A 253664-nucleotide genomic window follows, 5' to 3' on the forward strand; every position below is an offset into this window, starting at 1 on the left:
GTATCAATTCCAGTCCCTCGTTGATGTTCAGACAGACATGTATGTGCCCTTTGCAACATGAGGTCCCATTGTTATACCCCTATCACAGGGCTTATTAATGATGCTCACTGAGATACAGAGTGCAGTACAGAGCAGGTCAGTGAGGACACATGAAATAAAGAACTTACATTTATAGAGCACCTTTCACAACCTCACTCTTCTGCCAGTGCCTTTCACCACTGCATTTCTCCTGAAAGACTGTTGCACATCAACCATGTGACAATGAGCAAAAAAAATCTGTTTTAATAATGTTAGGGTAAATATTTGGCATAAGTATTGTTTGGGACACCCTGATCTCTGAAATAATATCACGAGATCTTTCCTGTTCACCAGTGTGATTTTCTGTTTGCTGTCTGTTTGGCAACACCTCCAACAAAAGCATATCTCCTCCACCTCCAACCTGTCCTTGGACTACCAGTTTATGGAAAGAGATTTGAACTCAGTTTCCTGGCCTGAATTTGAAGTGCCATCAGGAATGGGATTAGAGGTGGGCTAGACCAGAAAGTACCAGCACTGGCCCGGTTTCCTGATGGGATTCCCATCAAGTCTGCAGAGGTCAATCAGTCTCACTACATTACCTACCCCACATATGTCAGCATTACCACTTCCAGCTAAATTCCAGATTCCTGCAACCACAGGGGTGCAAAGTAGATGCCTAGTGGCAAGCCAGAGGTGCTGGCAGTGTAGGCAGGGCTGGAGGCCTTAACCTGTTGGTGTATCAGTGTGGTGCATCACCCAGAGAGTATTTGCAAACTCTGCCTCTTCTCCAAACCTCTTTGAACAATGGGAGGCTGGGTGCTCAAAGTACAATTGAAAGGAAGTTTTAAAAGTGTTAGTGAGAACACTCCTCTCCCTGACATACCTGCCACTGTAGCCTTTTCCTCTCAAATTGGAAGGTGGCTGATTGACCCTCCAATTTTGAGAACTCATTATGAATTAGACAGGGAGAACCTATCTCCATGCCAAATAAGAGGGTGCCTCCATGGGAAACAGTTCTAACTCCTGTTTTCTCTTACCTCAGAAGGAACATCCAGTCCTCCCAGAGATGTGAGTGTTACCAATAGATTTCTACCTACTGTAGGATGTTGGAGACGAGCATGCTATTCCGCCCATCAAGTCTGCTCTATGATTCAATTAGAGCATGGCTAATTTACTTCACTTTCCAGCGTTATCCCCATAATATTTGATTCCTTTACAGAATAAAAATCTTTCTATCTCAGCCTCAAACATTATTAATGATGCAGCCTTGATAGCTCTCAGCTGTAAAGAATTCTGTAAAGATTGACTGCACTCAGAGAAAAATATCCTCTTCATCTCTGACTTAAATGGGTGACCCCTTTACTCTGAGATTATGCCCTTTTCAATGGGGCACATGTGCCTCAACTATTCCCTACTTGTTACTAACATGTGATCCTATTGTGGAGAAGTTGGCAGGTTTCTCTTTCATATGAAGAGTAAAAGTCAAGTTTCATCATATCTTCATATGTACTCCCAACCAATTTTGCCATTTCATCTAACCCAGCAAACACTGAGCCAGTTATACCATGGGCCATGGATACACGTTGTAGATTCAAATCACTTGACCGTAATCTTCCAAATTTTCCTCCATCTCTGTGAGGACTGTCTCCCTGGCTTGTACCTAGTTACAGGGTTGCAATTTACTTTTAGTCACTTGGCTGGCGGATGGACCCCTCACACTCACTTCATGTTATTTGGAAATTAACTTTGTGTAAAAATGTAGATTATCATCACTGACACATCTAAACTTTCAGATCAGATCGCCAGACCCGCAAACGAAGGGAATGGATCCAAGTTTCATCAAGTCTGTTGAGGAATCTGCCATCCCATTTCATCAGCTACTACGTCAAATGAGGAAAAAAACGTCCAGAGTGAACCATGTGCTGATTACTGAGGTACTGAAGAGTCTGAGGGAGGACCTGTGGTCAGTGCCCGAACAACCAGAACACAGCCACCTGAATTAGTAAGTGTCATGGCTCTGTTCTCTCCAGTGGCTCCGTGATTAAGTGCAGTCACTAAAGCAGCACTGAGAAATTCACCAAGTCTGCTGATGCTGTTTGCTGCATTTAGCTGATTTGTGAGGTAAGGTGGTTGTTGAACTACAACTGGCCTCAGAAAGGGCAAAAACCTGCTCATAGTCACTGTTTGGTGATGCCTTTCTGGAGAGTAGAAGCCTGAAGAGAATGACCTTAAATATGGTGATCCCATAATCAATAGTCTAGGCCTCACAATGCAGGCTTGCATAGAGAATGATCTCTTGGTAAGGTGACCAAGATGAATAGCACTTTCGGAGCCAAAATCCATCATTCACTCACAGAGTAAAGATACAATTGGGTAAGTGGATGGTGAGGGGGAGCAGGAAGCACAGATGACATCTCTAATTTCTAACCCTGTCGTTAACTATGGCAGTAAATATCTTCTGATTATTTTTACAATATATCAGTCTCTAGTCCCGCTCCCTCTGCAGCCTTTAGGAGCACAGGACCCCACCACATCCTGAAATCATGAGTTTATTTCTTTTTAACCAAATGCTCAGGATTTGGACACTGCTGGCTCAATCCTCACAAGAAAGAGCATGATCCGCGTTTAGTTTGGGTCTCTGGAATGCAAGTTTAGAGCCAATACCACTACACGATCCTGTTAACAGCTCGGTGTTCTCCTAACTGAGCTACCTGGGCTCATGGAGGCAGTTCATGTTTAAAGTAGTGCTGCCAATTAAGCAGTGGTTGGCAAAATTACATTTGTAATGGGCTCTGAGGAAGGGTCACTGGGCCCGAAGCATTAACTCTGATTTCTCTCCACAGGTGCTCCCAGACCTGCTGAACTTTTCCAGAAATTTCTGTTTTTGTTTATAGTTGGCCCCTAATCTGAGCACCAAAGCTTTTAAAGGACTTCCTACTGATTGTTATGTGTTTAATTGATTATCATATTTCTACTCCCCCCACCCCCCCCCACCTTCCCCACCAAGTCTTCATGCTCAACACTTCAGAAGAGATGTTTCATTCCAACAAAGGGCAGAGAACAGAGCTGAAGTCAAGGCAAAATGCACACTGCAGGCGTCTGACCAGTTCAGAAATAAGTTGCCTGTCAGGATCAGTTTGTTCACAAACAGGTCTCTATAGCACCTTCAGGCTGTGGGTGTTGGTCAGATGGTGGAAGAGAAATCCCCGACTATAAATACTCAGTGCTCATGTTGAAACTGTATACCTAGGCTCCCTCTGGTGGAGCAATGGGTCCTTTTACTATCCACGATGGAACTGAACTTGATGTGAGCTTGAGTACCTGTGTGACACCCAGGCAGCTTTTCACTGCACAAGACACCAGGGAGCCCTAGTGCATTTGAAGTCACTGGGCATTACGGCAAAAAATCTGCTCTGACTGGACTCGCACCTAGCAGAAAGGAAGATGGTTCTGCTTTTTGAATACCAATCAGTTCAGCCCCGGAGCATTGTTGCAGGAGTTCCTCAGGATGGCATTTTATCATCAGCAACTTCATTAATGAATTTCTGTCCAACCTGGAGATGTAAGTGTGAAAAGTCACTGATGATTGCACAGTTTGCAGTTCTCTTCATAACTCAAATGTTGAAGTAGTGTGTGCCTGCTTACAGCCAAACCTGTACAACATATTGACTTGGTCTGAAAAACGACAAGTGAAATCTGCATTACACAAACATCACGCAATGACCATCTGCAGCAAGAGAGTACAATGGCTTTGTCTGAACAGCCAACAACATTACTATTGTCAGACCCCCCACCATCAACATTCGTAAGCGGAAACCACCTGGACTAGCCATCCATGCACTGTGGCTACAAGGATTCCTCAGAGGCTGGGAATGTGTGTTTTCCAACAAGAGGTGTAGAGGTCAGCAAACCATTTGGGCTCTTAATAAACTTGTCATTCAGTGCTTAAAACCATCTTGGTTATTTTTCTGCATTCTCTAGCTACTTTGCAATGTACTCTTCAATGTAAACAGGACAATGCCTACAGCCTCACCCATCTCCCACTTCCCTCTTCCAGTTCTCCATTTCTCCTGAGCTGTTGCCTAGAAGTACTTACACACCAAATACAACCATCTAGTCTCATCCATTTTAATTCCAGAACCTTCCAGCCCTGTGCTTATCTGGGACAATTCTTTGTCATGGGAGAACGTTTTCCCTCAGGATTGGGAATGGTGATGTTCATTCCAGTAATCTCTCTGCTCTAGTATCACAGCTCCTGTTGGATGACGAATTTCCAGATATACCCGAAATAGAACAGCAGAGAGCAAGTAAGCCAGAAAATGACAGAATTCAAATCTGACAAATTACAAGAAATATTGCATTTGAATCTGGAGACCTGTGTAAATCAGAGCTGGTGCAGCTTAATCTTCTTGAAAGCAGGCGCTGTTTGCTGTTCTGTATTTTAATATTCCTGTTAATAATCTTCATTCTGAAGTGTATTTAGTTTAAAGGTTCTTAGCAAAGTAAAACAAATGTAATCTTGATTACTTTAGACTAGATTACAACATAACAATTTATAATTGTGTTATCACACTTACTTCACAGTGTTGGCACAGGATAATCAGACACAATCTGGGTTTTGTTTGATCTTCTCCCTTACTATTCTGCTTAGGAGGAGCTACATCAGCACAAAACACAGGTCAAATCTGAGAGTGCCTTTGCACAGGAGACCAATTAAAATGTAAATCCTTCTGTGGGAAGCTATAATCAACAACCAGGGTTTGGTTGAACTTTGAATCCAAGATAATAGCCTGTGGAAATCCTGTTAAAATCAATCAGACTTTGTTCAGCATTGGTGGCTCAGTGGTTAGCACTGCTGCCTCACAGCACCAGCATCCCAGGTTCGATTTCAGCCTTGGGTGACCGTCTGTGTGGAGTTTACACATTCTCCCCATGTCTGTGTGGGTTTCCTCCCACAGTCCAGGTTTCTTCTGGTCTGCTGACCAACATTGCTCCCTCAACTATTACTTAAAATAGAGATTGTCTGGATGTTGTCACAATGCTGCTTGAGGGGTCTTGCAGGAAGCATATTGACTGACATGTTTACTGCAGTTAGGAATGACTTCATTGTCTGTGAAGCATTTTGAGATGTCATGAGGTTGTGAAAGGTATTATACAACACAAAGCTAGCACACAGGTGCAGCAGGTGATCAGGAAGGCTAATGGAATGTTGACCCTTATTTCAGGAGGGTTGGAATATAACAGGAGGGAAATTTTACTGCAGTGGTACAAGGTGCTGATGAAATCACATGGGGAGTACTGTGAGCAGTTTTGGCCCTCGTATTATTTATTGGAAGCCATTCAGAGAAGATTTGCTAGGAAAATCCTCAATATAAAGGGATTGTCTTATGAGTGAAGGCTAAACTGTTGTGATTATATTCACTGGAGTTTATAAGAATGAGAGGTGACCTAATTGAAACATATAAGATTCTTAAGGGGCTTGACATAGTAAATGCTGAGAGGACATTTCCCCTCAGGGGAGAGTCTAGAACAGAGGACAGGGTCTCAGAATGAAGAGGCACCAATTTAAGAGTGGGATGAGGGAAATTTCTTCTCTCAAGGTTAAGTGTCTTTGGAACATCTTGACACAGAGAGAAGTGGGGCCAGGATCCTTGAGTACATTTAATGCTGAGATAGAATCTTGGTCAGTAGAGGAATTAAGGGTTACATGGGAAAAAACAGTAATGTAGATGTGGGGAACGTCAGGTCAGCCGTGCACCTATTGAATGGCTGAACAGACTTGAGAGGCCAAATGGCCTATTCCTGTTTCTATTTCTTATAGTCTTAATTGAGGTATTTCTTAATTTATTTCATCTACTTCAGCGATAACTCTGAAAACCTGGACACTGATCCAAAGCATTCTTTCCTTCTCTTCTCCCACCTTGGCCAGACTCCAATCCCAAACTTCTACCATATTTCGACACCACATTTAAACTTCTTTAACATCTTTAGCGTACATCACAAACTGCAATATCCTTCCCACCTCTTCTGATTGTAATTTCTACAAATCAGGAATTTGTACAGTTCCACTGAAGTTCAGACTGACATAGAAATTTCCATTAGTAGGTCTAGAAACTAAAATAAATTGTAAACCTTGCACATGGAATGAATGGTTTAGTTATCATTTTACTATATTCTCAGGGATAGACAGATGCTCAATATAATTGTGTTTGCTACAACAAACAAATAACTTCACTTTGGCACACCATACAATTCAGGCTAAAGTTACAAATAAAACTTATTGGAAGATGTAAATTTGCACAGAAAACAGAAATTCAGAATTTGTGAATGGAATGAGCTGTCAGAGGAAGTGATGGAGGCTGATACAATTGCAATATTTAAAATGCAGCTAGATGGGTATATGAATGGGAAGGTTTGGAGGGATATGGGCCAAGTGCTGGCAAATGAGACGAGAGTAGGTCAGGATATCTGGTCGGCATGGATGGGTTGGACCAAAGGGTCTGCCTCCATGCTGTACATCTCTATATTGAAAATCTTATTTTTATGTAATTCGTAGGTGAAAACAAGTGATTTAGGTTTACACATTTTATCTAACCACAATGATGTGAACATATACCCTAGATTGTTTGCTGTGAAGAATAAGTTCTAACCTCTTTATGTCATGTGTTAATCTCAATATTCCACCTGCTAAGCAGGATCCTCCTCAAGAGGGGGAATGTACGTTGTGATTCTATTTCCTGTTAATGACAAAAACATCTCAGCAAATTCAGGTTATTACCTACGGTCCTGAAGCACACATGTATAGTATGTAATTATTATACTCATTAAATTGAATAAGTCCACCGTACATTTTAAAAGTTTTTGGGCAACGAGAACCCCCAGTCTGATCCCCCGACTGACAGCAACCTTGGGCAGGAGGAGACAAAAATTCAAATTTTCCAATGGCAGGTTAAGATTTTGCTATTAAATTCTCAAAACCTTTCAGATGGGTTAGCCTTTCAAATCCAGGAATCTTTCTAATATTCATTGGCATGTCATGAGTCTTCATGAACTCCCCTGTTTCCTACAGTAGTGTTCATGGGCACAATCTTATATTGGGGACCAGATTATTTATGTGTGGCAAGTACCTGGTGGGGTAGACTTTATCTTCCATGTTCTGGTGAGTACAAATGTCTTCAGTAACCTGGTGTTTCTTTGCAAAGATGTTAAGGGTGAAACCTCCCCATGTTGATCAGCTCATGTGCGGCCTCAGGTATAGTGTTGTTAAACACTTACGGTGAAAGGGGTCAAGCCTAATCAAGTTAACATGCCTATCCAAATGACACAGGCTGATGTAAGCAAACCTGACTCAGACATGTGAAAGAAGCAGTATCTCTGTCATGCCAGTGGTGTTACATTGGTAATGGTAATGAAGTGACAGATATTGATCGCAAATGAAATACCTCACACTCGAGCTCCTGTGTGACATCCTCTGCAATGGCAACCAATTGTACAATGTAAACTCACTCGTAGCATCATGATGCATTGAGTAGAGTGTGGTATATAGCCTGGCAAAGTGCAACAAATCCTTCATCCTGTTGTGCCATGAGGACCAGACTCGAGTCAGTTGTGGAGCACTGATATCCACAGCCACCTCCATCCAGGCTGCCATCTCAGGGAAAAGAACATCCCTCTCTTAGTCTTCAGGCAAACCTCTAGTTAGGTGCTGCTAAAGCAAAAGCAGCATTTTGCCTGGTCTCTGACATCTCCAGGGATATTTGAGGAATAATGAGTGCTGAAGTGCCATCTGAGTTCCTTTTAAACATGTCCAAAGATGTGCAGGTTAGGATTGATTAGCCTTGCTAAATTGTCCATAGTGTCCAGGGATGTGTAAGCTAGTTGGGCCAGCCATGGGTTACACAGGGTTAAACGTGGTAAGATGCTCCTGGGAGGGTTGGTGTGGACATGATGGGCCAAATGGCTTGCCTCCACACTGTGGGACTCTATGACTCCAGATGTTGGAGTCTGGAAGATTATGATTGGCTTCTAAACTTGCTGCCAACAAATTCTGTCATTTGACTGGTGCTTGAATGTGTAATGAACAGAGAAGGATGTAATTGTGCAGGAAAAAGTGTCCTTCACCTGAGCAGATGTTCCTTTCACTTCTACCCATGATTCCAGACGTAGTCTCAATGAAAAGGAAAATTCTGCCCTTGTCCAGTTGCATCAGATTTATTGGGAACACAAACATTTGCTTTGATCCCAGTCTGACCCAATTTCTTTCACATTCTGAAGTTCAGATGGTCAATAAGATAATACTTCAGTTAAGTAAAACTACGCTCATTGCTCTGCCACAAAATCTTGAAGACACGAGTTATTGGATAATCCTGGGATAGTAGAAATCTCTTTTCAAGTAGGCAGATTTAAACACAAACTGCACAGTCACCAGTTATCCAACTCAACACAATGGACACAAATCGCTAATGAAGATATTGGAGGCAAATACTCTTCAGCGTAAGTCTTTATTTTGATGTCAAAATAGTACACTGTCCAATATAGTAATGAATGGGACCATGAACAGAAGCAACATAAGAGCGGCTCAAGATAGAATTAAAACTCAGTTCAAATTTACACACATTTTACTGTTATGCATTGTGTACCCTGAAACATCTATCTTATCCATAAAATGACATGTGTTTTTCAGGAACTGTACCTAGAATCAAACTACAGCAACTCCAGATCACCATCTCCACAACATTCTATGACTATTTGATTTTGAAAGTTCCAAGGCCCATTGCCTGTCACTATTAGAATTAATGGATTAGTCAAGCTCAGAAACTATTGTGTTATGATCAACCTCAACACTTCAGACTAACGACAGTCAATACTCTCCTCACCTGACAATCTCACACATACTTTTGCTATCAGGGCTAATGGATGGCTGTGAGGAGCTTTCATGGTCAGGAATCCCAGCTAATTTTCCCATTGTACCTATCACCCAACCGTTATGGTATCCCTAATGTCAATTGTGGCTCCTATCACCCTGACTAAAAATCAGTCAGGAAACTCAAACTAGAAAAGATTAACATGATTAACTCCAGGAACCAGAATCGTATCTGGCAACTTGTTCAAAGCAGTCTTCGTGCTGGTTGATATTATATGACAGGCTTGATGGAAAGCAATGGTCTATTCTAAACTGCCTTAAAAACGTTCCTCAGCCTTTAAATTTCCAGAATATCCAGAAAATAATTCTGTCACATCTCATTGTGCAAGTGAAGAAGTAGTTTCTGGAGAGACGTAGTTCCTGCAAAATACATGTTCTTCATTTTATGGAGTAACAGACGGGCAAGGATGTTGGTTGGCGTGCTTTGAGGAGAGACCCTGTAGTTGAGCAACCTGCCCTGCTAAGTGGCTCCAGTGTCACCAATGGCCAGGACCATCCCTGAGTGGTTTCTTAGGAAACTCTTCATAGACCAAGACATCAGAGCCACCTGAAGAAGTCCAGATCCACAATATGCAAAGTTTGGGTATTGGTTTGCAAGCAGTGAAGAAAATATAATCTGGCAAGAACATCTGCTATCACACTGACAGTACTGTATTGTGAACAAAAGGTACCCCTTCTCCAGACTTTCCCTGCTCTTCAGTCAGATAATGGAAAGAGCTGGAAAAGTTGAATAACACCTTGATTTACTGACAATTTCAGTATTGCTCCTCATTTCAGTGTCCTTTTCACATTCTGCTGAATTATGTGGAATTCATTGCCAATATTCGCTTGGCTTTTTGTTTTCTGGCTTGTTACACAATATTGCAAATACAAAAGTGCAAAGTAATAAAGCAAAACAACAAAGAATGAAACACTTTGACCATGAACCCTTTTCAAGTGTTGGTTTTCCATCACTGATCAGTGTCAAAATTTATGTTTGAAACCCTCACTCTAATGCTTCACAGGAAAGCTATAATTAACTGGATTTTCACATAGCTGTACTCAATTCTCCTCATTGATCCCCCAAAGGCTACTCATCCAGGAAGTGGCGTACCCATCAACAGACCAATGCATCATGAACAAGCACCAAGATAGGACTGATTTCAAGAACTAAGCACCAGTATTGCTGAACTTTCAATGAAGGCAATAGCTAATGCATTTCTCAACAGCCAGGTACCACTGCTCTTAGACTATTGGGACCAGAGTTGATTGGTACCTATGATACCCTATTTTAGTTAAGTTGGGCCAGTTAACCAGAGGACTCCATTCCTCACAAGACAAAAACAATAAGTTCACTAATTTTATATTAGTTGGGCCTGTTCACTGGTTCTGTGGAGACTGCAACAACTCTAGCAGTGAAGACAAAGTGGAGAACGGAACTAAGCCCTATCAACATTCCAGAGATATTACAAATGGAAACCCAGAGATGTCTTGCCAGGATAATAGCTATTGGTGCAGATTGGTGGGCCGCATATGTGCATAAATTCCATTTCTCTACAGAGTTTAATTTTAACTGGACAAATTTGTTGTCAGGGTAAGATGATCTCAGGACCTGACTCTTGTTGCTATGATGGGAAAGCTCATCACTGGCTTAGAGATCCAAACACACATTCTTGCCCTGCAAGTCACAAAGATACCTAAAACAACTTACCTCATGGACTGTCTCCTGGTCCTTTATGCAGTTCTCAGCAGGCTTGGCATAGTAGAGAAGTCATGACTTAGATTAGGCTAACATTGCACACAGGCCAAGTATATCACTAGGCCATGTTTTGCATATTTTAGATTAGATTACTTACAGTGTGGAAACAGGCCCTTCGGCCCAACAAGTCCACACCGACCCGCCGAAGCGCAACCCACCCATACCCCTACATTTACCCCTTACCTAACACTACGGGCAATTTAGCATGGCCAATTCACCTGACCCGCACATCTTTGGACTGTGGGAGGAAACCGGAGCACCCGGAGGAAACCCACGCAGACACGGGGAGAATGTGCAAACTCCACACAGTCAGTCGCCTGAGTCGGGAATTGAACCCAGGTCCCTGGCGCTGTGAGGCAGCAGTGCTAACCACTGTGCCACCGTGCCACCCATTTGGAGTGGACATCCCCTGTCTTCTGGGTGATGCCATCTTTGGCTGCTGAACACAGATGTTTATATTCCAATCACATGGGAAAATGACAGGCAAGTTCCTGCCTTTGTTTCAATGTTCTTCTGAACTGTTTATTGTCACGTTTCCAATGATTGGAGTGAGGGAAATGCTCTGAAATTCCCACAAAAATATCAAATGTGACACCCTCCAAACTTGTAGCTTGTTGTAGCAAATCTTCACAAGTAAATATCCATTAAGTTGAATGGCTAGGTGGATAAGGATTCTACCCCAATAACAGTTAAACATTAAATACACAAGGACTCTGATACTGTCCCTTAATAAAAGGGATGCTTTTTGTAAGGTACACTTTTGGATGAAGCTGCTTCTCAAAAGGTAATATTATCATTAGGCACAAAAGCACCATTTAATATTAATCACTCTCAAGTCTTTTTCCACTTGTAAATTAATGTCAGGTTGATTCCTTCTGATTAGATTAGATTAGACTTACAGTGTGGAAACAGGCCCTTCGGCCCAACAAGTCCACACCGACCCGCCGAAGCACAACCCACCCATACCCCTACATTTACCCCTTACCTAACACTGGGCCAATTCACCTGACCCACACATCTTTGTGACTGTGGGAGGAAACCGGAGCACCCGGAGGAAACCCACGCAGACACGGGGAGAACGTGCAAACTCCACACAGTCAGTCGCCTGAGTCGGGAATTGAACCCGGGTCTTCAGGCGCTGTGAGGCAGCAGTGCTAACCACTGTGCCACCGTGCCCCCACTCTTGCATCTGAGCGAATGTCCCACCCCAAAGACTTCAGTTTTTGATCATAGCTGACATTTCAGTGCAGTACTTGGGAGTGCTGTACTGCTGAAGGTGTCATCTATCTCTTGATACGTTAAACATAGGCCCAATCTGGGGTTAACATAAAAGATTCTGTGATGCTATGTTGAAGAGGAGCAGGGTATTCTCCCAGGGTCCTAGACAACACTCGTATTTTTATTAATACCTTAAACAGATTATCTGGTCATTATCACATTCTTGTTTGTGGAATCTTGCTGTGGACAAATTGGCTGCTGCTTTTCCTATAGTTCACAAGTACTTCATTGATTGTAAAGCATCCTGAGGTAATGAAAAGCACTATAAAAATGAAAGCTTTATTTATTTTTACACACCTCTAGATGCAAGGCACAGAGATGGACCATTTATTTCCCAGTCAGACATTTTTCATTGATGTGTAACAGAAATGGAAATTCTTTGTAACTGATGAAACTTCCATTTATCTTTCAAGCCCACATTAAGGCTGACAGCAAGAGTAACCATTACAGCCAATTGTGACCAATGGCTAACTGTCCACTGCAGCTCCATATGTTCTCTGTTTTATGTATACATTTAGAAAATAACCTTGCAGTCACAGCATTGGACTTAAATTAAATATTAGAGTGAGGATTTGGTTTGACATTTCATTAGTAATGCACTGGAGATCCAATCCAACTAGCTGATAAGGAAGATGTTAACAAATGTTGTGTATGAAGGATCTTCATTCACTGGGAGAGAGGTGGCACTTTCTGCCTGTGCTTAGGGCAGCCCTGACAATGACTTAGTTCATTGTGTAGGGGAAGCTCCCTGGTGCAGAAATCCATGCTGGAAATACTCCTGCAATTATTCTTAAAACAAATCAGCTCAGATCCTGCAAGTAAAACCCAGAGATTAAATAAATATCTGGACTCAGCATGAAAGGTGCACACCCACCAACAATGCTAGAAAAGGTACAAGACACAGTGATTTTAAACATCATAAGTATAAGACACGTGCCTGGTTGTCAAAATTGCACTGGTCAGGTAGTGCTTATATATCAGACCTGAACTGTAAACAGAGATTTTATTTTAAAAAAAGGTGCTTTAAGAGAAAGAATTAATTTGTTTATTGCTTTAAAAAATTGTTTTTTAAATTTCAGAACAGCAAGAATTGTAAGCCTGTGTGCACTGTGAGTCCCTGAATTGGGACACAAACCCACAAACCTTCTAAGTCAGAAGTGAGACAGCAGTGGTTGCATTTTGTTCAGTGTAAGAGCCACCCTGGTTCACTTACACTGAGTACATGAAAATTAGATGCACACAAACTGAACAAAATCCTGATTTTGGGATAGTGATGTTAACAATTGGGGAGGGGCTTATGTAGATAAGACTGATACCTATAATTCATTTTATATCAGTACGGGTAAAGAATGGAGAGAATCTCAAATGCTTCCAGTGTAATGTGCCAATCTGATCCTTAGGCCATACCTTATGCAATGTATTTTTAAAAAAGCCGTTAACCCTGGATTTCTCACTCTCCCTCCACATCTAGCAATATAATGCCCCTCATCATCAAATAAGCAAAATACTATGGCTTCCTCTGGTAGGGCAGACCCATTAAGAGGGATAAGTGGAAGTGTACTGCAATGTATTGTCATGATATTTTTCATTTTTTTTCTGTTTCAGAAAATTCCAGACAAAACTGTCAACTAAGTACTTCAGCTGCAACAGCTAAAAAAAATCCAAATATGTACTGAAAGTTGTAAAGAAACTGTATAAATAAATCAGTTTGTACATTTGAACCATTGTTCATACAAATCCAGAAAGATTTAAGGTTGAGAAGGTAATTAATGGTAACTTGAAACCGGGGCACGGAAGAAATGTTTGTAGTTGAGGAATTGATTGTTGATCGTCTAGTGACAAATGGTTCAGTCCTGGAACAATCCTCAACTTGTTGTATTTGGAAGCTTCTATTTGCATTGCAGAATGGGAAGTGGTTTTGGTCATACCCGGATCATACTGAACTCTCTCTCATGTTTTCGTCTGCTAAAAAATTTGTGATGCGCTTCATAGTGTCCTTGTGTTGGGGTCCGTGTGTGAAAATGTCCTTCAAATAGTAGTCTTCACTTTGGTCCTTGGCAAAATTGACAAATACCTGGAAAGAACAGGGAGAAGTTAAACTAATGGAACATGAAAATTCCAGATCCAAGAATTAAAAATATCTTTTAAACATGTATGTGAATTATTTTATTGGATTTTAATTTTCCCACATTCCTATAAATGCTACTCCTTGAACAGTGTCTAACGGCATTGTAAAGATGATATATTTTCAATGTTCTGTATTTTTGATTGTGCACTGGAAATGAAAAAAAATTGATTTAAAAGTCCAGGATAGTAGTTGCTTTGCTACACCTTGTAAAAATGCTCATGGTAAATGTTATTTTCACAGCTACTTGTTCAAGCTGTAGGGAAGGTTTAGTGAGAGATGAGCTGGAGCCTGGAGCTGGGTACAAATGGAGATTTCGTTGACAACAAGAAACTGATTAGTCTGTGACTAGTGACTAGTTAATGATAAGAAAGGCCTTCTGCCTGCCAACAGCAATATGGTTAGCAACAAAAACAGAAACTTATGGAAAAACTCAGCAGGTCTGGCAGCATCCATAAAAAGAAAGCAAAGTTAATGCTTCAGGTTCAGTGACCTTTCTTCATAATTAATGTCGGCTCGAGAAAGTTTGGTATACAGTAAAGCTGGGTAGGAGGAGTAGTAAAGGTCAGGGGAGGACAAGAGCTCAGACAGAGAGTAAAAAGGCTGGGCAGAAAAGGGAATGGGTAAAGATCAGTCTGGGAGAATCAACAGCTGCTAATGGGGACCATTAATGGATGACAATGTTTGTGGAAACAGCCCATGTGATGAAAAGGCCTGATGTGTGGGGTTAGGGTAAGGAAATGGGAGAAGATGCTCAGGCCCTAAAGTTATTACACTTGATATTGAGTCCTGAAGGTTGGAGGTGGAAAACCTAACACTATAGGCAATTTAGCTTGGCCAATTCACCTAACCTGCACATCTTTGGACTGTGGGAGGAAACCGGAGCACCCGGAGGAAACCCATGCAGACACAGGGAGAAACTCCACACACAAAGTTGCCCAAGGTGGGAATTGAACCCGGGTCCCTGGCACTGTGAGGCAGCAGTGCTAACCACTGAGCCACCGTACTGCCCACATTTGCTGGAGCACCTCAGCAAGCCTCAGACACAGACATTAGCCAGGGAACACAGTGGGGTTTTGAAATGGCAGGTGACAGCAAGCTCAGGCTCATTTTTGCAGATAGAACATACATCAAAAAACTCCAGTCTAACAAAGCAGTAGCTGCTTTTAGCACAGCAATATCCACCAAATAGCATGCACCAAGTGGCCAATTTGGGATACCCACTAGGATACGGAGAAACTGCTAGATCACTAAATGTTAACTTTGCTTTCTCTCCACAGCTGCTGCCTGACCTGCTGAGTTTTTCTAGCATATTGTTTTGTTTCTGATTTTCAGCATCTGCAGTTCTTTGTTTAGTTTTGCTATATGATTAGCTCCCACGTAGCTGACCAACTCGGGGGTGTGAATGTTTGAGGTGAGTCACTGGTTCTTTGGAGAAGGAGCAGTTTTTGTTCTTCAGTAGAAAGTATCTCAAGTATGATGATAGCTAGTTCACTTCCCATCATTAATTGCTGTAAGCTGGGACTTCTAGTTAATAATCAAGAGACCGTTATAACCAGACACTGTGCTTCCTGCAAACAGGTGAAAATATCTGATGAAGGAAGATGGATAAACAGTGTTTGAATCATCTCAGCAATCCCTGTGGACAGGGACTAATAGACTGTCGTTTCCCACCACCCCCATCTTTCCCTTCATTTATAACATTCTTTCTTTGTGTTTGTCTATATTTTTACATAGACATGAGTTTTAGAAGTGGATTAGATTTTTAACCAGTAGAATTATATGTCAACGGTTCATAATTGTTTACTTGAAGCTATAATCTATTTATTTGTAATAAATAGTAATTCTTTTTAAGCATAGAAACCTGATCCATATGGTTTGTCCACCTTATCCTAAAAGACACAAATTGGGAATTCTGCCTATATTTTAGGATCTTTAACCTTTGTGAAGATTCTGGGAATAGTGAGGCTTGATTTCCAGTGGGCTATCCCGGTGAAGTGTAATAGTATGGATAATTGTCTGTCACTTCATACAAGTAACCAATATCACTTGCGAGTTTGGAAGATGAATGTCAGCAGAGTCTGAAAACATATCTGTTACTCTGAACCCATTGTCCTTAATGTTCCTGATTTGTAGTAAAGTAATGCCTTTATTTGCATTATATTTTTATATTTTAAATACAAATTATATTTGTCTTGACTGATATTCAGCAAAGATGATTCTCTGACATGACCATATTTCAACATGAGATGGGAAACAATTATAACAATATGTGGCTCACAAAATGGCTAAACACAGATTTTTCAACTCTCCTCCAAATTCAGAAGATATGGATAAGTGCAGCAGCTTATTTCTTTTCTTTTCCCACAATCATGATACCAAGTGGAATTACCATCTGCCTACACTGCTGGAGTTTGTTGTTAAATTTGTTTTTGTAGTCCTCTGTTTCCATTGTGGCAAGTTAGACTCGAGGGGCAGCTCAGTACACAAGAAAATGCACACTCGAGCTAGTTATATCCCCATTGTGTTACATTCAATATCTTTACTGGCAGGTTCATTATTGAAGGGACAGTGGGGTAAAAGGTTGTGGAACTGGCCAGGGAAGAGGGCAAAACAACCTTGGAAGATGAAGTGATGGTGGAGGGGAACAGATCGTACCTTTTCAGCAGCTGCAACACAACCATTAGCAGTTGGTGCACAGAAATACATCTCAAAATAATTTCCACTAAGCACCCTCATATTCCCAGAATATACATCTACTGCAGTGTAACTTGAATTAGTGCAAATGTTAAAATTACCTGATTTAGTTTTGGCAAGAATTTATATAAACATATCAAATCTTTAAAATGTTTGCAGTTGAGTTTCAACTGTTTATGAAGTTGAACTGCTATGTGGACACAGTATTTCTCAGCGTGCAGACCTTCAGGGCTTGCCTTTCCTGGGCTAGTGGCAAACATTAGAACTGGTGGTTTGCCACTCAGCAGGTCTCAGCCCTGGTTTTGAAGCTACTACCTACTGTATCACTGGTATATCTGGCAAATTAGCTCTTACTTGATCTAATGTAGTTTGAGACACTGAATAGTCTTCAATCTTCAGTTTTTCTTTGTTGGTCATGAGGGCGCTGAAGATTTTGGCCAGGGAGCAGCACCCTGTTGGTATCTGATATTGCAACATGCTGTGGTGCTTTTCCTTCAACACACAGCCTGGGAACGTGGATACCATGAATTCTTCAACATTAGACAAGTCCAGCGTAGTACTATCCATCCTCAGGATGATGGTGTAACCGTCTCCAAACCTATAGAAAGATTAATCAATTGGACTGCAGAAAATTTCTGAATACAGGTATTGATGGCAACTATTTCAACTTTCATCACAGCTTTGATCCTTGCTCCTCCTAATGCAATGCTTTACAAAAATATTAAGAATAGGTCATGTGTGAAAGCAGAACAAAGAGTCCACACTACAGCACGTGCCGGACGTGACACAAGTTGCAGATTTCTGCTCCAACTCCTAGCTCATTGGATCAGGGAGAGGCTACAACATATGAGGAGATGCAAGGATGGGCACTGGGTCCACTACATTTTGTCACTTATGTTTACATCTAATCATTTTTATAAGAGGTAAGGTTTGCAGATGACACCAAAACTGATGGTGTAGTGGACAGCACAGAAGGTTGCCTCAAGTACAAAGGAATCTTTATTACATGGGCAAATGGGCCAAGGAGTGGCAAATGGAGTTTAGAGAAATCTGAGCTGCTTTATTTCGGTAAGGCAGGACTTATACACTTAATGGTAAGGTCCAAAATTAGAGGACACAAGTTTAAGGTGAGAGGGGAAAGATTTAAAAGGGACCTAAAGGGCAACATTTTTATTCACAGAGTGATGCATGTGTGGAATGAGCTGCTAGAGGTTGTGGTGGAGCCTTGTACAATTACAACATTTAAAAGGCATCTGCGTGGATATATGAATAGGAAGGGTTTAGAGGGATATGGACCAAATGCTGGTGAATGGGCCCAGACTAATTTAGAATATCTAGTCAGCATGGACCAGTTGGACTGGGAGGGTCTGCTTCTGTGCTCTATGACCTTACAAAGCTGAGGCATGTGGGATGTTGATATTTCCTAAGCAATCTGTTCAGTGATGTTACTACACACTGCTAGAGCAGGTAGAACCGGGGTCACCTGGCTCAGATGTTGGGACACTATCTCTGCACCACAAGAGGCTTATCTTTTTGGTTACAGAGGCACCAGGTCAAATAAGTGGAGAAAATTAAATATTGCAGAAAAAAAACACAAATGGAAAACAAAGTCTGGAAGAAAGCACAAAACGTGATGCCTGGGCAGTCACTTAATGGAACTATTAATGAGAACATCAGTTGCATTTACTTACTCACTTTTGTCTTTGAGAAGGAACTTGAGTAAGGTTACCATATAAGGTGATTATTGTAATTATTGAACAAAACAGCAGCCATTTTTTTGCCGAGCAATGTCCAACAAATAACATGCAACCAGAGGCCAGTTTGGATATGGACCAGGGTATGGAGGAACTGTTTGATCTCCAAACTGTACCCTGGAAATGGTTAATATCCACCTGAACAAGGAGATTAGAGTTTTGGTTTAAGGTTTCTTCAGCGTCCCCTTGTCAGCACACTGCAATGTCAGTGTAGAATTGTGTTGGAGTGTGATCTGACATAACAATCCTCCGTCTCAAGAGCAGAGCACTATCGATTCAGGCAAGTTAATGTTAAGTAGGTCAGACATGTAGGGGCCAGCACTATCAACATAATTTGAAAGGCCAATTTATCTTGATCTCTCTGTTCTAAATTGTACAGGAGATGTTGAGTGGCTGGCTATGAATTACATGGCACTAATCCAATTAAGGAGTCAGATAACTAATGGCAACTTGATGGGCAGTGATGCTGAAACAAACAGCAATTGTGTAACTGTTACTGTAACTGTGATTCAAATGACCAGAACATTATTACTGTGGGTAACATCAGTGATGTTTCAGCATTGCCATTTATTAGCCTAAATAAATACTGACAGCACCCTCAACAGGAGGCAATCGAAGGTTAAAAGAAAGTTTGGAGAAATTGTTAGCTTATTTGATGCCTTTTGTGATTTCAATAGACTAATCTAACACAAGAACCTCACATGGCTTCTTCTGATGGGTGCATTGCAAAACAACGAAATCACAATTCAGTGAGTTAAGAAAAGAGTAGATTAGATTTATCCAAAATCCAGGAGACATATTATTAATATGGCTCCTGATATACAATGAAACATGCATGCATCATGGCTTGAGTCCTAGTTGGACTTGAAAGGACAACGTGAATGAAGTTACCTGCTCTTCAAGTGCTGTACACTGCCAAGGCAACGGAATCGTCCATTCACCATGATGGCCATCCTTGTGCACAGAGCCTCACATTCCTCCATGCTAACAAGAAATAAAAGTATCATTAGATACACATGTACTGTCATCCTTTTACTTACACAGAAACCTGCAGATCATGGTTAATCTCTCAACCAAAGCAGACAAACATTAAAAATCTTGTGCTTATAACAAGCTAACATTTCTGACTGGATTGCAGAGTCATGTGGTTAGCTTGGACCAGACCCCAACATTACTTTATCTTCTTTCGTCTGTTCCTTTTCTCTTTTTAGAACTGCTTTTTATCTAACGTCCAACTTTATTCAAACTTTCTCCGCTGCCTGACTGGACTCTCTGCATCCTATCAGGTTTGGTGGCTAGCTGAAACCCGGGTCTGAATCACCTGTACAATCTCCACCAACAGGGCTTCTTTAACAGTGAAAATGTGACAAGCCACTTCACAGCAGTCTCATCAGGAAATGGTTGTCTTTGAGCCAAAGACAGAGATTAGAAGAGTTGACTGAAGATTGGTGTTTAAAGGAAGAGGGATGAGAGAACCTGGAGCCTAGACAGCTGAAGATAGTCACGTCAAGACATTGGAAGAAGAGGTAGTTCTTAAGAGGTTATAGAACAGGAATAGATTAGAGTCAGGGATAGGCAAGGTCATGAATGGACTTCAACATTTTCATAGAAAATTAACAGCATAGGCCATTCTGCCCATCTTGTCTGCACTGGCTGAAAAATCTAAGCTGCCATTCAAACCCCACTTTCTAGCACCTGATCCACAGCCTTACAGTGCTTCACTTGCTGATTCAGATTAATTGAGGATTTCTGCCAGACTCCATAGGAAAAAAAATTTCCTCATATTCCCTCTAATCTTTCTACCAACCACCTTTAATTTGTGCCCCCTAGTGGAAAACAGGTTTACCCTGCCCACTCTACCCTAGCTCTTCAATAACTCATCCCTCAGCCTCCTCAGTTCCAAGGAAAACAAGACTAGCCTGTCCAATCTTTCCTCAATCTGCAATTTTAAAGCCCTGACAATATTTTTGTTAATCTCTTCTGTATCTTTTCTAGAGCAATTAGGTCCTTCTTATAATCTGGTGATCAGAACTGAATACTAAACATTTGCTGTGGCCTAACTAATGTCTTACATAATTCCAGCATTACATCTCTGCTCTTGTATTCAATTCTACAGTCAAAAACTGGAAAAACACAGCAGGTCAGGCAGCAACCAAGGAGCAGGAGAGTCAGCGTTTTGGGCATAGGCCCTTCATTAATTCAATACCACACCCAATGAAGGAAGGCACCTCAATGACTTCATTGGCACCTTAACCACCAGTCCTGCCACCTTCAAGGAGCTGTGAACATATACCTCAAGGTCTCTCACTTCCTCTATTCCTCTCAATAACCTCCCTCGCCCTCCTTTACCGTATGTTTATATGCTTTTATGGATTTCTCCAAATGCATAACCTCGCGCATTGCATGTAATGAATTCCATTTACCACTTTTCCACCACTCAACCAATCCACTGATATTCTGCAGTCAAAGCCATAGTCATTCCTGTCATCTACGGTAAACTTTGGGGTTGTGTCTCATCTGCAAATTTCCCAGTCCTGTCTCCCACATTTAAGTCTTAAATACAACAAACAGCAAGGGAGTCAAAAAACTGAGGCCTGGAAAGCCCTCATCACCGGAAAGCAGTTGCCATTTTTAAAAACATCTGAAAACCATTACCTTTTCTTCCGGTCAATGAGTTGATTTTGGATCCAACTTTGCACGTTCCCATGTCCCATGGGTTTTATTTTTTCTTAACAGTCTGTCATGTGGGACCTTATCAAATTCCTCATTAAAATCCATGCAGACAACATCCAGTGCCCTCAATGTTCCTTGCAACTTCCTCAACAAACTAAAGGAAGAAATCACATTCCCTAAACAAAACCATGTTGACTATCCCTGATTAATCTGTCACTTTTCATCATTTATCTAAATGATTTGGATGTGAACATAGGAGGTATAGATAGTAAGTTTGCAAACGACACCAAAATTGGAGGTGCAGTGGACAGTGAAGAAAATTACCTCAGAGTACAATGGGATCTTGATCCGATGGGCCAATGGGCTGAGGGAGTGGCAGATGGAGTTTAATTTAAATAAATACAAGGGTCTGCATTTTGGAAAAACAAATCAGAACAGGACTTACACACTTAATGCTAAGGTCCTGGGGAGTGTTCCTGAACAAAAAGAGACCTTGGAGTGCAGGTTCATAGTTCCTTGAAAGTAGAGTCGCAGGTAGATAGTATAGAGAAGGCATTTGGTATGGTTTCCTTTATTGGTCAGAGTATTGATTACAGGAGTTGGGAGGTCATGTTGCAGCTGTACAGGATGTTGGTTGGGCCACTTTTGGAATATTGCGTGCAATTCTGTTCTCCTTCCTATCAGAAGGATGTCGTGAAACTTGAAAGGGTTCAGAAAAGATTTACAAGGATGTTGCCTGGGTTGGAGGATTTGAGCTACAGGGAGGCTGAATAGGCTGGGGCTATTTTCCCTTGAGCATTGGAGGCTGAGGGGTGACCTTATAGAGGTTTATAAAATCATGAGGGGGCATGGACAGGGTAAATAGACAAGATCTTTTCCCTGAGGTGGGGGAGTCCAGAACTAGAGGGCATAGGTTTAGGGTGAGAGGGCAAAGATATAAAAGAAAACTAAGGGGCAACTTTTTCACGCAGAGGTGGTGCGTGTATGGAATGAGCTGCCAGAGGAAGTGATGGAGGCTGGTACAATTACAGCATTTAAAAGGCATCTGGATGGGTATATGAATAGGAAGGGTTTAGAGGGATATGGGTCAAGTGCTGGCAGGTGGGACTACATTAGTCTAAGATATCTGGTCGGCATGGACGAGGTGGACTGAAGGGTCTATTTCCATGCTGTACATCTCTTACAAGTTAATTGTCTCCGTCTATGTTGATTGCAAGAAATTGCCGATCGCCAAGTTCTCTTTTTATTGGCTTAGTCCTCCTATCCTTTTTGAATATAATACTTTATTTATAGACCTCCAATCCTCTGGTACCAAATGTATCTTGAACATGATCCTCTGAACATTCATTATTTCCTCCTTTAACAGCATGGGATACAATTCATCCAGTCCTGGTGATTTATTCATCTTCAAGAAGGTCAGTTTCACGAGCAATGACCTCTTATTATACTTATTTCGCACTCCTCCTCTCTAACTAGAACATGTCCATTAGCTGTCTCCTTTGTGAAAATCGAGGCAAAATACTTATTTGGTAACCTGCTGACATCTTCTGCAGCCATTGCACAAGTTGCCATGTACATATAAAATAGGCTCAAACCACACCGCTGTCATGTCCTTTATCTTTAATTGAAGACATTAGGAAGCTAGCAATCAACTGGCATTGACAGGGGTGGGACAAGAGTCAGATACTTTTGCAAGATTGTCAAGGGGGGAGGATGAGACACCATTCAAGAGATTACTGCATTAGTTGAAATAGAACATAGAACATAGAAAAATACAGCGCAGTACAGGTCCTTCGACCCTCGATGTTGTGCCGATCCAAGCCCACCTAACCTACACTAGCCCACTATCCTTCATATGCCTATCCAATGTCCGTTTAAATGCCCATAAAGAGGGAGAGTCCACCACTGTTACTGGCAGGGCATTACATGAACTCATGACTTGCTGAGTAAAGAATCTACCTCTAACATCAGTCCTATACCTACCACCCCTTAATTTAAAGCTATGCCCCCTCGTAATATCTGACTCCAGACGTGGAAAAAGGTTCTCATGGTCAACCCTATCTAAACCCCTAATCATCTTGTACACCTCTATCAAGTCACCCCTAAACCTTCTTTTCTCCAATGAAAACAGCCCCAAGTGCCTCAGCCTTTCCTCATACGATCTTCCTACCATGCCAGGCAACATCCTGGTAAACCTCCTCTGCACCCGTTCCAGTGCCTCCACATTCTTCCTATAGTATGGCGACCAAAACTGCACACAATACTCCAGATGTGGCCGCACCAGAGTCTTATACAACTGCAACATGACCTCAGGGCTCCAGAACTCAATTCCTCTACCAATAAAAGCCAGTACGCCATATGCCTTCTTCACAGCACTATTTACCTGAGTGGCAAGATGAGGATGAGAAGCATAGATGAGGGTTTCAGCATGCATGTTACAAATGCATGACAGCAACTTCTGTGACAGATAGGATATAACGGCAGAGACTCGGCTCAGAGTCAAACAGGACATTGAATTTATGAACAGTTGAATTCAATCTGAAACAATATCTGAAGGGAGACAGTTTTGAAAAGGAAGATGTCTTGTACCTGAGGAGAGAAAACTATTGCCAAAATCAGCAAGAACAGGGGTCATTCTTGGTAGACACGTTGGGTGCAGCAGGAGTGGTTTCAATGTAATGTGAGCTCAGAGGAGTGTGAGGAGATAAGAATGAAGGTAAAGATTCAGGACTCAGACAATGGGAAGGATTGTTGGGCAAAGTGAAAAAGTCAAATGAGATACTGACCGCACAACCCTCAATTTGATTTTCCTAATGGAACATGTTGCTGTTTACTGGAAACCAAGCAAGAACACCTGCCTTCAAGAGCTGCCAGCTCACTGCTTAGCCAGAAATGCTGTAGTCCCAGCAGTGTCATCTGGGAGTGGTGACAACTGCTGGGACCATACAGGTAATTGCACCAAGGGACAAATCCAAAATCTTTGCAAATGGGTTGGGAAACTGTGTTCAAGGGTTTGAGGCACACATTATAGTTGGGAGTGAGGGGAGGAGGTGGTTAACTGACCTGGTGGAATGGGTTTGAGAGTGTCCAATCACCCTTGCCTGGCACCAGTCTGCAAACCTAAACCTGCCAGATTACCTACATGGCATGGGCACTACTCCCCACCCCAATCCAAGAAAAGTAGCAGTTGAGCAGGATAAAACCCTCAACTGACAGCCACTTGAGAGACTCAGTGGACCCTAGGGGCTTCTCAACTTGTTCCTTGTCCCCTTAACCTCCATCAAAGTTCAGACAGGTTGGGGTGGGGCAGGCAGTTGCTGGAATTTCCTGCTGTAGTGGGTGTAAATCCAGCCCTGTGAACCTGCAGTCAAAACATTTCTAGTCTCCAACATTAACACATCACTTTCATAAGAATAAAACTGGCCAAAAGAAAGGAGTAAGGAGAGCCAGGTATTAGGAGGCTCACATCTTGACACACCTAAATAAAGGGCTTATGCTCGAAACGTCGAATTCTCTATTCCTGAGATGCTGCCTGGCCTGCTGTGCTTTGACCAGCAACACATTTGCAGCACACCTAAATAAATGCATTAATAATTGTAAATACCTAATTTCTAGACACAACAATTTTAATCTAAATCGTTAAGTCACTGCAATTGGCCAGCTGAAACTAAACACACCCCTGACAGGCTGCATGTGGGCATGGGAACACATTTCCTAAAGAATTTATCTCTAATGAAGCAGCAGTTAACGGCCACTAACCTGTGTGAGGTGAGTACCACTGATCTCCCTTCTCTGATCACACTCAGGATGCAATTCCAGAGGAACCGCCTGGCCTTGGGATCCATTCCTGTCGTAGGTTCATCCTGCCATTAAAAAAGAATAACTACAGCTCAGTGGTGGCAAAAAATGTTATAAACTTTGCTCTACCTTTTCTTGATGTTTGTTACTTTTGCCAGAACTAGCTCTAGAGACACATAAGGACAGTATATTGTCAACTATCCTATAGCTTGAGAAACGGGATAGCAACAGTTGGTAGACTATTCGGCCTTGTGGAAAACACAAGCCAAGCCTGCTCCTCTCAGGCAAACCGTGGATGATTTTCTTTTCTCTCCTCAAAGAAATTTAGATCATGCTAGATGACAATCTTCCTTAAATCAGTAAATGCTGAAGGGAACAAAGACTGATCCATGAATATGCCTGGATCTGTATGGCCCCCCCGAATCACCCTGTACCTGGACCCCAACTGCACCACAATATGAAACTCATCATCAACAATGTTTGTAATCCTGTTTCGTTAAAACTTTCTGAACCCTGAGTAGCTTTCTTGTTCTAGTCAGAAACTTCAGGAATTCCATGGAGTTTCTCCCACTCTGCTGCAGATGTGAGCCGAAATTGGAGTAACATGACGACCGACTTGACACTGACGTTTTTTTATAAACACACTGGCTCCCACAGCTACCTGGATTACACCTCTTCCCACCCTACCTCTTGCCAAAATGCCATCCGTATTCCCAATTCCTTGGCCTCCGCCGTATCTGCTCCCAGGAGGCCCAGTTCCACCAGAGAACACACCAGATGGCCTCCTTATTTAGAGACTGCAATTTCCCTTCCCACATGGTTAAATATGCCCTCCAACGCATCTCGTCCACATCCCGCACCTCCGCCCTCAGACCCCACCCCTCTAACCGTAACAAGGACAGAACGTCCCTGGTGCTCACCTTCCACCCTACCAACCTTCGCATAAACCAAATCATCCGCCGACATTTTCACCACCTCCAAAAAGACTCCACCACCAGGGTTATATTTCCCTCCCCACCCCTTTCCGCCTTCTGCAAAGACCGTTCCCTCCGTGACTACCTGGTCAGGTCCATGCCCCCCTGCAACCCACTCTCCCATCTTGGCACCTTCCCCTGCCACCGCAGGAATTGTAAAACCTGCGCCCACACCTCCTCCCTCACCTCCATTCAAGGCCCTAAAGGAGCCTTCCACATCCAAAGTTTTACCTGCACATCCACTAATATCATTCATTGTATCCATTGCTCCCGATGCCGTCTCCTCTACATTGGGGAGACTGGATGCCTCCTAGCAGAGCGCTTTAGGGAACATCTCCGGGACACCCGCACCAATCAACCACACTGCAATGTGGCCCAACATTTCAACTCCCCCTCCCACTCTGCCGAGGACATGGAGGTCCTGGGCCTCCTTCACCGCCGCTCCCTCACCACCCGACGCCTGGAGAAAGAACGCCTCATCTTCCGCCTCGGAACACTTCAACCCCAGGGCATCAATGTGGACTTCAACAGTTTCCTCATTTCTCCTTCCCCCACCTCACCCTAGTTCCAAACTTCCAGCTCAGCACTGTCCCCATGACTTGTCCTAACTGCCTATCTTCTTTTCCACCTTTTGCTGCTCCACGGATGCTGCCTGAACTGCTGTGCTCTTCCAGCACCATTAATCCAAAATCTGGTTTCCAGCATCTGCAGTCATTGTTTTTACCTAGAAATTGGAGTTAGACTCATTCTGAGAAAATTCCCGTTATTGCCTTTGTTAATCATAGATAGCACTTTCTCACTCACCAGAAAGATGACTGGTGGGCATCCAATCAGTGCAATGGCAGTCGACAATTTCCGTTTGTTTCCACCGCTATACGTCCCAGAAGGTCTGTCTGCATAGCGTGAGAGTCCTAGTTTCTTCATGGCCCATTCAGTGACCTACCAAAAAGAATCCTAGATCTTAGTGTAAACTGCAAACAAACCTCTCACTCCATCAATATAAATAAGCACTCCAACCAGCAAAGAAGACATTGTTGAAGCCCAGCTCAAGGAACTGAGACCAAATTGTAGGGTGACACAGGCGAAGGCCCTCGGTACTACAGTGTAGCATGTCCCAGGCGAAGGCCCCAGACCCATAGTGTAGGGTGTCCCAGGCAAAGGCCCCAGACCCATAGTGTAGGGTGTCCCAGGCAAAGGCTCCAGACTCATAGTGTAGGGTGTCCCAGGCAAAGGCCCCAGGTACCACAGTGTAGGGCAATCCAGGCAAAGACCCCAGTCCCGTAGTGCAGGGTGTCCCAGACGAAGGCCCCAGTCCCATTGTGTAGGGCATTCCAGACGAAGGCCCCAGTCCCATAATCCAGGGTGCCCTATACTATAAGACATGGCCAAGATTGAAAGGAACAAGATGCAGAAGACAAAATAACTTTGAAAATTCAGTGGCTAAATCATCTCAAGCTAGTATTTCAATAGTCTTCAGATTAGTTAAGGATGAAAAGGATGACGGAGATAAAAAAATGTGATAGTGTTTAGGGTTGGGTGGGATGATTTAATTTAGGGGGTTGTAATAATTTGAATTTCAATACAGTGAGGATTTAGGGATGTGGAAAGAGTGTGTGTGCGCGTGCACGCATCATGAACATTGGATCTTAGGAGGTAGAAAAATATGCTGACAGGCCATAACCTTTTGTATTTGCTAAAAGAACAAAGCAATAAAAGTAAACAAGGAGAAAAAGAAAATATCTTTCTGCAGATTCTTCTTGCCTAGATATGTACTTAGGATGTTAAACAGCAATATTATTTAAGGACTAGGGGCTGTGTACAAGGATATTCACTCCTTGGTTGGCTTCAGTTATTCTTTGCCCTGCAGTACAAGACGATACCAAGATTTCATTTCAAACTTTGTAAAATTCAACATACCTTAGCAACCTCGTGCTCAGGAATGCCACGTAGTCGTGAGTAGAATTCAACATGTTCCCGACCTGTCAGCAGTTTGTTGATGGCATCAAACTGAGGGCAGTATCCCATGTTCTGATGCACGTCCTGGATGTTAGATAGAATGCTAGGGGAGGCAAGATACTTAATTGTTAAAATAAATTATTAAAAAATTGTAACCCACATCCTAATTTTAGGCAATTGCATTGACTTTCCTTCCCATCACTTTAAGGATGAGTGTACACAGACACTCTGGAGGTGAGAATATTCTGTGCAGCTCTGGTCATTGGATTATACTCCTCCCTTTGCAAGAGGACCATGGTGTTAATTCTGGGTATTGGGAATCTAAATAAGGATGCAAGGCTCAGGAAGTTGGTCTTGCTTCTCTAGCTAAAGAGGCAGTCTCTTAGGTAATCAAACGAAAATTTATAGCAGATAGAGGTCAAGATGGAATGAAATTGCAAAATGACCAATTAGCCTGAATAAAGAAAGCCAGGAGGAATCTTCTCACCTGAAGTGCAACCTATTACTCAGGGGGTTACCACTCAAGCAAAACACTATAAAGGAAATCAGGTTTTGCAGGTGCTAATCTTCTGCTAATCAGTATTGGAACCCCTTTCTAGAGCTGACCACATAAATTTCCCATTTAATTCCTCTGGCTAATCTTCCAATGGAGGAACCTGCAAAATATCTTCAGCAGAGGGCAGATAGCATCTGTTCAGAAGTCACATCCCCTTTATATAGCACTAACTGCTGTATATTCTGGTAACAATTTAAATGTCCCAGAACTTGTCAGGTCTATCTGTATGAACACAATAGCAGCGAGCCATGTATTCATAGGAAAATGCAATGAAGCATTTTGGACAATCTCAAGCAGTTTTCATTGCTTTCCTGTCAGTGGGCTGGCTCTGAAAACTACTTGCTGTTGATTCTGAAGCAAAGTGTCAAAGTTTAGGAACATTGATCCATCTGAACTTCTCCGGTGGTCCCCAGCATCACAGGTGCCAGTCTTCAGCCAATTTGCTTCATTCCATGTGATTTCAAGGAACGGTTGCAGGCAATGAATACTGCAAAGGCTTTGGCCCCTGTCAAGGTTCTGGCAATAATACTGAAGACTTGTTCTCCAGAACTTGACACTGCCCTAGCCAAGCTCCTCCAGTACAGCCACAATACTGGCATATACAGAAAACAAAGGGCAAACACAACGTGGCCAACTACTATCTCTTCAGTCTCCTCTCGATCACCGGTAAAGTGATGGAAAGTGTCATCAATAGTTCTATGCTCAGCAATAATCTGCTCAGTGACACCCAGTGTGGGTTCCCCCAACTCCACTCAGCTCCTGACCTCATTACAGCCTTGGTTCAAACATGGACAAAAGAGCTGAATTCCAGAAGTGAGATGAGAGTGATAGCCCTTTATCAAGGCCACATTAAATCAGGTGTGGCAGCAAGAAATCCTCGCCAAATTGGAATCAACGGGTTTCAGGGCGCCAACGGATTGGAGTCAGACTTGGCATATAGGAAGATGGTTTTGGTTGTTGGAGAATAGTCATCTCCAGATCTCTCTGCAAGAGTTCACTAGATTGAGCCCAGAGATGAGGGGTTTGTCGTATGAAGAGAGATTGAGCAGTTTACACTCTGGAATTTAGAAGAATGAGGGGAGATCAAATTGAGGTAATCAAGATGATAAAAGGTATGGACAAAACCGACATGGAGCGGATGCTATCTCTTGTAAGGCATTCTAGGACGAGAGGTCATATTATTGCATAAATGGTGGCAAATTTAAAACAGAGTTGAGGAGAAACTACTTCACCCAAAGAGTTGTCAATCTGTGGAATTCGTTACCCCAAAGTGCAGTGGATGCTGGGACAGTGAGTAAATTTAAGGAAAAGTTAGACAGATTTTTAATTGGTAATGGGTTGAAGGGATATGAAGCGAAGGCAGGAAAATGGGGGTGAGGGACATATCATCCATGATTCAATGGCAGAGCAGAGGCAATGAGCCAAATGACCTAATTCTGCTCCTATATCTTATGAACTATACTGAGTTCCTCAGGGTATTGTCCTAGGCCCAATTATCTTCAGCTGCTTCATCAATGACCTTTCCTCCATCATAAGGTCAGAAGTGGGAATGTTCACCAATGATTGCACAATGTTCAGCACCAATCACAACTCCTTGGATAGTGAAGCAGTCCATATTCAAATTGCAACAAGATGTGGACAATATCCAGGCTTGGGTTCATAAGTGGCAAATAACATTTGTGCCACACAAATGCTGGACAATGACCATCTATAATAAGAGACAATCTAACAATCACAATTGACATTCAATGGTATTACCATCACTGAATCCCCCGCAACCAACATCCTGGGGTTACTATTGACCAGAAACTTAACTGGATTCAACACAAATACAGTGGCTTCAAGACTAGGTCAGAGGCTACGAATACTGTGGCAAGTAACTCACTTCCTGACTCCTCCGCAGAGCCTGTCCACCATCTACAATGCACAAGAGTGTGATGGAATACTCCATATTTGAAAAATGTGTTTCTGGAAAAGCGCAGCAGGTCAGGCAGCATCCAAGAAGCAGGAGAATGGACGTTTCCGGGATAAGCCCTTCTTCCTGAAGAAGGATTCCTGAAGAAGGGCTTATGCCTGAAATGTCGATTCTCCTGCTCCTTGGATGCTGCCTGACCTGCTGCGCTTTTCCAGCAACATATTTTTCAGCTCTGATCTCCAGCATCTGCGGTCCTCACTTTCTCCTAATATTCCATATTTGCCTGGATGGGTACAGCTCCAACACTCAAGAAGCTTGATACCAGCCAGATCAAAACAGCCCACTTGATTGGCACCACATCTACAAACATCCACTCCATCTACTACAGGCGTTCAGTAGTAGCAGTGTGAACTATCCATAAGATGAATACTTCTTTGAAATATATATACACACATAATTTCACTGAAAAGTCTATCTCTCCTCAAAACATTGTCTTTGGAGAAAAAGGAAGATTGCTGAACGTGGTGGAATTATCTGAAGCTGAAGAATGTGGTGTGTAGTAAAGGGAGGGTTGGGGATTGACTGAAATGGTGAGGTAGTGGTAAGAGATGATTTAAGGATATACTGGAGATGAATATAGGCTGGATGAGGGACATGACAAGATGGTGGGTAGGACAGTATTGATGGTTAGAGCGAAATGGATGAGAAAGATGATTGGCAGATATGGAGAGAAGTCAGATAGGGAGCACTGACCTATCAAATATTTATTGAATATAAATAGCCTTTCCTGAATTGTGTGAAAGTAATTAATTATTTTGCACAGGGATATCTTAGTGGGTGACTCAGGACCTCAGGGACGATATATCAAACTGAAATACACTCCCATTTCACACAGTCTGCTTAGAATAATAGATCCTTGCACCAATGAGATAATCGGGTTGTACTGTATCCATACAAACCCCCAGGCCATTAATTTCAAACAGGACAGTAATAAATCCCAGATTTTAGGAATGGATTTCATCTACTAACAATTTAGACACCACTAGCTAAACAGCTTATATCTCAGGAATCACCAAATATAATTTATAAATGAATTATTACCTATATCCATCAAGGAAGGCCTCACCACTGCTGACCTCAGTGTCACCTGTAAGCATCTTAAACGTGGATGTTTTCCCAGCTCCATTGATCCCCAGCAGTCCAAAACACTGTAAGGAACCATTTATAGAGAGTTCAGGAGAGATCTGTTTTGCCATCATCTCGAGTAAAGCTAACAAGAGCAGGGTAGAGAACGGCAGTTACTTTTAAACTTCATTAATCTCTCCATTTCTGCTAAGGTAATGACTCTTTCCCAGATATGAGCCCCACAGCATTTGGCCATCTCTGATATCTCAACCAGTGTGTTAAACAAGACCAGTCAGCTAATCTAGACAGCCAACATAGAAACATAGAAAACTGGAGGCGAAGGCCATTCGATCCTTCCAGCCTTCTCCACCATTTAACATGATCATGGCTGATCATCCAACTCAGTACCCTGTTCCTGTTGTCTCATCATACTCTTTGATCGCTTTAGCCCTAACAACTATATCTAAAATCCTCCTTGAAAATATTCCATGTTTTGGTCTCAATCACTTTCAGTGACAGCGAATTCTATAGGATTGCCACTCTTTGGATGAAGAAATTTCTCCTCATCTCAGTTGGAAATGGCCTATCCCATATCCTTAAACTGCAACCCCTGGTTCTGAAATCTCCAATCATCGTGAAGGTCTTTCCTACATTTATCTTGTCTTATACCATTTGAATTTTATAGGTTTCTATGAAATCCCCTCATTCTTCTAAATTTCAGTGAATACAGTCCTAACTGATCCATCTCTCTTCATAGATCAGTTCTGCCATCCCAAGAGTCAGTCTGATAAACCTTCACTGCACGTCCTCCATAGCCAGAACATCCCTCCCCCCACCACCTCCTTACTTTCAGTGACTGGTGTACAAGGACACCCAGGTTTCATTGTACTTCTCCTTTCCCAGTCTATTGCCATTCTGTTTATACTCTGCCTTCCTGTTTTTACTATCAAAATGGATACCCTCACATTTATCCACATTGTACTTCATCTGTCATGCATCTGCCCAATCACTGGCCTTGTCCAAATCAGATTGAAGCCAATCATCGAATCACTCTACACCCTCCTCACCTTCCCACTTAGCTTTGTTCATCTGAAAACATGGAGATGTTCCATTTAGCTCCCCCCACCTAAATCACTGTGAATATTGTTAATTAGATGGGGTCTAAGTACAGACTCCTTTGTACCCCAATAGTCAATGCCTACCACTTGGAAAAAGACTGATTTATTCCTACTCTTAAACAGGTGTTTTTCTGAGTGGAGCTGAAACCAGTCCTCTCTTCACTTGATATCTACAATAAATGCACTTCTCAGCAAATGTCATTAGATATGAAAACATGATATTCAAACTCTGCCAAATGTAACAACGCTATTTGCAAACTCATGCATACACACCAGTTCTTACCTCTCCAGGAGGAATTCCCACACACAGTCGGTCCACAGCTGGTTTCTTTTTCCTTCTGTAAACCTAAGAGACCAAATAAAGTGACTTATAGTTAACTAATGGCTGTGGTTTTTTTTTGTATTTGACATAGAAAACTCTATCCCTAGCATCTGTTTACCAAATAAACAAATCGTATATTCCCAAACTATAACTTTCCCATTCAAACCTCAACCTCACTCTCCCCCCATCTTCAAACCATATCTGAAGAGAATATGCCCAGGTTGGCAAGGCACATGGTACTGAGTAAGCTAGCTGGAGTCACCTCATTAACAGTGCAAATGGTTGTAGGTTGGCTCTAAAACCCAGCAGTCTATCTTTCCTGATTCCATTAGTGAGCCAGGCAGTCAATTGTTAGAGGTGCTATGTGGTTTTGCAGATTAGCCTGTTCAACCACCATTATTAGATTTATCAACTTTAATCCAACTCTGAAATGTCAGTTGCCTCCTCCATGACCACATTCCTCCCTATCAATCCTCTACAACTCAAATGGGAAGGATAATCGCTATTTAATTATCAATCAACAAGATTTAACCTCACTTGCGGAATGTTAGGTATCAGGGCATCACAGGAGCAGCATAATTTACCATTTGACGTGCGTGTGTATTGCCATCATTATTCCGCCATTTACACAATAGCTCGCAGCAGTGCCAAGATGCTTTCACAAATATTAAGAGCACACACTCAGCAACATAACAGAAATCAAACTAGCGACTCAATGCTCTGTTTGACGGAGCCCCAAACAGGGAAACGTAGCTGCCTACTGAGAGAGCTGTGTTGCATTTCTGAACAGTGAACTTCATCTTTTGTGCTATAACGATCAAGCTGTTACAAGCACAACCTTAACAGACAGAGTGAACAGCAAAAACTGGAAGCTGTCTTACTTTGGTGAGATCCTTGATGACTAGAATATCACCATCACTTCCACCATACATAACCCTTTGCCTCTCTCTGGCTACATCCTCGTCCTCTGTTTCCAATGGTGGAAGTTTTAAAGACAGAGATCTGTGGAGGAAAAAACAATAAGCCAGGTGTTGATTGTAAAACAAATATAAAGCCAAAATAGTTTGTAGCCTGTACATGGATCCTTGACAGTGTTACATTACACAGATATAACATTTACCTCTGGGTGTGGGACAGTGATGTTAAGCTGCTAACAACGCTGTTTCTGTGTTCACTCTTTATTTAACACTCATTTATGTCCAAAGTTATTCTGACCATTCAGTTGGACATAGCTGGCTGAACTTGCATAACACTGACTTAATCTTTGCATTTCAGCACATTGGTGGGAGATTGTAATTTTCCATCCTGCCTCATTAGGTCATCATACACATCATGCTTCCCTCCCTTGTCAGCTCCAAACATTCTCCCACTCACACACATTTACAACTTCACGCACGTACACTGTGGAGAGATGTGACCATATAATGTGAGCACACTGAAGACATGGTCCTATGCAGTGCATTTATTATCACGCTGAGGATGCGACAAGTGAGTGAGTGAGACCCCCCCAGCTCTGAAACAGAACAGAATGAGTGTCCATAAAGTTACATTTGGTAATGTGCCTTGATTGCAGTCTATTAATGCATTGTGAAAGCCCAAATAACTCAGCATTCTTCCTGTGTAAGACAAAAGAGGTCAACTTATATCAGTGGATGTAGACTTTGCAAAATATCCATATTGCAAAAGTGAAGGTTCTGCAGAAGTGAGGACACAAGAGAAAAAGAATCCCTATTATCAACCCTCAAATAAACAGTAATTGGAACTGTGGTGGAGGGTCAGGAGTCAGCAATGCTATAATAAGCAACACTAAATTAGCAATTTGTACAGTAAACTTGCAATCAGTAACCCTGCAAACAAGCTACATTTAACAGATAAAAGTAAATAACTCTCCTGATTTAGAAACCATTTTCTAATATATATTCATGTCCACTAGGAACTGGACTGAAATTTCACACTCTACAAGCTAGAGTCCTCACAATCAGCTAAGAGATTTTCACTCCATCGGTTGAGGCTGGGTGAAAATCCACACCTCAGAGTCAAAAGGTCTAATCCATTGTTACGGTCTACTAACATAAACTGCAACAGAGGGTCAGTTTTCTATTTGCATTATTAAACGATGTGCAGCAATGTACTAAACAGAAATTACTTCCCTAAAATAAAAAGGTGCTGCAGTAAAACTAGAAACCAACATCTGGGTACCTCACCTCATTTTGAAGAAGAATTTGTACTGCAGTAGAATTGTGAACAGAAAGAAGACGATTCCCTGGATAGCCATGGCAAACAGGTTCTTTCCCACCAGGTCCCAGGAGAGTGGAGATGTGAACATCTTCTCCCCTGAATCACAAAGCAAATGTATGGAAAGTTCTTACTCCGTTTCGGAACAATAGAAACATTTGTCATTTTACTAAATCTGGAATGTTAATGTTCGAGCCTTCTCCTGCTGACTTTCACAAAGTCACTGACCTAGGTTTTAAACAACATTGCTCCGGGCCTGGAGTCACATGGAGGCCAGACCAGGATGGAAGATTTCCTTCCCTCACTGCCATTAGTAAAACAGGTGAGAGTTTACAACAACTGACAATGGTTAAATGATCACTACTAAACTAGTACTGAATTTTTATTGAAATGAAACTTCACCATTTGCTCTAATGGGATTTGGAACATTGACGTGGGTCTCAAGATCACTAGTTCAGTGACATTACAACTACACACCTTACCCCCCACCCCCCCCTTCACCCCAACCCAATCAAGACTGCTACATTTGACCTCAGTGCCCCCCATTGCTACTAATAATGTTCCTAATCCTCTTCATCTTTCAGTATCCAACCACAGTCCATGCTTCTCACACCTCCCTAAGGTTTCGTGCACATCTGGATATGTGCCAAAGCCAGACAAGGCTTGGCTGAGCGATCTTTCATTCACAGACCACTGCAGAGATTTAAAGTTCAATGTTTACACATGAGAAAGGGATATTGGGGCAAAATGGCGAAAGGTGGCTGCTGTCCAGAATGCGTGTAAAAGAGCCTGAATCAGCACTCTCACAGGAGGAGGGCAAGGAACAAAACAATCTGGCTGTGAAAAAAGTGCACGTTTCAGTTTGGGGAACACAGCGAGTATAGAGGTTTTGTATTTTGATTAATGGCCATGTCATTACAAAATCGGGGTACTATTTTAAATGGGGTGCAAACAACAAGACGTGGAGATGTTTGTGAAGCGATATTTCACAAGACAGGTTAACAAAGCTATTAATAAATCATACCTGATCTTGTACTTTGTAAATAGAGGCACAATGCCAGGAAGTGAGGCTAAATCTAGGCTATATCACTCCATTCCCAAGGCTCTCAGCCTCATTCCTGATGAAGGGCTCTGTCCCAAAATGCTGCCTGACCTGCTGTGCTTTTCCAGCAACACACTCTTGACTCTACATCATTTGGCCAGCTGAAGTATTATGTCTGATATTGGGCACCAGACTGTCAAAAGGCAGTAAAAGTTTTACAGAGGGCGTAGAAGTGATGTACAAGAATACAATGAGGGTCATAGCTATATTAATCAACTTGAAAGACTACAAATTTGTCTCCTTAAAGTGGAGAAGGCAAAGCTGAAATTTAATAGATGAGTTTATAATCATGATCTAGATAGAATAAATAAACAACTGTTTCTAAGGTTGAAGGTGGATAATTAGGTGGTGCAAATTTAAAGGTGATTAGCAAAAGAACCAAAGGTGATATTAGAAAACAACTTATGCATTGGGAGGTTGGGATTTGGAATGTGCTACAGTTGTACAGTCGGATTCAATAACAACCTTTGAAAGCAAACAGGACAAACAATTGAAGAAGGTTAACTTCGGAATAAGGAAAAAAAACCTGGGTAATTAGATGAGCCAAAATGATCTTTCAAATTATTTAATGACTGGCTTTATTCTGTACAGTAATTTATTGTTGTAATGAGGGGTTCATTAATGAGATCATGGGATCTGTAGCCTTGAAATATGCACTTTTTGACCAACTAATTTTTTTATTCTTCATTACTCAGAGTTAAATTGCCTAAAGAAATGTACTAAAAGCTAGAAGTCTTGGATATTAAATTTATGTGTAAAAAATTTAAATTAACATGGCCTATCCGTCCTTAATTAAGTGATTGCTTTAAATTAATTATCTTAATTAATTTAGATTCCTCAGTCATTGAGAATCTTGAACTGATCTTCAAAAACATTCAGACCTGAAGTCTATCATCTCAAAATATAAGGCATGCAATCTGGTACTGGCTTGATTTAGTAAAATTATTAGAAACATTTACTGACCAATCCTCTCATACGCATCTGCCATAGCTTGATTCTTCACCATGTCGATCATGCCTCGGCCCAGGCAGAAATGTGGGAAAATGAGGAAAACCTTTTTCAGGATTTGATTGACGTCATCCAATTTCTGCATAGAGGAAAGACAGAGTCAGGAATTAAACCATTTAATCTCCACGTTTCTAGGCACTAATTCTTACTCTACAGACATTAAACACCTCACTAAAGTGCCCCTTATCCAAGTACCAGTCCAGATTGAAGGTGGAGTTTTGCATGCATGTTCCTGACCTTATCTGATATCAAATACATAATCTCCAGTGCAGGTAACTAGAAAGTTAATCAGAAGGAGGGAGCCTGGATGCTTTTTCTCTTCCTAAATAAGGTACCTGTGGCCAACTACAGGATTCTCATTACTGCACCAGCTAAGATTAATCTTGTTTGGGAGATTCTGGCTAATATGTTTCAGCACCTTATTTGAATTTCTCGAGCACTAATCACAGCAAATTATGGAGAACTGCAGTGAGTGCAACCTCGGTCTATTGGTTGCCAGGGAGAAAGGGTGATGAAAACATCACCTCCACTCATTTAATATCCAAATGAATAATTTGAACAGGTATACAGCACCTTGGTTTAAAGAAGGACAGCACATCCAACAATGCAGAGCTCTCTAAATACGGCGCTGATGCCAGTGTACGCTTAAGCACTGCAATGGGTTTGAACCTGTAACTTCCTTACTCAGAGTCATAGAATCATTCAGCACAGAAACAGACCCTTCAGTCCAACTTGTCTGTGCCGACCAGGTATCCCAATCCGACCTAGTCTCATTTGCCATACTTGACCCATATCCTTTTAAAACCTTCCTATTCATGTGCCCATTTAGATGCCTTTTAAATGTCGTAATTGTACCCATTTCCACCACTTCCTCTAGCAGCTTATTCCATGCACACACCACCTGCTCTGTGAAAAAGTTGCCCCTCAGGTCCTTTTTAAATATTTCCTCTCTCACCATCTAGTTTTGGAGACCCACACCCTTCGAAAAATAGTTGGCTATTGATCCTACCATGCTCCTCATGATTTTATAAACCTCTATAAAGGTCAACCCTCAACATCCAATGTTTCAGGGTTTAAAATGAATAATGATGAGATATTGTCTAGGCTGTGTGTACTTTAATGTCGGGATAGCACCAGGATCAGATGAGATTTAGCTGAGAATGCTGAGGGAAGTGCAAGTGGAAATTTCAAATGTCCTGGCCCTATTATTGGGCCATCTTCCTTGGAATCAGTGGGACAAGAGGACTGGAGAATGGCTAGCCTTATGTCCTTGTTGAACAGAATGGTGTAAAGATAAGCCCTGCAACTACAGGTTTAGGCCAGTCAGTTTAGCTTTGATAGTGGGGAAACTTCCAAAATATATTTGGGAGCAAGTTAGTCACTTCAGCGAGTGGGGGTTAGTTGAGAAAAGCCAGCAGGGATTTGTCAAGAGCAAGTGTATTTAACTAACTTGAAAATTTTGCAGAGATAGCAAAGGGTTGGCAAGAGTAATGCAGGTACAGAAACTTCCAAAAGGCATTTGATATTGAACCGCACAACAGACTTGTGAGCAACGTTATTGCTCAGTGAATAAAGGAGACAGTAACCACTTGGATACAAAGTTAACTCGTACTAAATGGAATAGTGGTTGTGGATGTTTTCTGGACTGGAGGAACATTTGTACTGTTTATCCCCAGGTGTCAGTCATGGGACCTTTGCTTTTCCCAATTTATACCAATAATATAGACCTTGTTGTATAGGACACAATTTCAATGTTTCACAGCTACAAAACTTTGTGAACTATGAAAAGCATGATGTAAAATTTCAAAACATATAATGCCAAGTGGTGGACAAATGGCAGATGAAGTTTCATGTAGAGAATTGAGGAAGTGATTAATTCGATGAACAGAACAGGGAGAGACAATATAAAACAAAAGGTACAATTCTAAAGGGAGTGCAGCAGCAAATGAACCTAGGCATACATGTGCATAAGACATTAAAGACAGCAGCACAGATTGAGAGTATAGTCAATAATTATACAGTATCCTGGGATTTACTAATAAAGGCATAAGTACAAGAGTTAAATAGCAAGGAGGACTTGTTAAGCTTGTATAAAAGTTTGGTTTGGCATAAACTAGAAGCAATTTAAATCAACTGGATATGTTGGAGAAGATTGGACTCTTTTCCTTCAAGGTGGTAAGCATTGAGAAAAGGATTTAAGATCATGAGGATCATTTGGACAGAATTGATAGAGAAGAACTTCCCACTGGTGGAAGAATCAAGAACTATACAATGTACAGGTCAGACACAGATGGAAGGCAAATGGACACATGCAGAAACCTTTACTTGAGGTTACAGGTTAGGATCTAACATGCACTGCCTGAAATTGTGGTGGGTGGAGGGTTAGGTTTCAGTTAAAACGTTCAAGGGGAAATTGGATTATCTGAAAATTAAAAAGAATTGCAGGATTACAGGGAGAAAATGGGAGAAATGGCACTGGATGTGGCACAGGCACTACAGGCTGAATGGCCTCTTTCTGTACTGTGAAGGATTCTGAGTGGTGTGTGAAATACCAACACCCAGTGACACAGGCTAATACTAAGACCTCAATACCAAGTAACAGGGCATCAACACCCAGTTGTATCAGCATGGGCAGAGATTAACACCAGGGTGAAGTTTTGATGTATACCAGTCTGACATGAAAATGGTGCAGTTTGAGAAGATATATTAAATATCATACAAAAGTAGTTAGAAAATAGGAAAAGATTTAGGAGCAATTATCCAACAGTATATCTGTACCACTACACTGAAAATGCACAATGGTAGCAATAGCATGCACCAATATAGGTCTTGAAAGCAGGAGTTGACACTTTGAGCCTGCTCCATTATTGAACAAGATCTTGGTTGATTTGTTTGTGGTCTCAACTTCACTTTCCTGTCTGCACCCTGAGACCTTTAGCTCTTTTTTCCTCAAACATCCACCTCAGTCTTGAGTACATTCAAAGACCCAGTTTCCATTACATTCTGGGAATCAGAGCCCCGCACACTAATGCTCCTTTAGAGAAACAAAAAACCTTAACTTGGTCTTTAAAGTGTTATGACACGGGATAAAGCCCTCTGCTAATTTAAACCAGTCACACAGAAAAAGTTCACCTCACCCCAGAATCCTTTAAAATTCGAGAGGCAAGGAACTATCCCAGAGTTCATTATTTAAAATAAAAAATAACAACTTTATTCTTTAAATCCAACAGAATATATTAAACCCAACAACTATTTACAACTCCGTTCTCTGAAACCTATCTTTTATCTCCCAATCTACAATATTGGTCTGATAAAAATAACTTAATTAAGATTTTAAAAAGTTTCAAATCCAGTCAGCTTTGTTGATTCTCCTTTGTAGATTTTCTGTAAGTTGGTTTTGATGTTCTGCTGTGCGAACTTCTTATAGACAGGTACCTTTCAGAGAGTTCTTCAACTACCAATCTGTATTTGTGGATGTCCTTGATAGTTCTTCCTCTAACTGTTCAAAATATCCAGTTTTATACCCAAAAACATTGGATCATTTCATTGGTTTTAATATTATCAAAATACTAAATTCAAATTTGATTGGATTTTGGTACCTTGGGGCACAATTTAAATTGATTACCCGAATTTGAATTTGTTTTTGTTTCATGGCAACATAATTGCAACTATTTGTTTCCTAAGTGTTACATTCTTAATTTATTCAGCACTATGTTTTGTCAGTCCTTGCTAGTTTTTTTCAACTCTCTTAAAGGTGCAGTACACCTCTACATCTTCATAACAAAAGGGAGACAACTTTTTTTTTTAATTAAGAATATCCCCTAATATTACTTGCTCCCACAAGGTGAAACTTCCTCCAGTTTCATCCCATTTAGTCCCCTCAAAATCTTTCACATTTGAATAAGATCACTTCTCATTCTTCTAAACTCTAATGGATGTGGCCCCAACCTATTCGACCATTCTTCATAAAATAAGCCCTTCATCCCAAGAACAGGCTTAGTAAACCTCATTATCTGACAATTACTTCAGACTTCCCTCAATATTCCTGAACATTACCAGGTACTACTTATTACATAACAAAACAGGAAAATGGTGTATTACCTTGTCATGGAAGAGCTCTAGGACAAAGGTGGCCACGCTGCCATTGATACCGATGAACAGATTTACACAGGTTAGTGCCACATAGGCGGAACTGGGGATACTGAACAAAAAGGATGCTGGATACATGAGGGGAGTGATGGACCAGCTGAAGAAACAGAACCAACAAACATGAAATGAAATAGAAAGGGCACTAGGAGAACTTTCACAAATTCAATTGTATTTAGGGTTTGGAAATGAAAGGCTTTGCCCACTTACCCATAAAGGAAGAGCAGGAGGATCAGTGCTGGCAAATTGGGGGCAGATACGTAAGATTTTTGTTGAAAGCAGATGAAGATGATCACTACCAGTGTTGCTGACACCGCGTAATTACACTGAAAAGGAAAAGGTACAGAATGAGATAATTCACTGATTATCAATCTGCTCCTTCAAAAGAATAATCTATCCCATCATGGACTCCATGTAACTCACCTACGCTTCTTTCACTATGTGTGAACTCCATACTATCATTAAGATTTAGGAAAAACAGGGACTCATTCACTGACTGAGATGTGTATGCGAGGTACTTTGAAAAGCTCATCCACTGATGTGCTCTCTCTATATAGTTGGTGTCTTCACCTGCTTCAAATACTTTGTGTAGTTGCCCTTCAAAAATGTAATAACTGTTGTTTCAGTCTCTCCATGGAAAAGGATTTCTTGCATTAACACTGCATAAGTTGCCTTAATCACTCTTTTTGCTCTTGAAATTGATAGCATCTTGTCATGGACTCCAGAACTAAACTCGTGAATCGGCGAATGTCATCACTTTTGGTCCTGAAAAGTGCCAAGTATACCTCAGATTGGGTAATATATTTTATAAGTTTAAACAACCAGTGAAGCTAATGGTTTTGAACTGCTACATGCAGTAGCAGCACAAGTAGTGTTTACCATTAACAGGATGCTGGCATCAAACCAAAAAGATATGCTGCACATCACATAATTCAGTAATGCAGTACATAGATTTCACTGCTGGAGGGATGCCAGATATGTTGGCCATCCGCCCCAAACAGCTTATCCCTTCAGTTGGTCACAACCAGCCACTTTGCAAAACTCAAAACAGAGAGTCCAGAATTAAATGTGATTTTGTTTAGACGGCATTTGCTAAATAATCCTGAGTGTGCAAAGAATTACATTGACAAGCAACCTGAGATTAGCTGCATATATTAATACACAAGATCCTGGTCACTGCAGACAGAAAGAACATGTTCATACACTACACTATTTCAACTTAGCAAAAAAGAGGTGACAGTCATTCTCTAGTTCATTTCTCAGGACGATGTCTTGACCAGTTAGAGTCAAACTGTCTAATTTAAAATTTAAATAAAACTTGAAAGTTGGTCATCATCTAACTCGTGGATTCTCCATGATAGTCCCTGTATTCATCAATCCACTTTCCAACTGATCAGCATTGTCCTTTCACATAGTATAAATATTGTTTTTCCCTTCACATTGGTGCTTGTAGAAATTGTCCTGACAGGTGAAAACAAAACGCTTTGAAAAAAATGTGACTTTTTCAGCAGTACTATAGTTTAGGTTATTACCCAACTCCTTTTCATCAATTTGAAACTTTGTGAAACTTTCTCAGCTTTGCCAGCAGTTGTGAAAATAATTTCAGTATTTCAAGTGTCATCTCATGACTAGTTTTCCTTCCTGTAATCATCCTGGTGAGTTCATGTTGCATTTTACCTCGTTTTCTGTATGAGACGCACAATACTGCACACAATACTCAAATGATGACTGATAATATATTCTGTATAAATATACCATTATGTTATGCTACAGCTGTACAAAACCTTAGTTACGCCACATTTGGAATATTGTGTGCAGTTCTGGTTGCCACACTTCCTGAAGGGCATGGATGGTTTGGAGAAGGTTTACCAGGATATTGTCTGGTCTGGAAGATTTTAGTTATGAGGTGTGGTTGGGTAAACTTGGATTGTTTTCACTGGAAAGATGGAGGCTGGGGGTGGGGGATCTGATACAGATCTACAAAATTATGAGAAGCATAGATAGGGGGTGGATAATCAGAGGCTTTTGCCCTGGGTGGCAAGGTCAACTACAAGAGGACACAGATTTAAGGTAAGAGGGGGAAAGTTGAAGGGAGAAGTGCAGGAAAAATTTTTCACAGATGGTGGTGAGTGCCTGGAATGCATTGCCAGTGGTGGTGGTGGAAGCAGGCATGTTAGTGATATATTTCTTGATAGACACATGAACGGGAGGTGAACAGAGGGATAGAAACCAGGCATGGGTAATAAGTAGCGGGAAGGGTTAGGCATTGGTGCAGACTTGGTGGTCCGAAGGGCCTGTCCCTGTGCTGTGCTGCATTGTATTGTATTGTACTCCTTTGTACTCATAATCTATAATTCTACTTATTAAATTGCAAATTTGTACTTTTGGTGAATTGAGTACTTGAACCCCAAGCCACTCTGTTAAATGATACCCCTTCCATTGTATAATCTACCCATTCAATACTTTTCTCTCAAAGTACATTACCACTTACTTATCCATGTTAAATCACACCCACTCCCTGTCTGCCCATTTTGACTATGTCATCCTAAAACTGTTCAGACTTAGCTTCACAGTTTGCCAAACTACTTTAATGTGTATCAATAAATTTTAGGATTGTGCTCTTGATACACAAGTCATCAATATATACAGCGAACAAAAGTAGGCCAAGATCCAGCCCTAACCCTAGGGGTTTACTTCAGTCACTCTCTAGACTCAGCAAAGCCTATTAACTCTAGATTGTTTTCTCTCTGTGAGCTAACACTGTCATATTCTTTCTGCGATGAAGGAAAGAAGTTTCTGAACAAACTCTCCACTCCATCTTCTACATCACACCTCACCCAGTTAGCCACATATTTAAGAAGCGGCTTGCCTTTCATAAATCCACAATAGCTTCTCTGTACATTTAAATGATCAGAAACTTTCTCCTATTTTGACTAACAATGTTCGACTGCTCCTCAATCCCATCCAGCCCGTGTACTATTTAAGACTCTACTACATTAATTCAGTTTCTTTCCACAGCACATGGACAGTTTACTCTATCAAGTACTTACCATATCCCATGCAAAGTTTGCAAGCCAATAAATGCCAGGTTTCACACCACTAACAAATTGAAGGTGCTTGGCTTTGCTGACACGTTCTTCAATGAGGAAGAGAACAAAGCTGGCTGGCACAAAGGACATGGCAAAGATGACACAAATGGAGACGAGCAAATCAACAGAGGTACCTATCCTAAAACAAAGGGAGACAGGCTCTGCATCATACACTCGATGTTATCACATAGTCGCAAAATGATTTTGGATATCACTTTCTTCAATGCATATTGCATAGCACATCATCTAAAGAAATATATGCATGGTATAGATAAAGCAATATCAAACCAGAACAAGCAGCCCAGTGAATTTCAATCAAGATCAACTTTCACTTGCACATTATTCTTCATGCTTCTGCACAGAAGCAATCAAAAAAAGGACGCTTACCCAAACATTATAATCTGGCAATAAAATGCTTAATCAGCAGTTTGGGTTTTAATGAAGCTTTTAAAGATCATGGGGATGGTGGTAAGGCAAAGGAGCTTAGGAATGGAATCGCAAATTGTGGGACAGACTACTGTAATGTAAGAACTTCAACTGCAGCCACGTTATGATGATGACATGGAGCTGCATGTTACTGAGTATAAATAGGACAGCACTGGTGGAGTTGGACTACACCATACTCTTGAACCAAAGTATTGAAAGCACAAGAACATCAAGAAGGAGACAGATTAATTGCTACAAAATCTAACTACAAGATCAGAATCTAGTTTCATGTGTAGCAGTATTTAGTATTAATATACAATATTTTCAACTCTAAACCAGAAGATGGTTCTTTATTTTGCCAACTCCTCAACTAGTCTGTCTGGAACTAAAACTCTGTGGCATCAAGTTATAGACCCAAGGGAGTTGTGCAGAGAATTTGGGGTTGGATAGTGAGGAGATACAGAGATGGGAAAAGTCACTGAAGAGTTAAAGCGACACTCATATGGATTTAAACACAAATGAGAATTTCAAATTTGAGGTTCTTGGAAACAGAACTTAATGCGTGTCAGTGAAGATATGGGTAATGGGTGAGGGGGAATGTGTGTGAAATGCATGGTTTTGTTTGAGCTGAAGTTACAGTGGATGGAAGACAGCCAAGGAAGGAATAGAATGGTTGGAGGTTGAAGGTAACAAAGTCCAATATTTTAGCTGCTGAAGTAGTTTGTATCTGATATGAAGAGAATATGAGGGTGGAAGCTCAGCTTTGTGTTAATTAGGATACTCCAGTTGCAAAGTGTTTGTTTAACCTGAGTGCGTCTGGGAAAGGGAGGCAAAGTTAAAGTTTGTGGTTGAGCTGAAGACAATGGCTTTGGTGCCAATTAAAAGCAAAATGGATACTGGAATTCTGAATATAAACAAAACATGCTGGAAAAACACAACACATCTGGTAGCATCTCTGGAGAGAGAAACAGAGTTAATGTCTAGAGTCTAGTATGACTAGAACGCAGTTAAGTGAATGATCTCAACCTCAGCGACAAAGAAATATTTGAACTTCTCACACTTTTTACAAAGGATGGAAGGGAAGGGAGGAGGATTTTAGATATTCTAGTAGGAAAGAAAAGATGCCTGGTGTAGTGGGTATCCAATTTAATCTATTAGTTACAAGTAAACATACAGCAATGTAGACAGAGCTTCATTCTATACTGTAAATGGCAATCATTCATCCATGAATAAAAGCAAATTGCTGCGGACATTGGAGGTCTGAAATGTTAACTGTTTCTCTCTCTGTAGATGCTGCCAGGCTTGTTGTTCTCCAGCATTTCTTGTTTCTATTCATATATGAGCCCCAAAAGCAGAGTATTTGTTTGTAGAAGGCACCACAGTCAAGCACCATGCTGACTTTACCTCAGATTCACACTCACAAAATCCCAGACATCAAACAGTGACCACACAAGTAGCAGGCCTATCCATTTTGCCCACTTCCCCTAGTTGGGAGTATTGAGTCCTGCATCACTGCTACTGTGCTGACTGAGATCAAAGAAAGGGCCCCCAATTTCTCTGGCTCAATTCCAGTGATTGCATTTTAACTTATATGGATACTTATTGAGGTTCTACCAGTTACTTACAGCGCGACTTCAGTGAACTGTTCTTTGGTCAGATTCAGTGGGTGATTGAATGCAGTAATCCCAAACCTTCTGGGATCTTTCCCTGGTGGAAGATTTGCTCTCAGCACGGCATTGCTCATAACGTTCACAAAACTCACCATGGCATGCCAGCCTTTGTTGTTGAACCAGACCTACAAAAGAAAACAATAAAGATTCTTTCTATATTTTTACAAGTACACATGAGCCACTTGTTTTGTAATTCAGTTGCTTCTAAACACTACACAGTTGGGCAACAGGCAGCCACAATATACTGGTAATTACAATGGAGTTAATTACATGCAAGCTACATTCTACTGGAATGTTATCCCAAGAATCAACCTCTTTCAACCTATGCCTAACTTCCTCTCCTCTTTTCCAACGGGTGTCATCTCTTTGTCAGTCTTTCAGCAACTTTTCCCAGTGGCCCTCTTTGTCCTTGAGTTGGCTATTCTGCTGTAGAGGCATAACAGATGAACCTGGTACTGCACTTGGCTGGTGTGCACGGATACACATTCTTCCAGGAAGACCCCATTGTTGAAAATAAACTGAGCATGTATCTACAAATTGTTCACACTCTGAACTAACTGGATATTACCATTTCTAGGGAAACTGATCAACTTTATTCTGTGACCACGAACCAGGGAATGGGGAATTAATATATAGACAAGAACAACGATTAATGTTATGTTGCCAGAAAGAATAATCACTGGCTATTTGTAAAGCAGTGTAAAGAACAACACCTCAGAGAGTTAAGATGGTTACCAGTGGGACACAGATCACAGCAGCCAGAGTTTGAAGCCTCTTGCAAGCCTCTTGAAGCCTCACTGTGCCAGACACCCGGGTTCAATTCCCACCTCAGGCAACTCTCTTTGTGGAGTTTGCACATTCTCCCCGTGTCTGCATGGGTTTCCTCCGGGTGCTCCGGTTTCCTCCCAAATGTGCAGGTTAGGCGAATTGGCCATGCTAAATTGCCCGTAGTGTTAGGTAAGGGGTAATGTAGGGGAATGGGTCTGGGTGGGTTACGCTTCGGCGGGTCGGTGTGGACTTGTTGGGCCGAAGGGCCTGTTTCCACACTGTAAGTAATCTAATCAAATCTAATCAGAGCTCAAGATGACAACAAGAGCAGGCCAGTAGTAGGCAGGACACACCAAGTAAGCATCCAAGTGAGCAACTTAATGCTTGTGCAAGTGCAAAATAGTACTAGCATCGGCTGACTGATGTACACCAATGTTCCAGCAGACATTGTGAGCCGTGTGCATATGCACCACATAGTTATTTGCTGAACAGCACCAGGCATCAGTGCAGCTAACAGAAGCTGCATGGAGCAGTAACAGAAAATCTGTAACAAAAATAGAAATTGCTGCAGAAACTCAGCAGGTCTGGCAGCATCTGCAGAGAGGAACCAGAGTTAATGTTTCGGGTCCAGTGACCCTTCCTCAAAACTTTCCATAGTTCTTGGGCTTTTTATTTAATGGAAAATCTATCCTTGCCCCACTTGGCAAACACCAGCAAGAACATTGGACTGCAGTGTAACTAGATAAAAGTGCCCATCCAGCCTCCAATGTCTAAATTGAAAAATAAGACCGTCAATATTATTATAGATGTCAAATCAGCTAATGTATTGTTGACAGGATTATTGGAACAAGTGATGTAAAGTATACTATTCATAGGTCAAAGGCATACTATGTTACACACAGACAGGACTTTTGCTCCATCTAATATACATCAGTATTTATGCTCCATAGGACTTGCCTTCTTTTTGTAACTATTAGTATAATTCTTCTGTTCCTTTATCTCTTCAGTATTTCACTAGAATTTCAGCAAATATGCTGTTCACCTGTACTGTGGGGTTATATCTAGCCTTAAGACCTTGTGACTTAATGGAGGTGAATTGAAATTTGATTGCTGTTATGAGGAAAGCATTTAGATTGGTGATTACTTGTAAATATTTGGCTCTAGATCAATAAGTAGCAGCAAATAATTGGTTTAAAATACTTATAACACTTCAAAGTGTAATGGACCAAAAACTAAAGACAGACTTCAGACAGGCAGGAAAAAAGTAGATGTTCTTCAAACGTACTTTCACATTATTATTTGTGTTCAAGCCCTCGATAAAGTTTCCGATGTTTCCCAGCAGTCGGTCCATGGAACTACCCTAACATCAATAGAAAACTGAACATGAATAACTTAAAGTGAAAGGACAAAGTAATTATTAGAAACACATTTAAACTGACAGTCATAGAACCAGATAAGACAAGAGAGAAATGAATGAGTCTGTGTTTTTATGGAGGTTACATGTATACTAACCTAGAATACAAAAATGCTAATCATTACTACAATAGTAAAAGATCAAAGTGTCATACAACTACATTGGTCTAATCTTTTACTATAAATCTTGTGTCCTGTGATCCTGCCCCACTAGCTACTGAGCGACTATAACCTGATGTTGTGTGATTTTTAAACTTTGTCCACCCTAGTCCAACACTGGCACCTCCACATTGTAAAACAGACTGCAGTTCCACCAAGTGTCTGCTGATGGCACTCTAGCCTGAGCCACCAGTCGTCGAGGATGGAAAGAAAAGCTGCGACTTGAGAATTATGGAATATGTCATTTTGAAAAATCTGTCACATTACAATCCTATAGATTGCTTCCAGTATGTATTTAACAATTGTAACATTTAATTGAAAGGCAATGGTTATTTTACACTGGCTGCACAAAGATTCGATCCCAACAAGTACAGTCAACACTAAACTGGCTGCTTTTAACCAGAATGTGGGATTCAAAATGCATTTATGTTGAAGGAGAGATTTAGATTTAAACTGAAAGCTCTATAAATACATAAACAACATATATAAAAATCAAATAAGCATCTCTGAACTGATGAGAATTTACATCAACATGAGCTGACAAACGCTTGTGTTCCTAATGCCTTAGACACTGAGCAAGCAGATTTATGAATCATTCTGAAGCCTGAGTTTAAAGTTTTCTCTATCTGCTGAATGTAAAATCCAACCTAAAACAACTTCAGACAGTCACAATTAACTGCTACTAAACTGGCCCAAATTCCAAATATCAACATCATTCAGAGGTAACAGTATTCCAATTGGTAAGGAAAATGGAAAAATATCACAGTTTAGCAATTTGGAACTTTACAGAAGCTTGGGTTAAGTGAAAGTTTTACCCTCAACCTCTGTTATAGATTCCCTCGGAGTGTTTGAGTGGGTAGTATAAAGGGAGCATATGTTATTTCTAATTAGTAATGGATCCGATCTAAGAATGCATGGTGCATATGCTCTTATGAAATAGCTAAGTGTTTCATTTCCCAAAGCTGACTGTCCTCGTGTTAATTCTGATGAAATAAAGTTCTGAATCATTCCTAACTGCTCATGGACTGGGTTGTGGATTACCCAACACCTAACAGACATATAATAGAACTTACAAATTAAACAGTGCAAATATTCAGACCAGTTCCATACCTTTGTGACATTCAATCGTGATCTGATCTCAATAGTGGAGATATTAACTTCACTCAAGGAAGGTAAAACCTGGGAACTTCGTGCTCCCAATGAGAATCCTCCATACCTACAACACATTATCATGAAGGTTCTGATTCTCTTTAAAGCCCAGACAGGACATGAAAACATTACAGTTTTACAGTGCACAGTTTTACATTACTTTAATTTTAAAAAACTGCAGAAGTTGGAAATCAAACAATAAGCACAGACAATTTCACAAGTGCACAATTTGTCAGCAGCTAAAGGGAAAATAAGACACATTGGTGTTTCTCAATTCATTAGCCAGATATTTCTTTTTCAAATATTGATAAGATTGCCATGGGTGTTTTATTACATTTACAGGTTGTTCTGCTATAACATGCATTTCATTAATATGAATTTGCTGTAACGTGATCAATGAATGGGGGACACTGTTTCTAAAGAGCAAACTTTTAAAGGGTGTATTGGTTATAATGCCATTCCAGCCCCATTAGTTTAAATTATGCTGCTATTATGCAATTTTCTTATAACACAGGATTGCACAAGAACAGAGCTACCGTGTTAGAGTAGAACCAACAGTAAGTGGGAATTTGAGAATATAAAGCTTTTAACCATGTTATGTTCAGGAATGAGTGTCAAGAATAACATTTATGAAAATTAACCAAAATTGCACATTTTAGGTACAGAGAACACTATCAATAGTCTGACAGTGTCTGACATAATTGAATATCAACTTACAGAGTGAGACTCTCAGATGAAGCAGATTATTTTTATTTTGGCCAGTAAAGTACACATGCACCTTAATATTTGCACCATCAATAGGTGAATACAAATCTCTTCATCCTGGACATTGTGTAATGTATCTCTTTCCTATTAATTTGGATGTAAGTACTTACCTGAACTCGTTCACCCACTTCTTAGTTTTCAGACTATAAAATGAAAAAGAGGCTCAAGTTACATACAGTATGCTGTACAAAACAAAACATATGGTTTTAAAAGCATACTTAAGTAATTCAGTACAGGTATAAAGACAAATGTATTTGGTTTGCTCCCAAGTTGCTGTCACTTTGTACCTTTTACTAATGATCTGGGGGTAGGTTTTCACGAGGTAGTCAGATACATTCCTGCCAGTTAGATTCTGAAGAATGTCCCCAGTATTTCGCTGCAACTATTCAAAAACAGAAATTTGATTCTGTCAGCACAAAGCAAAATTATACTATTCCCAATTACAGTCACGACCATGCACAAAACAGCCATTACAATGTAATTACACCTTCCTTGCCAATGGAGAGAGAATTTAGATTGGGGTGGAGTGGTTAAACAAATATAGGAAGAGCCTTTATAGTTGTGTCCAGATGTCAGAGAGTTGAAAAGGTTAATTTATTCTACTAGAGTATTTCAGGAAACCAATGCTGTTCATTAAATCCAAGATTCTGAGAGATTCAGGGTGGAGCACTGAAACATATCTCCAGAATCAGTGTGGAAGATGGACAATTCACAACTATATATTATATAAATTTTAAATAGCAGCCAGAAGACCTTAAATTAAAATATTAATGAAGAATAGCACCAAGCCCAACCATCAGCTGTTTAGATAGTGGGAGGAGCTTAGATCGGGTTAAAATGAACACTATAGAAACAACAGCCAATGGCTCAATGAATGGCATGATAACATTTTCAGAATAAATGGGTGGAATCTTTTGCCTTTGTGTGGTGAGCCTGGAGACGGGAAGGACATTTAATTAGGCAAGCAGTTATGTGCTCGAATCCCTCCTTCACCAGAAATAACATTTTGGGTAGGAAAGGCAACGGTTGACCTATTCACCTCACCACTGATTGAAGCCCTTAACTGGTTAGCTGAGGACACTCAATGGACTCAGCCCAATGTCATTAAGATGAACTTAACCAAAAGCAGGCCCATTGCCTGAGTTGGGGGGGGGGAAAGGGAAAGTGAAAGCGACAGGGAGTATGGCGTTAAATGGAAAGATAAGCAGCAGGATAGCATGTGTCCAGGCGGATTTAAAATTGAGGCAGACTGTGAATGCAGAAAAAAGCAAGGATAACTTAGGACATCATATGACTTCCAACATCTCTAATGATAAGGAAGTTAGCATTAAGGCACTTTAGCTGAATGCTCGTAGCATTCATAACAAAGCCAATGAACTAATGGCACAGATAATAGTGAATGATTATGATGTGGTAGGCATCACAGAGACTTGATTACAGGGGGGTCAGGGCTGGCAGTTAAACCTCCATGGTTTTTCAACTTATCGAAAAGACAGAGAGGTGGGCAGAGGGGGTGGGGTTGCCTTGTTAGTTAAGAACAAAATTAAATCAATGGTATTGAATGACATAGCGTCGGATGATGTGGAGTCTGTGTGGGTGGAATTGAGGAACCACAAAGGTAAAAAAACCATAATTGGAGTTGTGTATAGACCTCCTAACAGTAGTCAGGACCAGGGACGCAACATGTACCGGGAAATAGAGAAGGCATGTCAGAAAGGCAAAGTCATATTGATCATGGGAGACTTCAATATGCAGGTGGACTGGGTAAATAATGTTGCTAGTGGATCCAAAGAAAGGGAATTCATGGAATGCTTACAGGATGGCTTTTTGGAACAGCTTGTCATGGAGCCCACAAGGGAGCAGGCTATTCTGGACCTAGTGCTTTGCAATGAACCAGACTCTATAAAAGATCTTAAAGTAAGGGAACCATTAGGAAGTAGCGATCATAATATGGTAGAGTTCAGTCTGGAGTTTGAAAGAGAGAAGGCAAAATCGGATGTAATGGTGTTACAGTTAAATAAAGGTAATTATGAGGGCATGAGAGAGGAACTGACAAAAATAGACTGGAAGCAGAGGCTAACCGGGAAGACAGCAGAGCAAAAATGGCAGGAGTTTGTTGGTATAATTGAGGACACTGTACAGAGGTTCATCCCCAAGAAAAGAAAGATTATCTGGGGAGGGATTAGACAACCATGGCTGACAAAGGAAGTCAGGAAATGTATTAAAGAAAAAGAGAGATCCTATAAAGTGGCCAAGAACAGTGGGAAATCAGAAGATTGGGAAGGATACAAAAACAAACAGAGGATAACAAAGAGTGTAATAAGAAATGAGAAGATCAAATATGAAGGTAGGCTAGCCAGTAATATTAGAAATGATAGTAAAAGTTTCTTTCAGTACATAAGAAACAAACGACAGTCAAAAGTAGACATTGGGCCACTTCAAACTGATGCAGGAAGCCTAGTGATGGGAGATAAGGAAATAGCAGGAAAACTTAACAAGTACTTTGCGTCAGTTTTCACAGTGGAAGACATGAGTAATATCCCAAAAATTAAAGGGAGTCACGGGGCTGAGTTGAGTATGGTTGCCGTTACGAAAGAGATGGTGCTAGAAAAGTTAAAAAGTCTTAAAATTGATAAATCTCCTGGCCCCGATGGGATACACCCTAGAGTTTTGAGAGAGGTGACTGAGGAAATAGCAGAGGCATTGGTTGAGATCTTTCAAGAGTCACTGGAGTCAGGAAAGGTTCCGGATGATTGGAAGATGGCTGTTGTAAACCCCTTGTTCAAGAAAGGATCAAGACAAAAGATGGAAAATTATAGGCCAATCAGCTTAACCTCGGTTGTTGGTAAAATTCTAGAATCCATCATTAAGGATGAGGTTTCTAAATTCTTGGAAGAGCAGAGTCTGATTAGAACAAGTCAACATGGTTTTAGTAAGGGGAGGTCATGCCTGACAAACCTGTTGGAATTTTTTGAAGAGGTAACAAGTAGGTTAGACCAGGGAAACCCAGTGGATGTGGTCTATCTAGACTTTCAAAAGACCTTTGATAAGGTGCAACACGGGAGGCTGCTGAGCAAGGTGAGGGCCCATGGTGTTCGAGGTGAGCTGCTGGGATGGATTGAGGATTGGCTGTCTAACAGAAGGCAGAGAGTTGGGATAAAAGGTTCTTTTTCAGAATGGCAGCCGGTGACGAGCGGTGTCCCGCAGGGTTCAGTGTTGGGGCCACAGCTATTCGCATTATATATTAATGATTTGGATGAGGGGACTGGGGGCATTCTAGCGAAGTTTGCCGATGATACGAAGTTAGGTGGACAGGCAGGTAGTACTGAGGAAGTGGGGAGGCTACAGAAGGATCTAGACAGGTTGGGAGAGTGGTCCAGGAAATGGCTGATGGAATTTAACGTGAGCAAGTGCGAGGTCTTGCACTTTGGCAAAAAGAATAAAAGCATAGACTACTTTCTAAATGGTGAGAAAATTAGTAAAGCCAAAGTACAAAGGGATCTGGGAGTGCTAGTCGAGGATTCTCTAAAGGTAAACATGCAGGTTTAGTCCGTGATTAAGAAAGCGAATGCCATGTTGTCTCTTATCTCAAGAGGGTTGGAATATAAAAGCAGAGATGTGCTACGGAGACTTTATAAAGCTCTGGTTAGGCCCCATTTGGAGTACTGTGTCCAGTTTTGGTCCCCACACCTCAGGAAGGACATACTGGCACTGGAACGTGTCCAGCGGAGATTCACATGGATGATCCCTGGAATGGCTGGTCTAACATATGAGGAACGGCTGAGGATCCTGGGATTGTATTCGTTGGAGTTTAGAAGATTGAGGGGAGACTTAATAGAGATGTACAAGATAATACATGGCTTGGAAAGGGTGGACGCTAGGAAATTGTTTCTGTTAGGCGAGGAGACTAGAACCCGTGTACACAGCCTTAGAATTAGAGGGGGTCAATTCAGAACAGAAATGCGGAGACATTTCTTCAGCCAGAGAGTGGTGGGCCTGTGGAATTCATTGCCACAGAGTGCAGTGGAGGCCAGGACGCTAAATGTCTTCAAGGCCGAGATTGATAGATTCTTGTTGTCTCGAGGAATTAAGGGCTACGGGGAGAATGCTGGTAAGTGGAGTTGAAATGCCCATCAGCCATGATTGAATGGCGGAGTGGACTCGATGGTCCGAATGGCCTTACTTCCACTCCTAGGTCTTATGGTCTTATGGTGTTCACAACAGCTGTTACCTTATAGGCAGCTTGTCGTCACAGGGTTTGGGAATTTGAAGGAGCATCATTCAATCAAAGGTAATCAATTGAGGGGGACTGGACATCAGTCAGGGGTACTTTCTCGAGGGAGTCAACCATTGATGTAAGAGGAATCCTCACTTCAGCTTGTTATAGTAGAGGATTCATCATAATAATTTTGCTTTCATCATCTTTCCTGGAAGGGATCTATAGACACTGCTCAGATTTAGTGTCATAGAGAAAAAAACACTTGGCCATGTAACAATAGGCTCTTGTCTAATAGTTCATTGCATCTTAGCAACTAGATACAAGTTATATCAGTATGTTAAGAGACAGTTACTGTTTCTACAAGGAAAAACCTTGATGTGAGATCTTTGAGATCCACAGTTGATTGTCCTCATGTCCTTATGACATCGTATTGGCTGGTGCTCATGTACACCTCAGATTTGACCCTTTCAGATCTGTTAAAAATAAATGCTGCACCTACTTCTGAAATCCCTGTTAAAAGGAGACCATTAAAAATGAAGAGAACTCCCTTCAAAAAAAGAGGAAAACAAGTTAATATTTTGCCTGTACAAAACAGCTTTTAAAAACAAAATTTCTTATATGAAAACAGAAACAAAAATAATCAAAATGGAGGCCAAGAATATCATGCACAAATTATGACAATTTGGCAACTTTATGAAAAATGTGGATAGAGGAATTGATGAAGAATAAAAGAGTTGGAAAAAAAATTAGACAAACATAGCAAACAGGAAGCAGAGTATGCAGACAAGAATTGCATGCAAACATAAAATTTCTAATATAGATACAGATTTCAGAATTACAACCACGCTCCAACTATGTCAGATACAACAATCTGAGCATGTGCAGTGACATCAAAACGAATGCAGCAAACTTTCCCCAGGCCAGATTCTATTTACAATTCACAAAAAATATTAACGATATTTTGACACACGCTAGTGTTAATTACACTCTCTAGGATCTGCTCTGAATTCCAAATAAATTAGCAAGAAATCTCAATGTGGAAATCGGACAAATGTTAAAATAACCTTGAGAGTTTCCAATATTTTTTAAACAGACAGCAAAAGCATCAGCACCACAGAGACAGCAGGCCAGGCTAAAACACCTACAACTGTACCCACCGCCTCAAACATGTCAAACTTACCTGAGGGGGCGGGAGCCCTCCTGCTCCTTCTCCACATAATGGCAACATCCTCTGGGTCTTCTTTGAGCTGCACACACACGCAGGGGATGGGTTTTGCATAGTCCAGTTACCACGGTGAAAGATCTTCAGGATGGATTCTGAAACTTGGGGAGTTATCCAATCAGTTCCACCATCTTGGCACTGCATACTCCTGGGGTGCAGGAGGAGAAAAGGGCAAGGAAACTATTGGAAGGGACTCGATGTAAAATGAAATCCTTAACACCCAAACAATATAAACATAATGGTTCAAAACTGATTACAAATTAATGGGGAAAGAATGTCTAGGGAGTGAAGTTTCCAACTATTTCACAGTCACTGACTCCCCAGCATCTGCCTCAAGGCTAAGTCAGACTGTTTCACAAACTTTGTGACCTTGACCACACCTTGACCTTGAGCTGTATGGTTCATGGTACGTGTATGGAATGAGCTGCCAGAGGATGTGGTGGAGGCTGGTACAATTGCAACATTTAAGAGGCATTTGGATGGGTATATGAATAGGGAGGGTTTGGAGGGATATGGGCCGGGTGCTGGCAGGTGGGACTAGATTGGGTTGGGATATCTGGTCGGCATGGACGGGTTGGACCGAAGGGTCTGTTTCCATGCTGTACATCTCTATGACTCTATAAGTCATCTCTAAGACTATGTTCACCTCAATTACCCAACTCCAACCCTGCTTTAGTTCATTTGCTGCTGAAACCCTCATTCATGTCTCGTAACTTTTATAGTCAAGTGTTAGAATAGTTTTCTGGCTGGCCTCACATAGCTTTCTCAAAGCCCTTTTGCAACTTCAGCTACAATGCCACCAGCCTCCGCTCCCCCGCCCCACCCTGCTTCCCCCACCCATAGACACACACTCACCTCAACCTGCAGATGACATCCCTACTCCATCACATCTCTCCATCAATCCTTCCTTCTGGCAATCACCTCTCCTTCCAGCTGAGAGATTCCTGCCTCTCCAACCAGTCCCTGAGCTTAACCTCATCTCTGACTGTCTTGCATTCAAATGTCAAGATCTCAAGGTTTGAAATTTCCTTCCTAAATCTCTCTGCCTCCAATCCCTCTTTTTACATGCCCTTTGAAACCAACCTCTTTAACTAAGCTATTGGTCATCTGCTCCAACATCTGTTATGACTTGCTGTCAATTTTTGTTTCACACATCCTTGTGCAGCACAGATTTTCCAATAGTAAAGTTGCTACATACATACAAGCTAATGTAACTGCCCCAAAGGTTCACCTTTGTCGGGTAATGCTGATAGTCACAGAGTATACATTCTGAACATTCATAAGCAGTTCAAGTGGCTGATACAATCAGACCTCTGCTATGCTGATTTAGGTTACACCTACCTGTGAAGGAATACAATAAGAATAGCTACTTGAAAACCAGCAAAACTAATCAGTAAATAGGAATTCTAGGTAGAAATGAACGGATTAACTAGGGATTCATGCGCTCAAATTTGGCTCCACTGTTCAAGGTTCAAAATTATTCTTGTGTGGGCCTTTAACAGATGCAGTGGAGGTGTTATTCTGTTTATTAGGCATTTGGAACACGCCTCATGCATGACCTCATTGATACAGTACTCTTATCAACTGTCTCATTCTGATGTCTTCACAGAGAATAGATAGAATGTCTCACTAAGGCTGTAATCTGAAGCAAGTCTAAAATTTGTAACATGGCCATTAAAGTAGTGTTGCGGGGATTAGACAGAGAAAGCTAAATATTATGATAATATCATCAACAGATATTTCTATCATCCAACTGAAAAGCAACAGGCAAGAGGTGGGGTGATGGAAGTATGGTGCAAGAGGGGGTAAGATGATAAAGAGGATAAATTATGGATAAACATTGTACAATAGCTGAAGGATAAAGGAACCTCTGATGAATACTTACTCATTCTTTTCACTCTCCATACATTTGGTGCCAAATCCAGGGTCACTGAGGAGTGCACTGATCAGATCGTGAGTGATTGGATCCTCTGGGAAGTCATCACTGATGGGCCAAATAGATAAAGTAGATCAATGACTGGGACACAATAGATCTGTTCACAATCCGAAACATTAACTGTGTAAACAGTTGGATAAAGTTGAATAAGACACCATAAGCAACCCACCTCCCTAATCTCAAATCAACAGGCAGCAGTTCAAGACACCAGCAAGGATCATTACAGTTGTCTACTTACTTGAACATAACAAGCTCAGTGGATGAATTCCCTCCCCGGCATGACATGGAGCCACACAACCCATTCTTAGTCTGTACCAAGGTGACTGACTACAGCCAGATGGGTTCCAAATCTGGAATGTGGCTTCACCATCTTTGACAGTTGCGAGAAGAGTTCAAATGTGGGTCTCAACACTGCATATCATCATCACAGATAAGGGCATTCAGCTGATCTTCTTTCATTCATTCGGCAAAAGGCTAAGGCTTTTCCTGGCATCCAGTGATTCTTAGGACTAAACATTTAAAGGGTGTGACCAGAGCTGGATAGGTTTGCGATTCTTTGACCTGCCCATGTTCTGTTATGTTGTTTCCTTCTGGAATATTTTACAACATGCCAGCTCAAGGGGCACATTAAATGGAGGTGAACAGCCAATTGCCTCCAGTCATGTTTTTGGGATCTGCATGGAGATCCTGGGTTTTTCAAACACAGCAGAAACCTGGCAGCATGCTTCCAGCTTGAGATGACATCTCTCTCTGTCCAACATAATTTGGTAGTTACCACCTCTGACATTGGGACTGCTCATCTCTCAATGTTGGCCCTTCAGCTTCCACTGGCCATAAATATGTCAGCTTACCAAAAATCACATCAGGCACAGATCAATCACAAACATGATGCAGGATTGGGGTCTGAAAAAACACCAGACATTGAAATTTCAACCCAATCATAAAGGTCATCCCTCAATGTTTCAAAAGGGAACTATTCCACTTGGATTCACATGCAGTAAATTAGTAACACGACAAAATGACTGGATATCAGCCTGGCATTCACTGCTGTGGGTCACATACAAGTGAGGTAGTGCAGAGAAGCTTCATGCATGGACACCTATTGAGAATTGCTGTCTTTAAAAGGCATGAAAACTGATGTAAAACTACATTGTACTGATACATTACCTAATGTTACCTATCTTTATAAAACATCCTTATGACCATTCTATAAGTATTTAAGGGATGTAAAATCAGAGATTGCACGCAGACTGAAATGATCAAACATTCCATAACTTTTGAATGGTTGAATTGGAATAACAAATGATAATTCTGGAGTATTACCTGATTCAATTTGGGAACTTGGGAGCATTTATATGAACTTCTTTATGAAAATCATAAACAAATGGATTGAAAGGTGTGTGTTTAGTGGTCCAAATGCCATTGTTTGCTAGCTTTGTCTAGTCAGGAGCAGTCTTGCCCATTAGTCCAAAGGTTTGAGCCTCACTCCAGGATGAGGATTCCAGGATATTCACTATACAAATAAACTATTTTATCCTGGCCAACATTCCTTCCTCAATCATCAATCACTTCCAAAAAGAGATGGACTGGTCACTCTTCTCAGTGTGGAATCTGGCAGATTACAAAATGACTGCTACATGAAACCAGGAACTGCTGTACTTAAAAAAACTCATGATGCACTTATTTTGAAATATCTGAGATATATCATAAGACATTGTACAATTCAAATACTTCCTTAGGGCTCTGATTCACAATGTTTCAACAGTGAATGACTGGTCATTTTGAACAATAAAAATATAAATATAAATCAAGTTGAGTACCTGATGAAAGTGTACTGTTCTCCATACATCCAGGGACTCAGTTCTAATGGTGGATATTTCCCAAATGGGGGCACAATCATACTGAAGAACAGAGCAATAAACACAAACAATGCAGGCAGCACAATCTGGGAAGAAATAACAGGAAACATCCATTAGTTCAATTATTCCATTCTCAATGGTCCAATCGTACTTATACTGTCTTCCCCAGCATTGACGTGCTGTATTTTATGTAGATTAAACGAAGACCCCATCAAATAAGGTGCATTTACTTAGTGGCAGCAAATGTCAATTCCCATTTGCAGCTTCTGAGTGCAAGGTCAATGGGAAAGTCCCAGCTTCCATTTTAATGGCTCTCTTTGCTCACTCTCTGGCAGGTTGAAGGAGGGAGAAAAGGAAGAGTTGAAAACCCCTCAGTGTCAGCATACAATACTCTCAAGCAGATTGAACATCGGTTAAATGCTGAAGATTCCTGTTCATTATTGGTCAGGAATGCACTCTATATATTACCAGTGTGAGCATTCCATTTCCTTCATAGACCACCTTGGAGTCTTAAACCAACCAGAGATGGGGAACATTAATGAATCTCTAGGTCATGTTTCATCCCAGCAGTGGAAAATAGTTGCGACAATGGAAACACAATCTCAGCCAGTGTCCAAGCACTCAAATGTTTTCAATGACTCTTCCAGGAAGTACGCACACGATGTTAGCTTGGGCACACAGCCCAATGCCAAGGCTGATACATGGATAAGAAACTAGGGGGAGCAACAGTTGTTAAATTGAATCCCAGCAACTCATCTGCTTTTGGGGAGTAAGGTGTTCACTTAAAGATGTTTGTTCCGAGGATATGATGGTTGTCAACAAGGCTGGCACGTCCCTAATTGCCCTGAAAGGTGTTGGTGGTAGGTCTTCCAATCAAATCACTTAGTGGTTTCGTGCCAGTCAGTGGCTTTGTTAGGCCACTTCTGATGACAGTTAAGCGTCAACTACTCTGGTATGGGGCTGGGAGTCATGAATAGTTTAAGAATAGCATGTAGAACTATATCCCAACAAAAGTCAGCCATTTTCGGTGATGTTGAGCAAATGGAGGAGCAGTGCAGGTAAAAGACTCAATGTGGAAAACAGCATCCTATGGATCATTAAAACTACCTGAGCAAAAAGTCCTCTGCGACTTCGGCGAGCATACAGGAAGCGCTTGATGAACAAGGAATGGAACTGTTGTCGGGTGAGCTGCCAGCCACGTAACTGGAATGAACCTCTGCCTTCCATACATTGCATAAAGTCAGTCTCCTTGGGTTCTGATCAGGTTTTAAAAAAGTACTTTTATTATACAATGGCAATGCTTTTACCTTGATGTTCCATAAAACACCAGCCTTTAATATGAAATTATTATCTTAGCGAAGATTGCTAAAATTCAACAAATTATTAATGCGCTAAGATTTTTATTTTCCAAATGTTGACAGATACATTCTGCTGTTTAATTACTGCGCTGAGACCTGTGTTCATTGCTAAAGCTGTATTTAGAAAATAATCAATTTAAACTCTCGTATATCTCTGCTTCCTCAAAAATATTCCCTTCTCGGTTTCCACTTTGTATAGATCCCAGACAATATTGTAACTTCTTTATTTCACCATCCTTCACAGGTGGACCCTAAACATCACATTTCTGCAAATGGGCTGTAAGATACATCACAGCCAATCCTGATCAGATGTCACTGACCATAGAACATTACAGTGCAGTACAGGCCCTTCGGCCCTCGATGTCGCGCCAGTCTGTGATACCGATCTGAAGCCCATCTAACGTACATCATCCATCTATTTATCCAATGACCATTTAAATGCCCTTAAAGTTGGCAAGTCTACTACTGTTGCAGGCAGGGCATTCTACGTCCTTACCACTCTCTGATTAAAGAACCTACCTCTAACATCTGTCCTATATCTATCACCCCTCAGTTTAAAGCTACGTCCCCTAGTGCAAGCCATTACCATCCGAGGAAACAGGTTCTCACTGATCACCCTATCTAATCATCTGATCATCTTGTATGCCTCTATAAAGTTACCTCTTAAACTTCTTCTCTCTAATGAAAACAGTCTCAAGTCCCTCAGCCTTTCCTCATAAGACCTCCCCTCCATACCAGACAACATCCTGGTAAATCTCCTCTGCACCCTTTCCAATGCTTCCACGTCCTTCCTATAATGCGGCAATCAGAACTGTACGCAATACTGGCCGCACCAGAGTTTTGTACAGCTGCAACATGACCTTATGGCTCCAAAACTCAATCTCTCTACCAATAAAAGCTAACATACCGTACACCTTCTTAACAGCCCTATCAACCTGGGTGGCAACTTTCAGGGACCTATGCACATGGACACTGAGATCTCTCTGCTCATCCATACAGGAGCAGATTTTATTTACTCCCTGAACCTTTGACTGAGCTTCAGTCACAACAATATTGCCTCTAAAATTTAGTAACATAATTAAGAGAGATATTGAGACATGTGGAGTGTTGTGTGAAATCTGGTTCAGGAACCTCCAGCCAGTTTCTTCTCAAACCAGTGAAGGAGCTCCCCAACATCAGTTCCACTGATGGTCAGCCTTAATTCTGTCACCAACGTCACTTCCTTCCTTAAACATTACCCCACGAGTTAATTACTTAAATATTGGACAAGTGTAACTGGCTCTAAAACAGCTTCTGTTTCAGGATTTGCACATGCTCCTAACAGACTAACTTGCATCAAAACCCAATCCAATTTACATTTAAGTCATACCTTTCCTTCGACCTTTCCTTTTCACTGGCATTTAGGAAGCGTTTGAGAAAGAGAGACAACATATTCAATACAATAAACATTTAACAAACAAAATTAAAGTAATCTGAATTTGCATCAAATTCTTGGATGTACTGTTTCCATAGTTGGAACAAGTACTGAAGGCATGAACAATATTCGTATTGTTAAATTTGGAGATAATAACATTGAATAATTGGGTAAAATTCTGTGCACTTTTCATTTTCCATCTTATTAATAATCATTCATTTCATGATCAAGTGTTTTTATTTTTGCCATTTTACTCTTTCCATCGTTCTGATACCTAAAGCTGTCAGGGCCATATCATGCCAGTTGGCAGGAGCAGATTTCATTTACCCCCCTGAATCTTAAATTGAACTTCAGTCACAACAATATTGTCTCTAAAATTTAGTAACATCATTGAATATGCATATTACCAGGTTCTGCGTCAGGTAGCTCAAAATCCCCTTCCTCACTGACTGGCTGCAGTGTGTGCTCACTGGATCGTGAACATCTGACTCTTTTAATGGGAACATTTCCATCTGTGAGACCAAGTAAAAATAGTAAGGATACAGAAAGCGAGAAATAAATCTTCAGTCAATAAAACAGACAAAAAATTAATGAGTACTGCAATGGCAGAATGGGTCCTTCTGCTAATGCATCAATCATGTTTCAGTGTTCATTGCAATAAGTTGTCCTCCATTTGCTGCAACTATTAACGAGCAACAACATCTGATCAGGCATGAAATCACACCTCAAATGGATCTTTTACTGGTAATAAACACAATGGATGGAACCTGGGCTAAAGTTTCCTTTAATTTCCCTTGGCAGTGTATACTTGTTCTCATGCACTGACTGGCCCTTTCATACTCCTGTGCAGCCATGCACACATGTTTTGGAAAGTGAACGTTAGATCTGCAAAGCCTGCTTGCTGACTGTATATAAGATTATACATTTCTGTGCAGTTGCACACCCACATAGCTTGGAGGCTAAGTGCCCAAGAATCAAAATTTTGATGATTAACCAATTCCTTCTCCCAGATACCATCTCAGATGAACATTTAAGTGAAACAAGAATACTCCAGAGACCCCAATGTCCCCAAACTTTGGTAAACACAGAATCCAAGTTGGAATCCAGAAGTAAAGCACAAATCATGGATGACTCCACAGGTTCTGTTCCAACTACAATAATCATGTTTACAGATATTTTTAATTAACATGTTCACATATGCTATGACACACCGCAGCTGGTGAGATTTAAATTTCGACCTCCAGGTTCAGAGGTAGGGACACTATCCCCGCATCACAAGAACTCTAACTTGTGCTCATACATACTTTACATGAGATCATCCTCTGGATGGAGTATTCTGGAAAGCTGATACTTAAAAACAAAGTGCACAGAAACACCATAATCATTTTCAGAGAAAACACCTAGGTCCGTCTAGCATGTCAATAGTTATTTGAAATGATAATGAAATTATTAACTAATCACTGAAAGACAAGAGACCCAGATATAATATGCGGAAAACCACATGGTTGGTGAATTTTGGAATCCTCCTTTCAAGCTTCCTACACTTTGAACACATAATGCTTCTAATCAATTGTACCCTATCCCAAAATGCAAAGAGGCAATCTCTTCAGCAATCCGAGCAAAATATCTCTCTCTGTTTCTCTCCCTCCCCGCCCCCTTCCACCCCATCCCCCCAAACCCCACCCAACCTTTCCCAGGTACGTTCATGCTATGGTAGCACCATTAAGAGCAACAGCTATCCAACTCCAATGGACATTGTCCAGCTCTTTCATCTAGACAATCATCAAGCCTTCTGCACAGAATTGCGTCACATGGAAGATGAACATTCAGCCCATCAGATCTGCACTGGCTCTTTCAAACAGTCATCCATTTTATTGCCGGCAACATTATTTTCTCTAAATTGTTATCAATTCCATCTGAAAGTCAGTGTATTAAGATTCAACATCCTTTCAAAGCATTCTAAGTCTTAGCAGCGAATTGTGTGGTGAAGTACTGCCCAGTTTCACCCATAATTCTTTTGTGGACTGTGTTCTCTAGGTATTCAGTCACTAGAAAGAGCTTCTTTGCAACTATTGTATCCAAATACTCTATGATATTCAACACCACAATCAAAGCTCCATTTGACTATCTCCATTTGAAGAAGAACCCCAGTTTCTAAATCTATTCAGCATACCTTCCAGTATTTTGTATGCTATACCTCAATTTAATCCCCCAATGCTTTGCAATTCCTTTATCAATTTGTTCTGCTACCATCAGCAATTTGTGTCCAAATGCTCTTCAGCCACAATCAGAATCTGTGTTCTTGCACTTTCTTCTGATTAACACATAACAGTTTAGTTTTTTGCAATGAATTTAATCTGCCATTCACCAGTCAATTCCACCAACCTTCTAAGAGAAAGTGAGGACTGCAGATGCTGGAGATCAGAGCTGAAAATGTGTTGCTGGAAAAGCGCAGCAGGTCAGGCAGCATCCAAGGAGCAGGAGAGTCGATGTTTCGGGCAGGAGCCCTTCTTCAGGAATGAGGAAAGTGTGTCCAGCAGACTAAGATAAAAGGTAGGGAGGAGGGACTTGGGGGAGGGTCGTTGGAAATGCGATAGGTGGAAGGAGGTCAAGGTGAGGGTGATAGGCCAGAGTGGGGGTGGGGGTGGAGAGGTCAGGAAGAAGATTGCAGGTTAGGAAGGCGGTGTTGAGTTCAAGGGATTTGACTGAGACAAGGTGGGGTGAGGGGAAATGAGGAAACTGGAGAAATCTAGGTTCATCCCTTGTGATTGGAGGGTTCCTAGGCAGAAGATGAGGCGCTCTTGCTCCAGTCGTCATGTTGCTATGGTCTGGCGATGGAGGAGTCCAAGGACCTGCATGTCCTTGGTGGAGTGGGAGGGGGATTTGAAGTGTTGAGCCACGGGGTGGTTGGGTTGGTTGGTCCGGGTGTCCCAGAGGTGTTCCCTGAAACATTCCGCAAGTAGGCGGCCTGTCTCCCCAATATAGAGGAGGCCACATTGGGTGCAGCGGATGAAATAGATGATGTGTGTGGAGGTGCAGGTGAATTTGTGGCAGATATGGAAGGATCCCTTGGGGCTTTGGAGGGAAGTAAGGGGGAAGGTGTGGCGCAAGTTTTGCATTTCTTGCGGTTGCAGGGGAAGGTGCCGGGAGTGGAGGTTGGGTTGGTGGGGGGTGTGGACCTAACGAGAGAGTCACGGAGGGAGTGGTCTTTTCGGAACGCTGATAGGGGAGGGGAGGGAAATATATCTCTGGACTCCTCACTCCCCTTCCTGGACCTCTCCATTTCTATCTGGGCGACCAAATCAACACGGATATTTACTACAAACTGACTGACTCCCACAGCTACCTAGACTACACCTCCTCCCACCCTACCCGCTGTAAAAAAGTCATCCCATATTCCCAATTCCTTTGTCTCCGCCGCATCTGATCCCAGCAGGACCAGTTCCAATACCATACAACTCAAATGGCCTCCTTCTTCAAAGACCACAATTTCTCCCCCAGACGTGATCAACGATGCTCTCCACTGCATCTCTTCCACTTCCTGCGCCTCCACCTTTGAGCCCCTCCCCTCCAATCGCCACCAGGACAGAACCCCACTGGTCCTCACCTACCACCCCACCAGCCTCCATATACAAGGTATTATCTGTCGTCATTTCTGCCACCTCACGGACCCCACCACCAAAGATATATTTCCCTCCCCTCCCCTATCAGCGTTCCGAAAAGACCACTCCCTCCGTGACTCCCTCGTCAGGTCCACACCCCCCCACCAACCCAACCTCCACTCTGGTACCTTCTCCTGAAACCGCAAGAAATGCAAAACCTGCGCCCACACCTCCCCCCTTACTTCCCTCCAAGGCCGCAAGGCATCCTTCCATATCCGCCACAAATTCACCTGCACCTCCACACACATCATTTACTGCATCCGCTGCACCCGATGTGGCCTCCTCTATATTGGGGAGACAGGCCGCCTACTTGCGGAACGTTTCAGGGAACATCTCTGGGACACCCGGACCAACCAACTCAACCACCCCATGGCTCAACACTTCAACTCCCCCTCCCACTCCACCAAGGACATGCGGGTCCTTGGACTCCTCCATCGCCAGACCATAGCAACACGACGGCTGGAGGAAGAGCGCCTCACCTTCCGCCTAGGAACCCTCCAACCACAAGGGATGAACCTAGATTTCTCCAGTTTCCTCATTTCCCCTCCCCCCACCTTGTCTCAGTCAAATCCCTTGAACTCAACACCGCCTTCCTAACCTGCAATCTTCTTCCTGACCTCTCCACCCCCACCCCCACTCTGGCCTATCACCCTCACTTTGACCTCCTTCCACCTATCGCATTTCCAATGACCCTCCCCCAAGTCCCTCCTCCCTACCTTTTATCTTAGTCTGCTGGACACACTTTCCTCATTCCTGAAGAAGGGCTCATGCCCGAAACATCGACTCTCTTGCTCCTTGGATGCTGCCTGACCTGTTGCACTTTTCCAGCAACACATTTTCAATTCCACCCACCTGTCTATGTCTTACTAATGTTTATTACTAACACTCTCACAAGTAGAGTTTTCAAGAGAAGCTATTGATTCATGAGCATGAGACATTGAGAGTGATTTAAAAATGTAAAATAAAAACTTCAGAATTACCTGCAATATCACTGTCCACTCCAGTGTTTTCAGCCACTTTAAGAAAAATCTAAAGGACATATTACACATTAAAAATATATCAATTATGACTCAGATTTCTGGAGTCCTTTTCACAATGATTAGAAACCTCAAAAGCTCCTTGCAAATGAAGTAATTTGAAATGTAGTAATTGCGGTAACATATAAATTGTACCGACCAATTTGAGCGCAGCAGATATCCATAAAAAGCAACAAGATAATGACCAGATAAGTTTATTTTCTGAACAATATTGACCAGGACAATGAGGATAATTTAGCTGCTCTTCTTCAACTATTGCTAACTGGAACAACAGTTCCAGTTTCTGGTGAGGGGTGATGTGGGGAGTGGAACTCATCGGTTCTTCTTCCATTTCTGCCATTGAACTCATAAATAGATAATATTGAAATGACAATGACTGGTTCGTAGAGGGACTTGCTCTTTGCGGGCGGCACGGTGGCACAGTGGTTAGCACTGCTGCCTCACAGCGCCAGGGACCTGGGTTCAATTCCCGACTCAGGCAACTGACTGTGTGGAGTTTGCACATTCTCCCTGTGTCTGCGTGGGTTTCCTCCGGGTGCTCCGGTTTCCTCCCACAGTCCAAAGATGTGCGGGTCAGGTGAATTGGCCATGCTAAATTGCCCGTAGGTAAGGGGTATATGTAGGGGTATGGGTGGGTTGCGCTTCGGCGGGTCGGTGTGGACTTGTTGGGCCGAAGGGCCTGTTTCCACACTGTAGGGAATCTAATCTAAAAAAATATATATTCTGACATGCTACTGTGTCTGCCAGGTTAATGTATATTGAATGAAGTGAAATATCTTAAAATGTTTCACAACAGCATTATCAAAATTTGACACTGAGTCACATAAGGAAACAACTCAGTAATGAAGGAGGTTTAAAAGACAGAGACAGAGAGACAGTGGGAGAGGGACAGAGACAAAGAGAGAGAAAGATTGTGAGCTGTAGAGGTTAAAGAGCAAATTCAGAACGTGTGAACTAGATGGTTGAAGGCAAATCTGCCAACACGAGAGCAAAACAAACACTTCAGATATGCAGGAGGCCAGAAGTGGAGGAGTACGGTGACCTCGGAGGGTTTACTGTCAAAGAATATTTGAGAAGTGGGGAGGAACAAACAAGATGGTTGCGATTTGGACACAGGGATGAGAATTTCAAAAATGAAGCTTCACTAGGTTATGTCCATATTTACTATTTTCCGCCACATGCTTACCTCTTCCAGGCTAGTGTCTGAGATGCCATAGCTGGAAATTCCAAGTTCACAGAGATGGCTGTCCAATTCCTGGAAGAGTTCTACAAAAGCACCATCTTTTGCACCAACATAGGGTAAAATAAAAGTCATTTCATGCCCAAAGTCTTCCACCAGACGTGCATTGGATACATATTTCTGGACTAGTGCTAGGACGGTTGATACATCTAGGAAACAGAAAACAAGAAGATAAACATGAAATCCACACCCTGACCTATGGTCCTAGCTAGCTTACCTGTCAGAGTCCGTTCTTAGCCAGTTATACAACAGAGGGAGATTCATGCCACTGATATGGCTATGCTACCCAAAAGGCAATGCGCACCAACATGGCAGACACAGTGATGTGTCAGAATAATTACGTCGAGCAAGTCGCTCAACCAGTCAACATCATTCAATATCACTCCTGCTGAGCTAGTTTCATTCTCAGACTAAACCTGGGTCTCAACATCAAGCACTCTCACAAAGCCACCATAAAGCAAACCATACTAACATTTTTTCGAAATACTAGACACTAATTATTAAAAACTAGCTTCCTCTCTTTTCTTTATTCTCCTCTCCCACAACTTGGTCACTTTCCAAAATCAGAAGACCGCAGATAAAAGCCTAGAGAAGCATACAGCAACAAATCTGCCAGGTCTCAGAGGGAAGGATTCCAGGAACTGCAATATGAAAACCAGAACTGAATATTAAAAAGTGATTAATATATTGTAACCAATGTTGTGAAGATATGTGATCCAAGTATTAGTTTTTGAACATTGTGGACCTGGAGAATATATCTCAAATAAAGGAGAGTTCACTAAGGGAAAGGTAATGGTTAAAACAGCAATAACTTGGCACTTGTGAGGAGCTCAGCTAGAGTCAGTCTAGAAGGCTCTCAGAGACTGGTCTCAAGGCCCAGTTTACGTGTGAAATGAAATTATTGCATTTTCTAAACACAGAAAGAGAGAATTTGGACTGCCTGAAATGTTGCTGAAACTAGATGGACCACCTGGCATCAACCTAAGCACCGGAACTAAACAAAATCAGCTCTGTAAACCCTGCAAAGTCCTCCTGCTAATATCTGGGAGCTAGAGCCAAAATTGGGAGTCCTTGCTCACAGAGGAGTCAAGCAAAAGCCTGACATAATCATTCTCACGAAATACACCCTACAGATACTATAATATCCCAGGTAATACCACCTGTATCCCAACAGGAAGACAGACCTTCCAGAGGTGGTCTCACAATGGTATACAGACAGGAGACAGTTGTCCTGGGAGTCCTCAGTATTGACTCCAAACCCCAAGTATTATGACATCAGGCCAAAAATACTCAAGGAAACCTCCTGATTGGTTGCCACCTTCAGTGTCCCCTCAGCTGATGGATTGGTACACTTCCATGTTAAGCTCCACTTGGAAGAATCAATTTCAAGTGAGTCCAAGCTAGCCATTTACCACCCCAGCCGTCTACTCTTGATCATCAGTTAAATGATGGAAGGTTCATCAACAATGCTATCAAGCAGCACTTACTTAGTAATAACTTTCTTACTAATACTCAGTCTGGGTTCCACCATGGCCACCTCCTGATCTCATTCCAGAAACAGAGAAAGAGCTGAACTCCAGAGTAAAGTCAAAAGTGGATGTCTTTGGCATCAATGTGCCGTATTTTACCGAGTCTGACATTAAGCAACCCTAGCAAAATTAGAGTCAATTGGAATCAGGAGGAATACCTGGCACAAAAGAAGATGGTTGTGGTTATTTGAAATCAGTCATCTAGATCAGAGATCTCTTTTCAGGTGCTCCTTAGAGTAGGGTCCTAGACCCAATTGTCTTAAACTGCCCCATCTTCAACCTTGCCTCCATCATAAGGTCAGAAATGGGGATGTTCACTGATGGTTTGCACAATGATCAGGATCAGATGTAACTCCTCAGATACTGATGCAGTCTATTTCCAAATGCACCAGGGTCTGTTAATTTGCAGCTCTGACCTGACAAGTGGCAGGAAACAGTTGTTCCATACAAATGCCAAGCATTGACAATTTCCAACTACAGAAAATCTAATCACCATTCCTTGATGTTCAAATGGCATTACCATCGCTGAATACATGACCATCAAGAACTTGGGTGTTAACTGTGGCCTGAAACTGAACTGGACTAGCCATATAAATGCCATGGTTACTACAGCAAGAATCCTGCAATAAGTAACTCATTCCCCAAAGCCTGCCCACCATCTACAAGGCACAAGTCAGGAATGTGATTGAATACTCCTCACATGTCTGGATGAGTGCAGGTCTAACAACACTCAATAAGCTTGATACCATCCAGGACAAAGCAACACACTTGACTGGCACCACATCCAGAAATATCTACTCCCTCCACCACCACACTCAATTGCAGCAGTTGTACTATATACAAAATGCACTGCAGAAATTCACAAAGGCTAATTAGACAACACCTTCGACCCATAACCACTATCACCTCAACAAGGGCAACAGATATTTGGGAACAGCACCACTTGGAAGTTCCATTCCAAGTCCTTCTGAATTGGAATTATACTGGCGTTCATTAGTGTCACTGTGTCAAAATCCTGGAATTCTCTACAGCATTATGGGTGTATCAACACCCAATGGACTGCATCAGTTCAAAAAGGAGCACACCACCAAGTTCTTAATGGGAACTGGGGACGGGCAATAAATGTTGGCCAAGCCAACCATCAAAGCCCACAATCTGTTGCTCTCTCTTTCTTAGCAACTCCTCTCAGCGAAATGTAAGGTCTAAAACCAATCCAGCAATCATCTTGCCCAGTTGTGGAGGATTTCTCGAGAAGATTTATTGAAATCTACCTCACCAACTCCAGCAAAGCGAATTCAGTTAAATACAATTGTTCCAGGGAGCCACCTCAGTATTAAGATTGTGAATAACTTTAGAATCAGAACATCAGTTGGGACAATCCATGTATTTCTTCATGAGTTTAATTATTACTTCATCAAAGCAGTTTAACGCATAAACTCTGCAGAGTTCTCATTTTTCATGTTTCTCCAACTTGAGTACTCATGAGTTTTGTTTCAGAGGGTAACTATATTTAGATAATCTAAACTGTTCACCAATAATTTTTGCATCTTTGAAAAAAATTAGTTTTGCTAATAAGCCAGTTTTCATTATTGACTAACAAAACCTCATCTGTAAGTTAGCTTGCTGAGCTGGAAGGTTTGTTTTCAGACGTTTCGTCACAATACTAGGTAACATCATCAGTGGGAGTGATGCTACCTAGTATGGTGACAAAACACCTGAAAACAAACCTTTAAGCTCAGTGAGCTAATTTACAGACTTATCATCAACCTGAGCTACAAATCTTATCAAAAATCGCAAACAAACAAAACCTGTTTGACTGGTTCTTCATACTGAAACTAATGCAATCCAAAACCTATATAATTGGCAATAGCACCAACTTGGTTAAATTTTAAAAGTGTTCTCTGACCAATGAGTAGTAGGACAAGAAACTGAAACAGTGCAACACCCCTTCCTCCTCACCAACAACCTTAGTCATAACACCAGAGAGAAATTGGAACTAAGTGAAAAACCATCACATGAAATAAAATCTACCATAAAACTTCATTTGAATTCATATAGAACTTAAAAAGAACGCCTATTCCTTGGTGCTTTGGCCTACTCATCTAAAGCTAAAGTTTTTATTTAAGTAGAAAAAAGGAATTTCTTAGGAGGCCATTACTAATAATACCCAAGACAACTACACTCAGTTCTTCTTTTAATGAATTCAATTAAGCGCTTTTTAAAAACTGAGCCATGGAACCTTAGCTTCCTCCAAAACACGGGCAGAAATTATTCGACAGTTGAAGTTTGATTGTATATAACTCCATGCATCCCATTAAAGGTTATAAGTGTCCTTGCTATACCTTGATAGGTTGGTTATTGTTGACAACAACTTATATAACTAAATTAGCATAGTAAAATGCTTCAATGGTGCTTTATCAAAATGCCAAAAGTCTTTCAAGATTCCTGTCTCCAATGACGTACTTATTTAAAATTCTCCTGATTTTTTTGGAGCAATACATTAAACTGAGATAAGAGAATTACCCTAAGGCTCAATCTCACCACTTTGTGAAATTGGGTGCCTTCACTCATGGTGAGTTTGGTGGTGGTGGAATTTAATCAAAGAGAAAGTTGGCAGGTGGGAATCCCAACTCTTCCCCTCTTCCACCATAGTCAAATCCATGCTGGGAAGGTCCCCTGCTGGGTTTTGTGCTTCATGGGCAATAAATGCCAAGCTTAAGGGCCTCATCCCACTTCTATTCCTGTTATCTCAGAAACAAGGCAGAGGTTCACCATGCAGGAAGCACAGTGGCCAGGACTACTTCCTTGAGTCCTTGGTTCAGGCATATCAGTGTCTGAGCACAACAAGATACAGTGGCTCTTCCTTCCAAGGCGTGAATTGGAAATGGGTAGGGTATCTCCAGCTCTGAAACCTAAGCCCAAGACCACCCAGTGTCTCTCCAAGATTCTCCCCCGCATTGATACACTTAGTGAAACACATCATTTGTTCAATGGACTATCTATTGTGAACAAGCAGCAACAATTAGCTCGACCTGTTATTCTGCTGTAAGGACAAAGGTGATGTTTTTTCAAGTGTTCCTCTTTAAGACCCCATGGGAACATGTTGCAAATGTAAATGTTAGAGAATGACATGTAGGCATCATTCCACTGAAATGGGATCTAGTTGGAGAACAAAAGGTAAAAGTATCAGTTGAATTATAATTGCTGTAAGCTACAGTGAGACACAATGACACAGCACATCTCATTCATAGTAATAAAGGGTGTGAAACTTACCCAATGCACCAGTTTCACTGCACTGTTCACTGCCAAGCCCAGTATCATAGCTCCTCTCAGAATCACTGTCCTCCTAGTAATATTAGGTAAACAACAAAGTCAATGATGAGTAAAGGCCTTTTGGCCCATCATAGGGTTCCCCCTTTTGTGTCCACTACTGGTTCAACATGCAGTACCTACTTCAAAATGATTCTGGTTTCCTGTATACTCTGTGCTTACACTGGATTATCTCTCACTTCCATGGATTTTCAGTGTCTATACATTCACTCTTTGAGGCTGCTACCTGGTTACCAGGCTTCTTCTCCTCTAGCTCATCTGTACCCAAAGCAAAGCTTTCTCACTCTCTGCATTATCCTCAATGTCTTTATTTACACATTTAACTTAGTACTCTCATAATATTTTATTCCAGTTCTTCTTTCTAGTCTGCCCTGCTCTTCTCTGTCCTAGTGATTCAAAGCAACATCAGTTACATCATTATCACATTGATATCCCATTCTACCACAGTTCTATCAGATTATTCTCTTGAGGAAAGACAATGAGGTTGAACTTTTTGGACATTAAAGATATACGGCAATCTCAGCCTTAAATTTAACACAAGGCAATAAACAAAACTGAGCTTCCTGGATGAAAAAGAAAATAGGGATTAAGATAAAATTGAAAAAAATGTTTGAAATAGAAAATACAACTCAGATCCTGAATATAGAAGGATCAAAGGTAAGAAACCTCAAGTAAGGTTAGCAAAGAGGGACAATGAGTAAAAGAGTAGGAGCTAATAAAGGGGAATCTCAAAATCTTCATAAAATACATATATAGTAAAACGATGGTACAAAGAGGAGTCTGGCTGTTTTAGGAGATTCATATATGGAGGCCGGGGTATAGAATCACCACACAGCCTGCACTGATCCCCTGAAGAGCATCCCACTCAGACCCATCCCCAAAACCCTGCATTTCCCACGGTTAATATACTGAGTCTGCACATCCCTGGATACTGGGGGGCAATTTAGCATGGTCAGTCTACCTAACTTGCACATCTTTGGACCGAGGTTTTCACCAATGTTTTTAAAAAAGCTTTTACACTATATCCTCGTGGTGCCCACAACCACAGAGAAAAAGCCATCTCTAAAATATAGCCTCTAAACACAGTAGCCACTGATATGGTGCTTGGTTTCATGATGGACTCTTACCAATTAAGTAAAAACTGAGGCAGTGACCTTAGGATATCAATCATGAGGACATGGCAGCTTACAAAGTCCACCCTAAACAAATGGGCAAGGTAGATATCACAACAAATATTCTTATCTCATCGAGGAGTTATAGAAGTAACAAAAATAGACCAGAATGAAGATGATGGACCCATGGATAACTGACACCTTAAAGAACCAAACTTGACACAGTGGAAGTGAAATCCTGAAGATGACAACACACTCAAGAGCCAGTCACAGATTGATCACGCACCCTGGAGCCAACTGAAAAGAGTATTGCCAAGCCCAATCAGTATATGATAACACAACTGATCATGCCTAACATCATGGACTATGGCTTGGAAAGAGTTAATTGGCAACAACTTTCAGTGATCAAAGTGTGTGCACCAAATTTGAAATTTAAGTTAATAGAGTACAGAAGTAGAAGACGCCAGAGGTGTTGGAGAGAAGCGACAGATTGGATGTCAACTATGTGTACGAGTCAAGAAAGCAAGAACTCTAGTAAGCCATAAAGTAACTGCCCTGCTTTGATAAGTTTTACTTTACAACTCAAGGGATGTTTCCTGAGTTATCTCAGCAGATGGTCTCCCATTGCCCAAATTGTTAATGCATTAAATGAACAAACAGATACTGGGATTTGGCTTTAAATAGAGGCGTAAAACTTATAAATCATACGAATAAGTGTGGGCTAATTAGGAATAGCCAGTATGAATTTCAAATGGAATGATCATATTTAACTAACTTGAAGATTTCATGAAGTAGCAGAATTGATTAGGGAAGGCTGTTGATGTGATGTACATTAACTTCTAAGAGGTCTTCAATACTGTGTCACATGACAGGTTGGTGAGAAAAGTTAGAGTTCATGGAATAAATGAAAGAAGCCACACTGATATGAAATTGGCTGAGGATAGGAAACAGAGTAATAGTTAATGAATATTTTCTGGGTTGGAGGTTGGTTTGCAGTGGAGTTCCCTGGATTTGGGTTTGGAAACATTGATTTTCCTGATATCTATTAATGATCTAGATCTTGGTGCGCAGGGGATAGTTGGCTGGATGGTTGTTTTACAATGCAGAGTGATTCCAACAGCATGAGTCGATGTCTCCCACTGGCAGAGATTACCAAGAAGTACTCTCCTTCTCAACCTCTCCTCACACTTGCAGTGTGATGACCCTCAGATTAAACCAACGCCAGTCATTACTCTTTAACAAAAGAGCATTCCTATGGTCTGGTAGGACTATGGAGACATTACCTTTACCATCCTGTTGTACTCTATCATAGAATTATAGAATCCCAACATTGCGCAACAGGTCCTTCGGCCCAACACATCACAACAATCCCTGAAGACTATACCACCCAGACCCATTTCCCTACCCTATATTTACCCTGACTAATGCACCTAACCTACACATCCCTGAACACTATGGGCAATTTAGCATGACCAACCTAACCTGCTCATCTATGGAATGTGGGAGGAAACCGGAGAACCTGGATGAAACATGTGCAGACACGTGGAGACTGTGCAAACTCCACATAGACAGTTGCCTGAGGCAGGAATCAAACCCCGGTCCCTGGCGTTGGGAGGCAGCAGCGCTAACCACATAGCCACCGTGCCGCCATAATTTACTTATCTCACCCAGACTGCATTTTTATAAATTAAAGAAAATCCAAACTTTGAACAAATTAATTGAATTGTCTTTCAGGTCAAATAAAAACTCGTCACTTGGGTCAAAAGAAAATCCTTCCCCAATCAAAAAAACATTAGCTGCATGAAAGCCTAAATTCTAGCCCACAGAAATGGCAACTCCACTACCTCTTGCTAGCAGAGTAGAGTAATCTATATTGCCACAAACTTTCCACCTTACATAGCTGTCAAAGGGACCTCTTTAGCCACTCACATTATACTCAATAGCATAAGAGGAACATATGCAGATACAATTCTTGTGGTACCTTCCTCAGACCAATAGTGGTGCTGCTGGAGCTGGCTGGCGTTGTCTTGTCATTCTCTTTTTTCACTAACGTCAGGTAATAGCCAGTTCCTAAATGGTTTTTAAGGAACAGTGAAGAGCCACAGCAGCAGAGCTTTCCATGGGAGATGATGGCGATTCTGTCCCCGAGGAGGTCCGCCTCATCCATGTAATGGGTTGATAATATTATAGTGCGGCCTGCAAGATAATAAACCACAGCTAACAAAAGTAATTTTCTTATTAAAAAAAACCTCATAAATAATTACAGATTGGTGAAGTTCCCAAAGCCAATCCCCAGTCAGTAATGAATGAGCTGATCTCAGCTTGCACAGCAATGAATGCCATTAAAATTGCTCTCAGTAGCCCTAAGGATGAGGAATGGGGATTGCTGGTGGTGGAGAAGGTCAGGATGGGGATCGAGGGAGGTTATGGAGTGTTAGGAAGGAAGAGATGGAAATCAGCTGGTATCCTACAATTGATCATTTCCGGTTATTCCCAGCCAAAGTGCATGGAAATTGGCTCTGATGTCCTCCATAGTCTAAACTATCTGGCAACAGACAGGAAATTCGACCACTGGGAGAAAGTACCAAATGAAATCCAGCACCTTCACCCCAGCAACAGGTATATGTTTAAGGCATTTAAATGTTAAGAGTGGAAAACTTGGCATGACTGGTCTTCATACAGCCAATCATGGAAGCATTTGTTTCAGTTTCATGATTGTTGACCTTGCTTCTGGAACAAAAATTTAAAGGATCAGCAACAAAACCCTAAGTTTGGATTAAAATTTGGTTTGTGGAGATGCAGTTGCATTGTAAAACGCTGTTCAGATGTTGATCTTGGTAACCAGACAAGCAATGCACCTTCATCACAAAAGCAACTGCAAGGAAATCATTGACGTTAGGGAGAGAGGTGACATTGGACTGGAGGAAGTGAGGGTGAAGACTCAGCAAAGGGAACTAAGCTGTATGTGACCTGAAGCCTCTGCCCATTGAGGAATTCTGTTTTCCGATGTTTCTTTTGAATTGAATTCATCACAACATTTCTTCCATATATTTTAAAGTTTACATTAGCAATGTGGGCACAAAACAACACAACATTTGGCAGAGACTATCCACCAACTTATTATCGGCCTTCAATAATTCAGCTTTAGACTCTCTGGCAAGTTAACACAGTCATTTGTTACCTTTTCTGTATTTAAGCAAGAGCTCCCATATTCCTCGGCGGGAGTAAGGGTCAACGCCAGCAGTTGGTTCATCTAAAATAACAACCTTTGACCCGCCAACAAATGCAATGGCGACTGAAAGCTTTCGTTGCATGCCACCTGAGAATAAATGCACAAACAGAAATTTTATACATTTCAGCAGAAACAAAATACAGTGACCTCCTAGGCTGTGGCATGGGAAGAATCGACTCCTCACCTGAGAGATTTTTTGTTTGTTCTCTACGTTTGTGCACCAAATCCACATCATCAATCATCAACTTAATTTCTTCATTTACCTCCTCCTCAGTCAGCCCCTTCAGCCTTCCATAAAACCAGATGTGCTCCTCCACAGTCAGTCTAAAAATGACAGTTTAACAACTAAACGTTAGAACAAGAGACGATTCTGCCTTGTAGGATCCCTTCTCCATTGATCTTTTATAGATTTTGATTGAAGAAGGCATGTAAATGTCACTGATCTCTTGTTATCCATCAATCTTCAGCTTTGAAGCTGCACATTTATTAACGTTTAATGTTCAAGAAGACTGCTTTCCCTAGAAGCAATGAATCAATTTCTCACATTTCTCACTGCTTCTGTGGCCAAATATTTCATCCAGTTTTAAGCCATACCCTGCAGATGAGGATTGGTCTTGGGCCTGTTCTTTGACATGTAATGAAAGAGCTGATCTTTAATAATGAGGAGGCTAGGGTGCAACAACTGACCTCATGTTGTAAGCAGGCTCAGTCCTCACAATCTTGACCTTGTGCTCCAGCAGCTGGAAAATTCGCACATGGACATGGGGTAAAGACAAATTAAGGCTCCTTTCTATTGATCACATCTCTGATGGGAAGTATACACTGGAAATCAAGCCCCACTATCGCAAACTCATACATGTGTAACTGACCAATCTAGGCACTAAGACGGCAATTTGACCGACTGAGACCACAACCTACTCCAACAAACTTCCACCAGGCTTTGTCAATAACCAAGAAAACAAAAATGTTTATTTATTATAGCAACCCCATCCTTTAGGAAGTGACAAAATGGATTATCAATTACTAATATGCAAACGTAACTATATTCTCTTTAAATCCAAAATATGGTCACATTTATTCACAAATAAAATGGACAGGACTGTTTTTGCAGAAATATCATGGGTGAATAATACAAGTAAAATGAAATAAATACCGTGGTTCAATAATTCACAAAATGTGGAATGAGGTACCACTATCAGTTCTTTTGGTTTTTGGTGATATCATGCTATTATTGACTGCAGCAATCCTTAATTCAGTCAGTTGGACCTAGGTCTTGTCCTTGAGTTAGAAGTTTTTCTTTTCTGAGTTTTTAGTGCTGTTTCTTTTCCACGTAGAGTGAGAGAGAAATCTGGTTAGCTTGGTATTTAATAGTGTGGGGCAGTGTCAGTTAGGGTGCAGCCATGTTCTCGCCTCTGCTTTGATTAACTTTAGATGAGGCAACCAGCATCACAAACAACCTCCCGTCTCTCATTAGTTTCCTATTATGCCCCTCACCACCTAAGTCACTTTCTGGCTGAATTGTCAGTAGCTGTTACCTCTCCTATCAGCACTGCCTGCCATGAACAGTTGCTGGCCTCAGGATGGCAACCTAGGGCCAGGATCTCCCCTGTGATCAGGGAGTGAAGCATTGCTGCTGGCCACAGCTATTTATTTGGTAAGCCTACCACAAAGGAGTAATGCAAGGCTCTTGTTGACTCACAGGTCCCATGTTTGCATTATAAACCATCATTGATTGTTCCCACTTACAACTCAGACAAAGTAGTCAGTAACCAATAATAATGGGCATGACTTTTGTGATGTTTTTCTTTTTACTGCAATAAATACTAGAGAATTGGTTAGAAATGGAGAAAGACAAACATAGGATGAATATGAGGATGACCTTCACAAAAACGAATCAATAGTTGAGTATGGTAATGAAAATTACAAAGAGCTCTTGGAATTAATTCTGAAATAATATCAACTTGTCTTTATTTACCACTTTTCATTTGGTAAAGTATTTTAAAGTATATTCATGGAATTCCTTTTCACTAGTTTGTTATCAAATAAAATGATACCAAGCCGCATAATGATATTAGGACATATGATCTAAATCTTGGTCAAAGAGCCTGTCGAAGAGGTAGACTTTAAGTAGAAGCTTAAGGGAGGAGAAGAGGAGAGGGACAAAGGGTTACAGGAAAGGTTTAGTGAGATAATTCCAGAGCTTAAGCCTTGATTACTGAAGGTGCAGCTGCCAATGTTGGAGAAATTAAAATTGGAAGAGATCAGAATTAGAAGAGTACAGATATTAGGGAAAGCTAAAAGACTGGAGATGGCAAGACCATTACAGAGTTCAAAAATAAGGGAATATTTTAAAATGGAGGTATTGCTAGACAAGGAGATAAATGTCAGTGTGTACAGTGGTGAGCTCAGCATGGTAGGAGTTAGGATAAGTGTACAGTATTGGATGACTTCAAGTTTATGGAAATGGAAGTTTGGGACCATGCCAGGAAAGTATTGGCATAGTAAAGTCTAAAGTTGACAAAGGCACAGATGAGGAGTGCTGTTATTTGAAGTACTTCTGTTAATAACCTGGAATACAGCGATAGCCTGTCATCCACAACCATCTTCGATCTGTTGACGTAAAAGTAATTATTTTTTAAAAATATACTTACATGTCAAAAAGTACATTGTGCTGTGGACACATCCCTAGTGACTTTCTGATTGTATCCATCTCTGTGAAGATATTTCTGCCCAGAATATATGCTGTCCCAGAGGTGGGTGGGAACAATCCAGTCAGGATGGACCTTGCAAGCAACAACAAACATAATCTGAGACTATAACTGAAGTGACACTAGAAAAGCTGAAATGAAAAATAATGGAGGTTCATGAGAGATTCTTCAACAGCTAGCAATGGAAAAGACTCAGATTTCAAGTGTTGGAATTTGTTAAGGTAAATCTCAGAAACAGTATTTCACTTCCATGCAGAGCAATTTTCAACCCTCTCTAGCCCGATTTCAAAATAACTGGAATGCCACCCATTTCTGCTCTTTCTCATCTTCCTCCAAATATTTTAATCAGTTTTGCCATTCACCTTCTCTTTGTTCAGCTCTCTTGCTTTCCAATATTTTTGCAGCTCACCTAAGAGAGCCTCGAACTGAGATCCAGCCCATTGCACCTGTCATATGTACAGGCAGTTCTTCTGTAATGTGAAGGTTATGCAAACCCGCATTATAGAAAAATCACATTTTAGAAACAGTGCTTGAAGTGTTGGCAATGGAATTGTATTACAGCCAACACAGGTTTTAAAGGTTCATGCTTTAAAAGCAGTGTCCCCAATTTGTCAAGTGCTTTGTGCTCATGATATGTGCATTGTAGCAGAATGAAATGTAATGAAAAGTGCCACATGGGACACTAATCAACCACTTTACTTCCAGGTTCTGATTGAACTATGTCCTATAGATGCTGGACTACCCTCATTTGGTTGCATTCTCAGTCAAGTTAGATTATAGATTCATGTTTTTCTCCAAATCTTGTGTCAATAGCTTATCCAACACTTGGCAATACCCTATATGGTCTGCAACATTGGAAAGTCTGTTTTTATGGTATGATGTAAAAAGTGTAAGGAGTGTAAGCTATCCTGACCAGCAATTTTTTCTTAATCAAACCATCAAAACAGATGAACTGATTAAATATCAAAGAATAATGGGAATAGATAAGGAAATACAATGAGTACAAGTTCATTTGGAGAGCTGGTAATAGAATGATGGGCTGAATGGCTTTCTTCGGTTGCATACATTTTATAATGTTTGTAAGATTTTGTAGTGTGCTGAACAATTGTAACATTTACTTATGAAAATGTCAGTACAACTTGAAATGGTCTAACAGCTGTGAAACGCCTGAGCTCTACCCGAGATGAAGGTACAGGTACAAAGACGTCTCCCTTGCTTTAAAGCTCTAGCGTTACTTTTTCAGTTTGGCTGCACAATAACCTGCCTCACATGTGACAATTTTATTTATCCAATGCAAGATCTGCAAGCAACAATGTTTTGGTGTATGCCATTTCACAATCCAACAAAATATGTGCTTAATCATAAAAAGAGATTCAAATTCCAGAGGCAGAGAATACCAGTTTCAGACTTTGAATCTAACAATTGTTGCCTTTAAAAGTAACTGAAAACAGCTTATAAAATTTTTATGTTAAGTTTTGAATGTGAGCCATGACATGGAGAGAACTCAAAGAAAAAGCCAAGCAGGCTCTTTCCTTAAACTAAGAACACTCGCTGACCAAGCTCATCCCTGAGACTGCAACATTTATAATAGTAATTTGTCAATAAATTATCATTTGACATTTATTTTGTGCACTGTTCCAAAAATGAGATAATGTTTTTTCAAGGGATGGACGAGTGACGTAGAGAGATCGAAAAGGAAACAGAAATGAAGACAGTACGAGACTGACAGTCTGAGAAAGTACAGAGGTGATAGGGAGAATGAGAAAAGGGGGGAGAACAGAGATTAAAAAAAGGGGGCAAGGAACTAAGAATGTGCAGCAAGGAAAGTGGGGTGGGGGAGGGAATGTTGATAAAAAATGGAGATGAGGGAAATAAAGAGGTGGAGGTAAGTGGAGAGACAGAGTAATAAGAGAAAAAGGAAATGTCAAAGGGAGAGCCTGAGGGAGAAACTTGTCAAAATAAATGATCAACAGAGCAGAGTGGTCAAGAACATGTGAAATGTGTCAAAGATAATGTGACAGTTCTTTTTGTGAAAAGTTGTGCAATTTCATTTGATCTTTTCCTGAATTGTTTGATCAGAACTGCCCATGAAGCCCATCTGACATTAGTGTTTAAGTTCATTTCAGTAACTCATAATCTTCATTAAGTGAACTGGAAAACTGCAATATACATCTCAGTGGCATAACAATGGCCAATTGTTAATCATTATCAGATGAAATATTGTAATACAGTACTGTTTATTTAACATTAAATATTCTTAGCCAGGTAAGACCTCCCCACACCTACACATCTCCATCAACCACCCAACAAAACAAGTCTTACATGGTAGTCGTTTTTCCAGCTCCATTATGCCCCAAAAATGAGGTGATTTGGCCCTCATAGAAATTAACGCTCAGTCCATTAATAGCCACCTTCTTCCCATTTCCATAAACCTTCACTAGGTTCTGGATGGACACCCCCAATTTGAGGTGTGTTGGTTCCTGCTCCAGATGGACTGAAAGAATCACAAAAAAGATGTTCTTAAATGTTAATTGGACAAAGTTGCCACAAACTCAGTCACACAGCAAACAAGACAAGTTTCAACATTTACTCCTTTTGCTAATTTTAAATTGCCACAAGATTTTCCTTTATTTGACACTTAAACAAAGTGACAGCAATATTAACGTATTCTTTATCTCCCTTATGCTTTCCCTTATTCATATTCTTCTCCAAAATGGATAGGAGGACCAGGACTACAATTCACACCAGTTTTGTCTTTAAAAATGGGAGGTGAATTACTTGTAGTCTAATGATAATGGATAGAATAATGTCCAAGATGGTGATGAATAGCACACTGTAACAGCAATATCAGTGGTTACATGTTAGAGAACAAAGGATGGAAAACCTACACAAGAGTGATAAGCAGGAAGTGACACACTTGGGCAGGATAAACAAGGGAATACATCATGAATGACAGGATCTGAGGATCTGGGGAACTTTCGTGTGCATATCCACCAATCCCTTAAGGCAGTGGGACAGGCAGAGAAAAGTTGTAAAGGCATATTGGATACTTGTCTTTATTAGGAGAAAGTGAGGACTGCAGATGCTGGAGATCAGATTCGAAGAGTGTGGTGCTGGAGGATCCGAGGTGCGGGAGAACTGACATTTCAAGCATAAGCCGTTCATCAAGAATGAGGCTTGTGGCCCAAGTTGGCTGAAGATAAATGGGAGGGGGGATGAGGCTGGGGAAAGGTAGCTAGGAATGCGTAAGGTTGGTGAAAGTAGGGTTGAAGGTGATAGATCGGAGAGGAGGGTGGAGCGGATGGATGGGAATGAAAATGGACAGGTAGGACAGTTCAAGAAGGCAGTGTTGAGTTGGAAGGTTGAATCTGGGATAAGGTGGGGGAGAGAAAAATGAAGAAACTGGTGAAATCTACATTGATTCCATATGGTTGGAAGTTCCCAAGGCGGAAGATGAGGCATGGCGAGGATGGTTCTCAACCCACTCTCCACTCCTGGCACCCTCCCCTGCCACCACAAGTAGTGCAAAATCTGCACACACCTCTCCTCTTACCTCCATGCGAGATCTAAAGGATCCTTCCACATCCAGAGATTTACCTGTACTTCCACACATGTCATCTACTGTGTCCATTGCTCCTGGTGTGGTCTGCTCTACATAGGGGAGACAGGACACCAACTTGCGGAACGTTTCAGAGAACATCCCTAGGACACACGCACTAAACAACCCCACTGCCCTGTGGCCGAACACTTTAACTTCCCCTCCCACTTCAGCAAGGACATGGAAATGCTGGGCCTTCTCCATCGCCAAACCCTAACCGCCTGACACCTGGAGGAAGAATCCCTCAGTTTCCACCTTGGGACCCTAAAACCACATTGGATCAATGTAGATTTCACCAGTTTCCTCGTTTCCTCTCCCCCCACCTTATCCCAGATCCAACCTTCCAACTCAGCACTGTCCTCTTGACCTGTCCTACTTGTTCATCTTTCTTCCTACCTATCCACTCCAGTCTCCTCTCCAACCTAGCACCTTGACCTCCACCTTCACCTACCTACTGCATTCCCAGCTACCTTTCCCCCAGCCCACCCCCCTCCCATTTATCTCTCAGCCCCCTTGGGCCACAAGCCTCATTCCTGATGAAGGGCTTATGCTCAAAACATGGATTCTCCTGCTCCTCAGATGCTGCCTGACTGGCTGTGCTTTTCCAGCGGCATACTCTTCGACTACTTGTCTTTATTAACCAAGATAAAGGGTTTAAGAGCACGGGGTGATGCTGAAATTGCATAGAATGTTGGTTAGGCCACAACTAGAGTACAGTATTGAGAGTCATTTTGGAATCACCATCATGGGAGGGATGTGTTTGTGCTGGAGATGGTGCAGGATTTACCAGGATGTTACTGGGCTGGAGGTTTTTAATTATGCAAACAGATTTGATAGACTAGATTTGTTTCTCTTGGAGCAGAAAGAAGCATCTCCCACTTGTGCAGTATCAATGACCAGATAGGTGTAATGTGAGAGCAGAAGGTTTAAAGGGAATGTAAAGAGATGTGGTAGGAATCTGGAGCTCATTGGCTATAAGGGTGGTAAAGGAAGAAATCTCCAAACCCTTGAAAAGTATTTAAATGTAAACTTGTGATGCCAAGGCCAACTGCTGGAAAAAGTGATTAGAATAGTTAGGTGAAAAGAAATTCAAAGGACTACAGATGCTGAAAATCAGAAGCAAAAGCAGAAACTGCTGGAAAAACTCAGCAGGTCTGGTAGCATCTTTGGAGAGAAAGCAGTGTAAATGTTTTTAGTCCAGTTCTGAAGAATGGTTAGGTGGTTGTTTGAAAGGGGCCTTTTTTCTGTGCTGTAGACTATATGTATAATAGAGCTCAGCATTATGTGCAGTGACACTAAAAAAGGTTCGCAAAAACCAACAAGAGTCAGACAGGAGGAACCATTAGGGACACGTATTACAAAAACATGGGGGTTTGTGCCTAAGATAGAAATTCAAAGTGCAGGATACAGCCGTGACCCAAACCTCATGTCAGCTCAAACCAGGAAGACAGACTAACCAGGACAATTATGAACTGGAGCTAAATGACAAAATATACAAAGGAGATATCAGCAGTAGATTTCAAGAGAAGAAAATCAGAAGAGTTGCCTTGATCAGATCTGTAGCCAATGGTGATGGTGTACATTCACTGCCTATGCTACAGCCAATGGAAAACTCAAAGTGCTCAGAAAAATAAACACTGGCAATTATGTAAGAAGCAATTCCACAAAGTTATCAAACAGCATTGGGTTTGTATATCAAAGAGCAGAGAGCATCATGTTAGTACATTCCTGTTGTTAGTTGAGCATATTTCTGATAAAATCCTCATGCCACTGAGGCAGAAGGGACCACTGCAGATCTGCAATTATTACAGACAGTCAATGGGTATTTCATCCCAAAATGGAATCTTGTAAATCGAGTAAGTATGATTTAATCAGGGATTCTAGAGGTCATGGGAATCCTGAAGGACCTGTACAGACATCTCAATATTGAGCATTCAAAGTTGATTCACAATTTGGTCATCAGAAGCATCTCCGATGATAAAGTTATTAGACTTTTGGCCAGCTCAGTCAACAATATGGGTAAGTAACCATATGCTGAGCTGAGATTCCTGAAGAAGGGCTTATGGCCAAAACGTCGAATCTCCTATTCCTTGGATGCTGCCTGACCTGCTGCGCTTTTCCAGCAACACATTTTCAGCTCTGATCTCCAGCATCTGCAGATCTCACTTTCTCCTCCCAAGTAACCATATGGGTAACAATATGGGTAAGTGAGCTTTTGGATAAAACAGTTAATTGGAATATAATGCGGCCACATACTGGCAAGACAAACGTAAAATACTGGAATACTGATACTAAAAATCCAAATTCAAAAACAGAAAATGCTAGAAGTATTTAGCGAGTCTAGTGGCATCTGTAGAGAGAGAGAGATTTACCATTTCAGGTCAATGATCTATCAGACTGCTGGCAATCTTAAAATGATTGAAAACACGAAAATAAGCTAAAATGGTAGGACCGAGTTACTCACCTTTATTAGTGCTGCTGTTACCAGGGAATTCAAACAAATTCTCTTTACAATAGAACTCTCCACACCAGTAACTCCTGAGGACAGGGAAATACCAGGGTTTGGGAACTCCATATTGACCTACAAAGAAAAAATATCCAATAATAGGTGATCAGAATCATCCACCTGCTCAGCATCCAGGGTGACTCAGTGGTTAGCACTGCTGCCTCACAGCGCCAGGGACCCAGGTTCGTTTCCAACCTTGGGCAACTGTCTGTGTGGTTTGCACATTCTCCCCGTGTCTGAGTGGGTTTCCTCCAGGTGCTCCGGTTTCCTCTCACAGTCCATAGATGTGCAGGTTAGGTGAATTGGCCAAGCTAAATTGCTCATAGTATTAGGTGCATTAGTCAGGGGCGAATGTAGGGGAATGGGTCTGGGTGGGCTGCTCTTCAGAGGGTCGGTGTGCACTTGTTGGGCCAAAGGGTCTGTTTCCACACTGTAAATAATCTAATCTAATCATCCAATACTTTCTTTCAGACAGCATTTCATGTGCAGAAAGACACCTCAAATAAACTTTGCAAAATCATGTCTTGGAAAATGCAGAAGGATTGGGGAGAATAAGGATGGTGAATGAATCGAACAGAAGGAGTCTTGTTGATGAACAAGGAACATGCAATTCATTGTAAGTTTCACACCTGTAAATGAATTGCTGTTGAAGTGCAGTCAACGTTTATCTGTAGGTAAACCATGTCCAATTTCCATGCTATAAAGCTCCTCAACACACAAGTTGGATGACCCAGTCAATAGTTATTTTGATGGCAATAGTTGAGGGATGAATATTAGTCATGGAACCAAGATAACTCCCTGTCCTGCAAATTATGCAGTAGATTCTATCATACTCATTTAAATGGTAAACAATGCCTCAATTTAACGTTTTGTCTGAAAAACATTTCCAACGAAACACCCAAAGTGCTATGTTGATGCATCAACCTAGATTACAATCTCAAAGACCTGAAATAGGGTTTTACCAGAATCTTTTGCCTCAGAGAAACAGGATATCACAAAAGACCAGAGGACAGTGGCCAAAGAACCAGCTGCCGATTTTGGAGTGTGGGACCATGAATGAATTAATGGAAGAGGGGTTAAACCAACAGGGAATAATGAGAAATCGGGAGAGTTAGAACGTAAATTCAGAATGTGGAACCAGGAGTCTGAAGTAGGAGATCTCTAAACTAGGGAGGAACATCGATATGAGCAGACTTGAAGAGGACAAAAACTGGCTAGTCAATTAATTTGCCAATATAATCAACAATGTGACATCCAAGGGAATGTGAACCAATAGCACAGCAGGTTTATGTTCTATTGCATCTCTTCATATTTTTCAAAAAAACTGCCTCTTCTTGAGATTTGGTTGACACATATTGCTTACTTTCATGTAAGAACCTATATATTTGTGAGTTGAAGGATAATTAGCTGTAGGGCAATCTTGGACTAGCCTGATTAGTTCTCAGTTAATGCTTTTACTTGCACCTTCAAGCAGCAGCAGTCAACAGATCACTGGAAACCCAGCTGATCATCCTTATCTCTAAGCTCAGGAGAAGGCAATAAATAGCAGCTTTCTGAAAGCCACACAATTGAAAGTGGCTAATTCAATGTGAAGAAATACAGGTCAGCCTGATCTGTACGCCTCAAATAATGCACTGTACAATGTATTTCAGACTCAAGCAATCAGAAAAGCTTCTCTAAGTGAAGCATTTTGAAAACAATGTTCATTCATCCTAAAGGTAAACAAACTTACGAGATTTGCTTGAAAACATATGTTTTTTTTCAGTCCCATATGATCAATGGAACATTTGCATTACTTGATAAAGTAAATAATTACCTGGAAACACTGCTTCAATATACCATGCTGCAAGGCCATAGAGGAGAGCATCAAACAGCATGAGGATGATTGAAGTTGTAAAATTGTATGCATCGCCCGCTACAGGGCTGGAGACAAGGTTAAACCACTGGATACCAATTCCTTGCTCCTCGTAGAGAGAGAAATATTCACATCCAAAACCAAACGCAACTGGAGATAACAGACTCTGTGAGAAAAATTACAAGAGACTTCAAAAACCACTGAATGCAAGTTTTAATCCCATGAGCATTAGGAAACTCTTGATAAAACATGAAAATGTGAAATGTTGGAAAATGTTTCATTTCATGGTACCTATGTCTTAGGTGCAAGACTTTTTTTGTAAGAATTGAAGTCTTTACATGCAATGTATGGTTTAAGAGGATGATAAACAGACCAAAAGTAATTACAATGCAAAGGATGCAAAAGTATGCATTCAATAAAAACAGAGCTCGATGTGGGAGAACCTTAAACAACGTATTTCAGAGTTTTGTGTTAAAGACAAAATGTCCACAATCTTCTTGGTAAGGGTTTTAGTTCTTCACATGGCTTCCCTGAACAAAAGGGAACATTTAGGAATTGAAGTTAATTAGCTGAAATCTATATCCTAGATATTCCATGTGTGTCACATTGCCATGAGATGGGTTGCGGAGATATATTTTTTTGTTTCGCATTTATGTGAGACTTCTGAGTAACAGAATCAATCATTTGGAGCTTGAGAGCAGCTTTGAGCCGAGCAGAGAGAGAACTTTTTTTTAAATCAATTCTCCAGTTCTGAGCCTTGGAAGAACATAATGGGAGTAGATTACTCAAGAGATAATATGGGGAAGAATTTTAATCTGCTGGGTTTCTGCCCTAGGTAAGTTCAGCCTCAGGTTTTGACAGCAAGTTTGGGTAATGATCTGGAGACATTTTGGTGAATTTTATTAAGACCTTGCAGAATTCTTGGTAGCTGAGAACTAAAAAGTTTGATTCAGGGTAAAACAAAGGCCAAAAGAAAAAGAATCCCAGGGGAGATAATGTTATCTTTTTTGAAAACAGGCATACTCACTCCCTTTGAAGCAGAAAAATGTGTGACTTATTTTTTGTTTTCTTTAGGCTTTGCCAGGGTCTGGAGACTCACTGTTGGAGCAACCAGTTTTCGGTTAAACAGGTCTGGCATTTCTTAAATGGCATTATAGCGGAGGACACAAAAGATCATCAAGGTTCATGTTACATGGTAGCGAGTGGGCAATTGACTGATGAGTATTACCATGTTTTGCTTTAAGTTGGGTCAGTCATTTATACTGAGAAGCTGAGAATCTGTATTACTCTATTAAATTAATAACTAAAATCAGATGAGATGAAACAAAACTAAAAATATCAAGTAAACTAAAAACTTTAATTAACTTTAATTAAGCATATTAAATAAGGTTAATAAGGGAGGGCAGGGGTGGTAGCATATTATTACTGCTGTGTGTGGGAGTTGGTGGAGACCAATGAGATCTTGAGTTACCAAATCTGCAAAGTGTCTGTGACCTAAGAAACCTCAACTGAAACAGGAGTTTCATTTCACCTGCTTAAAACTGGTTGACATTTAATGGAGACTCTTTTCAGAAAGCCCTGCTGAATTAGGTGCTAACAACATGTCTTCCCTGGGATCAAGGAGCCTGAGTGCAGATGTCCCTATTTAGAGGCCAGATGCACTACTGACTGGTAGCACCGCCAGATGATGCCAGTAATAAACCCTTGCAAGGCCTAGAATCATAAAGGAACCCAGGCTACATATTAGTGATGGCAGTAGTTGGGGTTATGAGAAGTGAGTCCAAAGTAACAGCTTGGGCTTATAACATCAGCTTCCTCAATCAGTTCCTGATTAAACACGATATCCCCCTGGGAACTTTGCATGGGTTTAGTCATTATTCTTCCACTCAAAAAAGCCTTCTGCTGGATTAATATCAGTGAAGATGGAACGATGCCCTTGCATGAGCATTAATACTAACTTAAGGGCCTGAATTGGTGGTGGGAGGGGAAGGCTACAATGTGACTTTCTGCCATAGACTCAATCAAGATGGGTACAGAAACGTGACACGTTTCTCCTGACCACTCTCCGACCGCTTTCCCCACCACCAAACATGTTACAGAAGTGGCTATTAAAGAAGCTTCTCTTCCCACAAACTCCCTGATACACCTAATTTTTTCCAGTATTTTCTGTTTACGTCAGATTTCCAGCATCCAATATAATGTGCACGTCGCTGGATGGACCAACAGTTATTGTCCATCTCTAGCTGCCTTTGAGAAGATGGTGATGAACTTCCTTTTGAACCACTGGACTCCATAGATGTAGGTACACCCACAGCGGTGTTAAGGAAGGAGTACCAGAATTTTGAACCAGCAAAATTTCAGGAACAGTGACATATTTCCAAATTAGGATGGTGAGTGACATGGAAGACATCTTGCAAGGGAATGTCAAGGGGTGATGGTTAGAGTTTCCCTTATTGGGACTAGTCATTGCCTGGCACTTATGTAGAGTGAATGTTACTTACCATTTCTCAATGCAATCCTGGTTATTTTCCAGGCTTTGCTTCATTTGGATACTGACTGCTTCAGTGTCTATAGAGTCACGAATGGTGCTATTGTGCAATTAACAGTGAATATCAATATTTTGGAACTTATGATAGAGGGTAGATCATTGATAAAGTAGCTGGGGATGGGGGCACTACCCTGAGGAACACCTGTAGAGAAGACTTGGAGCTGGTATGACTGACTTCCAATAGCTACAATCATCATGCATGCATGCACACACACAAAAGCCAATGCCATGCCCATGCACTCAATTATTGCTAGGACTTGATATCACATTCGGTCAAATGCAGTCTTGATATTAAAAGCAGGTGCTGTCACCTCACCTCTGGAATTAAGCTACTTTGTGCATGTTTGAACCAAGGCTGTAATAAGGTCAGGATCTGAGTTCCCTGGCAGAATCCAAACTGAGTGTCAGTGAACAGGTTATTGCTAAGCAAGTGCTGTTCGATAGCATTGTTGATGATACCTTCCACCACTTGACTGCTGATCAAACGTGAAATGATGAGACAATTGGCATGATTAGAATTATCCTGCATTTTCCGTATAGGATATATTTGGGCAACATTTTACAATGCCACTATTGTATCTGTATGGAACAGCTTGGCTAGGGGAGCAGCAGTTCTGGAGTCCTCATCTTCAGTATTATCTTGCTTTTGTATGTTTAGTGAGACAACTGCTGGAGAACTTTGTAAAGTTCTTCAAACTCGGAAGGTACATTAATCTTAATAGAGGTTCAACAAATGTTCATTCATTGATTCTAGAAGTAAGAGGGTTTTCTGTGAGGACAGCTTTAGTAGAATGGGCCTATATTCTCTGGAATTAAGAAGAAGTGAAAGGTGATCTAATGAAAAATAAAGATTGAGAGTGTGGACAAGGTTGATGGGGAGAACTGCCTGGATGGAGAACTAAGTGCCAGTTTACATTGTCACACTCTGATCGGTCTCCGATTAAACCTGTGCTTCCACAGCAAGTTGCGAATTGGAAGATGAGCAAACTCCTGAGGGGAAAAGGAAACTAGAACAGCATCTCCATTGGATTACTTCCTCTTTCCTCCAGAAGGGGATGTCAGAGGAGCTTGTTCTGTCCTAATCCTCAGGAGACATTCATCTCAGGCTAGATAATGGGGGCCTGGCATCATATACACAAAAAAACCCTGAGATTTATTTGTTTACCATCATATCCATGGTAGACAAGATATTCCAAAACATTCCAACGCATAAAGCCGTTTAGTTTGTTCCATGTTTATGCTCATCGATTTGCAGAATTTTAGGCAATACAATTAATTGTGACTAGTATATCAAGTACTTAATCCTTAGAGGAAAATATTCAGTCTACTTAAACTCCTCCCAGTGACCTCAATGCCTTTGGGACTGTAGATGTTGATTGGAAATAGCTGCATCTTTTTAAAACATGTTTCTTTTAACTTGCATTGAGATGGATATTCTCCAGTTATGTGATACTGTTACCATCATTGAAGTAATTGACTCCTAACTCCTAATTCCTAACAGTGATACAATGCCACCCTACACCAAGGAGTGTTATAGCACAGAACATCAAAAGTTAGATGTCCAGAGCTTTGAATTTAAAACGAAAAGGTTACAAAACAGGAAACCCAAGGTTTAAAAGTAGAAAATCTGGTTATTATGCAATCAGTTGGCAGTTATGCCAAAGACCTATGACATATATTGGAGTTACAGTAAATTGCGCAATACAGATTAAGTTTCAAATATTGTTCTCAACAAATTTGAAAATTTAGAAAATGAATATCTTGGAAAAAATTGGCTAAAAGGAGGTATTAAAATGGCTTGGTGTACTTCAAGTTGATAAGAAACTAGTAATGGAAGGGTGCATCGGCAGATGTTGAAGAACGTTAGGCAGGAAAAGTCAGTGGCACGCCCAAATTTCCCAACCACATTTAGGTGGTGGTGGAGGACCAGGAAATTGCAAATGTGATATCCTTAGACAGAAAATAGGTGTAAGATTAACATCTTCTGCAGTTGCTAGAATTAAAATAACTGTAATCCTAGATAAAATGAAGTCATTTGGAGAAGTGCAGATTAATTAAGGGAAATCTTCAGGAACCTGGAGACAACTGGAAAATCCCCATCAACCTCAGTAGGTTCTTAATGAGCTGTGCCAGCTGCCATGGTCCGATTGGTGATTCTGCTGCCACCCATCCTATCTCTGTAATATGGCTTGATGAAATCAGTGAACTGGCACACTGACCAGCATGGCTGATTTTAGCAGTAATCCAACCTATGCTAGACCCAGCATAGTTCCCATAGTTTTCCAACTTGGAAATTCAAGTTCCCATAGTCTGATTACACAGCTCAATTTGATCCACCACTGTCTGAGATTAGGTTTGTATAGCAGCTTTTCATATTATTCCAATTTTTTTTAAACAATAGCAATTCTCAGCTTATTAATATTTTTATTTGGCAGTCAGCTTTCCAATCATTATATACTACTTGAATAGACTTCCCATTTTAGTTCTGATGCAAAATCTCTCCCCTGGTTTAACCCACTCTTTCTAAACTATAGAGTCTTAGTCTCCCCATCCTCTACAATTTTCAGCTTTTTGGATCCCATTTTTGTTGACAGAAATTATTGCTTTTTGATATACTTCACTGTGCTTTGATTAGGTATTTCACTTGAAGTAAATGCAATAAAAAAGCATAGAGGTAAAACCCAGCTCCTTTCTGCACACTACCCCAAACCAAGCAATCCAGTAGAACACAACAGAGTCAAATCTTCGGCTAGCTTCAGGGCAATTATTGAGTGGAAATTTGGAACAGGAGCCTAGCGACTGAATAGCCTGTGAATTGGTTCACTTTTTTCCTGTGTTCAATACAATACCATTTCCTCCTCGCTCTCAATAAGATGATTAAACTGGGATGGAGGCAACATTGATGGAAATTGCTCACCATGTATTCAGCAATCCAATTTATTTCCAGATACAGTGAGTCATGTCATTTATTATTTAATACCCATTAGACATAGCTCTGATCTGATATTTGCAGGTATTTTCAGTACACCCAGCCTAATTATGTATACAGCTGAAAAATGAATTAGAGGGTGAGACTTTCATTCCCTCTTTGATCTGCTTTCATCTTCAACTGATAAAATGAAGTCATTTGGAGAAGTGCAGATTTATTAAGGGAAATCTTCAGACAACTGGATGGGATGAAAATTTTCTGTGGCTTCTGGTTTTAAAGGCCTTATATTTAATGAGTACAAGCTCATTCCAATTTAGGCTAAAATACCATAAAAGTATCTGTAAACAGTATTCTTACTTAGCAAGAATGCATTACACCTGAGGAGAAATCGATAATTTCCATACCTTTACAACTCTTGAGGTTTGGACTGAGACAGAGTTGGACTGAAGTAAACAGAGCTTTATGTCCTATTTCACTTGCTATACCCAGTGCTGGAATGTTTGATGTGACTGTGTACTGCCATCCCAGATTTACTTTACCAGCTTGACTACTATCCCATATACTGCCAACTGTCCTCTGTCCCAATCAAACTTCCCTACATGTGCACTGCTTTCAGTTCCTTTCTACACTCTACAGACTTCCATAAACTAAGCTAGTTAGTGCTGCAGGTTTCACATCAAAGCAAATTACTGCAGATGGCACCAAATTAAAAACAAAGTGCTGCAGAAACTCAGTAGGTCTGGCAGCATCTGTGGACAGAACAACAAAAAGTTAACAGTTCAAGTCCACTAGGACTCAAAATGAAGTTGTGAAGAAGAGTCATAGTGGAATTCAAGCATTAGCGCTGTCCCTCTCTCCATAGATACGAGGCCAGTGGAATCTCTCAAGCTCTATGAGCTTTTGTTTTAGTGCTGAAGAGCACTACCCAAAGTTTTACCATGATAACCTACTTCCTCTGACTTCAACAGACTGCATTGTCAACATTTGTTTACTTCAGAATGAACAATACTTGAATTCATCCAGTAACTACAATTACAGGAACCAGTCTGGATCATGCCAATGATAACCATTAAACTCACCACAAATATTTGGAGTGGGAAAGTGACCGAGTTTCTCCATGCCACACACAGGACAAATGGAAGGTAGAGGGAGAAGTAAATGATTCCACCACAAGCGGCTGCTAGGTTTGCACCAGAGAAGAACGTGCTGATCAGGAAACACAGCATGATGGTGGAAACAGCAAAGGTTGCAAGGAATACAAATACAACAGAGGGACTGCTGTATGGGAGAATCTCTCCTTTCTGTAACAAAAGAGAAAAGAAATATAATTCTTTGTTCTGAACATTCTGTACAAGTTTGAAGATCTCACTGGAACATACAAAACTTTACCCGACATGATGCACAGATATTGGATGTTTTCCCTGTTGTTAGTCTAGGACCAGGGGATATACTCTCAAGTAAGCAGTAAGCTATTTAGGACTGAATTAAGGAGGAACCTCTTCACTCAAGGCAGTGAATCTTTGCAATTCTCTCTCACATAGGGCTGTGGAAGCTCATTCATTGAGCTGGTTCTAGAAAGAAATCAATAGATTTCTGGAGACCATTGCTTTCAGTAGACACAAGGTTTGTGTGGAAAGGTGGTTTTGAGGTAGATGATCAGCCATGATTGACTGAATGTTGGAGAAGGTGTGATGCACTGGATTGCCTACTCACAATTCTATGTTCCTGTTCAGGACAAGCTCACTGATCTTTTATTGTGTACACAAAATGTCTTTGTGAATTGTTTATTTTCTCTTTGAGATTATTATTATTTAAGTTTCAAACAAAAAATGATGACATCCCACTAAACATGATGTTGCAGTAACAAAAAGCCAAATAGCATAGCTGTAATGAAACACAGATTTAAAATAAATAGAGATCGGATTGTGGGAATTGAACATTTTGTTCTCTGTTTACTTTGCCAGTCACTACTTGCAAACTAATTACTCCAGACGTGTCCAGAGCTTCCACTATCATTGTACAGTAGTCAGCTGGAAAACCACAAACCACATTACTTCAAAAAACCTCATGAAAATACAGGGCTGTTCTGTTTATGTCAGGAAATGTCCCTTTCATCCCCCATCATCTTTTATTTCCAGAATGTGGGCATCACTAATCTCCACCCATCACTGGTTACACTGACATTTATTGAGCGACCTTCTTAAATAAATACAGCCCATGTGTACACCCATAATGCTGTTAGGGAGGGAGTTCCATGATTGTGACCCAATGACAGGAACGATGATATATTTCCAAGTCATGGTAGTGAGAGGCTTGGAGGGGAACTTGCAGAAGGTGGTGCCCCAGCATCTGCTACCTTTGTCTTTCTAGGTGATAGGATTGGAAGGTGCTGTCAAAGGAGCATTCATGATTTACTGTAGTACATCTTGTATATGACACACATGCTGCCACTATGTGTTAGTTAGGAGAAAGTGAGGACTGCAGATGCTGGAGATCAGAGCTGAAAATGTGTTGCTAGAAAAGCGCAGCAGGTCAGGCAGCATCCAAGGAGCAGCAGAATGGACGTTTCGGCATGAGTCCTTCTTCAGGAATGAGGAAAGTGAGCAAAGCAGGCCAAGATAAAAGGTAGGGAGGAGGGACTTGGGGGAGGGGCATTGGAAATGCGATAGGTGGAAGGAGGTTAAGGTGAGGGTGATAAGGTAAGGGTGATAGGCCGGAGTAGGGGTGGGGGCGGAGGGGTCATGAAGAAGATTGCAGGTTAGGAAGGTGGTGCTGGGTTCAAGGGTTGGGACTGAGACAAGGTGGAGGGAGAGGAAATGAGGAAACTGAAGAAATCTGAGTTCATCCCTTGTGGTTGGCGGGTTCCTAGGCGGAAGATGAGGCGCTCTTCCTCCAGCCGTCGTGTTGCTTTGGCCTGGCGATGGAGGAGTACAAGGACCTGCATGTCCTTGGTGGAGTGGGAGGGAGAGTTGAAGTGTTGAGTCACGGGGTGGTTGGGTTGGTTGGTCCGGGTGTCCCAGAGGTGTTCTCTGAAACGTTCCGCAAGTGGGCGGCCTGTCTCCCCAATATAGAGGAGGCCACATCAGGTGCAACGGATGCAGTAAATGATGTGTATGGAGGTGCAGGTGAATTTGAGGCGGATATGGAAGGATCCCTTGGGACCTTGGAGGGATGTAAGGGGGGAGGTGTGGGCGCAAGTTTTGCATTTCTTGCGGTTGCAGTGGAAGGTGCCAGGAGTGGAGGTTGGGTTGGTGGGGGGTGTGGACCTGACGAGGGAGTCACAGAGGGAGTGGTCTTTTCAGAATGCTGATAGGGAGGGGAGGGAAATATATCCCTGGTGGTGGGGTCCGTTTGGAGGTGGCGAAAATGACGACAGATGATACGATGTATATGGAGGTTGGTGGGGTGGTAGGTGAGGACCAGTGGGGTTCTGTCCTGGTGGCGATTGGAGGGGCGGGACTCAAGTGTGAAGGAGGGGGAAGTGGAGGAGATGTGATGGAGAGCATCGTCGACCACATCTGGGAGGAAATTGCGGTCTTTGAAGAAGGAAGCCATCTGGGTTGTTCGGTATTGGAACTGGTCCTCCTGGGAGCAGATGCAGCGGAGACGAAGGAATTGGGAATATGGGACGGCGTTTTTACAGGGGGGCAGGGTGGGAGGAGGTGTAGTCTAGGTAGCTGGGGGAGTTGGTCGGTTTATAGTAAATGTCCGTGTTGATTCGGTCGCCTGAGATAGAAATGGAAGTCTAGGAAGGGGAGGGAGGAGTCAGAGACGGTCCAGGTAAATTTGAGGTCGGGGTGGAAGGTGTTGGTAAAGCGGATGAACTGTTCAGCCTCCTCGTGGGAGCATGGGGCAGCGCCGATACAGTCATCGATCTCGCAGAGGAAAAGGTGGGGGGTGGTGCCAGTGTAGCTGCGGAAGATGGACTGTTCCACATATCTTACAAAGAGGCAGGTATAGCTGGGACCCATGTGGGTGCTCATGGCTAGTGTGTTGTCAAGGGAGTGAATGGTGATAGCGGTGGATGGGGAATTTATTTTATCTCCTACTCACCAGAAAATGCCTGCTTGTATCTGCTAAAACATCTATGACATTTTCATCCTGCCTAAAGAGTGAACCCGGACGATAGAGCTGAGTTCAGGAATGTGGACTGTTTACTTCCCCACCCCATAACATTTGGGTATTGAAGTGAATTATGACAGCCCAGCTGGGATCAGCTAACTCTGAACAGAACTGGAAATGAACATAGAGCCCTTCTGGTTTGATATGTACAATGGCACACTCAGCACTGGATATATAAATGCAACTGATGAGGTAGTTTAAGTAGCAGTGCAATTTAAACATGCAATTTACAAACAGAAATGATACATTGATGATTATCATAGCAATTATGTGAGCAACAGAGATCCACCAAAAATAAATCTATTTTATTCAGTCCAGCAGACTTAGAAATGAAATTTTTGGAACCATAACACATAGGAGAGATTAACATTTACGTTTACAGATAACCAAATGAACAGCTAAGAATCTGTTGAATTTAATCTAACCACACTTTAAATTGCATCAGAGATCATTCTTAATACTTTTCTGTTGAATTAGTATACTTTGAAATTAATTGTGCTTTAAATATGTTGATGAGCTCAAAGTTTAATCTCAATAGGTGGAGTCCTTTGTCAAGAGTATGGTGCTGGTAAAGCACAGCCGGTCAGGCAGCATCTGAGGAGCAGGAGGAGAATCGACATTTTGGGCATAAGCCCTTCATCAGGAATTGCTGATGAAGGGCTTATGCCCGAAATGTGGATTCTCCTGCTTCTCAGATGCTGCCTGACCTACAGTGCTTTTCCAGCACCATACTCTTGATTCTGATCTCCAGCATCTGCAGTCCTCACTTTTTCCCAGGTGGACTCCTTTACACATACTGAAACAAAGCAGGAAATGAGGAGTGAATACGGCAAAGAAAATTGTAAAGTGCAAATCTTCAAATAAAGAATAAATTCAAAAGTTTGGTGCAAATGAGAAAGCTTTTTCAAAGAGCATAGTTAATGATCATCACCAGTTCGAATTCTGCAGAACATTGCCAATCTATAGAGGCATTTCATATAATTAATCACCACAAAATAGGAATAAGCTCAAGTCAACATCTGTTGTGTGTGCGGTTATATATGATGCCACAGTATAACACACTTGTGGGCTCAATGAGACATAGTGGGAAATACATGAAAAGCCAAGAGAAACACAGATGGGCTTGCCATGATCAGAAGACAGTTATTGTTGATGTCCAGAAAAGGTTTTCAGGATGAAAACCAATCTATGAGACATCATCAAAATTAGGTGAATTTAACATCTGCACTAGAATCCACTGGGGCTTGAAGTAAAGAGGTCACTGGGGTTAGTGCTTAGTCTGAATTGACTGGCAGTTGCAAGATGTGCACAGGAACAAAGATCTATAACTCATAGTTTTCAATTTGAAAATTAACTGAATAAGTTTAAAACATCCTTTATCTTGTTCAAAACGTTTTGTTAACTTCAATTATTATAGGGCATTTACCTTCAGGATTAACGTGAGAAAAGCAGCACTGATGAGGAAAGGGATGAAGCTACTGATGAACCAGCTGACCCACAAAATTCCATTAGACAGTCCCATCATCTTCATTGTCTCCTTTAGCCGTGCCTCCTTCTCATGAACCAGCCTCTTGACTATCATCGCTACTGAGTAAATCCAAGACAGGATCATGAAGAGGGGCAACGAACGGTTCAAAACTCGCAAGAAACTGATTTAAGAGAAAATCAAAATTAATCACCTGTTTGGAAGACAATCAGCTAAATAGTTTGGAATACAGAGTTGAGTTCAGAAGGAGAACATTATTTAAAACTGTTCAGACTATCTGAAGAGATAGTAGGTTCACAAGGAACGTACTAGGGATACAGAAGTCACAGACCAAGAATCTCAGAGTAAATTATTGGTCTCAGTCAGGAAGATGGCTTGAGCAATTGGTTCATACTCTAAATTAGTTTGGCAGAAAATTAATAAAAGGAATGAGAATTAGATTTCAGTTTCTTCCTTGATACACATGCGTTGTGCCATCAATTTAAATGGTCCATTGACATTGTCTAAACTATCTATGGTTCCAGGATGAGGTACTGGAAAATGGCCAGGAACCAAATGCCTAGGAACAAAAAACTGCAGATACTGGAATCTAGAGTAGACAAGCAGGAGACTAGAAGAACACCGCAAGCCAAGCAGCATCAGGAGGTGGAGAAGTCAACATTTTGGGTATAACCCTTCTTCAGGATGTGGGGCGGGTATAGGGGAAGCTGCAGATAAAGGGGATGGTGGGAGCAGGTTGGTGAAGTGGGGATAGGTGAAGACAGACAGAGGGTTGACCTGGTTGGTCAGTGGGAGGAATGAATTGGGCTTGTGGCAGTGAGGAGTTGGAGGGCGAGGAGCTGGGAAGGGAAGTTATTTGAAATTGGAGAACTCAATGTTGAGTCCTCCATGCTGTAGGCTGCCCAGGAGGTGCTGTTTCTCCAATTTGCAGTTTGGTTTGTTGTGGCAATGGAGGAAGCCAAGGATAGTCAGGTCAGAAATGAAGTGGGAAGGGAAATTAAAATGGGCAGTGATTGGGTGATCTGGTCAGCCACTACGGGCCTGGATGAGATGCTTGGCAAACTGTTCTCTAAGTTTACATTTGGTCTCACAGATGTAAAGAAGACCACATCGGGAGCACCTGATACAGGTTGGAAGAGAGGCAGGTGAACCTCTATCTCACCTGGAAGGACTGTTTGGGGCCATGGATGGAAGTGAGTGAGGAGGTGTATCGTAGGTTTTACATCTTTTCCAGTTACAGGGAAAGGTACCTTGGCGTTCAGGAGTGTTGGTGGGTACAGTGGCGCAAAGTAAGGACTGTCGAAGGGAAAAATCCTTGTGGAAGGCAGAGGCGAGTGGGGAGGGGAAGATGTTCTTGGTGTTGAGATCTATTTGGAGTTGGCGAAAGTGTGTAAGGATGATGTGTTGGATGCGGAGACTGGTAGGATGGTAGATGAGGACAAGGGGCACTCTGATTTTATTGCGTTTGTTAGGGGGGTGGTTACAGCAGTGGAACGAGGAATGGAGGTGGTTCAGTGGAGGGCTGTCTGGATGACAGAGGGGGGGAAAAGCATGTTTCTTGAAATAGGTGGACTTCTCGGATGCTTGGGATGGAATGTCTCTTCTTCCGAGCAGATGTGGCAGAGGCAGAGGAATTGGGAGAACTAAACGCCAACAAGAGACTTCAAGAGAAAAAGAGGATCCATTGGAGCTCTATAGAAAAAACCCTTGTGTTATAGCAATGTTAAACAGACATTTGGAATTGATTATCTAAAATTTACTACATCTCTTGGCACAATATAACTAACATATTATAATTGTTTCAAATATGCTTTTTCAAATAATGGTTACATTTCACCAATTAATTCAATTTAGTATCAGTCAGAAAAATAAACAGGATTCAAATTATCCTGCTACTGGTATTTAAAATTGAATTCGAAACATTAAATGTGTCTTAAGTTGCAAAATTGTAAGGTAATTATTTTTGACAAAGAGCATTTAGTCCTTTTACATTAATCATTATAAAAAGAGGTTATTGTCATAACCCTCCCACTGCAGGATCCAATGATTTTTTAAAATGCTTCAGATATATGCCTCCCCCAATCTGAGGATCAGAGGGTCTAAGGGACAGAAGAACTGAAATTCATTTCTTCATTAGCTTAAACTCGTTCCTCTTCACTCTAATCTTTTTACATTCCCTTAACTATCATATGCTTTTGCAAGATCACCACTCAGGAAACCTCTCCCTTCCAGGCTGAAAAGTCCACATCTCTCCAACACTTTCCAATATCTTTAACTTTCAATACTGGGGAATAGCCTCATGGTTTTTCTCTGAACCACCCATACCGAATATCCAATTCTGATCAGCAAGAAGCAAGATAGATGTGGTGTGTGACCAGATTACTTTACACATTGAACACTCCTTCTTGTGGTTTGTTCTAAGGCTTTGGTTGTCTAACTAAATGTTCCATTTACTCTAAATAACAGAGCTGTGTTGATCACGTTTAGTGTTGATCCTTCTGAAACTTTGAGTTCAGTTTTGGTTGTGCGTATTCCTTCAAGGAAAAGAAAGTGAGAAGTCATCAGCAAATAAGTGGAGCATTAAGCCACTTTGATGAGTAAAGGTAGCACTCCATACACATTGTGGATTTGAAATTCACAAATTCATTATTTTTGAACAGTCAAAATGACAATAAAATCTGCTTAACCATTGTTAGCTTGGATAAAATATCAGGAGGAGGTTTCTTTGTGTATTTTAGATCTGATCCAATGAAACGTAGGAACCACAGACAATGTTGAAGAATCCCAGATTGCAGCTGAACTAAACTGTCTACTATTCTGCTGCCAACTCTGATGAGCCTGTTCTGTCTATGGAGAGGATAGAGATGATGATGGAGGTGTCTGTAACATTGGTTGCATGGTATGCTTTGGTGAATATGACATAATAGCCAATTGCTCGAGTAGTCATTGAGACAACTCTCTAACAAGACAGTGCTGTCATCCTGGTCTGCCACTGGAAAATAATTTCCAGGCAGCTACCACTTACTTGACACCTCTGGGAACCTGGTTATGACCTGGAAAATTCTATTCATTCTCTGATACCCGGTGTAAAATCAAAGACAATTTGTTACCCCCCCCATTTGTGGGTGGATAGCTCTGCTGTACTCCCATCCAGACTCTGGACAAATGGCCCAAAGGTAGGATGGTCCCCAGATACTAGGTCAAACTGAGGCAAGGGTTAATATGCCCATCTATCTTTAGCTGGAGCTTACAAATTTATCTACAAGGCTCCACAGCATTAGCATGGGCCATAAATCACTTGCCAAATATATTACTGCTCTGCTACAGTATCTTTTATATTCATAAATCATCGAGATGTGTGCTGGCACTTACCCATCATCCACATAGCATGGATAAGGCATCTGTTGTAAATAAAGTCCAGTCCTCTTGTGTTCATTGGTCTGTACTCGAATAATTGCCTGTTCCACCAAATCCTGGATGTAAACAAATCCTCCCCAGATGTACTGAAGGTCCCGAATTGTGAGGGCTTCAGGTCCTGGGTCCCAAAACCTAAGAGGTAACACAGCAAAATACAATTCATCACAGTAACAAGACTCAGCCAAATTCCTCCATATATCGGACATTGATAAAGAAGTCTTGCTGTCATTAAGTCTTTCTGCTTGGGCTGGATGAGACATGTCATTTGCAAGTTGCAAGAAATTCCCAAAGCAGCTGCTCTGCTCAGAATTCAGTCATGACATGAGACACTCCCCGCCCCCACCCCCACCCCCCCACTTCCCTGGGAGAGCAGCAGAAACATTTCAGGGATATCCTTAAAGTAGACCTAAAGAGATCAAGCAGTTTTACCGACCCTCGGGAGTGGTGTGCCACTGGCCAAAAAAGGTTTATTCAGGAATGCACCAAACAGTTGGGGGGGGGGGTGTTGGGTGCAATGGTAGCACATAAGATGATGTTGAGGCATTAGAGACAGAATGCACCAACCTCCAAACACCACCTCTCCTGCATATGGTAGAATTTGCAGATTTACAGACATTTCAGAACCCAGTAAACCAAAGTGCAGGCAAGTCATGCTCAATTTGGAGGCACTGCTCAGAATATTGTCTTCCTGCCCAATAGCAATGCAACTTCCCTCAGCTTGTGCAACAATGAAACTCCAAATTTCTAACCAGTTGAAGTACATTTCTGATAGCAAAAATGAAATTCATGGTGCTTTTTCATGTAGTTTTATCACGGGCAATTGACAGGAAACCACAAGAGGTTTTCTGATTTTTTTTGGTCATATAATTAAAGATTAAACTCCAGTATAATCATATGCTCCACCCATATCAATGGCATGTTAAAAATCATATCCACACAAAGTTTACTTCCAGTTGTCACATTTTATCACACTTGTGTGCCATCTCTACTAGTCCCAGCCTCTTGGCTGTGTTGATATGAAAATGCAAAACACTAAGCAATGGCATAGTTCTCCTTCATAAACTGCAACAACACTTGTGGTCACACACAGACACAGTGTTGGCAAACAAAAATGACTGATTTGGCAATAGGAAATTAAACACATTTAATATTCAGCTGGTTTGATCCTTTTCCAGGACAGATGGGCAACCTCAAAACACCAGCAGCTTCCCTAACAGTAAGTCAAACTTGAGATGGAATACTGACCCTATTCTGTCACTTCAAATCATGATGGTAGTTCAGAAATAAATGGCAAAGATAATATTTTAGATAAACTAACTCATAAAGAACCTCACACAGACACTGTGTGCTCATAGACTGCTGCCACACTTCCTCTCCTTTAATAAAAATAAACAAACAACCATTGAGAGATAACGTCATAGCTGAAGTTAATGGAAAGTGGTTTTGTATTTTCTAGAATACAACAGTTAATCACCGAAATCTGACAGCAGGCTTGAATATTTGATCACTTAAGGGAAATTCTGGACAGACATAGAAAACAGTAAATGAATACAGCCTGGAATTTCCCAGATGTTGACTTTGTTTCTCCACCAAAACCCTATAACAAATACGGCAGGAAAATCATCATCAACATGAATGAGATTTCTGGTGAAGTTACGAGGATCAAGGACATCTGAGGAAATTCTCAGTCTACATTCCAAAAAGGAACTGAATTTGATTAACATGCCAACATACCTGTCCTTGATTTTGTGGGTTGGAGCGACATAATCAATGTCCATCCTAATCTTGTATTTGATGTGGGGCTGAAGGGTGTGAATCTCACTACCTGTTGGCTCATCAACCAAAAACACAACTCCAGCCCAGAACTGTCTTTCCTCCAGAAGCTGCAACGCACGGACCACTAACTTCTCTTCGGTCGGAACAGCTTCTAGTTTATTCAGAGATATGCACTGTCAAGAAAGAGCAATATTTTTAGACTCAGAACAATGTCCATGAGGAACAGAAAGAGTGTGATTTAAAGTAGGATTGTGGTTTATATTTCATTCAGGTAAATTCAGGTAAATAGTCAAGTAGTGTAGGATGTTAAAGCTTAAAGAAAGAGTTGGAGAGAAATTGACTTGAATCAAAAACTAATGTCTAGATTATGCTGTATTGCCACTTTAGAACATATAGACAGTAGCTGGAGGCAATTCACTAGTACACGCTGGAAATCAAACAGAAACAGAAACATGCATGTCAGTCAGTAACAATGGAGACAACAGACAAGTTAACGTCTCAAGCAATACATAATCCTGACAAAGAATGACTCAAGTCTTGACTTCAATCTGAAGAAAAGCATCAGCGACAATGAAGAATGTTTAAGACAAAGTTATGTGGAACCTTAGAGAAATGAGAGAGCATTGACTATAGTAACATCACAAAGAGCGGCATTGCATTTCATGTCTTAATTCTCACCAGTCTAAACAAATCAGTGCCAACAATGACACTGAGGCACAATGGGCTACCTTTAAAATCTCGTGTGTCCAAAGTTCCAGGTGTCAGGGAACATAATCTTGAGAACAGGTTGCATGTTGTATCAAACCCAGAGGCATCAGAGTTTAAACCAGACCCTCCAGCTTCCATTAATGACCAGTTCCACTATCCTGACAGCAGGGATTTGCTCACATGTACATGTACATGTGCTAAGGTCTCTATTAGTTACCTATGGGCAAACGCAGGATAGAGAGGGATGGAGGTAGTCCACTGAGAACTGAAAATATAAACAGGCACAGCTGGCTCAGGCACATATGCTAATATGAGCTGATCATCAGGTGTCCGTGTAAACAAAATTATTTGAGAGATTTATTTAAAGCCTCATTCTCTGCCTTGCTCTATTGGGACTTTCTCAAATTTCAATTTGGTCAGCGATTAGTCCTCAACTTTTCCACTTTTGTTCCTCCCAAGCTGATTATCAGATACAGTCTTTGTCCTTCCTGCTGTAGTCAAGATCATCTCATGTGTTCCACACTAACTCATTCTTTTCAAGGACTGCTACAGAATTTCAGACCGCCTTGTGTTTCCTTCACTTTCTATGATCAAAAACCTTTCAGCTTGGTATTACCTAATCTTCTCCTTAAGACTCCCTCACAGTTTAAGCACAGGATATCTCTGGGACTACTGAGCTTGTAAGCACATTGGCTAGTCGCTCAAGGTTGAGCCTTCTTTGCTCTGAGGGGCAGAAGTCCCACTCTGATGTTGTTAGGGAACCCAGATTATTACTTTGGGTAAGCCCATGCTACAAAATTTACCCTGTGGAGAACTGCTTCTCAGCTTATCACTAACCTACAAAGATCACTGGCAATGTATGTGTATTTCATAGTGGCATAAATACTATTGTCAGCTTCTTCACATCAAGAAGTTGCCATTTCACAATAAGAAAGAGCATGAAGATAATATTCAATTTAATTGACAATAGCAACATTTGTAGTGATGGAGGGTTATTATGAAACATAACCTATGAAGTTATTTGATTTAAACATGAAAAGCTTGGTGCCATTTAATGACAGTTTCTCAAATCAGATCAGACTCGCAGACCTTCATATTTCACAAACATTCATATTTGTGAGTGGCATTCAGAAAATATTTTTAGTTTTTTAACAAATAGCTAATGTTTTTATTGTTAAACATCAGATTCAGGCTGTATTCTACTTCATAGTTTAACTCTAGCTAAGTTTATAGCAATGGTACTCAATATGAAAATGCCTCAGGGATGAATGAAAAGGTATATCACTCTTAATACTAACTAATTCACCACTAAATTATAATTTAGTTTTGTTTGGAATCCAGAGAAATACTAAAACAATTCCCTTAAACTAAACTTAAGTATTCTCCTGCTTGACTTGAGTTGATTAGATATCAGGATTATAAACATTTATAAAATGAATCACAGTCCAAATTTTCTTTATTATGAAACTTCTTTTCCAATTATAGAGAGGCATGATTTCCAAAAAGAATAAATTTGTTTTTTAAAGTCTGTACCCCAGTTTTGGAGCTTTGACCGAATTGAGGATTCCTTTCCGAACTGGAGAACGTTTAACCACTGTAGGTTTAATAGAAACATACCTCAAAGACCTGGGAGAAAGAGTTGATCACTTGATCTAATTCTTCATAAGCTCGTTTCCAGGTGTAATTGGAATTCTCACTCCCTTCAGTTTTGCTCGACAGAAAGTTGGCAATACCTTCTGCAGTCCAAGAGGTAGAATTAAGTTGTAGATCAATAAGTGTTGCGACAGCAGGGTTCCTCAGCATTTTCTGATGAAGACAAAACACAGGATTACTTAATTTAACAAATGTTATCAAATTGGGCAATGTGTCCCTTCGTTGTTCCTCTGCCAGATGGTATTAGTGGATTTTCAATGTTCTCCGTCAAATGCATATCAAAGAGACTTGGATTCTTGTTGAGTTAGCTATCATGAAATTTATCAAAAACACAAACTATTTACAATATCAGACTTATAATCTGGATTCTGTATTTATGATATCATTGTACATTATAAACACACATCATATAGAGAGTAACTAAGGCAAAAGTGGTATTTTTATTCCAAAATGTCATATGCCTTGATGTCAGGTAAACATCTTAAACCACTTGTCTCGTGTGGAATCTATGGCATAGCACTACACCAGAAATGAGAGTTTGAGACACTCAAATTTACTTGAGGAACTGTTAATGCAAAAGACACACAAATGATGAAAAAGCTGCAGGATTACCGACGGCTGGAAACTTTCAGGTCTCCAGAAAGGGGTTAGCAGGGGAGCATAAAAACTATACCGGAAGTAATAGAGGTTATCACCAAGTGTCCAGCTTTTCAGGCCCACTCTTGGCCAGTTCTGGCAATGGGATGGAGTAGAGGGAAACAACCCTTTATTTTTCTCCTCCCCCTCCATGCTCATCATTCCCTCTTGCTGAAGCCTGATGCGCTGCATTCCAGTGTTGTTTTCAGCATATCCTTGCCCTTGAGAATTATTCCCCCTGTGCCATTAAGTTTCATTTCCGTCAGCCATAACTTCTTTTTCTTTTGCAATGGTATTTTTAATTTGATAAGGTATTCACTTTATCAAGCATAAAAGTCACAGATCTCCATAGTCAGAAAAACATTCCATCAAATTAAAACCAGTTGGATCACCAATTTCTCCTAGGAATCCCTCAGTTATACCTCCTAACGATATTTACTCTGCTATATTTAATCTCTCTGTGTATTACCAACACTTTAAGTGCTCTGTAACCATATCCTAATTCGACAAATCACTCCTGGAAAGGATACATCAGAAAGTCTTGGTTATTACTAATTTGTGCAGCCAGGGTTCAGTCAGCAGTTTAGTGGACAGACATCTCGAAAGCGATTAAAGATTTCATAACCCACTGTGGAATATGCAATTATATGGATTGTCAAGTCTAGAAAACAGTCCTATCATTACTGAAGGCAGATCAGAAGACATAAGACATAAGTTTGTCACAACAATCAAATACTAAGAATAAGAATGAGCACTTCAACATTTGAGCTAATTGAGAAATCTCTAGTTGAGATTGCGCAGGCAAAAAAAACATTTTGATGAACAAACTGATACACCAGATTTGACATTGATGTCAGATGACAAGTCATCACTAGTTCACTCTTTTGTCTTCCAAATCAGAATTATCAGTAACAGTGGCAGAGATCATGCTAGGTAAGCAGTAATCCTCTCGTACCATGACTGAGGACAAGAACGTCTAGTTCAATGTAAAGACATCCACAGAGAGCAAATGATGTCCAATCTACTTAAAAAGTTTAAGTAAAGCACTTAAGTCTTTCAGTACGGATGTAAGAGCAAATTAAAAATAAAAAATTGCTCAAATAAAATGGAGATGAGCTGCATGTGACTTCATGGAAACCCAGGGAGCCATAGTATCAGGACACAGTCAAAAAATAGTTGCCTGACCTAAAATTACAGGATGCTGCAAGGAAGAAAATAATCATTTCAACAGAGTGGCAAACTCCCATGCTGGGCACTGATGAGACTAAAACGTCCCAAGAATGAGGTTATGGGACAACTACCTGATCCAACAGGGAAGAATCCCTTAATGAAGGAAATTCAGGAGACTACAGATCTTCTTGATAGAGTGAACAACATCTTGTAAAAGAACATTCAAGAAATAAAAGACTGGAAAAATGATTACAGGCCAATCAGGGTGAAGATCAGAATTTGGGTCAACAGTCTTCTAGCAAGAGTGCTCCAATCTTCCAAGTCCAAAGACAGATAATTCTAAAAAATCTGTAAAAACTTCAGATCATCTGTATTTGTGGAAGTCAAAGACTTTTTAACATTAGATATTAGATTACTTACAGTGTGGAAACAGGCCCTTCGGCCCAACAAGTCCACACCGACCCGCCGAAGCGCAACCCACCTATACCCCTTACCTAACACTACGGGCAATTTAGCATGGCCAATTCACCTGAATCGCACATCTTTGGACCGTGGGAGGAAACCGGAGCACCCGGAGGAAACCCACGCAGACACGGAGAGAATGTGCAAACTCCACACAGTCAGTCGCCTGAGGCGGGAATTGAACCCAGGTCCCTGGCGCTGTGAGGCAGCAGTGCTAACCGCTGTGCCACCGTGCTGCCTCCACTTTGGTGGAGGGAAGTGAATGATGTGGTGGTAAATGCAACTATATATATGAATGAACAGAATTTAATTATATAATGTTGAAAACATTAATAATGTTTAATTATATAAAGATTTATAATGTTGAAAAAGTTCTGATGGTGTTAATATTGGAAGCTGTATTTAGCTCCATCCAATCTGATGATGTCAGTCTTGATGGAGGATCAGGAATCTGGCATGAGGTCCCAATGGAGAGAGAGACACACACCTCATTCTCCTTTCCTGTTTGTTTTAGAAATTGTTTAAGTAGCCAATAAAACTTATACATATTATATCTTGTTAAGACACACTCCTGGTTCATCTTCTATCACTGATAATCTAATAAAGTCTTAATTCTCCATTCTAGATTGAGTCTAAGGGGCTTTGATGGTGCAGTTGCAATGTCCTACCTGTAAATTAGGAGGCCTGGATTCAAGCCCCATGTGCCCCAGCATATCTAGTAATACCCCTGAATTAAGTTGTTTGAAAATATAAAATGAGCTGGGTTCTTTCCGGAGACCAACTTTTGGAGTTCCTGTGGTGCAGTGGTGGTGTACCTATCTCTAAGCCAGGAGGCCTGTCAAGTCCCACTGCTCCAGAGATGTGCAATAATATCCTTGAATCAGGTTGACTGGAAAATATCTAGAATGGAAAATTAGTGACAGCACTCAACTCCAGCCCTTAGTTGATAGTGTCTAATTCTGATGACATACAATGATCAGCAATGGAAGTTTCTAATTCTGTGTTGAGTTTCACTTTACCACTTAGACAGGGGTCATTAAACCATACCCTCTCCATGACCATTACCCTCAGTTTACACAAACTACCATTCGTTCATTATGCCACAGTTTTGCTGACTCTGTGTTAGCAGTGGGACCTAGTTCTGGAATGGACTTCAAGGCTAGCATAGCTGCCTATTTCCACACATGCGATCAAAATAACTAATCTACTGGTTGTTCAACACTGATTTATTCAATAGAAAAATCACAACTAAAATGAAAAATCATAAAGCGATTATACATAATGCCAATTCATAAGCACCTTGAGAACTGCTTACTAACTGTATCTAGTTACCATATACTTCAGTTGATATCTTTAGACACTGTTCTTTCACAACACAATTGGGCTTTTAACATTAAACGGATTCTCCAAAATCTCCTTTCCTGATAGCACCTTTCAATCTTTTATGAGATGCTGCTGTCAGGAGCCTACGCCTCAGGAAATCGAGATTATAATTTATAGAGATTCCAACTCTGCCCTCTTGAAAAAAACCTCTATCGAGTTGAAGCAGCATGTACCTGCTATAGCCTTAGCTTGGTTGACACACTGACACATTATCTGTGTCAAAATACTTGGAGGCAATTCATCCTTCACATAATTGTTAACTAGCTTTTATATTGTACCTCATTGTCCACTCAAGGTGATAATTATATGAAAGATGCATCTGTCATTTTGCATCAGTAACTATTCACAAAAAGCCACCTGATGGAACACAGGACATCTTTCTTTTCAAAAAAATACCATAGAATTTTTCATTAACAGCTGACCCAGCAAATGTGTCTGGGTTCAAAGTCTTGCCCAGTGAAGCACCCCTTCATTCCCACACTTCAGTATTGCACGTAGCAATAATTAAACATTGCCAACTCTAGCCTTAACATTTCTTACACAGAAGAGAGATTTCCAGCTGAGGCAAACTATTAAATGTGAGAAAATAAGGGTAATGGGAGCACTAACTTGCAGGAGATGGATTTCCTGACTACTTTCCATAAACTTCCAGATCTGGGGTCCAGCTTCATTCCAGGCTCCTCGTATCTCTTGTAACAAGCTTAGATCCTCAAACGTTCTGTTCACCTGTCAGCGATAAGAAAAAACTGTTAGCAACTCCAAAATATTCTAGCCAGGTTTTCAATTCCAATTGTCAAGACACGGTCATCCTGCATTGACACATCATGGGTCCCATTTACTTATATCCAAAAAAGTAGGAATTGTTGGATATTCAGTTGCTTGAATTTTAATTAATTCGGTTTGAATACATAAAGTAGCGAAAACAGCTAGTTTGGTCATAGAGATGTGCAGCATGAAAACAGACCCTTCATTCCAAGTCGTCCATGCCAACCAGATATCTTAAATAAATCTAGTCCCATTTGCCAGCATTTTGCCCATATCCCTCTGAATCCTTCCTATTCATTTATCCATCCAGATGCCTTTTAAATGTTGGAATTGTACCAGCCTCCACCACTTCCTTGGGCAACTCATTCCACACACGCACCACCCTCTGCATGAAAAATGTGGCCCTTAGGTCCCTTTTAAATGTTTCCCCTCTCACTTTAAAACTATGCCCTCTGGTTTTGGACTCCCCTATACCAGGCCTTGTTTATTTACCCTATCCATGCTCTTCATGATTTCATAAACCTCTATAAGGTCACCCCTCAGCTTCCGATACTGAAAGGAAGATAGCCCCAAACTATTCAGCCTCTCCCTAAACCTCAAACCCTCCAACTCTGGCAACATCCTTGTAAATCTTTTTTGAGCACGTTCAAGTTCCACAACATCTTTCCTATAGCAGGGAGACCAGAATTGCACGCTGTATTCCAAAAATCAGTTAAAACATTTCAGTTTGTTCATGGTCGGAATGTACAAATCTAATTCTTTATCATTTTGTTGAGTGGTCCCAACCCAGCATGTCACTGAAAGTTAGAAATTTCACTGCCCATCAGAAATGCTAAGTAGCGAGCTACTATATAAAAACAATTTGTTCAAGTAAAAAAAAACTTCAGACTGACTGAAATCATTGCGGTTAATAGAAACTAACCCCTGATAAGCATTCAAAACTTGTTCTGATTTTGTATTTTATGGACAGTGACCACTTGAATTACACAGATTTTAGTCAGATATTTTTGTCCCTAAAATCAAGTACCTCTTTCATTATCTTCAGTGTAGCTGGAGTATCCGGACTGTACAGTATCTTCCCTACAAATAGTGGCTTGATACTTTTCCACATGATCGAAGAGTAAGATTCAAGAGTCTTAAGTAGATCATTACAGTGAGGTGCTATGGAAAGCAAGGTAAGAGACTCAGTTCAGCAGATCACATTTACAATCCTTTTACAATTCGTACATTATTGGCACTGAGCCCCATCATCACCTCAGTTGTTCTAAGATCTTAAAGTACTCAAAATAAAAACTTTTAACTAATAAAAACCAGGATTTCAAGACTAAAATTTGGCACCATTACAATGAAATAAACATCATGCCCTTGTAAACTTTCACAACCTCAGAATATAACAGTATAATTTCCGAGCAGAGAAATTCTTCATGTACAGTCACTGTTGAAATGTAGAAAACATAGCTGGCAAGTTTAATACAATAAGATCCCATGTGCTTTGATTCTTTGTTTATAAAGTTATCAGCTAAGGGATAAATACTGGCCAAGACACTGAGCAGCATTCTCCAGATTTTCTCCTGTGTTTTCTCTTTTCAGCTACTTGAGATAACAGTCAGAGGTTGAGCTGAAGATCTCTTCTAGCATATCATGGGACAGGTACAGAGTAAACTTTCCTAAATAAAGCTACCTCCTATTTATCTGAAGTTTCCCTCTTAGCCTATCTGATTTTCTCCAAGATGATACATAGGCACTGCATTGCTCATATCATCAGTCCATTTATCTATCCAACATCAGGACAGCTGAACAAGATCAAGATCTGTCTTTGGAAGCTTAATACATTAATGCAATCTCCATAGTCTTGTTCAAAAACTCACCCAATGGTACAAAACCTTAGGGCTACTTAGATTCTATACTCAGATTCAAGCACTGTAGCACATCCATTACCATGACTACCTACTTCTATTTTTAAGTATGTTGTGAGGGTCTTTAAGCAGTGGAGTGCACAGCCTTTTTACTCACGACATTATCACCTCCACATTGATTTGTTTCCAGCAGTATATGAACTCAACCTGAAATCTATACCAGGTCTCCTAAATGGTTCCGATATCATCCCAGTCCTCACCCACCTTCTCTGCATGACATACTTCCAAACATTCAACCTATATTCTACATTAGCTTCAGCCGCTTCAAACAACTTGTCCACCTGCTCTCCCAAAACTTCTCCATTTTTGATTTACTTTCCCTTCTCCAACAACCTCCCTTTCTCAGTAACTTCAAGCACCTCCTAATTCATTTTCTGATCTACTTAGCCTGACTTCTAATGGTGAACACTTAATGATGGGGAGAAAGTGAGGACTGCAGATGCTGGAGATCAGAGCTGAAAATGTGTTGCTGGAAAAGCGCAGCAGGTCAGGCAGCATCCAAGGAGCAGGAGATTCGACGTTTCGGGCATAAGCCCTTCTTCAGGAAGAAGGGACTCCTGAAGAAGGGCTTAGGCCCAAAATGACGAATCTCCTGTTCCTTGGATGCTGCCTGACCTGCTGCGCTTTTCCAGCAACACATTTTCAACACTTAATGATGCTCAATAATTCTAACTTCACAATGGTTCCAAGTGATAGATTTTCAGTTTCTATTATTTTAATGTAAAACAATGATTTGAACAACCACTACTGGGGCACTGTAACAAAAATCAAAGGCTGATAGAAACTTACAAAATGAAAACTGAAGCTTATCAAACTTAAAATATCATCTCTGAGGATGATGATGTAACCCATCCCCTGCAGTGTCCACCCAATCACAAAAGGTCTTTACTGTACCAATGGACTCTTCATGCTCCCCCTTGATGAGCACATTGACTTGCTAATTGAACCATCAATGGCCACATTAACTAGGTCCAGGAGCAGCCCAGTGGGAGATCCTAAGATTTGCTCGACCCTCATTGCACAGTGTATCCATCGATTAGGAGTATGAGATTTCCAGTTTCAACCCTTTTAAATGAACAATATTGGTGAAGTTAAAAATCACACAACACCAGGTTATAGTCCAATAGATTTAGTTGGAAGCACTAGCTTTAGGAGCGTTGCTCCTTCATCAGATAGCTATGCGACAGGATCATAAGACACAGAATATATTGAACAAACCCATCTGTTCAGATGAAGAGGAACGTGACTGATACCTGAAGGTGCTCAAGTCTGCCCTCATAAGAACAGGTACGATGCTCAACTCATTGATCGTCAGTTCTAATGTGCCATGACGAGAAACTGTAATGACATCCTCAGGAGACAGACATGGGATGTAACCGATAGGGTACCCTTTGTTGTCCAGTAGTTCCTGCAAGTGGAGAAACTATGCCATGTTCTTCAATGCCTGCAACACATTATTGATGAGGATGAGCACTTCGCCAAGACCTTCCCTACGCCTCCACTTCTCACCTTTAAACAACTGCCAAACCTTAAACAGACCATTGTTCACAACAAACTGCCCAGCCTTCAGGACAACATGGGTCACAACACCGTATAACCTTGTCATGGCAACTGCAAAACGTGTCAAAGTGTTGACACAGATACCACCATGACATGTGGGGACACCACCCACAATTTACGCAACAGGTACTCACAGTTGGCCAAAGTTGTCTATCTCATACGCTGCAGACAAGGATGCCCCAAGGTATGGTATATTTGCAAGACCAAGCAGACATTACAACAATGGATGAATGGACACTGCACAACAATCGCCAGACAAGGATTGTTGGGGAATGCTTCAGCACTCAAGGATATTCAGCCTCGGACCTTCGGGTGACCAACCTTCAAGGTGGACTTCAGGATATGCAACAACGCAGTGGTGAAGCAGAACTGATAGCCGAGTTCAGAACCCATGAGGATGGTCTCAACTGGGACCTGGAGTTCATGTCACACTACAAGTGACTTCACCACACTATACACTCTCACATACACACACATTCATACAGACCTTCTCTCATACACACACACACACATACACCCCTCAGATTCACCCACACACACACCCTCTCACTGGCTTATACTCCATTACCCTTTACTTTTTGTCATTTACATAAATGATTTGGATGTGAGCATAAGAGGTACAGTTAGTAAGTTTGCAGATGACACCAAAATTGGAGGTGTAGTGGACAGCGAAGAGGGTTACCTCAGATTATAACAGGATCTTGACCAGATGGGTCAATGGGTTGAGAAGTGGCAGATGGAGTTGAATTCAGATAAATGCCAGGTGCTGCATTTTGGGAAAGCAAATCTTAGCAGGACTTATACACTTAATGGTAAGGTCCGAGGGAGTGTTGCTGAACAAAGAGACCTTGGAATGCAGGTTCGTAGCTCCTTGAAAGTGGAGTCGCAGGTGGATAGGGTAGTGAAGAAGGTGTTTGGTATGCTTTCCTTTATTGGTCAGAGTATTGAGTACAGGAGTTGGGAGGTCATGTTGCGGTTGTACAGGACATTGGTTAGGCCACTATTGGAATATTGTATGCAATTCTGGTCTCCTTTCTATTGGAAAGATGTTGTGAAACTTGAAAGGGTTCAGAAAAAATTTACAAGGATGTTGCCAAGGTTGGAGGATCTGAGCTACAGGGAGGGGCTGAACAGGCTGCGGCTGTTTTCCCTGGAGCGTCTGAGGCTGTGGGATGACCTTATAGAGGTTTACAAAATTATGAGGGACATGGATATGACAAATAGACAAAGTCTTTTCCCTGGGATCGGAGAGTCCAGAACTAGAGGGCGTAGGTTTAGGGTGAGAAGGGCAAGATATAAAAGAGACCTAAGGGGCAACTTTTTCACGCAGAGGGTGGTACATGTATGGAATAAGCTGCCAGAGGATGTGGTGGAGGTGGTATAATTGCAACATTTAAGAAGCATTTGATGGGTATATGAATAGGAAGGGTTTGGAGGGATATGGGCGGGTGCTGGTAGGTGGGACTAGATTGGGTTGGGATACCTGGTCGGCATGGGCAGGTTGGACCGAAGGGTCTGTTTCCATGCTGTACATCTCTATGACTCTGTGACACTCACACACGCTTTACCAAGCATAAACACACTCTGTCACGTACACTCACATGCACATACACACACATGCACACTCTCTCACTCTCTCTCTCATGCACTATGGGATGAATTTGCACCTGCAGAATTATATTTGCAGATACATTTTATTCTACTCAAAAAGTGCACAACCTGCAGTCAGTCAATCCACGTAATATTTTATAAATTCCTACTTTGGAAATAGAACCAGTCTAACTCAAAATTGGGATAGAGACAGACTCTAACCTTCCACCTTTAATGCATTGTCTGAGCTGAGATGTCACTTTTTTAAAAATAAAACCTTAAGTTATCTCACGAATGTGACTTAAAAAAAGCTCTGGGATTTACATATTAATGAATCAAAACCTGCAACCCATTCTAAAAGATGAAAGACTTAATAACAATCTAAGTTTGTTCAATATAATTTCAGTTGCATGACACTGTAATCTTTTGCTATAAATTCGATGTCTTATGATCCTATCCCACAGCCACCTGATGAAGGAGCAGCTCTCAGAAAGCTAGTGCTTCCAAATAAACCTGTTAGACTATACCTAGTGTTGTGTGATTTTTAACTTTATCTACCCCAGTCCAACACTGGCTCCTCCACATAAATATTGTTTAGGTAGCCACTGGTAAGTCTCTGTAACAAAACATTCAAAAGGCAACCTGGATACCTGGGTTAGGTTATGAGAAGAAATTATACAAATTAGGCCTGATTTTCTAGAATTTAGAAGATTAAGTGGTGATCTGATCTAAGTCTTAAGTATTAACAGGAAAAAACAGGGTAGATAAAGATAAACTATTACCACTTGGGGTTCTAGAATTAGGGGGCATAGTTGGAGAATTAGGGCTAGAGTTTTCAGAAAGAATTAGAAAGCACTTCTACACACTAGTGTATTCTCTTCCATTTGGAATTCTCTTCCACAAATGGCAGTGGGATGTTGGATCAGTTGTGAAATATCAAATTGGAGATAGATAAATTTTTGGATGTAGGTTTGCTTGTTGAGCTGGAAGGTTCATTTTCAGATGTTTCGTCACCACATTAGGTAACACCATCAGTGAGCCTCTGGATGAAGCACTGATGGTATGGCCTGCTTTCTACTTATGTGTTTAGGTTTCCTTGGGTTGGTGATATCATTTCTTGTGGTGACATCGTTTCCTGATCTTTTTCTCAGGGATGGTAAATGGGATCCAAGTCAATGCGTTTGTTGATAGAGTTCCGGTTGGAATGTCATGCTTCTAGGAATTCTTGTGCATGTCTGTTTGGCTTATCAGAGGGTGGATGTGTTGTCCCAGTCGAAGTGATGTCCTTCCTTATGATATACATGAACATTAACTAGCCACAAAAAGACATGACCCACTCTCACTAGTATTCTTACATACAGACGGGGAAGGACATCACATCCCATTTAATACCCCCTAAAATAACACAGGAAATGACATCACCAATCCAAGGAAACCTAAACACATAAATAGAAAATGGGCCATATCACCATGATTCATTCAGAGGCTCACTGATGATGTTACTTAGTATGGTGACACAATGTCGGAAAATGAACCTTCCAACTCTGCGAGCAAACCTACATCCAGAAACCTCAACCTCAGCTACAAATCTTCTCAAAAGATAAAATTTTGATGAGCATAGATATTAAGGGATATGGACCAAAAGCTGGTATATGGAGTCAGGCCACAGATCGACTATGATCTTGTTGAATAGTGGAACAGGCTCAAGATGCTGAATAGCCTACTCCTGTTCCTATGTTCCCCAAATGGAAACTTAGCAAAATTAAATCAAATGTTGTTACCGGGGTGATGGTACACCAGTATCTGTAGAGCCCACTGGTCTCTAAAGGCCTCTACTGTGCCCACGGAATCAGCATATCCCTCTCCATGGGCAGCATATATGGATGTAACCATGGAGAAGAGGCAGATCGATGAAAAGTATGGCCTTTTTCACAGACCACTGTTCGGACTTGTTAGTGGTCCTCTTGGCCACTTCCAGGAGTAGCCAAGAACTCCTCAGATTTGCCCACACATATTCATACAGGGTGCCCACAGATCAGGTCAGGAGTGTGGGATTTCCAGTTTCTATATGAGCCAACCTGTGAATTCTCTTCTGTAAGACTGTAAATTACTATTGAATTAGTGCATGTTTTGTACAGCAGACCCATATTCATTTGAAGCCAAGCCAAGACTGCTTCAACTCAAGATAAGTATGCAAATTGTTTTCTTTCAGTACGTATTGAGAGCGTAATCATATTGTACTCACCTGTTAAATTGTTAAAAGTGATAATTTTCTCATCTGTGCTATTCCTGCCAAAGAAGGCCTTGTAGTTATCATCTTCATACCAGTTCATGAAAGGTATTTGCAGCCCACCTCCATCCAAATGCCCACAAACAATCTTCGATATTGTTTGAAACATCATGGTTGGTGATCTAGTAGCGTTTGGACTATTTAACCACTGAACTGCATCCCAGAATTCAGAAAAGCTGGTCATATTGGAAAACTTGTGACACAATCATAAGAAAACAGAAAAAAAATACAAAACACATGAACAGATGTCATACAATTGCAAATCCAGTTGAGAACCAATGTATAACTGCAAGACACCAGCAATACAGGAAACAAATTGAGTTATGGCAATGTAAATTTACCGGTAGTTGCAAGTTAACATTTGAAATAAATGAGAAAATTGTTTTATTACCAGATTGAACCTCAGGGTCCTGTTTTACAGATTTACTTTTTATTATTTTGGATATCTCAATGACATCCCTGTCCAGTCAACACCTTCCAAGGGTTAAAAGCAAATTCATTTTAGTAAAATAGGCCTTTCTCTCTTAGCCTTTACAAAACTATGAGACCAAAACTGGGCAGGGTACTCAAGTTGTGAACCGATAAGTTCACAATGTAATTTTTCCCACTGATCTTTAGAATCATAATTTTTCTTATGAAATTCCAGAAAGTAAGTTCTTTGTTAATGACTGGCATCTGAAGCTTTCATTTCATTTGGCACAAAGAATTTTTGGAATGAGAAAATATTTTCTCTTCTCTTCAATCATGTATTTCCCAAGATGATTTTCTTCATGCATTACCTTTTAATAGATTCCCTAAAGTTACTGATGGTCAAGTTCTAAGAACTTGTTGTGCGATGGGCACTGCTCCCCCTCTTCCACCAGTTTTGTGTTCTTTGCCAAGGGTTATCCACAACTCCATCCATAGCACATGTTCCAACTACAACGTGGCATCCTCAAGATGGTGTAGGCTGGCCTCTTAATTTCCCAAACCTGTCCAAGCTTGCAACCACTTGACCGACCATTTAGCATATTGCACATTTCAATTGCTTAAATTAGCAAGGAGCACAAAGTTAGCTTGCTGCTCACGTCAGAAGCAGGCCCAGGTTAATCAGCTACTATAATTCCTGTGGTCACGTTTGGGTCCTGCCCTACTTACAGTGCAATATTCAGATGTTGATTATTGAATAGATAGTTGTTGGTTGTGTATTAATGTGTTTAGGTTAATGGGTCAGGTTAATTTTGAAGGAACTTTGTAGCAAATTGTCACTTATTTACTTCTGACAATGACATTTTAAGTTACATCTGATTGAAAAAGCAAGGAGACTGATTTATTCAATTGAGAGAGTGGAGCAAGTAAAAATAACTGGTTTGTTCATTGGTGGAGGGACTGAACCGATTAAGCAATGAACCAAACAACTAATGTAGTGAGATTTATACATCTGAATATTTTCTCATTAAACAGACACGCATATTCCCTATTGAGTGTGTTAAGGGCACTTCTCAATATTGGTATAAAATTCCACATCTGTATAACAACTTGAATCAGATTTTCATATCAATATTATTTATTTGTTTAGGAAGCAACCAACAAGTTTCTCCGAGGTTAATCAGAAAGTTGCATGAGACATTGTTTAATTTAACCTGGGACAGACAACCTTTGAGGTTTAACAGTTGCCAAGTTAATTGCAAAAGCAGAGGAGCTCCAAGAGGCAATTTTAAAAACTGATTAGATGACAAATTTCATACAATGAGGATGATTCTACCAAGTGAAGTGCAGCCAACAAAATCTTATTCATCAATTTGATACATTTGAAATGGATCAGAGACAATGCTTACAAAGTTGACACATCAGTTACTCTTGCTACATTTATGTTACACTGCATTCTCTGATTCTTTTTGTTACATGTTTGCACCTAAGCATTAAATATTTTCACCAAGCCAGTGAAATCCAATATTTGTAAAGTAATGTCGTTCTATAATGTGAGACTATATGAATTTCAAATAACAAATGACTGTAAATAGGATAATTGTTAGCTCATTGAAAGGAACTTTGAGAAGTACCATTGCCATCACTCTTGGATTGTCCTTATGTCTCCAGAAATTAAAGATTAATTCCCTGAGCACACATAAGGCAACCAAGTAGAAAAATAACAAGTATATTAAGAAACATGTTTTTTTTTACAGACTATTGATATATTTTTAAAGAAAAAAATGGAATACAGGTTAATCAAACAGTAGGGCAATTGGTCATGTAATGAAATCTCCAAGAATAAGTCCAACCAGATGCAAAATCTAGAAAATGTTCAGCCTCCTGTTACATCTTTGAACATGCCCTTGCTTTGAATAAGATTTAATTTAATGACTAAGTTGTTTCTAAAACACAACAAAAAGGCACATCATATGACCATACAAATTAGAAGCAAAAATAAGCCATTTGTTCCCTGTTGCTGCTTCCCTATGATAAGATCATGGCTGTTATGATTGTGATCTCAAATCTACCTTCCCATTTGTCCTCTTTAACCTCTGCCTCCCTTTATCAGGAACCTATACAACTCAGTCTTAAAAATATTTGACATCCCCACTCCTCTATGAGAAGTAAATTCCTGGAATTAACAATATTGAGAAAATATTTCTCCTGTGTCCCTTAGTTTTAATCTCTCCCACAAAACATCATCTCGGGATCCACCCTGCCAATTCCCTTCAGGATCGTGTAAGTTTCAAAAAGGTCACCTCTCATTTTTCTAGACTCAAATGTTGACTCATTCCTGAGATGAAATGTTTACCTTGGGAGGAAAGGTTTAAGTGAACATTCTCAGATCTGCTTCTAATGGAATTACATAATTTTTTAAATAGATCAAAACTGCGTCCAATGTTCCACATGTGTTCTCACCAATACACTGTTCAACTGTAGCAAAACTTCCCAACTTTCATATTCCATTCCCTTTGCACTAAACATTCCATTTGCCTTCTTAGTCACTGACTATATCTGCATATTAGCTTTTTGTGATCTATGTACCAAGGAACCTAGATACTTTGTACCATAGATCACTGCAGTTTCTCTTCATTTAAATAATACTTTTTATTCTTTCTGCCAAAGTATTGTTCATCACTTTTTTCTATTTATTCCACATGCCAATTTTTTTTCTTCATTCATTTAATCTATTGATATCATTTTGTTGACTACTTTATTGTCCTACCTATCTTAGTAAGATACACAGATGGTAATGTTTCAGATCCATCTGAGCAACTTGTCTGCATTTGAAACATAAAATTAATAGAGGGAATGCATAATGGTACACTGTGCATACAACTTGAACATCAGTCATTCTCAATTTAAACTATAAATCTTGTTATTTAGTTCAATTCATTTCATCTTTGCAGTTGATATCAGGGCCAGAGTTGAATGATGAATGTCAGTCAACAAGTGATTGTGGAGTTGACATTTAGCCTTCATCAGACCAAACAAACTCAGCCTAAAATAGCTAAAGATAAAATCAGTCAGAATCAGACTCAAGCTGTTGCAAATTAACAATGTGAGAAAAACAGATCGTGTTTTGGTACAAAGGTTTTATAGTGTAGTGTTCAAAGGAATTTCAAGTAATAGTTAAATTCTTTCCAATCTTCTAGCCAAGTGGTGAATATGTTGAAAGCGGATTGAACACAATACAATGCTTTCATGCATGCTACTCCAAGAAAAGAACCTTTCTTAATAGTGTCCCTAAACTCCTTTCACTGATTCTTGGCATCTGTTTTATCTGGAGTCTCTGTCCAACACCTCGTGAGAATTATGGGGGAGAAAACAAATAAATTAACAAAGCAGAAAAGTTGCAGTTGAAAATGTCCTATTAAATACGATTGTAGTTAAACCAACATGTAAGATTTGTGGTGAACAGTACTGCACACTTACTGCAGAAATGTAAACAACAGATCAATATGGAGTCTTAAAAATACATAACAGGAAAAGCATGAATAAAACAAAAGCAGTCCCTTGTATGGATAAGCTCCACCCACAGGCTTTTAAAAAAACCTTTACTTTGCCCATTTCTCCTCCTCTCTTTCCTGAAAGTCTCATTAAGATATAATTCAATGAAAGTGAACCTTGCTCTGGCACCACACCAACATGAATCATAGAATCCCTACTGTGTGGAAACAGGCTCTTTGGCCCAACACTGACCCTCCAAAGAGTGTCACACCCAGACCCATTCTCTTATCCTATTATTCTGCATTTTCCCTGACTAATGCACCTAACCTACACATCCCTGAACATTTTGGACAATTTAGCTTGGCCAATTCACCTAACCTGCACACCTTATATTGTGAGAGGAAAACGGAGCACCTGGAGGAAACCCATGCAGACACGTGGAGAATGTGCAAACTCCACACAGACAGTCGCCTGAGGCTGGAATTGAACCTTAGTGGAGTTGGTACAGCAGCTGCTGGAGATTAGAATCAAGATGAGAGTGGTGCTGGTCAGGCAGCATCTTCAAGATGCTGTCATTCCTGGTGAAGGGCTTTTGCCTGAAATGTCGATTTTTCTGCTCCTCAGATGCTGCCTGACCTGCAATGCTTTCCCAGCTCCACTCAAATCTTGAATCGAATCAGGGTCCCTGGCGCTTTGAGTGCTAACCACTGAACCACCATGTGAGCACAGACAGAGAGAGAGAAAGAGAGAGAGAGAAAGAGAGAGAGAGAGATGGTTAGAAGATGGTACAATTATGGAATACATTAGAGCCAATCATCTTCTCAACTGCACACTTTACAAAAGTTTGAGAATCAGCAACAACAAACAAATCGTAATCAAATGGACACCTTAACCAAAAAGATTGCAAAGTCTTCCACAGAGCTTAAAAGAAAAAGTTAGACATTTGTGGGACAGGGTTATGATCACAAGGTCAAAGACTTTGGTGTATAAAGAAAGAAAGATCTTCCATTACATTGCAATGCTGGGCACATTTTGTCCTTGTACTTTCAATCTTTGTATTGAAGAACTACTCTCACAATGAGAGACCTGGAATCTCTCAACAATTTTGAAGTTAGGGTCATCTAACAATTTGGAATTTTCCCATCATCAATAGCTACTGACCAATTATACGGCTGAATATAAAATGATATACTGCCCCCAACCTGGTTCCTAATTTCGTTTTCTTTATTCATTCTGGGAAGCCTGGCATTTCTTGCTTATTTCAAATTGTCATGAAAAAGACATCAAATGTAACTTGTTCTGGAACCATCACTGATGGCTGCAAAGCCACTTCAGAGGACAGTTTAAGAGTCACGCACCCTGGTGTGGCGAGTGGAGTTATGAACAGGATAGGTTAGGTCAGGACATCAGTCATCCTTAATAACTGACATGAGTGAGACAATCCAGACAGCTTTTGCTTTTTTATTTCCAGTTAATTTCTTTTTAACCTGAATTGTATTCTCAAATGGCCTTGTTAGGATTTGAACTCTTACTCCCAGGATTAGTCGTCCAGCAGCATAACCACTGGATTATCATAATCTAATGGGGGTGAGGAGCATATTAGCTATGATTGAAAGGTGGAGCAGACTCAAATGGGCCAAAAGGCCTAATACTGCTCCTATATCTTATGAACTTATAATATCCCATACAATTATAGATATCCCAGTTTCTGCTGCCATTTATTGCCCACAGCTGGTCACAGAAGACTGAGAAAACACTTTTTAATGTAACCAACACTGAAGTAACTTGGAGTTACTCAAAGTAACTTTGTAGAAGTAAAGCTTTAATCTGCTTCACCTTTTCCTTTTGAAATGTATTTCTTTTATTCAGGAACAATATTAATGTCCTGTCTACATTAAAAGTAACTGAACAGAAAATAGATATTAAATGGAGATCTGCATGTTGGATCTACATGAACACACCTCATTAAAGCAACTGGCATTTAGGTTTGGAAGGTCCACTATTTGCTCTGCGGATCTTTCTTCAATACTCTCAGAAAAGTTGGCTAATTGGGTGATATTCAGAGACAATCAAGAAAAGGTGAAGAAATGCACTTGCAGACAGAATATGAGAGAAGGAAATATACAAAAAGAAGACAGTACTTACCTGCTGCACAAGAGATCCCACTCTGAGTATAAAACTGTTAAGGGCATTAGATGCATCAAGTGCATTCTCAGCACTAAATGTAGCCCTCTCCTGCAGAGGAAACAAGTCGTCAGAAACAGGTAGTTGTACTGTTACTGTATAAAATGAGAATAAACAGGATTTGCCTACTGCCATATTTCAATCAACTCAAGAATGCAACAGCAACACCAGATGAAATACAAATTGTTCTGACACTACAAAGGACAGTTTTTCTTATAAAGGGAAAATCATTAGTAAGACTACATATATGCATTATTTGGCAAATGTCGCGAAAGTAAAGCCTTATTATGATATCAGAATTCAAGAAATAGGAGCAGGACTAGCTTTCAAGCCTGCCCCATTCAACAAATCATAGCTGGTCTGCTCCAGGCCTCAATTCCACTTTCATGTCAGCTTCTCATAGTCTTCAATTCATCAATATTTCAAAAATGCATTCAGCTCCTCTTTAAATGCGCTCAGTGATCCAACCAGGATGGAGAATTTCATACATTCACCTACCCTCTGAGAAGTAATTCCTTGTCCTCTCAATTTTAGATGAGTGTCCCTTTATTCTGTAACTATCGTCCCTTCATCACTTGTCTGTGAATAGAAACATCTTCTCAAAGTCTACCCTGTCAAGCATCCTCTCAATTCTGTATGCCTTCTTTGGAACTCCTTGTCACAGAGAGCTATTGGGGTAGCGTGGTTGTGTCTATATTTAAGGCTGAGATAGACAGATTTTGATCAACAGGGGAATGAGGGATGACAGAGAAAAGGCAGGAGAGTGAATGTGAGGAACATCAGTTCAGCCATGATCTTATTGAATGGTGCAAGAGGTTTGGTAGTCTAATCCTGTTCCTATTTCTTACCGTCTTATAGTCTTACAATAAAATCACCCCTAATTCTTCTAAATTCTAATGGACAAAGGCTTAGCCTGTTTAGCTCTTTGATAAAGCAATCTGTTTATCCTAGGGATCATCTCTATGAATCTTGTTTGAATTGCCTTCACAGGTAGCATATCCTTTCTTAAGGGACCAAACCTGTACGCAGTATTCCAATGTCCTGTACAACTATTAAAAGATTCCCCACCTTAAAACTCCAAGCTCTGAGCTACAAAGGCCAAAATAAAGAGAGAATACAATTATTAAAATTGCACAGCTATGTCTGTGTCAATCAGAAATGTTAGTAAATGGACAATACAGTAGTTTTCTCTGCTTGCTAAGCAAAATAAAAGTGTTACCTTAAATTAAGCTTCTAATATATCTGTGTAAATATCAGAAGGATCAATCTATATCCTAGGACACATTCAGGCTGGCACTCCAGTGTAATTAGTATCCCTATTGTGTGGAAACAGGCCCTTTAGCCCAACAGGTCCACATCGACCCTCCAAAGAGTATCCCAACCATACCCATTCCCCTACATTTCCCCTGACTCATGCACCTAACCTATGGGCAACTTAGAATGGCCAATTCATCTGACCTGCACATCATTGGATTGTGGGAGCACCTGGAGGAAACCGGTGAAGAGACGGGGAGATTATGCAAACTCCACACAGACAGTCGCCCAAGGTTAGAATTGAACTCGGGTCCCTGGCGCTGTGAGGCAGCAGTGCAAACCACTGAGCCACCATGCTGCCCAAAATAATCAGTCAGCACCAAAAGAGAAAATGCTGAAAAATCTCAGCAGGTCTGGCAGCATCTGTAAGGAGAGAAAAGAGCTGACATTTCGAGTCTAACTGACCCTTTGTCAAAGGGTCAGTTAAACTCGAAACGTCAGCTCTTTTCTCTCCTTACAGATGCTGCCAGACCTACTGAGATTTTCCAGCATTTTCTCTTTTGGTTTCAGATTCCAGCATTTGCAGTAATTTGCTTTTAATCAGTCAGCGCTATGGACAGCAGTGGGATGCTGAGAGTATACTACAATGTTAACAATGTTATCCTTCAGATGAAATGTTAAATTAAGAGTCATTATTGTATAGGTGTATTTTAAGACAGCATAACAGCAAGGTGATGATTAGAAAACAACGAATGCTGGAAATCACAGTGGGTCAGGCAGCATCCATGGAGAGAGAGCAAGCTAACATTTTGAGTCTAGGTAACTCTCCAATAGAGCGGACGTGAAGTGTGGAGGGGGCAGCATTTATGCGAGGGGTGGGGTATTATACCCCTCATTATGTGAGGGGTATAATACTAGAGAAGAAAGGGTGCTGACAGCGCAAATTAAGTGATTGGAATGGGAGAATGTCAGAACAATGGTGTGTCCAACTGTCATACTTAAAATAACAGACATTCCCACTGGGGTGGGTGGAGGGGAGAGAGAGAGAGAATGGTGACGGAGAATGTTAACAAGTAAAACTAAATGAATGGATAGGAGTGGAAATGGGTTCACAACTTGAAGGTGTTGAACTCAATATTAAGTTCAGATGGCTGTAAAGTGCCTAGTCTGAAGATGAGATGTTGTTCCTCCAGTTTGCACTGTGGTTCACTAGAGAACTGCAGCATGCCAAGAACAGACAAATGGACATGAGAGCGGGATGCTGTGTTAAAACGACCAACTGTGGGAAGGTTGGGGTCACGTTTGTGCACAGATTGGAAGGGTTCTGCAAAGCAATCACCCAACCTGCGTTTGGTTTCTCTTCAGCTCTGATTTGAAACGTGAGCTTGCTCTCTCTGCATGGATGCTGCCTGACCCTCTTTGATCTCCAGCGTTTGTTGTTTTCAGTACAGATTCCAACATCTGCAGTAATTTGCCCCTGCTAGAAGCTGATTAGATATGTATTCTGCAATGTTGGGCTCAATGACCCAATGGGATGCTTTCATATTACCTGATTTCCTCTGCTGTTGCTCATGATAAGATCAAGGATGAAGGCAGGAATTGTGTAACACAGAATATGATAAACTACTGCTATGTTGAAGCTGTATAACTGAGCTTCAGTATGGAGCAAGTGAAATTAGCGAACATAGCTAACAAGCCACACAAATACTTTAATATAATCATGCAGGCTTTCGATGATTGAATAACAAAAACAAACTAACCGCCAAGAGTTTGGAGAAGTTGACTTCAGAAAGGAAAATAGCTGTTGCGTTTTGCAGTGTTCTCTCTGGTAAGGCACACAAATTCTTGTGCAAACGGTTGAATGCCTTCATATTCTTTGTAGTCAAGAAACTGGAGAGATGAGACTTGTTGCAAACAATCTCTTTAAAATTTTCCCTTGATCCAGCAAGGGGTATCTGCAAAATCCAAACCCAGGTAGACTAAAGTCACGTCCAACTACGTAGAAATCTAACAGAAGAATGTTCTTTTCCACTGCTCTGTTGACACTTAACCATTTAATAACTCCACATTGAGATTTTTATTTTAGTAATTTGTTTGTGCAAGGTGAACATCACTGGCAAAGGCAGCATTAATTGTACATTCCTAATGCTTTTGAGAAGGTGATGCTTTCCAAGTTTTTTAAAAAGTGACAGTAAAGAAACAGCAATAAAGAAACAGCAGTACAAGTAACTTGGAGGGGGCCTGGCAGATGATTGTGTTTCCATGAATCTTCTGACCTTGTCCTACATGGTAGAGGTCACAGCTTTGGAAAATGGCACGGAGAGAGCTTGCCAAGTTTCGACACTGCATCTTGTGGATAGTGAACCCTGCTTCAAATTGGCACCATTGGTGGAGGAACTGAATATTTAAGGTGGTGCATTGAACTTAGGTTAAATGAGCTGCCTGGTCTTGAAAACTGAGCACCACTGGAGCAGCCAAGTGATCAGTCAGCGCGTGTGCACTTGCGGATGGGGGTCAACTTTTCCGTGAATAATTGGCTCGGGTTTTGAACTGCTGCTGACAAGCCATGTGTTATTTTTTTCAAACTAAAACATCATTTCCTGACATGTTGTACAAAATAGAAGTGATTCAAGACCCAGGACAAGCATTCAGTTCAGTCATGCAAAGCATTATCCAGAACCTAGCTCTGCATGTTGCATTGTCTTCAAGGTAATTAAGATAGTGGTCCTTAACAAAACATTTGACAGTAACACAGATGGAGAAATTGACTTAAAAAAGAACACTAAAAATACAAGGGAACCTCGATTATCTGAATACCAATTATCCAAAAATCGGATTATTCAAAGGAGATCTCGAGGTCCCGATAGAAACATTACATCAAAGACGTGTTTCCAACAGTGATCACATCTTTTCCGTCTCCAAATGATTGACCTCCTGCCCACTCTCTCTCCCCACACTTTCCCTGGAGTTCTACACAGGAATGTACCCTAACCCCTCCCTGCTTCCCAGGAATAATCTTTCTAACATTGTATGGTGCAGGGCAAATGCGGAACCTGTCGAAAATTTGCAGTAAATTTGTGTGCATGGCTGTGCGCTATTTGGAGACTTATCCCACAAAGGCAGCTGCAGCAGCAGCAGTCTTGTTGTTGGTTTGCAGTCCAGCTGCCCCAGAGAGGGGCCAGGGATTGATGGGGGTAAGGCGGGTCTGTATTAGGGGTGGGGGGTCACGTGCTTTGTGCTGGGGGGAGCGGGGGCGATGTTGGACTGGATTGGGAGTGCGCAGGGTGGGGTTGGGCAAGGTTGGGGGGGAGCGGGTGGTGGGTTTGAATGAGGTTGGGGGGGCAGGGTCGGACCAGGGGGTGGGGTTGCAGGGCGGATGGTGGGGTTGGTGCAGGTGGAGGTCAGGGGGCAGGTTTGGACCGGGCTGGGGGCAGGGTTGGATGGGGGGTGGGGGTTGTCACGCAATGTGTGCTGCTGCTAGTCCCCTGAACAGGGAGCAGACTTTAAAATTACGAGCCCCAGAGGAAAGGCATTTAATCGATTTTCCAAATAATCAATTATCCGAGCGAAATAGTGCCCGCCCATCTCGGTAGGATAATCGAGGTTCCACTGTATAGTACAGAAAGTGAGCATTTACACTGCGAACTCAAATGAGGCACTGGCAATGATTGCTGACCCTTTCCACTCCAGTATTTCATGTTATCACTTTTTTGAATGATACTTTTGTCGTTTCCCTCAGCTTTGCCTTCAAGATATGGATTCTGAATCTCTACAAGGGTTCATGCAAACTCCTGTGTTTGTTTTGTCATTTTTCTTGGAATTCCGCTGTTCTCCTACCAAAGTTATAGTGGAAGGCAGAACCTTCGGAGCATCTCAGGGCTATGAAAATCTCCCCAGGTAGAATTATATAGATAATCCTAACCCTGTTGCAGTTAGCGTGCTCAGGAAGAGGTCATTCTTTCTATATGGCACCAGATAAGGGAGGCTGGTGCACTATTCAATCCTGCATGACTAGTTTGTAAACTTTCCATCAGGACTTCATACGTAACAATCAGTAGAAACCTTGGTTACTTTGTTCTCTTTGTCACAAAAGTCCCACTGCCAATACTTAGAGTAAAAAGTGAGGTCTGCAGATGCTGGAGATCAGAGCTGAAAATGTGTTGCTGGTTAAAGCACAGCAGGTTAGGCAGCATCCAAGGAACAGGAAATTCGACGTTTCGGGCCAGAGCCCTTCATTCCTGATGAAGGGCTCTGGCCCGAAACGTCGAATTTCCTGTTCCTTGGATGCTGCCTAACCTGCTGTGCTTTAACCAGCAACACATTTTCAGCACTGCCAATACTTACTCATAATAAGACAGCGCATTGGTTTTTTTCAATGTGCCTACACAATGGTCATCAGAACTATCACTATGAACGCTGTTTTAATTATTGTATCACATGATACCCAGCAGTAACTTGATACAGCTCCCCTGTAAGAACCTTACATATAACTGCATTTTAAAGCTGATTACCTGACTGAGATTTATTTTTGCTGCCATTAAATCGTTGACCACCTCTGTGGGAAGTGATGCATTGTTCAGGAAAAACTTGGATAGGGTCTGATTCTTCTGCAGGTATTCTTTGATTGGTAAACCTAAAAAAGAAAAGAAAGTAAATCTTTGTGTTGATTGCACTTGCACATCAAACTTCAAAATAATTTCTTCTGGATTACAAATTTTTACATTAGAAAGCTCAGGGAGAGAAAACCAAAAATAGCATTAAATTTAGTCATTCCTGATTAAAGATTGTAAAATCTGTCCATTTTGAAGATTGCAAACACCAACAAAACAAGGAGATGGATCTGAGAGATGATCTCCACTCTTTCTCATCTTCATTTTAGCAAAACATCCACAGGGATTACTTCTCTGAATTTTACTCTCTTGCATTTAAGTCCCAATTGTTCAATCCTCCTTGTTTTTTCTCCTCCCACCATTGCCATTACTAAAAAAAAAACTCCCACTCTACCTGATCCTTTCCCAGGACTTAACCTTTCACAATTGTTTCCTTGTACCTACAGACATCTATTTTTCAAATCCAAATTTGATGTTACACTTCCTGCTCCTCGGATGCTGCCTGACCTGCTGTGCTTTTCCAGCACCACTCTAATCTTGACTTTGATGTTACACAGTCAATACCCATGTAGTTATTTCAGTTTCTGTCCATGGAACACAGGAAAACACAAGTGAGGGACGATTTTAGGGAAAAACATCTATTTGAATTCATGAAAATTCTTTCAGTATATGAAATATCAGAGCTACAAAACCTACTTTCAAGCTCCACATCTAACGCTAGAATTAATGTACAATTATACAGCAATCTGTTTTAATGAATTCACAGCCAATTTTTTTTTTGTAGATATTTTTATTGAAATTTAACATTTTTGCAAATTTACAAAAATAAACAAAACTCTCAAATACAAACATTGATGTACAATTAAATCATATATACAATAGTCATAATTTAACAAAGAAAAGAGAAAGAAAGAAAACAAAAAAAGAAAAAAAAGAAACGAAAAAAGAAAAAAAAAACTCAACTTTCTACTAATCTAACCTATAACTAACCAGAGTGTATACCTAAGTCTCTTACATGCTCGGAATGTATAAACATCAAATATAATAAACCCGTATTCGCGCAGGATTCCTCTCCCAAGGGGCCCCGGAGCAGCCTGGTCTGAAATCTTCACTAAATAAAAGCCCTTGTTAGGATAGCCGAAATATCTGCATTTATATAATTCAAAAAGGGCTGCCATATTTTATAAAATAATTCAGTCTTTCGGTGCACCATATTTGTGAGGAAGTCAAGGGGGATATATTCCATAATTAATCTGTGCCAATTTGAAAGTCCAGGGGGGCCCTCAGCCACCCAGTTCACCAAAATATTTTTCCTTGCACAGAAAGAGAGAATAGAAAATAGTCTCTTCCCATGCATATCCAGAGATGAGAGGTTCGAAAAGCCCAAAAGGAGAGATACAGGGTCCACCCTAATTTCCATTCCTAAAATTTCTGTCAGGGTATTTGCCACTTTAGTCCAGTATCTGCGGATTTTCTGACAAGTCCACAGACAATGTGCAAGAGTACCCACCTCTATTTTGCATTTGGGACACATTGGAGATGCTCCTGCCTTAAATTTTGCCAGTCGAGCCGGAGCTATATGGGCCCTATGAAGTATCTTTAGTTGGATAGCCTGAGTTCTGTTACAGATAGCAATTCTTCTAGCATTTTCCCAAATGTCATTCCACATATCCTCAGAGATTTCTAGCCCCAAGTCCTGCTCCCATGTTTTAAGCAGGTCATCCATGTCTCCTGAGACTCCATCATGTAGCAAATGGTATATAGTACTAACGGAGGATGCCCCCGCTGGTCGTAAGACATTACGTTCTCTGTCTGATTTATAAAGACTATCTATTAATGTAGTCTTCCTCTGTATATAATCTCGAACTTGGAAGTATCGAAAGAGATCCCCATTAGGTATTCCGAATTTCAGACGCAGCTGCTCAAAGGACATCAGGATCCCATCTTTAAATAGGTCCCCTAAGCATGAGATGCCCCTGGATCTCCAGAGTTTAAAGGTGGCACCTGTAATCCCCGGTTGGAATCCCCATGCGCCTACTATTGGTGCATGGGGGGATGTTTTATGTGAGTTACCCTCATTTTGCCGCATTATATTCCAGGCCTTAATTGTGTTTAATATTATGGGATTTTTACAGTGGTCTGTAATGATTTTCCTCTTATCTGAAAATAAAAGGTTAATAAGTGGGTATTTTACTTGGGAGGCTTCGATATCCAGCCAAATTGATTGTGGATCAGATGAAACCCAATCAGCTATGTAACTTAGTAGGGAGCTTAACTGATATTTCCTAAAGTCTGGGAAGTCCAGTCCTCCCCTTGCCTGTGGAAGCTGTAGCTTCTTCAGCTTAATAAGGGGCCGTCTATGGTTCCAAATAAAGGAGCCCAACCAGCCATATAATTTACGTAGGGCTAGCCTTGGCAGCATCAGCGGGAGCATTCTCATAGGATATAAGAGACGGGGCAGAACATTCATTTTAATTAATGCTATTCTCCCTAGCCAGGAAATCGGAAGGTCTCTCCATCGCTGGAGGTCCTGCCTTATCCTTTCCATTAATTGTGCAAAATTAGCCCTATACAGCTGATCAAATACTGGCGTGATAAAAATACCTAAATATAAGAAGCCCTCCAGGGACCAACGGAAGGGAAAAGGGGATCCGTCCATTAAGTGGGGTATCATAGCCAGACCACCCATTGGCATGGCTTCCGATTTTGAAAAATTAATTTTATAGCCTGAGAATGCACTAAATGTATTAATAACTTGAATTAGACGAGGCACTGACATTAAAGGATTACTGAGGAATAAGAGAACGTCATCTGCATAGAGGGTAATTTTGTGTTTACCTGTACCAATCCTCGGGGCCGTTATATTAGGATCAGTCCGGATGGCTTCTGCTAATGGTTCGATTATCAGTGTAAACAACAATGGTGAGAGAGGACATCCTTGACGGCAGCCCCTACCCACACTGAAGCCATCCGATCTTAACCCATTAGTAATAACAGCTGCTTTGGGGTCATTATACAATGTTGAAACCCATTTGGTAAACACCTGTCCAACGCCAAACCTTTCCAATGTGTAAAATAAATATGACCATTCAACCCTATCAAATGCCTTTTCCGCATCCAATGAAATTACTACTCCTGGTATCTTTCCCTGATGACAGGCTTGGATCATATTCAAGACCCTTCTGATATTATTGGATGATCTGCGGCCCTTAATAAATCCCGTCTGGTCCTCCTTTATAATATATGGCAGTACCCTTTCTAGTCTTAGTGCTAACATTTTTGAGAGAATTTTAAAGTCTACATTTAGTAAGGATATTGGTCTGTAAGATGCACAATCTTCTGGGTCTTTTCCTTTTTTGAGGATAAGAGAAATATTTGCTTCTTTCAGCGTGGGCGGGAGACAGACCTGACTATGCGCAAAATTATACATATCCATAAGTGGGTCAACCAATATTCCTGTAAATTCTTTATAGAATTCAGCTTGAAAACCATCCAGGCCCGGTGCTTTTCCGCTCTGAAGTTGCCTAATTGCCTCAAGTATTTCTTGGACTGTTAAAGGGGTATTTAGGGCCGACACCTGTTCCGGAGTCAGGCCCGGGAAGGTCAAATTTTTAAAAAATGACTGCATCCTCCTAATCCTATCTTCACAATCCTGCGATCTATATAGTTCAGAATAAAATTCTTTAAAGGTCGCATTGATCATTTTATGATCATGAGTCAGGGTACCTGTACTTTCCTTGATGGTCGGAATAGTTTGAGGGGCTTTCTTTTTCTTTGCAAGAAACGCTAAGTATCTACCCGGTTTGTCGCCATATTCATATAATCTTTGTTTCGCAAATAATATTTCCCTTTTAGCCGTTTGAGTAAGCGCGGTGTTTAAAGCTGTCCTAAGAGCTGTAATCCTCTGCAATTTTGTGACAGAAGGTCTATCAGCGTATGCTGTTTCGGCTGCTTTTAGGCGAGCTTCGAGCAGACGCTGTTGCTCTCCCTTCATTTTCCTCTGGGTCGCTGAATAGGAGATGATCAAACCTCGTGCATAAGCTTTGATGGTCTCCCACATCATTGACGGATTGCTAGCCGTACCAGTATTAATTTCTAAAAAAGTTTTAAGTTCTTGGGAGAAGTACTTTAAAAATTTGCTATCTTTTATCAGGAAGGGGTCCATACGCCAATGCCGAGCAGATGTCCCATTGTTCTTTACCTTAGTTTCCATGTATACAGCGGCATGGTCAGAGATTGCTATAGTACCTATTTTACAGGTTGCTATAGAGTTTAGAAAAATCGATGGGGCAAAAAACATATCAATTCTTGTGTGACATTTATGTGGATTAGAGTAGAAAGAAAAATCTCTACCCTGTGGATGGAGACATCTCCATACATCTACCAATCCTAATTCTTTATTCAGGTCCGCCAGTTGTCTAGATCTGGGAGATACTCCAGCGGCACTCTTGGGAATCCTGTCTATTTCCGGATCCATAATACAATTAAAGTCTCCCCCTATAATTGTATGACGGGCACCAAAGGCCATCAGTTTTGAAAAAGCTTCCGTTATGAATTTAAAGGGGTGTGCCGGGGGGCAGTACACATTTAAGATCCCATATTCCTCTCCATTTATGAGGGCTTTAATCAAAATATATCGTCCAGATTCGTCTTTTATCTGATTTAGAATTTTCAAAGGGAAGTTCTTCCGGACAAGGATAACGACTCCCCTGCTTTTTGAATTAAAAGAGGAAAAAAAGGCCTGATCAAATCCGCCCTGTCGTAATTTTAAGTGTTCTTTATCCGACAGGTGTGTCTCCTGTAGGAGAGCTATATCAACTCTCTCCTTCTTAAGATTTGATAATATTTTCTTCCTTTTAACTGGCGAATTACTCCCCCTGACATTCCAGGTGCACCACTTAACCGACTGTTCAGCCATAATCATCTGGACAGATCCGAGACCCCTCGAGAGGGGAAACCCTATCTGGAACATCCCGAGCATGGAGCATACAAGATTTACAAAAGTAAAGACTCTCTGATACACTCAAAACAATATAACAAAAAACTCTTTCTAAGTATAAAAAATATAAAACATTCCGAATTGGAGATTTTCTCCCTTGTTCCCAGGGAGCGTCACTTCCTCTCCCACAGTCCATCTTACCCTCTTCCAACCAGTGCCCCACCCTTGACCCAGGTGTTCCTCAATAAAATGAGGAGAATTCAAATATAATATAAAGCTAGAGTTAACAGTGAACACCCCACCCCCACCCACACCCACATCTAAATATATTTGGGAATATTAATACCATATATAACTATAAGATTACAATCTCAACATGTAATACTTAAATATAATACCACAAAATAACAGGGGAAAGAAAAACAACCCCGTTCCTAAAAACAGAAGTAAAATAGAATAAGGTAACCACCTCTCCCCATCAACATTAACCAAACGCCCCAACATATATATATATACATACACACATAGGAGGAAAGATAAGAAAAGATGAAGGGATGTAAACCAAAATAATGGGAAAGGCAGACCAGCGTCCACAATCTCTTACAGTTTATTTAAGAGAGTCCAAGAATTCCTTAGCCTTCTCCGGTGATCGGAAGTTATATATGGATCCTTCGTGGCTAAGGCGTAGCGTCGCTGGATATCGTAAGGAGTACTGGATATTTAAGTCCCTTAAACGCTTCTTCGCCTCATCGAATGCCTTCCTCTTTCGGACCAAAGCTGGGGAGAAGTCCTGGAACAGCATGATCCTGGATCCTTTGTGGGTCATAGCTTGGGGATCTTTTCCCAGATTTCTTGAGGCTTCCAGGAGCATCTGCCTCTCCCTATAGCTCTGCAGCTGGAACAGGACCGGGCGTGGGCGCTGGGTTGAGCCGGGCCCACGTACTGTGACCCGGTAGGCCCATTCTACCCTTACCTGGCCTGATCCAGTATGCAGATTTAAAAGTTGTGGCAGCCAATGCTCTAAGAATGCTGTGAGCTTGCCTCCCTCTTCCTGCTCGGGCAGGCCCACCAACCGAATATTTTTTCTACGACATCGATTTTCGAGGTCATCAATGTGGTTTTCTAGATTCTGGACTCGATTCTCGAGAAAACGGATGTGGTCGGCTGTTGATTTTATCCCAGTCTCTGAGGCTGCGGCCTTCGACTCCACCTCTCTGACTCGGCACTCCAATTCCTGAATGTCTCTGCCCTGCTTCTGCAGCTCGGCTGATAGTGCTTCTCTGCTCTGCCGAGACTCATCGATAAAAGCATCAATCTTCGCCTCCCACCTGGCAAACATCTCCTCAAAGCTCATCTTCATTGGTAAATCTCCTGAAGTAGCTGAAGACACCTTTGTTGCAGCTGAAGAGGGAGAGGGTGGGGGAGGGGTCCCTGCTTTCTTAGAGCCGCCTGTTCCCTTCCCTTTACTCATTTTCCAGCTAGTATTAGACTATTTAAATATACTAATAGGTAACTATTTAAGGTTAACAACTATTATAAATGGTTTAGTGAGTGTGGTGGGGGTGGATAGCCCACTTTTCCCAAGTTTTGGGTAGAGCACTGTGGACTCAGTCTTGCTGGGTCGCCGCCATCTTGGATCCCCCTCACAGCCAATGTTTAATCTGGATGTGAAAAAAAAGCTAAAGTTCAATGTGTTTTATTATAGGAAATCATAGTCTGCTCCATATTCCATTTTCTTCCAGTCTTCTCTCAGAGTCAATAATGGCTAGGTCTGATTTCCATTGCTGCAAAATTGCTCTGGAGGGCCTGAATGAGGAATTCCTGCACCAAAACATGGAACTTATTATATGTGCAATTGGCACAGTGGCGAGAAACAGAGGCAGGCTCTGTACATCTGTACTGAAAATGTGTTGCTGGTTAAAGCACAGCAGGTCAGGCAGCATCCAAGGAACAGGAAAGCCCTTCATCAGGGCTCTGGCCCAAAACGTCGAATTTCCTGTTCCTTGGATGCTGCCTGACCTGCTGTGCTTTAACCAGCAACACATTTTCAGCTCTGATCTCCAGCATCTGCAGACCTCACTTTTTACTCTGTACATCTGTAGTTAACTGAAGCAGCTACCCATGTCTTATAGCTGCCTTCAGCCATGCCTGATCTTTTATTAGCCAGAAACGAAAAATGTGATGTTTGCAGATTAAATCTCATAGGACAGAACTAAATCTTGCAAAGTTTAATAGAAGGTAGGGGAGGTGACTTGTCCTTTTGGATATGGTTCCAGAATACCTTGAGGAGAGACCAGGTGACCTACTGGCTTGTTAAACCTAGGCACAAAAGTGCACAAACTAACCAAAATTGTCAAAATGAACTGTGAACAAAGCTGTCAAGGTATTTAAGATATCTTCTGTTGAAATAATTGAAAAACTGCTTTATTTCATTTTGTCCATTGACTGAAGCCTGAATGCTATAATTATAAGATTGCTTTCATAAAAATCCATTATCACAGTGGAGTGCCCCTCAGGTCACAGTTTGATTGATAGCTCAGTGATTATAAACTTTGAAGTGGGACTATGATTTCTAATCCTTGATCTTCTGAAGGATTAGGGACAACTAATTGTAATAAATAGGTTTTTATAAGTTTTCTTTTACATTTAATAACTTTATTTTATCTCGCCTCAGCATAGGTCCTGCAGTGTCTCCATCATGGATACAACATGAATTGACAAGGGACAAAGTTAGGAGCAAGGTTCACGTTAAATTGGTATTAAGATTGTAAAGGGCATGGGCGGTGATTGGAATGAATGATGTGGCAGCCATGCGGCATGGGCTACTTGTCAAAGATTTTAATACAAGGAAGAGCTGGAAGATTTAAAGCAGGTAAGGAGTCAACAAGAGGGCTACTCACTGTTCACCCATCTTCACGTGCAATAGACGGTGAGCATAAAATCCAGCACAATTGGTGAATGACCAGATTACTTATGGACCAGTCTGGGTTAGGACCAGTAGATTTTTCTTGATGCTGTTCATTTCAAGTCAGAGAATGTTTTCATTACATAAAATGGGGCGTTATGCTGCTGCTTAGCTTGGGATCAATCCAATTTAATCAACTTTTGTCTATAAAATTATAAGGCGCATGGATAGGATGAATATCCAAACAAAGTATTTTTCCCAGGGTGGGGGAGTCCAAAAGGTGAGAGAGGAAAGATTTAAAAAGTGACCCAAGCAACAGGTTTTCACACAGAGGGTGGTGTGTGTACAGAATGAGCTGCCAGAGGGAATGCTGGAGGCAGCTACAATCACAGCATTTAAAAGGCATTTGGATGAGCATACAATAGGAAGAGTATAAGAGGGATATAGGCCAAATGCTGGCAAATGGAACTCAGTCAGATTGGGATGTCTGGTCAGCGCAGATGAGTTAAATTGAAGGGTCTGTTTCCTTGGCGTATGAGTTTATGACTCTATAACTTCTAGAAGTTACATATTTGGATTACCATTGACTACAGCATTCAAGTCGACCTTTGAAAAATCCTTGATTCGCACAGCGAATATAGAATATGAACCACTGGTGCTGGTGGATGTGGTCAGTATTTTGAAATGTGATTAAAAAAAAGTTAATCAACTTAAATCAATATACAATATTTTAATGAATAAATTGATTCTGGGAGGATAGCTGAAATCGCAATCATATCTGTACTGTGCTGATTAAACATGTCCTATAATCGCATAAATCAAAAATGGACTAGGTACTAAAAATGATTAAGTGTTTGAACTTATCCTCAGCCACTTTGACAAAGGCATCATTATAAGGATCACACTCTATACCCCAGAGTTGATATTTCAGTCTCAATCATTCTTCGCAACTAATCATCAAATTCACCATTCACTGAAATGATCTGAACATCTGGTTGCTGGTTCTATCATAATTTGTAGGTGTTCCATGTTTATTGTGGATGTGACATAATGGGCACTTGTGCTTTTGCCTGATTATGAATTACTAGAATCTGGTCATTTTAGCATCATGGTCTTTTAGTAGCCCAAGTGGTCTTGGTCTACCATTGCAATGGTAGACATTGCTGTGTAAAGTAGTGGCACCAACCAGCTGTTGTTCTGCAGTCTTTATCTCTGTTTGATTTAGTCCACTTGAGTATATATGCACTGCACTTCTGGTGATGATGCAACCATTCTGATGACTTGGAAGTGAATTTTGTATTTTATTCTGTTTGCAACTGGACGCACATCTGTCTATTAGTTGCCACATGTTGTTTGATCAATGTGGGCATGTTTTAAAAACCCTCTTGGCCACACAGCCATATCACCCATTTGATCCTACGTGCCAATTTACCAGTCAAATATAATGGTAAACGCGTATTTCTGAGCTGAGAAATTAAGGCAGACTCTTAACAGCATCAATCATGCACTTATTAGCTGCAGAAATAGGGGTGGAAGGTTTGTAGGCCACATAAAAGGATTAAATATGCATTTTGGTGCATGAAAAATGAGCTGTTTATAAGCTAGGTCTATGGTAAATCAAATTTTAATTGTTCACTGTGACGTGAGTCGATACATTGTAATGCAATTACTAACTTCTATCTCCAAGTCAGGAACTTCTATGAAAAGTTATCTGCCCTGGTTTGTTGTTTGCTTATACTTTAGCTTGACTGGAATGTGACAATAAGCGTATGATATCTACATTTCAAAACAATCCGTGAGTGGATGTCTCATCATCTTGTTCATTATATCGGAAATGAGACCTTCACTGCTCGGTATTACTTGCAACTTTTCAAATAATGAAACAATCCATACTTGCATCCAGTAAGACCTGGACAACATTCAGGCTTGAGCTGACAAGCAAAAAGTAATAATCATGCTGAACAAGTACGAGCCAGTGGCCCACAAGACAGAATCTAACCATCCCCCCTCTACATTCAATAATATCATCATTGCTGAATGTCCCACTATCAGCATTATAGGGGTAAAACTGAACTACCTGTATCATACTGTGGCTACAAGTGGTCTGAGGTCCGAAAGGCTACGATGATCATCTTACTCCCTGTCTCCCCGAGGCCTACTCCACTATGCACAAGAAAGAGTGCAACTACAACACTATTCATTAACCTGGACAATCCAGGACAAAGCAGAGTGTGATCAGCAGCCAATACATCACCTTAAATCATGCCACCAATGCAGAGTGGCAGCAACGTATACCACCCAAGAAATACCCTGAAGTAACTTGAAGGTTGCTCTGACAGCATCTTCCATATCTGCAAACTGAACCACCTAGGAACTGTGGTAACAGATAGATGTGAAGACAACCACTTGCAAGTGCATTTCCAGGCCACACATTGTCCTGACTTGGAACTGTAGCAGTATTTCTCCATTGTTTTTGGGTCAAAATCCTGAAACTCCCTTCTGAAAGCACTGAGTGTACTGACAGTATATGGTGTTTAGTGGTTCAAAGAGGCGACGCATCATCTTCAGATTCAGTAAGTATGGTGACAATTATTGATTCAGCCAGCAATATTCACCTTTTAAAAATTAATTTTTAAAAAGGTGATGTATAAAGGCACAGTCATTATGATATGGAAAACACACTGACCCAAAAATTGCTACAGCACAAAATCGAAGTAAATGCCATGAATTGGATGCTAATCCGCACTCTTCACTGCATTTTTGTGGCATTTGACTGCAGTAAATACCAATTGATAAATAGATCTTTTTCTTAGCGTCCAACATTGAGTTTCAGATCAGGACCATAAATCAGATCATTGACATGATGCTCAGGAAAATAAGAAATAGCAATCCGAGTAACCCTAAAATGTTTGCACCAACTTTCATTTGTATTTTTGATGCAAATCCACAATTTCTAAACATTTGTGAGGAAGACGACAACAAGGTTGCCTACATGCAAGGAGCAGCATAAATGGACCAGAAACTCATGGCTATTTGTGACTCAAGGCATGTCTCTTCAATTCCGCAAATTATTGTTTCATTTAAAAAAAGACACTAATGATAACTTGTGCCCTGAATTCACCATTAATTTTCTAGCAATTTTGAAGTGAATGTATATTCTACAGCTAAATTGAGAGGTAAAGCTGCAATATTTAATGTTAACTATACATTGGGCGTGTTCATTCAAAGATGTGTTAGTCAGGCTGCAGACCAAAACTCAGGAGAGCTTTATGGGAAGCTCAATTGAGCGTCTGCAGACATAACAGGCCCAGAAATTACCAGAACCACAGAGTTGTCTTTATTTTGTTGATAGCTACCTCTAGATGTTTTTTTTTGAAAAGTGACAGGAATTTATAATTCAGGGTTGCTGAATGTAGTTAGGTAAAGGCACTTATTACACTTCAACTTGACCAACCTTTTCTTGCTATGTTGAGTTATATCAGAAAATGTAACTCTGGCTCTCAAGCACGTCCAATATCTCACTGTCTTTTGGTCACTGTCAAACTCTCAGTTCAAATATAGCAGAGAATAAACACAAGAAGAACCAGCAAGTCTTCAGGATGTTAAAGGTGGTTTACATCTAATGGTTATTGACAGACACTACCCCAGTTCTGTCACAAACGTACGTGCACAACAAGCTCATATATTTAATGAAAAATTCTGTTTGTAACTGTGTACTGAAGGGGGGACATTGGTCAGGCCATCAGGAAAACTCTTGTTCGGCATAGCACCATGGAATTTTTCGGGTCTCCCAAACAGGAGGAAGAACATCTTTGGCTTCACGCCTCACTCAAAAGTTTTTATTCATTATAGTTGAAACTTGAGAGAGCTGTATTTTGCTTAACGCCTGTCTTTTTATCTTAAAATGAAGGCAAAAGCATGGCAGCAGAACCAAACTGAGCTGAACCCAAAAATGGCACAAGTATTTTAGTTCCAGGCAACAGCTGCTGAGACTGATTGATCCTAGTTCTTAAAAACTAGCAAGTCTGTTAACAGATTGTGCCTATATTCACTTTTTGGGAAACCTAACTGAGACGACTGAAATTCATTTCATGCCAACTTCTAATGCCGGTCAGAGGAGGAGGAGTTTGGATCCCCTTAGTCAGTGCAGGAAACACATATTTCACATGTAAAATGCTAGTTTTGGGTCCTCAAAGTATCACATGCTCCAACATTTCTACCTGCATTACAACTTGCCCCCTTTTCATTTACCCATCACTACACTGAATATGGAGCCAATGAAAATTTCTGTTCGTAACTTATGTATTGAAGGAGGGGCAGAACAGCAGCTCAGTGGTTAGCACTGCTGCCTCACAGCACCAGGGACCCAGATTCAATTCCTGCCTCAAGCGACTATGTGGTCTTTGCACAATCTGTCCTTGTCTGCGTGGGTTTCCTCCCACAATCAAAATAATGTGCAGGTTAGGTGAATTGGCTATGCTAAACTGCCCATAGTGTTCAGGGATGTGTAGGTTAGGTGCATTAATTGGGGTAAATATAGGATAATAGGGTAGGGGAATGGGTCTGGGTGGATTGCTCTTCAGAGGGTTGGTTTGGACGTGTTGGGCCAAATGGTCTGTTTTCACACTGAACAGATTCTATGGATATTCTGCTGACGGGTCAATTTTCTCCTCTCCATCTCTAACCTCCTTTAGCCCTACAACCTTCAAAGATTTCTGTACTCCTCCAACTCTGGCCACTTGCCCATCACCAATTTTAAATGTCTCCAGCCTTGGTGACTGTACCTTCAGCTACCAAGGCTCAGAAATTCCCTGTCTACAACTCATTTTATTTTTACCTCCCTTTCTAACTATTTAACAATTCCCCTAAAACCTACTTCCAAACTTTTATTCACCTCGTCCAATATCTCTATGGGATGCAGTGTCAATTTTTGACTGATTATGATTCTGTGAAGTGCCTGAGATGTATTACAATAAAAGCATTTTTTAAAAATGCACTACTTCCTTAGCCCAATAAATAACATTGCACACTTGTATCTGTTACCATTAAAAGTGAAAAGAAATTGCAAGAATGGAATGTAACTCTCTTTCTCATCAGCTGCAAGTTAATGTACTCCTTTGTCAATTTATTGATGCAAGTTATGGCTTTTAATGTTAAAAGCATTACAAGTAACAGCCTCTAAGTTGTACAGATTTGGCAGAAATTGTTCAGGTAAAAGTAGATTACTCCAGTCTTCCCTAGCTGTTCAGCAAAAAGTTAGGAATGAGCTAGTAAGAAGGTTAAGAGCAGCTAACTTGCAAGTTCAACAGGATAGTTTTAAACATTTAAGTTACTTAATGATGAAAATAGCATGCTCTTTGTATTGTACTAGTTGTGCATTTACAGCAGTGTCAAGGTGCATGGACACTTGAACATTCAGCACCTTTAAAGGCTGTACTCCATGTAAAAGCCACAGCAGGAGGTGGATAAGCAAATTCTCGGCTCTGCAGACATTCAGGGACTGAGATCTGGGAGGAGTTAAATCCTTTGCATATCCACTGCTGGCAGAAGTGTGTCAGTGCTTCATTCGTGAGAATGCCCTCCTATATTCTATAACGGGAAGTGACTCAGCAGTTTCTCCAGCAGATCAAACATGCAGCAAAACAGCAGAAACAGGATTTTCCAAAAAATTGTAAAACTACACAAGCCAATAAGATGATTTATTGTTTCAAGCTTCGAAAGGGAAAATGTAAGCAACATAAAATACCATGTTATAAATATACAAATTAATAGATTGTGAAATTATTATTTCCATTGGGTAACAATGGAAATCACAGAGAGACAGGTTGCAATTTTATCCAAGTTACCAAATTCTCAGCTTATTTGCAACAGTTCTCCAAGCTAGTATCAATGCTGAAAGGTTTTCAACTTGAGTTGAGGGTGGATGAAAGGAGAATGTAAAGAAACCAGTTTACAAGTGGAGATACAGGAAGTCTGAAAGATATTTAAACATCATACTCTGTAGTGTTTACAGATGAACTACCAACACAAAGTTGAAGCTTACTGTCAGAGGGATATGGGTGGAAAATGGGCTGCCAGTAAATAGTTTCTGTTGAAATCCCTGGGTGGCAGAGATACAAGTGCCTTGAAGGCCCACAAATAGGGGAGTTAATAGTGGAAGGTCACTCCTACAGCTCCAGTGATTTGAAGGATTTCCCCCTTTGATATTTTGCTGTGGCCCATCTTTCCCTGTGCGGTTATGGAGGTTGCAAACTGAAGCCCTCTGCTTGGCCTGGCAGCTATTACATAAGGTATGGTCCTGAATGGGTTAATGTTGGAGGCTGCATTCAGCTTCACTCAGGCTGGAGTGAGGATCAAGCAGAATATCTAAGGATCTCATGGAATGAAGATCAGGTCACCTTAGTCTTAGTAAGAAGAAGTTTATTGTACCACTAACTTGCAATTTACTGTACATCATTGCTATCCATACATCTTTGAGACGAGCCTCTTCTCCTTAAGGTTTAGTTCATGGCAGCATCAAACCACAAGCTGTCAGTGATTGGAATCCCAGCACCAAATACAGCAGCACAGTTCTTTAAGTAGATATTGAACCACCTGTGAAATCCCTGAATCAGTTTCAGAGTAGACTAGAGGATCCATTTTTTCATCCAGATGTCAAGAGGCTGACGCTAATGGGTAATTCAGCCTATCACTTCAGTTGATGCACAGTAATAAATATTTTCAAGTTAAAAATAGCCATCATTGTCTCAGAGAAAGTTAGGACAGGGTCTCAGACTAATCACTTCGGTAGTTTAAAATAATTCATACTGACCAGTCATTCTGCCAGAGATCTACTTTTGATAACTTAACTGCTTAAAATCCACACAGTGCTAAGCAATCTGATGTACAGGCTTCTATGGATTATTCCATGACCAGTGTAAAGGCAAAAATTTATTGTATTTGTAATTTCTGGCATTCCCTGCACTACTGCCACTTTTACAAGCCCAAAAACAGCTTGCATAGACCCACTGGCCAAAACAAACAGCTGCTTCATTATGGGTTTAATGCCACCCAGGTGTCATTTAGTAAATATAGGATTACCACTGAATCATACTTCCTATTTGCCCAAGAACACCACAAATCCAATCTTCAAAAATGTTATTAGTTCAGTTTGTTTTCTGCATCGGAAAAAATTGGTGAAGTTTTACTTACTAGGCAGCTTGAGATAACAACTTAAACAAATTGCTGGAGAAACTCAGCAAGTCTGGTAGCATTTGCAAAAAGAAAACAGTTAACGTTTCAGGTCCAGTGACCCTTCTCCAGAACTGAAGGTAGGTTACTGGACTTGAAATGTTAACTCTGCTTTCTCTCTGCAAATGCTGCCAGACCTGCTGAGTTTCTCCAGCCATTTTGCCGATTTCAAATCTTCCCTTCCAGTTGTGATATCCCTGACAACAGAATGACCCAGTGATGAATGGTATACATCAGGGAGATTAAAATGAAAGTGATGATCATCCCATTGAATATGCTTTTTTTGCTCATATCAGCACACTGGTTACAATTGTAGTACATCCAATTGATAGGACCCATCACCAGTGTGCCAATGGAGAAGTGGATATACATCATTGGCAGAGGCATTACTTAAACAAACTGCTCATTCCTGAAAAATGTTGAGTTCCTGGAGTATTATGACTACACCCATTCCTTTGAATACAGAATTTGCCCTAAATTGATGAGCCTTCTTGGCAGTCAGGAGGCTATAATAGGGTCCGCAGTGATCTAATCATCACACTTTAGCTAAACAGGAACAAGAAAGTCAACTAGACTGTTGAGTGCATCTCACCATTTAATACAAATCATAGTTGATTGAACACTTCAACACTTTCCCCCACCCCTCACTATACCCAAAACCCTCTGTGCCATTGATAACCAAAGAATTTATCAACCTCTAAAACATATGCAAAAACTGAGCTTCCACAGCCCTCTGGGATAGAAACTTCCAAAGACACTCGGCACTGGAGAGAAATAATTTCTTGTTTCAGAGATAAATGGCATCTTGTTTATGAAATTGTGCCTGCTGATTCTAGGCACCCCAGTGTTACCAGTCTCTCCCATTTAGATATTGTCTGGCTTTCAACTATATCGCCTCCTCCTATCGCCCCCTTGACCACGATCCCACCTCCCACCACCAAACCATCATCTCCCAGACCATCCAGGACCTCATCACCTCAGGGGATCTCCCATCCACCGCCTCCAACCTCAGTCCCACAACCCCGCACCGCCCGTTTCTACCTCCTGCCCAAAATCCACAAACCTGCCTGCCCCGGCCGACCCATTGTCTCAGCCTGCTCCTGCCCCACCGAACTCATCTCCCAATACCTCGACACGGTCCTGTCTCCTTTAGTCCAAGAACTCCCCACCTACGTTCGGGACACCACCCACGCCCTCCACCTCCTCCAGGATTTTCGCTTCCCCGGTCCCCAACACCTTATTTTCACTATGGACATCCAGTCCCTGTACACCTCCATCCCCCATCACGAAGGACTCAAAGCCCTCCGCTTCTTCCTTTCCCGCCGCACCAAGCAGTACCCTTCCACTGACACCCTCCTTCGACTGACTGAACTGGTCCTCACCCTGAATAACTTCTTTTCAATCCTCCCACTTCCTCCAAACTAAAGGAGTTGCCATGGGCACCCGCATGGGCCCCAGCTATGCCTGCCTCTTCGTAGGATATGTGGAACAGTCCATCTTCCGCAACTACACTGGCACCACCCCCCACCTTTTCCTCCGCTACATCGATGACTGTATCGGCGCTGCCTCGTGCTCCCACGAGGAGGTTGAACAGTTCATCAACTTTACTAACACCTTCCATCCCGACCGGAAATTCACCTGGACTGTCTCAGACTCCTCCCTCCCCTTCCTAGACCTTTCCATTTCTATCTCGGGCGACCGACTCAACACAGACACCTATTATAAACCGACTGACTCCCACAGCTACCTGGACTACACCTCCTCCCACCCTGCCCCCTGTAAAAACGCCATCCCATATTCCCAATTCCTTCGTCTCCGCCGCATCTGCTCCCAGGAGGACCAATTCCAACACCGCATAGCCCAGATGGCCTCCTTCTTCAAGGACCGCAGATTCCCCCCAGACGTGATCGACGATGCCCTCCACCGCATCTCCTCCACTTCCCGCTCCTCCGCCCTTGAGCCCCGCTCCTCCAACCGCCACCAAGACAGAACCCCACTGGTTCTCACCTACCACCCCACCAACCTCCGCATACAACGTATCATCCGCCGCCATTTCCGCCACCTCCAAACGGACCCCACCACCAAGGATATATTTCCCTCCCCTCCCCTATCAGCGTTCTGCAAGGACCACTCCCTTCATGACTCCCTCGTCAGATCCACACCCCCCACCAACCCAACCTCCACCCCCGGCACCTTCCCCTGCAACCGCAGGAAATGTAAAACTTGCACCCACACCTCCACACTCACTTCCCTCCAAGGCCCCAAGGGATCCTTCCATATCCGCCACAAGTTCACCTGTAACTCCACACACATCTATTGCATCCGCTGCACCCGATGTGGCCTCCTCTATATTGGTGAGACAGGCCGCTTACTTGCGGAACGCTTCAGAGAACACCTCCGGGCCGCCCGAACCAACCAACCCAATCACCCCGTGGCTCAACACTTTAACTCTCCCTCCCACTCCACCGAGGACATGCAGGTCCTTGGACTCCTCCACCGGCAGAACACAACAACACGACGGCTGGAGGAGGAGCGCCTCATCTTCCGCCTGGGAACCCTCCAACCACAAGGTATGAATTCAGATTTCTCCAGTTTCCTCATTTCCCCTCCCCCCCACCTTGTCTCAGTCGGTTCCCTCAACTCAGCACCGCCCTCCTAACCTGCAATCCTCTTCCTGACCTCTCCGCCCCCACCCCACTCTGGCCTATCACCCTCACCTTGACCTCCTTCCACCTATCCCACCTCCATCGCCCCTCCCCCTAGTCCCTCCTCCCTACCTTTTATCTTAGCCTGCTTGGCTCTCTCTCTTATTCCTGATGAAGGGCTTATGCTCGAAACGTCGAATTCTCTATTCCTGAGATGCTGCCTGGCCTGCTGTGCTTTGACCAGCAAAGCATTTGCAGCTTTCAACTATATCACCTCATTCTTCGAGACTACAGACTACATGGCCAGTTTGTCTAATCTCTTCAGAAAAACCAGCAATGCCACCATCCTAGGAACACATCTGATGAATTGGCATTACCTTTCCTCTAACACAAAAATATTCTTCATTAAGCAAGACAACCAGAACTACAGAGTTCTCCAGGTGCACTCTAACCTACCTTTTATAGAATTGAAACAAAGCTTTATAGTTTCATTCTCAAATCCTCTGCAATAAAAAAAAAGAGGAAAGTTCCCTTAGTCTTCCTAACACTTGCTGCACCTCCATATTAGTCTTCAATGACTGATCGACAAGGACAGCAAGTCCCCTTTGCACATCTACACTTTCAAACCAGAATCTGTTCCTCCAACAGAGTGCATAATTTCACATTTAAACAAGTAAAAAAAAAAAGACTAATACAAATATCCACAACTGACACTCAGTACACACTGCTGCTGTTACTACTGACAAGATGCACTGCAGGAATTTATTAAAAGATCCTCAGACAGCATTTTCCAAACCTGAACCGACTCCACTGAGAAGGACAAGGACAACAGATATATGGGAACATCACCACCTTCAAGTTCTCCTCCAAGTCACTCACCATTCTGATTTGGAAATATATTGCTAGGTCAAAGCCTTGGAATTTCCCTCCCTAAGGGCATTGTGGGTCAAATCTATAATAGGTGGATTGCACCTCAAGGGCAACCAGGGAAGGGCAATAAATGCTCACCTGCCAGCAATGACCACATTCCCATAAATGAATAAAGGAAGTTCCTGCTTTTATCAGCCTATGGCTGGATGTAGTGCAATTCCTGTTAAAGCCAGGCCATGAGCTCCTTTATTGTTGAAGTAGATGAGTGATTCTTAATGATGAATCAATGAACAACCTGTCTCTTGACCTTATGACAAAAGGTGAACTGATATTTGTCATTTTTTAAAAATAAAACTAACTGATGTACCAGCTGAAAATGCTTGAGCTGAGGATACTTCCGAGAAATTCTTGCAATATTTTTGGAGCTCTCTAATGTCATCCATGACTCATTAGAAACAATTATACCTAACAGTCAGAAAGTTATGGAATTAATTGCCCCCTTAGAAAGGGAATCACAATCCAGGCTAACAATCTAATTCTGCTGTAGCGAGGAAGTGCTGTACTACTAGATGATGTCATCTTACAGACGAGCTGTTAAATGTCAATCCAATCTGCATTGTCAAGTGAATGCAAGATATCCATTGCCACTAGTTGAGAGCAGTAAATACAAAATTCTCCAGATTTGTTGGCCACTGATCCACAAAACCAAATTTACCAAGAACAAAATGTTTGCTATGTGGGGTAAATTTAACAAATTGACTGCTAAGTTTCCTCATGTTCAACCGTGACTACACTTAAAGTACTTAATTGGCTGTGAAATATTTCAGGGACACCTCAAGGTAATAAAATGCATGGTATAAATGCAAGCTCCTCCTTCCTGTATCTCCATGGGGGATCACAGACAGGCATGGAATTCAGAGAATCTAATTCAGGATGCTCCAAAATTCTCAGGTCTTTAGATTAGATTTGCTATAGTATGGAAACAGGCCCTTCGGCCCAACAAGTCCACACCGACCCTCTGAAGAGTAACCCACCCAGACCCATTCCCCAACCCTACATTTATTCCTGACTAATACATCTAACACTACGGGCAATTTAGAATGGCCAATTCACCTAACCTGCGCATCTTTGGATTGTGGGAGGAAACCGGAGCACCCAGAGGAAAGCACGCAGACACTGGGAGAATGGCGACTGGAGTTTGCACAGAGACCAGAATTGAACCCAGGTGCCTGGCACTGTGAGGCAGCAGTGATAACCACCGAGCCACCTTGCCAGCCTGAGCCGGTCAATCTAAGCTCTGGAAAAACATCTTGACAATTACCCCTATATCCCCCATAGCCCTAAAACCCTATAGTCTCAAAGACGATAAAAACAAAATTATAATGTAGAGAAAGACCTGGAGAAGGAACAGTGAAAACAAAAGCTATTAAGTATCAAGATTCAAAAATATCCATGCCAATTTAGGTCAGTAACTGACTTTATGCAATGATTACAGACCAATTTAAGACTTCGTTCACTTTGCATTGGAGCCAAATAAGTGATACAACAAAATACCATGGTGTGGAAAACACTGCTTTATTTGACTGACTGAGATAATGAGAAACTTCTGTACTCAGTCAGTCACTTACCCTGAGACTACACTTCTTTTATGAAGTATTGAGTGTTTTGACAAAATACAACAGAACAACATGCAATTATGTGTGTTGCAATGTAAACTGTGCAAAACTTCAAAGATGAAAACAAGTGGATTGGTATGTCTCAGCTCAGACATCACAATGCTGCAAACTATCTTGGGAAGTCACATCACCACTCCAGGAGAACTTCAAAAATGAGGCAAAAAAAGAAGGTCAAGCAAGCAAAATCTAGGTTCTGCATTATTGATCTTCAATTCCAATCAAGTGTTCCAATCTGAATTTCAAGAAATGAAAATCACTTCATCCCATGGGAGACTGGTGAGCAAGGTTAGATTGCATGGAATACAGGGAGAACTAGCCATTTGGATACAGAACTGGCTCAAAAAGGTAGAAGACAGAGGATGGTGGAGGGTTGTTTTTCAGACTGGAGGCATGTGGCCTGTGGAGTGCCACAAGGATCGGTGCTGGGTCCACCATTTTATTACAGCCATTACATAAATTCAAAAGGAATAGGTTTCTCAACAAAGTTGCAGCAGAGCAGCATGCTTTCAATGGTATGGCCATGCTTCCAGTGATTCCCAATTAAGATGGATGGGAGATCTTGACACCCCCAAGTCACATATGGTGAGTGATGTCTTGAGCATGTCCCTTAAAAGAAAAGGGACACCACATCCTGCTTTTTCAGAGATAAACAATATATCCCAAACAGAGCCATGGCTAGACATAGCCACATGTTGCACAATTATAAAAGTAGGTGAAACAATTGAGTCAGAAGGTGGAAACAAATCCTTTAGTCCAACTCATCCACACTGACCAAATCTCCCCAACTAAACTAGCCCCACTTGCCTGCATTTGGCCCATATCCATTTAAACATTTACTATTCATGTATATGTCCAAATGTCTTTGGAATGTTGTAATTGTATCTGCATCGATCACTTCCTCTCGCAGATCATTCCATATATGCCACATCCTGAATATGAAAAAGATCACCTATGATCCCTTTTAAATCTCTCCCCTCACCTTAAAAGTATGCCCTTGGTTTTGAATTCATCCCCATTAAGGAAAAGACCTTTGCTACTCATCTTATCCGTGTACCTTAATTTTATAGACCTCCATAAGGTTACCCTCCAGCTTTACACTTTGGAGAAAGCAAATCCTAGTTTATCCAACCTATCCGTATGTCTCAAACCCTCCACTCATAGCAACATCCTGGAAATTTTTCTGAACCCTCTCCAAATTTAATAAAGCAGGGCAGCCAGAACTGTACACAGTACTCCAAAAGTGGCCTCAAAGTCCTGTACAACCTCAACATGACATTCCAATTCCCAAACTCTACAGTCTGAGGACTGAAGGCAAGAGTGCTAAACACCTTCTTGACCACCTTGCCTACCTGTGACACAACTTTTGAGGAATTGTGCACTTGAACCCCTAGGTCTCTGTTCAATAACAGTACCCAGGGCTCTACCATTAATTGTAGGAGTCCTGTTCTTGCTGGTTTTACAAAATGCCATACCTCACTCATCTAAATTAAATTCCATCTGCCACTCCTCAGTCCATTGGCCCAATCAAATCAAGATCTCTTTGTAATTGAAGATGACCTCCTTCATGGTCTACTATACCATCAAATTCTAGCATCATCCACAAAGTTACAAACCATATCTCCTAAATTCTAATTTAAATAGTTTCTATAAATGACAAAAGTGGACCTAGCATTGATCCTTGTGAACACTGGTCACAGGCCACCACCATCCTGTCTCTTACCATCAAGCTACTTGTATCCAATTGGCATGCTGTCCCTGAATCCCATTTAATCTAACTAATTATGAGTGTACCATGTGGAGCCTTGTTAAAGGCTTTACTAAAAAGTCCATGTAGACAAAAATCTAACACACTGCCCTCAATCCTTTTAGTTACATCCTCAAAAAACTCAATCAATTGAGACATGATTTTGCACACAAAGCCATGCTGACTAACCCTAGTTAGTCCTTGCCTCTCCAAATGCACATAAACCCTCCCTCAGAATCTCTCCAACAACTTAGCCACAGATGTGAGACTTACTGATCTATGGTTCCCAGGCTGCTTCTTACAGTTTAAATAAAGGCACAACAACATTAGCTACACTCTTCCTTCAGCACATTACTCATGGCAGAAGAGGATACAAATCTCTCTGCTAGGAACCTTGCTACTTCTTCGAGCTTCCCACAATGTCATGAATACACTTGAATCCCAGAGATTTATCAGACATTTTAAGACCTCCAGCACCCTTTCTTCTGTAAGGTGAACTGCTTGAGGTATTAATATTTATTTCTGAGTTCCCTAGCCTCCATTTATTTCCCCACAGTAAAAAGTGGATGCAAATTATTATCTCCCCCATCTGCTGTGATTTCCCACAGATGACCTTGTTCTCTCCTTTGTTTCTGTGTGTAGAATCTTTGGATTCTCCTTAACCTTATCTGCCAAGGCTGTTTCATATCCCCTTTTTTGCTCTCCTGATTTTCCACTTAGATGCCTACACCCCTTATACTCTGAAAGCGATTAGTTGATTCTAAATATTTATATGACACCTTGTTCTTGACAAGATCCTCATATCTTCGTTCATTCTTAGATCCCTACTCTTACTGGCGTTACCCTTTACATTAACATACTGTCTCTGTACTCTTAAGATTTCACTTCTGAAAGCCTCCCTCTTGCCAGTCACCTCTCTGTTAATGATCTACTGTAAACAAGTTTTGAAAGTTCCTGTCCAATACAATCAAAATTTGCCTTCCTCCAATTAAGAACTTTAACATTTATACAAAGCTTATTCTTCTCCAAAATTTTAAACTAGAAAACTAACAGTTGAAAGGGCCACGTGGCAAGTCTTGTGACTCCTTTGATCTGTTGATTATATACCTGTCTGGAGACATGTATTGTTTTTTTTATTGCCTTGTTGTGGGTGGTTTTCACTTGGCATTGCCTCAATCATTGGAGTGTTCTTCCTCACTGGTGGCACAGTGGTGGACTGTACATGGCAAAGGAATAGGAATTAGCACAAAACAATATGGCACCATGATCTACTATGTCCTTGCATGATCTGGACTGGTTGTACATTTTAGAAACTTTTGTTGGTATTTGTATTTCTAACCCATTCTCTACCCAGTTTAGAGTTTTTGTTGTTCTTGATCTATTCACTTGCTGTGCATCTTTCAATTCCCCCATCATGTGAAGACAACCATCCTGGATTTCAGGATGCTTAGACAACTGGTTGCTAGGCAACGTCAATCACATTGCCCTTCCAACCTAGGGAGAATAATTCCGTCAACATTGCAATATTTTCATGCAAGAAAAAAAAACCCTTATGATACTTGGCACTTAATATTTGATAGTACATACCATATATTCTGCTGGACTAGAACAGGGATAGTGGGATGACTGCTATAGATCATTTGCCACTTAAATCTTTAAATGGTTTGTTGGTGAAATGTGGTCTAATACCATTCACTCCAATATAATGAATAAACTTAAAGTATTCATATCAACAAGCATAATAGTTACCAAGTTAAACTATGGGAAATTTGGAGAGGTAATCTGTCTCAAGGACATGACTAAGTCTATCAGTACTTTTATCCAAGGAGTGGACAGAACATCAATTAGAATTAGCTTTGTCACGTGTACTCAAATGGATACAGTGAAAGGTTTACAAGTTGCCACTTGTGGTGCCATCGTAGGTACCTGGGTACAGATTCTTACTCAAATTCTCAGGAAGGAAGAGGAGAAAGAGTTCAGAGTAATCAGACAATGCTGGGCTTCATCAAGGCAATGAGTCCACACTGGCTTTTACCCTGGACATTGCCAATGCCATCCAATGATAGGAGGTAAAAAAAGTAATAAATTAAAACAGAGAAAAAAAAGAAATGACAGAGGAAATGAGTTCTGGCTGAGTCCCATCACACTTGCATCTTGAGTACATCTTGTGGTGTAGATGCTATCTCTGCTGCTGAAGTTGACAATTTGGTATTCCATGCATTGAGAAGTCATTGAATCTTTTCCAAAAACAGAAGCTGTTGGAAAAGCTCAGTGGGCCTGGCAGTATCTGCGAAGAGAAATCAGTTAATATTTTGGGTGAGGTGACCCTTTCGCAGAACAGGTTTGTGCTGCCAGTTGATCTTCAATTAGTTTTCCAAATATTGTGCAAGGTGGCAAAAAAAGGTTGAAATAGGGATGAGGTCCTATGGAGTGATTATAAAGGGCTATGAAAACAATTAAAACTCAGGACCCTGTCAGTGGTAATCTCCAGATTAGTTCCAGTGCCACGTGCGAGTGAGTATGTGTAAGGACAGGTGGATGTGTCAGATAAAAGTGTTGCTAAATAATTTGTGTAGGGATTCTGATTTTTAGATCATTGGGATCTTTTCTGGGGCAGAGGTGACCTGTTCAAATGAGGAGAGTTACATCTGAACTGGAAGGGGCCAATATCTTGGCAGCCACTTTTTCAAATGCTACAAGGGAGGGTTTAAACTAGATTGGCAGGGAGGTGGGATCCTCAACAGCAGGGAGGCAAGTGCGAGGCTGGAAGGAGATAGAGTAGAGTAATCAGAAATAGTGAAGTGAAGAGACAAGTCAGGCTAGAACACAACAGGGATCAAGGAATGTCTGTTGGATTAAATTACATCTATTCAATGCAAGATGGCTGACCGATAAGGCTAATGAACTCAGGGCATGGACACATACATGAGACTGGGATGTTATAGCATTACAGAAACATGGCTAAGGGCTGACAGGACTGGCAGCTTAATGTGCCAGGGTACAGGTGTTTTAGGCACGACAGAGGTGGTGGGAAGGATGAAGGGGGAAATTGCATTTTCGATTAAAGCAAGTGTCATAGCAGTACTCAAATGAAATAACTGAACAAATCATCCAGTGAGGCTTTCTGGGTGGAGCTAAGAAATAAGGGAATGGTGACATTATTGGGGCTGTACTATAGGCCCCCAAATAGGGAATAAGGAGCAAATATGCAGGGAGATTGGGAGATTTGCAGGAGCAATACAATTGTCGAAGTAGGGGATTTTAACTTTCCTAACAGATTGGCACTGCCAGAGCATTAAGGGCTGAGATGGGATGGAATTTGTTAAGTGGATTCAGGAATGTTTCCTCAAGCAGTATATAGAGGGTCCTACTCAGGAAGGGGCAAAACTTTACCTACTCTTGGGAAATCGGGCAGGACAGATGACCGAGGCGACAGTGGGGACCAGTGACCATAGTTCTATTAATTTTAAAATAATTAAGGAGAGCGACAAAACTGATCCACAGGTTAAAGTTCTAAATTGGGATAAGAGAAATTTTGATGGAATTTGACACAAAATTGCAGGAGTTGATTGGAGCACTTTGTTTGCAGGCAAAGGAACCTCTGGCAAAGGGGAGGTCTTTAAACATGAGATTGCTAGAGTTCAAGGTCTGTATGTTCCCAAGGGTGAAGGGCAAGGTTAACAGGAATTGGGAACCCTGGATGACAAGAGTTATTGAGGCTTTGACCAGAAAGGAGAAAAGGCTCAGGCACAGGTAGCTGGGATCACGGGAATCCCTGGACGTATATAGGAGATATAGAAGGGTAAAAAGGGGCACGAGATAGATTATATTACCTACAGTGTGGAAACAGGCCATTTGGCCCACCAAGACCACACTGACCTTCCAAAGAGTAACCCACCCAGACATCTCCTACACTTACTCTGACTAACGCACCTAACATTGAGCAACTTAGCATGGCCAAATCACCTGACTTGCACATCTTTGTATTGCGGGAGGAAACCAGAGCACCCAGAGGAAACACATGGAGAAAATATGCAAACTCTGCAGTGGCCTGAGGTTGGAAGGTTGGAAGGTTGGAATTGAACCCAGGTTCCTGGCACTAAGGCAGCAGTGCTAACCACTGACCCACTGTGCTGCCCATAGATTTGGCTGAGATAATTATGGTGAATCCAAAAAGGTTTAAGTATATTAAAGGAAAAAGAACTAGAGAGACCTTCAAGGACCAAAGTGGACATGTATGTGTAGAACTGCAGAACATGGGCAAGGTCCTCAGATGAGTGCTTCTCCTGTGTTTATCAAGGAGAAAGAAAAGACGACTAGAGAACTTGGGAAGTTCATGGGGACAGTCCATATCACAGGAGAGGTGTTATTGGAGGTGTTAGAATGTATGAAGGTGGATAAATCTGGTTCTGACTAGATCTATCCAAGAACACTGCAAGAGGCTGGAAAAGAATTGCAGGGGCTCTGGCTGATATTTTTGCATCAATGTTAGCCACAGGGGAGGTTCCAGAACACTGGAGAGTAGCCAATGTTGTGCCCTCATTCAAGGAGGGCTGCAAAGAAAAGCCTGCGAACTATAGACCAGTAAACTTAACATCTGTGGTGGGTAAGTTACTTGAGAATATCCTGAGGGATATGATATACATGCATTTGGAAAGACAGGATGTGATTAGGAAGTCAGCATGGCTTTGTGCATGGGAGATCATGTCTCACAAATTTGTTATAGTTCTTTGAAGTGACCAGGAACATTGACAAAGGCAGGGCAGTAGATGTGTTCTACATGGATTTCAGCAAGGCCTTTGATAAGGTTCCACATGGTAGGTTACATCACACGGAATCCAGGGGGAGCTGGCAGATAGGATACCAGTTGGTTTGATGGTAGGAAGCAGAGGCTAATAGTGGAAGGATGCTTGTCAGACCAGAGGCCTGTGACTAGTGGAGTGCCTCAGGGCTTGGTGCTGGACCCATTGCTGTTTGTAATCCATATCAAATGATTTGCATGAGTTTACAGATGACACCAAAATAGGCGGTATTGTGAACAGTGAGAAAGGTTATCAGAAATTGCAGAAGACCTTGATCAGCTGGGGAATTGGGCCAAGAAATGGCAAATGGAGTTTAATATAGATAAGTGTGAGGTATTGCATTTTGGAAGGTCAAATCAATGTAGGAGTTTCATAGTGAATGGTAGGGCATTGAGTATAGGCCAAAAGAGGGTCCTTGGAGTTCAGGTTCATGGTTCTCTGAAAGTGGAGTCACAGGTAGACAGGGCATTGAGTATAAAAGTTGGGAAGTTATATTACAGTTGTACAAGACATTGGTGAAGCTGCATTTGGAGCATTATGTTCAGTTTTGGTCACCTTGCTCTATGAAGGATGTTATTAAACTGGAAAGAGTGCAGAAGAAATTTACAAGGATGTTGCCAGGACTCAAGAGTCAGAGTTATAGGGAGTGGTTGGACAAACTAGGGCATTTTTCTTTCGAGTGTAGGAGACTTGGCGGGGGGGGCGGATTCTTACAGAAGTGTATAAGATCATGAGAGACATGTTTAGGGTGAATGCGCTCAGTCTTTATTCTAGGGTTGGGGAATCAAAGACTAGAGGGCATCAGTTTAAGATTAGAGGGGAAAGAATAAAAGGGAACCCAAGGGATAACTTTTATTAAAAAAAAGTGGTACACATATGGAATGAGCTGCAAGTGGGAGTGGTTGAGGTAGGTACATTAACAACATTTAAAAGACAAATAGGAAAGTTTTAAAAGGACATGGGCCAAGCATTGATGGATATTTTGGTCAACATGGACCATTGTGGGCCAAAGGCCCTGTCTCCATGCTGTAGGATTCTATCTACCTAAATCTTTTGCTACTAAACAGATGTCAACTTTGGCTCTAGCAGAGTACCTAATATAGCAATACTTACATTATCCCCTGTAACACAGGGCACTCGGTTCAGATCTCATGAGCTTGAAGAATCCAGATACTTATTTGAGCTAGGTATTATATAAGAGGTATAACATTCACAGTCACTTCAATAATTAAGAAAAATTAGTTATTCAGTTACAACAAAAATATGCTCTCAATTGTGCCATGCCTCAAGTTATCCCTTGTTAAGATGGAGTGTGATCTTTATACCCTAAGTTACATTGAACAATCTCATTAGCATGTCTCTTCAGGTACAATATACTGACTGACTAAGACATAACACAGGAATGTCCTAATTGGCCAAAGTCTCTAAAACCAATTATCCAAAGCATTTTCCCATTTTTTGACCCATAAGTTTATAATTCAGTTACTTTTCGAAGAAAAGACAAAACACTACAACATCAAAATACTGTAATGATGCCAGTTTCTGGGTATGGAAGAAAGGAAGTCATACAATCTGTTCTGCTACAATGCGTGCCTCTTCAATGCAAATTGGCTTTAACAAATTGAAGAATTTAGACCATTTGTAGAACAAATTCCTTACCTGTATTGACTATAATTCAATTCAGGCCACATTAGGTTAAATGGCTCATCTATTACAAGGTTTTCTTACAATGCAAAATCATACAAGAAAAGAACTACCGCATTACATCAGAACCGACTGAACTGGAATGACAAATAGCAAGTTTAATAAAAGGAAAATAAAGACAAAGACAAAGACATCAGAGAAGCAACTTAAGTTGCTGCATCATCTCAATTTAGGCAATAAACAAATCATACCAGATAATGGAAGGCTGTTTTCATTGAGCTTTTTCAAAGCATTCAGGAGTTGATTGAAACTTTGCAGGATGTGGTCCTGATTAGCATGAAGTAGCACCTTCTGAGCATCAGCTAGCAAACGTGAAAGACTGAAAACAAGAAAAAATGTCAACCATTACTCATGTTTCTTGTATACAAAATGTAACACTGATCACAATGATTGGTAGCCTTACCTCATAGCCAAGGAACTCAACATTTTAAAATATTCAACCCCCAATCATCAGCATTGGTGCAGATCCACCCACTTCCATCCCATTGCAATGCCAACTCACATACAGACATGGCAAGGAATTTAAATCCTTTATTTTCTAAGCAAGTATTTGGGAGAAGGCAGTGAAGTAGAAGCAATGTCACTGGACAGCTAATCCAGAACCCCAGACTAATGCTCCAGGGACATTTTCAATTACATCATGGCAAACCACACCTGATGGTGACCATGTAACTGCCAATTATAACACCCATTTGGCTCACTAACATTCTTTAATGAAAGTGATTTGTCATCCTTCCCTGGTCTGGCTTACTTGCAACTCCAGATGCATTAACGTAGATGCCTCTTGACTGTCCTCTAAGCAATTAAGGATGGGCATCAAATGGTGGCCCAGCCAGTAATGCCTACATCTCCAATAAAAATCTTTTTGAAAATGTTACTAGCCCCTAGTCAATTCAAAGTGAACAGTTTGGTCTAGAATTACAACAAACAATTGACCACAACTGCATCTGGCTTGTATTCAGTTGTTCAAGCTATGCTAGTTCAGCATTTGTTGCTTGAATATAGACTCTTTAGGTAGAAGAATGTGCCATTAGTACTTACATGGATTGATTGAAATTCCCCACATTTCCTGGAGTTTCTCCTGGGGTAGCATACTGGAAGCAAGGATTTTTAATATTACAGATGATTCCCTGTATCCATGGCAGTGTCCCTGCTGATGGTAATGCATGGTTTGGAAAGTGACCTGCAAGAAGAATTAGCAAAAAGTGAAAAATTAAAATCAAACTTCAACCTTCTCACACCTAGCCTCAAATCTTGAATTTTTCATAGAATCCCTACATTCAGCCCATCAGGTCTACACTGACCCTCTGAAGAGCATCCCACTTAGACCCAACCCAGTATCTTATCTCTGTAGCCTTGCAATTCTCATTAGGTAACCCACTCAGCCTGCATATCCCTGGACACCATGGGCCATTTAGCATCGCCAATCCACCTAACCTGGATATCTTTGGACAGTATGGAGGAAACTGGAGCACCCAGTGGAAGCCACACATATGGGGAGAACATGCAAACTCTACAGAGACAGTCACCAAAGGCTGGAATTGAACCTGGTTCTGAGGCAGCAGTGATAATGACAGCCACCACTTTAGGTGGAAAACAGTAATAATCAATGGTCAAATTTCAATGATGTAATTGGAACATTTTATTCAATGAATTTGACAAGTGATGAATGTAACTCAATGAAAAGTCAGCTACCCAAGTGGAGAGGAGAGAGAGTACAAAACAGTTTGCTGTGTGTAAATCATACATATTACATACACAAAATAAAACTGGAACACTAGTTATTTCCACGCAGTGAAGACAGTTTCCATTTTGGTATTCCCACGTTCATAACATATCTTAAATTAAAAAGTAAAGTTCTATAGATAATGGAAATCTGGAAGCAAAACAAAATTCTGGACAAACTCAGTACATCTGGAGAAAGAATTAGTACTTCTGGTCCCATGACACTTCCTAAGAGCCATTTTGGACTCGATGTGAATTGTTTTACATACAGATGTTGCCTATCTGCTGAGTTTCTGCAGCATTTTATGTTTTTATTTCGAAATATTACTGATCACCCCAGGCCATTGTTTTCTATACATCAAAAGCGGCTGAACAGTAAATATTAGCCTGAGAGTCAGTTTCTCAAAGTGCACAATGCCACATTGAACAAGCAAAACAGAAAAACGATGGTAGCACTAGTTGGAAAGTGATCTGTTGTTTAGTCCTAGTTGTCATAAAGCAAAGGACTCAATGGTAACAATTAATCTCCAAGAGAGTTTTAATGTTAGAAATATGTTCTATTTTATGCCTTTAAGCATTCCCCAGGTCTAGAGGACACAAAACAATCTTCCTTATGCAGTAACCCATGAAGCACACCAAAGTCAGGATAAGCACAGGTTAAATACAGAGTATAATGCCACTTATACCAGCCTATCAAGCTTTACCAGGTCATGTTAAGTATATGTTCCACACAGAATAAATCTGTTTATTTGGCTCAAAAATTGAACATGCACTCGGTTCAAAATTTATTTTAAAAAGTATTTCCATCAGCCATAGAGTAGCGTCTGATAATTTCCCCAAAATTATTTTTATGTAATCAAAAGCTTCAGCTGAATTATAGAAAGCTAGTCTAAACAGCAATTGAACAGCAGGCAAGGTAGCTCAGAAGCTGCAAGGAGCCAATGCCCAACAGAAATAATTACTTCAAATTTGGAATGATGACAAATGAATTGCAAGAAAAAAAATAGATCATCTATTGCAATAAAAAGACAGACAGAGACAGAGACAGAGACTGGCATGAACAGCAAGGGACAGAGCCCCAACATCTGGTTCACAAGGCATCTTTCATTTAAGTATATTATGCAGAATCTGCTGAGTGATATTTACCCTTGAGTACTGGCTTTCTGCCAGTCACTCCAATGTTGGCAAAACCCTTATGTTTGGATTAACTTCACATGGCTCAATTCCCAATTCATTGGTCAATATTCTTGCACGCAACTACATTGTGACAGTCTGCTTACATTGGTTTTACTTCCTGAAACCATGCAGTACCGATGTTGTATGCAACCTATGCATTGAATTGAACTATGTTATGCAAGCACCCATATGAAATCCTATTACACAAGCTTTCATTCGTCAGCACACAGGACCAGGGGGATGTGGAGATGTAGTGGTAGCGTCGCTGGACTAATAATCCAGAACCTCGAGATAATGTTCATGGTTTGAATCCCACCATGATGAAATTAGATTTTTGGAATTTAAAAAGCTAATCTAATAGCAATCATTTAATTGTCAACTATCAAAAATCCATCAAGTTCACTAGAAGGAAATCTGTTCTTACACAGACTGGCCTACATGGGACTTGAAACAAGAAACAACTGTTAACTCAGCCTTCTGAGCAATACAGGTCGGCCAAGTCAGCAACACACATCCAGTGAATAAAAAAAAAATCTTTGTACATATGGTCACGAGTACTATAATTTCACATCAAATTACATGATGATTGTACTAAATGGTTCAAAAAGGTAATTTTCCACCAGTACTGGCCCTTATTAGATATGGAGGTTTGTTTTGAATTAATTTTTTTCAAAAATGTCATTTTCAGATTAGGTCCCTGTTGGAATTTGAGAGAGCAGGAGTGTGGAGTTCAGCTTCAACAAGCATAGTGGAATAAACAGAGCACTCGTAACTTCTTGCAGCTTGATGTGGAGGAGTTGGTGAGGAATTTTCACAGAACTAGCTACAACGTCTTTCCCATAAGGAAGAGGGAATGGAGAGAAGGGAAGGTTTGAGCACGGGACTGAATCTAGGGAGCAGCAGCATCTTATAAAAGCTCATTTAAGTCATCTTCGCAGCAAAATACAAACCCATTTATACTATGAAAGGCTTAGCTATCCTTCTGACAATCGTTTCCAAAGTTGACACTTTAAGAATGGTGAAATACACAAGGCCAGAGAGAATTATGCATCTGTGGAGCACTATCATTTGGAATAAACTCAATGATTATCTGGAATCATTTGAGTTTAAGAATTTGCTTCCTTGTTAATCTTGGGGTTGAATACAAGTTGGGAAAATAGAATTCTCCACTCTCATAACCAAGCAAGTGGCAATAATCGAGTACCTGATCCCTAGCCCCTCCATGATAGGCAGAGACTGGAGAGAAATGGAGATACACTAAACAGTATTCATACATCAACTGCTAGATCACTTACATTCATTCTGCTCAAACGATGGATGGGACTGACGCACAGAGACTAATATAAAGAAGAGGAAGAGAGGCCACAGAATCTCAATAACCAGCTGAACCTGGAAAACAAATGCCACATAAATTAAGAAACATTGATGCATGTTTTAAACTCATTGCAGTGATCATTCTGTGCCAGAATCCTTTACAATGTACTGAAGACTGCAGTAATAATCAGTTCATTCAGTTTAGCTTTGAGATAAGATCAGACAATATAAAATCCAATTCTTAAGCATCTCAGACTAGCAATGCCTTTTGGTCTGTAAGTAAACATGACTTCTTACACAGGTTTCATACGAAAACAAGGAGGAAAAGTCACAGGGAGAGCAGTGATGAAGTCTCTTAATTTTGAGACAGAAAGAACTTGTGACTGTAGTGCATTTCGGGTGGATAGACATCAGGGTGTGGCAAACCATCCAAACTATTTTAGAATCAATCAAGTATCTCCGAAATGTTATCACTGTTGTAATGCAGAAAATACAGGCATCAATTTGCTGGAGAGGACAAAAAGCAATAAGAAAGTGATATGAACTGCCTGAGAAATCTTGAGTCTGGTTAATTGTGGCCAGGATAAAGGGAGTTCTCTCCTGTTCTTCAAAATTCAAGTGCAGTACTTCAAATCCTGTACACTCAAGGGACACCAGATTTTGGCTATTTCCAGATTTCAGCTTGGGTGGTTTGAGCTATGAGCAGTCTGGTGTGATCCAGGAGCACAGAATAGAGCAGTAGTAAAACTAACAACTGGTCTGGAGCCACACTGCAAAGCACCTAACCGAACATTGTCCAGGTAAGCTTTTTAAATCTTTTAGATAATTAAGTAGTATCTAGTTTGCAATAGCCAGATTGGAAATACACTGCCTATAATGTGTACAGGATCTTTGACATCTTAAGCAAACAGGGCCTGTTTACTGTCTCAAAGTGAAAATAATTCCAATAGCTTGGCACTCAGCACTGGAGAGTTAGACTTAATGTTCCAATCTCTGCAATGCAATCAATTTCTAACTCAGAAGTAAATCTTATCAGTACCTCAAACTGCATCCCAGTGTCTGTGTATATGTAGCAGCAACCAATCTTGGTTTCAGACTCAAATCCTCCCAATTTTTCACCTTCTGTCACTAAGCTTAAAACTCTCCTCAATCTTTACAGGTTCCCTTCCTGGTCTGTTTACCTCCACTTCCTCCTGTCCTAACCTGTAGTAGCTAGAGGAACAACAAAATCAAAAATTTTCAAACAAGTTTGAGTGAAATACCTTCAGAGGTTGTCTCTACTATGCCAAATTCCCTATAAAGTGTATTTAAGAAAAATGAGGATATGGTAATCAAAGTGAATTAAACAGAAAAGGCTCATATACAGCCTAAAACCAGAGGGTTCTTGTGGTGCAATGGTAGTGCCCTCTGAACCAGGAGGCCTGGCTCAAGTCCCACCTATTCCAGAGGTTTATTGGAAAACATCTAATACCAGCTAGAGCTGTTGGGGTCAAGGACCACTCATGTTGAAAAACTCTTAAGTTATACAACATTACTTTGAAAATAAAAAACAATTCATTTTTATCTCAGTGCATATTCACATTACCAGGCTCTGCCTTCAGTGCCACAACACAAATGTGCAAACACCCAGATTTGGGAAACAATTAAAATCAGTCTATAATTTTAAACTGGCCAGGTAATCAACTTTTGAGTCACCAGATAATTGGAAATTATGGCACTAAAGGGCCGCATTTCAGCCAGGAGCAGCTTGGAGTTAGTGTTCATGAGATGCGAGTATTGCAGGCAAGACTGATTACTGTCCATCCAAATTGCTCAGTAAATTGGCAGTGTGCTACCATCTTGAACCGATGTAGTCCTTATGGTGTAGTATTACCAACTATGCTGTCAGGTAGGGATTTTGATGTAGTCACAATAATGGAAAAGCAGTACCTTTCCAAGACTGGACAGTGGATTGGGAAGGTAACACTACCATCCACAAGTTCCCAAATGCCTGCTGCCTTTTATCCTGGGCAGTTCTGTTGTAGGTTTGGAAAGTTTTATGGAGGTGAATTGCTGTCATCTTTTCATGGATGGTACATATTGCTATTGCTGTTTGCAGCGAGTATTTAAAGATGCAGATTGCATAACAACTGGTCTTGGATGGCATTGAAGTTCAAATACTGAAAGTATACTTAAGGGAAGACATGTCCAACTTTTGCCTTGTAAAAGGAACAGAGATGCTACTCCAGACAGAGAATTTGACTATTTTGGAAAATTAATATCACATCTTTTCTGACAGCAGGAACTTACAATATTAAAACAGAAATAAGGCTAAGGTTGAACTAAGTAAGCAATGCAGATGAATTGAAAAAAGGAGGCTAACAATGATTTAAAATCAAAACCAGTTAACAGGTTGACATTAATTTAATCCAACTTTAGCCTAAGTTAATTGACATCCAATAGTTGTTACTAGTCTAACCTCAAAGTCAGAAGACAGTGGTGCGAAGCTAACTAGTCCATCATTCTAGAACAAATAAAGTCTTAACCTAAATCTTTTGCATTATTTCTGTTGTAAAAGGTAAATTAAGGTTCGTGATTTTATAATTGGAGCAATACAATTGATCTAAGACAATGAGTGCAGAGAGACCAAATGGAACATTGAACCAGTTTCCTTGTCCTTTTTAATATTTCCACTTTTTACATGTGGAAGTCCTATCTCACAACAGAACAGCTTTTCTCAGCACCAGATCACCCATGATATTTTCTGTCTATTAACCACCACCAGTAAATCACCTGTGTTTCCAAGTGTCAAATTTATGTGCAGAGCCCATTAAAAGCAATGCAATAAGATAGAGAAAGGGTTAACCATAATGGAGTTGGAAGGGGAGCTGGGGTTTCTGCTCATGGTCATTAAGCGACAACACCAAGAAATTATAGATATTGCACAAATCAGGCTCAACTATGATCGCTCATGGATGACTGGCTTGCCAACATCAAGAAATAGCTCCTGGCATTGGCACCTCTATCTCAAGCAGGTCGAGAACAGGTGAAAGCCACTTGTTATTAGATTGTTATCAGGTACTGTCTGATCAATCCCTAAAAGGTGATGAAGAATACAAAACATCAGGGAAATTTAAATTCTACTTTCAGCACTTGATTATTTTAAACTAATAATTGGAGACTTGTTTTATATTCAGCTGAGGCAACAGGACTATCACTTAATTTCTGCATATGGGCACAGCAGCCAGATATGAAAGGGAGAATGTGAGGTCGTATTAGGTCTGAACCATACTGGACACAGTATGAATAGCTTTTCATAAGTGGGGTATTAGTAAGAGGCACTCCCATTTTACACAACTACCTTGTGTCAGGAAGGGTGCTGGTTTTCAAACAAGATCCCAACAGTTGGTCCCAACTCTGATCCCCAGGAGTAAGTGAGTGGGTGTGACCTTGAGTAATGGATCAACGGAGCTTTTTAATGATGCCTTCTTGCTCAAACTGGCCTCCATACCAAATCTGAAATTTCAAATTAGCAACATTTTAAAATGCAATTTTATTTCTTTACAAGCTGGATTTTGTAAGCTGAAAAGCTCATTTAGATTGTAATGTCAACAGGGTACGTGTCACTCAAAACTTAAAGGATGGTACAACGGTACTTGGAGGATTTTCCTGCAGGCTTCAGGATTCAGTCATCATGTTCAAATGGGGATCAGAAAACTGTTACGAGAAACTATCCCTGCTTGTGATTTTCCCCAAAATTTTCTTTGGGCATTAATGAATCAATGTTAGAGATTTATTCAACCTAGGTTCCCAGACAAAAAAGAATTTTCATTTGTAACTTTACACTTTTTCCTCCTTTCTTTGGGAGTAGTGGGAAGGGGGTGGAAGGAGTAATGGGCTGATTATGAACTCAATTACATTAAATGGCCCTTCCATGAGCAGCAAGATCTGCAGTGCACCATGAAACTCTGGCTCACAGGCAGGGATGCTGCCCACTGTGCTGAGGTTTCCTCATAGCCAGAGAGGAGGATAGCAGCAAGGCCCACAGAACTCAATGGTGATTAGCAGAGCCACTAGTTTGAAAGCAGCAGCAGAATACAATAAGGCTTAACGACAGAACACCCAAAAATGGATGTTATCACTTCAACTTTTATGGAATGTAAACAAACTAAAGGCTTTCTGTAATGGAGATGGGAATTCTGTGCAATATGAACTATGCCACCCTGAGCTCAGCAGTAGCCAAAGGCTTCTGAAATCCTATCTGGAATACTGAGCCCAGGTAAACTACATGGAGCTACAATATTTAATGTTGCCAATGGGCACCAGGAGCGGAGTGAAAAATCTCATTCAGCCTTTAAAGAACAGGATTGGCTCTGCTTAATTGGCTACTTGGTAGATGCAAGCAGGTACCACCCCCTAGCCCACCGACAGGGAAATGACATAGGGCAGAGTAGAGCTATAAACTGCACAGGGAGAAAGGGAGGTCTGCAGATGCTGGAGATCAGTCGAGAGAGTATTGCTGGAAAAGCACAGGTCAGGCAGCATTAGAGGAGCAGCAGGAGAATCGGCATTTTGGGCCAGAGCCCTTCATCAGGGATGAGACTGGGAGCCTCAGGGGTGGATGAAGGGCTCAGACCCGACACACCGATTCTCCTGCTGCTTGGATGCTGCCTGACCTGCTGTGCTTTTCCAGCACTCCCTCGAGCCATAAAAAGTGCACAGACTAGCAATGTTAAATCTCTGTACCCACCCCTAGGGAGGGAAGGTTAAAATCCAGCCCAAACGTTTTACATCTGGATTTGAATTGTAATTTAGCCTCAAAAAGGTGCAGTTTAAAAAAGGTGCTTGAACATGGATCTGTAGGACAAAATTGCCAATCGCACTCAAAGGGACCAAGAATTGCTGATGTGGGAAGTTAAATTAAGACTTGACTAGTGCTCATTCAAGGTTAGAGCTAAGGCACCTTGTTTTCTCCAGGCGTGACTTTGCTTTACCCAATCTCTGTTGGAGGTAAATACTTAGATTCTGAAGTGGGAATGGTTCCAATATCTAGCACTTCTAACACACGATGAGCAAAAACATTTTAAAAAGGCTCAAGAGATTTTAGAGATTCTATTATAAAACAACAAAGATTTCTACTTGAAAAAGGTTTTGCACAAGTAAATAAGTGTGGTTTCAAAAAAAATTGAATCTTTTCATCTGGCACTCATTGAGAATTAATACTGTCAAATTTTCAAAGGGCAAAGCAACATTCAGGGCACAGGAGGGAAGTACTGATTTCTTGGCAAAGGGACAGACTAGTAGAGGCATGGTCTTGGCAAATGCAGCATTTACGAAAGGTGATTAGAAGGAGTTAATGACCGTTTAACAACTGCTACATTTACATTTCAAACCAAGCAAGTCAACTGATTTGTCTATTCCTGAGATGCTGCCTAACCTGCTGTGCTTTGACCAGCAACACATTTGCAGCTGTGATCTCCAGCATCTGCAGACCTCATTTTTTACACAAGGTAATCTCTGAACAATGAATCATAGTGGCCATCACTTTTATTCTGTCTACAAACAACAAGGCCTTGTGTATTAATACATGCACCTTCTAGAATATGCCAGAGACACATTGAGGCACCAACTGACAACCCTAATCAGTCAAAATCTTCATAAAATTATCCAGCAAATACACCCAATTGCAGAATCACATCTGCTTAAACAAGATGTCCCACTTCTAAGCATCCCAGATGTCAGAGCATCTTCATCTGACCCAAAACAGCCAGCCTGACTTCCTGGCCACTGCCCATTTCAACTCCTCCTCCCCCCCCCCCCCCCCCCCAGATAGGTTCATCCTAGGCCTCCACTGTTGCTACAGTGAATCAGACTGCAAATTGGAAGAATACCACTTTTCTTTCACTTGAGAAGTCTACAGCCTGGAGGACTTAACAGTTCAACTTCAAATAACCTTTCCACCCATCCTTTTGCCTCCTCCCTTCCATTCCACCTACTGACTCTTCCTTCCAGATACCAACTGGATTCATCTCTCCAATCAACCAATCAGATCATACCTATCACTACCTCTGCATTCCACTGCTCTCCCCTCCTGACCTAACTGTAGCTTCCCCTCAGTCCTGAAGGCTTAATACACAAAATGTTGACTCCTCCACTTCCTAGTGCTGTCTGACTTGGTGTTCTTCCAGTCTCTTGTTTGTCTATTTTTGGCTACTTGAATTTTGTAATCACAGGTTGATTGGTTATCCAGTCATCATTAGCTTGCTTGTTGCAAACGGCTAATGGATACACAAGTTAATACTATCTTTGGGTCCTCTGGTTACAAACTTGGCATCACTCCAGCTCTGAAATTCCTATATCAGGTCAGTCATGTGACCGACAGAACATGTTTTTGACATGAATGTCATCCTGTCAGTGGAGGACACTTCTGTTTTTTTTAAATTTATTCCTGGGATGAGGGAACTGCTGGGTAGGTCAGCATTTAATGCCCATCCCTAATGGTCCAAAAGGTCAGTTTTGACTGTCAGTCACATTGCTATGGGTCTGGAGTCACATGTAGGTCAAAGTTGGCAGTTTCCTCCTGGCACTAAAGGACACTGATGAACTGGATGGGTTTTTCCAACAAACTTGATCATTAAATTCAATTCCAGATTTTTTTTTAAAATTTAATTCAAATTCCACCATCTGTGATGGTGGGATTCAAACCCAGGTTCCGAGAACATTACATAGATGTACTCTGGATTAATACTTAGGTGATAATACTACAACCTCCCTTCCTGCTGCATAGTGTCAGCATGAAGTGGCCACCTTCACCTGCTGCTCAAATTTTTGGGACACTTTACCTGGTAAACCAAGATAGACAAATCACTTCTCGTGACCAAGCATAACCGCTTTATGAATTTGCAGTTAGAACCATTCTCAACATGTCAGGATAGCCATTATCCTGACAGCTGGCTTTGATGTGTTCTATTTCAGTATCAAGCTAGCTAGTGAATAAATGGCTTGATGTTATTTGAAGTTGCCAATAATATTAATCTATTTACACGTGGAAGTGTAGTATCCAGTGAAGGTAGGTTTATGGTAGATAAAACTGTTTTCTAACTGGGACATCAAGAAAAGGGGATTATTTGGCTATTCCATTTTAATGTGAATTTGAGCACAGTTTGGATAATTTCTCACTGCACATCATGCAAACTCACGAAAGGCCATAAGGCCCTTTGGGTCCTGGAAAGGTAAGAAATCATAATTTTTGAAAAATAGCTAGCTGTGAAATAAGTGGAGCAAAAGAGCATGAGGGGAAGTTTGACCTCCTCTGCTTTAGGGACATCCTTAAGCTTTTGTATTTCTCTTGGGACATCGTCACTGGGAGACACTTGCTTGTGCTGGACTAAAATGGAGAAGGATCATTTGGGAAGATACCAAACACAACAGGAGACCTAACATGCAGCACTGAAGTATCAAGAGAGGATAAAGTCTTCAGCATCACCTGCCACCTTGTGTGGGGGAGTTTACAGATTGCATGCTGGTCTCTATCTTAGAATCCATCAAGCCAGGAGAAGTGGAAGCCAAAATTGCACCTGCTATGAGTTTCCTAACTTTTAGAGAAGTATTACAACAAATGTCACACTGTCACCATGTTTACAAATTATTTTGAAGTATTTCTATGCTAACACCCCAAAGGAAATATAATTCTAAAGCAGTTTCCAAACCATTGCTCTCCAAAAACTTAGCAAATTTCGATTGTGGTTCAGGGTCGCAACTGGTGTCACTGTCCCTGTGACATGGGGGAAAAAAGGAAACATTAACCAGAGTACAACAAAACTCATTCAAGTGACAGACAACTTAGTTTAAAAACAGGTAGTTATACTCCTATACCCTCCACGAAGTAGCCATTAAGACAAGACAAATGGTTAACTTAAATATCAACTGACTAGACCCAAGGAATTTCCTTGAACAAATAGTGAGACTTCCAGGAGACGCAAGTTAAGGAATAGCATTTTGTAATAACTTTCTCAGTCAGACACTGCCACTTTAAGAGCTACTCTGCAGAAACCACCAATACTACAAACAGGAAGCACCAAAAGATAGCAAAAAACAATTAAAGACCAGGGTCACATCAGCTTAATAGATCTAACTCACAATCTGTCTTTTCCGATAGGTGAAATTCTTCCAAAGGAGGAGCCCAAGCTGTATCCAGAAGCTCATTTTTGTCCTTATTGTACATTGGGCAGCGGCGGTCACCTGCATTGCAAAGAAAGAATGTCAAACCCTCAAGTTACTTACATTTTGCCCCCTCCTCCCAAAGAGATTTGTTTTTCTAGCACCTTCCACAAGCCGTAGTCCTCAAAAATCATTTCATCAAAAGGAAATACTTTTGAAATATGCTGTATTCCCCTGAAATCCTGTTTGTGAAGTGCAATGTTTAAAATAACCCTGAAGAGTTTGTTGCAGGTCAAAACCAAAATGAATGGTTTATATGTTAATCATCCTGAGGTTTGAATATATGTACATAGAAGAGAAAGAAAAAACTCAATTAAAAATAACTTAAGTCAAAAGATATAGACAGCAATTCATATGATTGACTGAATCCAAACCATCAACCTCTAGTAAAATGTAAATGAAGTGCTGGAAGAGCTTACAGGTCTGTCAGCACCTGTGGAGCAAGAAACAGTTAACAGTGATTTGACTCTTCAGGGATTCAGTTTCAAAAAACCTTAGCTATTTCGTTCATCAGATGACAGACCTGCTGAGTTTCCTCAGTATCTGCATTACGTTACTTTTATTTCAGATATTTAGTGAAAGTTTTCGTGTAGGATTTGAATTTAGGTGTGCGCAGTTGGCTGAAGTGGCAGAATTCCTTTAGAGTTTGATTAGGTTTAGCTAGATAAGGTTAGTGTACAGAATTGGTCCATGCTCATGGAGATCAGGAACCTTCCAGAAACAAGGCTTCAATGCAACTTTAGGCCAGGTGGAGTTGGCTCAGCCTGGAGTCTTGTGTTTTTTTTGGGGGAGGAAAAAAAATGTTTCGCATACAGTGATTTTAACAGTAGATTAACATTTTTTTTTACTAGAATGCTAGGTTCAAAAAAAATGTGAAAAACATCTCTTTCAAAAGATAGGGAGTTTCTTTGAATCTGATGGGCTTAAGGATGAATTGAGTTAAAACTATTTCTGTTTCATTTGGCAAAAGCTATTGTTTATTGAATGAAATAACCGTTGAACAATTAGCACCACTTTAAAGGTAAAGTCACCATAGACCCAGAGGACCACTCAGATGAGTGGTGGTGGCTTAATTGGAGGGTCACCACACCTCAGGTGGGAGGAGAGGTTGAGAAGGTGGGACCTTCATTGCAACCTCAACTCATACAGCTATTGAACTTTAGGGTGTAGGTTTGCTCGCTGAGCTGTAGGTTTGATATCCAGATGTTTCATTACCTGGCTAGGTAATATCAGTGGCGACCTCCAAGTGAAGCGAAGCTGTTGTCTCCTGCTTTCTATTTATATCTTTCTCCTGGATGGGGTTCCTGGGGTTTGTGGTGATGTCATTTCCTGTTCGTTTTCTGAGGGGTTCATAGATGGAATCTAGATCTATGTCTTTGTTTATAGCATTGTGGTTGGAGTGCTAGGCCTCTAGGAATTCTTTGGCATGTCTTTGCTTAGCCTGTCCCAGTCGAAATGGTGGTTATTTTTCTTCCGTGTGTAGGGCTATGAGGGAGAGGGGATCGTGTCTTTTTGTGGCTAGCTGGCATTAGTGTATCCTGGTGGCTAATTTTCTTCCTGTTTGTCCTATGTAGTGTTTGTGGCAGTCTTTGCATTGAACTTTGTAGACGACGTTGGTTTTAAAAGACCCAGTACAACCCCCATGGACAAAACCAACGTCGTCTACAAAATTCCATGCAAGGACTGCCACAAAACACTACGTAGGACAAACAAGAAAGTTAGCCACCAGGATACACTAACACCAGCTAGCCACAAAAAGACATGACCCTCCCTCCCTCCCTCGTAGCCCTACACGGAGGAAAAAAAACCACCATTTCGACTGGGACAACACATCTATCCTGGGACAGGCTAAGCAAAGACATGCCAGAGAATTCCTAGAGGCCTGGCACTCCAACCACAACGCCATAAACAAACAGATCTAGATACCATCTATCAACCCCTCAAAACAAACAGGAAATGACATCACCACAAACCCCAGGAACCCCATCCAGGAGAAAGATATAAATAGAAAGCCGGAGACACCAGCTTCACTTCACTTGGAGGTCGCCACTGACGATGTTACCTAGCCAGGTAATGAAACGTCTGGATATCAAACCTACAGCTCAGCGAGCAAACCTACACCCTAAACCTCAACCTGAGCTACAAACCTTCACAAATCTTGCAGCTATTGAACTCATTGTTGCTATGTATTCTGCATCACAAGTCAGCCATCCAACTGACTTAAATCGACTCCCAAACACTTTAGGTATAATGAGTTTCAATAGCTCCCAGATGTTTACAGACCCTGTTAGAGAGATACTGCTCAGTGTTGGGTGGACTATGATGGCCACACATTGGAAGTTGAGTTATTCTGTGGTTTCTGAACTCTATCCTTGCAATTACCACTTAGAATTTCCCAAAACTACAGCCAAACTGAATGCATTTGATGCGTTATTCTGGTAAAGTCCATTTTAAAATTTAAACAAGCATCGCTTCTAAAATATATCATCTCTTTTAGATGGATGAACATGACAACTGTACTTAAAAATCCCATTCAAAACAAAACACCAGTGAGTGCAGCATACATTTTGCTTAGTACTGGAGCCACAGCCTCATTTGTGCTCAGGTATGAGGGGTGGACCTTGAATCATGTGATTTAGAGGAGTGTTATTGACTGTGCCATTTAGGAAACAGAATCTGGCTGAGGGGCAGAATCCTGTACTCCATTCTACAAATGCTGTTTGTCTCCATAGGAGATGACTTCATGGGCATTGATTCTTAATGGGAAGGAGATTCACTGCTGTCCTCTAGTACCTTATTCAAACTTTCATTCATCATACATCTGTCCAAATCTGCAGTATGGTAGACTATTCAGCTGCAGACAGCATTACAACTGTCCTAAATGTGAATATCAATGTTATTGATCTGGCAGAATAAACTTGTTGGGGCTTTATAAAGAATTGAGAATGCATTGAATAAGCATGAGCTGGTTCCAAGATCTTGATAGTACGTTAAAAGCAGGTTTCAGACAAAAAGCAAATTGAGCTGGAGTTCTTCCAATTTCAATCTCAGGATAAAAGTTCTTTACCGTGTGGAAACAGCTAATTGATGGATGAGACAATGGAGTCTGGGAGAGCCAGGTAGATTTTGGTTGTCACCAGTTTCCCCTCTGGAAAACCAGTTTGCAAATGATGGATAAAGAGTAAACAAAACCAGGACAATACTGTCACAGCTACCAGATTAACACTGGGTCACAGCTAGAAGGAGCAGTTTAGAGGGGTATTTCTTTATGCATCACATCTGAGTGTTCAGTGGAAATTTGTCCCCTAAGTAGCCAAGCATCTGGTGGAGATTGCCCTATGATTTATTAGGAAAACAGCCTGGAGTGTAAAAATAGTATTCCAGTGATCGAATCAGATATTCATGGCTTTCATACATACTTGTTTAACCTCTAACAGAAACACAAAACAAGATTTTATGTAATTAATATCATAATCAAAAGGAGATGGGGCAGTTATGTTCAGATTCACAAACATGTTTATATATAATTGAAACTATGCAAAAACTACTTTGTATATCACTAGACTTTGACATTCTTTCCCCACCTCTTTGTGATTAGAGTTTTACTGGCTAGGCCAAAATGTATTATCCATTCACATTTGTCAGATTTTCGTGGTAAGCTGCACTTGAATTACTGTTGTTCATGTGACATAGATACAACCAAAATGCCGTTAGGAAGAAAGTCCCAGAATTACTGGAGTCAGTACAGCCATTGAGTGGTGGGATGCTGGCAGGGGGTAGTTGATAATCAGCAGGGAAGAGTGTTTCCTTCATGCATGAGACATCATCAGATCTGGATATCAAGGACTCCCAGGGCGAATCCCTTCTGCTTGTATACCTAGGATAAGGCATACCCAGGTATGGTGGTGTTTTTGTCTGGGACATAGTCTCACACTCAATACTGACAAATGTCAGGTTGTTACTTCACTCATGTTGGAAAGCTGCACAAGCCCCTACTTGGCCATAAAGGAGGATTTTGCAGGATTGACAGGCAGAGTTTCTCATCATTTTCAGTGCCAGTCAACATGGGCTGAATCAACTGGTTTAACTCCTTTGAGACTTTGTAGAGGTTAAATAAAATGGAGTGTCTCAATGGGCCATTTCAGAGGGCAGTTAACCACATTATTATGTCAGGCAAGGACAGATTTCTTACAAGATGTGTTTTTAAAATGACATTAGATGTTATCTGAAAGTGTTGCCAAAGACTAACTTTTAACTCCAGGTATTAACTGAATATAAACTCTACCAGCTGCCATGGGATTTGAACCAATGACCGCACACCACTAGTATGGGCTTTTGGATTAGTCCAGTGACATGAGCTTTTCACCACTTCCCTCCACCCCCGGTCCTTCTCAGTGACTGGGTATCAAACTTTCTAACTGCGTCTTGTTTCAAGCAAACATGTTGTGGTGAGAGATTTCAATTCTAACGTCAGAAACTAGATGTGCTCACCCCTGGATCTACTACTCACTATTTTCAGCAGTGTATGCACTGCAATTCTAACACTAGTCAGTTAGTTGTACTAGAGCAGGGTTCACTGCAAAATTAGGAGCAGAATGTGGAAAGGACGTGGAACATAAGCACTGACCTCAACTTTAAGAACAAGAGGCAGCCGTTGCCATTTGTCTCAGAGGAACTGAATGGAGGGCAGTTGGCAAGGAGGATGCTAGGATGATCACTTCCCTGTCCCTTGACATTTAAAGATACCAGAGGTAGAGTGACTATATAAATCCTATTCCTTGTCAGTGGCACAGTTACTCTGCCAGGCTGAGGAAGTCAGCAGCAAGGAGTGACAAAAACTAGGTGCAGTGCCAGAAACATTGCAGTGACCTGCTTAGGTCCAAGAAGTTTAATCCCAAGATCAACCTTGTTGCCAGCTGCAGAACAATTCTCCTAATCAGGGGAAGGATGTACTCAAACCATGAGAGTCAGAGATCAGAATCATGTTGGACATGAGGCTGAGTGCAGACTGCAGCTTATCACTCAAGATTTCATTCATGGGCTAAGAGGACATGGTGGGGGGACTCCCAAGTTCAACAGCATTTTTCTTTACCTTGCAGCCAGATTGGAAATGAACAATGGGGATAGCAAAAGAGGACATGTCTGGGTAATGAGGCTGCATCACCAGCACATTGGCCCTTGCTCTGCCAAGGTTGGTAAGTTATATAGGGATGCTTGAATAAGCAAACCTCCCCAGGCTCAGGGGATGCCCTGCTCCCCTTTCAACAAGTCAGCTGTGTAAGCATCTGATGGCACTCCCAATCTCTCACCACCTTTTCCTATACCTGCCTCAGAGCCAGCTGCACAGGAGCAGAGACCAGAGTCTACTTGTTCAAAAGACAACTAAACAAAACAACACCTCAGAGCCTGCACCACTGAATAAAAAAGTGTGCAAGAAAGATGCAGAGTACAGGCCACTCATTTTGATGGGTTGTTTCAGAAAGTGACATGTTGTGAAGGGCGAGGGTAGAAGGATACTGGGAAATGAGATGAAGACAGGCTGACTAAGGCCTGCCCAGCATGTACAACTGTTGAGAACCAGTGTCATGTGCACATGCAGATGTCAGTGAATTTAGGAGTCCATTTATGTCATGCACTCCAGATATATTCAGAAGGAAGGGATGAAATGGAAGAAATTTTAGGGAAAAAAAATGTATGCTCAATAACTATTTTGTCATTTACATAAATGATTTGGATGCGAGCATAAGAGGTACAGTTAGGAAGTTTGCAGATGACACCAAAATTGGAGGTGTAGTGGACAGCAAAGAGGATGACCTCAGGTTACAACAGGATCTGGACCAGATGGGCCAAAGGACTGAGAAGTGGCAGATGGAGTTTAATTCAGATAAATGAGAGGTGCTGCATTTTGGGAAAGCAAATCTTAGCAGGACTTATACACTTAATGGTAAGGTCCTAGGGAGTGTTGCTGAACAAAGACCTTGGAGTGCAGGTTCATAGCTCCTTGAAAGTGGAGTCACAGATAGATAGCATAGTGAAGGAGGCATTTGGTATGCTTTCCTTTATTGGTCAGAGTATTGAGTACAGGAGTTGGGAGGTCATGTTGTGGCTGTACAGGACATTGGTTAGGCCACTGTTGGAATATTGCATGCAATTCTGGTCTCCTTTCTATCAGAAAGATATTGTGAAACTTGAAAGGGTTCAGAAAAGATTTACAAGGAGGTTGTCAGGGTTGGAGGATTTGAGCCACAGGGAGAGGCTGAAAAGGCTGGGGCTGTTTTCCCTGAAGCAGAGGCCGAGTGGTGACCTTCTAGAGGTTTACAAAATTATGAGGGTCGTTGATAGGATAAATAGACAGTCTTTCCCCTGGGGTCAGGGAATCCAGAACTAGAGGGCATAGGTTTGGGGTGAGAAGGGAGAGATATAAAAGACCTAAGGGGCAACCTTTTCACAGAGGGTGGTACGTATATGGAATGAGCTGAGTGGTGGAGGCTGGTACAATTTAAGAGGCGTTTGGATGGGTATATGAATAGGAAGAGTTGGGAAGGAAAAGGGCCAGGTGCTGGCAGGTAGGACTAGATTGGGTTGGAATATCTGGTCGACATGGACGGGTTGGACTGAAGGGTCTGTTTCCATGCTGTACATCTGACTATGACTCTAAAACACCTCAAATGGAATACTGGGTGGAGGCAGAAATCTTGTCATAACCCAAGAACCAGATGACTGCTTTAATGGGGTAAGAATTCAAATGATGCTCATTTGACAATCTGGCTGGTAAAGACTTGCTCTTGCAATGGTCAGCTTCTGTCCATTCGTAGTGGAATCACTGAGCTGGATAAGTCGGCCCATGAATTAGAAGCTGCACTGGCACAGAATTAAAAATGTAAACAGGAGTAAAAAAAACTCCTGTACAGAAATAAACAACTTGTTACCAGGTGGCTGCACCACTCAGTCAACTAGACAACTCTGCTTTAAGGATCTGTCTGGATTTGGCACAAGTGTCTTAAGGTGTTATCGGAACAAAAATGGAGGAAAGTTAGACTGTACCCAAGTTCCAACTTCCCAAGCTCTTCTTTTGACCATCTCCCATGGTTTTACTTTGGTGGTACGGTTTTTGTACACCAGCTGTAGCCCTCCTCGGATCCAAAACAGGCTTCAAATTTTTGTTTTTAATACAGACCTGTGTTTAGAATAGTCTTGCCCTTTGACAGCAGTGCTCAGATTCTCCTCATTCAAAGAATTTAGAAAAAAGGTATAGCCAGGTAGGAATTTATTGCTGGAACATTATTGGCTTGTGGTTGACTGTGCATTCCCAGACTTCCCTTCTGGATTTAGAGGACACTCTGCTCTCCCTGTACTACTGAACTTCGCCACACATTAGAGGGCTTCCTCCACTTCAAGTTGTTTTGCTGTATAGAGTATATCCATAGAGACTAAGGCCATTACAATGTCAGGGTTCTAAAAACATTATAGTGGAGTTTAGGATCCAATGAGATTCCTGGCACAGTCAAACAGCTGAACACTCCAGTCTGCTGCCACTCCTCCAGCAGGAACAGGTTGGCTTTCCCATATTACATCACTGACTACATGTCAAAGTAGTTCCTTAGATATAAAATGTTTTACGCAAGTTGTATTATATAAACTGGTTTCTTTTCCCTTTTTACTTGACTTCACCGAGCCCATTCCCAACCAAGGTGGCTTTGAGATATCCCACAGTCAGCTTTCCCACTCCCCAGTTGCACCATTGACAAGTTCACTGATACCAAGTCAGGAGCTCGAGGACTCGACACTATGTAAACGGACCAGGGAAGGGGTTATACTGGACATTGTGTTCGGAAAGGAGCCTGGCCAGGTGAGTGAAGTTTCATGGGGGACCATTTGGGAAGCAGTGACCATAATACCATGGGTGTTAAGATACTTATGGATAGGGAAAACAGCAGTCCTCAGGTGAAGCGTTAAATTGGGACAGGTGAACTACGACGATATTAGGCAGGATTTTAATGGAGGGTAAATCCACATGGGACATGCAGAAGTATTTCAAATGGCAGTTGATAAGAGCTCAGGAGCAGCATGTTCCTGCAAGAATGGAGAGGGTATGGAAAATTACAAGAACCTTGGATGATCAGGGATATTATGACCTTGGTCAAAAAGAAAAAAAAAAGGAAGCGTATGTAAGGTCTAGGAGGATAGGAACTGGCAAAATCCTTCAAATACAAGGAAAGTAGAGAAAGAACCCAAGGAATACGAGGAGCTAAAAAGGGGTCATGAAAAGTTTAGTGATCAGGATTAAAGAAGAATCCCAAGGCTTTCTATACATATATAAAAAGCAAGAGGGTAGCCAGGGGAAGAGCTGGACCACAAGGGAAAAAGCAAGGAGTCTATGTGTGGAGCTGGAAGAGGTAGGTGAGGTCCTAAACCAATACTGTACTTTAGGTCAATATTCACTGAAGAGAAAGGAATTGAGGAAGGATATCTCAGGAGAGACTGTCAAGTGTTTCAGCTCAGTTGCAATTAAAAAGGAAGAGGTGCTCAAGTATTTAAAAAAAGGTAGAAAAGTCCCTGGGTCCTAATGGGATCCATCCCAGAATAGAGGGAGACACGATAAATTGCTGGAGCATTGACAACCACCTTTAATTCTTTAGCCACAGGTCAGGTCCCACAGGACTGGAGAATAGCCAATGTTGTCCCATTATTAACAAGGGTAACAGGGATAGTACTGGAAATTACAGGCCTGTGAGTCTCATCAGTGGTAGGGAAATTATTGGAAAATTTGTCAGGGACAAGGTCTTTGTGAATTTAGAAGCAAATTAACATATTAGCTACAGACAGCATGGTTTTGTGCAGTGAGGTCATCCATCACTAATTTGATTTTTTTGAGGTGACAATGATGGAGGGGAAAACGGTTGATGTTGTCTACAAGGACTTCGGTAAAGCCTTGAACAAGATCCCTCATAGCAGGCTGGTACAAAGAGATAAAGTCATATGGTATTGGGGTGAACTGGCAAGATGGATACAGAACTGGCTCATAGGAGCCGGAGGGGAGCAGCGAGAGCATGCTTTTCAGAATGGAGGGCCTTGACGAGTGGTGTCCCAGTGTTGGGGCCTCTGCTGGAAGTGATCTACATCAATGATTTGGAGGAAAACATAGCTGATCTAGTTAGTAAGTTTGTGGATGATACAAAAGATTGGAGTTGTGAATACTATGGATAGAATGGAAACTGAAGGTTTTTCCTCAGGATGGAAGGGTCAATTACTAGGGGACATTGTGTACGTGTTAAAGAGATGTATGAGGCAAGGTTTTCACACAAAGGGTGGTGAATGATGAAGGGCCTGTTTTTGTGCTGTATTGTTCTTTGTTCTATGACAACTAACCAATTTCAGTAAGGGTTATTGGCTGAGGTTTTACAACTGGCCTGAGTGCCTATGGGTTTGTGCGGAAAATACTATTTAAAATTAGCTGTAGTTCCCACACATTGATCTTATGACCTTTGGTCAATGCAGAGTGTGCAAGTTTGAGATTCACTCAGATGCATTATTGATTTGGCCCATCAGCATCAAGCAATTTTTTGGCACTTCAGTGTAAGAAGAGGTTTAAGATTTTTTTTTAAAAAACATTAAAGTCAACTTTTGTTCAGATCGTCACAAACATGAAGAACATAACATGTTGACATAGCATATACAGGTTTGTTTTAATGCATATGTGGTAAACATGAGTCATTTAATAATATACATTTTAAAATCTTTATCAAGAGTGACAAACATTACAAGTGCATCTGAAGGTTGAAATGTATTAGTCAGAAAAATTGACATTAGCCTCACCCTTCAGATTTTTATTTTAAGAAATCTAGAATTTAGGCAAAAGTCCAAGGCTTACATGACAGCACAGCATAAAAGGATGAAAAGATTACTCAGGAGAAAAGAAACAAATAAACAGTGAGGTCAGAGACAGGTTTATGGTATTTGTGAGATGCTTATTTGCATGTCACAGAACGCAAGAACCTCAGCCTTCATTCACATCAGGAGATCTTTGGCATTAAGATTCGTTCACCAAGCAACAATGTGAAGAACAACCCTGTCAAAACACACCAGGCTCTCAGCTTCAACAGGACAAACCAACTACTAACAAGCAAGATTAAGTACAGCTGAATTATCTGGATGTTTCCAGATTTCTTTGACTCAACTCTGGCCCCCAAGGCTAAGCTGGTTTGGTTTTAATAACCTATAGATTGTAGGAGGAAGGGAAGACTGAAGGAGTGATAAGCTCTTAAGTCCTGGAAATAAATGAGAACAGATGATTTCAAAATAACAAGGATGCAGGGAGGAGTAAGTGCACCCAAGACAGGGAGGAATGCAAGCAGAGTTTGTGAACACTCAGGTATAGACAAAACAACAAGATAACAGATTAAGAAATAGCTCATAATATTTCCTTTAGAGCATTCACTCCTACTTCATCTTTGAGAACCCCTGATATCTTGTGTGCCAAATGTCATTTGTCCCTATCCAATGGAGACTCAGGCACACCCATCTGTTACAGACCAGACCCAAACCCCCTCAAAATATTAAGTCGCCTAGATCCTAACTTTTTCTTGCTTTAAAAAAAGGGTAAATACAAAGTGTTGTGTTCCAGATGCAAACTACCAGATTTAAAGCAAAAAACATACTAATTCATCTACAATGTTAAAATACAAAAAGTGAATTGGAACAACTATTGGAAAAAACTTAGAAGATCAGATCCAGTAACATCTCAAATACACCTGGGCAAACAGCAAATTTAGAAAACAGATGGTCTCAAGCACCTCCAGTAGCAAACAGAAAATCCCTAGCTTTTGGCTATAGCTGAGGGGAAATATAGCTGGCACTTCCCCAACAGCAACTGCTGAAAACTAAACTAAAAGTCCTGGTTCTATGGGAATCTGAGCACACCCATTCAGGCAGCTTCTATTGATCTAACTTTAAAGAAAACAAGGCCTCAAACCCCATTTACTTTCTTATAGAATACTCATCACTTCTCATTCAAACTCTCAAAAGAAAATAACAAAGTACACCTCTTAAAGCCACAGTATCATCACACCAACAAACCAATTGAAGCACTGTTGATTATAGATAGCATTACACTTATTCAAAACAATTCTCATTCTCTCCTAAAAGATAAAAGTATTAGCTTCATTACATAGTGTAATAGAGACTGCAAAATGACACCAACTTGTTTTACCTCTTTCTCCTCAACAGTCTTAATTGTTGGCCAGAATCAGCTTTAGTTAGCACCCCCAGAGAATGGGAGTCGACTCATTTTAAACCTGGCCTTTGGTTTTTCCAACAAGGAGAAAGTCATTTTGTACTGCCACCTCCAACTAGCACTTCCAGCCTGGCCCTGACATGTGGGAACTGCCAAGTGTTCAACACCTCCAGCTTATTTTCACAAGAAATGAGAGAAAATATATTCCACCCACCATGTTCTCCATTGAATAGTATTTTGATATTGACAGAAGTATCATCGCCCAAGCCCAACCCTGTTGGATCAGCTACGAGTGGAGGAATAACCCAGGTCTTTTCTATAACTCGGTGTTAAAGTCAACTATCCAGACAACCACCCTCCAGCCAAACCATCCTTGCACAAAGACCAGGAACTGAATTTGGAGCTTTCCTCATGTGTTTCAATGGAAAGTCAGATGAACCAGAATCTCAGAGCTCAAACCTCTCATTTTATGGTCAGGTTATTACAAGAAACAAACGAGATTGGATAGTAAATGAGAGTAGTCTCAGGATGACTGCAACATAAAAAAGTTAGATGACAAGTACAACTGGTATTTGCAAAGCATTATCACAGTCAATTTCCCAAGATGCTTCATAGAAGCATAAATGAGCACCATTTGACAACAAACCATATCAGGAAATTAGAGCAGATGGCTAAAGGCATAGACAAAATAATAGATTTCAAAGAGAATTAAGAAAAACAAGATTAGGCATAGGTTTAAGCTTCTAGCTGTTAATGCTTTGGCAGGTGAAACAGCTTGCAGAGTGGTTAAAATCAAGGATGGTAAATAGATAACAATTGGAAGACTGCTGATATCACAGTAAAGCATGGACTCTTATGGCACATTGGTAGTATCGCTACCTGAGCCAGGAGGCCCAGATTCAAGTCCCACCTGCCCCAAGTGGTGTATAACATCATCTCTGGAGGAAGATAGCCTTCTCAGGGTGGTTATACTGCTGAAGATTGCAGATGTAGGGGAGATCATGGAGGAATTTGAAAATAACAATTTTTTTTAAAAAAACTGTCATGTTGCTTAACTGAATCAATATAGCTCTACAAATTAATGTGAATACAAACATACCAATAAGGAAAATAGGTCATTCAAGGACAGTGCTTCCACTAGCTTTTCATGGAATCACCAAAATTCATGACAAAATACTTTTGCCTCTTCTTAAATATGCAATCCATAAATCTAGATTCTCCTGTTAGAGGGAGCAGCCTCTCTGTCTACCCTGTCAAGACCCCTGAGGACTTTACACTTCAATCCAGTTGTCTCATTCAACTCTAGCACAGAAGCCTAGTATGTATTACCTTTCCTCAAGTGAAACCATCTTTTCCAGACACTAATCCAGAAAGACTTCTGAATTTTTTCCAACATATTTACATTTTGTCTTGAAATTATCCAATACCATGCAAAGTACCACATTGATTATGTAGGGGGCTGGTCAGACAAAGGATAGCCTACCTATGTTTTACTAATTTCCTCTAGCAATAAACAGGACTTCAAGTTTTATGACCTCAAGTCAACAAAGGATTGAACATGGGAAGCTGATCAGAAAGATATTAGAATAGTCAAGTTGAGTAAACAGATGGATGAGGACTTCAGTAAGCAAGCGGGCAGGAGGAGATAATATGTACCAACATCTAAATAGGTTGATAAAAATATCTACAAAGAACAGAGAATAGTGTCGAACTTTCAACCAAAATGTGATTAGTTTATCAGCTCTGCATGATGGGAAATGCAAAAACAAAATGATATACATTCAGTTACAAGTTGGACAAGATTGAGAAAGTTGATGTTCAATGGAATTATTAACTAAGCTATGGCAGCCCAGATTCTATTCTGGCTCATTAGTTAAAGCAGCGCAGACTGAGGCCTAAAACTAGGATCTTTGTAGTCTGGATGGCTGGGCAATTTACTCAGCAGTGGCTTCACCTTAAGCACTGGGTTGGAGAGAGGAACATCCATCGAAGAACAGCACAAGTTTCTTCCATTTATTTTAATTTCCACAAGCAGGAAAATAAGGATCTCTTCAGCTCAAATTTTCTCTGCTCTTCTGATGGAGCTGTTCCTCATCTATTTAGTTATATTGGTTCCAATCACTATCGGTTATCTCTCAGTCAAGACTTTTTCATACTAGGGATTTCAGTGAGTGCTAATTAAGCAATAGTAGACACAATAACTGAACACAGACACATGATTTCAATACTTTAATTATGAAGTGAAATCCCTACCACGAAATTCCCAGACTGCTTAAAGTTGCATTAAATCTTTAAGATCTAAACAGCACAAATATTAACATGTAAAACCTCTTAAAAGCCAATACATTCAAGCAACACATTGGAAAATTCCATTTTTGAATACAATGAACATGTTCAAGACTCTTCTCAGGAGCAGGATGAAATAAATAAGTATCGCTGGACCTCAAGTGGTCTCCAGTATCTGCTGACAAACCTCCAAATGTTCTAGAAGCCAGTCAGCAACCCCTCAGAGATAGGAATCAAGCAAACCAAGTCTGGGGATCAAATTATGGTTTAAAAAAAAAATGGGAAAGAAATCCTCCCACTAAAAAAACCCTTAAAAATATTAAGGATTTTACTTAACGTCCTAAAGAGACAAGTTAACAGCACGAGAAGATTAGCACCGACATTTACCCACAATAGTCCCAATGGGACTGACCATATAAGCATAATTAGATATTAGTAGTGAGCACTTCCTGTTCAGCTTCTAATACATATCTCTTTCCATGTGGAGTATAAATTACAGAACAATCTCATTCAGCTAATTAAGTTTTTACCAGTTCTAGCACTTCGATTGGATCCATCTACACAGATACTATTCCCTACCAAGATTTTTGTACACCTGTATTTGACCTTTTCAAAAACTTACCCAATTGTGTAAAAATGATGTTCACACCAAGAGTGGTAAAGGATAATGATAGTGATTTGTTGGTAAATACTCTATTGGTGAGAGATTTGCTCACTTCAGCTGTAATGGTGGCAAGGATACTACAATCAAACTCAGTCCTAGGATTAGAGGGACAGGAAATGCAAGAGTCATTCAGTCCCCAAATTCTGATCTTACCCATCAAATCAGGTTTAAAAAAAGAATAATGATGATTAAGAGTGAGAGAAAGACCTAGAGTGCAAAAGGTGTGAATCTTTCACAGTAAAACAGTTTGCTGATGATCACAGTTGAGGCTGATATTTGAAGGATGGTCACTTGGGTGAGAAAGCAGAGCAGCCCAAATTGAACCACAGGAGAAAACTGAAAATGATACAATGTTGTAATAGTTTCCATCTCACTCTTCAAACAATTTAAGCTGGCTCACAGCTAGCAACACACACAGCGCAATACTTGCTCACTCAGTTAAAATTAAAAAATTTAAAATGCCACAATCTAGGTGTAAGAACAGTTGAAATACATTTCAGCAAATAAACTTTCCTTCCTCCCTCCTTCCCTCAGCCTGTTATTCAGTCAATTACTCTAGTTACAGACTGCTTCACTTCAGAAGACCGGCCTTGCTGGATAACCGCAAACATTTCAAAACACTGCAAAGCTCCTCTGAGACAGCAATTTATTTTTCCAGGAGAAAGATCCATGAATCATATTCTAATCAGGCGTTAGATAAGTGACGTTCATAACAGTCCCTGAACTATGTGCAATGTTCCCCTGGACCTTGTTTAAAACCAGGATTCAATATCCGTTATCCACCGGTTAGGAAGTGGCCACAGAGCAACCTTTTTGTTATATTGGAAGTTTAAGTCAATCAAATATATCTTGCCTATCAGGGAGGGATTAGGTGCAGAATGACTTAAGACCACAATCTCCATAAGGGGTGATACAAGTGCCCCTTCTGTCCCTAGAGTGGAATGAGTACATTTTCCAAAGGGCAAATACAAACAAACTGGGGATTGTGATCGTCCTAGGTCAGAGTAACACGGTCCTAGAATGAATGCAAGATAAATTTTTATTTGTTTTGCGAACTCTGTTATTTCAAAGTGTCTGCTGAAAGCTATACAACATAGGTCTATCGGGAATAGCAAACATGTTGGCATTTCTCAGAATAGATTGCAACTCTGCACACTTATCCCATTATACCTTGTCCTTTACATGCACTGAAATTAGCAGTTCTAGTGTAAGTCAGAACTAATTGAGATTTTATTCTGCAATATCTCCATGATCTCTGGCTGCTACAAAGTCTCAGATGAATTCAATTGTTCATCTCAAAACCCATTTGCTCCCCACACTTCTGCCCCAACCAGCCATCACCCCTCTAGCACCTTGGTGACATCACTCAAGCAGTATGACAGCATCCAGTCAGTTTTCAACACATGGTGGAATAGCACTTCTGAAAATTGCACTCAATATGCAACTCTCAGCCATCTTACTGTATTGTATGACCAGGGGTAACCAGGAGAAAGTAATGGGAAGAAAAAGGCAGGAATGACCACTTCAACAGGGGTGCAGAGTCTAATAGCACATAGAATTATAGGTATATATAGTGATTCTAACAAGGTCAGCCAGATGGACATCATAGATGAAGATTTCCCTGATTGGTGCTGTTAATCTAACCCAATCTTACAGACAGATATAAACAGGTGCGTCTGATCACAGCATTGCCCTTTGATGTGAAGGGCACTGCTTGTCACTGGCCACTCGGGTGTTTTCCCGGTTAGGAGTTGGACCAGTGGCAGTGTGTGCCTGTGGAAGAGGAAGAGGAAGAGAAGAAGAAGGAGACAGGAGGTGAGAGCTTGGAGTCTCGGGCCTAGTTTTGGAGCTGCAGCCTGGGCCTTGCCCAGGTCAAGTCAGTGTTGCAGCTGACCTGGGGCCCACTCCCACTGCTGGTCTCTGGGACCCCGCCCAGGCCTGCATCCACCACCGCTGCCTGGGACTTGCCTAGGAGTCCCTCCCCAACAGCTGTGCCTCCACTGTCGAGACAGAGGGCCTGCCTGGGACTTGCTAGAGGCCTGCCTCCACCACCGCTGCCTGGGACTCGCCTGAGGCCACACCCCAACCGAGGTCCTGCCTGGGACTCGACAGAGGCCTGCCTCAACTGCTGTCGCCTGAGGCCTGCCTCCACCACCGCAACCTGGGGTTCGCCTGAGGCCACTCCCCACAACCTCCACTGCTGCAGCCCAGGACTCAATTTTGGGGCTACCTGGGACTTGTCTTGGGGACCCTCCCCAACAGGCCTGCCCCCACCACTGCAATCTAGGGCCTGCCGAGGACTTGCCTGAGGCCTGCCTCCACCACCACTGCCTGGGACTCGCCTTGGGTGACTGGCCCCGGGCGCCTCCACAAGAACTCCGCCACTACTACTGCCAGAGGCCCACCTCCACCGCTGCTGCCAGGGGCCAACGGAGTATGGCGAGCCTGAAGGTCGCAGGGCCCAGCCGGACCTATGCCGGGGTAGCCGCTGCCTTAGGCTCAGCTGCCCCAACCCCGGCCGCAACCGCATCCCCCTTCAGGCACCTGACCAAACGCCTGGGGGTAAAGGCCTATCCCCATCCCAACATGACCATCGAGGCCTGCAGTAAGGCCATGGCTAGTGTGGTCGGCCCACTGGCCATCGTCGCTGCGGCCCGCATGTACGGGAAGGCCGTATTCTTTAAGACCGAGCAGGCGGTCCACCTGGCCGTGGAGAGGGGGCTCACTGTGGGCGGGACACATTTGCCCATCGACCCTTTGAAGGTCACGGCCCAGAGAGTCGTGATCTCCAATGTCCCGCCCTTCATTGCCAATGAGCTCCTTCTTCCCCACCTCAACACCTTGGGGGAGATCTGGTCAGGTGTTCAACCGCTCCTGCCCTCAGTCATGTATACTCCTTCCGACGCCAGGTGTTTATTTGCCTGGCCTGGGAGGTGGTCACGGAGGGTTCGTTCACTGTCCTCCACGAGGGTGCGGCATACCGCGCCTTCTGGACGGCGTGCGATGCCACCTGTGCTGTGAGGTGGGGCATGTTAGAAAGAACTGCCCCACCCAGAAGGCTGCCCAGCCCACACCAACGGCTGCGGGTGGTGCCGCCGCATCCACTCCCCCTCCCCCAAAGTCAACACCACAAGCCCCAGCACCGGGGGCTAAGCCGGAGGCTCCCAATGCCTCAGCCTCTGGCAGGGAGGGGGGTGAGCGTCCGACCGGACAGAAGGCGCTCAGGAAGACGCAACGCGTCAAGCCCGCCCACGGGGAGACCACCCTATCCCCATCCCCTCCCCCTCCACGTAGCCCACGACCTGCCCCGCCCCAGCATAACAATGCCCCTGCGGCCGTGCCCGCATCACCCCAGTGCAGGAACCCTAACCCCCAAACTCGTACCTGATCCTGGTCCCACTGACCCTGACCCCAACCCCCACCTAGTTAAAGGAACACCTGGGGCTTCAACCCCTCCTCTGGAAACCAAGTCCCGCCCCACTCAGCCACCCCCTGGCACTAACCTGGGGGGGGAACCACCGCTGCTCTACTTCCTGCAGCGACCGTGTCTCTGGGCCCCGGAGAGGGAACTGGGCCCCTGCCCCGCCTGCCATCACCTGATAAACCAGGGGCGGGGCAGGAAGTGACATGGCTGACCCTCCCCACCCTGGCCATGCCCCCTGCATTCCCCCAGCCAATCGTATTCCGGGAAAGGCTGGGGGGGCGGGACCTCAGGCCCCATGACCACCAAGGCGGGCGGGGAGGGGAAGACCCATAAATTCCCCTGTCTCGCTGGGGAAGAGGCGCTGGCCCTTGGAGGGGGGAGAAATCCCAACAGCGCGCCAGCGGTGCTTCCCCTCTCCAGGGGATGAGCTGGTGTCTCCCCACTGTCCTGCACCATGGCCTGACCTGCCCAAACCCCCAGGGGCGACAGCCGGGCCTTCCACTGCCATAACTCCTCAAGCCCCTGGGGAGGATCTTAACAACAACACGGGCCATGGTGCAGACGACGGTCTTGTATTCTCTGCTAGGTCGTCAAGCGGTGGAGGCGAGGAAGGTGTTATCCTCGCTCCTCCCTCCCAGACTTTTTCCAGGGGCCTTGGCCCTGGGGGAGGACCTTTTCCCCAAGGAGCCAGGCGTCCCGGTGTCGGGAGAGGAGCGGGGCCCGAGCCTCTGCCGCCTGGCGACCCGAACTCGGGGCATTCTGGGAAGGGGTGCGCAGAGGAAGGTACTGAAGGTGACCCTGGGGGTGGGGTCACTGGAGGTTTGAGGCCAGTTGGCGGTGCCGGACCAGCCCCCATCCTCTCGGTGGGGGAGGGGTCGGTGACCGAAAGCGACCTCCCGGAGGGTGGTTCTGGATCGGTGGCGGACACCGGGGATGACGCGGAGTCAGTCAGTCTCCAGCGAGATTTGGGAGTCCCAGGTGCCCCCCACCGATCTCCCCCTCGAGGAACTCCGGGAATTTGTCGAGGAAACTCGGAGTCACCGGGATAGAGCCTAACTGGCGCTTGACCGCTGGAGTTCCTTTGAAAGAGTCTACTGGTCGGCCCACGCTGCGCACCAGGCGCCTGGGCTTGACGTGAATGAGCGAAAGCGAGTCAGGAACTTCCTGGTGAGGGCGAGAGACTTCTGTGCCCCTCTCTCGTCCTCCCAGTAAATGTACATAGTTTTTGTTTACTGGTGGTGGTTGCACTATACTTCCAACATGGAGACAACTCTAGCCAGCCTCAACATCAACGGCAGCAGGGAGTCACAGCGCAGATTCCAGACCCTCTCTGCCCTTTGGGACGGGAGGTATGCGGTGTGCTTCCTGCAAGAAACCCACACTACCCCGGGAGACGAAGCTACCTGGCTCCTGGAGTGGCGAGGTGGGATGGGCGGTGGGGGTCGACATGAGTCACCTCACCCGCAGATCTGGCGGGGTGGCTATCCTGTTGGCCCCGCATTTTCAGCCAGAGATCTTGGGGGTCAGGGAGCCAGTGCCAGGCCGTTTGCTTCACCTGATGGTTCGGCTGGGGGGGGGGCATGGTGCTTCACTTGGTGAACGTCTACACTCCCCTGGCCGGGCCGAGGCAAGCGAGCTTCTCTGAAGAAGTGTCCGCTCATCTTGCTTCCATCGACGAGAACCAGTGCGTCGTCCTCGGGGGAGACTTTAACTGCGTCCTAGAGGGCAGGGACCACGGCGGTGCCTGCACGAGTTCGACGTCGGGGAGGAGATTGGGGAACTTGATCAAGTCCTTCGACCTGGTGGACGTCTGGCGGAATATCCATCCTGACTCCATTGCCTTCACCTTCGTGAGGCCTGGGGTCAGAGCGTCCAGAATCGACCGCCTGTACGTTTCGCGGGCGTATGCCTCCTGTTCTCCGAAGGCCTCCATGCGGCAGGTGTCGTGCACGGACCATCACCTGGTGTGGGTGGAACTCCTTCCATTCGGCGCCAGGTTGGGCTCTGCATACTGGCACTTTAACAACCTGCTGCTGGAGGACGAGCGGTTCCGGGACTCATTTCTGGGCCAGCTGGAGAAGGAAGTGGGGAAGCTTCCCCTCCGAGGCTATGGTGGGACGTGGGCAAGGCTCATGTCCGCGTCTTCTGTCAGGAGTATGCGAGGGGGTCGACAAAGAGGCAGAAATCCAGGATCGGGGAGTTGGAGGGGGAGATGCTCGATCTGGAGTCACACCTCGGTCAGCCCGACGAGGACCCGGCCCTGCGCGGGGTGGACGAAGAGAAGGCCGCGCTCCAGGACCTGAGCTCGTCGGGGCTCGGGGCGCGTACGTGAGGTCGTGGCTCCAGCTCCTCCAGGAGCTGGACCGCGGCTCCCCCTTCTACTCGCTGGAAAAAAGGCGTGGCACCCGTCAGCAGCTCCTTGTGCTGCTGGCTGACAACGGGTCCCTCGTCTCGGATCCGGAGGGTATCAGGGCCCACGTCCGATCCTATTACACGGCCCTGTTCTCTCTGGATCCGTCCAGGGAGGATGCTCGCAGAGTTCTGTGGGAGGACCTGCTGCAGCTCAGCCCGGAGGACGCCGGAAGGCTCAACGCTCCCGTCACCTTAGAGCTGCTGACCGGTGCCCTCGACCGGCTCTCGAGGGGCAAATCCCCAGGGCTGGATGGGCTGACTGTGGAGTTCTTCAGGGCGTTCTGGGACGTCCTGGGGAGCGACTACACACAGGTCCTGGGGGAGTGTCTAAATGCCAGAGAGCTGCCCCTTTCTTGGCGCAGGGCGGTCATCGTCCTGCTGCCAAAGAAGGGGGACCTTCGTTCTTTGAAGAACTGGTGTCCGGTCTCCCTCCTCAGCACGGACTACAAAATCTTTGCCAGGGTGTTGTCTTCTCACCTGGCTTCTGTGCTGGCCCACATGATTCACCTGGACCAGTCCTACACGGTCCCGGGCTGGAGGATACACGACAACGTCCATCTGGTCCGGGACCTGATCCATTTCTGTCGATGGGCTGGTCTGCCGAGCGCCTTCCTGTCTCTCGATCAGGAGAAGGCGTTCGACAGGGTCGATCACGAGTACCTGCTCAGGACTCTGCGGGCATTTGGGTTCGGGACACAGTTCGTCGCCCGGATCCGACTTTTGTACACCGCCGCAGAGTGTCTGGTTAAAGTTAACGGGTCCCTGACGGCGCCCCTTCGCTTCAGGAGAGGAGTGAGTCAAGGCTGCCCCCTGTCCGGCCAGCTGTATTCCCTGTGCGTGGAGCCTTTCCTGCGCCTCTTGCGGAGGAGGTTGTCGGGTCTGGTTCTGCGCGGCACGGGCATGGGGGTGGTCCTTTCGGCCGACGCTGACGACATGCTCCTCACTTTCACCGACCTGGCTGACCTGGGGAGGATGCGCGAGTGCCAGGCTGTGTACTCTGTGGCGTCTCCCGCCAGGATCAACTGGGCCAAATGTTCCAGGCTACTGGTGGGTCCATGGCGGGTGGACTCCCTGCCGGAGGAGTTTCGGGGGTTCAGCTGGAGTACCACCCATCTCCTCTACCTGGGGGTCTACCTCAGCCCGACCGAGGAATCCTGGCCGGCCAACTGGCAGGAGCTGGAGGCCAAAGTCTCAGCTCGCCTAGGCCGCTGGACAGGACTCAGTGCTATCTTACAGGAGCCGAGTGCTGGTCATAAACCAGCTGGTGGCCGCCATGCTGTGGTACCGGCTGGTCACTTTGGTCCCTCCTCCTGGCTTTGTCGCTGACAAGCAGAGAACGTTGGTCGACTTCTTCTGGGACAAAAAGATGCACTGGGTCGCTGCGCAGGTTCTGAGTCTCCCTATTGAGGAGGGCGGTCAGTCGCTGGTGTGCGTCCGCACCCAGGTCGCGACCGTATGCCTTCAGACCTTGCAGCGATACCTTTACGTCGAGCCTCCGGTTTCCTTCCACAATCCAAAGACGTGCAAGTCAGGTGAATTGGCCATGTTAAATTGCCCATAGTGTTAGGTGCATGAGTCAGAGGGAAATGGGTCTGGGTGGGTTACTCTTCAGAGGGTCAGTGTGGACTGGATGGGCTGAAGGGTCTATTTCCACACTGTAGGGATTCTAATTCTTAAAAACAAGTCATTAATAAAATAAAAGAAAAAACGGAGTGTCAGAAGTTCTATTCACTCTGAACTAGATCCGAGGAAGCTGGATCAGTGTCAAAGACTTTAAGTGTAAATAAAGGGCGACTTGTTGACAGCACACCAGCCTCTGGAGCTACTTCAGTGGACATCAGGGATGAAGTAAACATTTTGTTTTATCCACCAGGCTGAAAATAGTGACCTCGAAATTTCAGCTTCTCAGGAATTGGAGGTACATATTAAACTTCTCAAAGTGGGCCAGACAAGTAACACCAAATTGCAGCAACTGTTGAAAGTTAGGAAGCAATTCTCAGTCATATCCCACAAACAATATTAAAAAATAGAAATAAGGCCAGGAATAGACCAAGATAAATCATCAACTAATCCATTTTTGGGTGCTTGTCCAACACTTTCACCTATTTCCTGTACCAATTCAAACAGGGTCATAGTATCTTTAACTTCACATGAACCACTGAAACAGGCAAAATGAACCTTCAATCAAACTTTTGCTGAAGGATAAGATTGGTATCAATGCAGTACAGATACCTAATACACACATCTTTGCTGGCATCTGAATTGAGAATTATGTGCATGTTTGACTTTAATAGAAAAATTTTCCAGCTCTTTAAAATTTGATGGGGATTGATGAAGGGGAGAGAAAGGCATCCTGTTCTGGCCACTAGTCTTTAGAACCTAACCTTTCACACACCAATGCCATTCCATACACAACTCTGAAAATTTAACTGCCAGAGGAAGTGGAGGCTGGTACAATCAGAACATTTAAACTGCATCTGGATGGGTATATGACTAGAAAGGGCTTGGGGGATATGGTTCAAATGCTGGCAAATGGGACTAGATTAATTTAGGTTATCTAGTTGGCATGGACAAGTCTGTTTCTGTGTTGTACATCTCTACTACTTCATAATTCAATTTATTCTCATGCAACTATTTCTTATTCTCAGTTTGTTCGGTTTGAATTTTATGGCCCTAAAGATTTGAGGATACTGCCTCAGCAAGGGTTGTTTCAATGGTGACAATTCAGTAAATGGACACTACAATGCCAATTTGCCAATTACAGTCACATCAAAATATTAAAATCCTAATGTTTCATGGTGTCCAACCCACAAAGAGTGCAGATTCCCTGTTATAAAGCAGTTAGATCCACACATGCACAAACATACCCAAGGCTGCCACATACTCAATAGGCCTGTGGGTGGAAGCAAGAATTTCACTATTTCTAGCTTTTATCTCTAGTCCAAACTTTTTTCTTTCCTTATCTTCTGCTAGTACTGACTCCTTGGAATCAGTGCACAACTGCCAGGAACTCCTTCTCTAAATTGCCTAGCACCCACTGTCAATGGGGTATTCTATTACAGAAATTGGTCAATTTTGACAGGACAGACACTGGTGGTGTTATACAGACGTGAAAAATTTGGTGGGGCTCTCATTCCTGATGTTTTAGCGATAGGAAGAGGCTGAATAGGCTGGGGCTGTTTTCCTTGGAGTGTTGGAGACTGAGGGGTGACCTTGTAAGAGGCTTATAAAATCATGAGGGGCATGGATAGGATAAATAGACATTGTCTTTTCCCTGGGGTGGGGAGTCCCGAACTAGGGTGAGGGGAAAATTTTAAAAAAGAGAGATCTAAGAGACCACTTTTAAAGCAAAGGGAGGTGCATGTATGGAATGAGCTGCCACTGGTGGCGGCTGGTACAATGACAACATTTAAAAAGGCATCTGGATGGGTACATGAATAAGATGGGTTAAAAGAATATGGGCCAAGAGCTGGCAAATGGGGCTAGATTAAGTTAGGATATCTGGTCTGCATGGACAAATTGGACCGAAGGGTTGGTTTCCATGCTGTACATCTCTATGATCTATGATTACTCCATACCATTCAATCAAACTTGACCCTACCTTCAGCTAATAGCCATGTCTACATTCCAACAGGGGCCTGTGATTAGAACATCCTCAACTTCACTCAGCCAAGCTAGATCCAGGTGTACAAGGATAACTGTACAGAGAAACTTGAACCAGGCCCTTCCTAATCCACAAGCCTCAGTACCAAGCAAGGCAGTGTCTTCCTTCAGTAAACAACTTTGGTATTAGAACGACCTGTAGGCAGAGGTAGGCACATAGTCATGAGTAAGAGGTGTAGACCATTCAGCCTGCTCTGCCATTCAGTAAGTTCTTGGCTGATCTCATTGTACTCAACTCCACTTCGTGGTTATCCCAGTTACCTTACGACTCACCTGTTTTGTCAGGCATCTATCCAGCTCTGTCTAAATAATCTATAATTCTGTCGTCACTACAGTCTCAAAAAAAGTGTGAATTCCTAAGACTCAAAATTCAGAAGTTGGATTCATCGTCACTGCAGTCTGAGCCACTGTAACAATATTTCCATTACTCCAGACAAATTAAATCATATCTAGGACACAAATACAATAGGCTGCATCCTTGTTTCCACAAGCTGCAGTCAGCCAGTCATCAACCACAGCTCCCAATCTGTATGTGCAGCAGATACAGAAGTGGAATGATACAGACAGCTCCAATCTCTGCAGTTCTTTCCAGTCCTACTTTCCCAATGCATCCACATTTAAAACCTTTGACCCTCTGCCTTTTCCACACTTCGATGGCAGTGTTGAAAACCATCACATTCACCTCAATTGGAGGAGGAAGAATTTAGGGATTCCCCTATTCACAAATATTAAAAATGCTCCAAAATTCTTAACTTGACTTTTCCTTTGTACCCACCCACCCCATCTAATTAAGAAGGATTTTAACATGGACAATTCCCATAAATAAATACAAACTATTGCCAACATGCAAACAGCCTTTGTGCCAGACAAAAACAAAATTGCATGAGCCTATTCAATGGGTGTAGGACTGGTAGGCACAGTCAAAACCTTTGAGCCAGACATTTCAGGAACGACAATAAGAAACTTTTCATGCAAAGGTTAGTGGAAGTTCAGAATTCTCTACTGCAAACATCTACGGTACTAAATAAATAGTTCATATTACAGTAGAGATGGATAGATTTTCATGTCAAGAGATATAGGGCAGAGGCCGGGATGTAGTTATATCACAGATCAGCCAAAATATTGAACAAACAGGTTTTTTGGCTGCTTCAGCCTAATCTATCCCCTGGCAACAGTTCAAAACCCAGGTACTCAATTAAAAAGAGGATGTGAGTAACAAAGGCAAGGCAGAATAGTGTTAAGCAATGGACAATACACAAGACAGAAGTACCCTTCAAAGGTCTGCATACAGTGTACAACATAGCCACACTCAGGACTGCAAGCCCAAAAATAACTGCATTGCAGTAATGGATCTCAGGAGGCAATTAGGTATTAATCGTATTTAAATAAATACAGGGAATCAGTATTAACTGATGACTCACTTGAACCCCTATAGGTAGAAATAGACAAACCCTGGGTTTGATTTATGTGATGTTCATGTTGTAATGTGCATGTCTGTAATTAAATCCATAAAAATAAAGTGTGAAATTAGCCCTAGTTCTATCCTCCATTTGCCTTTCTAGAATATCAATAAGGGCACTCTAAATCCCCTCTGTGACCTCAATTAGGGATGGTGAAATTACCAGGTAAATTCATTGAATTAATTACAAGTGGATAGGTCAAGTAATATGACAAGGAGATGGATTGGGAAGGTTAAAACAAAGGATACAATAAAGTAGGTAATTGGGGTTAAGGTGGCTGATGTGATAAGGTGGCAGTAGATGGGATGTGAATTCTAGTAAGATGAGTAAGAAGCATTAAAATCTGAAGAATGCTGGTAGATGGAATGGTTTATCAACAGTTAAAACTTTCCTACTCCTTTACTTTTCAGTTTCCTCAATCTCAATATTCTTTACAGATGGAGCAAAGTTGGATTGCTTCTTGTTTTATTCCTATTTGATTCTTTTCTGCTGAGTGCTGCACTATTTATATAATAGTCTAACAACTTTTAAAAATAACTTGGTAATTTAAACCAGGGCAGAATCTTAGGAAGTGTATCATTCATTTTCTGCTGCAACAATGGATACATTGCAATGATAGATTGTGTGTGTAAAGGGAGAGGGGTTGGCTTCTTTCTGGTATAGATACATATAGAAAGGGACGTCTGACTGGAAGTGACATGTTTTTAGCAGACAATGAGAATGATCAGAATTTATGCTTTGTGTATTCAGTTATTAATTTTAAACCTTTTATCTGGTGCTGGCTTTATTGGATAAAGCATTAAGGACATGGGTTAAAATAAGTAAACCAGGGCCTTTCTCAAACATCTAGTTTTCACATGAACCAAGTGCACCAGTTTCATACTTACAACTCTGAAGGCCCCACTGCCTTGCATCCCTCCCTCCCAACACTTACCACTCCCACAATTACACTACCATGGATAGTTGTAGCAACCCACTACTGGACCAGAATTAGCTCATCTAGATTACCATTAACTAAGCCCTTCCTGATTAGCTGGCTGAATCTTTGAGCAGCATAAGACTGAATAAAGGACGTGTAGCAGACAGTTAGGACATTTGCCCACAGAGGGTGTATGTAGCAAGGAGGAAAGGCTCCCAAGTAGAGCCTAGGTTAGTGGAGGTAGACAGTGGTTTGGGGTGGGGTTTGAGTCCTGTACTTCAAGTACATGCAATACAGAATGCTGTTGTTAACTGGGCAGAGTGCAATGGGAATGAATATGATTAACGAGGTTTAATAATGGGAATAAAAGTGGATTCAGACTGAAAGATTAAATGTCTGATTTTTGTAAATGCAAGCCTGTATTGTAAGTTTGTTAATAGTTAATCTTGAGTTCAAACAAATTTCCCAACTTAATATACAAAAATAGAAATTGCTGGAGAAACTCAGTAGGTCTGGCAAGTATCCCCACCTTTGCATAACTGTCTCTCACTGAATTGTTTCCACCTACATTCATTCCATTAACCTCCCCTCCCCCATCAGTCAGTCATTCAGCACAAACCACCTTTTCCTACATGCAACTAGTTCTAAAGAAAGGTCACCAAATCTGAAACATTAACTCTGCTTCCTCTCCACAGAGGAGTCAGCTGTCAGACTTGCTGAATTTCTCCAGCAATTTCTGCTAGTTTCAGATTTCCAGCTTGTGCTGTTCTTGGTTTTATTAAAAAACAATTTAAAAGCTGAAACATCACATGGATATAATAGAATACACAATTCAATTGTTGATAGAGTTTGAAAAGTTCAGGATCATTGCCTTTTGCTCTCCATACCCAATCTCTTGCTACCTTAAATATATTTTTGCAGAACCAGCCAATAGGGAGCTAATGGAACGTCAGCAGGTTAAATCAACAAGTTCACTTTACTCAAACTACTTCCTTGCTATGCATCTAACAAAATGCTATAACAAAATCTCCAGCCAAATTAAAATTTTCTTAGTCCATATACAAATACCAAGAATAGACTTTAAACTGTTAAACAAGTGACTTTAGAATTTTGTTCAGTAACTGTCAAACTCACTTTGTTCTCTTCAACATAAATACCATTATAGTAGGAGCTCCTCAAGCTTCTCAAAAGAACTCTATTCACCTCTTCCCTTCACTTTGTTGAAATTCAAACTCAGTGATAGAGAATTTCAATTTAAGGGAGAAAAAGTATATGTCCTTTTTCCCCCTCTACAGAACCTAGGGACTAAAAATCTTGGTTTAGGCTTAATTAACTAACTATCATTTTTGAATTTTTTTAGAGCTTTGAACAGGTGTCTTCTATTTTCCTTGCCTTCATCCCATGTTACTACCTCGAAATAACATTGTTTTGCAAGACTGGAGTGTTCAGTTCCGATGAAGTGTGGTTAACTTGAAGCATTTAACTCTTTCCAGTCCAACAAAAAGCAATTGCTTTTGTGGTGATCAGTTTGACCTAAAGTGATTTTGGCCTGTGATTTTATTTTTATTCAATCATGGGGCAAGACGGTCACTGAACCACTTGTGAAAGTGCTAGTAATGTACAACATAATTGCATTCTTGTGTATTGGAACACAAGAATTGGAGGGAACAACTTCGATAAACACAAAGAATTACATGCATTGCACCAGAAAAGTTGTTCATTCAGCCCTTTGTCTGTTCCACCAGTAAATTCGATCACAGTTGATCTGTATCTTGGCTCTATAATGTTTCCATTCCATATTGCTTACCTTTCAAAGATCCATCAACCTCAGTCACTATTCCACTTTCCCCAATATTGTATCCAACTGGTCAGCATATTTTGGCATCAGTTAACTACTGAATTCCAACTAACTACCCCAGAATAAATTAGTTGGAAAATTGCCCAAATAAGTGATGAAATAAGTGAATACATTTTTCAATAATTCCTTAGAAGGCAGGTGAAGAAAGATATAGATGTGGAGTAATGCCCATTTTACAATTTCCTATCAAGTACTTCCAGTCAGGTAACGTATGAGATCTATGCAGAAAAAGTTCCCCGGGAAATCGAGACTAAGGGGCACAATTGGAGTGTAGCAATTGATTATTTTAAACAGATGAGAAGAAATCTCTTCTCTAAGGGTAGCATATATTTGGCATTTCTTTTAATCCAATGGATGAGTGTGCAGGTATAATTGATTACCTAAGTCTGGAACGGACTTAAACATTTGTCTCAAGAAATCAAAGTGCAGGCAGGAAAGTGGAGATCAAATCCCAATATCAACCATAATCATGGAGTAGAAATGGTTCACATGATGTAGCTCTCACTCTAAAGTTGATATATCAGAAAAGAGTGTGGATACATTACGAAACAAACACAGTCAGGATTAGTGTGGTGCTGGAAATGCACAGCAGTTCGGGCAGCATCTGAGGAGCAGGAAAATTGATGTTTTGGGCAGGAGCCCTTCATTTCCTGATGAAGGGCTCCTGCCTGAAATGTCGATTTTCCTGCTCCTCGGATGCTGCCTGACCTGCTGTGCATTTCCAGCACTACACTAATCCTGACTAATCTCTAGCATCTGCAGTCTTCACTTTTGCCTACATTACAAAAGAACAGTCCCTCTATGCTGTATAGTCAAACACAAGACAGGAATGTCCCAACTTACATGATTAATCTTTCAGCATTGCATCTCACATGGACTCACTCCTTCCAAACATAGCAATCACAGATAAGACCATGCCCAATAACTTCCTTGTACCACTCAACCACATTGCCCCTTCCTTGTTGACACGCCAGCAAAGATCTCTTCCAATTCACTTACAACTGCACTTTTAAAATTAGCTGTGCAGCATTCACCATGACATTTCTGCAATATTGATTCGCTCAATCACACATTAAGCTCAACTTTGACATTATACTCACAACAAAACTGACTCAGTCACCCTATCCTTATTCCAAGGCACATGTCTCATCTCTATCCCTTGGACTTAAGGATGGCGACATGAACAGATATGGTGAACTGGTTTCAAAGTAAACAACACCAGACATTCAGGATACATCAATGACCACCTGGGGGATGCTGAACGGCAGGAGTAAGGACAAGCAATAGGTTGTCTCACCAAACCACCAACTTGAAAATACCTCAAGAGCAAATAGGGAAAGACATTAATAGCCAGCCAAGACACCAAATCCCACATCGTGCCAACAAAGACATTCACTACCAGAGGTGACTGGATCACAAAGCATCAGGTCTTGCTGTTTGTTGTAAAAATCACAGCATCAGTCTACAATGCAGAAACATGTACAAGGAACTCCTGATCTGTTTTGTCAGGAAGATCACTTGACACTGCCATTTTGTTTTTTCAAGAGAAATGTGAGGACCCCTCTACCCAAATCCTGAATTTATACAATTCTCCAGGTTCTCTCCCAACTCCTCATACCCTGCTTGAGCTTCTTGTGTCCATGGGACCCAACCCCAGCTGTCTTCATCCTATATCCATTAAATTGTATTTGCTAACTTCTCTTCCAGACTTCCAATTTGGCTAATACTATTAATTGTTCTCCAATGCTTTAAGTCTGTTGTCCTGCTCAGGAAAGAAACTGTCAACACCTCAATCATTGTAATTACAATCCTTATCCTCAACTTTCCTCTGATCTCAAACCTCTGCCCAAATTTCCCAAAACTCCAACATTGAAGGTCTCCAATTAGGTTGCTGCCTGTGTAGGAGCCAAAACAATCCTTAAGATAGAGTTACATTATTCCCACTCTGGTCTTTGGAGTCCCCTGAGGATCTGCCCTTGGACTGCATCTATCTCCACACCTTCATGCTTCCCCTCAGCATCAGAAAACTGTCAGTTTTCACATACAACAAACAACTAACTCCACCTCACTAGCACATTTTTCAACACCTGCTCCAGCTCCTAACTGTCAGTCAGTGTGCTTGCCTGACATGCAGTATGGACGAACCAACATTTCTGTCAAGTGCGAAGCCCAAGCCCATTTACTTCAGTTTTCACACCAAACTGTTCTTTCACCACAATCCATCTCTTCCTGGCAACTGAGGTTGATTTGGACAGTTCTAAACTTGTCAATATTTATGACATTCTAATCACATTTCAGCACCACCACTGAAATGGACTACAGTATTTTGATTTTTGCACCATTAGCTAATTCTTCCCTGCTTCAACTCTTTTGCTAAGGAAGTCTTTATCAGTGCCTTTCCTTCTTGACTATTCCCATGTACTCACCTTCCATCTCCCACATTCTGCCCTGTGTAAACTCAGGGGTCTTAATTCACACCAAGCCCTGTTCACTTGTTACACCTATTGGCTAAACTATATTGGTTCTCATCAAGCAAAGCCTCTATTAAATACTCACCTTAATTTTCAATCTTTTTATGGCCTAGTCCCCTCCAACAAACTTATCTGCATCGCTCCATTTAGGAGGCTACTCAATTTTAAATTGTTCCACCACTGGCAGCTATGTCTTTAGCTGCAAGGTCCCAAGATCAAGAATTCCCTCTCTAAAGTATCTAATTATGCCACTTTCAGACCTACCTCTTTAGATGACGACATTGGTCACCCACTCTATGCTTATGTAATTTGCATCAAATATTACATTGATACACCCATGATATTTTTATTGCACCTAAAAGGGATTATTTCACTAAAAGTTGCTTTATGGGCTTGAGTACAGCAAAGATCCATCCACACTGATCAATTGTTCCCAGGATGGGAGCAGATGGAGTGTAAAACTGCCTTGTTCCACCGTACATCAATAACAACGTTTTCACACTCAAACAGAGACAGAAGCTGCTGGATAAGCTTAGCTGATCTGGCAGCATCTGAAGAGAAATCAGAGTTAACATTTCAGGTCCAGTGACCGTTCCTTAGTTCTTCAGCAATTTCTGTTTTTGTTTCTGGCTTACAGCATCTACAGTTCTTTTGGTTTTCATTCATTCTCATACACCTGTCTGCATCCTCGCTCAGCAAGTGACTGTTTATTACCAAATTAGGGAGAATATTGAGCTACACAGTTCCATATACACCAAGCACAAATAAGTGGATTTTAAAAAATTGACTTTTTTTAAAAAAGAAAAGAGACAGAAGACTTTCTTTGGAACAGTCTGGATTGGATCTGACCACAAAGTTAAAGGTCAATGTCTCGCCCATTGAACCAGTCACCTAGTAGTCAATTTATTTTTATTTGCAAATTAAAGCCATGCAGTACTGATGTCCTGTTATTATATTTCAGTACCAAATTTAGTAAGTGAGTTTAATGTATGTTTACAAAATACACTTAAATATACCTTGAGCTAGACTGTGATTACTGCACCCGGACTACATCAATCTAGCATAATAGTCACACCCTCAAACACATCCAGTGATTTGACCCACCTGGAGTGAGGCTGTTGGTCATACAACAAAAATTCTGCCACTCAGGAAAACAAGTTAGCCATCCCCACTGTCAGCAAGAGAGAGATGAACCACCTACATGTGGTGAATCCTCACACGTTCCCCAAGTGCATACTGTGTTATAAACAAAAACTTAGACAGCTGCCACTTTTCAGTGACAGTTAGCCTCACCCTTTTTAACTGCTTATTTTCTATCTCCTCACCAAAAGAGAAGGCATCATCTGGCTCTTACCTAATTGGCCATCCTCACACGCAACAAGGGAGCTGGACAACTTAAATTTAATCATACATTTCTGACATCTATAATCCAGTACTTTCAGCCAAAGGTCACCAACCAACTTTCCAGGGCACTAGATCAGATTTTAAGCCAAGAACACTTGTAATGCCCAAATACTCTCCTAGCTAACAGTAGCTAAGTTCACAACCAAAGAGTCACTATTTGCTTACCCAACATCAACATGAATACTGTACTCCTAACTCTGATCAATGATTCTAAAAAAAACACAGACAGACAATATTAGAGTTAAAACTTGATTGTAGAAGACAGTGGCTAATAGAAGGAAATATTGCATAGAAAGTATCAACAATCTCTTTAAATTGTATTGCTGTCAATAATCAAACTTCTGAAAAATACAAGTCCAAATAACTTACAAGTGAGACAACTCATTCATTATATAACAAATCATATAGATTGAAAATACATTAACAGTTAAAGGCAACATAAAAATGTTGCAATATAAATGTAAAGGTTTACATTATAAATCCAGAATTTGCTTACATTTAAAAATATAAAAATGTTGATAACATAAAGGTGGACTTCATTTAAAAAAAACACTAACAAGGAAAGGCAACACCAGTTAAACAATATTTCCTCTGATAGGTTATAATTACAGTACTGCAAACAATAACGACACATTGACAAGCACAGATGAAGTACAGGTAGATTCTAATTCTAGTGTGAATTACAAGGACAAATCCCCTACAACAGAATGCAGCTGTAATAAAATCTAATGCAACAACATCTGAGGCAAGCTGGAAGCTGACAGCATCTCTCCCTGGCCCTTCCTGTACCTACTGTAAATTATTTATCAGCAGCTTATCTCGAACCTTTCTGGACCGTTGTCAAACACGCTATTTGTACCTTTTTTTTGTCGTTGCTATCAGCTTGTAGCTGTCCCTAGCTCCATGCTGCGATATTTAACTCTGCTCTTTACCTCCGGCGACCATCCGCGAGCTCTCTCTCCCCTCAGCGCCGCTTATCCAAGTCCCGCCCACCTAACACACTCTTATTGGCTCACTCCCAGAACCCCGCCCGCCCATCAGGCGTTGCCTTTGGCTGGAATGCTTGTCAATTATCCGCATTGCCCAACATTGCAACACTTTAGCCTACCTCTGATTGGATAAACCGAGAAGTCTAGGATACAATTTGTATAGCTTTGGTTCAGTGCAGTTTCGATGGGGCACATTGTAGAGACTTGACGAAAATGTGCATTGAAATTAACATCCTTGTTGCAACAGTATTTCTTTAAATCCCTATCACATATCACCTTATCTTCCAATTTCCATCTCTCCACCTGTCGAAGGAGCAGCACTTGAGATTTTAAATAAACCTGTTGGACTATAATCTGATGTAGTGTGACTTCTGGCTTTCTCCACATCTCTTCCATTCCCTTTTTCATATCACCCATACCACACTCCCTGCCTGACCCTATTCCTCCATTTAGTCACACCCTTATTCCATGTCCTCACACACCTCCCTGCCACACCACTACTTTCGTTCCATTTGTTCCACCCTGCCTCCAACGCCTTCTCCCCCCACATTACCCCACCCCAAGTACTACATAATTCCCTGACAATCCCTGCCATTGCCTTCCCCAACCATCCTGGCACCCATCACTGCTATCCATCTGCACTTTCCATTCCATGCCTTCCCTGCCCCATGACATAACTCCCCCATACCTCTCCCAAATGCCTTCCCAGCCTCACCACTGTTGTCAGGAGTTGTCAGTGGTTGCTAGCACAGTGAGAAAGAGAAAGTTGCAGCCTAGTAACTGAGACTGGAGTTCAGCAAGAGATAGTGCAGTACATGAGGCTGGCAGCAGTGAGAGATGGAGCGTAGTATCTCAGGAACAGCAAGATATGGAGCCCAAAATCTGAGGTCAGGAGCAGTGAGATGGAGCTCAGGAACTGTTTAATGCATCAGGCTTCGGCCACTAAGTAGTCACACCAATCAATCAGAAAATGAGGACAGTAAAAAACTGTTATAATAGATATACATTTTTAATCTTATTATACCTGCTCTTTCAAAACTGTTCACTTGTCAGCTTGGCTCAGTAGCAGCAATATTATCTTTCAAACATGGCCACACCCCAAAGACTTGTCAACAAAACCTGTGCCAATACTGTGGACCAGGAAGCCCATGTGTTTAGCTGGAGGTAAATGTAATCTAGAAAGCCCAGCAGCAATCCAATGTAAATTAGATTGAGATCACAATTAGGGAAATGGATACATAATTAGGCCATTTGGTGAAAGGTCCATGAAGACAGCACAACAACACCTCTTCTACCTCAGGAAGGCCAAGGAAATTTCACCAACTTTTATAGATACACCACAGAGAACATTCTATCCAGATATATCACAGCTTGGTACAGCAACTGCTCTGCCTAGGACCATAAGAAATTACTGAGACTTGTGAACGCAGCCCAGTCCATCACGCAAACCAGCTTTTCATTCATTGACTCCATCTACATTTCTCTTAACCTTGGAAAGGCAGCCAACATCATCAAAGACCCCGGTTACAATCTCTTCCAACTTCTTCCATTAGGCAGAAAACACAAAAACTTAAATGAATGTATCAGAGGTTCAAGAACAGTTTCTTCCTCAAGGTTATTAGACATCTGAATGGACCTCTCAAATTTCAAATATAACTTTCTTTGCAGCTATAACTTTACATTCCTCATTCTGATCAATCATCCTATGATCTTCATATGTTATGATTTGCCTGTGCTACACGCAAATCAAAACTTTTCACTGTACCTAGGTACATGTGATGATAATACATCAAATCAAAGTATTGACTCTTAGTATCAATGAAATGAGTGAAATATTTTATGAAAAATATTTGGAAAATCACATTTATCTTTCCTCACTTTTGGGCCATAATCTTGAAGTGTTGACAGAGTAGACTCTAAATTATGGAAATTTTCTTTTTTATTTCTCCCCATAACTAAAATATTAGGAGAAAGTGAGGACTACACATGCTGGTGAGTCAGGGTCAAAGTGCACGGTGCTAGAAAAGCACAGCAGGTTAGGCAGCATCTGAGAAGCAGGAGAGTCAATGTTTCTGGTATAAGCCCTTCATCAGGAATATCCACCTTGATTAAATATTGTCAAGGCAATATTGGACTCCTAATCCATTTAAAATCTGATCGAAGGCATGTTGAGTAATACAAGTGCAGATGTGATTCTAAATGGAAGTCTCTCATATTTGAATAGTCCTTTATGTTATAATATTCAAGTGTTTCTGTAATTCAAGATTTACATTCATCTGGAGATAGGCTTGACAAAAGTCAATTTTATTGAAAAGTTGACTTTCAACTAGTCCAGCAAATAGGTAATCAATTAAAGGCAAGGGATACTAGTCAGCATACAGAATCAGATTAATAGTGAACTTAAAATCAGCACAGATGCATATCAGTTCATTTTATTTTATCATTGGTACAGTAGGTGTGGCTCAATCATTCGCATTAACAGGTTAAAGGAGTCCTACCTTGACCAGCCTCTAATTCTGCCTTGACCTTTGGTCTTATTACATAAAGCAATGATTTATTCTTGAGACAACTTGACTTAATTCTCATCCTTAATTTTCAATTTGACAGACATCTTTTCCATGCCTTCCAGATCCCCGTGCTGGTTTTGTTTATGGAACATGAACCTTTCAGCAACAATGGTTTTGGTGGAAATGGTTCAGTAAGATTATTTCTGTTCCTTCAGGAGTTTTGGAATCTGACTTTTCTGCCTCTACCAGATATGAAGGTTTTGCTCTCCCACAATATTCAAGAACTCACAGATGACAATATCTGTTTTAATTTTGTTAGCATGAACAAAATAACAAAATTTCTTTGTGTAGAGTTCCAGCTCTCTGTATTTTCATCATAAAGTCTCACAGCATCAAGCTTTTCTGCTATTTTTAATGAGAATCTCCTGTCCAGCAAAAAGTACCATGTAGAGTTTAGTACTACCTTGCATCTTCCCATTTAAAACAAGATATCCCTGAAACTGTTTTTTCCAAGACTACACCACAGCTCAAAACATTTCCCTCTGTGTAGGACACTTAATACTCACAGTGTTTCTACAGCGTGGAGCATAAGGTGAGCTTCTTTTGCACTGTTCACCTCTTCGATAGGGTGAATTCTTTTTTTTAACTGACTTTACCTGCTTCAATGCAGTGATATTTTTCATAAAATATTTTGGCTGTATCATTGATAGTAAGGGACAATACTTTGATTTGATTTATTATTGTCACATGTACCTAGGTACAGTGAAAAGTTTTGTTTAGCATGCAGTACAGGCAAATCATAATATACAAAGGTCATTTGGTGATCAAACAGACTGAGGAATCTAAAGTTGCTGCTGCAGCAAAGAAGGTTAAATTTGAAATTACCTTTTCACCAAGAGTGTCTCCAAGATTTGCAGTTAGGACACAGTGAGTCAGCAGATTCATCTGATAGATATCGAAGCAGTGTTTATCCTCATCAATACTTTTATTCTTGTGTCACATTTCAAGAAGGACCAGGAAGCCATAGTGTTTAACCACAACAACAGCTTTATTAAGGAGACGTTCATTCTACAGGCAACAAGAATAGATTAAGCTGTTTCCCTCCAAAATGGTAGATGACATCGTCATTATATCACATGATCAAATTCTTAAAGCAATAGTTTGTCATTCTTACCAAATATATGGCACACTGTAATATAGTTTGGAGGGAATGCTACACTATTTGGGGTGTGATAGTTCAAATATGAAAACCAATGATATCTGGAATTCATGAAAACTACTATATAAATGAAGTCTTTCTTCTAAAATATGTAATTGCAATACTGTGATTGTGTTATATTGTAAAGTGTGCTTTCCGGTCAGTGAAGTGTCAAACCAAAACTCCATCTGGCTATTCAAACTGGTAGTAAAGTTCCTATAATACTATTTAAACCCTTGGGTTATGTGTTTGCTAAGGAATAAATATTGTAAATTTAAATTGTGTTTTTACTTATCTTTATGTAAACTCAACTTGGAATGGTCATGTAGTGTACTTTTTATAAATCTTATGAATGAAGAGAAAGTGGTACAGGCAAATGCAAAAACTGTTCGTTGTACAAAATGAGATGCTGCATTTATCTGCCCAACACAAGTAACTACACATCAATAGTAATTTGTTAATTAACAAGTGTTCTTGGATTTATAAACTTTTACTTTATTTGGCTCTTTTCCTTCTTTCAAAATTCTCTTAAACTTTAGATGAAGTGGAGCATAAATGATGACATTGACTGGTTGAGCTGAATGGCTGTTTCTGTATATTTGTACAGTTCTGTGTGAATCCTTAAATACTTTTCTCTGCTTTGGCTGCCTACTTCCCAAACCAAGGCTGGTCCTAACATACAATACCATTACACAGCAGCTTAGTAGGCTGGAAGAGATTTGACCTATTTGGTCTCCATTTGAGGTAAAATAATTGACACTATTTTAAACAGGTCAATTGATATTTTTGTAAACACCTTTTTTTAACATATCATGCACCTTTGAATAAGAAGTTACCTTCCTTTAATGGGCATCGCCAACTGGTCAATGGCAAAGGCTGGAGACCTCAGTGGGGAAGCAAAGGTCAGCGGTGAACCAGCTGGTGAGTCTGGGCAGGACTTAGCCCAGCATGGTGAAAGTATGCTCAGTGGGGGGGGATGAGGGAGCCCTCATGAGGAAACTAGGAGAAAGCAAGGACTGCAGACGCTGGAGATCAGAGCCGAGAGAGGGGTGCTGGAAAAGCACAGCAGGTCAGGCAGTATCCAAGGAGCAGGGGAATCGACGTTTCAGACATAAGCCCTTCATCAGGAATTCTGGTGAAGGGCTTATGCCCAAAATGTCAAATCTCCTGCCCCTCATGAGGAAAGCCCATCATGGAACATCTGCAAGCCCATGGCTTAAGAAAGAACTTTTAACGTTTAACTTTGTTTTTCTATTTTACACTAAGAGAAACTGTAGTGTTGAACATTTTAACTTATTTCTTTATTTTTCTATTTTTGTACCTAAGATTTTAAACCTAGGTAACCTTTGTATCAAAGGTGGCGCCAGGAATGGTGACATTGTACACCTTTTACTATATCCCTATGCTGAAGTACACATGACAATGTTTTAAAAGCTAAATAAAAATGAACATTTAGTTTGCACATTTCATTACCTCAGGCTATTTGTATGTGATTCATAGCTGCAGAATTACCTATTAAATGTGATCATCAACCACTTTGTATCTGCAAAGACCCACAGATAACATTAAAAGCCAGTCTGTGGACTTCTGACATTTCACAGAATCAATTACTTTTATTTGTTTCTAGTTGACACAGTTAATGACGTAGAAATAAATCGTAGAATCACTGAAATTGATCAATACCACATTTAAGCAAACATATTTAAAGAAAACTCAATCTCTGGACTTTGGTTGAGAAATTAAACTACTCAGAAACTTCCTGGGAGAACAAAAGGGAGAAGGCACTGTGCTGCTACTAATAAGAGATAGAAGCAAGAGCAAAACAAAGAAAAAGTCTATTAATGACAGCTTCAACATTACTTGAAGATCAGTGTGTGAGCTCCATTATCGAAGTAATGGCAGTAATATTTCTATCTAAACTGGTTCCTCAGATGTTCATTGGTTTCCATTGTTGGAACAAGGAATGTTCCATATATCCTCACAAAGACATAGGCATAACTGAGGCTCACATGGACCCATAGCCAATTCTTTCACCTGGAGAGAGTGAGACAAGTTAAAGGAGAAGTTGTTCAAAGTGAGAGTGAGCTCAGCCAGGCTGTGGTGGGAATGGATGGGAATTTTTCAGGCCTCTTTTTAAAGAAGGGTGCAGAGTCTTCAGTCCATTAGGACTGACAACCGGAAGCGGCAGGTACAAATCATTATAAATGCCGGAGGAAACATCACATAAGCGCTTCATAGGAGGGTCCCAAGCACTGAGGATGTCACCTAGACAGGGGACGAAACGTCTGCAATACAAATTCCCAGCTCGGCGAACAGAACCTCAACATTGAGGATGAACAGATAAAGGGATCACATATCCATGATGACAGGGGAGGCAGCTAGGGGGTAGGAGACTGGAAATTGTGGGACTCATGTAAAGCACCAGAAGAACACAAGTAAGTGAGAAGAGACTGAACAAGGAAAAACAGAATCAAAATAGGAAGAAAATTTTCAGTGGGACAGGAATAGGCTAAAATTGTAACTCTGCCACGCCAGTCCTGTTTGTGGATTCTGGGAAGAATTGGGGCACTATGAGGTGGGAAGCTGTGGAGGTGAGATCTCCAGAGGAGACGATGTCAGTGACAGTCCTAGAAACAAAAGCTTGATGTTCAGTGGTGGATTCGAGGTCCAAGCTGAAATGGGGAGTACAGTGTGAGAGTTGGTGCTCAAATTCCAAAAGTAGCGGTCAGATGCTAGACAATAACAGCACCACCCTTAGCAGCAGGATTAATAACGGGGTTAGACCTGAGAGAAACAGAACATTTCTCCCATACAGTCAATACCTAAGCCTTCTGGTAATTCATTCAGCATAGGGTTAAAGGTGTCTTTTCCCTAGGATAAAGGATTTCAATACTGGGGGTACATTGAGCCACAAACTTTCTACACAGCGAGTAGTTTGCATGTGGAATGAACTTGCTGAGAAAGTGTTGAAGGTGGGTACAATTACAATGTTTAAAAGACTTGAATTGGAAAGGTTTACAGGGATATGGGCCAGGAGCAGGCAGATGGGACTAGTTTAGGTTTGAGATTATGGTTGGCATGGACTTGTTGATCTGAAAGGTCTGTTTACATGCTGTATGACTCTATGACTCTATGATATTAACTCTTAAAATGCTTATCTAACTTACCCTGAAATGCCTCTTCAAATACCCCAATGTGGTTGAGAGTTTCACATTCTCACTGGTCTCTAAGTGAAAATGTTTTCTCTGAATTCCTGATCAGATTTATTAGCAACTATTTCATATTGATGGCCTCATCCAATTTGCTGTCCCCACAGGTGGGAACATTCTCTCACTCTGTCCATTTCATTAAAACTTTTCATTGGTTTGAAAATTGTGAGTTAACCCCTCAACCTTCTCTTTTTAAGGGACTGGAGATTCAGCCTGTTCATCCTTTCCTGATAAGTATACACTTGTAATTATCATCTCTTCTGTGTAAATCTTATGTGTACATTCTCCAGCGCTTCTATATTATTGTCATGGTATGGTGACTATTCCAAGTATGATTTAGCCAGGTTTCAATACAAGTTTATGATAATTTCTCTTTTTTTAAATTCTACAATTGATGGTCATGAAATAAAAGTGTGTGACATTCCTTCAATCTTTGTTTTTATTCCTTCATGGGATGTGGACATTGAAAACTAACTCAGCATTTTTTAATGTGCCTGAAAGCTCTTGAACGGAATGGTTCCCGAGAGCCATTTCTAGGGCAGTTAAGAGTTAACCACGTTTCCATGCTTCTGAAATTACATGTAGGCCAGACCAAGTAAGAATGGTAGGCGAAAGTGAGGAAGACAGATGCTGGAGATTAGATTTGAGAGTGTGGTGCTGGAAAAGCGCAACAGGTCAGGCAGCATCCGAGGAGCAGGAAAATCGACATTTGAGGCAAAAGCCCTTCATCAGGAATAACGCTGGAGCCCTTGGGGGTGGAGAGATAAATGGGAGGGGGTGGGGCTGGTGAGAAGACAGCAGAGAGTGCGATTGGTGGATGGAGGTGGGGATAAAGGTGATGGGTCAGAGGGGAAGGTAGAGCACTTAGCTGGGAAGGAAGATGGACAGATAGGACAGGTCATGAGGACGGTGCTGAGCTGAAAGTTGGAACTAGGATAAGAGGGAAAATGAGGAAAATCGTGAAATCGATATTGATGCCATAGGGTTGTAGGGTCCCGAGGCAGAATATGAGATGTTCTTCCTCCAGGCGTCGGGTGGTAAGGGAGTAGCGATGAAGGACATCCAGGACCTGCATGTCCTCTGTGGAATGGGAGGGGGAGTTGAAGTGTACGGCCACTTGGTTGATTGGTGCGGGTGTCCCGGAGATGTTCTTTGAAATGCTCTGTAAGTAGGCATCCTGTCTCCCCCATGTAGAGGAGACTGCATCAGGAGCAATGGATATAGTAAATGACATGTGTGGAAGTGCAGATGAAACTTTGATGGATGTGGAAGACTCCTTTGGGACCTAGGACGGAGGTGAGGGGGGAGGTGGGCACAGGTGCGTAGGTACTGTCTTTCACTTGAGGTATTAACCGGGGCCTCGACTGCTTTCTGAGGTGAATGTAACAGATTTTCTGGTGCTACTTTGCAAAAAAGCAAGAGGGTGATCTCATTCCTTATACATGAATCAATGTCATTAATGAATGTCATTACCACATTGATGTTTGTGGCAGTTTGCTGCAGCACAACTTAGCTGCTATTTTTCCTGCATTACAACAGTGATTACATTTCAAATTGTTTCAATAGCAATAAAGCATCAGGGTCACTCAGAAATTGTCAACAGCTCTGTGTAATTGTAGATTCTCACCAATTTTTGCATCGTTTTCAACAATGTAGTGGTGATTAATCTTTAATTGCCGGAGACTCCAGGTCAAGGTTGGAAAATTGGCAACCCCAAATGTTCAATTTCCACTCTGTAATCAATGGTACTTGAGTTAATTGCAGCATTATGGCTGATTTTATTTCACGCAAGTGCTGACTGGGGATTAAACCTGGAATTTGCAGGTCTGTATGGAATGACGCAATTGCAGCCACTAAATTTGTTCAGAAAATCATTAATTAATAGTGGGAAAGTACCTTTAATTTAAAATCAACATGCTTATTCAGATACAGACAGACATAATAGCAGTAGTTTCAAGTTTCAGGCTAATGTCACTCTGGTTCCTGACTCATGTCAGTTTCCAAGCAATATTGCGTCTCTGCAGAAACCAGGACTATTTTGGATAGAGGTGATATATTGGTTACTGCAGTGTTTTTTGGGAGCACTTTCTAATTTATGGTGGTTCTGCATTGTTAAGTGTATGTTGTGCTCTCGGCAATAAGCAGAAATGGTAGGGTGACATTTCAGGGGTCTTACTGAGGGGGTACTGCACATTTGGAGGAGCTGTCCTGCAAGTGAGATCTTAAGCCAAGGCTCTGTCTGCCTTCTCAGGTAAAAGCTTGCAAGGTTTTGTTCCCAAGAAGAGCAGGGATGTTCCATCTAGTGACCTGGCTAATAGTTATCCTTTCACTGCTAAAATAGATTATCTGGTCATTATTACATTGCTTTTTCTGGGAGCTTACTCTACAGTAGCAAAGTTGTTGTGTTTCCAACAGTGACTTTAGTTTAGAAAGGCTTCATTCAGTACAAAATCCTGTGGGGCATAATAAATTCACGAACGTCACTCTAGAATTACTAAATTCTTTCTTTATAATGTCAAGCCTTCTAAACCAGTGAAAGGAAACAGAAATTGCTGGAAAAGCTTTGGCACCATCTATGGAGAGAAAGCAGAGTTAATGTTCTGGGTTCAGTGACCCTTCTTCAGAACTGATTTACATTAACTCTGCTTTCTCTCCACAGATACTGCCAGACCTAGTGAGTTGTTCTAGCACTTTCTTATTCATGGTGGTTCTGCATTGTTAAGTGTATATTGTGCTCTCAGCAATAAATGGTAGGGTGACATTTCAGGGGCCTTACTGAGGGGGTACTGCACATTTGGTTTATGCAATATTCTCATCTAGCTTATAGAAAGAGCATTAGAATGTACAGAAAGCTGAAAATCTTTCAATGTAGATGCAAATTGATTTAAAATATCTGTTTTGAAGTCTCCAATAAACATTCCGACATTCTCTGGTTCAGTAATGTTACGTTGTTTCCATCTGATTCTGTTTATTGGAGGTTTTACCAGTTTAGTCAGTTTAAACCAAAACCTGGAAGTCTTAATTGTAACTTGCAGATGTATGCTTGGGAACTGGTCAATTTTTCGCACTGACCTATATGTGTTTGGCATCCACTCATGCTACTTTGTTAGAAATATGCTGCTCGTTGGATGCCCTAAATCAGCCTTCAGTGTAGGCATGCAAGAAACATTGCACAAAGCATTATGAGACATCTGCAGGGCTTCTGGGATAGAAACATCAACCAATTTGTTGGTTGTGGGGCAGCCAGCAGTCAGACCACATAGAGGCACCCTGCGCTAGTCTGCTGCTGGGACCCTTCAGAGAGAGACTGATGTTTGTCTTTTTGATTTTGCTTCTCGTTTTTCTGACCTATGGTTGTACTGTGGATAAAAAATGAGGTCTGCAGATGCTGGAGATCACAGCTGAAAATGTGTTGCTGGTTAAAGCACAGCAGGTTAGGCAGCATCCAAGGAACAGGAAATTCGACGTTTCGGGCATAAGCCCTTTATCAGGAATGAGGAGAGTGTGCCAAGCAGGCTAAGATAAAAAGTAGGGAGGAGGGACTTGGGGGAGGGGCTATGGAGATGTGATAGGTGGAAGGAGGTCAAGGTGAGGGTGATAGGCCGGAGTGGGGTGGGGGCGGAGAAGTAACGTGGCTGAAGAGCTTCTGTGCAGAGGAGATGACCTGGGGGGTGCAGTGAGAGAGAGACTCACTGAAATCCTTGTAGAGGGAGGAAGAGAGCTTCTTCAAGGAAGGCATCCTTGCAAGAGGATTCGCAGTAGGTTAAAATCTTCGGGTAAAAAATGATAGCTGTACTGTATTTAGCTGCGTATTGTTGTATTTTCTTAATTTCTTTATTACTCCATACCTAAGGTGGCACCTTATAATCTTTTCACTGTATTCAATTGAGTACATGTGACAATACAACTAATTTAATTCTATTCAATGCAATTAGCACAATTGAATTTGAGTATCAGTTCTAACCAAACATCTGTAATTGGAGGATCACAGTCTACGATGCAAGGTTCATATTCAGGTGCTGTAGAGAGTTCATCTGACACCATCCAGGACATCACATCCACACCACATTCACTCTCTTTACCAAACACAGTAGCAGCAGTGTATACAGTATATAAGGGGCGCTGCAGAAATTCACCAAGGCTCCTTTGACATCACATTGGAAACCTGTGACCACTTCCATCTGGAACGACAAGGGCAACAGCTGGGAACACTGCCACCTGAAAGTTCCCCTCCAAGCCACTCAACATCCTGATTTGGAAATATAGAGTTGTCCTTCAGTGGCATCACATCCACACCACATTCACTCTCTTTACCAAACACAGTAGCAGCAGTGTATACAGTATATAAGGGGCGCTGCAGAAATTCACCAAGGCTCCTTTGACATCACATTGGAAACCTGTGACCACTTCCATCTGGAACGACAAGGGCAACAGCTGGGAACACTGCCGCCTGAAAGTTCCCCTCCAAGCCACTCAACATCCTGATTTGGAAATATAGAGTTGTCCTTCAGTGTCACTGGGTGAAAATCCTAGAACCTCCTAACCACATTCTGGGTGTACCTACACCAAACGGACCGTTGTGATTCAAGATGGCAGCTCACTAGCACTGCCTGAAGCACAACACGGGATGGGAAGTAAATGTTGGCCCAGTCAATGACACCCACATCCGATAAATGAATAAGAAAGAAAATCACTTGTGCTGGCCAGCTTATACTGGCTTCTAATCCAGCAATGTCTTGATTTTAACATTCTCATCCTTGTTTTCAAATGCCTTTTGCATTCCCTTTCCAATCTCTGTAACCTCCTTCAAAACCTTTTGCGTTGACTGCACTACATCAATTCTAGCCTCTTGCTTATGGACTGTTTTCATCACTCTACCATTGACATGTGTACCTTCAGCTACCTTAGTTTAAACCTTTGCTGAAACCTTTCTATCACTGAAACTCTCTTTCTTTCTACATCCCCTTAAAACTATCTTTTTGATAGAAATTATGGTCATCATTATCTCTTTATGTGGCATTATGCAAAAGTTTGTTTGACAATGTTCATGTGAAGAACCTTGGAGTGGTTTTCTATGTTAAGAGAGTTATATAAGTAAAAACAAAATCATGATAAAGGTTTGACACGGAGACAACTCAGCCCATTGTATCTGTGCTGAAAACTGAAAAATGCAAAAGCTGGACACAAATTGATATTATTTGTGTCAACATCCTCATAGTTTAAATGATTTGTCATACACTTAGTAAGGATTCATTTAGAGATGAGAATTTGAAAATAGTTAGATACACCTAAGATTTTATCAATGGCTTTATGAAGGATTTTACAGCTTCAACCATAATTAACAACTCCAAAACATTTATTTTTAAACTTAATATCCTTAACAAGCGAATAAGCAGTCTACTTCATCATTAATCTACAAGATCACTTCAGTACTTAGTTCAGATTAGGAATATCAGGTAACATGATGGATCAGTATGATTGTAGTGCGTGTTCAAATATCCAGCTTAACAAGACTTTTCAGAATGGCTGTCATAGCATCCATTTTATTGACATTAATGTCACTGGACTAGTTAAGTTTTGCTATGTGGCAATTCCTACATCTGATTAACTAGTATCCAAGCATCTTTTAAGCTTTTCAAAATTTGTATTTAGACTGTGCCAAGTTGCAGAGGGTATATTTACACGAAAACTGTATGTACACAGCGCCCTCTTTATCTGGCAATATATCCACAAACAATTTCTATTATGGATTCTGTTTTGATGGGTTCATCAACTTTAATTCACGTTACTTTCTACAAGATCCCCCTCTGGTGTTCATCTGAAGTGCTTGTTCTCTCAATGTTTTGTTTTTGATTCTGAAGAGCTTATTGTGAAATAGAGTTTGCGTGGAGCTAGTTCCTAATGGTCATATTACTTCTGAGCCTGTCAGCTAAGTGTTTGCAAGGATAGCAATTACCACATGTCAGAGCCATCGAGAAATCTATACAGGTGAAATTTTTGTGTAAAATTTACCTTGCAAAGAGACATGTATACTGATAAACTTTACGCACATGGTAACACTGTCACACACAGTATGCCGTCACATGAATTTACAGTGTCACACGTAGATGCTCCATCACTCACAGATACAACTGCACACACAATCATATTGTCACATGAAGTTACCAGGCTTCATTTCAGGAACCGTATCCCATGTGGGGACTATTTTGGATCCTGAGCCAATTCAACTTGGCTTACACAGTGGCTAAGGTATGAGCTCCTATTTGCTTATTCCATCATATAAGCAAAGTCAGGAGATGCTTCTGCTGTGCAACCTCCTGGGCTGAGCTGGAGTCTGTTGTACATGGTATCTAGTATCAGCACCAGCTCTACAAAGAGGTCAGGTGGTTCATGAACTGCCTCAAGTGATTACTGTAGCTGCCACTTTGAGAGGGTCACTGTGAATTCTCAAAAATAAACTGAATGGACGATATTAACTAGCATGCCTCTCTGCTCTGAAAGTTTTTGAACACACTCATCTCCAAACAAACCTCTTCCTCAGAGTAGAAGTTCAGCCCATTGTTAAACTTAGAGATTTACAGACCCATGTTTATATTTGAACACATACAGACACACTATTACCATAAATCCATAAGATGTCAGAATAGAAGTAGGCCATTCAGTCCATCAAGTTTTTTTTGCCATTCATTGAAATCACGGCTGATTTCCTCAACTCCACTTTGCTGGTTTTCTCTATAACCCTTGATTTCCTTACTGAATAAAAAACTGTTTACATCAGCTTTGGATATACACACTGACCCAGCCTCACCAGCCCTCTGTCATAACAAATTCCACAGATTCACTACCCTACAAGAGAAGAAATTCTTCCTCACCTCTGTCGTAAATATTTGTCACCTTACTCTGAGATTTTTCCCACAAGGAGAAACAACCTCTCTGCATCTACCCTGTCAAGTCCCTCCAGAATCTTACACAGAGAATGTTGGAGGGACCCAGCAAGTCTGACAGCATCTGTGAAAAGAGAAACATTTTGAGTCCGGTATATGCTTTCTTCAGAGCTTTGAGGACTTTAATAATATGGCAACAGTCAGGAGCAAGGAACTATTTAAACAGTTAATTGCACTCTGCAAAACCATTTATTATAAAATGCTGGTACTCCAACTTAAGTTTGAAATCTATGATCAAATGTACAATTGTGTTGTCATCAACAGCCATGGTATGGGTATGATATAATCTGCCCATACATTATTCTTTGGTTTTATAGCTAAATATTCACTCCAGCCCAACATACAAAACTCTGAAGAAAAATCATACTGGACTCAAAACATTAACTCTGTTTCTCTACCACAGATACTGCCAGACCTGCTGAGTTTCTGAAATATTTTCTGTGCTTGTTTCAGATTTCCAGCATCTGCAATGTTTTGCTTCTATTAGAGATACATTTACACACAGACATTGTTACATTTAGATATATATGGGCACACAGTTACACTCAGACAAATACAATCACACCCTTACACTCTGACAGATAATGTTACACACTTCAGATTTTAGTGGAGCTCTGATAAGAATCAGTTAAGAAGGGTGATGTCCAACAGTGGAAGTGTTTGATTGGCTTCACTGGCTCTTGGCTTAGGAGAGGAGAGGTAGTGAGTAATTGCCGCAAGGAAGTCTGTATAGGCTGTATAGACAAGAGTAGGCTTGGGCTCTGCTGAAATGACTGACACAACATAATAACAAATTGATGATCACTGTCTGGGATAAGACAGAAAGAAAAACAACTTGGTGAAGTAATGAAGAATGTTTCTTCGCATCTCTAGAACAGTCCCCCAGTAGTATGAGGAAAGAAAACAAGGCAAGAAAATTATTGGTAACTGAAAATCTATGATGGAAAATTATGTACATAGATGTAACTGACCAGTCCATTACCCATGGAACTTGTGGTAATGAAACTGCTGTATTCCCATTACTAACTGAGCAGGATTAGAACAGATTGCTTTCCACAGGGTGTATGATCTAGAAACGAACAGTTTAGGAAACATTGAGATTAAGGTCTATTTTGGCATCCTGTAACTAGAACAAAGAAAAACAAAGAAAATTACAGCAAAGAACAGGGCCTTCAGCCCTCCAAGCCTGCGCCAATCCAGATCCTATATCTAAACCTGTCACCTTTTTTTTAAGGATCCGTATCCCCCTACTCCCTGACCATTCATGTATCTCTCCGGATACATTTTAAATGATGTTATCGTGCCCCCTTCTACCATCTCTGCTGGCAATGTGTTCCAAGCACCACCACCCTTCGCAAAAAGAACTGTCCACACATATCTCCCTGAAACTTTTCCCCTGTCACCTTGAACTCATCACCCTTAGTAATTGAGTCCCTCACTCTGGGAAAATGCTTTTTGCTATCCACCCTGTCTATACTGCTCATAAATTTGTAGACCTCAATCAGGTCTCCCATCAACTTTTGTCTTTCAAATGAAAATAATCCTAATTTACTCAACCTCTCTTCATAGTTAGCACCCTCCATACCAGGCAACATCCTGGTGAACCTCCTCTGCATCTTTTACAAAGCATCCACATCCTTTTGGTAATGTGGAAATCAGAACTGTATGCAGTATTCCAAATGTGGCCGAACCAAAGTCCTATATAACTTCAACATACCTCTTTCAATGAAGGAAAGCATACCATATGCTTTCTTGACCACTCTATCGACCTATGTTGCAACCTTCAGGGTACAATGGACATGAACATCCAGAATTCTCTGTACATCAATTTTCTCCAGGGCTTTCCCATTTTCTGTGTGCAGAAGAACCTTGATTATCCGAACGAGATGGGCGGACATTATTTTGTTTGGATAATTAATTATTCGGTTAATTGGTTTCCTCTGGGGCTCAGAGTATTCTGTTATGTCTGCTCCCCATTCAGAAGACTAGGCAGCAGCACACTGTGCGCAAGACCCCACCTCCCCAATCCTGCCTCCAAACCCCTCTGCTCCCCTTCCCGCACCCAACCTGTGCCCCCGCCTGCCCGCTCCCTAATCCCATCCACAACCACACCGCACCACGCCCACCCTCACTCACTCCCCAACATCGCCCCTGGCCGACTCCACCCCACTCCCCCTGTTTGCCCCAATCCACCCTCCCAACACTGCCTCCAAGTCTGCCCACCATGCCACCACACGCACATAACTTTTTACTGCAACATTTTGACAAGTTCCACCTCTGTCCTGTACAAGACAATGTTGGAGAGATTGTCTGGGGAAGGGGGATTTAGGGTTCACCCCTACGTAGAACTCCAGGGAAAGTGTGAGGGGGGAGAGAGAGAGGGCGGGAACTCAGCCATTTGGAGATGGTGCCTAGGCTCCCATCGATGTCTAGGACTGTCCTTGGCAGTATTTCAGTGAGCTGAGTTTGTTTTTAATTATTGAACCTGTAAACAAAAGATACCATCAGGGTTGAAACAGCTCTTTGGTGTAATGCTTCTATTGGGACCTTGAGATCTCCTTCATATAATCCGAAATTCGGATAATCGATAATCGTGATTCCTGTGTATTTTGTTCTTGAATTAGATCTTTCAAAATACATCACCTACGTTTGCCCAGATTGAACTCCACCTGTCATTTCTCTGCTCAACTCTCCAATCTATTTATATGCTGTTATATTCTCTGACGGTCCCCTTCACTATCTGCTACTCGATCAATCAAACCACCTATTCCTTCCTCCAGATCATTTATGTATGTCACAAACAGCAGTGGTCATGGATCCCTGTGGAGCACGACTGGTCACAGTTCTCCACTTTGAGAAATTCCCTTCCATTACCACTCCTGTCTCTTGTTGCCCAGCCAGCTTTTTTTTTATCTGTCTAGCTAGTACACCCTGGACCCCATGTGACTTCATTTTCTCCATAAGCCTATTATGGGGAACCTTATCAAACGCGTTACTGATGTCCATGTATATGACAACTACAGTCCTTCACTCATCAATCAACTTTGTCACTTCCTCAAAGAATTCTATTAATGGTAAGACATGGTAAGACATGACCTTCCCTGCACAAAACCATATTGCCTATTACTGATAGGTCCATTTTCATCCAAATGGGAATAGATCCTATCCCTCAGTACCTTCTCCAGCAGCTTCCCTACTACTTATGTCAGGCTCACCAGTCTATAATTACCTGGATTATCCCTGCCACCCTTCTTTTTTTTTGTAAACATATTTATTAGCAAAAAAACTTTTTTTTTACTTTACAAAAATATAAAGTTATAAAAAATAACAAATACCAGTAACAAACGGTAGCATTGTATATATACCCATATTCACTCAGGAGTCTCCCTTCCAGGGCCCAGGGCTCAGCAAACCTAACTATCCTGGTTAAATGAACACCTAGTTAAGATAGCAGTCAAATCTGTATGCAAATAACTCAAGAAGAGCTGCCGTGTCTTATATAATAAAAGGTCTGTTGTATGGTGCACCATATTTGTGAAAGAATCCAATGGAATGTGCTCCATAATTAATTTTTGCCATCCTAGCAAGCCCAGTGGGTTGTCAGCCACTCAATTCATCAGGATATTCTTCTGTGCACAGTAAGTAAGAATATTGAATAGTTCTTCCCATGCCCGTCTAAAGATGATAAATTCAGCCCACCTAGGAGGAGAGATGTCGGGTCTACTTTAATTTCGGTCCTCAATACCCTCCCTATCTCTGCCACAACAGCACTCCAATAAACATGAGCCTGTGGCATGTCCAGAAGCAATGTGTAAGAGTACCTACACTTATCTTACATTTGGGGCACATTGGAGATGCCCTATTTTTAAACTTCACCAACTGAACCCCGTGCAAATACTTTAACTGCATAGTGTATCTCCTATTACAGAATGTGCTCTTTTGCTCATTCTTCCATATGTCATCCCACGTTTCAGAAGAGATCGCCACTCCTAGCTCTTGCTCCCAGACTTCACATAGCCAGTTAATATCTTACCAAGCCATACCATCCGATAGGTGATAGAGGGCACTAACCGAGAGGGTGCTTGTGGAACATAACAACAACCTCTCTGCATCGGGCTTATAGGGCATAGTCTTCTTCTGGATGAAAAATGAAAAAGATCTCTGCTGGGCACCCTGTATTTGTGGCTCAGTTGCTCAAAGGATTTCATAATCTCCCCCTCAAACAAGTCTCTCAAACCGGATACACCTCACGCTGCCCAGAGTTTGAACCGTGAGTCCATCATCCCTGATTGGAACCCTGGCATACCAACTATGGGGGTGAATGGCAAAGTCTTGGATAAGCAACCCTCACTCTGATGCATCACCCTCCGTGTCTTGACTGTACTAATAACAATGAGGTTTCAGCAGTGGTCCATAACCGTCCTTATCTTATCCATGAACAACAGGTTCATAAGAGGGCACTTTGCCTGGGAGGCCTCGATACCCAGCCATTTTGAGATTGGATTGTTACCTGCCCAATCGCGCACAAAGGACAGCAGGGAACACAACTGATACTTCCTGATGTCTGGGAAATCAACTCCTTCCCATCCTTGAGGCAACTGCAATTTAATAAGTTTGATGAGGGGCCACCCACGATGCCAAACGAAAGAACTGAACCAACCCATAAGTCTCTGCAACGTTGACCTAGGAAACATTATAGGGAGCATATGCATGGAATAAAGCAAACGAGGAAGGACATTCATCTTAATAAGAGCTACTCTGCCCAACCTCCCATCTCTGGAGATCCCACCTCATATTGTCAAGCAGGTGAAAAGCCGATCAAACGTGGGGGTAATAAAAATACCTAGGTATTGGAAACCCTCCCGTGACCACTTAAAGGGAACCTAGGGCCACTTTCAACTTCTGACACTTGCTTAAGGTTCCTCCAAAGGCATAGCCTCCGACTTTGCAAAGTTGATCTTATACCCTGAAATGATTTAATAGATTATATCAGATGGGGTACAGCAATCATAGGTCTGATAAAAACAGAAGGACATCATCCGCATATATTATAATCTTGTGTACCCTCGGTCCCATGTCCGGATCAGTTATGTGAACATTCTGATGAATGGTCTCTGCCAGCGGCTCGATCACCAACATAAACATCAACGGTGAGAGGGGGCAGCCTCGACAACTACACCTGCCAATCCTAAAGTTCCCAGACTTCACCCTGTTGGTGATGACCACAGCCAGAGGGAGTCGATATAAAACCTCTACCCACCTAGCAAAGACCCCACCAAACCCAAACTGATTAGATTACCTACAGTGTGGAAACAGGCCCTTCGGTCCAACAAGTCCACACCGACCCACCGAAGCGCAACCCACCATACCCCCACACTTACCCCTTCACCTAACACTACGGGCAATTTAGCATGGCCAATTCACCTTTGGACTGTGGGAGGAAACCGGAGCACCCGGAGGAAACCCACGCAAACACGAGGAGATTGTGCAAACTCCACACAGTTGCCTGAGGTGGGAATTGAACCCGGGTCTCTGGCGCTGTGAGGCAGCAGTACTAACCACTGTGCCACCGTGCCACCACTGCTCTAAGACATAAAAGAGATACGGCCATTACACCCTGTCAAATGCTTTGTCTGCATTTAAGGAAATCACCAACCCCTGGATCAATCGTTGCTGACAAAATTCATATTCAGCAACCTTCTAATATTATTAGTGGACGTATGGCCCCTTATAAAACCTGTCTGGTCCTCTTGGACGATATAGAGCAACACCTTCTCTAATCTCAGTGCCAAGATCTTAGACAGAATCTTAAAATCTGAATATAAGAGAGAGAGGCCTGTATGAGGCACAATCCTCAGGAACCTTCCCCTTCTTAAGAATAAGGGAAATATTAGCTTCTCTCAAAGATGGTAGTAGGCAGTCATGCATATAGGAGTGATTGTACATTTCCAACATCAGCCCTGACAGAATCCCTATAAACTCCTTCTAAAACTCACCTGGGAGACCATCAGGGCCAGGCACTTTCATTCTGAAATTGCCTAGCTGCTTCCTGTATTTCCTGAACTATCAATGGGACATTAAGGAGAGAGAGTCTGTTCCAAGGTTACTCCCGAGAAGTCCAAGCTCTTAAGAAAGGTTTCCATCTTGGCCCTCCTATCCTTGCATCCCTCAGACCAATACAATTCAGAGTCAAAACTCTGAAAAGCCTCATGAATCCTTTTGGCATCGTATGTAAGGACCCTGGCGCTGTCTCTGATTGCAGTAATGGATTGGGGAGAACGCCTTTTCCTAGTCAGATTCGCTAAATACTTCCCTGGCCTATCCCCATACTTGAACTACCTTTGTCTAGCAAAAGCAAGTTCTTTCTTTGCGGTTCGTATAAGTACGGAATTCAGGGCAGCCCGAAGGGCCGTAGCTTGGTCACCGGAGGCCTTGAAAAATGTGCCGCCTCAGCGGGTTTCCGCCACATCTCAGCTGCTATTCTGCTTCTTCAATTCTGGCTAGCAGAATAGGAAATAGTGAATCCCCCAGCAAAGGCCTTAGGTATCTCCCATAGCATAGACAGACTACTAGCTGTACCTGAGTTGATAGTCAAAAACTCCTGAAACTCCCTCAAAAAGTCTTCCATAAATTTGGAACTCTTGAGGAGAAATAGGGTCCAAATGCCAGTGCTGTGAACCTAGCCCCTCACTCTTGGCCTTAACCTCCAAATATACCGCCGCATGATCAGAAATAGCTATGTTCCCAATTTTACAACCCATAATCATACCCAGAAAGGTTGAGGGCACCAGAAAAAGATCAATTCTTGTGTGACATTTATGTGGATTTGAAAAAAAAGTGAAGTCCCTGCCGGTAGGGTGAAAACATCTCCAAATGTCCACCAGCCCCAAATCCTCGCATAAGCTCCTGCTTGGCCTATGAAGAGATAGTTGAGGGCCGACTAGGCATCCTATCCACTATCAGATCCAAAAGGCAATTGAAATCTCCCCCTATAATAATGTGCCGTGTTCCAAAAGCACTCAGCTTAGAGAAGGCACTAATCAAAAATTTGAGGAGATGCGCAGGGGGACAGTAGATATTTAAGATGCCATATTTCTCCCCATGTATCAGGGCGTTAAGTATCACAAAGCGTTCCTGCTCATCTTTCACCTGCTCTAATAAGGTGAACAGAAAATTTTTCTGGATAAGTACCGCCACTCCCCTATTTTTAGTAGTAAAGGATGAAAAGAATACCCGGTCATAACCCCTGTTGTAACGTCAGGTGTTCCCCATTGTCAGGATGGGGATCCTGCAACAGGGCGATATTAACCCATAACATTTCCCATGATAAAGTCCAGTTATAAAAATATAATAGGAATAACATATTCCAAGATTATTTATTTCCACTTTTAAAAAAATTATTAAAGAGAGAGGGAAAAAAGGGGAAAAGGAAAAACACAGGGAAAGAAGGAAAAGAGGATAAACATTAACCATATTCTTCAGATCGGTCAGTCTGTTTGAGAGCATCCACAAAGTTCTTGGCTTTATCCACCAAGTCAAACGTATAAACTGAATCCTCATGGCTGAAACGGAACACTGCGGGGTACTTCATGGAGTACTGGATGCCCAGGTTCCTCAGCCTCTTCTTAACTTCATTGAAAAGCTTCCTTTTTCAGAGTACAGCTGCTGAGAAATCTTGGAAGAACATAATTTTTGACCCCTTGTGCAGCAGTACCTTTGAATTTTCCCCAGTGTTCTGGAGGCTTCTATCACTCTTTGCATGTCCTTGTATGTGTGGAAGTGCACTAGGCCGGGTGGGGGCGCTGTACCGGCCTGGACCTGCACACTGCCACCTGATAGGCCCCTTCGATGTGCAGCTGGCCAGGCTCGATTTGAAGGCCCAGGAACTGTGGCAGCCAGTGTTCAAATAAGCTGACTGGCTGCCCACTTCTTCACCCTCTGGAAGCCCAACAATCCGCAGATTGTTCCTCCGACGTCGAATTTTGCTGTTCCAGAGCCTGGATCTGCCTGGACGAGGACTCAATCATCGCTTCAGAGACCGTGGTTCAATTCTCCACCTCCTCCACCCATGCCCTGAGGTGCTGGAGCTCCCATTTATGCTTTTGCAGCATGGATGCGATGGGTTGAATCTGGGCACGAATCTCCTTGACCGCAGCCGCAATCTTCGAGGCAAGTCTCACCATCAGCCGCTGTCAATTCCTGCAGGTCTGTGAAGTCCTTCGGGCATTCAGGAGACGTGTCCAGTGCTGAAGGGCTTTGTCCTCCCTGCTGCTGTTTTCTTGCTCCCTTTCCCTTTGGAATCTTTCCCATTCCAAAATGTGTTCTCAAAGTTTTAAATTTACAATTCCTTCATAGAACTTAGCCAGGTATGGCAAAAAAAACACCAATATGCCTTGGCTGTTAGGCAGAGCTGTCCACAGCAGTTCTAATGAATTGCTGCCATCTTGCCAAGTCCCCCTGCCACCCTTCTTAAACAAGGAGACCACATTAACAATTCTCCAGTGCTCCAGAACCTCACCCACGTTTAAAGATGCTGCAAAGATATCTATTAAGGCCCCAGCTGTTTCCTCTATCACTTCCCTCAGTAACCTGGGATAGATCCCATCCAGACTTGGGAACTTGTCCATCTTAATACCATTTAGAATACCCAATACTTTCTCCTTCCTTATGTCGACTTGTCCTCGAGTAATCAAACATCTATCCTTAATCTCAACATCCATGTCCCTCTCCACTAACACATCCTTCTACACCCTTATCTAGGTCATTTATAAAAATTACAAACAGCAGTGGTCCCAAAACAGATCCTTGTGGTACACCATAGTAACTGAACTCCAGGATGAACATTTCCTTTAAATCACCACCTTCTGTCTTCTTTCAGCTAGCCAATTTCTGATCCAAAACACTAAATCACCCTCAATCCCATGCCTCCATATTTTGTACAATAGCCTACCATGGGGAACCTTATCAAACACCTTACTGAAATCCATATACACTACATCAACTGATTTAACCTCATCCACTTGTTTGGTCACCTTCTCAAAGAACTCAATAAGACATTGTTTGTGAGGCTTGACCTACCCTTCACAAAACTATGTTTACTGGCCCTAATCAAATTATTCCTTTCTAGATGATTATAAATCCTGTCTCTTATAATCCTTTCCAACACTTTACCCACAACCAAAGTAAGGCTCACTGGTTTCTAGTTACCAGGGTTATCTCTATTCCCTTTCTTGAACAAGGGAACAACATTTGCTATTCTCCAGTCTTCTGGCACTATACCTGTAGACAATGACGACATAAAGATCAAAACCAAAGGTTCTGCAATCTTCTTCCAGCTTTCCAGAGAATCCTAGGATAAATCCCATCCAGGCCAGGAGACGTACCTATTTTCACACTTTCCAGAACTGCTCACACCTCCTCTTTATGAACTTCAATCCTTTATGTCCTTTCACATCTCATCTTTACATAAGCCTCCATCTTCCTCTTGACAAGAGATTTAATGTGTTTAGTAAACCAAGGCTCCATCGCTTGACCACTTACTCCCTGCTTGACAGGTTCCTTGAACAAGCTCTGTATTTCAATTGTGCCCATCCCCTGCAGTTTCCTTCCCCATCCTATGCATCTAAATCTTGCCTAATTGCATCATAATTACCTTTCTCCTAGCTATAACTCTGCCCTGTGGTATGTACTTATCCCTTTCCATCGCTAAAGTAAACGTAACCAAATTGTGATCACCATCTTCAAAGTGCTCATCTACCTCAAAATCTAACACCTGACCTGTCTCATTGCCCAGTACCAAATCCAATGTGGCCTTGCCTCTTGTTGGCCTATTTGCATAATACTGTGTCAGGAAACATTGGACAAAAGCTGACCCATCTAAAGTACTCAAACTATAGTGTTTCCAGGCAATAGTTGAAAAAATCCAAGCCCCCATAACAACTACCCTGTTACTTTTGCTCCTGTTCAGAATCATCTTTGCAATCCTTTCGTCTACATCTCCAGAACTTTTCAGAGGCCTATAGAAAACTCCCAACAGGGTGACCTCTCCTTCCTGTTTCTAACCTCAGCCCATACTGCCTCAGTAGACAAGTCCTCATCAAATGTCCTTTTTGCCACTGTAATACTGTACTTGACTAAACAATGACACACCTCCCCCTCTTTTGCCACCTTCCCTGTTCTTACTGAAACATCTCAATCCCAGAACCTGCAACAACCATTCCTGTCCCTGCTCTATCCATGTCTCCGAAATGGCCACAGCATCAAAGTCACAGGTACCAATCTACGCTGCAAGTTCACCCATCTTATTCCGGATGCTCCTGGCATTGAAGCAGACACACTTCATACCACATTCCTGCTTACTGGTACACTCTTGCAACTTTGAAATCTTGTTCATGATCTCACTTTCACTTTCATCTCAATTTCCTGTACACTGGAGCTACAATTCAGGTTCCCACCTCCCTGCTGAATTAATTTAAACACTCTCAAAGAGCATTAGCATTTCTCTACCCCCCCCCCCCAAGGATATTGGTACCCCTATGGTTCAGGTAGAGGACCCACCTACCCCAGAATAAGCGCCAATTATTCAGGTATCCCAATCCCTCACTCCTGCACCATCTCTGTAGCCATATGTTCAACTGTTCTCCCTATTCCCCACTTCATTAGCACTTGGCTCCTAACTCTCTAAATTCTGATTGTGGGACCTCATCCATTTTTTACCAATATCATTGGTACCTATATGCGCCATGGAAACTGACTGTTCACCTAGCCAACCGACCCCCCAACCCCACCCCCCCCCCTCAGAATGTTCTACAGCTGATTTGAGACATCCCTGACCAATGCACCTGGGGGCCAATATTCCATTCGCAAGTCTCAAATTCGACCACAGAAACGCCAATCTACTCCCTTTACAATTGAATTCCGTATGACTATAGCTCTTCCACTCTTTTTGCCGCTCTTCTGTACAGCAGAGCTAACCACAGTGCCATGAATCTGGCTACTGCTGCCTTCTCCTGGTGAGCTATCTCCCCCAACAGTATCCAAAATGGTACACCCGTTTTGGAGGGAGATCACCGCAGGGGACACCTGCATTGCCTTCCTACTCTGTCTCTGCATTTTGGTCACCCATTCCCTTTCTCCCTCGGCAATCCTAATCTGTGATGTGACCAATTCACTAAACGTGCTATCCATGACCTTCTCAGCAAGGCATAAGCTCCAAACTGAGTCCATACACAGCTCCAGAGCCATCCTGCGGTCTAACAAGAGCTGCAGCTGGACACACTTCCTGCATGTGAAGGAATCAGGAACATCAGCTGCATTCCTGAGCTCCCATATTGAGCTAGAGGAGCATAACATGGGTCTGAAATCTCTTGCCATTTTTAATCTTTTGCTTAATTTAGTTCAACTATAATATCAAGTAATAGATAAAGGTAAAAGGAAAAAAAAAGAAAAAATTATACCAATTACACAATAAAAAAGAAATAGAAAAGCCTTACCTTATCAACACACCACAGAGTCTCTTTTTGGTTAGAGGAGGAGGGCAGTGGGAGACACTACCCGTGTAGTGTCTCGGGTTCAGCTGCTGTCCAAATATATCAGTTCACTCACTTTCCCAAAGCACAATTTGACCACTCCCACTCAGCTCCTTGCTCTCACTGCTCCCACCGCTACAACTGTTGTTGCTGTGGTTGAGTAAGATTTGAGGATTGCTCTCCACTGATAATTTGCTCTTTTTAATTGACATCGATGAAACATAGCTGTTGTCTGATACATTTTGCTATTTTGCCTGAACAGACAACAGTGGAACTAAGCACTTGCAGGTATGCAATAGCCACTTTCTGAATCACTGACCTGTGTTATCTACAAGGTAAATGGAAGCAACACTTCAAGACAATTTTGACAGCATCTTGCAAATCCAATGACTCACTAGATGGCCACAGCTGTTAGACTGGGTCTGCAGAATTTGGTGAGGGAGTCAAAAAGAGAGAAAAACATACTTGACCTCATCCTTACCAGTCTGACAGTTTACAGATGACAGTCTCATTAAGAGTGACAATCATTCAGCCCTTATGAAGATAAAGCCTCACCTTCACAATGAGAATACCTCCCTTCGCGTTGTGTGGCAATGTCGCTGTGCTGAATGGGACACACTTGGATCAGATCTAGCAACTCAAGACTGGGTGTCCATGAGGCCTGTGTGGGCCATCAACAGCAGTAGAATTGTACTCCAGCACAATCCGCAACCTCACAGCCCGTCACTATCCCCCACTCAACCATTACCATCAAGCAAGGGGATCAACCTTGGTTCAATGGAGAGTGCAGGAGGGCATGCCAGGATCAGCCACTGGCATACCTAAAAATGAGGGGTCAACTCAGAGAAGCTACCAAACAGGACTACTTGCCTGCCAAACAGTATAAGCAGCAAATGATAGACAGAGCTAAGTAATCCCACAACCAACAGAACAGATCTGGGCTCTGCAATCCTTCCACATCAAGTCATGAATGGTGGTGGACAGTTAAACAACTCAGAGGAGGAGGAGGCTCCACAAATATCCCCATCCTCAATGATTTAAGAGCCCACCCAACACATCAGCGTAAAAGATAAGGATGATACATTTGAATCCATCTGCATCCTGAACTGCTGAGCGGATGATCCATCTCGGCCTTCTCAAGTGGTCCCCGGCATCGCAGATACCAATCTTCTGCCAATTCGATTCACTCCGCGTGACATCAACAAATGGTTGGATACATGTCGCTACTGCAAAGGGTAAGGGCCCCTGACAACATTCTGCCAATAGTATTGAATGCTTACACTCCAAAATGTGCCACTCCCTGAGGCAAGTTTTCCTAGTACAGTTACAACACTGACATCTACCCAATAATGTGAAAAATTGCTCAGGAATGTCATGTTCATTAAAGCAGGACAAATCTAAACTGGCCAATTACCATCTCATCTGTCTACTCTCGATCATCAGTGGAAGTTGTCATCAACAGTGCTATCAAGCAGCACTTGCTCAGCAATAACGTGCTCAGTGATGCCCAGTTTGGGTTCCACTGGGGCCACTCAGCTCCTGATCTCATTACAGCCTTGATTCAAACATGGACCAAAGAGCTGAATTCCAGAACTGAGGTGAGAGTGACATCCCTTTACATCAAGGCTGCATTCAACAGAGAATGTTATCAAGGAACCCTAGCGAAACTGGAATCAATAGGTATTGGGGGCAAACTTTCCATTGGTTGGAGTCATATAGGAAGATGGTTGTGTTTATTGGAGGTTAGACATCTGAGCTCCAGGATATCTCCGCAGTGTAGTGTCCTAGGCGTAATCATTCTCAGCTGCTTCGTCAGTGACCTTCCCTCCATCATAAGGTCAGAAGTAGGAATGTTCACCAATGATTGCACAATGTTCAGCCACATTCAGGTCTCTTCAGATACTGAAACAGTGTTCAAATGCAACAAGACGTGGACAATATTCAGGCTTGGGCTGAGAAGTAGCAATTAACATGTGTGACATACAAGTGCTAGGCAATGACCATCTCCAATAAGAAAAAATCTAACTACTGCCCCTTGACATTCAGTGATGTCACTAAATCCCACACTATCAACATCCTGAGGGTTACTATTGACCAGAAACTCAACTGGACTCACCACATAAACACAGTGGCTATAAGAACAGGCCAGAAATGAGGATTACTCCAGCAAGTAACTCAGATTTTCTATTTCAAGGTACAGACTGACGTTTCTGTGGCCAGCAGCGAAAAATCAGAATGGTGTGTTGCTTCCCTGGTGCCAGGATCAAGGATGTCTCAGAGAGGGTACAGAATGTTCTCAAGGGGGAGAGGGGCCAGCAAGAGGTCATTGTCCACATTGGAACCAATGACATAGGAAGGGAATAGATTGAGATTCTGAAGGGAGATCACAGAGGATTAGGCAGAAATTGAAAAAGGAGGTCCTCGAGAGTAGTAATATCTGGATTACTCCCAGTGCTACAGGTGAGAGGATAGAGCAGATGAGTGCATGGCTGAGAAGCTGGTGTATGGGAGAAAGATTCACATTTTTGTATCATTGGAATTTTTTTGGGGTAGAAGTGACAGGTACAAGAAGGTTGGATTGCATCTAAATTGGAAGATGACTAATATATTGGCAGGGAGATTTGCTCGGGCTGCTCAGGAGGATATAAACTAGTAAGGTAGGGGTGAGACCCAGGGGGAGAGTGAGGAAAGAGATCAATCTGAGACTGGTACAGTTGAGAACAGAAGCGAGTCAAACAGACAGGGCAGGCAGGGACAAGGTAGGACTAATAAATTAAATGGCATTTATTTCAATGCGAGGGGCCTAACAGGGAAGGCAGATGAACTCAGAGCATGGTTAGGAACACGGGACTGGGATATCATAGCAATTACAGAAACATGGCTCAGGGGTGGGCAGGACTGGCTGCTTTATGTTCTAGGATACAAATGCTACAGGAAGGATAGAAAGAGAGGCAAGAGAGGGGAGGTGGCATTTTTGATTAGGGATAACATTAAAGCAATGCTGAGGAAGGATATTCCCGGAAATACATCAAGGGAGGTTATTTGGGTGGAACTGAGAAATAAGAAAGGGATGATAACCTTATTGGGATTGTATTATAGATCCCCTAATAGTCAGAGGGAAATTGAGAAATAAACTTGTAAGGAGATCTCAGCTATCTGTAAGAATAATAGGGTCGTTATGGTAGGGGATTTTAACTTTCCAAACATCGACTGGGACTGCCATAGTGTTAAAGGTTTAGATGGAGAGGAATTTATTAAGTGTGTACAAGAAAATTTTCTGATTCAGTATGTGGATGTACCTACTAGAGAAACTTGACCTACTCTTGGGAAATAAGGCAAGGCAGTTGACTGAGGTGTCAGTGGGGGAGCACTTTGGGGCCAGTGACTATAATTCTATTAGATATAAAATAATGATGGAAAAGGATAGACCGGATCTAAAAGCTGATGTTCTAAATTGGAGAAAGGCCAATTTTGACAGTATTAGGCAAGAACTTTCGAAAGCTGATTGGGGGTAGATGTTTGCAAGTAAAGGGACGGCTGGAAAATGGGAAGCCTTCAGAAATGAGATAACGAGAATCCAGAGAAAGTATATTCCTGTTAGAGTGAAAGGAAAGGCTGGTAGGTATAGGGAATGCTGGATGACTAAAGAAATTGAGGGTTTGGTTAAGAAAAAGAAGGAAGCATATGTCAGGTATAGACAGGATAGATCGAGTGAATCTTTAGAAGAGTATAAAGGAAGTAGGAGTATACTTAAGAGGGAAATCAGGAGAGCAAAAAGAGGACATGAGATAGCTTTGGCAAATAGAATTAAGGAGAATCCAAAGAGTTTTACAAATACATTTAGGACAAAAGGGTAACTAGGGAGAGAATAGGGCCCCTCAAAGATCAGCAAGGCGGCCTTTGTGTGGAGACACAGAAAATGGGATAGATACTAAATGGGAATGGTGCATCAGTATTTACTGTGGAAAATGATACGGAAGGTATAGACTGTAGGGAAATAGATGGTGACATCTTGCAAAATATCCAGATTACAGAGGAGGAAGTGCTGGATGTCTTGAAACGCATAAAAGTGGATAAATCCCCAGGACCTGATCAGGTGTACCCTAGAACTCTGTGGGATGCTAGAGAAGTGATTGTTGGGTCACTTGCTGAGATATTTGTGTCATCGATAGTCACAGGCGAGGTGCCAGAAGACTGGAGGTTGTCTAACGTGGTGCCACTGTTTAAGAAGGGTGGTAAGGACAAGCCAGGGAACTATAGACCAGTGAGCCTGATGTCGGTGGTGGGCAAGTTGTTGGAGGGAATCCTGAGGAACAGGATGTACATGTATTTGGAAAGGCAAGGACTGATTCGGGATAGTCAACATGGTTTTGTGTGTGGGAAATCATGTCTCACAAACTTGATTGAGTTTTTTGAAGAAGTAACAAAGAGGATTGATGAGGGCAAAGTGGTAGATGTGATCTATATGGACTTCAGTAAGGCATTTGACAAGGTTCCCCATGGGAGACTGGTTAGCAAGGTTAGATCTCATGGAATACAGGGAGAACTAGCCATTTGGATACAGAACTGGCTCAAAGGTAGAAGACAGAAGGTGATGGTGGAGGGTTGTTTTTCAGACTGGAGGTCTGTGACCAGTGGAGTGCCACAAGGATTGGTGCTGGGTCCTCTACCTTTTGTCATTTATATAAATGATTTGGATGTGAGCATAAGAGGTAGAGTTAGTAAGTTTGCAGATGACACCAAAATTGGAGGTGTAGTGGACAGCAAAGAGGGTGACCTCAGATTACAACAGGATCTTGACCAGATGGGCCAATGGGCTGAGAAGTGGCAGATGGAGTTTAATTCAGATAAATGTGAGGTGCTGCATTTTGGGAAAGCAAATCTTAGCAGGACTTATACACTTAATGGTAAGGTACTAGGGAGTGTTGCTGAACAAAAAGACCTTGGAGTGCAGGTTCATAGCTCCTTGAAAGTGGAGTCACAGGTAGATAGGATAGTGAAGAAGGCATTTGGTATGCTTTCTTTTATTGGTCAAATTATTGAGTACAGGAGTTGGGAGGTCATGTTGCGTCTGTACAGGACATTGGTTAGACCACTGTTGGAACATTGAGTGCAATTCTGGTCTCCTTCCTATCAGAAAGATGTTATGAAACTTGAAAGGGTTCAGAAAAGATTTACAAAGATGTTGCCAGAGTTGGAGGATTTAAGCTATAGGGAGAGGCGAATAGGCTGGGGCTGTTTTCCCTGGAGTGTTGGAGGCTGAGGGGTGACCTTATAGAGGTTTACAAAAATATGAGGGGCATGGATAGAGTAAATAGGCAAAGTCTTTTCCCTGGGGTGGGGGAGTCCAGAACAAGAGGGCATAGATTTAGTGTGAGAGAGGAAAGATATAAAAGAAACCTACGGGACAACTTTTTCACACAGAGGGTGGTACATGTATGGAATGAGCTGCCAGAGGAAGTGGTGGAGGCTGGTACAATTGCAACATTTAAGAGGCTTTTGGATGGGTATATGAATAGGGAGGGTTTGGAGGGATATTGGCCGGGTGCTGGCAGGTGAGACTAGATTGGTTTGGGATATCTGGTCGGCATGGACGGATTGGACCAAAAGGTCTGTTTCCATGCTGTATATCTCTATGACTCTTATGAACTCTTGACCTCTTGACTCCCAAAAGCCTGTCCAATATCTACAAGGCAGAAGTCAGGAGTGTGATGGAATACTCATCACATGTGTGGATGGATGCAGCTTCAATTACACTCAAGAAGTTTGACACCATGCAGGACAAAGTAGCCCACTTGATTGGCACCACGTGCACCGGCATCCACTGACTCCACCACTGACACTCAGTATTAGCACTGTGTACAATCTAGAAATGTACTGCATAAATCCACCAATGATCCTTTGACAAGCACCCTCCAAACTCACAGCCACTTCCATCTAGAAGGACATAGGCAGCAGATAGATGGCAGCATCGCCACCTTTGAGTTCACCTCCAATCCACTCACCATCTTGCCTTGGAAATCCTTGCCATTCCTTCACTGTTGCTGGGTAAAAATCCTGGATTTCCCTCCTAAGGGTATTATGGGTCAACCTATAGCAGGTGGATTGCAGCGATTCGAGAAGGCAGCTCAGCACCACCTTCTCAAAGGCAGCTAGCGATGGGCAATAACGCTGGGCAGCCAGCGATGCCCACATCCCATGAGTGAACAATAAAAATGACAAAGGCAGCAGGAGTGTGGGAACACAACCACTCCCATACAAAGTTAAAAATCACACAACACCAGGTTATAGTCCCACAAGTTTAATTGGAAGCACACCTGTTGGACTATAACTTGGTGTTGTGTGATTTTTAACTTTGTACACCCCAGTCCAACACCGGCATCTCCAAATCATGACTCCCATACGAGATTTCCACCATCTGGTTTTGAATTCCCTAGCTAACAGCATTTTGAGAGCATCTCAGCCTTACTGACAGCAAGCAGTTCATTTTCTCAAGAGGTGGCTAATCCTCATGTGATTACAGTAAATTAGAACATCAAAATCCATTGAGCAGCTGCCTTGATACATTCTTGTCCAGTCTTTGCCCCAAAGCCTTGTGAAATGTGGCTCTGACAACTAATATCTTTGCATATCTGATCTATTTCCACACACAGATAAGATGCAGAGAGTGTAAAATCAGGAAATTAATGAGATCTTGAATCAATAAAAATCAGTATTTTCAACCATGCAATGTTAAAAAAAGTCTTCATGTATTAATTTTTTTAATGTCATCAATATCATATTCACTTGCACAGAGTGAGAAATTCGTATCTCAACCTAACACCAATCCAACTGGGCTTCTCCACATCCAAGGGAACTACAAAGTGGTGCATGTAGCAATCCATTCCATGTGAAAGATTGCGAAGCTGTAGCAAGAACATATAACTTCGATAGAAACAAATCTGGGACAGACCATCCCAATAATAAAGCCAATATCATTTTCTAGGAGCCATTCCCCAAAGCATCTCTGTACTTGCATTCCCATTACTCCATTTTACATGTATGTAAAACATCCCATTCCTACTTACAACACAAGAATAAATTTGGGGCACTGTACATTCTATTCCAATGATGTGCAAACCTCCTAAAAATCTGGTGAAATACTTCGCCTATTTTCATGCCACAATTTTCACACTTTGCCTATTTTAACTCCTACAGTTTCTTCCCTGCCCCAATCTATTGCCTCTAGCTGTCTGTATAACCTTTGTTGGGACAGAGTTTTTAACCATTGCAACCACCCCAATCAGAACTCCTTCCCAAACCCTTCAAACCTTATGCTTCACTCCATTCCCCCATGACGCTGACCTCCTTTCAAAACTATTGTCAGGACTCCTCTTATAACTATCATCAGATCTCCTCTTCAATGAAAAAGTATGGGACATTTTACTATATTATAGATTCAGCGAATCTATAGGAAAACCTACATTGTCTGTAAAACTATCAAACTCTGGTTGTATCCAAGGGACAATATTCCCATCTACAAAGAAGACTTAAACAAAAAGCAAAATGAGCATCCAGCACTACCCTGAATTTTCATCATCAAGACAATGGGTCATTTTTAAAAAACTGGCAGAAATATATATACCTGCAGTCTGTGAAGCTGAACATCAAAGGTCAGAACATAATCCAGTCTGTCTATTGATCTGAATTAAATATTGCCACAAGGGAGTGCTATTACTAAAGGTTATCCCTGCCACCTAAAGAATCCGTCTCTCTTAATGAGGCTACAAGCTTTAACATGACTGCAGACCTTAAGTCTTGAGTAATTTTAAAAAATATGTTCCTGCTTCCACATATTAACTTTGAATTTTGTCATTCTCAAGTTCTAACATTCATAATCAAGAAAAATTTTTCTGTGTCTCCAGGGACTAGAGGACAAAATTTCAGCTGATATCCTCAGCAACATTGAGGCAATACTGCACTGTTGGAGGAACCATCTTTCAGATGAGATGTCAAAAGGCCTGGTCTGACAGGTCTGATGAATGTAAAAATTCTCATGGTATTAAATAGGGATGAGCAGCAGTTTCTCTCTCAGGTTCTGGACAATATTTTCCAACCAATGTTTAAATGCAGAATATATCGTCATTTAATCAAACAGCAGTTTGTCCAAAATTGTTGTGTAAATCGCTGTGATTGCCACATTACAACAACAAAATAAGTGTTTATGTAGCTTCTTTAATGTAAACAATACAAGGTGCCTAACATGGACATGATCAAACAAAATATGACACTGAAATGCAAAAGCAAATGTTAGATCAGGTGATCAAAAGTTTAGTCAAATTTGTACATTTTAAGAGGGTTCTTAAAGGAGGAATGTGGGTGAGAGAGCTATGGCGAGGATACCCAGAGATTTGAACCACAGCAATTATCAATGATTGGGACTACTCAAGAGTCAGGAATTCAAATTCTCAGGGTGTTGTGGGGCTGGAGGAGATGGCAGAGGTCAGAATGATGTGGCCATGGAGAGATTCTCTCACCAGTGAGGTGACAACTTTAAGAGTTGGGAGTCTTTTAATCAGGAACCAATATAGCTCAGCAAAAACATGTTGATGTTGCCAACATTATTTGATGCAAGTTGGGGCATGGGAAACAGTGTTTTGGAATGATGTAATTTTACAGAAATAGAATGTGGGAGCACAGCCAGGACTGTGTGTCATGAATGTGCTGTTATACTACACAATTTGCAAAGAAAGCTAATCTGTCCTTAAAGTAGACACAAGGGGGATCCAAGATGGCGGCGACCCAGCAAGACTGAGTCCACAGTGCTCTACCCAAAACTTGGGAAAAGTGGGCTATCCGCCCCCACCACTCTCACTAAACCATTTATAATAGTTGTTAACCTTAAATAGTTACCTATTAGTACATTTAAATAGTCTAATACTAGCTGGAAAATGAGTAAAGGGAAGGGAACAGGCGGCTCTAAGAAAGCAGGGACCCCTCCCCCACCCTCTCCCTCTTCAGCTGCAACAAAGGTGTCTTCAGCTACTTCAGGAGATTTACCAATGAAGATGAGCTTTGAGGAGATGTTTGCCAGGTGGGAGGCGAAGATTGATGCTTTTATCGATGAGTCTCAGCAGAGCAGAGAAGCACTATCAGCCGAGCTGCAGAAGCAGGGCAGAGACATTCAGGAATTGGAGTGCCGAGTCAGAGAGGTGGAGTCGAAGGCCGCAGCCTCAGAGACTGGGATAAAATCAACAGCCGACCACATCCGTTTTCTCGAGAATCGAGTCCAGAACCTAGAAAACCACATTGATGACCTCGAAAATCGATGTCGTAGAAAAAATATTCGGTTGTTGGGCCTGCCCGAGCAGGAAGAGGGAGGTCAGCTGACAGCATTCTTAGAGCATTGGCTGCCACAACTTTTAAATCTGCATACTGGATCAGGCCAGGTAAGGGTAGAATGGGCCTACCGGGTCACAGTACGTGGACCCGGTTCAACCCAGCGCCCATGCCCGGTCCTGTTCCAGCTGCAGAGCTATAGGGAGAGGCAGATGCTCCTGGAAGCCTCAAGAAATCTGGGAAAAGATCCCCAAGCTATGACCCACAAAGGATCCAGGATCATGCTGTTCCAGGACTTCTCCCCAGCTTTGGTCCGAAAGAGGAAGGCATTCGATGAGGCGAAGAAGCGTTTAAGGGACTTAAATATCCAGTACTCCTTACGATATCCAGCGACGCTACGCCTTAGCCACGAAGGATCCATATATAACTTCGGATCACCGGAGTAGGCTAAGGAATTCTTGGACTCTCTTAAATGAACTGTAAGAGATTGTGGACGCTGGTCTGCCTTTCCCATTATTTTGGTTTATATCCCTTCATCTTTTCTTATCTTTCCCCCTATGTGTGTATGTATATATATATATGTTGGGGCGTTTGGTTAATGTTGATGGGGAGAGGTGGTTACCTTATTCTATTTTACTTCTGTTTTTAGGAGCGGGGTTGTTTTTCTTTCCCCTGTTATTTTGTGGTATTATATTTAAGTATTACATGTTGAGATTGTAATCTTATAGTTATATATGGTATTAATATTCCCAAATATATTGAGATGTGGGTGTGGGTGGGGGTGGGGTGTTCACTGTTAACTCTAGCTTTATATTATATTTGAATTCTCTTCATTTTATTGAGGAACACCTGGGTCAAGGGTGGGGCACTGGTTGGAAGAGGGTAAGATGGACTGTGGGAGAGGAAGTGACGCTCCCTGGGAACAAGGGAGAAAATCTCCAATTCGGAATGTTTTATATCTTTTATACTTAGAAAGAGTTTTTTGTTATATTGTTTTGAGTGTATCAGAGAGTCTTTACTTTTGTAAATCTTGTATGCTCCATGCTCGGGATGTTCTAGATAGGGTTTCCCCTCCCGAGGGGTCTCGGATCTGTCCAGATGATTATGGCTGAACAGTCGGTTAAGTGGTGCACCTGGAATGTCAGGGGGAGTAATTCGCCAGTTAAAAGGAAGAAAATATTATCAAATCTTAAGAAGGAGAGAGTTGATTTAGCTCTCCTACAGGAGACACACCTGTCGGATAAAGAACACTTAAAATTACGACAGGGCGGATTTGATCAGGCCTTTTTTTCCTCTTTTAATTCAAAAAGCAGGGGAGTCATTATCCTTGTCCGGAAGAACTTCCCTTTGAAAATTCTAAATCAGATAAAAGACGAATCTGGACGATATATTTTGATTAAAGCCCTCATAAATGGAGAGGAATATGGGATCTTAAATGTGTACTGCCCCCCGGCACACCCCTTTAAATTCATAACGGAAGCTTTTTCAAAACTGATGGCCTTAATTGTATTATGGATCCGGAAATAGACAGGATTCCCAAGAGTGCCGCTGGAGTATCTCCCAGATCTAGACAACTGGCGGACCTGAATAAAGAATTAGGATTGGTAGATGTATGGAGATGTCTCCATCCACAGGGTAGAGATTTTTCTTTCTACTCTAATCCACATAAATGTCACACAAGAATTGATATGTTTTTTGCCCCATCGATTTTTCTAAATTCTATAGCAACCTGTAAAATAGGTACTATAGCAATCTCTGACCATGCCGCTGTATACATGGAAACTAAGGTAAAGAACAATGAGACATCCGCTCGGCATTGGCGTATGGACCCCTTCCTGATAAAAGATAGCAAATTTTTAAAGTACTTCTCCCAAGAACTTAAAACTTTTTTAGAAATTAATACTGGTACGGCTAGCAATCCGTCAATGATGTGGGAGACCATCAAAGCTTATGCACGAGGTTTGATCATCTCCTATTCAGCGACCCAGAGGAAAATGAAGGGAGAGCAACAGCGTCTGCTCGAAGCTCGCCTAAAAGCAGCCGAAACAGCATACGCTGATAGACCTTCTATCACAAAATTGCAGAGGATTACAGCTCTTAGGACAGCTTTAAACACCGCGCTTACTCAAACGGCTAAAAGGGAAATATTATTTGCGAAACAAAGATTATATGAATATGGCGACAAACCGGGTAGATACTTAGCATTTCTTGCAAAGAAAAAGAAAGCCCCTCAAACTATTCCGACCATCAAGGAAAGTACAGGTACCCTGACTCATGATCATAAAATGATCAATGCGACCTTTAAAGAATTTTATTCTGAACTATATAGATCGCAGGATTGTGAAGATAGGATTAGGAGGATGCAGTCATTTTTTAAAAATTTGACCTTCCCGGGCCTGACTCCGGAACAGGTGTCGGCCCTAAATACCCCTTTAACAGTCCAAGAAATACTTGAGGCAATTAGGCAACTTCAGAGCGGAAAAGCACCGGGCCCGGATGGTTTTCAAGCTGAATTCTATAAAGAATTTACAGGAATATTGGTTGACCCACTTATGGATATGTATAATTTTGCGCATAGTCAGGTCTGTCTCCCGCCCACGCTGAAAGAAGCAAATATTTCTCTTATCCTCAAAAAAGGAAAAGACCCAGAAGATTGTGCATCTTACAGACCAATATCCTTACTAAATGTAGACTTTAAAATTCTCTCAAAAATGTTAGCACTAAGACTAGAAAGGGTACTGCCATATATTATAAAGGAGGACCAGACGGGATATATTAAGGGCCGCAGATCATCCAATAATATCAGAAGGGTCTTGAATATGATCCATGCCTGTCATCAGGGAAAGATACCAGGAGTAGTAATTTCATTGGATGCGGAAAAGGCATTTGATAGGGTTGAATGGTCATATTTATTTTACACATTGGAAAGGTTTGGCGTTGGACAGGTGTTTACCAAATGGGTTTCAACATTGTATAATGACCCCAAAGCAGCTGTTATTACTAATGGGTTAAGATCGGATAGCTTCAGTGTGGGTAGGGGCTGCCGTCAAGGATGTCCTCTCTCACCATTGTTGTTTACGCTGATAATCGAACCATTAGCAGAAGCCGTCCGGACTGATCCTAATATAACGGCCCCGAGGATTGGTACAGGTAAACACAAAATTACCCTCTATGCAGATGACGTTCTCTTATTCCTCAGTAATCCTTTAATGTCAGTGCCTCGTCTAATTCAAGTTATTAATATATTTAGTGCATTCTCAGGCTATAAAATTAATTTTTCAAAATCGGAAGCCATGCCAATGGGTGGTCTGGCTATGATACCCCACTTAATGGACGGATCCCCTTTTCCCTTCCATTGGTCCCTGGAGGGTTTCTTATATTTAGGTATTTTTATCACGCCAGTATTTGATCAGCTGTATAGGGCTAATTTTGTACAATTAATGGAAAGGATAAGGCAGGACCTCCAGCGATGGAAAGACCTTCCGATTTCCTGGCTAGGGAGAATAGCACTAATTAAAATGAATGTTCTGCCCCGTCTCTTATATCCTATGAGAATGCTCCCGCTGATGCTGCCAAGGCTAGCCCTACGTAAATTATATGGCTGGTTGGGCTCCTTTATTTGGAACCATAGACGGCCCCTTATTAAGCTGAAGAAGCTACAGCTTCCACAGGCAAGAGGAGGACTGGACTTCCCAGACTTTAGGAAATATCAATTAACCTCCCTTCGAGGTTAGAAATAAGAAAGGTGACTAAGGAAGTGGACGAGGGTAAAGCAGTAGATGTTGTGTATATGGATTTTAGTAAGGCGTTCGATAAGGTTCCCCATGGTAGGCTAATGCTAAAACTACGGAGGTATGGCATTGAGGATACATTAGAGGTTTGGATTAGGAATTGGCTGGCTGGAAGGAGACAGAGGGTAGTAGTTGATGGACTATGTTCATCTTGGAGTGCAGTTACTAGCGGTGTACCACAAGGATCTGTTTTGGGACCATTGCTTTTTGTTATCTTTATAAATGATCTAGAGGAAGGGCTTGAAAGCTGGGTAAGCAAGTTTGCGGATGACACAAAAGTCGGTGGAGTTGTGGATAGTGAGGAAGGAAGTGGTAGGTTACAGCGGGATATAGATAAGTTGCAGAGCTGGGCAGAAATGTGGCAAATGGAATTCAATGTAGCTAAGTGTGAAGTCATTCACTTTGGTAGGAGTAACAAGAAGATGGATTACTGGGCTAATGGTAGGCTACTTGGTAGTGTGAATGAGCAGAGGGATCTTGGTGTCCATGTACACAGATCTCTGAAAGTTGCCACCCAGGTAAATAGTGCTGTGAGGAAGGCATATGGTGTACTGGGCTTTATTGGTAGAGGAATTGAGTTCCGGAGTCCTGAGGTCATGTTGCAACTGTATAAGACTCTGGTGCGGCCTCATCTGGAGTATTGTGTGCAGTTTTGGTCGCCATACTATAGGAAGGATGTGGAGGCATTGGAACGAGTGCAGAGGAGGTTTACCAGGATGTTGCCTGGAATGGTAGGAAAATCTTATGAGGAAAGGCTGAGGCACTTGGGGCTGTTCTCATTGGAGAAGAGAAGGTTTAGGGGAGATTTGATAGAGGTGTATAAGATGATTAGGGGTTTAGATAGGGTCGACACTGAGAACCTTTTACCGCTAATGGAGTCAGGTGTTACTAGGGGACACAGCTTTAAATTAAGGGGTGGTAGGTATAGGACAGATGTTAGGGGTAGATTCTTTACACAGCGGGTTGTGAGTTCATGGAATGCCCTGCCAGTAGCAGTGGTGAACTCTCCTTCTTTATGGTCATTTAAGCGGGCATTGGATAGGCATTTGGAAGTTATTGGGCTAGTGTAGGTTAGGTAGGATTTGGTCGGCGCAACATCGAGGGCCGAAGGGCCTGTACTGCGCTGTATCTTTCTATGTTCTATGTTCTAAGTTACATAGCTGATTGGGTTTCATCTGATCCACAATCAATTTGGCTGGATATCGAAGCCTCCCAAGTAAAATACCCACTTATTAACCTTTTATTTTCAGATAAGAGGAAAATCATTACAGACCACTGTAAAAATCCCATAATATTAAACACAATTAAGGCCTGGAATATAATGCGGCAAAATGAGGGTAACTCACATAAAACATCCCCCCATGCACCAATAGTAGGCGCATGGGGATTCCAACCGGGGATTACAGATGCCACCTTTAAACTCTGGAGATCCAGGGGCATCTCATGCTTAGGGGACCTGTTTAAAGATGGGATCCTGATGTCCTTTGAGCAGCTGCGTCTGAAATTCGGAATACCTAATGGGGATCTCTTTCGATACTTCCAAGTTCGAGATTATATACAGAGGAAGACTACATTAATAGATAGTCTTTATAAATCAGACAGAGAACGTAATGTCTTACGACCAGCGGGGGCATCCTCCGTTAGTACTATATACCATTTGCTACATGATGGAGTCTCAGGAGACATGGATGACCTGCTTAAAACATGGGAGCAGGACTTGGGGCTAGAAATCTCTGAGGATATGTGGAATGACATTTGGGAAAATGCTAGAAGAATTGCTATCTGTAACAGAACTCAGGCTATCCAACTAAAGATACTTCATAGCCATATAGCTCCGGCTCGATTGGCAAAATTTAAGGCAGGAGCATCTCCAATGTGTCCCAAATGCAAAATAGAGGTGGGTACTCTTGCACATTGTCTGTGGACTTGTCAGAAAATCCGCAGATACTGGACTAAAGTGGCAAATACCCTGACAGAAATTTTAGGAACGGAAATTAGGGTGGACCCTGTATCTCTCCTTTTGGGCTTTTCGAACCTCTCATCTCTGGATATGCATGGGAAGAGACTATTTTCTATTCTCTCTTTCTGTGCAAGGAAAAATATTTTGGTGAACTGGGTGGCTGAGGGCCCCCCTGGACTTTCAAATTGGCACAGATTAATTATGGAATATATCCCCCTTGACTTCCTCACAAATATGGTGCACCGAAAGACTGAATTATTTTATAAAATATGGCAGCCCTTTTTGAATTATATAAATGCAGATATTTCGGCTATCCTAACAAGGGCTTTTATTTAGTGAAGATTTCAGACCGGGCTGCTCCGTGGCCCCTTGGGAGAGGAATCCTGCGCGAATACGGGTTTTATTATATTTGATGTTTATACATTCCGAGCATGTAAGAGACTTAGGTATACACTCTGGTTAGTTATAGGTTAGATTAGTAGAAAGTTGAGTTTTTTTTTCTTTCTTTTTTCGTTTCTTTTTTTTTCTCTTTTTGTTTTCTTTCTTTCTCTTTTCTTTGTTAAATTATGACTATTGTATATATGATTTAATTGTACATCAATGTTTGTATTTGAGAGTTTTGTTTATTTTTGTAAATTTGCAAAAATGTTAAATTTCAATAAAAATATCTCCAAAAAAAAAGTAGACACAAGGAGTCTAACATCATGGCTCCCAGAGTCCACATGCCTTCCCTTATAAATTCAGCTAGTATTTGTACTTGACTATTCTTATCTCAAGAATTTCCAAGAACATTTCCAAGGATTAATTGAAACTAATTCACAGTGGCTTCCCTGGAGGTGTACATAGCATTTCCTCTTTCACCAAAAACCTGACTGATAGAGAGTCATCCCAGATAATGACTGGGAGGTGGTAACATATTAATTAACTTGACTAACAGGCAGTGGATGGATCTGAGCCCCAGATCTGTGCTAACCCAACACCAAATATGGTAATATGAGCCAACGGCTTGGGATAACATTGTTTTTTTAAAGTTTTTAAGTTTTGAACATTGTGAAAGTCTGATTGTGAGCGACCATTATGGACAGAGGTCCTAGGAGAATCATCTGATCACCAACAAGGAGGGAGGTAGCTAGGATTGCTGTGATGGATCAGCCTACTGAAAGCTAAAACCTACATTGTTTTAAAAGTGAGAAAAAGGAGCCTCCACTAATTCTCAGGGCCCATTCCTCTCAGTCCATTTGTGGGAGCAACCTCCACTATTCAACTACAGAAGTCTTCATAGCTGCTCATTTGCACTTCCACTTTCAGCACCTTCACTTTGGAGTGAGAATCATCAAGCATGCTAGGCCAACAACAATGTTACAAACCTAACTCCTTTTCATCTTCACGCACAACCTTCATGCTCATTTACTTCAGATCTTTGTATGTATAATGTAGCCAACAACTTTATTATTTTTCAATAACTTTCAGCAATACTTGTGTAATAAACTAAATTGCTCTTTTTTAAAATATAAAGATGTATTGCTGGTTATTTTTAAATTGAAACACAAAAATTAAATGGCACCATATTTAAGCTGACGCAAATGCTTGAGTCAAGGAGGACGTACCTTTTTTGGGTTGATGACAATTGCACTAGTATGGACAAGTCTGGAGGTAACAAAGATTTGGTGAAACTTCCAGCTGTTGATCTAGAGGCAGGGGCAGTAATGGGCAGTATTACAGAAGTGATGACATGGAAATCTAAATTGAAACTCACCTCAGCGTCAAATATGACATTGAGATTGTGATTGGTCTGGTTGAGGAGAAAGTGAGATCTGCAGATGCTGGAGATCAGAGCTGAAAATGTGTTGCTGGAAAAGCGCAGCAGGTCAGGCAGCATCCAAGGAACAGGAGATTCGACGTTTCGGGCATAAGCCCTTCTTCTTCCTGAAGAAGGGCTTATGCCCGAAACGTCGAATCTCCTGTTCCTTGGATGCTGCCTGACCTGCTGCGCTTTTCCAGCAACACATTTTCAGCATTGGTCTGGTTGAGCCTTAGATAGTTGTTAGAGAGACGGCTGAGAATGGTAGTAAGGGAACTGAATCTGCAACGGGGATGGAAGATGATGACTTTGAGCTTTCCAAATGGTGACTGAGCTTCAAGAATATATTAATTTGTTGTAAAGTGTTTTCAGATATTACATCAGTACTGCAACAATCATATAATACATTTAAATAGCAAACTGTAAAATGTTAACACAGTCAAAATTCCTGAGACACTTTGTAGAAGCACAATCAGAAAACCATAAGACAATATGATGTAGGAGCAGAATTAGGCCATTCAACCCATCAAGTCTGCTCTACCATTTGATCATGGCTGATATGTTTCTTAACTCTATTTTCCTGCCTTCTCCCTGTGACCTTTGATTCACTTACTAATCAAAATCCTATCTGTCCATTTCTGTCTTAAAAAACACTCAATGACTTGGCCTCTACAGCAATGAATCCCATTGAGTCACCGTCCTCAGGCTGAAGAAATTCCTTTTCATCACAGTTCTAACGGGTCGTTCCTTCACACTGAGGCTGTGCCTTCAGGTCCTGGTTTGTCCTCCAAGTGGAAACATCTTTTCTATGTCCACCCAATAGAGGCCTCTCAGTAGTCTGTAAATGTCAATCAGATCCCACCTTATCCTTCTAAATTCCACTGAGTGATCCAGAGTTTTCAATCCCTCCTCATAAGACAAGTCCTTCATCCGCGGGATCATTCTTGTAAACCTCCTCTGGACCCCTTCCACAGAGAACACATCCTTCCATAGATACATGGCCAAAAACTGCTCATAATATCCCAAATGCGATCTCACCAGAGCCTTATACAACCGCAGCAGTACATCTCTATTCTTGTATTCTGGCCCTCTTGAAATGAATGCTAACACTGCATTTGCCTTTCAAATTGCCAAATAAACCTGCATGTTAACCTTAAGAAAATCCTGACTAGGACTCCTAAATCCTTTTGTGCTTCAGATTTCAGAAACTTTCCCCATTAAGAAAATTGCCTAAAACTCTACTCTTCCCTCAAAAAGTGCATCATCTCACACTTTCCCACACTGCATTCCATTTGCTACTTCTTTGTCTACTCTCCCCGCCTGTCCAAGTCTTTCTGTAGCTTCCCTATTTCCTCAACTGTACCTCCACCTATCCTTGTATCATCCGTAAAGTTGGCAACCACGCCCTCAATTCTTTTGTCCAAATAGTTAATGCATAACATAAATTGGTGGGTTCCATCACTGACCCCTGAAGAACTCTACGAGTCACACCTGCCAGCTTGAAAAAAACCCCTTTATCCCCACTCTCTGCCTTCTGTGTGTCAGCCAATCCTCTCTTCGTGCCAGTACCTGACCCTTAACAGTATGAGCTCTTTACTTATTTAGCAGCCTCCTGTTAAAGGCCTTCTTGAAATTCAAATAGATCCCATCCAATGGCTCTCCTTTGTCTAACTTGCTCATTACCTTCTCAAAGAATTCTAACAGATTTGTCAGGCATGACCTCCCATTGATGAAATCATGCTGACTCAGCCCTAACTTACCATGCACATCCAAGTACACCTCAACCTCATCTTTAATAATGAACCCTAAAATCTTAGCAATTGTCTATCCACCTTCAGATCTTTCAGCACCCCCCAACTCCCCCCCCCCGGTGGGGCACCATGGTGGCTCAGTGGCTAGCACTGCTGCCTCATAGTGCCAGTGTCCCAGGTTCAATTCCAGCCTTGGGTGACTGTGTGGAGTTTGCACAGTCTCCCCATGTCTGTGTGGGTTTCCTCTGGGACGTGCAGATTAGGTGAATTGGCCATGCTAAATTGCCCATAGCGTTAGATGCATTAGTCAGAGGGAAATAGGTCTGGGTGGGTTACTCTTCCGAGGGTTGGTGTGGACTGGTGGGCCGAAGGGCCTGTTTCCACACTGTAGGGAATCTAATCTTGATCAGTACCTCCCACTTAGTGATGTCCACTGCACTCACCTCTGTCCTCTGAATATCTTGAAGTTCTGGTGCGCTATTGGTGTCTTCCACTGTGAAGACTGATGCAAAGTTTCTATTCAGTTCCTCTGCCATTTCGTTGTTCCCCATTACTACTTCTCCAGTCTCATTTTCCAAAAAATCTTGCAATCTTCTTTTATTTTACTAAATAGCTTACCCCATATTTCATCTTCTACCCGCTTAATGTCTTTTTAGTCCTCCTGTGCTGGTTTTTAAAGGCTTCTTAATCCTTTAGCTTTCTACTAATCTTCACCACATTGGATACTTTTCCTTTGCTTTTATGCTGTCCCTTATTTCCCTTGTCAGCCATAGTTATCTTATCTTCCTGTCAGTACACTTTTCCTCCCTTGGAGTGAATTTAGCTGCACCTCCTGAATTACCCCCAAAACTCCTGCCATTGCTGCTCTACCATCTTCCTTCCTCAGCTCTTTTCCCAATTATCTCTGGCCAGCTTCTTCCTCATCTCTTTGTAGTTACCTTTTACTTAGTTGTAATATTGGTGATCCGATTCCAGCTTTTCCCTCTGAATGCTATCATATTATAATCACTGGCCCTTAGGGGCTCCTTCACATTTCGCTCCCGATTCAAGTCTACCTCGTGACACATTACCAAATCCAGAAATGTCTATTCCCTGCTGGGCTCTATTATAAGCTGCTCCAAAAACCATCTTGTAGACATTCCACAAATTCCTTTTCTTGGGATCCATTGCCAACCCGATTTTCCCAGTAATAGTGCCTTTCTTACATGCCTTTTTAACTCTTGATTTATTTTCTGCCCTACATTCTGGCTACGGCTAGAAGGCCTGTACACAACCCCGATTAGGGTCTTTTGCAGTTCATCAACTCTATCCCCACAGATTCTATGCCTTCCAACTCAATACCATTCCTTGCTATTGATTTAATTTCATTTTTTTAGTAAGAAGACAATCCCATCGCCTTGCCCATCCACCTGTCACAGAACAATAGAGATGTACAGCACGGAAACAGACCCTTCGGTCCAACCCGTCCATGCCGACCAGATATCTCAATTCAATCTAGTCCCACCTGCCAGCACCCAGCCCATATCCCTCCAAACCTTTTCTATTCATATACTCATCCAAATGCCTTTTAAATGTTGAAATTGTACCAGCCTCCACCACTTCCTCTGGCAGCTCATTCCATACACGTACCACCCTCTGCGTGAAACATTTACCCCCCCACCTTAGGTCTCTGGTATACCTTTCCTCTCTCTCCCTAAACCTATGCCCTCTAGTTCTGGAGTCCCTGACCCCAGGAAAAAGACTTTGTCTATTTATCCCATGCCTCTCATAATTTTGTAAACCTCTATAAGGTCACCCCTCAGCCTCTGATGCTTCAGGGAAAACATTCCCAGCCTTTTCAGCCTCTCCCTATAGCTCAAATCCTCCAACCCTGCAACATCCTTGTAAATCTTTTCTGAACCCTTTCAAGTCTCACAACATCTTTGCAATAGGAAGGAGACCAGAATTGCACACAATATTCCAACAGTGGCCTAACCAATGTTCTGTACAGCCACAACATGACCTCCCAACTCCTGTACTCAATGCGCTGACCAATAAAGGAAAGCATACCTTCTTCACTATCCTATCAACCTGCGACTCCACTTTCAAGGAGCTATGAACCTGTATTCCAAGGTCTCTTTGTTCAGCAACACTCGTCCTTTCAATACATTGTGTAACTTTGGATGTTTAGTTCCCAGCCCTGATCCCCTTGCAGCCATATCTCTGTGATACCCAGAGCATTGTACCTGCCGATTTCATTCTTCTCTAGAAGCTCACTTATCTTGTTTCATATACGCCCCCTCCCCCCAGTAGTATTTAGTTTAGAACCCTATCCACAGCCCTAGTTATACGACCAGGACTCTGGTCTCAGCATGATTCAGGGTCAGCCTATCCCATCGGAACAGTTCCCTTCTCCTCCAGTACTGGTGCCAATGTCCCTTGAATGTGAACCTAATTGTCTCCCATATATCGAAATATGGACACTGAGCCAAAAAGTAGCTACAAACAAATATTGATAAAGGTTGCTCAGTAAATACAGAGAGTTGGAAAGATTTACGGGGGAAATTCCTGAGGTCAGGGCCGAGACATCAGATGGCAGACAAGGAACAAAATAATGGATGGCCAGGAGTCATAGCTGGAACAAGAGGGGAATACAGAGGTGGAATGGGCAAGACATCAGGAAGGATTTGAACACAAGGATGGAATTTTTAAATTGCTCTCCATCACTGGGTTTTGAGATGCTTTTCTGTCCTCTGAGCCAGATGGTTTCAAGTCTGACCCCAGGACCCTATTGCTGAGGAATATTGCACAGTCAAAAAGGTTGAGTTTAGGCCTACAAATCCTTCAATGGCAGCTGGGAAGATTCCTGGTCAGCCACGAGACGGCAAGAAATTTGGAGCCTCTTCCATCACTACCTAGACTCCAGCATGCATGTAACACCTGCTTGAATTACCCAAGTGACGTATAACACACAACCACCACAGGTCGAGATTTCCCCTAATGTAAACCTAAACTGCAAAACTGAACAAATATTTACATTCTGCCAGAGGTGTTGGGAACCAGTCAGAAGCGGAAGAACTTCTCCTTTCTGGACCCCAGGAATGTGAATGCTTGTAGCAGATTTCAGCTGAGATCAGTTAATTCAGATTAGATCAATATTGAATCTTGAAAGGTTCTGGACTAGTGGTAGGGTCACTGGAGGAGTAACCCACAGACCCAGACTAATGATCTAATTGAGTCATGGCAGCTGGTAGAATTTAACTGAATGAGTCTGGATTTAAAAGTTAATCTTAGTGATGGTGAGCATGTAGTTAAATGCCCAACCTGCTCACCAATACCCCTTTCAGATTATGAGTCTGCTATTCTTACCTGGTCTGGCCTACACGTGATTCCAGGCCCTCCACAATATGGTTGACTCCGAAATATGGCCGAGCAAGCCACTCAGTCCAAGGACAATTAGGGACAGGTGACAAATGCTGGTGATCTCCATAGCCCATGAAATAATAAAGAAAATACAAATTCTGTATCACTGATAAAAAGTGTTACATTCCTGGGTTTTCTGGTCCAGAGAAAGTGATCCACATTTGCAGAATTCCTCTACATTTGTAGTCAGATAAAGTGTCAGCCTCCATTGTACATTAGTCTCAAAGTCAACTCCCGTTTCCTGAAAGCTGGCTTACAAACCCATATTTCTGTTCAAGTCTCACTGATCTTACACATTGAAGTGCTACTGCCTGGGGCGAAAAAGGAGCTTGAAACTTTATATCAGGTCACAGCCTCTCTCCTTCCTTGAACTGTATGCTGTGTGGGTTCTGCCTGTCAATGTGACATTCTTTATTGGTTTATGATGCTCGTTCACAGTTAATCTGTGACTACAGCCTTTCCAGTGGCTCCTTAATTGCATTGCTCATTGTGCTGAGTCTAGGCTTGAAATGTTATGACTAACTTACTGTTGCATTAAAAGTTGTTTACTTGTGGATCTGTTCAATTACAGGTTCTGTGGGTGTCAGTGTTATTTTTCTGTTTACAGCAGAGAACTGAAATGCAACACTTCCCTAATTTCTTTAATGGTGAATACTGTTTACATACGGAGTGTAAAATAATTGAAAAGACCTTCACAGCAGCTGGTACATAGTGTCAGAGAAAAACATCTGGTACATTGCAGACCCATCAGGATAGCTTACTGACAGGACTGCAATAAGCTCTTAACTTTCTACTTTCCTCTCCTTTCTGACTTCCTCTTTCTCCTCCATATCTGGAAACTGCTGATACTTAATTGATGGGATATACATAGCCAGAGCAGGTTGTATCTCCTAACTGGACATTCAGAATGATTTTTATAGTTTTATGTAATTTGCAGTCATTATCAAAACTATCTTTTATTACTCACTCCTGTCCTTTAGAAGGTAATGGTGAACCATTTTCTTCAGTCACTGCAGTCCATCCACAATACCATTTAAGGAAAATTATTTCTGGAATTTAGATCCAGTGACAGTGAAGGAACGAGAACATATTTTTTTCAAGTCAGGCTGGTGTATAGATTGGAGTAGAGCTTGCAGGTGGTGGTGTTCCCGTATACCTGCTGCCCTTGTCCTTCTGGATGATAGGTCTCTGAGATGTGCCCTGACTCCAGTGATTCCTGAAAGATCACCACCAATACCTCCACAATCTCCTCAGCTGTCTCTGTCATAAATCTAGAGTGTAGTCCATCTGGTCCAGGTGGCTTATCTACCTTCAGACAGATTTGGAAGGTATTCTCTAAAGGGCCTTGGTGACTTCTTGCCAGGCATCTTGGAGATGGTACACACTGCTGCGGTGCATCTGTAATGGAAGGAGTAGATATTGAGCTGGTGGATGGGTGCTAATTAAATGCACTGTTTTGTGCTA

At 41.7% G+C, this 253664-nt stretch overlaps 3 protein-coding genes across 3 annotated transcripts in view; 1 reads left to right on the plus strand and 2 right to left on the minus strand.

Annotated features, from left to right (window-relative positions):
* Positions 1-3012, plus strand: part of LOC132829018 (basic salivary proline-rich protein 2-like) — a 4444-nt gene extending 1432 nt beyond the window's left edge. The window contains exons 2-3 of the mRNA XM_060846281.1: positions 1812-2020; positions 2862-3012. Coding sequence (XP_060702264.1) covers positions 1812-2020; position 2862 — 210 coding nt within the window. The 3' untranslated portion in view covers positions 2863-3012. The remainder of the gene's footprint in view (positions 1-1811; positions 2021-2861) is intronic.
* A 9246-nt stretch (positions 3013-12258) lies between these two features.
* On the minus strand, positions 12259-128299 carry LOC132828921 (phospholipid-transporting ATPase ABCA1-like). The gene is made up of 44 exons (XM_060846120.1): positions 128230-128299; positions 125177-125266; positions 119084-119321; positions 112800-112933; positions 111617-111733; positions 107321-107509; positions 104954-105168; positions 103175-103351; positions 99743-99965; positions 95274-95495; positions 88679-88883; positions 86821-86937; positions 83081-83252; positions 80702-80833; positions 78235-78374; positions 78000-78137; positions 76800-77014; positions 73650-73722; positions 68794-68996; positions 67551-67599; positions 63316-63420; positions 61244-61392; positions 60098-60222; positions 58227-58325; positions 56300-56489; positions 51188-51282; positions 51011-51043; positions 50097-50202; positions 48700-48774; positions 46602-46771; positions 44512-44689; positions 41672-41787; positions 41417-41561; positions 37271-37394; positions 35175-35304; positions 33852-33972; positions 32932-32994; positions 31507-31613; positions 27896-28037; positions 26783-26917; positions 24966-25069; positions 19425-19517; positions 17134-17377; positions 12259-14031 (listed from the first exon to the last, which is right to left on the minus strand). The coding sequence occupies exons 3-44, from the start codon at positions 119310-119312 to the stop codon at positions 13891-13893; spliced, it is 5940 nt and encodes a 1979-aa protein (XP_060702103.1). The 5' UTR covers positions 119313-119321; positions 125177-125266; positions 128230-128299; the 3' UTR covers positions 12259-13890.
* abca4a (ATP-binding cassette, sub-family A (ABC1), member 4a) lies at positions 121465-204759 on the minus strand. Its single transcript, XM_060846597.1, has 10 exons — positions 204662-204759; positions 203968-204012; positions 171928-172029; positions 163791-163884; positions 160636-160777; positions 159786-159913; positions 130981-131102; positions 128230-128424; positions 125177-125266; positions 121465-121482 (listed from the first exon to the last, which is right to left on the minus strand). The coding sequence occupies exons 3-10, from the start codon at positions 171991-171993 to the stop codon at positions 121465-121467; spliced, it is 855 nt and encodes a 284-aa protein (XP_060702580.1). The 5' UTR covers positions 171994-172029; positions 203968-204012; positions 204662-204759.
* Positions 204760-253664: the final 48905 nt, after the last annotated feature.

Source organism: Hemiscyllium ocellatum, chromosome 28, assembly GCF_020745735.1.
Source record: "Hemiscyllium ocellatum isolate sHemOce1 chromosome 28, sHemOce1.pat.X.cur, whole genome shotgun sequence".
Classification (NCBI taxonomy): domain Eukaryota; kingdom Metazoa; phylum Chordata; class Chondrichthyes; order Orectolobiformes; family Hemiscylliidae; genus Hemiscyllium; species Hemiscyllium ocellatum.

Coding starts and splice junctions, on each gene's coding strand:
- LOC132828921 (XM_060846120.1), bottom strand. CDS start 119,312: ATGACCAGCTTTTCTGAATTCTGGGATGCAGTTCAGTGGTTAAATAGT. Junction 33,973..35,174: donor AAATTCTTCTTCAAAATGAG/GTGAGGTACCCA, acceptor TTTCCTCCACAG/ATCTCTGTCTTTAAAACTTC. Junction 31,614..32,931: donor TGGGAATTCCTCCTGGAGAG/GTAAGAACTGGT, acceptor GGTTCCTTACAG/TGTTTTGGACTGCTGGGGAT.
- abca4a (XM_060846597.1), bottom strand. CDS start 171,993: ATGAGCTTCTGGATACAGCTTGGGCTCCTCCTTTGGAAGAATTTCACC. Junction 160,778..163,790: donor ATCGTTTGAGCAGAATGAAT/GTAAGTGATCTA, acceptor TTCTTCTTGCAG/GTCACTTTCCAAACCATGCA. Junction 128,425..130,980: donor CAAAAATAAATCTCAGTCAG/GTAATCAGCTTT, acceptor TGGATTTTGCAG/ATACCCCTTGCTGGATCAAG.